Source organism: Sciurus carolinensis, chromosome 10 (genome assembly GCF_902686445.1).
Source record: "Sciurus carolinensis chromosome 10, mSciCar1.2, whole genome shotgun sequence".
NCBI lineage: Eukaryota > Metazoa > Chordata > Mammalia > Rodentia > Sciuridae > Sciurus > Sciurus carolinensis.
This window is the reverse complement of record NC_062222.1, coordinates 31,892,809-32,181,166: the sequence shown is the minus strand read 5'-3', so window position 1 is coordinate 32,181,166 and position 288,358 is coordinate 31,892,809. Positions and strand designations below refer to the sequence as shown.

At 35.6% G+C, this 288,358-nt stretch overlaps 1 protein-coding gene and 1 pseudogene across 3 annotated transcripts; one reads left to right on the top strand and one right to left on the bottom strand.

Annotated features, from left to right (window-relative positions):
- Window positions 1-59,329: 59,329 nt before the first annotated feature.
- Window positions 59,330-59,969, bottom strand: LOC124994161 (60S ribosomal protein L34-like; annotated as a pseudogene).
- Window positions 59,970-60,171: 202 nt separating this feature from the next.
- On the top strand, window positions 60,172-279,648 carry Pdgfc (platelet derived growth factor C). 3 transcript variants are annotated; one of them, XM_047567351.1, is made up of 7 exons: window positions 60,172-61,486; window positions 176,716-176,911; window positions 224,006-224,186; window positions 261,461-261,668; window positions 266,483-266,511; window positions 266,597-266,700; window positions 273,092-279,648. In XM_047567351.1, exons 1-7 carry the CDS (start codon window positions 61,369-61,371, stop codon window positions 273,102-273,104), a joined length of 849 nt encoding a protein of 282 aa, XP_047423307.1. In that variant the 5' UTR covers window positions 60,172-61,368; the 3' UTR covers window positions 273,105-279,648. The 3 variants fall into 3 exon arrangements, with proteins under 3 accessions (XP_047423307.1, XP_047423306.1, XP_047423308.1); XM_047567352.1 differs by adding an exon at window positions 165,841-165,901 and having other exon boundaries at window positions 61,394-61,486; window positions 266,483-266,700; window positions 273,092-279,647; XM_047567350.1 differs by having other exon boundaries at window positions 60,182-61,486; window positions 266,483-266,700; window positions 273,092-279,646.
- Window positions 279,649-288,358: the final 8,710 nt, after the last annotated feature.

Here is a 288,358-nt window from a genome sequence, read left to right as displayed (position 1 = left end):
TCCTTGGGGAGCACTGCAGTATCAACTTCCTCTAAGACTTCAGGCTACTGAAGGATAAGAGGGGATACACTAGCATTCTTCAGGGACATTATAAGTCAATAGAGGAAATCTGCAACATCTCAGTAGTCCACTGATACCTGAACGACATGAGAAAACAAGGGAAGAAAATGCCTCAAACAAATCTGGATGTTACATCAATAAAATCCAATGACAGCATGGCAGAAGAAATGTCAGAAAGGGAGTTCAGAATGTACATAATCAAAATGATAAGAGAAGCAAACGATGAAATGAAAGAGCAAATGCAGGCATGGAATGAACGTACCAATCGACAGTTAAAAGAGCAAATACAGGAAGCAAAAGACCATTTCAATAAAGAGTTAGAGATATTGAAAAAAAAAACAAACAGAAATCCTTGAAATGAAGGAAACAATAAACCAAATTAAGAACTCCATAGAAAGCACAACCAATAGGATAGAACACCTGGAAGACAGAACCTCATATTGAAGACAAAATATTTAACCTTGAAAACAAAGTTGAACAAACAGAAGATGGTAAGAAATCATGAACAGAATCTACAAGAACTATGGGATATCATGAAAAGGCCAAATTTGAGAATTATTGGGATTGAGGAAGGCTTAGAGAAACAAACCAAAGGAATGAACAACCTATTCAATGAGATAATTTCAGAAAATTTCCCAAATCTGAAGAATGAAATGGAAAATCAAGTCCAAGAGGCTTATAGGACTCCAAATACACAAAATTACAACAGACCCACACCAAGGCACATTATAATGAAAATACCTAACATACAAAATAAAGACAGAATTTTAAAGGCTGTGAGAGAAAAGAACCAAATTACATTCAGGGGGAAACCAATACGGATATCAGCAGATTTTTCAATCCAGACCTTAAAAGCTAGAAGGGCCTGGAATAACATTTTTCAAGCCTAAAAGAAAATGGATGCCAACCAAGAATCTTATACCCAGCAAAACTTACCTTCAGATTTGACGACGAAATAAAATCCTTCCATGATAAACAAAAGCTAAAAGAATATACAAAAAGAAAGCCAGCATTACAGAACATTCTCAGCAAAATATTCCATGAAGAAGAGATGAAAAACAAAGAAACAAATCAGCAGAGGAGATATCCTAAAGGAACTCTCAAATAAAGAGGAACCAAGTCGTGTCAAAAATAAACAAATAAATGAATAAAATGAGTCAAATGACCGGGAATACAAATCATAACTCAATAATAACCCTGAATATTAATGGCCTGAATTCATCAATCAAAAGACATAGACTGGCAGATTGGATAAAAAAGAAAGAATCAACAATATGTTGCCTGCAAGAGACTCACCTCATAGAAAGAGATACCCATAGACTAAAGGTGAAAGGATGGGAAATAACTTACCAGGCACATGGACCCAGCAAAAAAGCTGGGGTATCCATCCTCATTTCAGATAAAGTGGACTTCAAGCCAAAGTTAGTCAGAACGGATAAAGAAGGACATTTCATACTGCTTAAGGGAACCATAAATCAGCAAGACATAACAATCATAAATATCTATGCCCCAAACAGTGGCTCACCCATGTATGTCAAGCAAATCCTTCTCAATCTCAGAAACCAAATAGACCATAATACAATAATAATAGGTGATTTTAACACACCTCTCTCACCCCTGGACAGATCTTCCAAACAAAAATTGAACAAAGAAACCATAGATATCAATAACACAATAATTTAGACTTAACAGACATTTATAGAATATACCATCCAACGAAGAGTGCATACACTTTCTTCTCAGCAGCACATGGATCGTTCTCTAAAATAGACCATATATTATGCCACAAAGCTAATGTTAGCAAATACAAGAAGATAGAGACACTACCTTGTATTCTATCAGATCATAATGGATTGAAGTGAGAAATATATGAAAGAGTAAAAAACAGAAATTACTCCAACACCTGGAGATTAAACAATTATATGATGAATGGATAACAGAAGGTATTAGGAAGGAAATTAAAAAATTCTTAGAGGTAAATGAGAACAAAGAAACATCATATCAAAATCTCTGGGACACTATGAAAGCAATACTTAGAGGAAAATTTGTTTCATGGAGCGCATTCAATAAAAGAAGTAAAACTCAACAAATAAACGACCTAACACTACAGCTCAAAGCCCTAGAAAAAGAAGAACAGACCAACACCAAAAGTAGTAGAAGACAGGTAATAATTAAACTCAGACCTGAAATCAATGAAATTGAAACAAAAGAAACAGTACAAAAAATTGACAAAATAAATAGTTGGTTCTTCGAAAAAATAAACAAAATTGATAAACCTTTAGCCATACTAACAAAGAGAAGACGAGAGAAAACCCAAATCACTAAAATTCAGAATGAACAAGGAAATATCACAATGGACACGATTGAAATACAAAACATAATTAGAAGCTATTTTGAAAATCTATACTCCAACAAAATAGAAAATTTCGAAGATATCAACAAGTTTCTAGAGATGTATGAATTGCCTAAACTAAATGAGGAGGACATACACAATTTAAATAGACCAATTTCAAGTAATGAAATAGATGAAGTCATCAAAAGCCTACCAACAAAGAAAAGTCCAGGACCTGATGGTTTCTCAGCTGAATTCTACAAAACCTTTAAAGAAGAGCTCATTCCAATACTTTTCAAAGTATTCCATGAAATAGAAGAGGAGGGAACTCTCCCAAACTCATTCTATGAAGCCAATATCACCCTGAAACCTAAACTAGACAGAGACACATCGAGTAAAGAAAATTTCAGACCAATATCCTTAATGAACATCGATGCAAAAATTCTGAACAAAATTTTAGCAAATCGCATAAAAAAACATATTAAAAAGATAGTGCACCATGATCAAGTGGGTTTCATCCCAGGGATGCAAGGTTGGTTCAACATCAGGAAATCAATAAATGTCAGTCACCATATCAACAGACTTAAAGTCAAGAATCACATGATTATTTCAATAGATGCAGAAAAAGCATTTGATAAAATACAGCACCCCTTCATGCTCAAAATACTAGAAAAAATAGGGATAGTGGGAACGTTCCTTAACATTGTGAAGGCCATCTATGCTAAGCCCATGGCTAATATCATTCTTAATGGTGAAAAACTGAAAGCATTCCCCCTAAAATCTGGAACAAGGCAGGGATGCCCTCTCTCACCCCTCCTATTCAATATCGTCCTTGAAACTCTAGCCAGAGCAATTAGACAGACCAAAGAAATTAAAGGGATATGAATTGGAAAAGAAGAACTCAAACTATCCCTATTTGCTGATGATATGATTATATACTTAGAGGAACCAAGAAATTCCACCAGAAAACTCTTAGAACTCATAAGTGAATTTAGTAAAGTAGCGGGATATAAGATCAATGCTCATAAATCTAATGCATTTTTATACATAAGTGATGAATCTTCAGAAAGAGAAGTTAGGAAAACTACCCCATTCACAATAGCATCGAAAAAAATAAAATACTTGGGAATCAATCTCACAAAAGAGGTGAAAGACCTCTAAAATGAGAACTACAGAACACTATAGAAAGAAATTAAAGAACACCTTAGAAGATGGAAAGATCTCCCATGTTCCTGGATAGACAGAATTAATATTGTCAAAATGGCCATACTACCAAAAGTGCTATACAGATTCAATGCAATTCCAATTAAAATCCCAACGATGTACCTTACAGAAATAGAACAAGCAATCATGAAATTCATCTGGAAGAATAAGTAACCCAGAATTGCTAAAGCAATCCTTTGCAGGAAAAATGAAGCTGGGGGTATTGCAATACCAGAACTTCAACTGTACTTCAAAGCAATATTAACAAAAACGGCATGGTATTGGTACCAAAATAGACAAGTAGATCAATGGTACAGAATAGAGGACATGGACACAAACCCAAATAAATACAATTTTCTCATACTAGACAAAGGGGCCAAAAATATGCAGTGGAGAAAAGATAGCCTCTTCAACAAATGGTGCTGGGAAAATTGGAAATCCATATGCAACAGAATGAAACTAAACCCATATCTCTCACCGTGCACGAAACTAAACTCAAAATGGATTAAGGACCTCGGAATCAGACCAGAGACCCTGCATCTTATAGAAGAAAAAGTAGGTCCAGATCTTCAACATGTCGGCTTAGGACCAGACTTCCTCAACAGGACTCCCATAGCACAAGAAATAAAAGCAAGAATCAACAACTGGGATAGATTCAAACTATAAAGCTTTCTCTCAGCAAAGGAAACTATCAGCAATGCAAAGAAAGAGCCTACAGAGTGGGAGAAAATCTTTGCCAATCATACTTCAGATAGAGTGCTAATCTCCAGCATCTATAAAGAACTCAAAAAACTCAACACCAAGACTACAAATAACCCAATCGACAAATGGGCTAAGGAAATGAACAGACACTTCACAGAAGAAGACCTACAAACAATCAACAAACATATGGAAAAATGTTCAACATCTCTAGTAATAAGAGAAATGCAAATCAAAACCACCCTAAGATTCCATCTCACCCCAATCAGAATGGCGATTATCAAGAATACAAGCAACAACAGGTGTTGGCGAGGATGTGGGGAGAAAGGTACACTCATACATTGCTGGTGGAGTTGCAAATTAGTGCAGCCACTCTGGAAGGCAGTATGGAGATTCCTTAGAAAACTTGGAATGGAACTACCATTTGACCCAGCTATCCCACTCCTTGGCCTATACCCAAAGGACTTACAATCAGCATACTACAGAGATACAGCCACATCAATGTTCATTGCTGCTCAATTCACCATAGCCAGATTGTGGAACCAACCTAGATGCCCTTCAGTTGATGAATGGATAAAGAAACTGTGGCATATATATACAATGAAATATTATTCCACCATAAAGAATGATAAAATTATGGCATTTGCAGGCAAATGGAGAATATCATGCTAAGTGAGATAAGCCAATCTCAAAAAACCAAAGGAAGAATGATCTCGCTGATAAGTGGATGATGATACATAATGGGGCATGGGAGGGGTTAGTTTTAGGGTTAGAGTGAGGGTTAGGGAGGGGGGCAAGAATGGGGGAAGGAAGGACTGTATAGAGGGAAAAGAGGGATGGGAGGGGTGGGGGGAAGGGGAAAAATAACTGAATGAATCAACCAACATCACCCTATGTAAATTTATGATTACACAAATGGTATGCCTTTACTCTATGTACAAACAGAGAAACAACATGTATCCCATTTGTTTACAATTAAAAAAAAAGAAAACCCTACCCTTAGACCTCCTGAAAATGCCAGAGATTGATCTCCTCTCATTTACATATGCTCATATACCACAGAGCACTGAAATCATCTTCTGTAGTCCTTCATAATCCCACTTTCATGAATCTCCTTTTCATAGCTTTTCCAAATATTATAATAAAATTAGTTTTATTATTTTCATTATATGTTTATTAGTTGATCAACTCTGTTTAGTCTTTTTCAAAGTGAAATCATTTGAGGACAGAAATGAACTTGAAATGCAGGTCTTCTAAGACATATTTGAAACATAACTTACACTTAGCAGTTTTAGAAGTAGTATTTTGGGTTGGATGTTATTTACAATTGATAGCTTCTAGAGGAGAATATTTTAATTTATTGTTTAAACTACTGTCAGAAAGTCTTATTTTGTACTAGAAATCTAACCCCCTTGCTCCATTATCTCTCTCTTGCTTGCATGCTCAATGGAAACTTTAAACTATTCTTGTACATGACTTTTGAAAGTCTATTTTTACTGAACAGTGCAAGAGGAAATATTGAGCTCCCTATAATTGTAAATTTAAGTACTGTACAGAAAAGTTCTGGGGAGTGATTTTGGCCAGATTATATTGTGTGCATGTACAATTATGAAACAACAAAATCCTATCATCATGTACAACTATAATGCACCAATAAAAATGTGAAAAAAATTTAAAAATTAAGTGTATAGTTGTTTTGTGATAACCAATTTTTTTAATTGAAAAAGTTTTATCTATAATTTAAATTTAAATGTTAAGGGAATTATACAAGTAAAGATAGAAGAGGGACAAAATAAAATCCACAACACTAAGTAATAATTGGCAAAATACTTGACAAGTGCTTAATTTCTCAAGCAGATCCAGAGAATAAACTGGTAAAACTAGTTCATGTGAAGCCAAGGAATTTCATAATAAAATTCATGAATAACAATGGAAGGATGTTGAAGTATGTGTTGAAAAGACACACTTTAAACTTCTGGTTTCATAAACTGTATTTTTGTTTTTACCATTATTTTAAATTTAAAACCTATTTTTCCCTGTGTTTTATTATATATGCTCATTTCAAACAGATTTTTTTTTCTCTACTGGATGGTACTCTGAGGAATAGTTTGGATATTGTTGTCTTCAGGATTTTGGATGAGACCACATTTAGAATGTGGTGTCAAATTAAATGTATGATTAATCAGAGGGAAAGAATTGCTAAGTGACTTTTTTAGAAGGCTTCTTTCTGCTCATTCTATAGCTGCCTCTCTCATGGAGGCTGTGGGAAGGGGAAGAGAAATAAGTTTAATTCTCCTTTAGTCGTGTTATAAATGACAAGTTTCATTTGATTTACATCAATATATTGACATAAGAAAGGTAATTTTACTTTGCACCCCCTGAGTTTTAAGCTGCTGTACATGTAGAAGAATAAATCAATGCAGTTACCCAAAAAGTAAACTTGGAAAACTATTTCCCAAACAATAATATTAATCATAACACTTTTCTCAAAAATCTTAAGAGACCTCCTTTTTTTATACTACCAGTTTCCCTGGGGTAGGGGGGACTGCTAATAGTCCCATCTTATGCATGTTTCCTCAGTGTTTTGGTGTTTGGTGCTTCCATCAATACATATTTAGGGCAAAAGAGTATTTTTATTGTCCTTTATATTTACCTGAAAAAGAACAAATAAGTGATAAATAACTCCTGGAACTTCCACCTATTATTTGCACATTATTTCAACTAGAAATCTTTTATCCACATGAAAAAATTATATATTTACATTTTTATGCTAATTTGGTAAGATTTTAAGGATGAATTATATAGATGTATGTATGTATATATATGTGTGTATGTATATGTATGTGTATATATATAAATATATAGAGAGAGAGAGAGGGAGAGAGATCTACCATATATCCTATACATATATCCTATGCAGGTGTGGTAACAGATAAACAAATCTCAGGAACTTGGCACAGCAAGTTCTTATTTCTTGCTCACAGTATATGTCCCATGTATGTTGACAGATGAATTCATTCAATTACATTATAAAGGGATGCAAGTTGATAGGTGTACGACTATCTAATAACTATTTCTGTAATGCACATTCTCCTTATTTGCTGAAGCAGAAGCAAGAGAAGACTGAAGAATCATGTGTAGGCTTTTCATAATCTCACCCTTTTATATTCCCTCACATTTAATTGTCCACAACTAGTCCCAGGAGATTCCCTAACTACAGAGGACTATGCAAATTTAAATGAATTTGACATTCACAGTCTTGGCTTGCAATCAGGAATTTCATAAAATGTCCAATTTACAACTTCATGTTAATCGTGGACATAGATGGATTTGATGAAAATGTAGGAACTTAAAAAAATTTAAAGAAAAGCATGACCAAGAATATAAACAAAAATATTTAAAAAGTAGGAGACAAAATAAGAAGTAACATTGATTTAGGGGTCAGATATGCTGGTGCCAGTCGTTTTCTAAGAATTGATATTATTTCATTTTCCCTTTATAACCACCCTCAGAAGTAATTAAACTACCACCATTTTGTAGATTAGAAAGCTATATCTAGTTTAAATTAAACCAAGTTCACACAAGTTGATAGTGTTAACCAGATTTGAATCGAGGCAGTCTTGATCCAGATTTTACTCAATTGGAAAAAAAAAAAAAAACATCAGAGGGTAGGCTCTGAAGCAGTTCAGCCTGCTGGCATTTCAAGAAGTCTCACAGAATAACATCTCATTGCCATATTAAAGTGCTATGGCCCAGAATATGATACTTAACTTTCCAAGCTCAGAAATATTTATCATCTCACCAGCCTCAGAAGTAACTTGAAACTGATGTATAATCAGATGCCGCTTTTTAAAAATTTATGAGACCATCACAGCCTCCAAGAGTTTAATTCTCTTTGTTTAAAAAAGCCATGAGAGAAAGAGCACTCTAACAAATGTACTTGTTTATCAAATTTGTAGTACAGCTGCTACATGGCCGGAACATACGAGTTCTCAGGCCGGAGTAACCTTGTTCTAAAGGAAGTTGACATTGACCCTGAAAGATGCTTAGTGATGAGGAATGGGAACCAGAAGGAGTTGGTTATGTAAATCCATTGTTTATTGAAATTAAACACAGTAGAATGATTTCAGCTTCACAGTAAGAATTAAACCTACTATCAGGATGAGTCAGGTCTGGGCCATCACCACCAGACCACACTCAGTCCATACCAGAGGCTCCCAAATGTTCTCAGTCCATAGTGTCCTTAGTGGCTCCAAATTCATTTTTCAGAATGCTAAATGGACAAAAGAACTACCTAACAGTCCTTTTATTAAGTTGCAAGGGTCAAATAATTTAATAAGTATTAATGTTCTCATAATTTAGCAACCATAAGAAAAAAATAACAATTTTTAAAATGTAACATACTTTAATTTTAAATAACTATTCTTTACTAAAGTGTGTGCCTGTGGAACCTAAATAACTTCTCAAACTTTGAAATCAAATTAGACAACACCATCTCATTTCCTGTTTCACTTTAATTTTCATGGGGTACTTGCTCTTATTCACAGAAGCTTCTGAAAACCTAAATTTCCAAGAATGTGATCTCACTGAAATGAATATGTATAATCCAATATTTGAACCATGAGCTACCTAGTGGTCTGTGAAGTATCTGACACACGTCAAATGCTACTGTGCATCCACTGAAAATCTGTAATATAGTATCACATTCCAGTGTGAACTCAGGGAGCCCTCAATGATATTTGGACAGGCATGGCCTAACTCCATTATGTGAATGTGTCTATGCTATGCTGAATGACTATTTCCCATAGATTGGGCTTATCCTTTCTTCAGCAATGTTAATATATTCTACCTGGTACTTTGATGGGGTTAAGTCGTTTAGACTCTCATACTGACTGTATATTTTCATAGACTGACTTTATTGTTTCATTCTCAGATGGTAACTTCATTTGCCTTGTTCCTGATTCCCAAGAAAGAACTTCAATACACCTCTCTTGGACAAATAAAAAAACTACTCAAAACCACCCAAGAAGTTGGTATGAAATCTACCACGACCCTGTTGGGCAGGTCATTGATATAAAAAGTTTTGAAATTTTCACTGTGCTAATTCTAATATCAGCATAGTCCCCAGTGAAATGTACATGTAGGCTGTGAGGCACTTCAGCTCCTTGCTTCCACTACTTGAACTTGTTCTAGAAACTGCAGCAACATACCTGAATAAGCTGTCACACCAGACTGAGGTTCCCATGAGTATCAAAGCATCCTCTATTCACCTCACACAGTTTCTTTCCTCCTTCATTGATTTAATAAAACATGTTTCCTTATTTTCCTGACAAAGAAAATAAAATTGTATTTATAAAAACAAATAATCATTAACTAATATATTTGGCTACCAATGAATACATTTCTCAACTATTCGGTTGCTGTTGCTTCAGAGAATCCAGCGGACTCTTAAAATGCCAATGAAACTATTCTTAAAAGATTGCTCTCAATATTGTTTCTAATCTAATTGTTTTTATTTTATACATTTTAGTAGTAGTTGAGGAAGAACTTGAATTTTAATTTTAATTTTTTTCTCTTTTCACGATGGTATATATCATCATTGCTCAGATGTATAAATTAAGTACATAAAATCAGAGAAAAATGCTATTTAAATTTCTTTTTTCATAAAAATGAGTCTCCTGATCAAAAAAGTCCTCCTGTCTAAAAAAACAAAGGCTTACCATCACTGTTGAATACCTCCCTTTTCAGTATTTCTACACTTCACTAATCATTTAAGGTAAGAATGAAGATTGATGAACAGTAAAACAATCTTCCCCTTAACATGTACAAAGAAAAGTTGGGAAGGTTTTACTTATTGAGATTTTTCTCCTATCTCCTTTAGTTGATTCAAATACTGTGTTTTACAAATACATATATTTTAAGGGGATTTATCGTTATATTTGCTGCTACACTTTGAATTTGGAATGTCCCCCAAAGTTCCTTGTGTATAAAATACTACCAGCCTGCTATTTTGGGGAGGTGGTGGATCCTTTAAGAGGTAGGGCCTAGTGAGAGGAAGTTAAGTCATTGGGGATGTCCTGGAAGGGGACTGTAGGACCCCTTTCTTTTCCTGTTCTTTCTCTTTGCTTCTAGATTGCCTTAAGTTGAGCAGCTTGCTACACCACACACTCTTGACATGATGTTCTGCCTTGACACAGGCCCAGAGCAATGGGACCAAGCCACCATGAGCTTAACCTGTGAGTCAAAATAAAACTTTCCTCCTTATAAATTGATTATCTCAGGTATTGTATTACAGTAATGAGAATCTATCACATATTCCTCAAGTACTGGTCCAGACATTGGACAATTTGGCTGTGTTCTGACTCTAGAAAACTGTGATCTTGTGTTGATCAGATTTCACTAGAGTTACTAGAAAATTCTGGGAACTTTTAAGTACACACTTTTACTTCTCTTTCATTGCAATTGCTGAGAGACCTCTTCCAGGACTGCAGTCCATATACAGATGGTTTCCCTATACCGCTTGTCATCCCAGGACCCAGGTGTGAAGCACCCCTACCAGGACTGCACTGCTCATGTCATAAGGGACAAGAGCCACTAAAAGTTCAGTGCTCCATAAAGCCTCACTTGAGACCTTCTGCAATGTCCCTTCCACCTCTATTCCACTGGAAGAAGGAAGTTTTACAACCTAATCTAACATTAGTGAGGTAGAGAAATATACTTATCCTATGCTATGGAGAAAAAGGGAGAGTGAAAAATATTACAATCTACCTAGATCTGTGGTTTTGATCATATTCACCTACTTGCTTTGGAATAAAATTTTTTCACCCCTTTTGTAAGATAGAAAGACTGAAAATTTTCATATAACCTCAGTCCCAAGATATAAGACCAGGATCCCATAACTGTCTTTGCATAAAGTTTAATGTGACTCTAGTTGACTTTGAGACCTTTGAAGTGAGAAGACTAGGTATCTCCTCACAGCCTATCCCTGGTAAAATTGCAGGGAAAAAAAACAAGTTAACCACAGAAAGCACTCCTACCTGGAAATATAAAGAGTGGAACACACAAAGCCATCACTGACTCATGGAAATTGTGAAATTCTGCTGAGAAAACTTTGCAAAGAACCTTTATTCCTGGAGGTAGAAACTTTTTTTTTTTTTTTTAATAGGCTCCACCTTACTTAAGAATAGCTCCTCAGTCTATTTTCTCCACAGCTCTTTGAATCACCTTCTGGAAAGTCCTTTCTCCTCTTTAGTTTCTAGGTTATATCTCAAGAAGTCATTGAGTTTTATGATATTTAAGATGTCCAAACTGCTGCTTTCATTCTCTTTTTTTGCCCATAGAATTGGTGACCCAAATGTCAGTTTATGTTTAATATAGTCACACTCTTTTCTAATCCATACTCGCGGTACCATTAGTAATAATGAGTAACTCTTTCAGAAACTTAGCTGACATTTTTTTTTTATTCTAGAGGTATAATCATACCAAATTCTTTTAAAACCAAGTCTCCCTAGATGTATCACCCCTCTCAGGGACCAAGTCCCTTGTCACTTTTCTTCGGTCATTTTATCCAATTGGAAGGAATGATGGGAGAACTCAATCAGTCTTAAAGAAATACATGCTTGGCATGCCTTGTTTGATTTTGCTTTGAGTTTGTGTATTGACTATTAATCAGCATTTATGACTCAAGCAATTTCTCATATTTACCTTTGATTAACTAGAAATGAGAAACCACTTTCTAACTCTCCAAGTTTCCTTTGACTTCCTGTATTTCTTTTTACTTTCCTTAAAAACAGTATGGTTCTTTCCTGAGTTTGTTGTTTCTTTTATTATCTTCATAAATTCAGAAAATGATAACAAACTCCAAAGACCAAATACATTAAGTGCATGAGTAGCCACCCAAGTTTTCAAAAGTATTAAAAAGCATTCAAAAGTTTAGTCACATCTATCCTTATTATATAACATGGGTTGTCATTTTTCCAGATTTTTCTGTTTCATTATGACATATCAACTGGGCTCATCAGCTTTTTGTCACTGCAACCAAAATACCCGACCAGAACAACTTACAGAAAGAAAAGTTTATTTTGGCTCATGATTTCAGAGATTCAGTACGTGGTTGGCAGAGTTGATTGCTTTGGGCCCAAAGTGAAGCAGAGCATCATGGTAGGAGGGTATGGTGGAGGAAAACTGTTCCACTTATGGCAGCCAAGAAGTTGAAAGAGGAAGGTGAAATGGCCACAGGGAAGATGAACTTTTTGAAGGTCACCCTCAGTGACCTACCTCCTCCTGCCGCACCCCACCTGTCTATAGTTACCAACCAGTTAGTCCATTTGAACTAGGATAGTTACCACCCAGTTAGTCCATTTGAACTAGGATAGACTGAACAGATTACAACTCAGACAATATCTAATCATTTCACTTCTGAATATTACTGTATTAACACAGGAGCTTTTGGGGGAACACCTCATATCCAAATAATAAGACCAACCAAACCCAAGCTAATATCAGACGTTTTGTTTCTTTATTGTTATTGTGATAAATATTTTAATTCTAGGTATAATATCTTTGTTGCTTTAAGTAATAAAATGATTAAAAATCTCAGTGGCTTTTATTACAAACACCTGTGTCTTATTCCCATTGATTGTTGTGGTGCAGGGTTGTGTGCGTGGCTATGCTCAGGCTATGAATTGGGTTCAGGTGTGCTCCACAAGTTGCTAGATTCTGCTAGGTAACGTCTTTTCAAGTCCAGAATTGTCAATTTGTCATTTCTGCCCACATTCCATTGGCCAAAGCAAGACATATAACCAAGATGGAGACTGAGATAGGGAAACCCATTTTTCTCAGTTGTAGAAAAAGTGATTAAATATTTTTTGAAGAAAAATATAAATCACCATAGTTGCTAAAATTTTTTGGCCTTACTCTGGTGAATCCATAGAGGGAAAGTGCAACATTTAAGTATCCATCCTATGTCACTAAACATTACATGTTAGAACATTTTCTATGTTTCTGCTGTTTACAGGGGAGTTTGAATAGTGTCATACTTGTTCTGAAATAAAGCTAAAATATATCTACTCCTTGGTCTCTATAAATGCCTAACTTTCCTACTATTAGCACATATGCTAAAGTAAATGAGTATATGGTGATAACATTTAGGTGCTATAGAAGTTATATATAATTCATAATTACAATAGCAGTAAGGAGTGAAAATAAATTATCTAGCTATAATATCAAAACATAGAAACATAAATTTATTTTCCCTTTGGATGAATTTCAAACTTGTTAAATCACTATAGTGCCACGCTGAGTTTGCCTTTTTAGTATACCATAAAATTGTCAATCTGCTATTCCCCTGGCTTTCCATTTGGAAAATGTTTTTTCTATAACATGAAAAGAAATAAAGTAAAGCTTCTTTCACCACCAACCCTCCATCTCTTCCTTCCAGCATCAGTAGTGGGGAGTTTGGAATTCTTTTGAATTATGTGAATTGTTAACTTTTATCCTTTAGAAAATACCTACAATGGTCAGACAGACTTGGAGCAATCATCTTGAAGCCTAGTGCTGAAAACAAAGTGTACACAAAGACAGGGTGTGCGTCTATGATGAGGAATTTCGCTTATCCATTCTCAGCACCTTTAAAAATCCCACTCTGCACCTGATCATCATTTCAGAATGCTAACAGATCCCTGGCACTCTGTAATAAGCAACTACCTCGGCGCCATTAGCTTTGTACATGTGTCCAATTGTTCAGCCATTCTGTGACTATTATGTTATCCATCTGTCAGGCTTTACAGCTATAGGGATGAGGGTGAAAGATTCAGTGCTTCTGAAGGAATTTTATACCAGCTGCTGATGTCAGTTTTCCACCTGTTCATTTTATAACGAGCTCAAGATCATAAGGAGCATAACTATGTAGGCAAAGAGTAGGGCAATTAGTTCCAGGGTTGGGACTGTCTCCTCAGTTCTTTAGGGGCATAATGCCATTTCATTCACTCATCACAGTAGCTTGACCTACACTGGGATGTCAGCCAGAAAATATCAGAGTGAGTGAGACAGGAACTGTACTACTGCACAGAATTCTGATTCTGAAAGGCAACCTGAAGTCTCTTCTTGGTGCATAAATTAAAATTGAGATTTAAACCCAAAAGACCATTAAAGACCTAAATACAGTAAACCTGAATTCTCAGAGGTAAACCTTAACTTTCTACTATTTTCTTCCATTTTCCGCATGTAATAAGGAGAACTTATGTCTGAAAACAAATGATAGAATGAAGTACCATGAAATAAAAATTTAAACACCCCTTAAGATTAGAATCTGACCAAACCAAATGCTGTTAAGGATGTGGAGGAACAGGAACTCTCATTTAGTACTGGTGGAAATGCAAAATGGTACAGCCACATTTGAAACCAGGTTGGCCATTTCTTATAAAACTAAGTTTATTTGTACAATATAATTCAATGATTTCACTCCTTGGTATTTGCCATAAATAATCAAAACCTATGTCCACATAAGCATGTGAATATATAGCAATTTTATTCCCAAATTCCAAAACATGAAAGCAACTAGAATGTCCTTCAATAGGAGAAAGGATAAATGAAGTACAATATATTCATTCAGTGGAATATTATTTAACATTATTAAAAATGAGTTATCAGGCCATGAAACAACCTGGAGGAAATTTAAATGCATATTGCTAAGTGAATGAAACAATGTGAAAAGGCTGCATATTGTGTGATTCAAACTATATAACGTTTTGGACAAGGCAGAAGTATGGAGACTATAAAATGATCTGTGTTACAGGGCTTCCAGGGAAGGGAGAGAGGAATAAAGTAAAGGGGATTTTGAGGGTAGGAAAACTATTCTGTAATGATGAAAACAGGTCACTATACATTTATAACCCAGTGCAATGTACAATATAAAAAAATGAACCCTAATGTAAGTTGTGGAGTTTCATTAGTAATAATACAATATTGGATCAATTAATTGCATCAGTTTTAACAAATGCATTACAATAGTGGAAGATGCTAATAAGAGGAAAAACCAGGGAGTCAGGAGATATTTATGAAATTTCTGTATTTTCCACTCAAGTTTTTTGTAAACTTAAAATTGTTCAAAGTTTACTAGTGTAAGAGAAAAATTTAGGAAGACATAGATGTGGGGAGGATTAATTAGGCTACATCATATGGCATCATGAGTTTAAATTAGTTGAGCTGATTCCACCAGTGTGAAAATAAATTGAGTTACGCATTACCTTTTTGCATATTAATTCCAGGTATACTGACAAAACATTTTTAAGGGGTTTCATGAATAGTGATACACATCTACTATATGCTTAAAAGCTTTGTGTTTTTAAAACATCATGTATAACCAGAAGAATGAGAAATTATACTCCATTATATAAGATGTATCAAAGTACGTCTACTGTCATGTATAATTAATTAAAACACAATTTTTTTTTTGTAGTGCTGGGGATTAGAACCCAGGGTCTTGTGCTTGTGAGGCAAGCACTCTACCAACTGAGCTATACCCCCAGCCCAATTAAAAAAAATTTAAAAATTAAAAAAAAGTCCACTAACAAATATTAAACATTACATGTCTAAAGTAAATGTCTCAGAAACTATTTTTTTACTTTTAAATAACTTAAAATGTAAATATTCTCTTTTAAAATAATTTTGAACTTGAAGATGACTTTATTATTATTATTTTTCAGTGCTGATGATCAAACCCAGAGCCTTGTGCATGCCAGGCAAGCACTCTACCCCTGAGCTATATCTCCAGTCCCTGCAGACATCTTTAATAGTTACTTTAATACTGATTTCTTCCATTGCATTAGTTAAGGGGCCTATTATCTCTTGCCTAGAATAATAATTCATTCATTCAAAATATATCAAGTACTTAGTATGTATTAGACATCATCCCAGACTTTCCAGTAGAAAAGATAGAGATAAATAAAACAAGACCTGTGAGTTCAGCAGATAAACACAATCTAATGAAATGTCATATACTATTTAAATCAAAGTGAATTTAATTCTGCAACAACGTCAAAATTTCAGGAGTTTAACACAATGAAGGCCAATTTTCAATTTATGTCATCATTTCATGTGGATTGATGTGCATGTGATAGGAGGTAGAACTTGGAGAGGGGAAGAATGCTCCATGCAATGACTCAGAAATTCAAACTCGATCTGGTATCTCTAACTCTAAAACATAGTCTTCAAATTTTTTTTTAATTAAAAAGAGAGAATGAGAGAATAAGGAACATTGTGAAGGGGTTGTAGGTATGTATATCATATGGCCCCAAACTAACTATAAAAGAAAATAGAATCTATGTGACAAGGAGAAAATGAAATGAGTTAGTAAGGAATACAACACTACTGCATAGGTATACAAGAAAATACTTACAATATAATGTGGTAACTCATATAACAGTTATGTGTATGCAGTTTTATTTTATTCAAGGAGGTAATTTCCAAAGACTTATATTAAAACTCATATAATTCAACTAATTTTCCCATGAAAAGAAATGGAAAATGGGGAAGTTTATGTTCTTTGATGGAATAGCTCTCCGACTATTTTCGCATTTTGTTGCTTGAAAGTTTTTTTTTTCATTTCTCAGCAACTATAGTAATAATGCTATCACTACAAAGGATATAAAAATATCCTAAATTTTGAGACTAGTATATGATAAAATGCAACCCAGTAACCCCAAATCACCCATATTTAGCCAAATATTGTAAACCAGTTCACTTAATACTGACTAAATATGAATGGAAGACATGTCTGTTTACCAGTCAATCTGCCATTGATGTTTAAGTCAGCTTTCTGTCACTGTGGCAAAATATCTGAATTAATAAGTTTCAGTGAGATTTTTTTTTTTCTCATGATTTCAGAGGTTTCAGTTCATGGTTGGTTGGGTTATTGCTTTTGAGCCTATGAGGAGGCAACACATCATGGCAGAAGTGTGCCCTAGAGCAAAGCTGCTCACTTACAGGCAACCACTCCCACAAAGGAGGAGAAGAAAGAGAAAGAGGAGGGACCAGGGTTTCAATATGCCCTTCATGGCAGGCCTCCAGAAACTTCTTTGCTCTAGCCCCCACCTCCTGAAGATTCCAGTGCCTCCCAATAATGTCACAAGTCAAGGTCCAAATCTTCAACACAAGTTCCTTTGGGGGACGTTCAAGATTCAAACTCTACATGTGGCAATAGTATTAACTCAATTTATAATTTCCTCTGCTTTGATAATGTTGAATGTAATCCTGATGAATATTTTTATATTTTATTAGATTCTCAATATTTCAGTATAATATTAATATTTTAAGTCAAACTATTTAAAATTATATAATAAGCCTTGCATAAAATCTGAACAAATTTATAAACTACTCTTACAATAGCCTCATACACTTCAGACCAATCTGTGATAGTTTTTCTTGTCTTAGCTACCTTTACATCCTTCCATTTGTTGTCCATGAGAATTAAAACTAAGAAGCAAAAATCTCACATTACTCATGTGAATAAAAACCTTTCTACTTCCTCACCCCACTATTCTGCTACATTTTAAATACAATTTCTTATACCAAATATTTAAAGAACATCTACTTGATGGCAAGTGTTTGGGACAAACATAACTTTAAAACTCTTTATAATTTTTGCAAAACTTACACTTCATTCCCTATTTTCCACTACTTGTGTTCCAACATACCTAGCAGATAGCTATTCCCTAAACACAGAAGGGATTAGAGTATGTGTGTTAAGGGGCATGCACATATTTCCTCACCTTTGAGTATGCTGTCTAAGCCAGAGTTTAGTGTAGTAAACAGACACTGCAAGAAGAATGGGATTGGTCACAGGAAATTAAATGCTTACAAAATTATTAGAAGGGCTGGAGAAGAAAGAGTCATGTGACTGTCACTGGACTGGTGGTCACAGGACAACTAGACCTTAGTGTGCTGACACTGGGTCCTGCAATTACTGTGACTGCTTTTAGCTACAGTAAAACCTGAAATGTCAAGTCAGCTGCCACAACTATCTTTAAACTCTAATGTCTCTGTGTCATTATTTGCTAGTTAAAATAGCAGCATCAAAAAGGTTCCCACCAGATTGTTATATTAGAATTTTCACAAGAATGTGTGTAATTAGCATAACCTAATTTGCATCCAGGCATTGGCCATCAGTAAGTCTAGGAGGCTGTTTTAGCTCTCTGCCTAACATCCTGCCAAAAGGTACATGGAGGAAAGTAAGAATGAGCACTGAGTCATTTCCAGAACACAGTATATTTCTAATGCCTGGATCTCTTGCCCACACCTGTCCTCCTCCCCTGTTCTTTTCCTATCACAATGCTCAGTCCAACATCCAGCTCTCGTCTCTTCTTTTACATGATGATCTCCTGGCTCCAAGTCAGGATCACAACATTGCTCAATACTGGTGGCACCATTCTAATAGAAGGTATTGAATTAAAGATAGGTACTATCTTAGGTTCTGAGAGAAGGGTGCCTCCTGAAATTTCTCACCATGGTAGCCTACCCTAAGTCTGACTCTTCCCTCCCAACACAAACATGATTTTTCTATGATGATTGCTCTGTTGACCCCAGCTGATGGTGTACTGCCAGAACACAAAGCATGCCTCATCTTCATTTGTATAGACCCCTTTCTTTTTCCCATGCAACATTGTATAAAAGACACCTTAAGAATGTCCATTTGTTGATGGAGTGAATCAACAAATGAATGAAGCCACAAAATATCTTTTAATTTATTTAAATTTAGATTTTGATTAAATTTAGATTGTTATGTCATTTTTGTTTGGTGTTATTGAAGCTTTTGTAACTTTTTTAATATATGTGGAGAAAATATTACGTGAACATTATATATATGTAGGAGATCCTGTTGACCACAGATTTTACATATTTATAAGGGTTATCTGGGAAAAAAATCCATTAGTATATAATGATAATATTTCAATTGCCAAGATAGCAATTCTAAGTCATGTATACCTTTTTTTTTTTCTCTTTTTTTTTTTTTTTTTTTTTTTTTGTGGTACTGAGGATTGAACTCAGGGGCACTTGACCACTGAGCCACATCCCCAGCCCTTTTTTGTATTTTATTTAGAGACAAGGTCTCACTGAGTTGCTTAGTGCCTCACTTTTGCTGAGGCTGTCTTTGAACTCTTGATCTTCAGGCCTCAGCCTCCCAAGCCACTGGGATGACAGGTGTGAGTCACCGTGAGTGGCTCATGTATGCCATTTTTTAGCTATGTATTCATGACCTTCTGTGACCTAGTTATGGTTTGTTGCTGTTTTCTTTGCATTTTTTTTTTCTCTCTCATTTCAGGTTTAGAATTAAGCTGTGAACCAAGGACTGTAGGTTAATGTGATTGGTATATGTTCTTTTTAAAAGTTTGCTGTTGCTATGGCAAGGAACAGATTCTCACTTAGACTGCTGGAAGGGAAATGGGTCTCATTGTGGGAACACTGTACACACAGACAGGAACATAACCCCAAGCTGAAAATCCATCAAGCAGCTGCAAGGATGGTCCTGTACCTCCCTCCGTTTCTCTGCAGCCCTGTGGCTTCATCATCTCTCTCTTGCTCTCTGTACATTTATACTTGTTTCCTCCTCAACTTCTCAGCTCGATAGAGTGGCCTTCATTCCCACCTACCGATTCACACCCTTGCTCATCGCACATTTGACTAGTCTGAGAATCCTCACAGCTGTGACTAGATTGATGGCATCCTGCTTTTCCTCCTTTAAGATGCTGCCTTCTGATCTCATTTCCCCTTCCAATCTTGAGAGAAAGATCGTGATTGGCCCAACTCATCCTCTCACACTAGGCTTCATTATGGTGAGTTTTCACACCGGGCCTGCATGTACAGCAGTGCAAAGTTAAGTCAGCTTTTATTTAAGTTGCATCTCCTAAGTGTTCCAGGGGTGGAGGCTTCTCTCTAACCAATGAGATTGTATCTTAGAACTCCTTAGGCAGTCCTGGGTTTCTTCCCTCATAACTCCACAATTTTTTGTGATGTTTTGGGGCATATAAAATGTTTCCAGTGCTAGATGTCAAACAGTATCTTGGTCTATCTTCATCTTTACACAATCGACAGTAGTGTCAAAAAATGAAGGATTTGAGATTTTACGCTGCTTGTAGCTAAGTCAGATTACCACAGTTTATTGGCTGTGCAAAAGACTTAATACTTTTTGGCAAGAGAAAAATAAATTTTATTTTTCATAGTTCTTGAGTTTGGTAAGTGTCTGCCAAGGACCCATGTGGTCCTGTGCCACAGAACCCAGCCTGTGGTGCTATTAGGAGGTGGAAACGTTAAATGGTGGAGTGCAGGAAGAGGAAGTTAAGTCACTGGGGGTGTGTCCTTAAAGAGGATGTTGGGATCCCAGCTCTTTTATGTCTCTCTCTGCCTTCCCCATTGACAGGAAATGGGAAGCAAAGCTGCTCCCACCGTCATCTACACACCAGTCTAAAAGCAACAGAGCCAACCAACCATGGACTGAAATCAGGAGCCAAAATAAACCTTTCTTCTTAAAGTTAATTATCACAGGTATTTTATCACAGTGATGGAAAGCTGATAACACACACAGCAATAGCAATAACAAGTGTATCATCATTTTCACCAGTTCTCTGAGCCTCCATAGCCACTCGGCAACATGACTAGGGCCAGATGATGCTGGTACACACAGTGGGTTTATTGGAAAGAATTCTCTGGCCTAGGATGCTCTAATCTTTTACAAGACTGAAAGCAAACTTGCATACAACCTCTCAAGGGAGAGAGAGACAGACTATCTTTATTACCATAGTGGACAACAAACAAACGTGCCCTCTGTCCCAGAGTGAGATAATCTATCTTCCAAAACTGTGTGCAGTACAAATACCTGTGAAAAGGTAATCTAAAACAAAACGTGTCACTACTTCTGCTTGTAAAACTTAGAAATACAAGAGACCAAAGAGGACTTTTTCTACCATTAGAGGTTTATTCCTTCATACCCAAAGAGAAATGGACATTTCATGATCCATATTACTAAATGACAAGTTTAATTAAATTTATGTATTTACTGGTAAAAGCCTTGCTCACTTTTTTCTTTCTAAATTGATAATAAATTATAATTATAGGCTGACTCTCTTGATATCAAGATTTTTTTTCATCAATGGAAAACAATTTTCACTGAAATATTTCTTTACTTGAGTAATCTTAATTTTTGATTCATTTCTGTTAATAAAATGTTATATGAATTTGTGTTTATATTTTGTTTTCATTATAAGATTTCATTAGATTTCTTAACTAATTTGTTAAAACAAATGAGACGAATATTTAATACAGATTTATATAGCCCATAAAAATAAAATTGCATTCTTAATTTATTATAACAGTTTATTGTTTTTTTCCATGTAAAGATGTCTTATTTTGTAAAATATCAATACATGTTTCCATTGATTCATAATAGTACTTTGTTCTGTATGTCGTGATTTATCTGGAATATGCAATAATGTACTGCTTTTTAATTTTTAAAGAAAACAGTACTTTTATAGTTGGGAACTCCCTAAATTTCTAGACTTCTAACTAAAATTATCACTATTTCATATTAAAATGACTATTTAGAACAGTGTGATACAGATTTTTACAATCTCATTCATAGAATGGAATGAACTGATAAAATTTAATAAAGAAAGGTACTTACACTGGGTATTTTTTAGTTAAGGGGTACTGTTATTTCACAAACATAATAACCACTGAGAAGTCACCTACCATCTTTATGGTTTTGGTGGAACAGCATATAAAAGCAATAGGTCTTGAATTAAGGAATAGAAAATATTTACAAATCAAATTACTTACTTTAAAAAGAGGAGTAAACTATATTTATATGGAAATCACATGGGAAATATTCCCATATTAATCTACATGCAGTTTTTACACAAGTTATTTTCTACTATACAGCTCTTTCTTTGTCACCTCAATATGCAAAAGTATTTATCAAAAATGATCTGATGAACTAATATTCAGGCAGATTGATTATTTAAAGAAATATAAATATTTATGTAAACAAATATGCAATCTGTCTACTATATTAAGAAAGTGATATTAGCCAATTTTCTGGGAAAGGAATGATATATTGAGTCCTTATTTTACATATTCTAGGTATTGTCATATGTATTGCCTTAGTATAAATGTAACTTGTAAAATAAGTGCTATTAACACTAATTTTAAAACTAAGGAAATAAGGAAATAATGTCCCACTGTGGTTCATGTAGCTACTAAGTAGCAGAGCCAAAAAGGAAACTCCAGTAAACCTTGCCTCCAAAGTGTGTAAATTCTCTGCATGTAGTGCTGAGATGGATATTTAGTGGGAATACTAAACTAATTAGTGTAAAGAATTACATGATTGTCTTTTCTTCATTTAATTTGTGACAAACAAATGGTACCTTCTGTATTTGTCCTTGTCCTAAGGCAGATTAGCAGGGTAACCCTTATCATGAACATAGTGCTCTGAACAGAGGAGGTATTTCTATGGTTTGTGTATCTTCTTGCTAGTAATGTATAGATGATACGGGCTTCAGAGTAGGGCCAGAGTTCATTACCCTCCACACTCTCTAATAGCTGTGTGAACTTGAGCATTTTAGGAAACCTCTGTCTTGATCTTTCATTTGTAAAATGATGGTAATGATAGTGCCTATTTCTCCCAGTGTTTGCAGAAATTAAAGGAAATAATATATGCAAATCTATTTCCAAGATGCCTGCACAAAGTCAGCATGCAATAGATTCTTGTCATTTTTATCACTTTTCATATATATATATATATATATATATATATATATATATATGCACAAATGCATAGCCTGAATGTAACTGGGCCAGCCTAGACTATACTGTGTTATTAATAAACAAATAAGCACAAATACATCAAATTCCTTGTATTTCAGTAATAATGTAGGTCTTGGGCTGAGGTTGTGGCTCAGTGGTAGAGCACTTGCTTGGCATGTGTGAGGTGCTGGATTCAATCCTCAGCACCACATAAAAATAAATAAATAAAATAAAGGTTCTGTATTCATTTTAAAAAAATAACATAAAACTTACCAAAGGGGTGGCCACACATAGCCAAGTTTCCTAAAAGTACTCTGTAGCTTCTCTCTCTTTAACTTCTAAGTAGGTGCTCTCTTCATTTCTAAGGCTAAAACTCTATCTGTGTCTCTATTTCTGCTATAGTTTGGATCTTAACTGTCCCTGAAAGGCCCATGTGTTGGGAGTATTGTCCTTAGCCGGTGGAACTGTTGTTGGAGGTGGAGAAAACCTTTTGGAGGCAGGGAATGTGGGGAAGTCTTAGATCACTGGGGATGTGTCCTTGACAGGGATGATGGAATGCCGACCTTTTGTTCTGTGTCTCTTGCACTTCCTGACTGTTAATGGGCATACTCTACCACGTGCCCCAGCCAAGGTGTTCTGTGCCGTCGCAGCCCAAAGCAATGGGACTCAATCAGTCATGAACTGAAACCTCCAAAACTAGAAGTTTTCTCTTTATAAGTTGATTTATTTTGGGTATTTGCTATAGTACCAGAAAACTGACTAACAGTCTTTGTCAATACCTCTGTGTGTGTGTGTGTGTCTGCCTGTCTGTCTTTAACTCCCTTAATTTTAAAAGCAAGCTATTCTTTACATCTATTGTCTCAAAGTCTAAATACCTAGGAAGTAGAATCAGCTCATCTTAAAGGAGATTGGTTTATGCTAAATAAAGGTATCCATTCTTTTATGTAGAAAGCTAATTTACACTGAAGAGAATGAAACATTTTTCTGGGACCTAGGAAAGAGCTGTAGTAGTATATTCAGATGATTATGAGTTCTTGTTAAATATGCAAATGTTAGATATTGTCACTGTAATCATTTAATAGTACTCTCTGCTTCCATTCTGACTCTCTCTCCAACACATATTCCTTTATAACAGCATGGTGGATACAGAGTTGAAGTAGTCGCAAATATGTCTGGATCCTTGTAAGAGGAAGTAGATGCATAAAGTAAATCAGTTCTAGGGAAATCTCACAGGATAATAACTGGCAGTTAGGAATTGTTAGGATTTGGATATGAGATGCTCTCCATCCCCCAAAATGCTCCTGTATTAATGGCAGGAATTTTTAGAGGTGAAATGATTGGATTATAAGAGCTATAATATAATCAGTAGATTAATCCATTTGATGGATTAATAATTTGAAAGGATTACTAGGATTACTGTACTGGGTGTAACTGTAGGAAGACAGAGTATGACTAAAGAAAGTAAGTCACTGGGAGCTTGCCTTTGGGTTTTAGATATTGTCCCTACTGAGTGGAGTGCTTTCTCTCTTCTTCCTCACAGCCATGAGTTGAGCAGCTTTCCTACTTCATGCCCGTCCACCATGATGTTCTGCTTTACCGTGGGCCCAGAGCAATGGAGCCAGCCAACCACAGATGGAAACTGTGAGCACAAAATAATTTTTTCCTCCCTCAAGTTGTTCTTGTCAGTTATTTTGGTCACAGTGACAGATAGTTGACTAACACAGGAATCAAATCAAAGTTTGTCTAAGACTGATATTTCTTGAAACCCTTTAACTAAAGACTACCAAAAAACACTGGTAGTCTAGAAGTTAGTGGAATATTCCTTCATTGGGTGGGTTATTGGGGTTTTTCCTGTTGTCATTTTGTGTTTGTTTATTCGTTTGTTTCTGCTAGTTGCTTGAAAGGGACAAAACTACTCAGACGAGGTATATGGGATGTCTCAGAAAAGAGGAACAGGGATGTGTTTCTTGAAGAAATGAAGTTTATCTTAGATTAAGCAACAAGCTATTCCTAGGTTGCACACTGTGGAAAGTGGTAACGATTTATTGACTGGCTATGGATTCATTCTAGAAAAGCAGACAGGGAAGATTTCAGGTTCCAGGCATTGACTGGGAAAAGAGTTGTTTCCACCTTGTGTGTAATGTTCTCCTTGAGAAAAGGGGTCAGATTGGTGGCTCCATCTCAGGTAAATCAGAGGTAGCAGTCACTAGATCAGCACTGGTAAGCAGGCCTCTGTTCAGTTGATGCACACATATTCTCCATTTCTGCCATTATAGTCACCGTATCTGTGGGTCAATTGTGACAGTTTGGGGATGGTTGATGACAAAGTCATTTCATCAGCATTATTGTTTGGTACTCTTTCCATGAAGATGATCTTCAGTAGGCATGAGTATGGGATTTAAAAAAAAAAAAATCTTGGAATGGAGCCACTATTTGACATAGTTTTCCCACTCCTCTATTTATACCCAAAGGACTTAAAATCAGCATATTACAGTGACACAGTCACATCAATGTTTATAGCAGCTCAATTCACAAAAGCTAAACTATGGAACTAACCTAGATGCCCTTCAGCAGATGAGTGGATAAAGCAAATGTGGTACAAATACACAACGGAATATTACTCAGCTTTAAAGAAGAATGAAATTATGGCATTTGCAGGTAAATGGATGGAGTTGGAGACTACCATGCTAAGTGAAATAAGTCAAACCCAAAAAACCAAAGGCCAAATGTTTTCTCTGATAAGTGGATGCTGATCCATAATTGGAGATCGGGGATAGGGAAGAATGAAGGAACTCTGGATTGTGCAGAGGGGAGTGAGGGGAGGGGAGGGTGTGCTGGAGTGGGAAGGATGGTGGAGTGAGACGGACATTATCACTCTATGTACATGTATGATTACATTACTGGTATGACTGCACCATGTACAGCCAATGAAGGAGAAATGGTGGTCCATTTGTGTGCAATGTGTCAAAATGCATTCTACTGTCATATATAACCAATTAGAACAAATTTCAAAAAATCTGCTCACTGCATGCTTACTCCTACACACCTACCTACAAGTCTCCACCTCCCATTTTTAGTCCTTTTCTTTTTCTGACCAACTGACCAGGAAAAAAGCCACTGCCTAAAAATCTGTATTCCTTCTTTGGCCTAATTCTCTTTCTACAAAAGTGGAGGCCCATCGCTGGGGCAGATTTTCTACTTCACTCTCCGCTCAAACCTTTCAATTGTCAGATCGCCTCATGGACAAGGATGTATTCCCAGGTTTCCTGGTGAAATCTCCCGCTATGGGGCTGTCACCTCGTTCCAGGGATTATCTGTGATTATCAAGTCCCTTTGGGCAGTCTCGCCTTTGCCAGTCAGATGATAAGTGATGCAGTCCACAAACCTCTTCCTCCTTCCTGCTTTCTCAGTCTACTAGCAACTGTGCCAGATTAGGAGCACCAGAAAGAAGGCCCCAAACTGTAATTAGAAATGCAAGAGATTTATCAGGGGAAACATCTGTGAAGAATGAAGGGAAGAGGAAGGAAGAGGAGGCAGGGGAGCCTACAGACCACAGTGTTGGTCTAACACCTGTGAAAGGGGAAAAGCAGGAGACCTGGTTAAGGAGAGCCTCTGACCGCAGTGCTCTATAACAAAACCCAGCCGGGTCAGTGGGGAAACCTGGACTGTCCATCAATCCAGCAGAAATCAACCTACATCAGGCAGAAATGTCCCTGCTCTAGTACTTCAGCTACCTGGAATCACGGAAGCAGCCCAGAAAAATGTGACTTCAATGTGAACATTGTGATAGATTTCAGAGATGGGGCCAAGGGAGGCCATCAGCTACCTACTCTCCAGAGCCAGGGAGATCTGGGCAGTGGATTATTGTGACTGCCAGAGGTATCTTAATAACTTTTATCTAGAAGCCAGGAGAATTAGAGTGGAGATAGAATTGCCTTTGTAAAAAGGCAGCATTTTCTTTTGTTAGTCACAGGAAGGAAATGTTTAGTCCCTTTTATGGCTGCAGAGTGAAACTCCCTTGTCTGTGCATTGTTTATGCCAGTTAGGAACACCATGGACTATCTGCCTGCAGAGCTATTTTTCACTTTCTCCTCATCTTAACAGTGCTCACTGTTAAGCACTGTGTACATTGCTTACTGTTGTCTTTGTGGTCTACCCGCAGGCCTGTAACTCTGGCAACACAGTCACCCTCGACTCTTTACCAGGTCTTGGTACCTCCCCACCCGGATCCCCCACGTTTTCCTGATCAAATTCCCCAGTGACTCCCTACTCTGACTCTGCACACCCACCTATCTAACTGGGTGCCTTACAATTGCTGAGCTGTTCCTCCATCTATTGCTGGTTCCAAGGTCTATAGCAGGCTTGCCCATGACACCGCCGTTCAGCACCTTATTTATTTCTTGCTGATTTAACAAGAAACACTAACATCCATAAATATTCATATCCAATTCACATTTATGTATGCAACTACAATGAGGGCACTGACATTATAATGAATGACATTGACATTCTGGATAAAATGGATCATGGTACAAGAATCATACAGCTTACATTTGAGATAAAGTAGATGAAAGTTTTCTTAAATTTGCACAATCCTAAAAATTTACAAACTATTGTCAAGAGCACTTCCAAACCACTAATAATGAGAAATAAATTTTGATACCCTCCACCATGGTATTGAAAATAATGAATGGTTTCTCTATTCAAGCAATGAAACTACAAAACTGAAGTCATGGAAAGAGATGGATTATAGTATATATCGAAATAATGTAGGGGAAACAATACAGGAATCTATCTGGGAGTTAATTTATTAAGACAGTATACTATTTTTCTCAATTTCATGATATTTATGTAATTTGTTCTTTTTAAATTTTTTGTTTTAATGTGATATATTTTGTCCTTCTAAATAAAAATTGAGGACAGTGTCTACTTTAATTTTATTTCTCATGAAGAGAATGTTCCAAATTGTATAAGTCCTATGCCTCTACTAAGTCTAGATTTGCTTCTGCTTTTACAAAAATATACATATTATGTATATATTACATATTATATATATATATATTTATTTATCACTACCATCAAGTAGCTATATATTCAAGAGTGAATATATAGATATTTTTTGTACTGGGAATTGAACCCAGGGGCACTCTACTATTGTGCTAACACTTTTTATGTTTTATTTTGAAACAGGACCTCACTAAATTGCTGAGGCTGTCCTGGAACTTAAAAACTTCCTGCCTCAGCCTCCCTAGTCACAGGAATTACAGTTGTGTGCCAAAATGTACTCCCCCCCAAATTAAATATCAATATGCAATGTTATTTGTGTTTTAAAATGTCAATACAGTTTGGATGGGAATGTAATTTGAGATAATCTTATCAAAATAAAATTCAGAATTTTAAGACTGAAGACTATTTTTTTATTGATTCTTTTTAGTTATGCATGAGACTAGAATTCATTTGATATAATGGTATGAGCATAGGATATATCTTATTCTAGTTAGGACCCTGTTCTTATGGATGTACATGATAATGGGATTCACTATGATATATTCATATAAGTACATAGAAAAAATATTTTGGATTCATTTCACTATCTTTCCTTTTCCTATCCCCCCTCCCTTTCTTTCATTCATCTTTGTCTAATCTACTGAATATCTATTCTTCCCCTCTCTCTGTTGGCCTTTAATATATACACAAGGGGCTGATAAGAGCACTTATGCAATTGCATTTGGAGAAATGGCAGAGCATGCTATCCCTTTTGAAATACTGGCACTGTTAGTACAATAGAAAATACCAGACTGAAAATCAGGATAGGTAGCTGCTAATTTCATTTCTACAATAAATTAGGGTTTGTTTTTTTTTTTTTTCTTATTTTGGTTTAGAACTTTAATCAGTCTCTTTATTTGAAAAATTAGTGGTTTGAGCAAAGTTTCTTGCTAGTCTAAATTCAGGACAATTGCTATCAATTCAAAAGAACATATGAAAACCATTAGTGCAAAATAAACTCTGCTTTGTACTGTGGCACAAAACCATGAAAAGTTTTAAGTATCATAACAGTTTAGTCAGTGCTTAAAATTATCAGTATCAATGTTTATCAAGCTCCCATTTAAATACATCTCAATATTTTTTTGATTATATTTGAGATGACTCCATTATTAGAGGGAAAATGAGAAACAGTTGCAATTGGATTCTGGGATTAGCAATAACACAGATTCAATAATGGTGACCTGAATAAGATAGAATTTTCTTTTCATGTAAAACAGATACATAGGTAAGTAGTTCAGGGTTAGTGGAAGCAGTTCTCTTGAACATCTCACAGACCCAGATTCCTTCCTATTTTCTACTCTGCTTCTCCATAGTGACCTCATGAAACAAAATGGCTGCCAGAGCACTACCCAACGTACCTCACATCACACAGAAGAAAATCCAGAAATGATATATAGAGTATCATTAAAGTATATTTCTTTTAAAGTATCTTTTCTCTAGGAACAGTTTTGCTATAGTACATTGGCTAAAATTTAGTGATTTGGTCATAACTAGCTGTAGGAGAGGATAGGAAAAGTCCCCACATTTTCCTAAAGTATAATATGTTCATCAAACATCAAGGTTGTTATTGACAAGAAAGTAAGGGAGAATAGATCTTAGTATATTATACTGTTAGCAATCTCTGCCAGAGTTTATTTACTTTATCTTCTAAGAATTTATTGCAGTTACTACTCTCCATTTCCAAGAACATTTCCAAGACATTTCATGTCTCTGTCCTCTGCTCTTATCTTTATTCCTGATTTCTGCTTCATTGCTTTAATCTGATTTTTTTTCCTGCTTCTAAAGAGAATGACTGATGATTTACTTGGATATCTGCCTTACTACTAATTTGACTTCTTTCCAAGACAACCTCTCTGATCATAGCCGCAAGTAAGCTCAGCCCCTTGAGCCAGTCACAAGCCCCAGATCCCCAGCTTAGTTACCATTCAAGCCTGAACCTAACACTCTGGCTCCCTCCCTTCTGGGAGAATTTGTCAGTGAATAATCCATGCTTTTGTTTTTATTATTTTAAACGTATTTTGTATTATTTATTTATTTATTTATTTATTTATTTATTTATTTATTTGGGTATCAGGACTAAGCACATCCCCAGCCCTCTTTTATATTTTTATTTAAAGATGGGGGTCTCGCTGAATTGCTCAGTGCCTCGCTAAATTGCTGAGACTGGCGTTGAATTTGAAATCCTCCTGCCTCAGTTTCCTGAGCGGCTGGGATTACAGCCATGCACCACCGCACCTGATGAGTCCATACTTTTACAATGAAGATTCAAACCTTAGGCAAAAAAATGTTTTTGAAGTTTCATTCTAGTTCAGCTTTTTATTTTCTAGACCACAATCTCAGTGACTACATTATTTGATTCATTCATTCCCATTGCCAAAATTTATAGGGTACCTTCCACGCACTAGACTTTGAATAGCAGAGGGTTCTTTTTTCCTTCATATTGACATAGTTGTACAAAACACTCTCAAGACCTCGCAGTAAAAGTGGGTTACTCATAGATAACTTTCTTCCCCCCCACAGAACATTCGCCACATGAAACAAGGGATCACTGTGTACTTTCACAATGCCTTCCCAGTCTAATATTTCAATATTTCAAGACAGTTATAGCACATTTCCTTATTTATCTCCCTGACTCTTTCAACTGCTAGGTTTCAGTTGTTGGCAGGTATACTTTGGCACTTTCCAGTGGATATTCTTATACACCTTCCAGCAGGAATGGCTTCAAAGAATTAGTCTATTTACTGTTACTGATTACGCAACACATCATTTTTGACAGACATAGCACTACTTCCTGGAATAACGAGAACACATTGTTCTTCACTAGCAATTGGTGGAAGAAGGATAAAAACAGTTTCCCAAGAAAATAGTCTATGAAAAATTAAAAACCACTTAAACTCTTCTTTATAGTCAACTCTAAATATATTTCTATAACCTAGGGGGATATAGGGAGAGAGAATATCATGGAGTTTTAAGAATGTCTACCATACATTATCCATTTATTTTTTAAAAATATTTCCTTACGTCTTATATTTATGAATCTTATAATTCTTCTTTGTGTGTGCCCTCAATTCCTTTTTAACCTTTAACCAAGGTTGCAGATTTTCTTTTCATTCTTATTTATTTATTTTTGTTGGTGTTTTCAAGACGGCGTCTTGCTAAATTGCCCAGGCTGGTCTCACACCCCTGGACTGCAGCAGTCCTCCATCCCTCCATCCTCAGCTTCCCCAGTAGCTGAGATTACAGGGGAACACCACCCTGTCTGACATCAGTCATCTTTTTTAAAAAATAAAAATTGACCTTGGCCTCTGTGTCTGCACCTCAAAGGATTCATCTGGATTTTTTTCCAACCCACTGGTGGTGACATGGTGTCCCTTGTTCCTGCAAAGAACAGAAGCATTTGACCCTCACACTCAGAAGGGACACTGAGAAAAGAACCCAAACTTTACTGTCTGTGTTAACAGGAATTTGCTGTTACAGTGTCTTTGTTAGTATTATTTTACTTTCCCTGTGAACTCTTAACCGGACTAGTGATCAGCTTGCTCATTCCAAGAACTTTCTGAAAGCCCTATGAACTTTCAAAGGGAAGCACTACTAGGTAGAACCCTGTGATGCTTCAAATCCCTCTGTTCAAAATACCTTGCAGTTTCCTGCAGTCCTGGCCTGCTGTGTGAGATCTTACCTGATCCTCACCAAGACCCTACATTGAAGGATCCATCTTCAGCCTGACTTCCTGTTGTCAATAAATTCCAGCTATAACTCCCCCTTTTGGAGACACTGCCAAGGCTCTGTGGAGTTGGGTTTTTGGTAATATTTGGGGAGCCAGGACATTATCTCTCACCTGGTTTCTGATTATTGGTCTCACTAATTTAGATGAAAGTTTTGTGTAAAATGTCTTGTCTTTTCCTAATTTTAATTCCCTTGCTGACTACACCTTTTATTATGGTTAATTTTATCATCTTTGGCTTTAAATGCTGTAGAAAAGAATCAGTCAATGCCCACCTCACTCATCTGGCTTTCCCCATAAGTGCTTTTCCTAGAGAATGGGACAGAACATTGATTTGTTCTGAAAACCCCACTTTTCTCCAAGTGACACATAGTGGATTGAACAGTGTCCACCCCAAGTTCATTTATATACGGAACCACAGAATGTGATCTTATTTAGAATGAAGGTTTTCACATGATGAAGAAGAGGTTATCATGCTAAGTGAAATAAGCCAATCACAAAAAATCAAAGGTCCAATGTTCTCTCTGCTTTGTGGATGCTAACACAAAACAAGTGAGGTGGGGGAGGGGAATAATGGAAATCCACTGGATTAGACAAAGGGAAGTGAAGGGAAGGAAAGAAGAGGACCAGTTAATTAATCAATTATAACTTTCCTAGCCTTGTGTGGTGTACATGACCAGGGTAACTCCACATCATGCACCACCACAAGAGTGGGATGCTAAATAGAATGTTTTACTCTAAAAATAATCTGCCAAAATACATTCTGCTGTCATGTATAATCAAAAAGAACAAAAAACAAAACAAAGAAAGATCAAGAGGAAATCAAACTGGATTGGGATGGGCACTAAAATTCAATGACTAGTGTCTTTATAAAAAGAGAAGAGGACACAGAGAACCCCAGAGAAGGCGGCTACATGAAAATGAAGGAACCAGTGGGATTCTACATCATATACAACCAGAAGAACGAGAAATTATACTCTATTATATATGATGTATCAAAGTGTGTTCTACTGTCATGCATAACTCATTAAAACAAATTAAAATTTTTTAAAAAAAGGAAAATGAAGGCAGAAACTCAAGCAATGCAGCCACAAGCTGAACAACCCTAAGGATTGCTAGGAGCAACCAAGAGCTAGAAAGAGGCCAGTAAAGATATTTCCCTGTAGCCCTCAGAGGAATCAAGTCACTGCTGACATCTTAAATCAGGATTTCTAGATTCCAGAAGTGCGAGAGTATACATTTCTGTTGTTTTAGCTCACCAGTTGTGGTAATTTGTTACAGCAGCCTTTGAAAACTAATGGAGATTTTAATCTAAACTAGGAAAACCAGAATCTTCTTTCATTTCCTATTCTCCCTTGTCCAATAGAATCCCCTTGTTACCAAACCAGGCCTGTGTTGCCGGCTGTGCAGTCTGCCAATCCCTGAAGCAATGGGTTTTGGAAAAAAAAGAAAGAGTTTATTCACAAGATGGCAAAGATGAAAGATGGGAGCTTCCAGACTCCAATCTGCCTCCCTGAGAATAGGACTTCTGGGTATTTATGGGATAAAGAAAAAGGGTGGTATGAGGCTTGGGGAAAGGTAATTGGAGATGAAGTAATTGTTGGTCTGCACATGTGTAAACAAACTTCATGGCTCTTCTTAAAACTCATGTCCAGAAAACAACAGCATTAATCAAGATCTGTGGGTAAAGTTTTGGGCCCTCTGCTGCCAAAAGTTTGCCCTGAACACTTATGCAAACCGAGGTGAAGAGCTTAGTGGCTTCAACCAGTTTGAGTCAAATAAAGGTATCTGCAAATTTACTTAAAGAAAACAAACCACAATAACCAAAAAAGGTCATTACCAAGGTGATCACATATCAGAGGTGCTATGATGGTAAAGCTAGTAGCGGTGAGTTACTTTATTGTTTATTAAAGTGACTTCTAAAATCAGTGATGGAAGCAAGTAACAAAAAGTGAATCTACAAGGTTTATTCAGGTTATTACTAAGTCTCAAAAGAAAAAATGTGTTTTTTCGTATCTCAGCTTTCACTAGGGAGGGAGAATAGTTCAAACCTCTCACAAGAGGGAAAAATGTGTGTGTGTGTGTGTGTGTGTGTGTGTGTATTACAATTTTTAAAATTATTCATTGTGGGGAGTAAGTTACATCCTCTTGCTCCACAGCAAAAAAAAAAAAAAAAAAAAAAAGACTGCCAAGTTGTATAAATTTTACTTCTAGGGGTCTCTTTTCCTCAGCCTCTGACTGTTTCAATCTAACCTTCATTTCTCTGTTTAGTTGAGAATAGAAACTAGTGCCTCACACATGCTAGGCAAGCCCTCTACCACTGAACCACACTCCAGCCCCTAAACCACAATCTTTCTCTTATCAGGTAAATAAAGTTTCAAAAAGTTCCAGTGATTCTCCTTTGTTGATGAATAAAATACAAGTTCTTCATCTTGACATTCAAGACCCTTGAGTGCCCAAATGATATTTCCAAATGTTTTAATTTATTATCCATTTGCTTTGTTTTCTTTCTGTGTACATTCTGTACTCATTATAATTTTTGGAAATGCAATCATCCCATTAAATTTTTTCAAACTCTTCCAACCTAAGATTAGCTAATTTAAAAAAATCCAATAGGTTATCTCTTGCCTTTATATGGATTATATTTTGCCTTATAATTTATTTATATATGTTCACTCCTTGCTCTGTACAAATTTAATATGACATTTATATAAAAAAATCTATACTTTCATATATCCTTATTTGTTATACATATAATACTGGCATGTGATTTAAGCTGATATTTTTAAAATCAACTGGAACTTGTTAATAGATTTGGAAATAATAAATCTGGAGTCTGTGGAAGGTTGAACATGGGAGGAAGAACATAATTAGCAGACTACTGACATCAACCTCATTTAAGATATAACATAGAAGGGCAAACTTTCAATGCCAGTTTTTAATTTTTATTTATTATTTCTTAAGTGAAAGGACATCCAATTAATCCTTGTCAATGTGAAGAAACTTTTTGAAGTCATATGGCAATTTTATGAATGTCTAGGTGTTGGTTTCTGTGTTCATTATTATTTTTGCTAAACTCAAAGAAAAAAATAGTAGTCAGAGCAAGAGGTAGGGGGAAAAAATCTGTGCTTCAGTGGAATAATGTGAATTGTCTAGACTCAGGAAGACACTCTTCTGGTTATCTGATCTGATTTTATAGAATCTGTGAAAACTATTTCATACCTCTGCAAATAACTGATAGTAGTGCAAAGTATATCTTTTAGATATACATGAAAATTATATCCTAGCCGATAGAGGTTTAGCCAGTGACCCCCAAAATCACGGAAGATACTGTTTGCCCAAAGTGGCACATTTCTTTCAAAATTCCTCATCTTTAAATGTGTCCATTTTTTGGATTTCTTTTGAATCAGTTATAATGTCTGCCTGATTTCTTCATTGATTATAAGTTTAATGAAATCTTTAATAAGTATTCAGTTTTTGTCTTGTTTTGTTTTTATTTTTGCTGTTTTTTTTTCCACTGCTGGAACTCATATCCAGCATTTCTAGCATACTAGGCCAGTGCTCTATCACAGAACTGTATTCCCACAATATTATCCATGTTTATATATGATTTTACCATGTGAAGATTAACTTTTCACAAATGTGAGCCTTTTGTCTTATTTTATTTGGTGTTGTCAGACATTTTGGGCACCCAAGATGTGGAATCAAACCAGTGTCCACTGGCAAAAGATTGGATAACAAAAATGTGGTATATACTATATATATTGCATATGTTTATATATTATATAATATGGAATATTATCCATCCTTGAAGATAAGTGAAGTCTGGTAATTTTGACGATATGAATGGAACTAGAGGAAATTATGTTAAGTGAAATAAGTCAGACACAAAAAAAGACATATATCGTATGATCTCACTTATATGTGGAATTTTAGAAAAGTTCATCTCATAGAAATTGAAAGTACACTGGTATTTTCCAAAAACTGGGGAGAATAGAGGAGATAGGGGATGGGGAGAAGTCACTCCATGGGCACATTGCACTTAGAAGTAAGTTCTGGTGCTCTTCTGCACAGTAGCTGACTATAATTAACAATAATGTACTGTGTATTTCAAAATGAAAGGGAGAACTTTGAATATTCTCCCCATAAAGATAAGACAAATGCTCTGATTTTTAAGCAACTCCAATTAGATTTTGACTTTTTCAGGGAGTCAAACCAAGCTCAGGTCAAGTTATGAATTTTCAGAGTATACATTTAAAAAATTGGATGAAGTTTGCATGTAGGTAAATTTTTATTCAATTCAAGCCCAAATTTTCCATTAACTAGAACTATGGGAAATTTTTTATCAGCTTTGGGATGGGATGCAAGGATTTCTTCATCTAATGTTCACATCAAATGTTATGAGAGTTCTTTTGCTATTGATGAAATTATTGGCTGTAAAATTGGATCAGATACTCTGTGGAGAATTCCATGGAGAGAAAACTAATTTCAATATTCAATTTGGTTTTGTGTGAACTGGAACTTCATGAGCATGAAAACCACCAGAACATACTCTCTTGAAGTTATGTAATTTGTCTGTTTTGCAGGAGGATGTTAAGGTAATACACTTCCTTTTGTCTCAGTCATTCTGAATTTTGGCCCAGGCTCCAAAGTTGAAGACAAGGCAAGATAAGAACCCTTGAAGTGAATGATTTAAGACAGTCACTTATAGAGAATGGGGTGCTTGTCAGCCTGCCAGAAGCACAGAAATATATCTCTGCACCCAGCTGGGTGCCTGTTCAGCTGCAGAAACTCAGGCCTTCTCTCTGAACACAGTGACAAAGCAGTTGAGAGTTTGTGATCTCTGGATTTTAGTGGGGAATGGTTGGTTGAGACCCTGGTGATTGATTCATCTGTGAAAGAGTCAATCCAGTATTGAATTTCTTGACAATCAGATCAAAGATTGCAGTTGCCCAGGGAGTGGCAAATCTTTAAAGAAATTGGTGGACAAGAGAAGTGTAATATTTCCCAAAGCCAGAGGTAATAGTCTGGAAGATGGCCAGGTGTGAGTCATGGGGAAAGAACGCTACAACAGCAACTGCTCCTCTGTGAATTCTGCAGGGGCAAGAGTTGAGTGGCATTTGCAAAGAAACTCTTAGCCAAAAAATTCATTGCTTGAGTTAGGAAACAGTACAATGTTGGAGAGGGGGAAAAGGGGTGGCCATGAGAGTAAAGGGTTCCCAAGTCTAATCAGAGGGAAATGTTATTTGGATATATGCCATGACACAAGGCCCATATTCCATATTGCAAGAGCATCAATGCCTTAAGAACATGTCCTTTCCCTCTCATTCCTCCACCCCTTCCTCCTCCTAGGGGAACCAGTGGCAGCATGGTGAGTGAGACAGTCTACCATCCCCCATGCAGAACTGCAGAATGCATGGGTGGGGTTTAAGCTGGGACAGGGAGAAGCTTCAGGAGACAGAAATTATGACATTAGATTGGAGCAATCATTTAATAACCCCAAAAGAGACTGTACCAATATCCAAAATGCACTGGGAGGTTGTGGACTCTGTCCAATTTATTGGGCAAACACAAAAGAGTGAAGCCCAAGAAGGCGGTTTATAGAACTGAGGTGGGGACAGAAGGTTGTTTTCAGCTCACATCTTAGTAAGTACAACTGATTTTATTAATCCACCTCAGTTGTCACAGCAAACTTTCCTATCCAAGAGTAAGCTAATTTTTCACAGTGCGATATGGAGCTGATGACAAAATGCCTCATTTTGTGATCTGAAATTCATATCATTCAGTGAACACAGTTCACAGATTTAATTTGTTGAAGACATTCTTGTTTTTATGGCCTAGTAGGATATTTAAGTTTTTTCTATTTTTTCTGCCTCTGCCTATAAAAATAGGATTGGTAATCAATTTGAGGCATTAGTTATCTGAGAACATTTTGTTTTACTCTCACAATGATGGAGAATTATTTTGTCCTCTTTGACCATGTCCTTCACCAATGACTCCTCTCTATTCACTCCCAGCCTGAGTGAAACAAGAAGATGGGAAGAAATATTACTATCATAAAAAGGATATCTAAAAAACTAAATTGAAGTTGGTGAATGAGAGAGACATTTGAGTAGCATAATACTAGAAGCTCAGATTGAGGAAAGTGGTTAAATTTTACCGCTTTCTAAACTCAAATTTTGAATTTGATTTTCTTTAAGTAGTCCATCTTGAGGTTCCATGATTTTGAAGTTCATGGTCCTCGGTTACCCATCTCCTCTGCTCTGGGAAAATCCTATGGAAGAAGGAGGAATGGCCAATGGTAAAGATTCAGAAGACTGAGGAGTCGGGGGAAAAGAGATTGACAAGGAGGGCCTATGAAGCAACTTGTATGAGAGAACATCCTTAGAATGGAGTCCCCATGTCTGGAAACTGAACTGTAGACCATGTGAAAGAAATGAAGCCATTCAAAACTCCCTGTCTTATGGACTTTAAATGGGCCCAAATATTCACCTCTTCTCATCTTAAAAAAAAAATTAGCTAACACGTAAAAATAAAAATTGCAGATGTTAATGAGATACAAAGTAGTTTTGAGACATGTATAAATGTCTTGTTTAAAACAAGTTTAGCACATCTTCTCAAATATATATCTCTATATGGTGAAAATACTCAAAATCCTTCTTGGCCATTTCTAGCTTAGTCATTAGCCTGCTCTAAAACAGCCTTGGAATCAAGTCATTCCTCTCACTCCTGGCCAACCCCCTAGCATGAAATCCCCAACCCTACACTAGGCTTGCAAACATTGAGTAACTCTCTGGCCTTCATGCTGATCAGACCCCTTCTCCAGAACCCAAGAGCTGGTAAAATGTAATACTGCTTATCTTTGTGCCAGTGCTCCCTGTAATCCATTTCTCTGGGTTTTAACACATGATAATTTATTTATTTATTTATTTGTTTGTTTGTTTTTGGTTAGAAACTTCTTTCCTTTCAGATTTCCCTGAATATGTCTTATAAATTCTTGATATCTCTGCTTAGAAGTATGTGCTTTTGGGAATGCCACCCCTGCACCTCAATCTGGTAAACCTCCTTTCTACATTTTGCAAATTGTCGCCTGGTACCTGGCACATTGTGCTAGAGTGAGGTGCATACATGCCTGCTCTTTGCCCTGCTGCAGGGGAGCTTTGTTAGAGCAGACAGCCTTTATTGATTGATTCATCCTTAATACCCAGCATATGTGTGGCATCCATTAGCTACTTGATGAACCTTAGTCAATGGGTAATGTTAAGGTTTTCTACAGGACACATTTTATTTTGAAACTAAATTTAAGAATTGAGAATTGTCTTCCTGTAACTAAAAAAAAATATCAATTTTCTAACACCTCTTGGAAAAAATCCATATTTTGATCTCAGTGTTCATTTGATCAGATACCCGGAAGGATTTTCTTTGTCTGGAATTCGGGGGTTGTTTGTACTTCTCTTTATTATTATTTTTTGTTTGTTTGTTTGAGTTTTCTACAGTTCTATTGAGATACAATCCACATGCCATAAAATTTACCCACTTGAAGTGTCCAATTCAAAGGTATATTCACAGATATAGACAACTATTGTCATAGATAATTTTAGAAAAATTTTATTACCTTGAAAAGAAATCCCACACCCTTTAATTATAGCTCCCTTTTCTTCCCAAGCCCTAATTAATCACTAATCTTTTCTCCCTATAGATTTGCCATTCTGGAAAGACCATATAATATGTGGTCTTTTACAACTGGCTTCTTTCTCTTACAGTAATGTTTTTAAGATTCATCCTTGTTTCAGTGTGTATCACTATTAATTTTCCTGGTTAAATAATAGGCCATTGTGTGGCTACACTGTGTTAAGCATAAGGTTGCCATGCATTCCATCAATTCCACTCCTAGGTATATGTCCTGAAGAAATTAAAACACATCCAGACAGAAACTGATACACTAATGTTTACAGCAGCAATGTTCATCGTAACCAAAAGTTGAAAACAACTCAATGTTCATCAACTGTACTTCTCTGTTTTGGAACTTTTATATTTATTATAAAAATTTAGTTCTAAAACTGCTGCCTCACTACATTATCAACACACAGGAAACTAAACACATCTCTCCAGTTCAGTTTTGGGTTATCACATAGTAGGCAGTCAATAAGTGCTTGTTTAATGATTACCTTACATGAAGTAATCCTTTCAGAAGTGATCCCTCTAGTGGCTAACCTACACCAGTACATTTTTTAAAAAATTTTAAATTTTTTAAAAATTTGTTTTAATTAGTTATACATGACAGTAGAATGCGCTTTGATACATCATAGGAACCACAATTTGGCAACATACATAAAGTAAAGCATTAAGTTTCAATCTTTTGGTCTTATCTAATAATAACAATAATGCTCGTTTTTTGTGTAACTTTGTATTAATGAAAAGAGGAAAATATGAAAATGCTTTACAAATAAAAACTCACTGCATTCTAATGATTATTGATCTAATGTATGCCTTTGAGCAATAATAATTCTTTACAATCACCTAAGAAGAAAAGGTTTTTAGTTTTTTGAGAATATATTAGTAAATATTTTAAAGTAAAGTATGTTTACCATCAAAAATTTTTTAAATATTCTTTTAATTTTTTTCCTACATTGCTATGAATCTAGTAACAAGGAACATAGTGACTTAGTGATACACATTTCTTATCTGGACTCAGATTATTGATGCATTTATGATTGGCCCTCTTAACATTTGACTCGATACCATGAGTTTCCAAAAAAACACATTTTAAATCTATTTTTATCTTCTGTTCTTCATATTAGTAGAGCCTAAAATTTGTGAAAAAATAATGTTATTTGATCAAAAACATTCTTATCAACTTTTGCATTGGCTCCTTGGGTAAAAAAGTGGTGATAGAACAGGGACTCCAATTTTCATACTTAACGTTGTGCCTTCAAGAATTACCTTCTAGAAGTTTTTTGATGTAATAATAATTTACTTTAAAATTTTGGCTTCTACTACAACTATATCCATAAATTAATATGACTAATTTGATTTCAGCAAACATCTAGTCAAAAGACTTTTTTTTTTTTTTTTTTACTTTTAAAAGGGCCTTTGAAATATCCAGCACTTATACTAATAAAGCTGACATTGCTCAAATATATTTTGGGGCTCCTCTATTTTAAAACATCTTTTATTTGTACATTTTAATCATATATACATTCATTCATTCTTTTAGCGAATACTTTGTGAACATCTACCATGAGCCTGCCTTTGGGATACAATGAGTAATTCAAGAATTTGGGGAGTGGATTGGGTGGTACCAGGTGGTAACATAAAATTATAAATAGATAATTATAATAGTGCAGTAATTGAAATGATGGTTGCTAAATTCAGATCTTGAACGTCCTCAAAAGGGTTAAATGTGATCCTCAGGGTGGTGCTGTTGGGAGGTACTGGAGGTTTTCAAAGTTGGGGCCTGGTGGAAAGTCTTAGGTCACAGTGGGTGTGCTCTGAGGAGTGTATTGGGACCCCAGTCCCTTTCTTTCTTCTTTGAATCCTGGCCAAGAGGTGAGTAGCTTCTTCTACTAAATACTTGCTGTCATGAAATACCTCATCAACACAGGCCAAAAGCTGCAGGGCCAACTGGTCATTGACTCAAACCTACAAAACTGTGAGTCCAAATAAACTTTTCCCTTTATAAGTTGATTTTCTCAGGTAGTTTATTACAGCAATGGAAAGCTGCTTAACACGACAGAGATGGCCATACAAATTCTTTCAGGAACACTTGGAAGAGTCACTAAATAAACATGAAGCCTTCTAGACAGTTTTCAAAGGAAGAGGATAACTGAGTTGTGACTTAATATGTAGATGGACATTAATCAGGAAGAAGAAAATTATCAGCTTATAGGAATGCAAGAAGGAACAAGATGTGCAGGAAGAAACATAGGCAGTTTCTGATGATGACTAGCAATCTTTGACACTGTTTGTCCTGTAGCTGTATAACTACAAACTCTGCCTCCGTCTTCATATGATGTTCTTGTGTGTCCATGTCTTCAGAAGATCATCTTCTTATAAAGGCACCAGTCACACTGGATTAAGACCCACACTAATAACCTGCTTTATCTAGATTAAATCCACAAAGACCCTATTTTCAAATCAGATAACATTCATAGATGTGTGCATGTACCTTTTGTGGGGGATGTACTCAGCCCATAACAAAAGGACATGATTATGTACATAGGAAATCATAAGGAAGCTACAAAGAACTAGTAGAATTAGTAAATGAATTTTTTAGGTGAAAAAAATCAACATACAAAAATTGATATTATTTAAGTTGACTAGGTACACACAGTTGGAAAACACACAGTTTCATTTATAATAGCAAAAAATCTAAACTATTCCAGTGCATATTTTACAATTGAACACAATCTGTAAGTGAAAACTATACACATTGTTTAGTGTAACTACGGACTAAAATAAATGGAGGGTCATAATATATTCATGGATCAGGATGTTATTATGATATCAATTCTCCCTTTATTTATCTGTAGGTTTAATTTTAATAAAATTCCATTAAAATTTTTACAGGTAGAATTTTACAAGCTGATGCAATCTATTTAGGATAATCAAAGCAATTTTAAAAAGAAAAAGAATGAAGCTGAAGGACTAGCTTTCAAGTCTTATTTCAAATTTACAGCAGCTAAAAATAAAATGGTATATTGGAAAAAGAATAGAGATAAAGATCCAGGGAACTGAATAAAGAATTCAGGAACATATCCACACAGATACGTTCAATTGTTTGCTAATACAGATGCCAAGGCAATTCAATGGGAAAAGTAAAATTTTTTCACAAATGGTTTTGGAATAAATAGACATTTACACTGTAAAACTTTTAAAAAATCATTCACTATATCTAAATGTTAACTCGAAATTGTTTATAAACCTAAATATAAAAACTATAAACTTTCAGGAAGAAAACAGGAAAAATCTTGCAATCTTGAGGAGGTTAAACATTTCTTAGATAAGACGAAAAGACACTCCAAACTCTAAAATAAAAACATAATAAATTGGCCTTTTTCAAGATTAAAAACATTTTTTTGAAAGATGCCATGTAGCAACTAAAAAGACTAACCTCATAATGGGAGAATATATTTACAGCTAATGTTTTTGACAAAAGAGCAGAGTACATAGGAAACTCTTATTATTTAATTAGAAGACAGCCAAAAGCAACAGGGCAGCAAAAACTTTGTGTTAATTTACAGGAACTGCCATAACAAATTATCAGTACCACAGACTGGGTGACTTAAATAATAGAGGTCTATTTTCTTACAGTCTGGATGTTAGAGGTACAAGATTAAGGTGTCAGCAGGTTTGGTTTCTTTTGAGGTCTCTCTCCTGGGCTTGCAGATAGCATCCTGCTTACTGTGTCTTTTCACGGTCAAGATTCTGTCTGTGCTTGTTTCTTGTGTTTCTCAATGTGTCCAAATTTCCTATTATGATGATGTCAGTCAGATTGTACTACAGCCTGCCCTAATACTTTATGATACTTGAATAGATACTTCATAGTACTCATATGGAGTACTATGCTCCCTAAAAGAGTTTTAAATAGCCAATAAGAACATGAAAAGATTACAAACACTTTAGTTTCTGGGAAATGGCAAATGAAAACTATAATAAGATATAAGTACACATTCATTAGAATGTCTAAAATTAAAATACTGACAATGTGAGTAATAGAGCAACTGGAACTCTCAAAAACTGCTTAACATAATTATAAAATGGCATAAGCACTTTAAAAAATGGACAACTTTTTAAAATATTAACTATTCACCTACCATGTAACCTAACAATTCTGCTCAAAGATATTTATCCATTAGAAATGAATTCCTATATTTTCACAAAGAGTTCTACATGCATGATCATAGGAGCATTATTTTTAATGGTAAAAATAATCTCTAGAAACTACCAAAAATGTCCATCACTAGGTGAGTGAGTAGGCATATCATAACACAACTGTTAAAGGGACTAACTCTCATCAATAAAAGTAATAAATTCCTACATACAGTGATATGATCAATCTTAGAACCAAAGTGCAGACTAACCAAAGCCATAAACAAAACAGATGTGATTCTACTTAGGTAGAATTCGAACAAGCCAAATCTGCAGTGACCGAAAATAAGTCCACGTTTGCCCAGGATTGGGTAAAAAGACTATGAAATGACACAAAGAAGCTTTTAGGAGTGATAGAAATGCTCTGTATCATAACTTAAAATGACAGTATTTAATTGTATATACATTATAATTCAGTGATGTTCATTTTAAATACTTGGCAATTCACTCAACTCATTCCATTCGAGATTCTGTAATGACATTATCACTAGGACTGCTTTTGCCAAGATCCCCCATAATTTCCACATTTCTAAACCCACAGCATTTTTTTTTCTGTTTTCACTAGACTCTCTCCATTAGCCGTGTTCCATACCTCTGGCCACTGAGAATATACTCTTTTCTCAGCTTCACTTTCCTTTTTTTAAAAAATTATGACAGTACTCTCTTTGTTTTTTTCTTTTGCGGTGCTGGGGATTGAACCCAGGGCCTTGTGCTTGTGAAGCAAGCACTCTACCAACTGAGTTATGTCCCCAGTCCCTCTTTTCCTTTCTTCTTTTTTTTTTTTTTCTTATCCCTCCTGAGGTTGGCTTTTCTTATTCCTCTTTTCTCAATCATTCTTCTCTACCCAAGGTCTAAACATCAGAGTACAGCCTCAGTAAATCTGTATCAAGACAATATTATGAAGCACAATCTGAAAAGAAACATATTTTAAAGAGGTTTATAATGACATTTTAAGTAAATAAATTAGCTTATTAAATTTACTTCTGTCCCCTCATTCTAAAAATGATTTTGGTTAGTGCACTCGAATCCAATATATGCATTATTTATTTTAGTTCCTTTTTATGACTGCTTTTGTTACAGATGACAGTAAAAGTCAAATAAGTGGCAGAAGCAATAATTTGAGCCAAATCTGCTCTCTCCAGAGCCCATATACTTAACAATGATTTAGCCTTTTTAGGAATAAAAAGTTGTGGTTTACTATACTTAAATACCCACAGTTTACTTGTCTGTATTGTTGAAATTAGCTGTGTTTTCCTTGAGAAGAAAAACAGAGAGCTTGTAACTTCAAATAATTTTTAAATGTAATGTCTACTTCTCAACAATTCTAAAATAGTTGGACAGTGATATTTTAAATTTATGCAGACATGATAGTCCTTTTAAAATATGCCTACTGGTCACCATAGTAACAGATGTGGAGTCTCCTCTATGTGCCTCCTGGTGTTATCAATGTGAATAACAGCACAATATTAGACCCAGAAAAAGGCAAAGAACAAATTCATAGCAACACATCATAAATTTTAATAACTTTAGTGCTCTTAATTTATATTTAAATCTAGAGAATATTAACATTCATTGTCATATTATTATATAATGATAAAGGAAATATTTCCTTTATAGTTAGAAAATATTAATATTAATGCAAACATGATTTGCATATGTATAGAAGAATAGCCAACACCATCAATCAACATCCTTTTACACTGCTCTGTGGATTTCAGAGCACATAGTGGGGTTTCTACAAAACCACCAGCACAGGCCAAAACAGACACAGGCCACTCACATTTGTAATAATTTTTTATTTATAAAAAATGATAATGATGAGTAACAAACATAAAAAGTCCTAAATTCTTAAAAACTTAAAAGATAATTGAACTAATAATTTTTTCTTTAAAAATTGATTTTGTTTTAGTGGTAGATGACACACTACATTTATTTTACTTATTTTTATGCAGTGCCTCACAAATGCTAGGCAAGCACCCTTCCACTGAGCCACAACCCCAGTCCCTAAAAATGAATTTTTTTTTTTGTCTAGAAGATCTTTATCTTCCTCTCAAGGGAGAAATTCCTTCCATCCTTTTCTCTTAGATTTCTCATTATTTTTCTCCTTCCTAAATAAGTTTTTGTTTGTTTCTTTCTTATAAACTAGTGTTAGTTTTTTAGAGATGTGTGTAATCAGTCAGAAATGTCTTTAAGGCCTGGACCTTAAGGATATTCTTTAACAATTATTTCTCCACAGGACAGAATATGAGAATATGTTGATATCTATGTCTCTCTCTACACCTATCTATATCTATCTCCACATCTTTTTCTATCATTCAATATTTACTTTTCTTTCTATCTAGAGAGAAAGAGAAAGAGAACAAAAAAAAAATAATTTGATATTCAATCAGAAAATATTAGAAATAGATAGCCTCAAAATTAAGCAGGCAAATTTCATTTTACAGTTATGGAAACTGGGGAATCAGAAAAGTTTCCCTTCTTTTTCTTTTTCTTTTTGTTTACTGAAATAAATTAATGTCCTATATATTTTAAATTGGTATATTTGAAAGCATTTTTAAAACTTCGAAAGTAAAATTATAAATAAAAACTCTTTCAAAAATATGTGCTAACTCTCTCCTATGAGTCTTTCTGCCCAATCAATGCATGATGGACATTTAAAGGAATTGTGGTTGAAAACTCCCTACCATGTTAGCTACAAATGAACCACTTCTGCACATAAAGTCTATCAGGTAAAATTTACTCATCGATTAGGAAAATATCACCAGAAATAGTATTTTTACATGATACTAAGTGGAATGAATATTTATGACTTTGAAGAATCATTCAAGTAATTTTATTTTATATGAGCTCATTAAGACAGTTATGTTATCACTGTGATATTAATTATTTCTTAGAATAAAGTCTTAGCATATATGCAGTTTTAATTAGAAATCCATATGCAGCAGAATGAAACTAAACCCCTATCTCTCACCCTACAAAAAACTCAACTCAAAATGAATCAAGGACCTTGGAATCAGACCAGAGACACTGTATCTTATAGAAGAAAAAATAGGTCCAAATCTTCAACATGTCAGCTTAGGATCAGACTTCTTTAACAGGACTCCCATAGCACAAGAAATAAAAGCAAGAATCAATAACTGGGATAGATTCAATCTAAAAAACTTTTTCTCAGCAAAGGAAACTATCAGCAATGTGAAGAGAAAGCCTACAGAGTGTGAGAAAATCTTTGCCACTCATACTTCAGATAGAGCACTAATTTCCAGAATATATAAAGAACTCAAAAAACTCTACACCAAGGATACAAATAACCGAATCAACAAATGGGCTAAGGAAATGAACAGACACTTCACAGAAGAAGATCTACAAGCAATCAACAGATATATGAAAAAATGTTCAACATCTCTAGTAATAAGAGAAATGCAAATCAAAACTACCCTAAGATTCCATCTCACCCCAATTAGAATGGCGATTATCAAAAATACAAGCAACAATAGGTGTTGTCAAGGATGTGGGGAAAAGCTACACTCATACATTGCTGGTGGGGTTGCAAATTAGTGCAGCCACTCTGGAAAGCAGTGTGGAGATTCCTTAGAAAACTTGGAATGGACCCACCATTTGACCCAGCTATCCCACACCTTGGCCTATACCCAAAGGACTTAAAATCAGCATACTATAGAGATACAGCCACATCAATGTTCATAGCTGCTCAATTCACAATAACCAGATTGTGGAGCCAACCTAGATGTCCTTCAATTGATGAATGGATAAAGAAACTGTGGTATATGTATATATACAATGGAATATTACTCAGTCATAAAGAATGATAAAATTATGGCATTTGCAGGCAAATGGATGAAATTGGAGAATATCATGCTAAGTGAGATAAGCCAATCTCAAAAAATGACCTCGCTGATAAACAAATGATGACACATAATGGGAGGTGGGAGGGGGACAAGAATGGAGGAAGGAGGGACTGTATAGAGGGAAAAGAGGGGTGGGAGGCGTCAGGGAGAAGGAAAAAATAACAGAATGAATCAAACAACATTACACTATGTAAATGTATGATTACACAAATGGTATGCCTCTACTTCATGTACAAACAGAGAAACAAGATGTATCCCATTTGTTTACAATAAAAATAAATTTAAAAAAGTAAATAGAAGGCAAAAAAAGTGATTAATTGGTGCTAGACAGGGGAAAAAATTCATGTTTGCTTCATTTGTAAGGTATTAATTCAGAGCTAATGTCTAAGATTTTAAGTAAATTTCCCAAAGAACATGAAATGTAAAGTGGATCATTATTTAATATGTGTACTTTAGGTATGGATATTCATTAAGCCACAATACTTCAAATCCTGTTTTAGTTTGGTGGCTCTTACAATTTGTTTATTTGGGCAGTCGTAGTCAGTAGTTATTACTTAATAACTATACATTCACATACAAATATACATTTAAACTGTAACATACAAATTTCAAAATAAAAATAATTGCATTTGACGTCTTACTATCATCACGTGAAGAAGATATTTTCTTAGATGTTATTTTAAAAAATAATGGCATCTTGGATTAAAGAGCTTGGTTATTAAATAGACACTTATGAACCATCTGTTATGTAAGAAGTCTCTATCAAAAAGAATTAACTCTGTTTAAACCAGATACTATGAGTTCAGTCTATTTTTTAGGCCTTAGAAACAACCTCATGGTATCTGAATGAATGTTAGCACAGTATTTGTAAAAAGACTCATAGGTCATTGCTTCCATTTGGAAGAGTGCCTATTTTGTCTTCTTTCTGGCTCACCAAATAATAAAATTACATGCATAATTTTCACTTACGTTTTAGATGTGAATTCACTATAGCTTACTGCTGTTTTCTATAATTTAGTGCTTCCTTTTACTATGTCCTGGACTTTGACTGACAGCCAACCAAGAAAATGAACTCCACATGGCTCTAGTCATCCTAATTCTATCAGAAGTAGCTGATCATCCTGTTTCTTCCATGAAAAATTAGCACTAGTGTATCTGTATTTGACAACTTACTATTTCTGTTAATCTCATTAAATATATATTAAAGTGTGTTTTATATGTGGAATACCACACAGTGTTAGGTACAGGAGTGAGGATTCAAAGCAGGGATGATTAACAGATAACAATAAATGAATGAATGAAAAGCAAACTTTCTGCATGAGAAGTTCATAATCAATTTTAGAAGTTTATAATCAGCAGGAGGATATATCAATAAAACCACAAATACAACTGTTTATATAGTACAGAAAGGTTAAAAATTTATCCTACAAAGTTTTTTGGAACAAGAGAGACACTCACCCAGGTATTGTAGTTAATGATGGTGGAAAAAAAAGAGAGAACACAGAAAAAGATTTCTTCAGTGAAAAAAATTATTTAGCATTATTTTGATTTAAAGAAACTATTGATCATAAAATCAGCTGTTGAATTTTTAACAGTGTTTTGAAGAGAAGAAAAGAAAAATAGTTGCTGAATTTCTCAGCAACTACTTGAATTATCTTCCATTCAATTTCAAAAATATTAAGATTTTAAAAATGTTCATCTCATAATTTACTCATTAAGTTCTAGGTTTCCAATTCTGCAACTATTCTAATGAAATTGACACCAGGGCATTATAATAGGTTGGAAATAATAATCTAGAGCTTATATATATATTTTATTAAAGTAATAGTTATTATTATATTTTATATTATAATTACATCCTTAATTATATTATATATTTATATACTATATTAAATTTTTATTGATTTTTCACATCTGAGATAATGGGATGAGTTAAGAAAATACAATTACACAGTTTATTACAGATTCTGCATATTTAAAATATGCAGAGCATCGTACCAAAAGCTTTATATGCTTTGTCTTATTTGATTTCCACAGATTTCTAAAGGAGATTCTGTTATTATCTGTGCACAGTGATGTGGGAAATATTAGATAACTGGTACAGGTTTCCTCATTTGGCCACTGTGTTCATTATCATGATTTCAGTGGTTGGACCTTAATTGGTAGTTCACACTGCCTACAGATAGTGGTTGAATATCCTTTAGTAAATGAAGTCTAGTGATGGAATTGTCAAGTCCATGGACTTTAGAATTAGCCTACTCAAATTCAAATCCCAGTTCTGACACTTATTAACTGCATGGACTTGGGCTTCCTTTTTAACTGTTCAGTAACTTACTTCCCTCTTCTGTACCATCAATTATGATTTTATAATAACTCTTTGATATGTTTGTTGTGTGGATAAAGGACTGAACATACAAGAATTCCTTACAACAGTGCCTGGCACAGAGGAAGAATTAGTTATTATTACTGATGAGTACAATATGTTCAGTGCTGGGGAAAAGAAGATGAAAAGAAAAGTAAAATAGAAGAGAATAATTTCCATGTTTGATTGCATAAAATTGTGGAAGAAGCCTAAGACAAGAAGCAAAAATCACTAAGTATGATTACATACATTATATTATGTCAGGAAATTACAAGATACAAAGAGTATGAACCTTGACATGGAAGGAAGAGCAGATCCTTGCTAGGGCAGTGCAGGATTGATCCTGTAGACAAAAAGAACCTGAAAACTTTAGAGGAGGGAATCTTGATCTAACTAGATAAAGGTGGCAATCTGAGGACAGGTTAGAGGAATGTAAGAGCAGACAACTGCAGAGAACAATTGGGAGGACTTTGGGCAGGGAGCAGATAACATGAGAAGACAGGAGTTATATTTGAGGTGGAAAGAAAAGCAAATGAAGATTAATTGGATATGCAAAACAAGGAAGAACTGGTTAAATAAATATATTTTTATTTGCATTGTAACTTCTTGGACCCAAGAGCTTGAATTGATGCTCCCAATAGATAGCTATCTGTATAAAGTCCATGATCATCTCAAAGTTAGTGTCTAACAGTTAGAAACTGTGTCTCTGACTTAAAATTCTCACCTTCACTAGAAAATAGAAAGTCATTGCACGTACTCAGCTTTTTCCTACTACTGTCCTTCAGAAGTATATTTGAATAGACCTCATGTATTCCCTTCATCTTAAGTTGTCAGAATTGGCAACACTTTAATGGTGATTTTATGGCAAGGTTTTATTACTAAGAAAAGAACACCAGATCCTTTTTCCTTCATATAGTTTCAGAAGATTCATTTCTCATTCTAGACCCGCTCAAGAGTATTCAATCAAGTTATTGTGACGTTTTCATTGACCAAACGCCTGTTTCCCGTATGCTTGTGGAACCATCCCTTTGATATCAGACAAGATCAGGATGATTTATGTTTCACTGGTGGCAACAGAATTTTAAGTTACATATTTCTGATTAGGATAGTGTGGGGTTACAAAATAAACACCAAATACTTAATATAAATAAATACTTAATAAGTTTGAAATGCATTTTTTGAAGACCTATGTCCTGTGTTAGATGATATGGGGCAATAAAACAATGGCTAACTGTGCCAGCTCTGGAGTCACTTGCTTTAATTCAAATTCTGGTTTCAATAGTAGCAAATTGAATTCAATAACACATTAACAGGATAATCGGTCATAATCAAGTAGGTTTCAATACTTACAAACTCTGTGACCTTGGACAAGTTACAAAACCTCTCTGTGGCTAAGTTTCATTCAGGAAATGCAGAGTGAAACCACAAGGAGGTATCATCTTACACCTTCAAAATGGCCTTTATTAAAAGGACAAAAGATAACAGGCATTGGCAAGGAGGTAAAGGGGACAATCTATACTCTTGATGGAAATGTAAATTAGTACAGCCATTATGGAAGATTTTTTTCCTTAAAAAGCTAAAAACAGAATACCATTTGATTCATCAATCCCACTATGAGAATTTATACAAAAAATTGAAGTCAATTTGTTCAAGAGATGTCTGTACACCCATGTTCACACATCAATTGTCCAGTTATGAAATCAACCTAAGAATCCATCAATAGATGAATGGATAAAGAAAATGTGATATATGCACATACTAGAATAGTATTTAGCCTTAAAAAAAGATCACCAGAAATTCTGTGATTTGTGACAATATGTAAGAAATTAGAGAACATCATGCTAAGTGAAATAAACCAGGTATAGAAAGATGAATACCACATGTTCTCACTTATATATGGGATCTAAAACATTTTAACTCACAGAATCAGAGAGAAGAGTGGTTTACAGAGGAATGAGGAGACCATGGTCAAAGGGCATAAATTCTCGGAAAGGAGGAGTGTGTGTGTGTGTGTGTGTGTGTGTGTGTGTGTGTGTGTGTAGTTTAAGTCAGTTTTTTCATTGCTGTGACTAAAGGATCTGACCAGAACAATTTTAAAGGAGGAAAAGTTTATTTGAGGGCTCACAATTTCATAAGTCTTAGTCCAGAGAAGGCCAGCTCCATTACTTGGGCTTAAGGTGAGGTAGAACATCATGGTGGAAGAGTGTGGCAGAGAGAAGCACCTTACATGGTGATCAGAAAGCCCAGAGAGACTCCAGGGGCCAGATACAAATATATAGTCCCAAGTCGCGCCCCAATTCCCACCTCCTCCAGCCACACCCTACCACTTCAGTTAACCCTCAGTTAATCCCTATCAGAGGAGTATTTCGCTGATTGGGTTAAGATTCTTACAACCCAATCATTTCTCCTCTGAACCTTCTTGCATTGTCTTACACATGACATTTTGGGGGACACCACATCTAAACCACAGTGTGTGTGTATATATATATATATATATATATATATATATATATATATATATATTTCTGTTGCACAAAATGGTGAAAGTAGTTAATAGCAGAATTATGTACTTCAAATTTGCTGAGAGTGAACTTCAAATTTTTTTTACCATGGAAAACATTAAGTATTTGAGGTGACAGACATGTTAACTAGCTTGATTTAATTATTCCACATTGTATTCATAAATTGTAACATTGCTCTGTACTCATAAATTTATATACTGCAGTTCATAATTTTTTTTAAAAAAGCATTTTTTGCTCACTCTCCAAGATATAAAATTAAAGAGGGGGGCTCCTATAGTCCCCAAATCAGGCAATAGATATTTCTTATACTAGTCTAAAGAGATTCTGAGGAATTTTTTCCATTAACAGAGTTGAGAATGCTGAATGTGGTTATATGTAGTAATAATAATCTTCAAGCCAAAGTCTAGCTAGGCAGAAAGAAAATGATATTACAAAGTGCTTTGAATTCTTAAAATACCATTTTTTAATAGAGCCATAGTAAAATCATTTGCCTCAATAAATATGAATAATAGTAGCAATAATAAGTAGCTGATTATAATGTTTTCTATTTAGTTTTATGTGTGTTTTAAGAGCCATTTATGAAACAAAATATGAGATAATTTTTCCACTTGCAGTGATATGAAAATGGCACCACTGGGCTCCTTTCACATGGTATTCCCCCTAGGACACAAATGGAATTTATCTGTGGAATTAGAATTTCAATTGAAGACTTTTGCTTGCCTGAGGGCTTAACAAGTCATTAAGTCAGTTCATGTAGCAGTCTTTGTGCTTTGAAGATCTGCACCTAATCTTAAAACACCTCTGTAAAGTTATTAATGGAGATGCAAATTTGCCTCACCATACAGTTTAAGAAACCCCTGGATTTAACATCCACAACACACTAATTAAAAAAAAAAAAAAAGTAAATAAATAGAAAGATCAGTAGAGTAGAACAGGGGAAAGGAAAGTAAGGGTAAGTACTAGGGACTTAATTTGAATAAATTATATTTCATGCATTTATAATTATGTCAAAATAAATCTTAATGTTATGTATAACTATTATGAACTAATAAAACAAATTAAAATTTTAAAAAATCTCATTACCCGTAAATTTTAGTGAAGGTGGATTATATATCCTAAGGCCATGTGTAACTATTGGAATTATAGGGCAAACAGGATATTTAGTACTTGCATATAGAAAAAGCTGGAAAAAAATTTTTTTTTGTTAAATTAATTGAAGAATAAAAGAAAATGTTCCTTTGCTGATTATGTGAAGAAAAGAAGAAAGAAAGAAAAGAAACCTATGGGATACCTGTAGGAGTTGCATAAGTCAAAGAGGCCTAGACTCTGACATCTCCCGTTAATCATAAATTGATTCTTCAAAGGAGTAACTTAGAAAACAATGTACTTCTTCTTAGTTATGATGCTTCAATTCAGTAGCAATTATGAGTAGGAAAGGCGGAATGATAATTTATTCCCTTTGTCCTCAAAGACAAGGAGGTAGAGTCTTATAACTCTCTACAGATGGTCTGGGCTAAGACATTAGCTGCATGACTAATGCTGGCCTGGATAAACAGGATACTCATGCAAGCCCACACTTTGGGTGGGCCTCAACCCCAAGGTCAGCTGACCGAGGCCTTAGTCACCACCTCTGCCTCAAGTGGCCCACATTCATTCTTCCTCAGACATTTCATTTAGACTATTTAGACAGAAAGGTAGCTGTCTGGTGCTATATTAGGGTTCTTGAACATGTGGGAAAGTCTGCCTATCTAGCCCTTTTCAGATTAAACATAAGGGAAAACAGTTACTGTGAAGAAAAGTTAGAAGAGAAATATAAGAAAGCTCAAGTTAGGATGTTTTTGTCCAAAGTTCAGGGCCTAAAGGTTGTCAATCTGAAAGAAGAGTAGACAGCAAGGATCTGCAGTCAAACATTAACTCTACCTATCATTAATCCTATCACTCTAGAAAAATACATGCTCCTAATCCAGCTTCAGTTTCTCTGTGGTAAAATGGGGAAACCAAGACCTTCCTCAAAGGACTAATGGGAAGATTAAATGAAAAACAATAAATGTACCTTAATTATTTTCAGTTTCTGGAACATAATAGATGCTTCAAAAAATAAATTTGAACATGAATAAATTTCCTCTCATTTGTGTTTTCTTTGCTTTGCTTTTAACTGTAAAACATTTTGAGCAGCCTGCAAGAGAAAAACATGCCCTTCTGCCCCTTTCCCCCCAATTCCACAGAGGACAATTGAAAGAAGATTCTGCTGATGAGAAAGCAGAAAAGGTGGTATAGAAAGATGCAGGATATATAAATGCAAATTGTGCTGACAAAAATAAATTTTGAGAAAGAAAAGTGATGCCATAAAAATGTTGCCAAGACTGTTCTAAGAAGAGAACAGGCATTTTTATTATTATAAAGATGCTATGGGCAGCAAAATGTAATAATCATAATAGAAAAGGGGATAAAAATCTCTTGGTCTATCTCGAACTTCAAAAGCAATCCAGGGCACTTTTGATGTTGTTAAAGTCCTATTTTCCTTTCTGTTAGCCCACAAAATTTTTCATTTCATTTGAAAAAAAATTTAATTGACATATAGTAATTGTACATATTTATGGGGTACAGTGTGACATTTTAATACCTGCAGATAGTACAACAGCACTTTTTAAATGTTTACTATGAAATAGTGGATGGAGACCATCCAGACTCTTTTACAAAGGCAAATAGCCAAGGGAAGGGTTGCATTTGAAATAATGATCACAAAGTAAAAGGGTCCTTCTCCCATGACCTTTGAAATAAGAGGGTCACTATGTGAGAAAAGAAGATCTGTGGTCATGACTTGACCTTTTTACTATGATTTGTCACAAGGCGGACAACAGCCTTCATATCCTACAAATGATTTCAAGGGAGAGAAAAATGACATCATAATGACTCTCAGACATGGCCAAACATAGTGTTGGGTTGCTGTCCACATTTTTATGGGATGCTCCTTGCTCTGCAGATTGTTTCACATTCCACCAGTGTGACTCTATAGAACAGTATGAGATTGGCCATTTGTTCTTGGCTAACAATATTATTTCCTTATTATTTATAACTCTGCTATGTTCGTTAGTTCTTTCTCTTTACCTTGGCATTCCACGTGGGCCACAGTTTACCTCTTTGAAAGTTCTTAGCATACTAATCAAATATTAAAATTTAAAATGTGCTACATGTAGTTTATTTAGTTTCCTTGAAGTTAATGAAATTCCTGATACTTGCCCTAGCCAGTATTTTTTAAATACAACCCTCCCTACACATACTTCTTTTATGTTTATCAGTAGAATTTCTTCCTAAATCATAACAATAACAGGTAAAACAGGACTACTTTGGTTGGGCAAGTTTAGAAAGAAGTACCCATTTATCACTTTTCTTGCCAGTCATGAGGACATCCCTGAGTTGAAGCTGAGTAATATTTATTATCAAGGAATCACAATGAAAAACTATTGCCAACATTACCTATCATAGCTAACAAAATCAAAGAATTCTAAAGCTGTAAGATTCCAGACAGACTTCAACACACATTTCCTGTGTGAGGAAAAAGAAACTCAGGGGCAGAGAGGATCCCTAGATCAAGGCTGTTCTGTTTGTTGGTGGTAAAGCCAGGCTGTTTCTGATCTCCCATGTCTCAGTGAAATGACCTTTTGTTGTGCTGGTTCCAAGGTTACCAGGGCTTGCCTTTTGGGGGTTGCAGTTTCTGACTACTTACTTTCTCTGAGTTCTGAGTCAGACAAATATTTCTGAGACTCTTGGAAAAAAATCTGTGCATACTCAACCATAATTTCAAAATGGAAATGGCAGCTTTACTTCAATGAGAAAGGTCCCAGAGAGTCACTTCAAGTCCTGTCTTTGTCATTAATTACTTTGGGCCACACACTTTTAACTCCCCACCTCCCACCCCTCCCCCCCAAAGTCAGAATTAAGTGTATCTGCTCCTTCGAAAGCAGGGCCTTAGCAAACTTGTCTTTCATCTGCTACAACAGATACCCTTTCCTCAGATTAGCAGTTATGCTGAGATGTAAGGGGTGCCTGATACCGGAAGAAAAACTATGTTTTATGATTTCTAGGTTGGAAAATCAGAGTACTGATCTATGCTAGATACCCAGAGATAACAGGTCATATGCTTCTCTAGACCTGAGGGCTGCAGAAAGTCGGGAGAGAAGAGAATGGTTTTAAGACGGAGTGGAGTCCTTACTTCATTTACTTATTTATTTGCTTCCCTCCCACCACCCAAGTACAGTCATGATTTGTCTGTGTCATTTTCTTTGCTTATTAATGATTTCCCTTGGTCCAGCCTTTTTGATGTGTATATGAAGTTGTTGCTTGTTATGCATTCTGGAAGCACAGTGGGCATTTAGGTAGAGCAGAGTTTTCTGAAAGTTAAGAACTCATGTTCAATTACCTACCACTAAAATACTCAAAAGTCCTGGGATCATGTATAATTAAAAGGAAGAAATACAAATGAAAAAAGAACAAAAATGATTAGTGAAAAAAAACCTTAAAATAATTTTTCAGGCGTGCCTCTGTGTGTGAGTGTGTGTGTGTGTGTGTGTGTGTGTGTGTTTATGTGTATGTATTGAAAAAGGGCAAGAGAATTTATATTATTTGATTTTCTGTGGAAAATGTTCCATGGTTCCGGTACTTCTGAGGGTTTCAATGACTAGCTAAAGGAGTAGTTTGTTTAAAAGCTTATTCTACTTGCTCTACTCTACTGACCTCCCTTCTCATTATTGTTATTGCTTCAATTAATTATACATAATTATATAATAATGAATAAATACATATATGAATACATATATTTAATTGTGTTATATTCAAACATAGACATAGCATAATTTGGTAGATTTCATTCCCCAGTATGCAGGCAGATCTGGGAAAGAGGTGGGGAGAAAAAAGGAAGGTACTGGGGAATGATGTTGATCAAATTATGTCACGTGCATGTTTGGATACGGCATAATGAATCCTACTATTGTGCATAATTATAAAGAACCAATTAAAAAAAAGTCAAATCTAACTGGCATCTGGGCCTGTCAGCCCAGAGTGTCCACTGATGACAATGAAAACAACAACAAAAAACAACCACCTTATTCCACTTTACAAAAAATTTAGTAGAGATACCTATTCTCTCTCCCCGAAATGATCCTGGTTAACAAACAAGTACAGGGGGACTTGCTCTTCAGTAGAAGTTTATAGGTGGTGTTTTCATGCATGCAGCAGGATGGCCAGTCCCTCCTAAGGTTTAAGAAAACATGAAAACCACAAAGAATGTCTGAAATTATTTTCTCTTGGTTGGTGGGACAGATGCCTTTCCTCAAGGAAAATGCCTTAGGCCAAAACAAAGCCAAATTCGTTCAAAATATATTGTTTGGTAATTGCAGACTCTGGATTTCATAAACTTTACTTTCAATGCAAGGATTTCACTTTTCTAGGAAAGGTTCATAAGTGAAATGGAACAGGAACACAGGCAGAGGATGAAGTGTTAAAGAGAGTTGACAATGCCAAAGGCTAAGGCAGTTCAAACAACGACTGCACAAGTACATTGAAAGGCAACCAGCCAATGTGGGTGTGATTTTGTCTAGGGGTCATTCAGGAGCACCTGGCTGGCTTTATTTATAAGGCAATTGTCAAATCAATCTGTAGAATATGGATGAGGTGAAACACAGAGGTGGAGTATTATTCTAGATCATCTGTAACTTTTCAAATGCAACCTTCATGCTGAAATTCCAGGGAGAATGTAAGTGACTCCAATAAAGAAACCTGTCAGTCAGTCAAGTGTGTTTATTTATTATCCCCCTGTGCCAGGCACTGTTCTAGCCAATATGAAATGATACAAAATAAAGGGTAGTCATCACCCTTACATTCTTGTTAGAGCAAATGGATTAAAACTGCAGACACACACATACACTCCACGTGGGTGGTCAGGGAACTCAACTCTATGGATATGCAACAACCTCAATTAGAGAAGTCCTGATTAGAAAACTAAACATAAAATTGGAAGCACTGAAGAATAATGACTTAGAAATAGGTTAAAATGGATTCAGAAGATAAGTCTTTTACATTTCCCATTATGATATTAAAATGGGGAACCACTCCCCTTCTTTACACATTTATAAAACACCTTTGGAACACATTTATTGTGCAAATATGGATTCCTAGGGATGATGTGGAAGAGCTGCTAAGGTGAATAAAATAACAAGGCTGTGTCCACTAAAGTGTAAATTTCTTAAAGTCAGAGACTGGGCCTTAGTTGCCTTTATATCCAGTACTCTGAAGATAGAAATGGTAAAGGGAAAAATAGAGAATGAAGGGGACTGGGTGGTAAGGATTTCAAAGGACAGTAGAATTTATTATTTAATTTAATTTAATTTAATTTTCTTTCACATTTTGTTTTTTACTATGGGGATAGAACTTGGAGCCTACAACGGGCTACGCACATACTCCATTATGGAGTTACTTCTCCAGCCCACAAATTTTAAGAAAGCAGGAAGGAGAAGAATAGAATATACCAAGCAGAGAAGTCTGGTTGGTTGGCCTCAGTAGGTGTCTCAGTAGTATAGAAAGAGGGCTTGCCATTTTTTAGCTTGGCAGAGGAAGGGTCAGTTCCTGGTTTGGTCTAGTAGTACATCCCTGTCCAAAAGTCATTCTTTAGTTTTAGAAAGGTTGTTATCTTGGTTCTGTATTGGAGCCCAAAGGCCCCAATGGTTGGATTGTTTGTACTGATTTACTTAACAAAAGGTTAGGTGATGATTATGATTTGCCTGCCATCACTTGTGTGATATTATCATTTTTTCATTTTGATTTTTTTTTTTAAATTTCCCCAAGGCTTCACTTTTTTTATTTCGTTTTCTGACTCTGTGCTTGTGCCTTCAACACTTTCACAAGGATTTTCTGCTCCTCGATAAGGAAAGTACACTTGATCCTGTCACAGACACATGTAGCACATATGGAACCAGCACAGGCCCCACTGACATGTTTTTTCGTTTTAGACAACCTCCTGAGAACTTTAGGGCTCAGCACGAACCCCTCGAAGTGGGGCCGGGCACGCGCCACATGGGATTTTGGTGCTTTCTCAAGCATCTTGCTATAAGGCCAAGGATTCTATTACCACGGGTTCTGGGAGGCTTCGTTTTGGTAGAGGCTGTATTGTGGGAGAGCTTATGAAGGTATGTCAAACGACAGGCCCGTCTGAGAGTCCCTAGACATAATTCCCAGTAGTGCCTGATGTTAATTTAATACTGACCAAATAGTGTGCAAGTTTCCGCAGAGCAGAGACATTGGCCCCCGCTCTTAGCACAGTGCCCGACACAGTAGACATTCAATAAATACAGGACTGTATTTGTTCAATGAATGTTAACTATTTGGGCGGTTTGACTTTCCTTTTGCTTTCTGCATCCTGCTTCGGAGAGCTGCTTATTGGAGGGAAATCTTTCCCTTTTTCCTTCAGTCCAGAAAGTCTGGCCACGGGTCCTGGCATAGTCCTTTGGGAGCGGGGATCCCCTCGGAAATAAATGACGAGCCACAGTTACAGAGAGCGGGAGGAGGAGGGTCCCAAGAGGTTCTTTCCCACTTCTTTCTGCTTTCGCAGCACCCTTCGCCACCTTCTCCTGCTTTCTACTTGGGGCCAGGGGAGCCCTGGGGAAAGGAAACCGGGGGCCGCCCTGGCGGCATTCCTCGCCGGGCCGTGTGGGTCCTGTCTGCGGCGAGCCCCGCAGCACCCCGGGTCTGTGCCAGCACCTGTTGGACAGCCAGCTGGCGGCCAGGGCGGCGCGAGCGGCCACGGCCGAGGCTGCCCCTCCCGGAGGTGCCGACCCCCGCCGCCCTCTCGGCGGTCCGCCGGACCAAGGATCGGCCTCCCCCGCTCCGCCCGAGCTCGGCCCACGGCCCCCACCTCCCAACTGCCGCCGCTGGGGGAAGGTAGCGAAGGGGAGGGGACAAGCCAGATCCTCCCGGCCGCCCGGCCTTCCCTCTCCGCCCCGCGCTCTCCGAGACGCCGCGCGGAGCCCCGAGGTTAGCGCCGAGCCCCAGGCGTGGGGGAGGGGACGGGGCCTGACCGGAGCCCCGCGGTGACCCGGCGCTGCCCAACTTTCCTCGGCTTGGAGGAGCTGGGAACTCGCCCGCACAAGGTGAACTTTGGTCGCGGAAAACTCAAGCCAGGTGCCGGGATCCGTGCTGAGGCGTTCGGGACGCGCGCACAGTGCGCGCGGAGCTGCGAGTCGGAGTCCCGCGGCCCCCTCCACCCGCGCCGGGCCGCCTGGGCCCGCAGCCCCCGGCCCCGCTCCGGCGCCGCGGCCCGGGGGACCCGCGCGGCGCCCTCGTCTGGTTTCCTCCCCCTCCCCCTTCGGGGGTGGGGGTGGGGGTGGGGCGGGGAGAGGGGCGCCCGGAGAGCCACATCTATTGGCAGCTTTGTTATTGATCAGAAACTGCTCGCCGCGGAACTGGCTTTCAGACTGACTTGGCGCGACCCTTGAGTTTTCGCCTCTGTCCAGGCCCCCCAACTGACAGGTGCTCCCAGCAACTTGCTGGTGACTTCTCGCCGCTCCCCCGGCTCCCCCGCGTCCCCACCCCCTCTTTCCTCCCTCGCCTTCACCCCCACCCCCACCACTTCGGCACAGCTCAGGATTTGTTTAAACCTTGGGAAACTGGTTCAGGTCCAGGTTTTGCTTTGATCCTTTTCAAAAACTGGAGACACAGAAGAGGGCTCTAGGAAAAAGTTTTGGATGGGATTATGTGGAAACTACCCTGCGATTCTCTGCTGCCAGAGCAGGCTCGGCGCTTCCACCCCAGTGCAGCCTTCCCCTGGCGGTGGTGAAAGACTCGGGAGTCGCCGCTTCCCAAGTGCCCGCCGTGAGTGAGCTCTCGCCCTACTCAGCCAAATGCTCCTCTTCGGGCTTCTCCTGCTGACATCTGCCCTGGCCGGCCAGATTCACGGGACTCAGGCTGAGTCCAACCTGAGTAGTAAATTCCAGTTCTCCAGCAACAAGGAACAGAACGGTGAGTCTCTCCCCCACGCTCCCCCTTCTCGTTTCTCGCTGTGTGTGTTAATGTTGGCATTGTGCGTTGGTGTGTGATGTAGACCAGCCCGCGAGGGTATCATCGTCTCTCTACCCATGCAAATGCGCGCTCCGTTCATTGGCGTGGACTTTTGGAGGTTACGTGTAGTTTGCAACTTCGGGAGTTGCCACAAAACTTAACAGGGCAACGCGAGTGCCACTGCAGCCTCAGCTAGGGAGAGGACATTCGGGGAGCGATTGTGAACGTCAGTTCAAACGCACATTGCAGGATCGCGCATTGCCAGAGTTAGCAGTTCAAGAACTGCCTCTAGAAATGAATCCAAAATGAATGAGTCTTGGAATGTTTGACTTTTGGGAGGGAGGATGGTGGCAGTGGGGGTCTCGGGAAATGTATCGACCGCATTAATTGAAGCACTCTGGGTGGAAAGGCATCAATTAATCAATAAGTAGGTAAATATAGAGGTCAAGAGGCCGTGTGGACGTGCTTTAGGGTAACGAAAAAAAAAGTACTTTTCTTGTGCTCACAGTCTTTTTTTTTTTTTTTTTTTTTTTTTTTTTTTTTTAAACGTGCCTTTGTACTCCAAAGTCCTTACCTTTCTGGTGGTGTGTTTTTTGTATGTGTTAGTGAATGACTGCTATTTTGTGTGTGCTGGAAACGACTTAATCCTGCATAGGAAATGAGAATTACTTTCAGCTTTCAAGTGTACCTGAAATGTTTAGAAAACTCTCAAATGCAAGTTCCCTTGGGCTGGGATTGCACAGAGCTGGAGAAAGGCTCCTTTCATAAAGCCAGAGAAGCTTCGGGGTGTGTAATTTGCTTAGCCTCTGAACCCCATATGATTTACATCATTCAATTTCTAAACTCTTTTTCTCTTGATCTACCATTATGAAGTCATTTTTGAGAATCCTTTGTAAATAGAAATTTTATACTGCACATGAAACCACAATGTTAATGTAGGCTGTCTAAAATTGGAATATTAAACACTCTGTTTACAAGTGGTGGCTCTGCTCTGAATGTCATGTGTTTACAATGCAAGTATGCTATCACTTCACTAACCAGGTGAGATGAACACAAGCAGCATACCTGGAAAACCAGAATGAAGTGTACTGTACTTTTAAGTCACATTGACTTTTTCTTTATTTGGGGGAGGTGTTTGGAAGCTTCAACTCTGCATTTAAACTGTATAAAGTGTTCCTCTCTAAGAAAGCACAGAAAGTTCTAGAGTACAACGACAGATAAAGTAAGTATTCCTGGGACATTATTTGTATCTGTTGCTTGTGCATGAAGATGTAGGATCACATTTGTCAGCCATTATTAATGTGACTCCTGCCTGCAACTTGCTAATGTGATGGCGCATGGCACCTGCAGGCTCCTTGAGCTGCTGATCAAAGGGCAGCCTGGGGATCTACCTCTAATCACAGGACCTGCAGAGGACTGGGAGAAAGTGATCAAAGGAGCCACAGCACCAGCTGTACCCAGGCAGGAAGCAGATCAGACCAACCTTTGTTCTTTCTCATGTCAAATAAATGTTCTATTCAAAATATTGCTTCTTACTAGACAGGCTTCTCCATATGACAATAGTGCACAACATCCCTAGTCTCTGTTTTCCTTTTACTCTTCTGGTTCCATATCATTTCTCCTACTACCATGACTTGGCATCTCCTGGATTCTCTTGCTACCTGTGCCTCTCTGTCCTTTCCTTGCATTCTCTCTTGTGATCCACATGCTATCATTATTTTACAGTGGGCCCCAGAGCTCTTCTGGGTTATTGGCCACTTTACTGAGTAGGTTCATACTCTAAGAAGAGGCGAGTTCATTAAGCCAGGGCCACACACATTGCTGCCATCTGAGGCTGGGCCATTTCCATTCCTAAGATGCATGATGCTAAAAATAGCTTGGTTGTTTCCTAATCTGTGGGCAGAGGATTGGGCTATGTTTAGCTACTGGACATTGGCAGCAGGAAATAACTAGAAGTAGAGGAACTACTCACCTTGTAGTTTTTAGTCTAAGGAGAAGTGGCACTGGCCAGCACTAGGGGGCAGTACAGAGCTATTTTTCTGCACATGCTCAGGTTGATTTTATGCTTCATCAAGGTTCCAAGATTTGAGGATAACAGGTGGGTACTGAAGAAGATCACCCTGGAAGGAGAGTAGATTTGGTGGAATAACAACAACTTATTTTCCCTCTTCCTTGACTTCAAAAAGTTCATTCTCCCTTTTTTGGCGGGGAGGGTAGGTGGGGATATTTTTTGTCTTCATATTGAGTTACAATTGATTTTTGATTGCTTATTGCTCTCTCGGTTTTGACAATTATCTAATTCTGTAAGTGCAAACCCTCCTGAGAAAACCACATAGAAAATGCTATGGGTCCAGTTTGTGCATTGCATCATTTTGTGAAAGTACTTCCAAGTACTAAATATGAAATATCCAAATTGATCTTCTGGGATTATAAGAGCTCATGTCTGCTTTCAAGGATCCCTCCCCATCATACTCTCTTTTCCTGAGTATTCTAAACTCTAAAATGGTGTTTACTAAATCAAATCCCTAGGCTTTCTGAGTTTCAATATTAACTTGGCATCATAAATGAAATTAATTGCTATAGCTTTGCCATAGCCAATGCTAGATACATGGATTTAGACTGGAATATGTGTTCAAAATTAGGGATCAGTGTCATTTAAACTATTATTGGTTACCTGATTTTTCACTTACATTAGTTCTGCAACTTTTCTTTTACTGTAAAAGTAGCTTTATCCTCCAGTAATACAAGTTGCATTTTTGTCTCCCTTACCTCCCCTGCTATGCTGGGGTTGGAACCCAAGGACACACATATTTTAGTACATGCTCTACCACTAAGCTACTTCCCAGCCCTAGTCCTTCTTTCTTAATCTTACTTTAAACCCTAAAGTCTCATCTCACATATAAAATGAGGATCTCCTGATTTAACTTAAGAAAAGAGATAAAAGATAATGCTGACTTGCTTTGAGGGTTTCTGATCTGTAAACTTCCTGTGTGACCATGGGAAAAAAATGTCAGTGGGCACTGATTTGAGATGTGAATGTCTATCAGGAAATGATTAAGTCCTGGGATGGTGCTTCTGAGCTGCAGCAGAGGCAATCATATATATTCAGAAAAAAAAAAAACAAAAAAACCAAAGCTTATTTTTTCCATGGGCATATACCCCCAAATAGATGATAATCGCAAAGGTGATGGACCAGTGCCTCTTCCACCTTGTTTCATTGGTGAGTGATTTTAGAACCTGAAACTTCTTGCTTTTTCCATTTTCCATAAGCATTTTGAGTTTTGAGTTGGAATATACTTCCATTAATTAAGCTTAGTCTTTTTGAGCATAATTTATTGTAAACCCTTCTTTCTATAAGGGCTTTGTGACATGTGGGGCAGTTAACTTTGGGGACAGTGGTCCCTAGGAACGCCTTTTTGCTGGTCTCTTGTGTTTGGATTTTCAGCACCCCTCTTTTTAAGTTCAGTCTTTCTTTTCCTACCACTGACACTATGTGCATGCCTGGCCCTTACCCCACTTTGGGTGATAGCTTCAAAGCTCTTTTATTAACAGACAGATAATCACAATATTTAGAATAGTGTCCAACAGTAAATAGGCTCTGCCAGAGGACTGAGGGGACTTTCCTGCAAGTCAGTCTATAAGTTTGGGTACATGACCTTTGGGATATTTATTTTCGTTATTTAGAAGCTTTAAAAAAAAAAACAAAAAAAAAACAAACAAAAAAAAAACAACTTCCTCCTGATTTTCTGTTCTGTTTGAGAGAGTTGAGGAAGTTGAATAAGTAAAGTACCATTATGTAATGGTGAATTTTGTTTTTCACAGTAGGTGATTTTGAAAAAGCTCCACTCTTTTATATGGTAACTTTTCCTCCCCTGCCAACTGTTATCTTCTCTGTTTAACTGGAAGTCAGTATATTTAATTCTAAAAGGTGTTCAGAAAGTGTGAAAGGTGTGTCAGAAGCCTCAGGAACAAGTGTATCATTTGTTAATTACTTGTAAATAGAAATTAGGATCCCACTCTAAACACTTTCTCCAGTGGTCCATGTTGGTGGGCCTCTCATGCACCTAAATTTTAGATTTGTCTAGTCTTAATTCCATCTTTCCTAACACTTATTTTTTTACATATCTTCTTTGCATTTGCTTCTGCTCAGGTTATTTTTTTAACCTTTGTACTGCTAAGAACCCAGTTTTATTTATGAACATTCACATCTTTTGTAGAGACAAAATTTTGATTATAGTGTGATGTGTTAAAAAAATAAGTAGTCAAGGCATTCACGTATCAGGAAAAAAACAAAATACCAAGACTACTGAACTTTTTCCCATAGTTTGCTTTGTTTCGGTCAAAATGGTGGAAACCACAATCAAAGTCTCTTTATTTACTTACTCTAATTTAAATGTTTCTAATTGTTATATTGGAAAGCTTTACACAGTACCAGCCAGCCAGAATCTGTATATAACCCCAAGTAATCTCTTTATAATTCTCTTATTAAACAATCTGTGTTGTATCATTTTTCTCTACCACTGTGCTTCCCCCCATCCCCTCAAAAATTTTCTTTTCTTTCCCCTATGAACCTGTCTAGGGTTTGATCTTAAGTTGGTATGTCCGAAAACTTATTACCATAATGATTATTAAAATAATAAAATATTTCAGTGGATTGGGAAGAAGTGCCACTCCTCCAAGACCAGTGGACCAGCCATCTGAAGCCACAATGCTTGACCCAACCCAAAGCCTCTGGGACATTTTTTCAACTCTGCTGACTCTGCCCTGATTGACCCATGTTCCTATCATACTGATAGTTAGGCATTTTGCTATATTTAGCTGTGATCAATTTAGTTCATATTGGTGGTTAAAACTTTTCTTTCTTCTCCCTGCTAGGCAGCTCAGACATGACCCACGATTTGAAGGACAGGAAGGGGTATGACTTCTCTCCAGCCTTCTTCCTGCAGGTTTTTTTAGTTTTAGCTCTGTGAGTGTCAGGACCTGGCAAGAGAGATGGGGAAGATAGACATGACACCTTTGGTCTTATAATTTCCACACTGTTTGACATTTTTTATAGGAAGATAAACTTCGTAGTGATGAGGTATGCCAACTAGAGTACTACTTTATAATCTTGTAAATACACTATGTTGCCAATTGAACCTGTACTGACCAAGTGGGTAGGTTCCTAGACCTGGCTTCGATTACTCTCTTAAAAGTGCCATTGCTGCACATACCCCAAAGGTGGGGATTTGATGTGGACCAAGGACTCAAGAATGGTGAATAGATATCAAGACTGCAAAATGTGAGTGCTTTTCATCTTTTGCTTGTAGCTCACAGATAACAAGTACAGGTTGAAATCAGTAGCAAGTTGTGTACTTCTTGTACTGTTGGAGCTGAGAGGATCCAAAGGGCCTGTCTCCTCACTGATGTGCACATTGAGGCCTGGAGAGTAGAAGTGGTTTGGCACACTCTTGACGGATGGTAATATTGCAAACTGCTAATGTGGTGATGTATTTTTCCTTATGTTGTAACCAACTGGGAAAATGGAATTATGGTGTCAAAATTCTGACACTTTTTATAAAAGAATTCCTGTGTCATGTTAGAAGGTTGTATGTTTTGTAAGTTTTAAGGTGAGATAGGAATCCTTACTCTTGAAGCATTATTTATAAGAACACTAAGAAAAATAATCTCATAATAATCATATTAGATTACATAACAGATTATCTGGTTAATGTATCATAATACTTCTGTTGGTATAGAAATCTGAGTTTGGCAAATGACTGAAAATGATGACTTTAAAAATGTTCCCATTGCATGTTAGAACCTTATGTTAAGCAATTACATCAGGTCCATAGATGAATGACATTAATATCTTATTTTGGTTTATTAATGAAGAGGATGGTTGGCATTGGCATGCTTGGTTCTACAAGGGTGTTTATTTTTATGTAATAGGATGTTTTATAACATGTTGGTAAAAATATCATAGAAATTAAAAAATAATCATGTTCAGTCAGCTCTAGAAAGCACAACTTGTTATTCTTTGGAAATGAATTTAGTGAGTGAGCCTAAATTTTATTTATACTACATTATATAGAGTATTCTATTTAGAAATCCATATTTATCTTTAAGGTTAAGAGCATCAGAAAATAAGTTCACAGCAATGGACTGGTATGGCTTCCCTAAAATAATATTTATTTAACTTATTAAAAAATTTGTGAGTTTTCTACATCAGAAAACAAAAGGACCTAAAAATTATAAAGATAAAATAATTATAAAGCTGAAATAATTGCATTTATCATTAAAACCGAGTTGCTAAGAGTGATTTTTTTTTTTTTTGGTAACATTAACACATCTTGTCTTATCCATGATGAGAATATACTTAAATTTTAATTTTTTCTGATGTTCATTCTATTTTGCATTAAATTTCATGTGTCACTTTCAATCAGTAATTTCTAGTCCCTTAGTGACTTCATATCCTTCTCCTTGGACATTTGCCTGATTTCAAAACCAAACCATCTTTTGCCAGACTGGCTTCATTAATTTTACTTCCATGGTTTCTGTGTAATTACCTTTTTATTTTCAAACTATGATGTTCTTGTACCTGGCTTTATTCATTTTAAATCGTAGTTGAGTCGTTTCTCAGTCGACAAGAGGATGAGATGTGTTTTGGGTTGTTGAGGGGTTTGGGAGGCAGAGGCAAAGTGGAAGTCTGATTCATGGAGGGAGACCAATATACCCAAAGTGCACATTAATGTAACTACGTGGGTGCTACCAGTAAGGTCACCAGGAAGAACACAGGAGTGGCTGAATTGGAATCCATTCTTTTTGGGTGGTTGGTGGGTATAATGGAACATGTGAACTTCTAGTTTTGTGAAGCTTAATGACTATCCAGGAGTGCCTTTTAGGTGCCTCATTTGTGCTCATTGTTTACAGATAATATGGAATTTATTTGCAAACATCCTCCATCAGATATTCAGGGAAACAAGTAGCTTAGCTAAGTTCTCACAGCTGGTAAATGTTTCAGTCTAGGTCTGACTCCAAGTCAGGACTGAGCCACGCGCTTCTTCCTTTATCAGTTAGACGGTCTAATGTTTTATTAGAACATTATTTTCATTCAGCTAATATTTATGAGCATGTGCTTTGTGCTAAGGTCTGCCCTAGATGTGTGGTACAGTGAAGAAGATGTGGATCCTGCCCTGAGAACTTGTTCTGAGAAGGATCCCAGATCCATCCTTTACCTCGTTATCTGTTGATTTTGCTTAATATCATCTAAACAAATCCTCGGTTAACTTACTAAAAGGTTGAATCTGTCTGGATAGGAAGTTCAAGGAGAAAAGTTCTCACAGAGAATAGGTGACATAGTTTGAGATGAGTTTTTGAGGGAAACAGGAAAACATTCTAGATAGTGGGAACAGCCTGAACAAAAGAATATAGACATGAAAAGATGAGAGACTATCATGATGAGAGACAAGAAGAGTCTAGAGTAGGGTATGCAGAGATGCAGGAAAAGAGTAGAAAGGTGTCCCTTTATGAATCGGGGCTTATGGATTTAAAGGCCCTGATGCAGTTTGCAGTGTGTGCTTCCTGTAGGGTTGTCAGTTAACAGAGCAAAAGAAAAAGTTGTGTTCCTGTTAAAGTTTTAGTCAGGACCCATTATTTTCAGTTACTTTCTAAGCAGGCATGCAGTAGCAGAGTTGGGTTTGGTGTGTGTGGTGTAGTTATTGCTGGAATTTTAGTTCCAACTTGAGGCTTGTTGGGAAGTTCAGAACTGATTAGAAGCACAGGCTGCACAGCCTGGGTTCCTGCACATAAGCTAGGCCTGTATTGTGTCCCCATCATGCTGGGGATTGGACCCAGGGCCTTGTGCGTGCAAGGCAGGCACTCTACCAACTGAGCTATATCCCAGCCTCTAAGTTGCCTTCTTTGTAAACAAGGAACTGTTCTCACACTTCATTCATGAAATGGATGGCATGCAGGATAAAGCTGGGCGAGGGATCAGGAGACCTGTAAAAGAGAGATAGCTTTCAGCACATGAAGTTAGTGTAATGAAGCTCTCACACAGCAAAGACAGCAGCCTTAAGAATTGTAAGGGAAATGATTGCAAGATTGGTGGAACAATAATTCTTCTGAGGTTACCTCACATTGAGTAACTGCTTCTTTTCTCCAGTGAGGTCTGTTTTAGTCCCTTGTATACATACGATACTACAAATGTTCTGTCATATTTAAGGATTTGAAATGACTGAATTCTCTTGGCGGATGTGCTGTCTCGATACCATGCTGTTTTTATTTATTTCTTTTTTTGAAAAATTTGTTCTAATTAGTTATACATGATAATAGAATGTATTTGGCATATTATACATATGTGGAGTATAACGTCTCATTCTTCTGGTTGTACATGATGTAGAATTACATTGGTCATGTAATCATATATGCATATAGGCTAGTAATGCTTGATTCATTCTATCTTTCCTATTCCCATTACCCCTTCCTTCCCTTCATTTCCCTTTGACCATGCCATGTTTTGAAGCTGTGCTGTTTGCATTCTAGGAAATCCTTGTTCCAGGGAGATACTATTTTAGTCATTTCAGTGTTTGCATGATAGATAAAGTCTTCGGTGCTTAAATACGCACAGCTGGCCATTGCACCTGCCCTTGGAGTCACTACAAAGATGAGAAACTATCAACAACAGGAGTTAGACTTGTGTGGGATTTATCTCAAGTTGTTCCTGGCAGTTATTTTTGCGGGGTATTTATAAGGACATCTGTCTTTTAAATAGTGATATATTTCTCTTTTTTTTCCACTGAGAAATAAATCACAGCTTGTTTCCCATACTGCCATACATATTCAGTCTGGTGTGATTAGAGATGCAAATTGGGAGTCATTAAAGCATTATAATTTCTTTTTCTATGGCAGCAGGGGATGTTTAGAATCATTGTACTAAGAAGGAACATTTGCTTAAAATCTTCAGATGTGAACGAATGAGAAGAAAGACATATTGAGTTTTCTTCCTGGAAGTTTCCTACCGAGTTTGGGAAAAAGGGCAAATCCACAGTGTTCATTTCTGATTTATCATGTGTTAAACCAGAACACAGTGACAGGAATGCGGAACACCCCGTAAGTCCACAATAACTCTTGGTAGAGTGTATGGCATGTCATTAGATTACCCAATGGACAGAGAAAAATTCAGTTGGGGGATGGGGGTGTAGCTCAATGGCTCCCTAACACCACACACAAAAAATCGCTGGGTTTCTTATAGCAATGTGTGGATATGTAAACACTATAAAAACAAGAAAAAAGTTGGACGATGTGATGTTGGTATGAAAAACAGGTATCTGTACATCCATACCCAGATGTGACTGTCCTGGAGGCAGCTTTCCAGTGCTGGAAGTGCATTGGCATTAGAGGTGGAATAAGGCACGAGGGTATGCTTCCTATTTAATAAACAGCTATTTCTTCATAACCATGCATTTTATTACTGACTTCACTTTTATTTGTAAACAAAACTACACTAATTCTGGAGCTTTATATGGAAATGAATTGCTGTTACCATTAAAGAAACTCATAGAACCCTAGTGTTTTTATAGTTTCAGATGCAGTTTTACATGTATCAGTGATATATATGGTGGTTTCACTTGTGTCTTTGCCATGTGTTGGTCATGGTAGTCAAAACTGTCTTGACCTTCACCAGACAAAGCAGAAATCTAAAAATAGCACGGTTTTCCAGGTCAGAATCTGGTCAGGTTATTGAGAGATGCTGAGCCTAGAAACCTAATTGATAAATGCCAACCTTTAAAAAGTGGTTTTCGTTTCTGTTTTGTTGAGAACATTAGCAGGCTTGAGGTTTAAAGCCATGATTAAGTATGTAAAATGAGGAATTAAATCATCTCTCTGCTTCCTAAAAAAAAATGTTTTCCTTCCTGGTGGAAAATTTATTTTTAATCTGTACCGATAACTTTTAATAGGCATCAGTTGGGCACCCCATTAAACTAACTGCTTTAAAATGGTTTCCTTTTAGAACTAACGTTTACATCCTAGGAAATCAATTAGGGTGTCTGGATTTCCCATTTCCCCTGCAATCTTCCTTTGCAGTCATTTCTGAATGGTTAACCTACCATAGCAAAACACTTAGAGGTGCAAATCTTCTGGAAGAAGTGCAAATGCCACACTTCTGCTTGGAAAAATGGAAAAGTAGTACTTATTTACTATTTCTGCCTAACATTTAAAACTGCATAAAGCACAGGAAATACTTTTGGCGTATGGGAATGTGTGGTGTTTCCAAACTACAAACATTGTTCTGAAAATGTCCCCGGTAGTGGTGAATTATATGAGACCACGTCCATCTAAGGAGGGCTTGTTTAACTAGCTTGTGGTTCTGGGGCTCATTCAAACACTCTTTAACAAAATAAAGGGAATGGATGTAATAACTTCTTTATGGAAAGGCCATAAAAAGCTACAGGGCCATGTAAACAAATTGGGTCATTTACTAGATGTTTAAGTGATAGATTTGCAGTCCAAATTCAGGGTTGTGTATTATGTTTTATAGGATCATGACTATATTCTACCTTGAGAACGAGATTATAAGCTTATTGGTTGGTTGGTTGGTTGTTTTCTTCTTAAGCATTGGACCCATTATTGTTATTTTATAGTGGAGTTTGAAAACACACCTAAAATTTTGACCATGTATATTTATAAATCTGTTCAGCTTTGGAACATGGCTAGAAACCTATGTGTGTAAAGTTGAATTGACCTGAGTTTTAGTAGCACTGGGTCCTGTTCAAGGAAAATAATGATGATTGAAATTGAAATTTTCCTTCTGGGCTCAGACATGTCTAAACTAATTGTAAAATAATTGTTCTGGCTTACAAGAGTAGACTCATAACTACAACTATGTAAAGTAGAAATCCAACAACAGTTATGATTTACAGTCTCTGTAACTCTGCCTGTCTTGTAATAAAACCACTATTATAACCAACTTTATGCGGCATTCGTTTGTCTTACTGGAGAATTAGATAATAAGTCTTATTCCAAGTTGTCTTGCTTTTAGGAGAACCACATTATTGCATTAAGATATTCATTTACCTTCTCTGAAGTTGGGCATAAGGGTTTTGACAGAATAGTCCTTTAAAGTGGAGTTGGGTGAATGAGAATGTAAAATTGGTGCTACCTGTTAGTGGCAATGACCCTGACAATGGTAGCCAGAAATAAATTTGGAAATTGAAGTAAGCACAAGAAGTAAGCTAAATAATTTTTATGTTCATACCACAGCATTTCTTTATTCTGCAACTTCTCTGAATCATGGTTGGCTAGTTTGTCATAAAGGAAGTGATTATGTAAGAAACCCTTAGTGAAAATCAATGAGTCTTTCTAAGTTTTAAAATTTGATGGCACCATACCATACTGACAATTTTCAAGTGTTGCCTCTGGAAGTTTGGCAGCAGAAATAACTGCCCCAGTTCCACAGGTCTAATAAACAACAGCCAATGGTGGATATTATAGTTTCTGTGTAATGTGTGACTTGCTATTTTCTACTTTTTTTTTTTTTTTTTTTTTTTTTTTTTTAAATAATCAGTGACTTAGGGCTAAATGTACTTTGGTCTATGAAAAAAATCTAAGCTCTTCTCTTAAATTGAATTCTACGTGATCATGATAACAACAGTTCTCATCTTTATGCCTTAGGAACCTGTTTAACTCCATTATGAAGTTAGTTGTATACTATCTAAATATAAACTCTCAGAACTGAGGTGAAAAGTACAAAATGACACTAATTCCTGTTTGAAACTGTGAGATACCATGGAAGGTGCAAAGTTGAATTCGACTTTGTGTCAGTCAGTTTCCTATCATTATAAAAAATGCCCAAGATAATCAACTACAAAAGAGAAAAGGTTTATTTTGGCTTAGGGTTTTACAGGTTTACAGATCAGACTGCCCATTGCTTTTAGGCCTTTAGAGTGTGTCTGTTGGGATGAGGGGCTCAGCACATTATGGTGGAAGCTCATGGTGAAGCAGAATTGCCTACCTCATGACCAGGAAATGAAAAAGAGGGGAAGAGCAAGGGAGGGACCTTCAAGGGTACATCCCCAATGACCTAACTTACTCCCTTCAAACTCCTCCTCTTAAAGGTTCCACCACCACTTTAAAGTGCCTTGCTGGAGACCAAGCTTTTAATACATGGACCTTTGGGAAACACTTGAGATTTAAACTATAGGAGACTTTGTTGTTGCCTTCAAGTAGTTTATAGACAAAGGAAGAGATAAGCAGCTATACTACAGAGTAAAAAGTGATCGGGTATTTGGTGGGAATTCAAAGAAAGCTGAGCCATTAGAAGAGGCTCAGGAAAGCTATTAGCAAGGAGGTATAGTTTGAACAGAGGTAAGATGAGCAAGTCTTGTACCTGTAGAATCAGAGGTAGGGGAGGACATTAGGAGATGGGAACTTGATAAGTAAACATGCAGAGAAGAAAATGTGGTAAATTCATGCAGTCTAAAGTGTAGTTTGTTTTGACAGTGGTCTAAGAAATAGATTCAATGGAGGATCATTAGAAATGGGAGGCACTAAACGAAGCACACTGATGTATTACATAGCCTTGAGAAAATAACAGTAAACTCCATGATCAGTCCTCCCATCCAGGCAGTCAGGCTGTCAAATTATGAATAGATGTGAGTCCTGATGGAGTATAGCAGATAGGGACAGAAGGAATGCTGCTGAAACGTGAAGCATGCAGTTAGAAGGAAAATGAAGGGCCACATGAAGAAGTCCCCATGAAGAGGAAACCATGAAGTAGAAAGAAATGAACAAACCAAAGAAAAAATCTTTAAGGAAGGTGGTGGAGGATATCAAGGAGAGAGAAAATGGTAACTGATACTGGCCTGTGGTGTAAAATACAACAGGGATTTGAGAATAAAAGGACCAGTAAGCAATAGCCTATGCTTCATTATAATGAAGGATATAAGAGAATAGTTGTGAGATAAGTGAGGAGGTGAGACATCATGTTTTTAAGAGGGAAAAAGAAACTGCAGTGATTCCAGAATGGAGGGAAGGGAAGTGGGGAAAGATATTTTGTGTCTTGGCTGGCTTGTTTTTGGTGTTGGGAGAGAGCCAGAGGAGAGGAAATGGTTAAATACCTAGGAAGAGATAAGACTTCTGACTGATAGTTCTTATCTCTTTCTAGGTATTTAATTCAGTTGCTGTTGGAATACAGGTAAAAAAAGATGTGACACATTAAGCAACATATTAAATTTTTGCAGCAAGAACTGAGCACACTTAGTAGAGAAGTGAGAATTAAGTTTTGGGGGAAGTGAGCCTTGAGACAATTTTTGACAAAGTGAGGAGTGAGGAAATGCAGGGGAGAATTTCTCAGTGACTTCCTAGAAGTGGAATTAGATAATCCCCTATAATAATATTTTAATTGTTAATAATTATATTAAATATTTTTATTCTAATGACAACAGAAGTTTAATTCATATGAGAGAAAAGATAACAAAATAGGTGCTTATGGTTGACCAGTCCATCTATAGGAATATTGAGACCTTTCCTTTGGGATTTGGAGATGAAGTAAAGAGTGGGATTGATAGGCAAAGAAGATTCATGAATGCAGCCGCAGAAGTTGCAGTTAAGTGTGGCAGTTAATAATAATTTTGGAGAGAGTAGTGATGCGTGGGGCAATGCATGCTGAAAAGGCACATCTAAAACTGAATTAGCAAGGACTTTTCACTTATAAAAGCTCCAACAGTTAACAAAAGCACCATGGAAATTCAAATCGAACAACCACTCCAATGACTTTGACTCTTGTCCTGATGCTTATTCTAGTGTACCCTCAGAAACCATAAAACAGGAGAAAACCACCACAACCCTGCTTGAGTTCCTGCTATGGCAGGTCTAGTGTCTGCTGGATGTACTCTACAGGTTTGTTTTTGTACTTTAAAGTCACATAGCAATTTGCTGGGGTGGGTCCAAGTTCTAGTAGGTGTTTTACATAGGGGAGCATCCTTCAGGATGCCCATTCTGCACTCTCCAAAGACTGTTTTTCTGTGCACATTTGTAGAGCAGGGATTGTATGTGTCCTTACCATGGGGAAGTCACTTTATGTTTCTGTAATCACTGCCAACAAGTACTTGGAATTCTTTGTGACTAAAACACGATTTCATTTTTCTTGCTCCTAAATTCTATTGGGTGGAGAAAATCTTCCCCTTCTCCAGGGTGCATACACCTCAAGACCATGACTTTTTGGCTCATTCTTAAGTGCAAGAGTTATAGAGTAATTTCCAACATGAATGCCTTTACAGTTCAGAAACATGAATGCGCAGTCCTTCAGAATTATTTGAACTCAGAATGTGACAACCTTGGATGGCTCCACTTCTGACTCAGTCCGGTTCCTGACTGAAGCCTAGGGCTGGACAAGGATGGGATCAAGGTGGGTGGGTAGGGTCCTTGCTGTGTCTTAAAGGATTCAGCATTTGTTGATCAGTTTCTGGCCATTTCCCTTGAAAAATCTGTATACAGATGTCTATGTCAATATCACTTTCTTGTCTTGGCCTCATCTCTCTTTCACTGTGCCATCCATTAACACATACGTTAAGAGGACTTTGTCATTCTCATAGATTGGCTTGCTCTTAGCACTCCCAAGTCTGAGAATGCAACTTAGAACTAACAGATTTTTTCTGCATTTCTTCACAAAAATTCAAAATATGTGATATAAAAGATTAAATGAGCCCAGAATTCCCAGAATTACTGTCAGGCTAATAAGCAAATGTTAACATTTCTGTTTTTAGGTAAGATGGTTTTTATGTTTCTAACTTCTGCATTCTCACTGTCACTGGTTACCTGTGGACTAAACTGAGACAAAGGTATCCTTCTTCTTTCTAGAATCTGGGCTTTGCCTGTGATCCTCACCCCATGTCCATTATTTATAGGAAGTTGATGCCAGTTGTTCCCACACTAGATCTCTAGTTATGTCTATACCAGTTAAGCTTGGATGGTACCTCTCCAACTGTAACACACACATACACATCACCTGGGGAGACTTATTGAGATCCAGATTCTGATTTTGTAGGTCTGGGTTGGGGCCCAAGAGTTCGCATTTTGACAAGCTTCTTGGTGATGCTTGTGTTGCTGGACTGAGCCCCCCCAAACTTGGGGTAGCAAGAATCTGCTTTGGTACTCCCAGGGTGTACTGTGATCTCATCCCAGTCTCTCTTCTGAAAAGATGACTCATCATTGGCCTCTGCTCATCATAGAGATCCATATTTTCCTGACTCTATGCCCTTGCCATTGTGACTCTGAATCAAGAAGTCAACTCAGCCAGATGGACACCAAGTGCCTCTTGTTCTAACGGCCTTGTTATACTTGGAAAACAGGCAAACAAAATATGGGTCTTTGAGGACTTGATGTTTCCTGTTAAACCCAAATATGTTCTGCTTCTGAGACAAGAAAGACTCCATGAAGCCATAATTTAGGTTGGATCTTGAAGAATGAGGAAATCACCAGAAAAGAAAGAGTTATATGTAGAGGGTATAGACTTGTGAGACAACATACAATCTGTTTAAAGATCAACACTTTCTGGTGGGAAATAAGATTGAAAAAATTATTTGCTGATTATGAAGGACTCTGTGTGACTTACTAAGGAACATGTGAAGATGTCATCTCATAAGATCCCAGGGCATCTTTGAAAGATTTGTGCTGGCAGGTAATGTACAACTTTCTGCATTAGCTCCTAATACTCGGGACCTATCTTTCCTCTTTTGTAATATCATTCACCTATAAGAGATCAGTTAATACTTATTGAATAATCAGATTTTTTCTTTTTTATTATTTATTTCACACTTTTATATCATTTTGTCACCCTATAGTACTTTTACCAGCTTTAATGAACATAACTGATAAAATAAAAATTGAATATATTTACCACATACAATATGGTATGTCTGACCTACTATATGTATATATTGGGAAATCTTTACCAAAAAAATACTATATGAGGTGACATATAGTGAACTTTATGTGTGATTAGACCACTTCAGATCTGTTCTCTGAACAAATTTCAAACATACAGTTGTTAATTTATCTTTTTATTTGTTTTTTGCCACCCCCCTACAAAAGGATACATCAGGATGATTGTAAAGGGCAGTGTTATGGCTTAGATATGAGGTGTTTCCCAGTAAACTTATGTGGTAGCAGAAGAGTTCAGAGGTGAAATGATGGGATTATGACAGCTTCAACCCAACCAAAGAATAAATCAATTTGATGATTTAATCATCAAATCACTGGGTGGTAATTGTAGGTAGGAGGGGCCTGGCTGGAAGAAGTAAGTCACTGGGTGCAAACCCTTGTGGATTATATTTTGTCCCTGGCTCGCTCTCTCCTTCCTGGTGGCCATGAGCTGAGCAACTTTCTGCCACCACACTCTTCCACCATAATGTACTGTCTCACCTTGGCCTAGAGCAGTGGAGCTGGCTCCCCATGGACTAACCCTCTGAAACCATGACCAAAATTAACATTTCCTTCACCAAGTTGTTCTTGTCAGATATTTTGGTTAGAGTGACAAAACATTGATAGGCAGAGAAGCTAGAGGTTAGGACAGTAGTTTGAAGGTATTTGCAAAAAGTCCATCTGCCAGATTCTGAGAAAATGGCCCAGTTATTTAGTGTCTGTGGTGCAGATTCTGAGAAAATGGCCCAGTTATTTAGTGTCTGTGGTGCAGAGTGGAAGTCCCTCACTGGTATGCTCAAAGCTCACATGCATTTAAGGCCTAGTCTGACTGGTGCTCCCTCCACAAACCCTTCCTTGTTTCTTCCATGCCTGGCATGTCTGCTTTCTCTAAACTCTCAGCACAGTGCAGAAGTTACTAGTTTCTACTTGGGATTCTAATTATCTATGTGTCTTATCTCCCACATTTCCAAGTGTCAGAAAATAAAATGATGAATAATGTTTAGCATAGTGCCCATTGGATGGAAGATCTTTTAAGTGAAGTGAAAACAGCCCACTTAGACCCAACACAAGCCTGTTCTGTTGCTGCATTGGCATCTGGGATCATAAATCATCATTGACGGTCTTTAAATGAGTCATATGCCTGATTTCACAACCAAGAGATGCAACTAATGTCTGGCTTCATTTTGAGGAACTAAAAGGGGATACATAGGAGGGCCTCAATCTTTCTGCTTAGACTAAGTAAAATTAATGTCCAAAGAACCTGCTGGGCAAAATTATAATGATGACTGCTTAGAATGTTATTTCCTCAACAAGAGAACAGAAATGTATCATTTCCAGGAAAATTATTTTTAAACTGGGAACTTTATGATCAAGTTTGATTGCAGTCACTTTATGAAAGAGAAAAGGATGACTACTAAAAGTTCATTTCCAATAGCTTTAACTTATTTTTGTTTTGAATTATTTTCCCTTTCTGTACTATCTTGTTAACATAAGACATAACTCATGTGCTGTCTTATTTTTAGTTTGTTTTTCTTTCTGTGCTTTGGGGTTTTGAGATTGACAACTCTGATTTATCTCCTGGATGGCAAAAAATCTTGAAAAGTTATTTTTTAAAATAGTCACTCAAAGGTTTTTTTTTTTTTTTTTTTTTTGGAAATAAAGCTGATTTTCTCAGCTCTGATCATATGAGATTATGGGCAAGTAGTCCTTAGTTCTGGCATGTGGACAAAACAGAAGCAGACCCTGGAGAGAGAGTTCAGAATTCATGGCAGGAAGCACATGTTCAGTATGCCAATATTTATGGTGTCATAAGCAAATTAAAACCATACCCTCTGCTATTTACATAAGTATGGTGCCCAGACTGCAAGAGTTTATGCCCATGTTTCTCAGTAAGTTTAAGACAGCATAAGTGTTTGGGTTGCAGAGAGCAGAGCATGTATTTACACATTTATTTTATTTCTCTAGTAGGGACAGTGATTGTCTTTGCTTTTATTTGTTTTTTGAAGTCAGTCAGAATTGGAAGGAATGATATTTAACAGGGATTGGCTGAATACTGTATTTAGGTTCATCCTGTGGTAGGGTAAGTTAAATGTATTGATTATTGATAGTGGCCATGGACTGATAGATTGGTCTCAGTGTGTTCTATATTGTGTCTTACTCTTGCTCTTAGAAAGCTTAAATTTCACCCCTTTGGGAAAAAAGCAGACACACATACTTTTGGTAAGAAGACATATTTTATGTCTTTTTATGGCCACTTTTAAAGTATTACCATCTGGTAAATTTTTAACAACAATAGCATGTCAGAAACATTGTTGGGAGTGCATCTTTTTTTTTCTCTTACTTACCAGACAAAGACATCTAGTAATTTAAATTATAATAACACTTATGCACTTGCATAACAATTTAAGTGGGAAAGATGATAGGAAAAATATAGTGGTATTATTGGAAATACCTTCTTCAGAGAAAACACATCTCATTTGGTGGGGAGATTGACATTTGAATGTGAATACATTCTTACTGACTCTTTTTAAAGTCCTGGATTCTCCTGGATTCCTTCTGCTGCTGCTCTTGGTGGACTCCAGTTCAGAAATCAGCCTGGATATTAACCAGATTGCTAAGGGTCTTTAATAAGTTGGCTGGTTGATTTGGCTCTTTGAAAGATGGTCCTACAATCCAATGTCAAGTGAAAGTTTTTCAAAACAATTAGTGACTGAAGGTGATGATCTTTTGTGCAAGGAGAGAGTCTTTCTCAATAGCAGGATGAAAGGAATTTTTTTGAGTAACTCTCATGTAAGCAAATGAAGCTTGACTATGTAAATCCTTTTACTTAAGGGATAGAATCCAAGATATTTAAGAAGTTCTTTTATTTTTTGAGTTCAGTAATTTAAACATTGTGCTTTGGCTTTTCCTTTGTACTCCAAACTTTTATTATTAAAATTACTCTTGGCATTTCCATAAAAAGACAAAATTCAGTATATTTTCTTTGTAAATAATTGTCTTCAATGTAGATAAAAAAGACAATAAACTTTCCTGTGCTATTCTTTTCAGACTAATTATTCAGTATTCTTTATGACCCCCAAATTTGAAAACAATTGCAGATTTTTCACTGATATTTTTATGTCTAATTTTGTTTGAAAAAAAACATACTGTACAGATCACTCTGCATATTGAAGTTTGGTGCGGATTAATGAACGATATCAAGGAAATTTCCTTGGTGATTATCAGAAGGTTGAGGAAGATCGCTGGGTTTTGCAAAGCAGTAGTAGATCAATTTATCGAATGTTTAGTGCTTGGAATCTCATTTGTCAGGAAAGGTCTTAGGCATTCAGTAAAATTGTCCTCTTCTATTTATATGCTAGCCTCACTGCCACAATTGATTTTCACATTCTGTGTGTGACTTAGGTCTTTCTCCTGGAACAGATAGGTTAAAGAATAGTTCATATCTTAAACACTAATAGATTTAGTTTTCAGGCTGTCAATAATTTCAGTGAGTACTGAGAATATACTTGTACTAAAATGTTCTTAGATATATATCTGATTTTCTAGATAGTGTTAAATATTGATATCTTCCTTGATGAATTATTGACAACAAATAAGTATGGCATTTCCTAAGACATCCAGCAGTATCATTGCCTGCCTGAGTGTAATGAGCAACCTATAATTTAGGCTAAATCCATCATTATTTTGTGACTTGAAATTCTTTGATTCTGATTGTTTCATGACTCCTCTATTTGTTTGAGTGCAAGGAGGATGTTGGCATAATCAGATATTTAGCAAAAGCTCTACAAAGGAGTCTTGCTTATGCAGTATTTTGAAATTCAGCAGATTCATTCTTTTGCTGAGTATACTCCTGTGCTATAGGCAGGACATATTTTATTTGATTTCAGTGTACATGTTAGAACAAGTTATCCCCCAAATAAGATAACGTGACTAACAGTAGTCATTTACCAGTTTTGGGGAAGGAAGTCTAAAGCAGAAGACTATTCCTGGGGGAAGAACATTTTTTCCCTGTTTAGACATTTCAGTGGCGTTTTCTTTGCTCCTAAAATTTGTGCTTGAAATGGCCCAGGGTTTTTAAATGTGGAGCACATTGGGGGCTAAGTATACCAGTGAATTAGGAGAGATTTAATTTGATCCCTGTGCAGTGTGTCTTCAGTGGAAAGCAAGAATTTTAATCTTTTTAATCAGGTGAAGTATTGAGCTCTAGGCTCAGATTTTGACTAGAGTGAGAAGTATCTTTCCCTGAATAGAATGGTATCACAAAACTAAGGCTGGCTTTGGAATGAAGGCAGGAGGTGCCCACCTTTCTTAGTCATATACCACTGATGATGTATTTGACAGATTATTATCTTGACCTTGAACCTAAAAGAACTCAAGAGTCCTGCTTAACTTGTGCCTTGTGGCCATCTCTTAGAATCTCCCCTTCCTATTATTAAGAAACAAAAATATTGGGAACCCCATGATCTATTTATTGATCACATGAACAAGTGTGATTAATACTGATTTCGAAATTTTTTAAAAAATGATGTTGGTATAAATACATATATTGTTCATTCCCTTTATTCACTTATGTTGATTGTGGAGGTAACAAAACATCATGATGAAATCTGATTTAATAAGTCTAGTAATAAGTTATGTTGCTTTATACTTTTTTTGGAAGAAAACCTTGCACTGAAGTTCCAGAATGAAAGGTCTTTGAAAGTTGAGATTTCTGTGGTTGTTATTAGAAATTTATTTTTCCTTTTTCACTGCTCAATTTTCAGTACCTAGAACCTTGCCTGAAAGGCGGTAAAGATTATCTCGAGATAAAATACAGTGAAGTCAAAGAGAAGTGTGTCCTTCCTCCCTGTTTAGAGTAAACCGTTTGTATCCATAGTACCTAGATCAGGACTGGGTAGTACTCAGAAATTAAAATAACTAATAAAAATTTAAAGCTCTAAAAACATGAACTGATGATTTTATTTGTTACACCAGTTGACACTTTATCTTGATATTTTTGCCATTTTACTTTGCCATTTAAAAAAATTTTCATTTTAGAATTTTATAGTCAATTAGTAATTCTACAACCATAAACATTTAAGAAATCGATATAGTTGTGAATATAAATATATATTTTACCAATACAATAATGTTTTAAAATTGCTTATTACATAGTGGAGGAGGGATTAAAAACTTTGCCTCTGCCTCTTAGGTTCAGTAACTGGGGATCTGCAAATTAAACTGGCCAAAGAGCTTTAACAGGAGAAAAGTTACACAGGTTTTATGAATAGTTTTAATTCTCTGCATGCTGGAGCTTCACAAAAAGCAGGTGAAAACCTGAAGAAGTGAGTAGACATGAGGTTTTATATACTGTCCTAACAAAGGGTGATACATTCTGAAGAAGAGACTAGACAAGGGACAGGGTTTTAGCTTCTAGGACCAATAAATTTTGTAGCGCTGACTAGGAAACTATGGGGTTAGTGTTAGCTAAGGGTTGTTTTAGTAAGATCTGTTTATATACACTCATCTTGGTACTTCTTCCCAGTATGAGGTGGGGTAAGGGGAGAATTTATGCCACTTTCACAAAGGGAAATTTACACCATATTTTAGGCAGATAAGCAGGGAACACTTTTCCTACACTATAGAGTCTCTGTTATATTCAGCTCAAAATAAACCTTATGCCAAAGTAGCATATTTTAGAGTAGCATATTCTGGACTCCTTCAAAACCACCGGTTACAACATAAAAAGGGTTGTAGGTGGTGCTGGTGTGGGTTGGGCCTGCTGGGACTTTTGTATCTTTGAGTGAAGCTACCTTTATTTTCTTCTAGGCTGCTTCTTATTTCTCTTCCTGAAGGTAAAGCTGAGTTACAAATAATAGGTCATCAGCTGTGGAATTGCTTTTGCCAGGATGGACCCTGTATCATCTCCTATGTGTCCAATTTCCTAATTGGCTGTCTTTGACTACCATGAAAAGTCAAAGGCCATTCCACAAATACACAGTTAGGAAATGAAAAGTGTTATGACTAATTTCGCTTTGGCTTTGCACGGCATAGAAAAGTCTTGAAAACGAAGGGATTCTTTTGGAGCTGCTAGTCTTCCCCAAACAATTCTTCTTCCTTCTGAATAGGTAGCTCTCTCTTTGCATAGACATTCTTCTGGGCTTAGCTGCTGTGTAACCTCCTAACCCCTCATTAATAATTTCCTGAGGCCAGTTTGTTATAAAGAAAAACTGCACATGACTGTGTGTGTGTATATGTGTGTGTGTGTGTGTGTGTGTGTGGGTGTGTGTGTGTGTGGTATATGAGAGAGAAAAAGAGATTACTTTTTAATAACCAACTGGAATATTAATTGTTATTCTGTGAAAGAAAAAAACAAGTGAACATTGGATTCTTTAACCATTAATTTGCATGTTGAACAGAAAATTCAAACTCTTAGGCAGAAGATCATAATGCTTTATATTTCTTTACACTGTGGATTGAACCCAGGGACACTTTATTACTGAACCACATCCCCAATCTTTTATTTTAATTTTTAAAATTTGAGACAAGATCTCACTCGGTTGCTTAGGACCTCGCTATGTTGCCTAGACTGGTCTCAAACTTGGGATTCTTTTTGCCTCAACCTTCTGAACTGCTGGGATTACCAGTGTGCACTTCCACACCTGGCTGTGTATGCTTTCTAATTTCTCTTCATTATTCAAACGAGTTGGCCTAGTTTCTATATTGTGCACACATATAAATGGTTTTAGTATGTAAAGGAATAATCATGAAACTTTCAAAAGCTTCTTAATATCAGGAGACTAGAGAATGAATTGATCCTTTTTGGTTCTTAACAAAAGAAGGTCTCTGTTTTTTCCTGAAGAAACCTCCGGGGAGCTGGATGTATTTAGAGATGGACCTTTGGGCTTCCCCGCTTCTGTGCTGTAATCCTTTCTCAGCTTTCTCATATTTCAGCTGCACATGCCATCAGTGGATTTAACACAGGTCCCGTGGCTGGCCAGTAGAGTAAAAAACCTCCCCTGGGAAATGTTGTGAATTATACAGAGCTGTCATTACTCACGGGATACAGGGTAATGATCAAAATCTAGTCTCCCCATGGACAAATGCTCATGCTCTAATGTTAAGTGAAAACGCAGGGTGAAGTAGGATTTTAAATATTTTATGTATGCCTCCCTAACTATTTCTATGTATATAGAAAGACTAGTGTGAAATGCACTAAAGTGTTGTGTTTTTATCTATAAGGGCTAGGGAAGAAGCAAAGGTATTGACGTTTTCCTTCCTAAATTGCATTTACTATTTTCTAAAGGTTCTCTAGTGAGCTTATATTATTGCTGGATTAGAAACAGTACTGTGCTTACTTTTAAGCCTAATTCAAACAGGGTTGGGAGCAAATATAAGTAGCATTTTCTTCTGTTCTAATAAAATGCATCTAAAAGACAAGACTGGGTTTTAGAAGTGTAGGCAATGGCATCCCTAAAGGTGGCCCTTCAGGGTTAGGATTTAAAGTTGGCTCTTATTGTTATCCCAGAGGCTAGATGTGGCTACAGTCAAAGCAATACGGCCATCATAACAATTATCTATGTTGTTTTTGGCCCTTTACAAGAAATGCTGTTTTCATAAGACCTAAGAGTTTTGTCTGGGAAGAAAGAAGATAGCTGCCAACATTTGGCACCATATGGGGGTTTCTTCTTTTTTCTTTTTTTTTTCAAAACATAGTGTGTAGTCTCTACATCCTGCTCTTAAGCCTTAAAGATCTTTTTTTTTTTTTTTTGTACACTTGTTGGAAACATCTGGAAAATGCCATTAGGTTGCACACCATGGTCTTTGTTTATAGACAAGTGTGTGAGATATAAACCATGAAAAAAAATTCTGCTTTTGCAGCTGTATTTTATAACACATCATCCAAGGTCTCTATTGACTGAATAGACTCCCACTTGTAACATTGAGACTGGCAGATTGGAAAACTATAAATTGATTTGCCTTCCTAAGGGTAATATATCCATCAGACATACTAGCACCTGTCCTTGAATGAAATTAAGCAGTTTCTGATTTCAGTGCTACTTTGATCTGACCCTAGGATCACATACTCATAGACTACAGTATATGGACATTATACCATTATCTATTTCATAACTACCTTTTAGAATATAAAAAAAAAAAAAAAAGTTCTTCAAACTTGTAGAAAACATGTAGAAAACTCTTCCCTAAGGAATACTATATTTATTTTTGGAAAAAACAGTGCAGTTTGTGTTTATGATACTCAAGTGAACTGAAGGTTTAGTTTAGGGGAAGAGGTAAACAAAAATTAAAATCCAGGGTTGACCTAATTTTTGTTTTTGCCTGTGACTGCAATTATACCTCAATGAAGGCATTTACTTTGAGATCACCTCTCATTAATACGTCACTCATAAAGAAATATACAAAAAATAAATTAAGAAACAAATAAATGAATAAGGTAACAAAAACTCCACGATGCTCTGTTTTCTTAATCTACTTCTTATAAACACACACACACACACACACACACACACACACACACACACACACATACACACACGTTTTGCAATGGAACCCAGGCCGGGTACATGCTAGGTCAGTGCTCTACCTCTGAACTGCACCCCAGCTCCTCATTTTCATGTGTTCCTCTTGATGTTCACTTATAAATCCATGAGTTACAAAGAAAATTGTTGTCTGCAGAGTTTAAAATCCTTCAAGGTACATTGACTAGGCCATATCAGGGAGAACTTCAATTAAAAGAGTGTTTTGGGTAGGGAAGTCAATTTGGAATTTTGAATAAGGAATTAAGTGCTGAGTGGACCCTCTGTGTCATATGTGGTTGGCATGTCATGGGAGACTATCCTGGTGGCACAGATGTTCATGTAGATGAAGCCTTAATAAGAGCTGGCTGATTAGGGGCTTGTGAGCTTTCCTGCTAACTCACTTCTCCTTTTGGTCTTTCATCTGGTGCACATCCCTAGTGGCTAGGATACTAAGAGATCGGAGGGTAATCTCTTTTCTCCATACTCCTGGGCTCCTTCCCTTAGGATCTGTAATGTTGACTCATTGACATTATGCTAGGATGTCTGAGCAGAATGATACCCATTTCTGCTCCCAGACTTCTCTACATGGAAACTGATTCTGGCCCTCTGCATTCTGTTCCAAAGTAATATCAAACATCATTTCAAGCATTTTTAAATAAACTTGAAAAATTTTTTTTTTATTGTTTTGTTCTGGAAATTTTCAGGGTTAAGCAAATCTTTAAAAATATAAAAACATGCCCTGGGAATGATTTAGATATTATCTTGTCTAGCCCTCTCCTTCTTGTATAAAGTGAGGTCATTTTGTAACTGGTGAAGTCATTTTCTTAGTCATGTAGAGTCTTGGCAGGGGACTAGAGCACACAGCTAACCCTTACTCCTGGCTCTGTCTGCCTCATCAGGACAAACCTTTCAGTTTGTGTGGTCTTGATGACAAAGAATAAAAAACATTATTTTATAAAAATATTAATTTTTTTTTCTTATATTTTTGTTTTAGTTGTAGGTAGACATAATACTTTTTTTTTTTTTATTGTTATGTGCTGCTGAGGATTGAACCCAGGTCCTCACACATGCAAGGCAAGCGCTCAACCACTGAGCCACAACCCCAGTCTCCAGAATATTAATTCTTTTAATAAGAACTACAGGTTATTATTTTTTTAGGAAAAAAATTCTTTTTATTAAAAAAACAAAAAGTAAATTTCACTTTTGAGCAGTGAACTCTTGAGAGAGAAGTAGCTCTTTCTTAAGTGACCTTGGCAAATTTGAGCTCTCTGTTGTCTCAGGAAAGGGAGTTGTTGTTTTTTAAATGATTTCTCATGTCATGCTCATTAAATGAAGAAATAATACCAAAGCCTTTTTTCATCAACGAGGTATAACCTTTGCCATAAAATATCATTTTTGTTGATAAATGAAATTGACTTGATGAAATAGTGTATATATACTATGCAAAATTTATACATTTTGATTTATGCATTTTTCAAGTTCTGGTTGTTTGTTTACTGTATGCTCTGAAACCAGAGCTGTTATTTTGTCTTGGTCAGATTGCATATTTCATATAGTAGGTGGCAGATGAGGTAATATTTTAGCATTTTGAGTTTCTTGATTTTTGTAAGTATTTCCTCTCTACCATCTCTGTCAGATTTTAGTAAGTAGTACTTTCTGTAACACTCACAGTACCTCTTTTAGCATTTTCTGTAGACTTTTTATACATCATAGGTAACCTACTTTTATCCATTTTGGCATAAATATAATAGATGTTCTACAGCTTACAGAACAAATATCAAGGCTAAAGCATCCTATGTTGGCATGACAGATATTACCAAATGGAATAGCAGAGGAGGATAGTGAATTCTAGCTTCCTAGTTCTCAGTACTTGATGTAGATAAGATGTGATTAGCTCCTGGCAGCAAAGGACTGAAATCTGATAATGAGCCCGGTGATTTAGGAGTCAGATGGAGCTCATGAGTGGGTATCATAGTACAGAGAGAGTGGTACAGTATTGGGTACTTTTCAGATGAGAATTGAAAATAAACTGCTGAGTCTGTATGGTCATTAAAATTCCCAAGGTGCTTTTTTGCAAGATTATGAGTTGTTAGCCAGCATCCTGACCGAATGAATAATTGCTCTGTCAGTCGCTCCTGCAGTTTCTTTTGTACAAGGTCATCGCATCCCTTTCCTGAGCTAAACTTTCATGTTAAGGGAGAGTGGTTTCTTTAATTGAGACAGGCTGATCTCATTAATTAGTAAACTCATAAATTTTTAGTTTTCCCGCTACTTTGGGAAAAGAGACAGTCATTGTTTAGCATTTATAAACTGAAGTTATTTTACCCTTTAAAAAAAAAAATCATTAGCTTTTGATTTCAGTTTCTGTCTAGGAGAAATCAGATTGTTTCCTTGATTTTTCCCTAATGATAGATGTCGAGATGGACATACATGTATGTGAAATACGAAGAACTGTCTTTACAATTTCCTGTTTATATGTGCTTTCAACAGATATTCTTTGAACATCTATCACATATGCAGCCATGTCCTATGCACAGGTGATACAGGTGTGAACAGAACACATGAAACCTATGACCTGGACTTTAAGTTCTATGAAAGGAGAGAAAGGTCAATGTAAATGAGTGAACAGTTTTATGATAGACAATGATCTGTGCTTTGTATCTGTTCTGGGGAGTGTGGGAGTAGGAAACATTGTAGGGATTTGATAAAGATCTCACAGGGCCTTCTGAGGAGGGAATTTGAACACAGGTTGAGGGATGGGACAGGTGGTCTTGACAGGCCCTTGTAGGAATGTGCCTGGTAAAACTGAGGAGCTGCAAGGGATGGTATTCTGGAGTTGGCTGAACACGAGGGATGAATTTCATACATAGGGACTATTATTTCCCCTGGCTTCAAATAATACACTGTTGGGGCTCAAGGGGGCAAATATCATAATGGTGTTTTAGGAATAAAATAGGTAAGTGGTCAGGTTTTGGATACGTTCTGACATTAGAGCTATTAGTCTTAACAAACACGTTTGTCTTTGGCCTGCTGTATTTGTCTTCAGAGTCCCTAGACTACTTGTTAATGCCCTAACGTGGTAACAGTTGGACATGTGAATTGATTGTGACAGTGAAATTGTGTAAAGAGATAGAAGTGGATGGATTTCACTGTTCACTTTTAATCATGATCAGCGATCAGTGCATGCAAGTAGAAGATTAGTAGAAGTAAGGAAATGTTGTATTGATTTGGAAGAATATTAACAACTGCCTAGCTAAGTGGAACACTGGCTTTTTTTTTTTTTTTTTTTTTAAGAGAGGCAGTTGTACCAGATTGACTTCCGTTTACTAATAAATACAGCTGACACTGAGAACTTACAATACACTAGCCATACCTTTAAGTACTTTACAATCATTAGTTCCTTTCATTCTCACCAAAAATCGTGAGGAAATTTGCCAGTATTATTCCTGAACTAAGGAGAAGGTAAGCCACTTGACCAAGGTCAAGTGGCTGACCAGGCCCTCCAACAAAAGCCGTCTGGTGCTAGTGCTCCTGCCCTTCATCACCGCATCATGACGTCTCTAACAGCCACTTTAGTTTGTTAGAATGAGACCTTTAATTTGGTTAGGTGCTAAGTGGACTTTCTCAGTTTACAGTTTCATTTTCTTAAATGTAGAAAAGTCAATGAGAGTTCTTAAATACCCTGGGTCTTATTCTTATTTATTGCACATATTTGTTTTAAGGAAAGGTTGGACATTTGGGAAAAGGTGGAGTGTGAAAATGTGGCTTAATGAAGCCTGGAACGGAGTTTAAATCCTGATTTACCCACTTGTTAGTTACATGGTCTTAACTTGGTCACTTAATCTTTCTAAGCACTTCATTGTCTAACTTGTAAAATTTAAAAATTAAGAACTGTCTCATGGGGTCTCCTAGAAAAATGCTTGATCTGCTTAATAAAATTTTGGCTTCTTTGTCCATCATCCTGGCTGGGTAGATGGGAAATAACTCTAGAGCTTTCTTAAAACAAATGGGATAGAGTGAAAAAGGAGATTTAATGTCAGGAGGTCAACAAATGCTCCGATATAGCTCCAAAGGAGAATATTCAAGAAATAATCTGTGCATAAGCTTGGCAGGTCCATGGGAATCCTGGATCTTGTTAAAATGAGGATTCAGCTCTAGTAGATTTGGGGTGGGACCTGAGATTCTGCATTTCTATCAAGGCGATGAGATACTGATGCTGTTGATCTGTGGGCCACACTTTGGACTAATGAGGACTTAACAAAATAGGCTTATGGAGAAGTACCATGGGAAGTAATGGTGAGTAATATGGAGATCCATACCAGCAAAACATCTCAACAGTGCTCCTCAGAGATGAAATGAACTGCAGCATACGCGTTCATTCTCTGTCCTAGCCTACACTTGAATCCCTTCAGACCTGTGCTATGGAGATATCTGATATACTGGAGGCTGATCCAGAATCGGATTTTCTCTTACTCATTGACAGGGGTTGACCTTAAACAGAAGTGGGCAGTGCATTGAAGCACTATTTGTTAGATGGATTCCTGGACTGTGAGACCATCAAGCACAAATATTTTAGAAGGACTTCACTCACTGAAAAGATAATCAGATTGTACGCCTGCTACAGTTCATTCTGACCTTGTGATAAGACTTAAAGTTAAATGCTAATTCTAGCTAAGGGTGATAATCTGAGATCTATACAGTCTCTAATACATATAATGAAGCAGAAGTCTCAGAATTCCCTCAGTTTTAAATGAAAGCACTTTTCATTGTATTTATTGTCACTCATATCTACTTGATTACTCACTGATCACAGAAAACTAATATTATAACTACATGCAAACACATGCATGCATACATATGCCTGTATATATACATTCATATATACACACATATATACATAATGTCTAATATTCATATATACACACACATATATACATATATAAAGTAATGTGTACCTTTAGTATGCAGTTCCTTTAATTTCTTGTTAGCAGCATTTTTTTGTGGGGGTGGGGGGTCTGTTTCAGGTCACGGTTTATATACTTATTGTTCATACTTAACAGTTTCTCAGAAGTTTTAAAAATTTATCCTTCTAAGTTACTAAAAAATATAAATGAATAGCACATGGCTGTTGACCACAAATACGTTTTTCTTTATTCCTCCATTTTCACACAGCTGTAATGTTGCTAGAAAAATGTGTCTATTTATAGGAAATGTGTTTTCTCTCCTCCTATGGAATCTTGAATGCTTATTTTCAAGTATTTCTGAAGCTGCCACCTGTTATAGTGATTCTTTGCCTTGTAGATTTTTTTTTTTTTTTTTTAAATCATGAAAGAAGGTAAATTAGAAAACTAAAAAGCAATAGATGTTGGAAAAAAAATGTCCTGGACTTTTTGAATCTTGTTTGCATTGAGCCCTTGGACCCTCCTTCCTGGCCAGTCTTCAGGAGCGCCTGTGAGCACAAAGGAATGGCATGTATTTATACTTGTGTAAATAAGATCCTGTATACTTTCCACTGAGAACATGCAGGCGGCCCTTTTATGGTCAACAAGGGGTTTTCCCTCTGGCCTTTAGGCAGACCACAGGGCTGCATGCTCAAGAATGGTGTTTCTGATACCATCCCTAAGCACAGTTCTTTTTAAAAGCCACTTCTGCTCCTCTTAAATTTTAATAGATTCTGCTTGTAAAACAGTGTCAAATTATTTTGATCATAGAGTTCCGTATGTTCAGAATTGTTAGTCTTCCTTTAAGTAACTTCACATTTCGTCTTTGGTGAGTTGTCTAATGCATTCACATAGTCAGATTATTAACCTGCCTGAAAATTGAAAGAAGGATAATGGATGGGTAATTTCAGGAAACACCATTGAGCAAAAACATTATCTGTTATTTCCTTTTGCTTTGACATTATTTTTTAAACCACAAATATTAACATCATTCTATCATTACTTTAAAGGTTACATATTTTAGAAAACAATAAGCCTATTGATAAGTGATTTTGTTTTACTCGGCAGGATTTTCCTATGAAAAGTGGTTAGATGTCCTGTTCTAAAACCAAAGGTGTTTTGCGGGGGAGGGAAAAGGAGGATTTAACTCAGGGGTGTTTTACCACTGAGCTACATCCCCAACCCTTTATATTTTTTATTTTGAGACTTGGTCTCCCTAAATTGTGAAGGGTGACCTCTAACTTGCAATCCTCTTGCCTCCTGACTCCTGCCTTAGCCTACAGAGCCCCTGGAATTACAGGCCACCACACCTGGCTTGAATCAACAGAACTACAAAATGGCTTTGTTTGAGAGCCATTGACTTTTCATGGAAGTTGCCCCCTCATCCTGTTAAGTTTCTCACTTGTAAAGGAATGTTTCATTTTTCAGTCATTTTTTTTTCACAAGTTTCTCAACTGTTCAGAAAAATATTAAATGGTATTATTTACAAATTGCATGCATTAGTAAAAAAAAAAAAAAAAAAAAAAAAAGAAAAAAAGGTGGCTCAGGAGGCTGAGGCAGGGGAAACGAGAGTTCAGAGCCAGCCTCAGTGAAAGCAAGGCGAGAAGCAACTCAGTGAGACCCTGTCTCTAAATAAAATACAAAATAGGACTGGGGATGTGGCTCAGTGGCTGAGTGCCCTTGAGTTCAATTCCTGGTACCCCTCCTAAAAATAGTCCCGCCTCTCCACCCACTATCTTTCACTTTTCGTAGATCTCAACCCATCCCTGTGATCTCAGCTTTGTAATTACATCAGTGTGGTGTTCTTTATTCATTCATGATGTAGTCTGAAAATTATTAAGCACAAACTGTTGTGGGGTGCAACTTAAGAACAGATGGATCACCAATGAGAAGTCCAAATTTGAGAGTCTTTATTAGCCGGCTGACTGGCTGTTTCACACAATGCCCCCAAAATGGCTATTGGGAGAACAGCTCCGACCATAGGGTGGCAGGGGTTTTTATACCAGAAGTCAGTACATCAATCATAAGTGTCTGTTGCTATGATTCAGAACTCCAAACTAACATCATGAGATCTAAAATCATAAGCAGAAGGGGAAGTGGGTCAAAATGACCTTAGTTGAGTACATTAAAGAATGGTTACTAACATCCAGACAATCACTGTTGACATGGTACATTGTTTAAGAAAATAGGAATCAAAAAGAGAATAATTTTATATCATATAAGAATTGCCATTTTGTGTTGCAAAACATGCTAACTGTGGATGGGTACAGAGGCGGGGTGTTCCCACAGGAGAAGCATTTCCTACTGACATGGAGTCTCAGGGTAAAATGGAGTCTGTTTAGTCACTGCCCATATAGTCTGGCCTATCACAAATATGTCAACCCGTCACAAAACCATTGGTTCTCAATTTTTACACTTGTGAAGTCTTTTGAATATGCCATTGAGCTTTTGTATACATGAGTTATTTCTATTGAGAATTACTTCTATTACTTGTATAAATTAAAACTGGGATCTGTGTGGCTCCATGGTAGAGTGCTTGCCTCGTATGCATAAGGCCCTGGGTTCCACCCCTAGCTCTGTTAAAAAAAAAAAAAAAAAAGAAATTTAAATAATATGTTCATTAATTTTTCAGAAATTACAACAATAAATGTAACCTTAACATTTTATAAAAATTATATTTTCTAAACAAAAGCAATTCGTGAAGAGAATGTTATCATTTTATTGTTTGTGAACATCTCCCGAGGGTCTGGTTCACTAGAAGACAGTTGAATTTTCCATTCTGCTTTTGCATTCAGTGATAGTACACTTTAGGCAACCTTCGGAAAATGTGATTGTATACCTGTAAGAAAATGGGAGCAAAAGAAGTAAAAAGCACCTTAGTAATATCATGAAAATACCTTGACCTCATAAACTCTCAAAAGGGTCTTACAGGCAGACATCCAGACGATCCCAGATGGCACACTGAGAATCCTAGATCATGTGTGTAGACCACTGCACGAGGAGACAAATTCCTTCTTTTGAGAACCTGGGTCTAATCCCTTAGTAGTAGGCACTTGTCCTTTTTAACATTTTAATCCTCCCACTGCGGGGTAGTCTTCAAAGAAAGTGGGGGCTTCTTGTTTTTGAATCTCACTGTTTTCTTTTTCTGATTTACATTATTAAACATTTATTGACTGAATGGATAAAATCAACTGTTTGAAATGTTGTATATATATATTTAATCCTATATTTAGGTCACTCACTGTACTAGTACAAACATGATTCTAAAATCTTAGAGAAGACTGACTTAAGTCTTTCTGGATTTAAGCGATGTAATTTTTGAACTTTTCCAGGATAGTTGGACACATATATTAAGGTACTTAGGGAGGAAAGGTAATTTTAAAATTGGAAAATAATTGATTTAGTACAATAATTAGATGGTTTCCTTTATAGTTCTTTGACTGTGAGTTAGTAGCTTGACTTTTTAAATGTGTATTTGTCACAATTTTATCTTGTAACAATATGTGAACAACCTCTGAATTATTGTTAATTGCTTGAGATATGGTGAGGAAAGGAGGAAATCAGATCTTTTTTTCTCCTATGTGACTGTAGATAGGGAACACTGCTTCTAGAAAGTAGTATTATACAGCAACTATAATGTTTACCAACTTCCATTGCTTCCTTTCCAATTAGCTCCTAACAGCTTTATATGAGGTAAACCCAAGTAATTATAGTTCCATTCCAATTTTGCTTTCCTTTCACATGAAGCTGGTATTGGAATTAATAGTTTTGTATATGTGTAGTATTTCAAGAGTAAAGCTTGCATAAAAAGATTCGGAGGTAGAATCAAAGTTATTATTTAATAAATGCTTAGAATTAAGTCTTCTTAGAAGGAAGCTTTAATTTAATTCCTTCCTCTGAAGACACATTTGTGTCTCAACATGTTGAAAAATATCTTATTTAAGTAAGCTATTTTATTTAAATAAGCCATGGTTTAAATATGGGATGCCAAGCATTTTCTGCGTGTATTTCATGTGGCTTGGAGAACAAGTCTGATGTCAATTCCCCATTGCCATTGAAGTAAAAAATGTGCATTCTTATATATGAGATTATATACACATCATCTCATCAAGTTCTTTTTTATGAGTCTAATTTTACTTTTTAGGTTTATGAGAGAAAAATCCACTCCGTGAGACTAGGGCCTTGATGATCATAAGATTTTCTTTCCCGTAGGATTGAAACTGTTGTTTTTTCTTGTTCCTATGCTTGACTCATTATTTTTTCTAGTGAATTCACATTGTTCATAATGTCAATATTACAAATATACACACATCATTATATAATGCAATTTAAGATAATATTTGGAACCATAAAATCAAAAATCACACACAACTTCAAACAGGTAATGTTAATAAGTACAGTAGGGTGAGGATGTGACTTGGCATACCTTGAACCTAGAGCAGTGATATGTCAATTAAATATCAAAAGACCTGAACTCAGTTATAATATGAGCTTAAATTTGATTCATCCAATAAATGAGAGAGAAACCATTCATGGGCAATACTGAGTCAAACCCCAGATTCCAGGGACAAGTGTATGGCTGTATGATTTTTAACACTATTTAATAGGAATTTTAATGTTTGATAGGAATGTTGTATTCACCCAAAATCAATTTGATTTAAAAATTAAAAATTATTTACTTATTCTGGGATCTAGATTATTTTTCTAAATATTGAAAGATATCAAATTATATTTACATTATTAGTAATTTACTGGTGTATTGGTAATTTTGTTATGTCAGTATATAAGTAGTACATTCACTGAGACAGCATCAAATACAGATTGATGGAACCTTTTAGATATATATGTCTTCTGAATAAAAATGCTTAAAATTCAGTTGCAGATAACCATGTTTAATATTTTCTTATATACCTTTCTATAATTTTCCACCTGTGAATATTTATTCAAGTTTTTTTAATGAAAATGAGGTGTCATGCGTGTGCTATTTTTAAACTTGCTCTTTTACTCCACAAAACTTTGTCACTGTCTTTCTCTATAAATACTTGTTTGTTATTGTCAGTCTTTCTTAAATGTTTTTGTGTCACTTAATATTCTGAAGAAATCTGTGCAACATTTATTTTCTCATAAAATTTTGTATAGAAGAAAATATTCTATAAACTTTTAGGGGTCTCTGGACCATGTGTTTCTCTGGTTCAGAACCCTTGAACCCATCATTCTTAACTACTTCACAGGATTTCAACTTTAACTGCACAGCTTAAGTTTTATTTAATCTGTCTTATGGTGGGACTCTAAAGTTCTTTTAAACTGGGCTCTTATAAACTGCTCTACAAGGAGCACTTTGATATTTGCACATTTTTATATAGTTACCTATTTGTTTAATTAGAATGACTTCCTAGAAGTTAAATTGTTGGATCGAAATTTTATTTTTTTCATAAATTTTGATATATTTTTCATACTGCCTTAAAATCATACAAATTTGTCTGTTCACAAGAAGTGTATTAGTACCATTTGAATGTATTTGGTAGAATTCTAATCTTTGGCAACCTGACCTGCAAATTTAATATATTAATTAACTAGTAAATTAATATTAAGTTAATTAGTAAAATAATATTGAATACTACTAATAATATTAACAAAAGTTGAGAAGAATCTTTAGTCTCTGAAATTTTTTTTTTTTTTGCTTTTTTTTTATTGTAAACAAATGGAATACATGATGTTTCTCTGTCTGTACATGGCGTAAAGGCATACCATTTGTGTAATCATAAATTTACATAGGGTAATGTTGTTTGATTCATTCTGTTATTTTTTCCCTTCCCCCCACCCCTCCCACCCCTCTTTTCCCTCTGTACAGTCCTTCCTTCCTCCATTCTTGCCCCCCTCCCTAACCCTATCTCTAACCCTAACACTAACCCCTCCCAACCCCCATTATGTGTCATCATCCACGTATGAGCGATATAATTTGTCCTTTGGTTTTTTGAGATTGGCTTATCTCACTTAGCATGATATTCTCCAGTTTCATCCATTTGCCTGCAAATGCCATAATTTTATCATTCTTTATGGCTGAGTAATATTCCATTGTATATATATATATATATACCACATTTTCTTTATCCATTCATCAATTGAAGGACATCTAGGTTGGTTCCACAATCTGGCTATTGTGAACTGAGCAGCTATGAACATTGATGTGGCTGTATCTCTGTAATATGCTGATTTTAAGTCCTTTGGGTATAGGCCAAGGAGTGGGATAGCTGGGTCAAATGGTGGTTCCATTCCAAGTTTTCTAAGGAGTCTTCACACTGCTTTCCAGAGTGGCTGCACTAATTTGCAGCCCCACCAGCAATGTATGCGTGTACCTTTCTCCCCACATCCTAGCCAACACCTGTTGTTGTGAAAATTCTTTAAAGAACTTTTTCTTAAAGTAATTTTTTTCTTCCAAGGATAAAATTGCTCCTGAAAGAAATAAATTTCAACAAATATTGGAGATTGTATGGTAGTAGTAAACCTAGAAAATCATTCAGAGAGTTCAGACACTAGAAAATATTTTGCCCACTGTGTTCAGAGAGGCAAATATCCCTTTTTCATTTTTAATTATTTAACTAATTTCTCAGATTCCTCATTAGGTTTCATTGTGGTGGTTTGCAGAAAAAAATACCGGATATCGGGGTGGCAGTAGAAAGGCAAATAGCATTTTATTTAATTTCTTTCTTTCTTTCTTTTTTTTTTATTCTTAAAATTTATTTTTTATTTTTATTTATTTTTTATTATTGTATACAAATGGGATACATGTTGTTTCTCTATTTGTACATGGAGTCAAGGCATACCATTTGTATAATCATAAATTTACATAGGGCAATGATGTTTCATTCATTATTTTTTTCCCTTCCCCCCCACCCGTCACACTCCTCTTTTCCCTCTATATAGTCCTTCTTTCCTCCTTCTTACCCCTCTCCTTATCCCTAACCCTAAACCTAACCCTAACCCTAACGCTAACCCCCCTCCCACCCCCCATTATATGTCCTCATCCGCTTATCAGCGAGATCATTCGTCCTTTAGTTTTTTGAGATTGGCTTATCTCACTTAGCGTGATATTCTCCAATTTCATCCATTTGCCTGCAAATGCCATAATTTTATCATTCTTCATGGCGGAGTAATATTCCATTGTATATATATGCCACAGTTTATTTATCCATTCATCAACTGAAGGACATCTAGGTTGGTTCCACAATCTGGCTATGGTGAATTGAGCAGCTATGAACATTGATGTGGCTGTATCTCTGTAGTATGCTGATTTTAAGTCTTTTGGGTATAGGCCAAGGAGTGGGATAGCTGGGTCAAATGGTGGTTCATTCCAAACTTTCTGAGGAATCTCCACACTGCTTTCCAGAGTGGCTGCTCTAATTCGCAACCCCACCAGCAATGTTTGAGTGTACCTTTCTCCCCACATCCTTGCCAACACCTGTTGTTGCTTGTATTCTTGATAATCGCCATTCTAATTGGTGAGATAAAATCTTAGGGTAGTTTTGATTTGCATTTCTCTTATTACTAGAGATGTAGAACATTTTTTCATATATCTGTTGATTGCTTGTACATCTTCTTCTGTGAAGTGTCTGTTCTATGCTTTCTGATTCCTGAGACATAACCACAACCACAAAATGCTTTAAGTGCTATTTTAAGATGGCATCCTTGACCACCTTCTCCTGACATAAATTTTTCTTTGAAAATTTCTTTTCTCATGTTGGCTTCCATAGCCATGTATCTGTTGATTGGTTGTGGATCTCTATTTTTTGCACATGCCTTGCTTTTACCACAGTTACATATTTACATTCCTGCTGTTCCTCCTAGTACCTCAATTTTGACATGTTCAGAACTGATTTTATTACTCAACTCCCAAATTTGGTTCCTCTCATGAATTCCATCACACAGGGCATAATAATATTTTTCACAAAATTGTTTGCCTCAGCAATCTGGACCCCTCTTTCTCTTTTTCCCTTCCCTATATTCAGATATTTACCAAGATCTAAAATTCCTCTACAGCTTTTTGGACAAAATCCAAATTTTTCCAGCATGACTTTCCAGTCTTTCAGTTTTTCCCAATTTTCTTTTTCCAAATTCTATTCTTGTTTTATTTTTGTTTCCTCCCCACCTTCCACCCCTCATGATCCTCATGATCTAAAACATTTAGAAAAGAACACAAGGGGAAACAGAATGAATTGGACACATGTCTAATTTGTTCATGTATAAATACATGACCAGTGTAACTCTACAATAAGTATAAACCCAAGCGTGAGAAGTTAGACTCCATGCATGTTTAATGTGTCAAAATACATTCTACTGTCATGTAAAACTAAAAAGAACAAAAACACAATAAAACAAAACACAAAGCTGAGTGTTGACCATGAGAGGTCAAAGAGAAAGGGTAGAAGCTGTTTATTAGACCAGGAATTCTATTAGTTCCTCCCCATGCCTTGAGTAGGAGTGAGTTGGGGCTAGAGGCTATAAGGAAGAGAGACACCTGAAGTGAAGGAGAAATTTTCTTCTGAGGGTTTCCATGTCCCCGATTCTGATCCATTCTTGAGATGCAGTCAAGGTGTGACATTTAAATATACTCAAGGGTGACCATTTGTATCACAAATGCATGAACGTCTGTGGAGATGGTGGACACATAGATTTAACTGGAAGATACATCAGACTGTGATAGGGAATCATACTCCTAAAATATATCAGGACCTTTTTAGTATTATCTGACGTTAGCCAAAGAGAGTGGTAATTTATATTTTAATATTAATCTCAAATGAAATTTTTAAAATAATTTTAGTTGTAGATGGGACACAATACCTTTATTTTATTTACTTATTTTTATGTGGGCCTGAGGATTGAACCCAGCACCTCACATGTGCTAGGCAGTATTTTAATATTAATCTCAAATGAAATTTTAAAAATAATTTTAGTTGTAGATGGACACAATACCTTTATTTTATTTACTTATTTTTATGTGGGCCTGAGGATTGAACCCAGCACCTCACACGTGCTAGGCAGGTGCTCTACCACTGAGCCACAACCCCAGCCCTGACTTCTTTTTTCTAAAAGTTATTTTTATAAATATTTTTAGTTGTTGATGGACCTTTATTTTATTCATTTATTTAGATGCTATACTGAGAATTGAAACTAGTGCCTCACCCATGCTAGGCAAGCGCTCTACTACTGAGCCACAACCCCAGCCCCTCAAAGGACTTCTTATTGTGTTCTTTATACACTAGGGAAAGGATAGCTACATTTGTAATGATGCCTAATGTTATCTTTCCATTCTAGCAATTGTTAAGTTTGTATTTTAATGTTTTACAATATGTGTAATTGACATTTCATTTCCTTGAGTACAAGAACCTGTGCTTTTAAATTTTGTGTTACTGTTGTTTAACATAAGATTTATCATATTCAATATGTTCTCATTTTTCATGTCAGTTAAAGTCTGTAAAGTTCTTGCAAATATAGAATTAGTGAACACTGAGATTTGGCTCCCTTGGGACATACAGGATTAAGTTCTTGCACATCCTGGTCACATTTTCATCAACTAATCAATACATAATCTTGCTTCATGTGCATGTCCGTTACAGACACCTCATTTAATATACACCGGTGACCCATTAACATTGGACTTATGACTGACAGCATGAGCCTGAATGAAGCTTCTCTAATGCAGGTTTTCTCTGTAAGGCACATCACAGCCATCTTTAATTTTGAAACCCTAGACAGGACTTCAGAACTATGCTTGGGGTTATTTTAAAGCAAAATTTCTGACAAAGAGAACAAAAATACAAAGACCCTGGCACTAAACATCCTGCAAAGCAGTCACTTGCTTGTAGCATGGGTGGGGTTGTGGTTCAGTGGTAGAGTGCTTGCCTAGCATGTGAGGCACTAGGTTCAATTCTCAGCACCACATATAAATAAATGAATAAAACAAAGGTCTATGAACATCTAAAATAAATAAATAAATAAAAAAAGAGCTGGAAGGGGACAGAGTACATCCAGCATGTCCTTATTCGCCATCACTTGGGAATGACATCAACTGGGAAGGATATGGCCTTGGGTAATTCAAAGGATTTTGTCACTCACTCACTCACTGTGTGGACATGTCTACTAATGACCACAAATAGTGCTGCTTATTGAAGGGTATTGATTTTAAGATTATAAGAAATTTTAGCCAGTAGGGAAATTCACAAATGTGGAATTCATGAATAATGAGGATCTAATGTACTAGGCTTGGATATTTTATTCAATACAGTCAGTTGTCACCTAACAATGAGATGAGTTCTAAGAAATACGTGGTTAGGTGATTCTGATGTTGTGCAAACATTGTAGAGTGCACTGACACAAATCTAGAAGGTCTAGTCACTTACTCCCTGGCCTCTTGATGCGGCCAACCAAGAGATTCAGTCCACACCAGCTGGATGAGGCTGGTGCTGGAGTCACATGGCATACCTTTTTTTTTTTTTTTTTTTACAATAAACATTTTTTTATATGTAGAATAAATGTATTCTATATTAACAAAACATAGAGTATAGTAAATACATAACTTAGTAATAGCAAAGCTATTTACTATCAGGTATTATGTACTGTGATACTATACATGAGCAGTCTTTCATTTCATTTAATTTCATAATAGGGAGATATAACTAATATCTAGTGATACTGTTTACCAGCATTTCATTAACTTTCTTTCATTGAGGTATTTAAATAACACTATTAATTGGCTGGCTTTCTTGGACAGGTGATGCATCTCAGACTCTTGAGCAAGGATGGAACTTGCCCTGGGTCTTACAGTCATATATGAGGTGACAGAGCCTGAATTCTCAATAGGCCAGTGGGCTTCACCTTGTGATGGTTGTGATTAGGTGTTAATTTTCTTCTCACACTGTTCTCATTTTTTGAGAACAAATGTAATATATTGTTCCTGGTTTACTAGATATAATATATATGCCTGCCATGATTTCTGAAAGCTAAATTCAAGTGCATTCATTCATTAAAAACAAAAACAAAACCAAAAAACTTGCCCTTAAAAATATAAGTTGTAGAAAATGCGAAGATGATTTTAACACAATTTTATTCCTAATAAAAATAGAGCATACATATACATACACATATATAGGTCCGTATACATATGTGTACATATATACACATGTACATATTATATATACATATGTAACATTTGTTTGTTTATTAATTAATTAATTTATATTTTGCAGTGCTAGGGATTGAACCTAGTTACCTTGTGAATACTAGGCAATCTATGTTTGAGATACATCCCTAGCTCCAACCAAAGCATATTAGATGTTTCTAATAGATTAAACTTAGTGTTATATCAGTAAATAAACATTCTTCTTTTAACCCTTTTATTCATACTTTTTTTTAAAACTTTGAGCTATTTTTAAACTAAGATTATATGTTGTATAGATCACGGTCAGGGATTGTAGATTCTTTTTAAATGTTGCTGAAATACATTTTTTATGAGGAATGTATAGACTGATTTTTAAGAGGAAGATTTTAAAATTAAAAAAAAAAAAAAAACCTCACTGCACTACTCAGGATTTTCTATTCAACAGATGTAGGTCTTTTTTTTTTTTTTTTTTTAAACAGCTCTTATAAATGTAATGTTTAAAATCCATGCAAAGATTTGTTCCCCTGTAAGTATAAACCATAATTCTGAATAAATATCTCCACTTCAGTTTAAGAGGATAGTTAGCATAGCTAACGTGTGGGTGGTCCAAGGTTCCAAGGAACTTGAGCAAGCTGGGGAGTCAGGGCCAGAAGGTCCCTTTCTAATGCTAACTGCCTTGCGTTTGTCTATTGTTGGTGTGGTTGTTCAACTTTAATAAACAGTGAAGGTGTGATGCACTTCAAGATTACTCTGAGTCAGTCCTCTTTCCTGGATAGTTAAGGGAGAATCGCTTCTGGTTCTCCTGTCCCACAGCAGGCCAGCCCTGATTGTCAAGTGTCCTGAAGCCTTTGCTGTAACCAGAGAGGTGAATGCAACCCTGGGCAACTTAAGCCTTTATGGATCTTTGTCTGTAAGTTTCCTTCTCAGTAGAAATATAATACTCTTTGTCCCACAGCACAGAGGCACTCTTAATAATCTTTTTTATTGTCACAGTTTAGTTATCTTATCAAAAGCTCTGCTTTAGTCTTAGAAAGGTAAGCCAAAGAAGTCATAATAACAGGAAATATTTGCTATTTTACCCATGATACAAAAGAATTCGTGTTGATTGCTTTCAGGATCTAAGGTCAGAATTCTAAGGCTGTCACATCCTTTGCTGTCACAATTTTCGTCAATTTTGTCTTTTCAGAGCAACCTCAATGCATTCCACACTTTGCTGACTGTCCCCTGCCCCAATCTCCACCTCTAGCAAAAGGTAGCTGGAGAAATAAATTAATATACTTTTATGAGATTGCTGGGCAGAAAATTGAACCTAAAATAAGATGATAATGGAAACGAGAGGGTGAATTTTCTGTGTGATATAATTATAAACCTAGATTCCTTTCTTTTTTTTTGGCATTGGGGATTGAACCCAGGGGCACTCTACCACTGAGCTACATACATCTCTAGCCTTTTTTATTTTTTATTTTGAGATGGGGTCTCACCAAGTTGAAAGCCTTGCAACGTTGCTGATACTGGCCTCAAACTTGGGATCCTTCTGCCTTAACCTCCTCAGTTCTTAGGATTACAGGTGTGTGCCACCACACCTGGCTCTAGATTGTCTTACAATTAATAATTGTTCCAAGGAGTCTCAGGTGTATAATGGAGTTTCATTTTTGTTTACAATTATATAACTGTTGTGGCAATGCCTTACTTAAATAAAATAACTTTTAAGATATGGGGGCAATTCATTCTTTGCATTGTTTCCCTCCCCAGGAAAATTCACTTTACGATTTGTTATACAAATGAAGCTCCAAAGTCTTCTTGATTCATTCATCCACCTCACATAACTTAAGCCAGTGATCTTGTGAAAATCCTTTCAGTTCCTCAATTGTAATGATTTTGCATAATCTTGTGCATGCTTTTTGTTATTGCCTGAAGTTCTTTTACCATCTCTCTACCTGGAAAAATCACACCGCAATAAAGGTGAGCTATGTAGAATTTTGTGAGTTAAATTTACTTTTGAAGAGAATTATCCCTTAATACTATACTTTTTTATAAAATATTTACACTTGCATACACTGTCTGTGAGTTATGCAGGACCCACACAAAAGCCTTTAGGTGAGATGCAAGTGAAAGTGTGCTTTTGAGCCTTTAGAGACTTGAGTCTAATGACACATTAATCCAGTGGGTAAACTAGTTCATTCGATTTAACTCCACAATTAAATGGCAACATCTGGCATATCACCACGTGTGACCTGGAGATTTTTTCAACATCTCTCCTTGTGTGGGCCCTTGAGCAGGGCTTTGTACTTCTCAGGACACTACAAGTTCTGCCTTGTCAACACCCATGTCTTCAAAGGACCATTTCAAAGTAGCAGAGGTAACTCATGAAATCAAGAATTTAAAAATGTTATCGACTATTCCAAATATCCCCAAGTCATGACAGGATAAATAACCAGGGACTATTTTCCATTCTGCTCTGCATAAAGATTGAATACCAGCTCCCTCTTTGTTGTTAGCTGACCTGAGTTAACCCGTATTGAACAGTAAATCATTCACTGAAGGGGGAAGAGGGGGAAGAGGAAAGATTTTGTCTCTCAGGATAATTCTTTTGTGTTTTGATACTTTGTGGAAGACTGAAGAATAGAGATTTCATGTGCAGATGCCATGGAGAAAACCAGTTTTTTTTTTTTTTTTTAAACAGAGAGTAGTTTTATTATTTTATTGACCTTTTATTGTTATGAAAAACTGATTTTATGAACTACAAAGATGGTCTTTTAATTCATGCTACTTATTCCCCACCCCATTCATGGTCTGTCACATAGATAGCTCAGAGCATAGAATATATTTTTTCATAATGTCTAAGTTTTTGACAGACAGTGACAAATTTTCTTTAGAAGTATGTGGATATTTGAACATTGGATAAATACAGTTTGGGGGTAATATTTTTATTCATTCATTTTCCAGAGAGTGGACTGATTTGTATATTGCATCTTCTTGCTAGTTGCATTTTCCACCATTTTTTTTTAAACTAAAGGTTTGCAAGTTCAGGATCTCTAATGGGCACTCTGTTTCAGTGTATTTAACTGGCAGAAGTGTTAGTGCTTCCTTGTCTGCTGACCTTTCCAAATTACCTCTCATGGATTTATTTATCACAGTGTTTTTGTACTTATTTCTTATTTTGGGGAGAGTTTATGCATATTCCTCATGTTATGATTTCTTTTCCCCTTGTGTTTCTTTTTATTATTTTGCTTGGCTTTCACATCCATGTAATCATGTATTATTAACATGACTGTCCTCTTAAAGAACCACCCTAGAAATAAATGTTTAGTTATTTGCTAACTATTAATTTTATTCTTATGATAACCAGTATGAGAAAAAGTAGAAGTCTCCTGTAAGCAGTGCTTTTCAGGCAGTCTGTTATGTTAAATTCTGTTTTGGAATGTTAAAATGTCTTTAAAGGTCACCATACAAGGATGCTTCTTGTAGAATGACAAAAAGAAACTGAACCAATGGATTTAAATTGAAGGATATCTAAAGAGACACGTGGAGAGGTCTTGCGTACTATAGCATTTGAGTCTCTTTCATTCTTCCCTCAGAATGACCCCTGTGACTTTCTAGTTCATCTAGCCTGTGTTTCATCTCTTCCTTATCCAGCCAAGGTCTTCCTCTTTTCTTTATCATGGTTCAGGAATTAGTATTCCCACACTACAGATCCATGTGTAATGCATGAGTTTGCAATCTCTAAGGTTAAGATCTGATAGATATAGAGATGAAAGTGCGCTAGTAATTGAGCTACAATGTGGCAAAATATAATCCAAATGGATAATGTAAGTGAGAAGTGAGTTTCTAAGCACATGATGATTGTTCATAATACATAGTACAGTGGGAAATGATATGAAATTATGGTTTGTAATTTTGGGGCCCAACCAAAATATATTTGGCACCATAGTAAGGAATTCTTACCTTATTTTGAGTACTTTAGAATGTGTCTTATGTTTTTTGGTGTTCTAGACTTAGTCACCACCAATTGCTTTCATATATTTTATCATAAAGCAGATTGAGCTATTTGATGAACTCCAGACTGCACCTCTGCAGTTTTGTTCTTTTAAGCCTTTTACTCTTCAGTGAATTCACCTCCTGGAAGTTTACAGGTTAAGATCTGCAAAATGTAAAAACTTTAAGTCCTTAGATGCTCTTTTCCCCTCAAAACATTCTGTGGTTTCAGCAGTTGAAAATAATCCTTTCCCTGAGTTTTCGTGGTTGTTTATCTGTATATCTTTTAGTACAGTTATCATAGTCAACCTTTAAGGATCTTTATAATACTAAGCACTTAAAAAGAAGATTTATATATAACATTAGTTTCCCACAATCTTAGCTTAATGCCATAATTTATTTGATATTCAGGAAATATTTATTAAATGAATGAAGCAAAGAGTGAATTGGCAGTTTAAGTGATTATTATTATAAAAAGATTATTGACAAATTTATTCTTTGGATTTTCATCTCTTGTTTGTATATTATATTGTCCCTGGAATACCTCATGTGATATTTTGCCTTCAAATGCTATTTATGTAAATGACTCCCATATATAAATATATGCATATGTATAGTTCTTTTGTTTTTCCTCTGATTCCAACTACTTTTCTGCCTGCGGATATCTAATAAGCATTTAATTCTAGCAAAGCCAAAACAAATCTTTGTTTTCTTTCCACTGATGTGCTTTTCTTTCCACTGATGTGCTTCTCCCGTTCCAATTAGAAGGAGGGACCACTTCTTGCACCATGTGCGGAGCTGCTCATGAAAAGAGTCTGGATGATTCTTGACAGAGCCTCTCTCCCACCCCTTACTCAATCTTTGGTTCATCAGCAAGTCAACTTTCTTCAATCTTCTGACTCCCACCAGGGTTTCCTGAATTTCTTGCTTGCTCTCATGATCCTCACTATTCATTTGCACTAGAGAAACCTTTTAAAAATGTAAAAAAGAACCTGCCAAGTATTTTACCCTGGATTTTGAAGCCTTTCATAAGCTGGTTGTTGCCTGCTCTTCTGACCTGATTTTATACTAGGTCTTTTCTCTGTCCATACATTCTGGCCGACTGACTTTCCTTTCCTTAAGTACATCAAGCTCCGTCTTCCTGTTCTGGCAATACCTTTCATCTGGAATCTTTTACCCCTGACCCTTCTTTCCATTTAGATCAGCATAATTGTCTGCTCCTTCACCAGGCCTCCTGCAGGCCCAGCCATGTGCTCTGCTCTGCTCTCTGCCTCTGTACTGACTACCTCATCCTGTGACAACCACCAGTACCTGTCATCTCTTCCCCTTCTTGCTGCCTGTTTCCTGCTTGAGTCTACCAGCAGAACAGAAGTACTAGAGAATTCTCTGTTCCAGGAGAGTTCCCTTATCCCTGAGGAGCAGCCCCGACTTTCCCCAGTGGGATTAACAGAAGTTGCTGCCTGTGACTGTTGTCCTTATAAGAAGCCCTTTATTGGTAACATCATTTCCTTTTCCATTCCCCACCTGCTTTTGACATTTTTTTCCACCTCCCTAATGAACGTTTTCATTTGAATCTTTGACCCAAGATCTATTTCTGAAGGGGTCAGGAAGACCTCTTCTGTGACCACCAAAGGAGTTACCTTGTCTCTGACATCACACCATTTTAATTCTCTGCATAGCACTTACCATTTACATTTTCCTTGTTGCTTTAGATTCAATTTATTAAAAAATTTTTTTTTTACCCGCACTGGATTTTTAAGAGGGTAGAAAAGCAGAGTGTTTTTCTCACTTTACTATATCCAGAATATTTTTCTCAGTATTCAATGTACAGGTATTCAGTAAGTGATTGATGATTAAATGGGTGAATGATTTTATATAGACAATAAAGGACCTAATTTCAAGAATGTAAATTGCAGGTGGAAACTGTTCAGCTGCTCATGAATAGACACTTGATTGGGTCTTAATGAAGTTTTGAACTTTTATATGGACCAGCTTTGCAGAGAGCAAAAAGTTTTATGTATTCATTTGGGCAACATTTATTGAGTGACTCTTCTGTGCAATTTAGGCTAGGGAACTTGCCAGGCTGGCATATTAAGATGGTGTTTGAGAGAATAATATTGCAACTGATGTAGCTAGGCATCAAAGGGGGATTTCTTTTTAAGAATAGACATCAGCAGTTCTCAAATGCACAGCCCTTTCCCTCCCCATGTGCAGCTTTGTCTTCCCATTGGTCCCTCTGATGGCTGCCCTGCCATTGTACCTCCATCCCTTTTTTCTGTTTTTATACCCTGTGTCTTTCTCAGGACTATGAGCTGCATTAAGTACATCAGCTGATTTTGTTTTACTTTTTTCTTCTCTTTGTCTTTGGTTCCTTGCATTTATTAGTAAATGATGAATAAATATTTGCCGACTGATTTGATACTATGTTTTGGAGTGTACATATGAGTTACATTATCCAATTTTAGGAATTTCATAGGCTATTTTAAAAGTAACATAGCAAATGTTGGCTATTCTAATGACATTGAATTGAACTTAGAAAAGGAATCTTTGCTTTTATATTTCATTTTAAAAGATGGCTTGAAGAAAATGGCTTTGAGTTTTCTTTGAAAATGCTTCTTTGTTTATTTACAAATTAATTGCTTTCAGCAGCATTTCCCTTTAGTGCTAGTAATTAGAAGTATTTAAAAATAATTAGTAACCACATCCAGTCCTGGTTTTCTCTGTCTATTCACTGAATAATACTGAATAGTGTGGTTATTCTTTCTTTATTGTTTTTGAGCTAGTTTTGTTAGCTATTTTTTCTTTTTTAAGGTTCAAAGAACATTGAGTTTGATTCATGGTTTTAAGAGGGTGTTCATTTATGTCTGGCTTTTAAATTGTATGCTGTTTTTGTGGGAGAGTGTGAGATACAAATATAAAGAATCTATATTAATTTTCACCATAAATTTAAAATTTTATGTATGAAAAACTTACGCTGTAATTCTTTTGGCCTTACTAATCATTTCTTATGAAAATAAACATACTTGGGGGCATTTTAAAACAAAGATTTCACAAAGTCAAACAGCATCAATATGGTCTCTGGAATTTCATTTCTAAGGTATAAAGTTACTACAATCTATAAGGTATTCATATGGGCTTTTATACGTGAAAATATAGGAAATTAAAAACTGAATTTGACACTTTATCACTAGAAATGCATTGTCAGGCCTAACTTTTGCCTAGGCCATTGATAAGAAAATAAAATAGGGTGGGACTTTGCTGTGGGAAACATTATCTTATCTTAAAGTAAGTTGTTACTTTTATGAAACATTATTTATTGACATGGTATTAATGATATTTTTGGACTTCAAAATATTTTAAGAGTAAACAACATCTGATTCAGTTGATAATAAAAGACAAGTTGTGATTGATGGTATTGTAATGATTTATGACACCTCTATTAGATGTTTGTATTTCCTGGACTGTAAGCTCATTTAAAGAAATTGTCCATTACTGAAGTTGCTCTTTGTGGTTATAGTATAATGAGTACTTTTCCTTCAGATGCTGTTACTAAATCAATGAGACATCAGGGGCATCTTGGCATTAATTATATGCCCTTTAAAGTGTGAAGTATAATGATCTAAGTCATATTTATTACAGCTGAAAAGATTATAAACATGCAGTTGGTTCATTTTGTGCACTATTATTTACCTTTGTGATAATGCAGATGAAGTCCAGAGAAAGTAAAAGAATTATTATAAGTCACATGGCTAACATATTAATGAGTAGAATAAGGGAACTTCAGTAATGTATTGATCATTGATCCTTTATGAAGAATCTATTTTAGCTGAGTGAGGTGGCACATGCCTATAACCCAGTGACTCTGGAGGCTGAGGCAGGAGGATCACGAGTTCAAAGCCAGCCCCAGCAATTTAGCAAGGCCCTAAGCAACTTTGGAAGACCCTGTCTCAAAATAAAAAATTTTGAAAAATGGATGGGGATGTGGCTTAGTGGTTGAGCACTCCTGAATTCAATCCCTGGTACCAAGCAAACAAGCAAACAAACAAAAAACAAAACAAAAAAAATGATAATATAATAATACACACACACACGCACACACACACACACACGCACACACTATTTTAATTACCATTCTGGGTTGGAGGAAATTCTGATCTCTCTGTTATAGGTGGAGAAAGAGGCAATATAACATCTTATATACCAGCTTCTATTAATGAGTACTGGACCAGATCAGTGGCCTCATTGCTTTGTCTGTCAGGGCAGCCGCTAGCCACATATGACTATGTAAATTAAATTAATTAAAATTGGATTTAAAATTCATTTGCCCAGTTGCTATTGTCACTTTCAAGTGTCTATTTTTCTGTCCATGGTTGGTGGCTAGGGTTTTGGAGAGTGCTCATTTAGAACATCTCCATCATCCCAGGGCATTCTGTTGAACAGTGCTAGCTAACTGAAGAAAGAGTCGCAGTGTAGTGCCACTTTCAGGCAATCACCCTCGAAGCCCAAAGCCATCAGAGAGAAGGAAGTTTGTATTAAGATGTAAGGTGAAAGAATCTTTGTCTATACCCTGGGAAACCTGTCATTATTTATCAGTTTAACTTGGATAGCAACATCATTTTAATACCTGGCACAGTCATTACAATGCACTCCCTATTTGTGGGGTCTTGTTTCTCTTATTAGACATGTTTCATAATGCATGCTTAATTTTAGAAGAATTGGGTTTGCCTGCTTGATAGAGCTGAAAAGACCTGGCTGCCCCTCTTGCTCCAGAGTCTCCTTCCTAGGCTAAGTCTGCCCCTCTCTTCTGAGGGCCTGCAATTTCCAGCTGTAATGCTGGTGGTCATTGGGTGCTGATGCCATAAGGTTGCTGCTAGCATTTGTTCCAGGAGTGGAAAGAAGAGCTGATAGTCCATGGTTATTGCCTAAGGGGAGTCAAGTATCAAAATAGTGTTAGCTTTAGCTTCAGTGGTTTGCTCTGCATATCATAGGTGCCCTTTAAATGTTTGAAAAATTACATAGGAAAGGAAAAGAAGGATAAGAAAAGAAAGATTAGGTGACTTACAAAAACTCGGTGCTGATGTTAGAAGATTTTATAGCAGAGCCATGTCTCCTGGAATGATAAATCAGTTTTTTTAGCCCATTTATTGAGTTCCTTCTGTATACTGGACACATCCTAAGCACAGAGGATTTATTGTTTTCACTTACTCAGTTCATGCTCCAAACATTGCCAGGACTGATTTCTCTGCCCTTTCCTTTATAGTTTTAGGAGGTATCTTGTAATCAAGGTTTCCTTATTATTTGTCTGAGAATCCCATTGCTGCACTTATTTCCTTGTGTACTTTTATTTCAAGCAAAGGCTATTCAAATTTCTCCTCTCGTGTTCTAATACTATATCTTTTGAACTTAACCTCTGTTACCTCATATTTGTCTTTTTGGTTTCACCTTATATATCACCATGTTAGTCTGCTCTCTGTCACCATAATAAAATGTCTGAGATAATTAACTTATAAAGAGAAAAGGTTTATTTTGAATCACAGTTTTTCAGGTTTCAGTCCTTAAGGGCTTTGTTGCAGCACATCAGGGTGGGAGCACATGGCAGAGCAAAACCTCACCTCATGACCAGGGATCAAAAAGGGAAGAGCAAGAGACTGGGGCCTACAGTCCCCTTTGGGGACATACCCCCAATGATCCAAAGACTTTTCACTAGACCCCACCTCTTACTTGGTTCACTTGGAACATTCTTCATCTTAACTTTCTTCCAGGATTAAAGCCCTTTCTACTTCCATCTTCTAAGAATATTTCCTCCTCCTTCTGGTATTAATTGACTCACATCTACAGTAGCTCGGTGTCTCCTGTTTCTGCATGTTAGCTTTCTTAGTCATCAATACCCAAGCATACTTCTGACCTTACTGAAAACCACCTTTGTTGAAGTTCATGTCATCATGTCAAACTAGACTCTGTTCTTCCTTTCCTCTTGCTGCTATTAAAATGCATATCACACCAGGAGTTAATTGTGTGTAACTTTAAAAAATTTCTGGGTTGAAGCTGGGTACATTTTGTTTGGTGTTATATTCTGAATGCTTGCTGTAGTACTTATGTAGTACTTAACAAATATTAGGCATTTAATGAATAAATGAATGAATTTTCTAGATAAGATTATATGAAATAGAGGAGTCTGTTCTTCAAAATTCAGCAAGGTAAAGCCTTTAACTAAATACCTGCTGTATTCAGAAACTGAACTAGGAACTAGAAACACTGTCCACCACCCAGAAAGATGACTCCCTATGAGGTCATACAACACTACCAGAGCCTGTCCTCTGGGCCGCTTGACAATGTAGAGTTTTATATCCCTAATTACACTGATATTTGTTATTGTTTCCCACTGGACTGAAGCTCCATGAGAGGCAGGGCTGGGCTATGTTCATCACAATATTCTCCAAGTCTAGTATTAGCACAGTTAAGGAGTTTATTGCATCATTTGGCAAGTATAGTAATTACTGTGCTGGAAGTATAAATATTAGCGTGTGTGTGTGTGTGTGCGTGTGTGTGTGTGTGCGTGTGTAAGTGAAAGTATGAATATAGTTGCAAGGGAGACAAGAACATCAAGAAGATGGCTTATGAGTTGGGGAAAAATTAGAATTATCAAACAAAGAAATTCAAATCAGTAGAAATAATTATCTGTGCTTCTTTCAACAATAGAGTTCCCTGACATTCTTTTTTTTTTTTTTTTTTTTTTTTTTCATGGTGCTGGGGATTTGAACCCAGGGCTTGGGCTTGTGAGGCAAGCACTCTACCAACTGAGCAATATCCCCAACCCCTCCCTGACATTCTTGCAAACAATAGTTTAGAGCATTTGTACTAAGTTGAATTTTCTTATGATAAGCTTCCAAAAGTGAGTAGTACTGAGGAATAAACACCAGGATAGGATCAGAATGTCCCTAAAGAGTTGTAAGACACCAGGCTGACTTTTAACCTTTCTGGAAGTCACTTGTGTTTTTATGCATTGGAAAGGATTGAACTAGATGAACTCTAAGGTGGTGAAATTACTCAGATCTTCATTGTAAATTTGAACATACAGTGTTAACACTGGCGACACCTGTCTGTCTCTTGGTTTTGTCAACAGCAGGGGAAAAACCAGTTTAGAACTTGTTCTTCCTCCTTCCTCCCTCTCTTCTCTTTTAAAAAAAAAAAAATTATTTTTATAGTTTTCTTTCCTCCTCCTCTTTCAACCTCTTTTTCTATCCTTTCCTTCAATTTTATTTATCATTATTATTCTTTTTATTTATTTTTTATTTTTGGTAAATTCATGTTCACCAAATTCTCTGAACTTCTGGAATCATATTCTCTTAATAACCAAAATTATATATGCCCTGTATTACGGGAGGTTCAGTTCAAGCCTCAGTATTTTGGAGGCTGGGGTGCCAGTAAATTTTCTCCGATTTTCTTTTGTTCTGAATGCCTGCTCATACTCTGATTGGGTTGCTGGCCACTATTTTTTTTCCTTCCTGCCATCTTGAATTCTGTAGCTTTGTTCCTATCAGAATTCTATAACTTTGTTCAGAGTTTTTCTTTTCAACCAGCAAAAACCTTTACATATCATAGACAAATTGCAGTCTTGGAGATAAATAAGAAAGGTGATTCAGCATAACACTGGGAGAGAACAACTTACAATTGCTTAGAGATCTTAAGATTTTGTGACTACCCCTCTTGCAGAAACTATCTTGATGATTTCTCATTCTTTATACCCATCATCTCCTCCCTTGTTCGAGGGGTCCATTCTGTGGCGGGTGAGACTGGGGGCCCAGGGTTACACCACATGCATCTAAGATGGCGACTGGCAGAGAGCCAAAGGGCGTGCTGAATGCGCCTTGAGAAAAACAGGAAGCGCTTACCATTGGCTGTATGATAATTAGTTAGCCGCCTATCGCGTGGACAGATATATCTTACATGTATGCTCAAGCTTGTGATCGCTTGACCTTTAATAGGATTGGATGGACATATCTGGGTACTATTGCTTATGCATGAGACTGCTTAAATATTGAAGGTGTTATTTGAATAAAGCGAAAGCTGCTTCACGAACTTCTGAAGAGTACGTGTAGTTTGTCCCGCTGGTTGGCGGCAAGCGGCAGCAAATGGCACATTCTTAATGCAATCCATTTCTATCTCCACTTCTAGCTGTCTACCTAAAATTACATTCTTTGTTGCTTTATTACAAAGGGGAATTTAACTTTCAACCTGCAACAACTAGGTTCCAACCTATCTTGCCATTTATAAAATGCTTCATTTTATTATTCCAAACACAAGAAACATCTACTGAATCATGCACTTTCAGAACAAGAGAAAAGCAGAAAAAGGTTGGCAATTACACTTTTCATTTAAGTTAGGACAAATTCTTGGGAAGAACTGTTCCCTACCCAAAGGAAAAGCTTCAGAGGGATACATATGCATGTGTGTGTCCATTTTCCCTTTCCAGTCAGCTTTTCTAAAGCAAACATTTGTATAGTCTCAAAATATGAACAGTTTTCTAGGTCTGGGTTTTTGTTTTAATTGGGAATATCTATTGGTTTATTAAAAAATGAAGTAAGAAAAGTAATTTGAAATGGAAGACTTTTTTTTTTTTTTTTTTTTTTGAGATGTATAGCATTTTGGTGATGGGATAGACTTGGGAGCTCTTCTGTGTCAACTTCATCTCCCATCTTGAATGTTCCTTCTGCGATCCCAGTGGTTTCTGTCTGCAGAAGTGGTGGTGGTGCTAATAGTCTCTTCCCGGAGTTGTTAACCTGGGGGCAAAATGAGACAGTGTTGAAGTAGAGTCCTTGCAATGCATTTCTTAGATACTAACAATCCAAAACAGGAAAGTGGATGATAGATCTGGAAGTTAAGGAAAGATCTGTTTTTAGGGAGCTGAAATGTTTTCAAATTCTGACTATATTTTGTACAGGTTAGTCTGTCCAAATTAATACCCTCTTGTCACTCTTCGGATGACTACAGAAGTCACAGTGGCCTGAACTCTGCTTGAGGTGCAAGCTGCTTCTCTGTATTCCTACCCACAGAGGTGTGAAGACACACCTGGGGAGTCTTCTTTCTGGTCCAGAGAGGCTTCTCTTCCTGTCCTTTGTACTGGCTCCCAGAGCACAGAGCCCGGTTAGGCAGCTGCTTGAAGAGAGATGTTATCCTTTGGGTAAGTGTCCCTGACGACCCTGTGTAAAAGGCTTGTTCACCAGCTTATGGCATTGTTGGGAGCTGGTGGAATCTTTAGAAGGTGGGGTCTAGTAGAAGGAAGTCAGGTCACTGGGGGTGTGCCCTTAAAGGGCATATTGGATCCTTGCCCCTCCCTGTTTCTTCCTTTCTTTCCAGTTTATGAGTTGAAGAGCTTTCCTCTACCATGTTCTACCATGACGTGCTTCCTCACAACAGGCCCAGAAGCAATAGGGACTGAAACCTCTAAAACTGAGCTAAAACAAACCTTTCTTCCTTAAAAGTTGATTATCTCAGGTGTTTGTCATATAATGGAAAGCTAACGCTGTCTGGTAAGCAGGGTCGTGGGTAAAGAGGATAGTGAAGAGACTAGGATATATTGCATCTGAGAAAACTGAACCAGGTTGTCATCTGGCCTCTCTGGTCTTGTACGGAATAACTTCCTTTCTTCAGTTACAAGTTATGGGCAATTTTTCAATCAGTTCTTTGGACTGCTCCCTTCTTTATACCAAGAGATTGTGTACTCAGATTATGATTATGAAATCCGGGGGTCATTTAGGACAGTCGAACATCAACTCTACATAAAAGCATGTTCATTTTCCTGTATTGAATCATTCCTCTTTTGTAATTTTTTCTGAGAACAGTGGGAAAACATGATTGTAAAGCTAGCCTGCTTTCCTTTCTTCAGGTATCGTGATATAACAACTTTAAAACTGTGTTTTTCGTTCTTCATTTAAAAAACTGCATTGTCTGTATCAGATTGATTGAAATTTGGAAACAAGTGAACATTTTCGTAGGTCTGAAAAGAGGGCATTTAGTAGTGTTGGCAGCACATGCATCCTGTCAACATTGTTCATGTAAAAATCGTTTTATTTTGGTTTTAATTTTATTACCATACAACTTAATGGATGCAGTACCAAAAATGGTCATAAACTCTACAATCAAAGCAAATTCTTTAGGAAATTTGGTGTTAACTTTTTTGGTAACTTTGTGCATCTTACCTTTCAAGAATGTTTAATGTAACAAATTAGTGTAACACGCTTGATAACCTTTCCAATTCTGTACTCTCCTTTGGTTCTTCTAAATGGGTTGTATAAGCTCAGCTCCCTGTTGGTTGCATATCTTTAAGTATTGAAATAATTATGACTTCTTAGACTAACTTCCCCCAAAATGGTTATTTCTAAAGAGATGTCATAAGCTTTAGAACAACCAAATTTAAAAAGCACCCCAAGACAAAAAAAATAATAATAATGAAGTGTATTTGATTGTTACTTATTGATGATGTGGTACAAGTGTTTGATTTAAGCAATGTCAACTTTGTAAAGTAGTTCAGGATCCAAAATGAAATGCACTTAAGCACGAATCTAAAATTTAACATGCATTTTTCCTCTTGCTAATGGAATTTAATTTGATTTGCAACAAATTAAAACTCTTTAGAGTGTTAGAACAGACAAGTATTTTAGAGTATGAGTCTACTTGAGCATCTAATGAAAATAAAAGAGTATTATTTATAGTTGGTGCAGAATTTGCTTTTAAGGTTATGGAAGTTTGAAAGCCAAAGATTCCACTTGTTAAGTAAATTATTCCATTGAATGTAAATCATATGAATTAAGTGAGCTAAATTCAGATTAACTTGTTAAATATTTTACAAAATAAGTATTTTGTAAATCCTATTTTGCAACCCATTTAGTAGTTTTATTTTCTTTTATCTGTTTTTGAATATGTAAGTGAAAGATCAGACGTAAGGTCTAAATAGAATTTTTATATTATGTTTTAATTTTAGCATAATTAGTGTCCAAGTGTGAAAGCTCTTAACTGATTTAAAAATGGTTTTAAGATTACATTTTTTGAAACCTCTACTATAATGCATATGGTTTATCCTGGGGATAGAGATAGAATTTAACAATATTCTTTTGTTTCTGTAATTGTCATATTGTATAGTAGTACATGTGAGAGTTTTTGTGTTAGACTTACCTGTCTCTTTAGAGGAAAACTTACTCCTGTAACACAGGGGTTACAGGAGCATGGGACTCTCTGAGCTTCTTCATTTTTCAGCCCCCTTGAGTCTTAAGTCACATCTCAGTAAAGTTCATACAATTGAAATGGAAAAAAAAAAAAAATAGGAGAAGATAGTTTTATGCCAGGGTGGATGTAGACATTGGCCAATTTTGAAGTGTCCTATTTTGGGGAAGACAGTGTTCTCAGACCTTGTTGAGTCAATCTTGTATGAAGTTATGGTAAGAGTAAATGCTAGTTTTTGAAAGACAGACTAAAATGGTGGCAGTCCTTTCTTATGTTACTGAGTTAAAACATTTGAGTTTGTACAACTTGGTGAATATACTACAGCTGTTAAGTAATATACTTTAAAATGGATGAACAGCATGACTGTGAGTGGGTTGTATCTCAATAAAACTGTTAGACAAATGATTGACTCAAGGATTCTAGAAATTTCTGTTACAAATGGCCTGCTATTTAGCTAAGGGATGGAGGTAGGAATTGATATCTGCAAGAATGTTTTGACATGTAAGGGTACTTGATGCCCAGGGTATATATGAAATCTTTCAGGATCTTATTTGTTCTTTGAGAAAAAAGACTCAAAGGAGACCAGCTTTTAAGAGGCAGCTGTCTTTAACTTCAACATTACATACAGGCTTTTCTGCTAGTGGGTCATGGAAGATAACCTCACAGCTGCTAGCTTATATCCAAAGTGTACCAATATAAGAATGGATGTGGGTTGTGTATTGAAAGACTGTGATCATGCAAATTTAATGAAACTATGTAAGTTATATAATTTCTCCTTGTTTCTCATAAAACCTTAGAAAGCTAGAGCTGGGGAAAGACTCCTTAGATAAGACACCAGAAGCACAACCCACCAAAGAAATAAATGATAAATTTGATTTCACCAAAATAAAAAACCTTTTACTGTGCAAAAGACTCTATGAAGATTTGAAAGGATGGGCTTCTGATTCAAAGAAAGTATTTACAAATCACATTGTGTCTGTAATATTTAAAAAACTGAATTCTTAACTACAAAAACAAACAAGCCAATTAGAAAATAAGAAAAAGACACGAAGAAATATTTTATTGAAAAAGACTGTAATGTCAAGTAGGCACGTGAAAAGTTGATCAGTATCATTTGCCATTAGATAAATACAAATTAAAACAGCAGTGAGATAGCATACACATTTCTTGGAATGACTAAATAACAACAAAAAATAGTGTTTATGCTATATGCTGGTAAGCATGTAAAAATCTATAGCCATTCTGGGAAATAATTTGGCCATTCGTTATAAAACTAAGCATGCGTTTACCATATGATCTAGAAATTGCACTTTGGGGCATTGTTTCAGATAGATGAAAGCTATTTAGTCGCAAAAATCTGTATATGAAATTTCATGGCAGTTTTATCTATAAAAGCTATGAACTAGAAACAACCTAATTGGTTTTCAAGGAGTAAATGGTTAATCAAACTAGTATATCCATTCAATGAAATTTTGTTCAGCAATGAAAAGGAACAAATTATTGATAAAGTGCAGCAATCTGAATAGAACTTAAGGTCATTATACTTAATAAAGAAAAAGCAGTTTGGAAAGAATGTATGATGTGTGATTTATATAATATCTTGTTAATGACCATATATGGAGCTAGAAATACACACTAGTGGGACGAGGGTGGAGGATGGATGTAGTTATAACAGAATCACAAGAGAAATTTCCTTTGTGGTCATTGGTGCTAAGGGAATAAATGGTATAGGAGAGTGCGTGTGCACACACACACACACACACACATACACACACAGATGAGTGCATGCAGAAAACCAAATAAGGATTATAATTACCAGTGTTTGTTCCCATGTCATTTTCCTGGTTTCCATAATGTATTACAGTTATGAAAGATGTCACCATTGGGGAAAGCTGAATGAAGGGCTGAAGGAACCCTGTGCACTATTTTTTCAACTTTGTGTCTACAAATATTTCAGTATTTTAAAACGTTGAAAATTACAAAATATGACTCTGTTAGATTCCTGGCTTTATGGTAACAAAAATGACAACAGAAATGTATTGTCTTACACTTCAGAAAGTCACAAATCTGAACTCAGGATGTCTCTAAGATCGTCGGTTCCTCCTGGAGGCTTGTTTTTACATGGCTCTGCATGTCAAATATACCTCTCCTTTCTTTCATAAGGGCACCAATTTTTGGATTTAGGGTCCACCCTAAATAAATTAATGAAATCTCATCCCAAGATCGTGAAGAATCTGACAAGACCTGAGGAATTCTGGTTTAGGACTTGGATATATGTATTTGGGGGAATATCAATCCATAACAAAAAGCAAAGAAAAAGAATATCATAATTATATTATCCAAAGAAGGGCACTTTTAAAATACTGGGATATATATGTGTGTGTGTGTGTGGGTATTAATGGAAAATAGGTGTGTATAAATGAGATAATATTATGACTAATGTTGTATATCTTTCTTTTTTTGAGAGGCATACTGGGGATTGAATTCAGGGGCAGTCAGCCACTGAGCCACATCCCCAGCCATATTTTGTATTTTATTTGGAGACAGGGTCTCACTGAGTTGCTTAGTGCCTCACCATGCTGAGGCTGGCTTTGAAGTCACTGTCCTGTCTCAGCCTCCTGAGCCAGTAGGTTTATAGGCAGGTGCCACCACACCCGCTATCTTTCTTTTCTTATTTACATTTTTTATCAACAGTTTTCTAGGACAATATATAGTTTACTTAGTAAATTATAGACTAATTATACACTAATTATAAATTGCGACTTTATATTGTTTCCCAAATATGCTTGTACCTCTAGCTCATTCTTATGATTATTTTTTTCCTCTAGATTTTCTTCTCTGGCTGTTTGTAATGTTAAGAGAGTTTTGTTTGTCCTTACTTTAGATAAAGTTAGTAGATGAACTTGTGAACATGCTGTTTTATAAAAAAAAAAAGGCAAATTCTGCTTCATTTTAGGAGTTTTTATTTCCTTTCAGAACAACTTTATGGGGTATGATTCATATACCCTGTAGCCTGTGTATTTGAAGCGTATAATTAAATGGTTTTTAGCGTATTCATGGAGTCATGTGATCCTCACCACAGTCAACTTTAGAGTGTTTCCATCACTGGTACTCTTTACTGCTCACCTTCTTACTCCTTCAGATATCTCATTCTCTAAGCAAATACTGATGCACTTCTGTCTCTGGAAATTTGCCTTTTCCGGGTGCTTTTTATAAATGGAGTTATATAGGTGCAGTCATTTTTGATGTGACTTCTTTCCCTTAGCATGTTTTCAAGGTTCTTCGATTTTTGGAGCACACATCTGTGCTTATTTCCGTTTTAAGACCCAATAATGGTTCCTTGCCTAGATAGACCACATTCTGTTTAACCATCGATCAGGTGGTGGACATTTGTATTGGTTCCAACTTTTGTTTGCTATGAATAATACTGCTATATTTGTCTGATTGTTCCCTAAATGAACTGAGATGATATTGCCTAGTACAGGCCACTTTGAGAGAGAACTGGCTTGGATGCATACAGTTAAATGCGTGATAGGTTGAGTTAGCCAGAAATCGACACCAAGTAACTGGCTGGGAACGATGTCATTGAAGGCATCAGGGTTTGCAAAACTAGAGATAGGGATACCATTATAGTCCTCATAAAATTTTGACAAATTTGTTTTTTGTCTAATGTTTTTGTGACGACGATTTCTGATTGCTAAATCAATGTGTGTGCTTTGTATTACTTGGAATTAAGAAAAGTGCCATAGCTTTTACGCTTCGAACTTCAAGCTTTTCTGTTTTGTTTGGCAGCTGGTGTCATTTATATAAACATTCTAACTCTAAACTGGCATTTCTAGATTGAAATAAATAATTATGTCTACATGAATAGAGAAACTATGGGAGATAAATTGTTCAGTAAATTGCCTCTGGTGAAGTGTTACGCATGGCATCAAGGACCCTAAGTAGTTTGAATACGGTGGTGACATCAAGAAACTATGAATCTTTTAATATTTTATTATTAGTCTATTACTGTGTTATTGATACCTTAAAAAGAAACTTTAATTTGTTAAATAAGATATAAGGAGAAGCTCCTGCTTCCATCTTCCTCCAGCAGGATAGGGTGGGAAGATCTGGGCATTTTGGGGGACTTGGGGTCCAAGGCATCTGCTTCAGGGCATGGAGGTCCCAGCCATCAAGGAACCTCACTCTAGGACTTATATCCATGGAGACCAGATAGGGGTGCCCCAATAATGCCCAGGTATTCTGGGCACACACTCACCTAGAAGTGACAAACATAGCCATCTTGAGATGCCCAATTCAAAGGGTCCTGCCAGAGCTCCACCTAGTAACTGAGGTTTCCAACACAAGTCTGAAGGGTCCAAACATTTTGAAAGTTCTTTGCAACCACACTGAGTAAGTGGGGGTCCTCAACATTTCTAGGCATGGAGCTGAATTAAAAGATGCAAAGTAAGAAGAAAAATAAATTTTCACTATATCCATTTTAGAAAACAAAACTCTGGAATTTTTTGTTCAGTATGTGAATTGTTAAAGTTAACATTAAGTATAGTTGAATTTTATTTTGTTTGCATTTTTGGTAGGAATTTTATATAAACACTTGCGCTCTAGCAAATGTGTAATTTATGATTAGAATTTGGTACTAATTTAAGACATTTCAGCACAAAAGATAAAAATGTATAAAAAAGGGGGTTTTAGTTTTTACGTTGCAAAAACATTGAAGACAGATAATACTTAAAAGTCCTGTGTTTAAGTTTCTTATTGATATTCTCTTCTCAGTCCTCTTAATTTTAAGTCTTTGTGGTGTTAAATTCTCATAGTGCAGAATGATGGGCTCCAACTATGTACATGTTCTGAATAAAATGAATAGTTAATACATAGTATTGTTATTTATCTGACAAAGGTACAATTTCTGACAAAGGTACTTAATTTCTATTATGAAAGATATTTTGGCTGCATCCACATGGATTGGTTTATTGATATATCATAAAATTAAGGAGATAGAATTGACTTCCCAGCATAAGTTAGGTCAGTCAGGGGACCTACCTCTTTGGAAGTTTAATTATCCTAAAAGTTAAAAAAAAGTATTTGATTAATTTTTAAAAACTCCAGTTCTCTTCAGCTTTTTAGTAATATGCCTGTTTCCCCAAATAAATATGAAATTGCATTGGTACATTACACAAACTTAATAGTATCCTCTTTTTTGGGAAGTACTGAAGATTGAACTCAGGGTCACTCCACCACTGAGCCACATCCCCAGCCCTTTTTTTATTTTATTTCGACACAGGGTCTCACTGAATTGCTTAGTGCCTCACTTCCTTGAAGCTGGCTTTGAACTCTTAATCCCCCTGCCTCAGCCTCCAGAGCAGCTGGAATTATAGGCATGCACCTCTGCACCCAGAAGTAGTATCCACTTAACTCTGGAGAACAAGTTTTAGGCAACATCTTTTTGACATGTACAAGACATAGAAAATTAAATGCCTCATAATAAGAAAATAGTTGTACATCGTCGAAGATTTTGACTCTGTTACTTTATCAAAACATTTGCTTTTCCCTCACTCATTTGCCTAAAACTGCTACCTGCTTCCAATAAAATATTGTTTCTAATATGGTTTATTTCAGTCATCCTTATATTGTTATTGGTAGAGTTGTTGGGAGAAAACTAGGCATATAGGAAATTTACCATATAACCTAGTCTCACAGTCAGGTACACTGGGGTGATGAGAATGGACTTCTGAATAGTCAGTCCCAGACCAAAGACCACAGCTCAGAGAGATCAAATTTGCCCTTCCATCATTTTGTTCTTTTCAGGCCTTCATGGATTGAATAATGCACTCTTCTGTGGTAAGGATGATTTTCACTGAATATGCTGATTAAAATGCTAATCTCTTCCAAAATCACCCTCCCAAAGTACACCAAGAAGTAATGTTTTACCAACTATATGAATATCTCTTAGCTCCAGTCAGATTGGCTCATAAAATTAACCATCACAATATATGTAATAAAGTTGGAAATGTATGAATCTTCAATCTACACCTCGGTGTATTTTTACTTGTCTCCACCCAGTCAGTACTTTTCTCTGCTGTGACCTGTATTTTGAAATCTGTCGCTGTTGATTACTTTATGTAGATGGAAATTTATAATGTCTACCTACTTTTTAAATGTCCAGAAAGCACCATTAAATAAGCTTCAGCTTTGAAATTATTGAATCAGACATATTCACTAATGTCCTCAAAAGACCACCTTAAGTAATGTGGATATTCTATGTATATATGCAGAAGTAATCATGGAAGAGTTACATAATTATGATAGCTAATAAAAATTTGCTTCTTTTGGTATTATATTTTGATTGGAAATTTAGTTTTACAGGTTTTCAATGTTCTTATAGATGTTTTTGTATCTATTTTAATATTTAGTTTTAACATTCCATAGAATGTATTATTCTATGGAAGAATTAAGGAAACAATTTATTTAAATTATATATGGTTAACAATCTTGTTCTTAAAAGAAGTTTTTCAACTCTACCACATTTTTCAATATAGATAAAATAGTGGACAGCATTTAAATATTTTGATATTCATTGAATTTTTTATTGGAAAATTACCATTTTTTTACCAATTCAAGTAGCCAGATGTAGAAGTGACTTTAAAAAGTATACATCAAGTCCATACTGATGTAACATTTAAACTAATATCCATACTGATGTAAATAAGTATTGAATAGTTTGTTAAAGGGCAGAGAAGAGGCAAATTTCTTATGCAAAAGAAATCCAAATAAAATATGCAGATACAAAGTTGTATTAGTCTGCTTTCTGTCATTGTGACAAAATACCTGAGGTCAATGATTTAAAAGAAGGAAAGATTTATTTTGGTCGGGGAGTCGGAGGTTTCATTCTGTGGTTGCTCATTCTAATTGCTGTGGTCCTGTTGTGAGGCAGCACATCATGGCAGAAGCAGGTGGCAGAGGAAATCTGCTCACATTGTGGCATCTAGAAAGCACAAAATAGAGAAGGGGGTGCTGGGTCCCAATATCCCCTTCAAGGCCATGCCCCCACTCCCAACCTTTTTCCATCTAGGCCCTGCCATTTAAAGTTTATATCACTCCCAAATTTCACTATTAACTGGGGACCAAGCCTTCAGAAGGTGAGCTTTTGGGAGACATTTAAGATCCAAGCTATAAAAAAAAAAAAAAAAAAAAAAAAAAAGATCCAAGTTATAATGGAAGGGAAGCGACACTCCCACTTCCTAAGTGTGGGGTGTGCAGTGTAATTCCTTCAGAGGATCAGAGCCAAGAGCAGGAGGATAATTTTACAATGGGGAAACATGACAAATACCATTTCAGCAAGGGTTAAGTTCACATCAACAGTAAAAAAGTCTTTTTGAGACTGTACTCTTGACAGGATGTGAGGAGATGGGCAAAACTTCCATGGTTTTGCTCCTACCACCCATATGCCCCAACCCAACCCCCTGTTGAGTTATGAGGAAGGTATCAGGCAAATCTAAATTGAGAGATCTACAAAATACCTTACTAGTACTGCTTAAGACTATCAAGATCATTAAAAAATAATAAGAAGAATGTCTGACATAACACAGTGACTTACGTGTAAATATAAGATCCTGCAAGAGAAAAAGAACCTTGGGCAAAAACCAAGGACATCTGAATAAAGTATTGTCATTAGTTAATAACAGTTAATACCATTGGTCGAATAATTAGGACAAATGTACTATAAGAATGTTTGATGTTAATGAGAGGAAAAATTAGGCATAGGGTAGCCAGATACTTGATTTTGTTTTCACAATTTTTCTACTCATTTAACACTTTTCTAAACTAAAAAGTTTATTTTAAAATTATATACAATTATATGTAATTGAGGTGCCAAATTTAATTGAGTTCCCAGGGAAGCCCTTACTGTATTTCCCTTTGCTGACCTTTAACCTCCTTCAAAACAATGCCAAAGAACAGTTGGAAACCCAAGTCTGCCCAGAGCAACAGTTAGGAAAGCATTATTAATCTAAGGTCTATTTACACTTTAATCATATCCCTTAACTTCAAAGATAAATTTTTTGCCCATGCTCAGGATTTTTAAAAAGTGCATCATAAATCTTAAAAAAAAAAAAAAAAAAACCAAACAAAAAAAAAACTGTCCCCTAACCTGCCTTCTAAGAATTCTTAATTACAGCAAAGTGTAAAACCAGGAAGTTTACTCCCATTATTCATCTGTCTAATCTTAAAATTATGGTTTCACTTTCCATTGTATCAGGTTTTAAAAGTGAATGTAAAAAATGCAGTAAATCAAAAGGAGAAAGTGATTATTCCTACTTCACATTACATAAATGAATAAATCAAACCACCCCTCTTGGTGAGCCACAAATTCTAAAATTGTAAACAATGAAGAGGAAATTATTTTTACTTTCATTAACAGGAGATATAATTTTAGTGAAAAAGGAGCAGAAAATCCTTTTAAATATTTAGGACCTTAAGAAATCTGAGCAAGTGTTTTGTGTTATTTAGATATATGAAGCTCATGTTATATTTAAAATTTCCAACCCAATAATTCCAGAAGTGCTAGTGTGTAAAATGTATATTATGTATATATTACATGTATATAAAGATAAATATAGATACAATTGTGTAGATAACAAGTGTGTGTCTTTATATCAAGCGGTACACACAAATAGACAAAGGATCATCTTTCTTTCAATAGGTTTCATTTAGTACTCTTGGTCAATGACGTTTCACACAATAGACTTGTAAACAAGGCTAAGGTGTACCTTTGAGGTAGTTATTTCTAACACATTAAATGTGATGCAGGATGTGGCAAATATGTTCCCTGTTCTGCTTCAGGATTTAGACCTTGAATGCCCCATAGGCAATATAGAATGACTTTCTAATATAATTAAAAGAAAGTTGATCTCTTCACATTTGAAACAGGTTTAGTTTGGTATCTGAGTAAATAGGTTTTCTTTGGGAATGAATCAGAGACTGGCTGAAGAAATTTTCAGTGGTCACTAGGGAAAGGAGGATAACTGGATACATGTTTTCCACTCTGAGTTGACAGAAAACCTTGGAGCACAATATATTTTAGACAGACTATAAATTTTGAAGAGTTGGGTATGAATTCTGGTTGTAGTACTTAAATCTCTGTTTTTGGGTAAATTTTATTAATCTCTTTGGTATAAACATACTCAGTTAATGCATCTGCTCATTATGGGTAACAATCTTATCTTTGAGAAGCAAAATAAATATTAGTGGTTATATTAATACCTTGTCAAGATATCTGACACATGGAACTAAAGAATGCTATGCAGTGCTCATAGGCTTTGATTAAAGATTCAGTGAAGTCATAAATACAAAACATCAAAACCAATATCTGCATATAGTAGACACTCAAAATGTGCCATTTTTCAGCAGTGCTCTCAGATTACTATGCACTAAACAATTGTAATTATTTTATTCAGTGAAGCTTGAAGGTTGCTTTTGAAGCTGGTGTTTATTTCTTTTCTAATTCTATTCCAAGACTGTGCAAGCTCAGCCTCTTGATCTTTTTGTTATTCACCTATATTTTGAGAACCACAGACTATGATTCTGCCATCCTATAGTGTCCTGTGTGGTGCTTCTAAGATATGGAGATTTAAGTGAGTATAATTTTCGTCGTCTAATGTTCCATGGCTTTTAAGATAATTTTCTTTTCAAGAGACATTCCTTAGGTAATTTTTTAATGTTTGCTTTTATTCAGCAAATATTAATTGGGCAACTATTATTTGCCAGTAATCTAACAGTAAACAACACATAAATTCTCTGCTCTTGCTAAACTTACATTCCAGTGTGGGTAGGCAGCCAGGAAGCATTCAAGTGTGGATGTGTCAGTTGAGGATGGGTTCCAAGAAGGAAAATAAAACCAGAGTAAAGACCTGGTACACTGATTGGCAGATACTATTTTAGTAACCAGGAAAGGCCTTGCCAACCAGGGACAATTCAGCTTTGGGTGGGAATGACCAGTTGATATAACTTTAAAATAACACACAATATACCCAAAGAGATGAAATTTTCTTAATATTTGTTCACTTCTACCAAGTTTACACCACATAAAAATCTTAAGCGGTCATTAATTCTTACCTGGATCTTATCAAAAAGGGAACTAGTGTAGTGAGTGACGGTTAAATGGTAGGTAGTTTTTATAAGTAAATGATGGATTTCTGTGGGCAAAGACACTTCCCATGTGTTTTTTAATGTTTAAGAGGGTATAATTAGCCCTGTTTTAGAGGAGTTAAAAGCTCAGTAAAATTAAGTAATTTGCCTACAGTCATGATTAATGACTAATGGAAAAAGGATTTTAATCAGGATCTCTTTCCTTCCATGACTTCTATGATAAATCAAGGCACAGAAAGGATGAAAATCCATGTCAGGTGATGAGGAACTCAGTGGTCTGTTGAATAAAAGACCCAGTGATCCTCTCCCAGCTGTCCCATCCCTTTTTAATTCAGTTTTACTACATTGATGATGTAATCTCATTGCAACAATTTGACTCTTATGTTCACTTTAACTAACACAATTGTTTAACTTTTTATACATTTAAATTTATAGATACCTTGTTTTGGATTACTAGTAAGGCCTCATTTAGTCAACATTCTTAAATGCAGGTATCCCTTTCAACATTATGTCCCATTAGTGACTTTTGTCTGTAAAAAACAAAACAAAACAAAACAAAACAATTCTTGCCTCCCTTCTTCTTCTGCCAAACAATGCAATTTTTTTCTCTACCTATGCTTTGCCCTATTTTTAATTAATCTTGAAACTATGCCAAGAGATTCCACTGAACTGTTATAGAAATGGATTGTGAGGTCTGCTACTATTTGGTAAAGCACAGTTTGAGCAAATGTATTATTTCTGTCTCTGTAATTTTCTTGGCTGACGTGGTCTGGATTTGCTGTGTTTATCTTATCTCTTTCATTCTTCAAAATTAATTCTTTGACTTTTGAGTTGCTTTCCTCCTTAATATCTGTTTCTGAGCCTGCTGTGTGTGTGTGTGTGTGTGTGTGTGTGTTAATTTTGGATGCATTACATTAATTTTAGATGTATTAATTTTGGATGCATTTTTCTCTTGTTCAAAGGGGAAAACATGTCATGTTACTTACAAATGTGTGTTATTTGTAATAAGTCTAGATGTAGAAGAAGTACTTAGTTTTACCATCCAGAAATGGTAAATGCCCTTGTATTCAGCTGTTGTTTTCTATCGCCTTTACTTAGTTTCATGTAGTCATTGAACTATGTAGTTTCTTATTGCTTTCATTAAGTACCTAATTCCCAATTAAGACTTGGTTGTATGTGTACACATTTAGAAAGTGACTCATTCATACATCATTATATTATAGAAAGTTAATGTTTAATTTGCTTTATAAATCATTTTATTTTTAATTTGGTGGAGAAATGAAATATTAAACCTGCATACCAATACAGGGAATATTATTAAAAATAATATGCTACTCTCACAACTGAAACAGCAAAAGCTCTATAAGTTGAATTTTAGGAATTAGACCATTTTAATCCAATAATTATTAAAATGTGTACATTTTAGATTGAGAATTATGTTTGCATGGGTCCTAAAAGAAAAAAAAGAAATAAAAAGGAAAAAGAACACATTGTGTGCAAATGCTGGGAAAATATTTGAGGCAGAGAGGTTAGAAAAACCAAGTCCAGAAGTCATGTGCCACATGAATGGGCAGGTTCTATAAGTGACTGGTTTGGCTGGAATATAGAATGCAAGCAGGTTGTTAACTGCCACTCCATCAATAGAAAATTGGATGAATAAACTAAATTTAAACACTGACCTATTTAGCAATTAAAATAATACAGAGCCCCTTTTAGTGGATAAATCCAAGAAACATAGTATTAAAATAAAGAAAAAGAAAACCCCAAGTAAATTCCAGATGATCTTTATAGCTTGATAGAATTTATGTAAAGTGTGGAAACATGCAGAGCAATAGCATGTATTACTCATACCTCTAAATATATTAAAGTTAATATAAAAACATGTTATGGTTTGGCTATGAGGTGTCCCCCCTAAGACCCACATGAACACAGGAATGTTCAGAGGTGACATGATTAGATTATGAGAGCTGTGGCCTAATCAGTGGATTGATCCATTTGATGGATTTCTAGATGGTAACTAGGCAGGTGGGGCATGGCTGGAGAAAGTAGGTCACTGGCAGCAAGACTGGGGGATTATTTTTAGTCTCCAGCTCCTCCTTCTCTTTCTCTGCTTCCTGCTTGTCATGAGTGAAAAATCTCTCCTCAACCACACTCTTCTGCCATGATGTTCTGACTCACCTGGGACCCAGAGCAATGCAGTTGGCCAGAGCATGGACTGATTGTCTGAAACTGTAAGCCTGAAATAAACTTTTCCTCCTCTAAGTTGTTTTTGTCAGGTATTTTGATCACAGCCACTGAATGCTGACTAATATAACATCCAAGAAATGATTAAACCGAATGCAAGATAAAAGTTATTTCTGAGGAGGCAAGGAGGGTTATGAGCCTGTAAAACAGAGCACAGTGTCTTTAATCGGAGGTTTCATGATGAGTGTCCTTTAAAAACTCTAAAGATTTTGACAGAGTATTAAGATTTGTTAAAACTTGGCAGTAGATACTGGGTTTATTATAATCTTTTCTTGACTTTTTGTTTAAAATATTTTATGATAGAAATGACAAGTATATTTTGTAACAAGATAAGCAGTACATAGCACTTGAGAAATAAGTTAGAGAAAACTCATATGCCTATCTTAAGTGGCATGGTGAGTTTCTAGATTGGCCATATGAGTGTGTCTACTCTCTCATGGTTTTTGATACTCATCTTTAATTGATGATTCTAGGCACTGATTCAGCCCAGTGCAACCTACTCCTGTGAATGTCCCATCTCTGTATCCTACTGCCCTTGCTCTGCTGTCACTGTGAATATATTATGTTCAGACTGAGCATCTTGTACTTTAACCTAGACACCTGGGCACTACCCTTGTCTTTTTCAGCACTGGTCTATAATTGCTCACCAACTTCTACCTGTTTCATTCCTCCTAGATTTGTGTCATCTCCTCTTTCCATCCTTGCCATCCTTGCCTGACTCAGAAATAACTTTCAGCCCCTCTTTCTTGCTCTGCTACAGTGTCCTTGCTGATACACCTCTCTTGGACTTATTCTTCCTGTAACCCTTCACCTTGTTTCTAGAGAGATCTTTTAAAAGCAAATTTGAGTGTTACATGTACTTAGTGCTTGCTGACATGCTTTCATGGCCTCCTTCCCTCTGTATGTAGAATTTATGAATATCCCAATGTCAAAGCCACCTGTGGTCTCTGTTAAAAATGTGTGTTCCCTGGTGTAGACTCTGAGCTGATGGGTCAGAATCTCTAGGAGTGGGTCCCAGATCAGTATTTCTAAGAAATACCAGAGGTGATTTATGTGTATGATAGAATTTAGGAAACTAAAATCTCTTCCAGAAAGTATGAGCTCTTTAAGTGGAAATAGAAAACTGATTCCTCACTCTTCCAGCTCATTCACTTGAGTTCTCTGCTTTTGACACCCATTCCCTCCCCTCTTTAACTGAGTAGCTCTTGCTCCTCTCTAAAGACTAGAGCAGCATTTGGTCTCAAAGTCTAACCTGTCACTACCCCAAACTCCACGTGCTTATCTTTGATACTTTTCCAGTTTGCTGTACCTCTCTTCTTAAGTGACAGTGGTTCTGAAGCCAAGAGATCTTGTGTACATTACATGTAGCACTGTCCCAGACATGAGGAGGGCCTTTGCAAAAGTTTGTTAAATGAATGACATTGCTTCTTAGATGACAGGAAATCAAATAAGAGTTTATAAAATTAGATGTTTAGGATATCCAGATTGGAGATTAGGATTAGATGAAAGAGAGGTGACTGGCATCTCAAAGCAGTAGCCTGATAGATTGGAGCACAAGGCTGTAAATATCACCTATCTTTGATTCAAATTTCTGTTCGTTACATTAAGATGGATGACCAATATTTATTTGAGATGCAGGTCATGAAGATAAGTCTAGAAATGAACCATTTGGAATTTATCAACCAAATTAGGGTAGCTGCAGTCATGGAATTAGTTTTTCATTTAGAGTAAGGAATGGAAGGCCTAGCATAGGAAGTGCAGTAAATACTAAAATCGTGGTTTCAGAGATGAGTCATGGGATAAACAGGAGTACCAGAAAAGAAGGTTTTATGCAGAGAAGGTGTGGTAGACTGTGACACATGCTGCAGAAAAAGCAAGTAAAATAAGGATTGAAAGCTGTCTTTAAGATTTTGCAGTGAGAACCTTAGTAGGCACCAGGTGAGAGTGGAACCCATAGGCAGATGCTTTGACGAGAAACACTCTGCTCAAGTAGCGTAGGCAGGGCAGTGGGACAGTGAGGCAACACTGTACTTTAGGGTTTGGGCTTGCGTGCTTTCATTATGGTATGTGTATCTTGGACGTGTAAAAAGTGCCAAAAAGATTGAATTCCTGGAAAAATAAAGGCAGTGACCTTGAAGGATTGGGTATGATTTTTTTCAAGAAGAACGGGAGGTGATTATCAGCTTAAGGAGAGGAACTATATAGCTGGAGTAGGGGTACAAAAGCCTCTTCCTGTAGAATGAAAAGGAGAGGCAACCTGAGCTGCAGTTGCAGACATGTGTGAAGAGCTGAGAGCCAGAGAGCAAGAAGTGCAGAGGGGAATGGTTTGTTCATATCAAACTCAGTCATCCTATGTCACTTTTAGATGGTGATGGCTTTCAATTGTGTTTAACTTGTGTTTTGTCTTAGTCTGTTCAGGCTGCTGTGACAAACTACCAGAGAATGGGTGGGTTATAAACAATAGACGTTTGTTTCTTCTAGTTCTGGAGGCCGAGAAATCCCAGATTAAAGTGTTAGCAGATTTGGCACCTTTTCACATCATCCTCACAAGGAAAAGGGCAAGGGAGGTTTCTGAGGCCTCTTTTGTAAGGTTACTGATCAGCTTCATGAGGATTCCACCCTCATATTCTCTAAAAAGGCCCCATCTCCTTATTCCATCATATTGAGGGTTAGGTTTCAATATCATATTTGAGGTGGACACAGACTTTTTCTATAGCATTTTGCCCTTGACCCCAAATTCATGTTCTTTTTACATGTAGAATAGACTTTTTAAGATTCCATAAAACTTCATCTCATACATCTCATGCAGAGGAATAACTTTGTGGTGCAAAGCTATTGATTTTGTCTTTTTGTAAAACCACAACCAATGTTAATTATTTAAAGTCTCAATTTCGAAGGGTTAAAAGGTTACTGTTCAAAATATAACTGTGTTTTAGTCATTGTACTCTCTTCTCTTTGGTTATGAGTTTCCTCATTGAAATCCCTAAAAATGGAATTAACTTCAATTATCAGTAATGCACATCTGCAAAAATGTTCATGTCCATTAATGCAAATATTAAATGTGAGCATTCTAGAAATCTACAGAGGTGGTTGAGTTTTAGTTGGTTCATATTTTCTCATATTTAATGCAGAAAAATGATGTAATTTTGCATGCTGGCCAGCTTCTCTTCTGAGAGGTAAGGTGAAGCTCATTCAGTCAAGTTTAAAATTAAAAGATGGCTAACCTAAAGTGTGTTGGCTTAGAACGAATGATTTTGATGATAAAATAGTATTAGCAATTTCCTTTGGTGAATTATTAAAGAAAACATAGATTTTACTAATTTATTAATTTAAAAAGTCATTTTTTTAAGTGAAAGTTCTATTTACCTCTTTGAAGCCTAAAAAATGAATCCCATTACTTTTAATTCCCCATGTAAGTTTTCTGTCTTACTTCCTATTTTCATAGAAATTTGTACGTTTTAAGATTTCGGTTATGCAAGGGGATAATAATGTCTTTATTACATTATTCTTGTTGTAGAGTAAGGTAATTTCTACCCAATGATATGCTATCATTTTAGCAAAAGATCGATAGATACATTGTTACTTTCTTCTTGTATTGATTTCAAATCTTGATACTTTCTTCTAGAAAAAGAAAGGGGGAAAATTCTGTTTCCACATGTGGTACTTGGTAATATTTAGCTAGAATAGTTTTCTTGTGAAGTGTGTTCAGTGGCTGCTTTTCTATGGGTTTCATGTTGCTGAAAAATATCCTACCTTTTCTCTTTTGGTTCCTTTAGTATTCAGAGAACACAGTGTTATCTGCACAGGTTTACCAGTATTTTCACTCTTTTTTTTTCTTTGATGTGTTGCTTAGTATGGAAGCTGGGGCCTTGCATATGCTAAGCAAGCACTTTTTATCACTGAGCTAAACCCCAGCTCCTATTTTCACCTCTTAAACTATTATGTCATTGGAGATACGGCTTAGTGGTAGAGTGTTTGCCCAGTATGCATAAGGCTCTGGGTTCAATCCCCAGTACTATTAAAATAGTAGTAGTAGTAGTAGTAGTAATAGTAGTAATAATAATAATATTAATGACTTAACCTTTAGGTCCCCGTGTCCTATATGTAGGACACCTTTAAGAACTTAAATTGAAGAAGGGTGCAGTGTCACATGCCTGTAATCTAAATGACTCCAGAAGCTGAGACAGGAGGATTGAGTTCAAAACTAGCCTCAGCAATTTCGCAAGGCCATAAGCATGTCAGTGAGACCCTGTCTCAAAATAAAAAATAAAAAGAACTGAGGATGTGGTTCAGTGGTTAAGCACCCTGGGTTCAATCCCTGGTCCAAAAAAAAGGAACTGAAATTGGTCAATAAATGACAAATGTAACTATGCTCAATTTAAGTTCTTACAGGTGTCCTACATAGGCAATACCAAGAAATAATGGGTTAATGCACATTTAATGTTATTATGACTTCCCTAAATATATAATTGACATTTTAATTTTGTCATCTTAAATATTGTATCACTCTATTAACTAAATTGCCAGATTTAAATTGTGATAAAAGTTCATTCTGGTTATGTTAAAGTGACAGCTTTATATAAATGTGGACTGGAGGAGTCCATTTCATAAGGAATTTCTCATTGCCATGTGAGAACTCTGTGACCAGGAGCATCAAAAACCTTGAGCCTCGGATTTTTCTACTCTAAAGAAAAGATAGTACTTACTTCTTAAGGTTGTTTTAGGGAGTCAATCATGCACAAATACAACACACACATGTATATATCAGCACTCTCCCAAATATGGATTAGATACTCATAAACATAGATGGAGAGTTATTGATCCTCAGAAACCTGAAAACAACAATGATTTTTGTATCTAATTTTAGACACTATGAATTGTTGAATTCTTCTAATAAACTTAAATTATGCCCTGTATACTTTGGAATTGTGTATTTGGTTGAGGTAAATTGTGTTTGATGTGTTCATTCCTTTCATTAGTATTTAATTAACCAAAGTTTCTTAATCCTGCTATCTTTTTCATTATTATGCTTTATAATCTGTAGTTAAAATGCTACAATCATCCTAATCTTACTCAGTTTTTATGGAGATTTGACTAAATTAGCTTGTTTTGATTCACTTCAATGGGAGTGAGTTAATTATTATTATAGCAACATTAATGATTAATACATTAGTCATGTTTGCTTTCCTAGTAAATCATCACTCAGCTCTTTTGTTACTTTATTAACTTTTCTTTTTGAGTATTTCATTCTTCCCTGCTCAATTACTTACTCTTTTGTCTTTCTGTGACTCATTTTAGCTTGTTTTTGTTTCAAACCAATTATGCATTTTATAGAGTATTATATGCACACACATGTGCATAGTTTTAAAAAAATAATCTCTTTGAGGAATAGAGGTAAACTTTACCATTTAGCAACTCCAAATGACATTCATGCTTCTATTGATTTGCTATTCAGAATTTCATATAAAAGCATTTAAATTTTGTGTACTTTGCAGTGTGTTAATATTATGACCTTATTTAGAAATAGAAAAGTTGGAGAACTAAGTGAACAGTATGTGCTGGTTTGGTCCATGGTCTTGTGTCATTAGTAATGGAATCCTCATTTGTCTCACATCTTGTTGAGTAATTCCTATATGATGCTGATGGTTCTGTGAAGGGTACAGCAAAAATATGTCATTTGAACTTGAAGAACTTTTACTTTCTCTGCAAACATGATAGTAAAAAATATAAAATGGACATTTCCTAATTAGATGTATTTATATACTAGTTTGCTTGCAGAATTGGTAGGTTGCATGGGCAGAGACTGTGACTGTCCTGAGGATAGTGATAACCAGAGAAGGGTCATTGACAAATATGGCAATGGATCCAAATGTAGAATAATTAACAGAGTGTAAATCTGAATTGATGGGTCCCAAATGATGGAAGGGACTTTTGCTTGCTTTTTGTTAATTTCTCAGAGAAAATCTGTCTTCTGATGTATTAACCAGTCTTTTTAATTTCCTATTTGGTGAAATCCCAATTATTCTGCCAGCTCATGCCATCAATCTTATCTTTGCACACTCATCTCTAAACTAGAGGATGAATTGATTTTGAATACATGATTTTGGCGGTTGACATATTGCTGTATATTTTGCTCAGATTAATTGAGGAGTTGCTGAAATTTTCAGAAATGTATTTTAAATACCTCTTGTATCCATTAGAAATGGTGGAATTTTTCATAGTAAAAGTGCTGTGATCCAATGCTGACATTATGTATGATAGGAGTATGGAGTGACTTAAAACTCTGGCATTGATCATGAATTTGGGGTAAGACTGGGTAATTAAGTTCCCCATTTAGGAAGTTAGATTGATAGTCTAGATTATAAGATACTACATTATATAGCTTAAACAATAATTAGGCTATTTATTTCTTTAAAACATTTTAAGACAGTCCAATAAAAAGTTGAGATTATTAAAATAAAATATAGTTCATCAAAATTGTAAAGGGGAGGGAGTTAATACAACAGAGTTGTTGCTGATATACTTGTGGTGATAAAATTATAAAGTCAAGCATAAATGTTCTTTTATCCATGGAATGACAAATGTGAATAAAGGATGAATTAGTTCAACAATTGCTTGTGAGCACCTGCTACCCATCAGGCACCTGGGAAGCTGTTGGGAATGAAAGGTGAATGATACATCATGTGCACTTCAGGGCACATATTCTAAGGAAAGGCCACAGCTCTGCTTGTGTGGAAGAAGAATTATGTAACCTTTGGCATACTTTTTATGAATGTTTTACACTTCCATAAAAAGTTAATTCTAAAATGTCTGGACGTGAAGACAATGTGTATGTATACAACAAACACTATCTATATACACATACATATATGTATATACAGAGATAGCATTTTTATTTTCCATCTAAGATGTGAAAATATTTTGAATTTCTACATTATATTTGTTTTTATTTTCCCTTGAATTTTTTTGTATGCCTCATTATTGGCCAACCAAGCATAGAAACTGACACACCAGTGTGAATAACAATTGCTCCCCACCCATTGCCTCTGTGGGGCAATAAAAGGTTTAAATGGTGATGAATGACTTTATAAATAGATCTAAAGAACTCTTTTTATTTGTTGTATCCATAGAGTCTGTCTTATCATAAATCATAGGACTGAAGTTTAAAATATGTCTTGCTACTGCCTTATATAACTAATAGAATAGTTATTTTGACATTAAGGAAACCAGACTATCTCACTTTTTTTACTTTCTTCACTAAGATTCTTTTGGTTACTTACAAAATATTTTAAAAGAATTGTAGCAAAAAATGTCACTATATTTCCAAATAGAACATATTGCAGTATAAAGTATAAATAGATCACTGAGAAGTGATTTTTATAAGGCTGTATTTTAGATCTGTCTGATGTTCTGAGCACAGTATCACATGCTTGTAATCCTGGTGACTTGGGAGGCTGAATCAGGAGGATGGCAAGTTCAAGGCCAGCCTCAGCAACTTAGCCAGGCTCTCTGCAATGACTGAGACCGTGTCTCAAAATGAAAAATAAAAAAGGGCTGGGAATGTAGCTGAGTAATAAGGCGCCCCTGGGGTCAATCCCCAGTACCAAACGAAAACAGATTTGTCTAATGTAACCTAATGCGTCTGTGTGGTGGTACGGGTTCATGGTAAGGACTTCAAAACATATATGCCAGATATCAATGTCATTTCATTCCAAAGCACACAGTAGGAAGGACAAGCCCTCCACAACACCAGCAAGTACCTCGCTGTGAGAACCCAGAGCCTTGCTTTGGAAGACTGTCATGTCTTGAATGATGGCTATTAAGTGCTTCCACTGCAGCCAGTGGTACTTTGATCCAACATGCCTTCACAGTTCCATTGTCTTCTGAGAAATTATAAATTTAGCTGAAATCCTTTGACTGAATAATTCATTTATGGAAGTTTTATAACAAATGCATGTTTAGGTTTCTGTCAATTTTGAAAGGCACTGTAGATTTCTCATTTTTTCTACCTTTTACCACTCTAATAATCCCTTGTGATACTTTATAAAGTTTTTGAATGTCCAGTTTCCCATTCATCACAGAATAGGACAGTGTTCTGTTGTGATTACATTTCTTTTTTCATCTGAGAGTTTTGATAAGAGAAATGGTGCCATCAGAAAAGATAAAAAATAGAAAAATTACAAGAACAAAAATTGCAAGAACTGCTTCTAGGAAAGAAACCGTTAATTCTACGTGGGATGTGATGAATTTTGGTTGCTAGCAGGACTTTAAAGCTGAGTTGAGAAACATATATCATTTTGTTAATTATGCCTCAGCTACTTTATATGTCTGGTGGTTTGTCACATGAGGTAGGCATTATTTTTCTATGTTTTATAAAGACCTCTAGGTCAGATATTTTAATTGCTCCAGGTTAGATAGCTAGTGGGGTTAGCATTTGAATGTACTCATGAATGAGTCCAGAGCTTGCTCAACACTTCTACTGAACCTTATCCAGAGGGATGAATGAATGCTGGTTTGATACAAAAGCAGCAAGTCCTTCATGTCTAGGAAAACAGTACTCTATTCATTACTATAGTGACATTTAGAATAAGAGTTCTAGTCTGTTTGTGTCCAAGATTTTTATTTATAAAATTGATCACATCATCAAATCTTTCTCTTTGGCATTAATAACTGATAAATTATTCAGCCATCAAGGCAGCTACTTCTAGTCACCATCATACCTTAGGACGCTTCTTAAGAAAAGGGGAAAGATGCATATTATTTCACTAATCTTTACTTAACTTACTTATCTGAATACTCTGAAAGTTTGCTGAAAGGTTAATCTATGATTACTTCACTTTTTCTTTGGTTACTGACTAGGTGGAAATCACTAATCCTGGAAGCATTTTATAACACCCAGGATAATACCCTTAGCTTTGTTTATCTTCATTGAAAATAATTTGAATGTAAACTTGAATACAGATGGATGCTAATCTTAAAATCTTTTCCCCATTTCTTACAATCTTCTAAAACAGTTTATGCATTCAATTTCGCACATATTTTTATACACATGAACACATTACTAAATGAATACATGTAAGGATATCTGCAGGAAAATTTGAACACTGAAATAATACAGTTAGGAAATATTTAGATTTGTGTAAGGTATTCTTTAAATTTATATTTGCTATCGCATTGCTTTCACAGTATTCACATGCAACATTATACGGTTTATTCAGGGACTTTTTATATTAGCATTTTATTCAACACTTTTATTGGGCCTTTATGTACTGTGTGTTATGAACTAGGTAAAGAGAGCTGAGAAGCCTTGATCCTGCTTTAAGGAGATCTCAGTTTAGTGACAAACCAACTAAAGGAGGTTCATATAGTTTTGTAGCCTGGGAAGGAAGAAGTCTTAACCTTCAGTAAGTTGAAAACACAGGTAGTCGTGGCCACAGGGGATGTTAGAAAAGCTTTATCCAGGTCTGGAAGGAGAAGAGGGATGAGTTAGGAGAAAAGGGCATTCTGAGCAGAGGCAGCTGCAGGTGCCAGATGCTGACACAGCATCACTTGAGGTCTGGAGGTACATAGTGATTTGAGTGATTTGGCTCAGTTAGAGTGATGGGTGCAGGAGGCAGATCATCACTTTTTGGCTAGCAAGACTCAAAGTCCAAGGAGGAATGCAGTGCAACTGTTCCTTGCAGTGGTTGGACACCTGCCACTCCTGATCTCTGATCTCTGTTCACGATGAACTCCCAGGCACCTCCTCTTCTCTTCCATGGAGACCACTACCTGCTTGTTTGTGCTGCTCACGACCCACTACTTCCAACCGACGTACCCTTCCAATATGCTTCAGTCCCTGCATGTGCCACCTGAGGGTTCCAGACCAGTGCCTACCCTCTCTGTAACCCCAGGAGTTAGCAAAATACTGACACTCTGCACGTATTAACCCAGACAATGGACAACATGTATTAACTCAGATGACCTGCTTAGGTAAGAGTAAGTAAATAAGTTAAAAAAAAAATCAATGAATCAGTCAAATAGCCAAGAAGATTCACAAACTGTTTCCAACAATCTTTTCCTCCCTATATACCAACATTTGGACCTTTCATCACTTAAAAAAATAGCTATGCACATAGCCTTAGATGCAATGAAACCTTTATAAATCAAACATTAATGTTAATATTTAGGTGCATGCATGTTAGAAATTCCATTTACAGAGAAAGCCAATTGACTGCAGCTGAAAATTAGATGAACTTCAACATTAGAAAAAAGGAAAATGATATTGGTAAGCTTCAGATCTCCTTTGAGCTTTGGAGATTTTTGAACAAAGGTGGTCCACAGGCCCTGTGGAGTTGGTGGAGTGGAGCTCTGTTGACTGGGAGCTTGCTGCCAATGAACAAAAGACTCAACTCTTGCATGTGAACCCCTGCTCACAGTGTTATCATAGACCTCTGAACAAACGTTGAGGAACATCAGGAGACAGTCTGGCAAAAAAGATCATTGGTCTTAAAGTCACTCTAGTTGGAGTTCCAGTTTTAACACTTGGTCTAACTTGCTTAACTTCACTAAAGCTGTTTTCTTGCATGTGTCATGGCTATATCTGTTCTTTCTTAGCACTCCTGGGACATTGTGAGGAACAGATGACATCTTATATGTGAATGCATTTTAGAAAGCATGAGATGTGGTAGGAATTAAGTTGAGCTTAATATGGAAGTATAATATTTAGAGAAGCTGCTATAACTGTATGGGAGATTTTGTAGTCACAACTGGGTATCTGAGGAGATGAAAAGATGAGAAAAAGTAACTATGGATAAGATGAGAAGAAAATAATAACCATGGAAAGTGTTAAAAAGTCATGGCTGAAGGGAGGAGGATGGGCCTCTGTCCGGGCGTGAAGACCAGATTTCTGAAGACAATAGCTTTGAGTGAAAGGTGAGTTTGTAATGGTCTAGAATGACAGTGTCCAAGTCCTTCATCACACAGTAGTAGACACACAGCGTGTTTGTTCTCTCAAAGTTCTGAGAGCAGTTCACAAAGGAATCATTAACACACCATGAAATTCAACATTAGAATTCTCCAGAAGGGTGAGTAACTCAGAGCATTGAGCAGACTGAAAAAGTCTGTTTTTTCCCTTCAAGCGTGTAGTTCTTGTGTGAACAGTTCTCCTCTCTGATTATGTGAGAGTTATATTTGCTCTTCTTTTCCTCTGCCATATGTGAATGCTTAATGTAGATAGTTGCCAAAAGCTCATGCACCAATTGGTAAAGAATGCAAAAATGCCCAATAATAAATATTCAGGGTTGTGTGTGTTGGGATGAGGATGTAGGAGGAAAACTGAATGAAAGACCAAGAAGAAAGGGCCTGAATTGTCCACCCTGCTCAAAAAAACAAAGCAAAACAAAAAACAAAAACAAAGAAAACAAAAAACCTACCACCACCACCAACAACAACAAAAGATGAAGGTAGATAAAGTCATCTATGCAAATGTTAGTCACTTTTTAAAGTGAGGGACTTCTGAAGAAAGACTTCTGGATGGTGGAGCAAGAAGGAGAATATTTTCAATCTCAAACCTAATTTTGTGTCTCAATTTAGATTCACAAAAGGCTTGTTTCTTTAAGGGCCCTAGCAAACTAAATTAAGTTATAATTATTTAGATGGCCAAATATGTGCACAAAGTTGTTATGAAACAAGGTTTGTATAGTGACCTATTGATTAGTTGTAACCCTAAATGACTTATCACAGTATTACATTTTTTTTTCTTTATATGGAATTGCACCCAGGGGCGCTTAACCACTGAGCCATATCCCCAGCCATTTTAATTTTTTTTATTTTGAGACAGGGTCTCATTCATTTACCTGGGGCTTCCCTAAACTGCCAAGGATGGCCTTGAATTTGCAATCCTCCTGCCTCAGCCTCCCCAGTCTCTGGGATTACAGGTGTGCACTACTGTGCCTGGCTTGATGTTTCTAATGAATACACACTGAAGACAAGAATATGCAGCTTGGGCAATGAACCTGGGCTTTGTTTTCATTACTTTCTGATGGTGGAATGAAAGTAAGTACTACAGTTGACTACCTCAGGGACAGCTACATAGTCTTCTCCATAATTTCACATGAAATTAAACTATTGCAATCTTTAAGACTTGTAGAATATATACCACTATCATCATATTTGAAATTTTCATTGAGTATTACCGAGAAAAGATTTTTAAGTGAACTATTTATAATGGTGATTACTATTGTAAAGTTTTTTTGAATTATTATTGTAAAGAGTTGTCAGTGTTTTATTTTTCCTCTTCTGGCTTACTCTCAAACATAACTTTGTCTATTCTTTCTTATGTTAACATGCTCTACATTTTCTTTAAAAGTCGATTATTTCCTTTTGTGAAAAATGTTAATACTTTTGTGACATTGTCGGGTTTCCTATTAGTAAGAAAGAGTTAAATTGATATGCTTGACTTTAGTAAGATTATATCAGTGTTCATATTTAATAAAATACAACATGTTTGTTTATTCACTCATTCATTCATTCATTCATTCATTCATTTATACTAGTGATTGAACCCAGGGGTACTTTACCACTGAGCTACATCCCCAACCCTTTTATTTATTATTTTATTTTGTGATAGTCTTGCTAAGTTACTGAGGCTGGCCTCAAACTTGCAATCCTTTTTCCTCAGCCTCCCAAGCTGCTAGGATTACAAGCGTGTACCAGTGTGCTCGGCACATAACCTGTTTTTACCACCAATAAAGATTGCAAATTTAGAATAGCAGAGTAGAATTGAAATGACCAACTCTGTATGTTCTTTGTTTTACTGGTTACCAAACAGTTGAGCTAGAGGAAGCCTCCATCGACCAAATTAACACTTTTAAATCGAAGTGATCTCATGAAAATAGAAGAGAACAAACAGTACAGTAGAAGAACCAGACCCAAGGGGAGTGGGGAGGGGAGGAAAAGAGAAGTTACTGGGGAATGAAATCGACCAAATTGTGCTATGTGCACGCGTGAATACATCAGAATGAATCCCACTTTTAGAATTAAAAAAAATTAAAAAACATAAATAGAGTGGAGGAAGGGAGGAACTGGGGAATGAAATGGAGCAAATTATGTTATATGCATTTATGAATATTTCACAATGAACCCCCTTATTATGTATAATTATATTGCACTAATAAAACATAAAACAAATAATTGGTATGTTATTATAAATAATTTACAATTCCGAATTAGGTATTCACATGTACACTAAACTTTGATGCTACTAAACATTTGTGGTGAGCTTTTTTCTCACATCTTAAAAAATATATGATGTAATGAATATTTGAATACAGAAGCAGAATTTTTGTAGTAAGTCAATGGCTTATCCTGGGATGCTTTTATGTGTACATACATGTCAAAATTCTAATATCGTATCATCACTTAGGATACTTCTAACTGAAGAAAATGAAAGACTCAAATTAGACTTAAAGATTAAGTCTATGTTCTCATGTACGAGTCATGTGTAGAGTTAGGGCAGTGTGAGGACATGGTCACTAGGTTCTTTAAATTTCTTTTTTTTCTATCCTCAGCATGTAGACTTTAAACCTCAGGTGTGTCCCAGAGTTATCTCCTCACAGAGTTGTGTCTGGATAGAAAGAGAAGCTTTTCCACAACATCATTGGCCAGATATGTGTTTCATGAACCTGCCCAGATCAGTCACAGCTGAGGGGCAATTAAACTAATTTTATTAGTCATAATTCATATTATGTAACCATAATTCACCACTCTGACTGGTGAGGTGTCAGTCTCCCATTAAGGACATAATCACTTTGAAGAGAGAGAATAGAATCAAGATTCTGCCTAACAGTATAGCATATATCAGATGACAGTTGGATTGCGGACAAAATCCTGTCTGTCAAATATCAAGTCAAAGTGTTTAATATAACTGGATAAACAATAAAAACCATTGTTTCTACACACAGAGTTGCAAAATGAGTCTCAACTAGAAGTGCAAGTTTTTAGAGAATAACCTAAGATGAAGCAGGGGTTAATCCTTGGGTCTTCTATGAAAACTGCACTCGTTGCAAGACAGTTTGAAGTGCATTGGCGTTTTACCAACAAGTGAAGTCTCTAAAAAATTGCCTCCCTGATATTATGATGTCAAGAATAATCGTATGCAAAATATTTTTATAAGTTTCTGTTCTTTTCTCTCATATCATCTTTCTTCTTGATTATTTCCAATTGAGTGCCAATTCCATATACACCCACACACAAGTGTCCTCTTCTGCTAACCCTTTCATGTATTGACTTTTCTAGTGCAAGACTTTGGTAATTTAACAAGTATTTTAGGTGATAATTAGCAACTCAAGATTAAATGTAAGATTAAATGTTAGTCGAGGGTTATGGCGTTAGCTCAGTGGTAGAACTCCTTCTTACCATATGCAAGATCCTGGGTTTAATCCCCAGCAAAACACACACACACACACACACACACACACACACACACAGATGTACTTAGATAACCAAGAAGAATTGCCAACATTAATAGTTATATGAGAGACTGAAAATAGGCAATGGAGACATATATCTTATTTCATGGCATGAAATGGCAGCAATTTGCCAATTTTAAATTATCCATTGAAATTCATATGTATTTATATATTATTTATTTTTATATACTTCATGTATATCATATGTGTGTTTTTGTGTGTGTGTGTGTGTGTGTATTTCCACTGGGGATTGAACCCAGGTCACTTTACCACTGAGCTTTATCCCCAGCCCTTTTTAATTTTTTTAGTATGCAATAGGATCTCTACAAGTTGCTGAGAGTCTAAGTTCTTGAGTCTGACCCTGAACTTGCAATCCTCCTGCCTCAGCCTCTTGAATGAATTCATTTTTTTATATGACATTTATGTTTAAATTGTGAGAAACTTAAAATCATCAAGCCCCACATACTGCCTTTTAAAAAAAAAATTAACACTGTAAGCCTGAGAAGTAATTATTATGGTTGAGAAAATTAAAGATTTTTATTTTCATTGATCTGTATATCATATTTAAAAGCGGTCATTGGTTTCAGACCACATATGGCATGATCACATTGGATGCTATTAAAATGGAAGAGACCAGATAAATTAAGAACACATATACTTGTATTGTAGAACACAACTCATGTTACATATTAAACATTTAGATTTTAAACATTTCTGTAAATTGGGTGCATGTATGTGTGCCTGCGTGTGTAGATACACTTTCCTCCCCACATCCTGTTTCTGCTTTAGGTTAGTATATTCATTCTGAAATGTTTAACACATGAAATAATTATTATTATGGTCTCCTCAGATATACAGCCCCTGAAGCAATAGTGCCAGTGTTATTATGAAAATGTCTTTCTTCTAAAGATTTATGATATATATATATATATATACATGTATATATATCTAGACTGGATACATATACGTGTGTGTGTGTGTGTGTGTATGTGTAGACTGGAAAAAATTATGTATATATATATATATAGACTGGAAAAATTCTTTTCATGAGAGATTTGCCTAAGCCATGCCTGTACTCCTCACAAGTTAAGGCCCACAAATCCTTTCTAGAGTTTCTAAGGAAAGCTTGGTAAATTTCTACTTTCGTAGAATCCATTAGGTGATTAGTGTGTTTTACAACAGCAAGGTAGTAATTTTGTACGAGTATACCTGTAAAATCACTTTCCCATAAAATATTTGCTGCAGAGAATTCCAATTCCCTATTTGGTATGCCTTTGCCTGCCTGTGTTTGAGGTTTGGACCCCATAAGCATCTCTTTATCCTCTAAGGGCTGCATGGAAGTGCTTGTCAAACTCAGCTTTGTTTAAGAGTTATATCAGCAGGTTATTTTCTCTTCATTTTTTAAAAAAAGAATTGGAAATATTGAATTAATTTGTGGTGACTAACACAGCAGTAGAGGCAAAAGAAAGTCACCTGCAATAGTTGTTTCCCAAATACCAATTTTCTTTTTGTAGATGACATGTGACAAGAAAAAATAAAGTTCATATATCCACATATATAAAACCAGTTACAGAAGCAAATATTTAAGCCCTATAAAATACAGGATACTGTGTGTGTCTATTCTAATTGTGCTTTTGTTTCTTAGCCTATTTCTGTTACAAGGAAAGGGAAATTATTAGGTTGAATAATTCTTAAAATTTTATAAAGTTGCTTGTGTGTACACTGATAGCCGATTTTATCAAACTAAGATAAAGTGAATAAACACAGTGTTGTAGAATCTAAATATGTTTAAATATAAAATTTTTTACATTTTGATATATTAGATCCCAGGAGCAAACTCTATAATTATTTCATTTACAGGCATTTACATGAATAGTTTTGATCTGTATTTCTTTCTGAATGCCAAGACTGAATTTTTTAATTTGTTCTTTTTAGATACACATGACAGTAGAGTATATTTTAATGTTTTATATATACATGGAGATTAACTTATTAGGATCCCATTCTGCAGTGCCAAGACTGAATTTTGATGAGTCAGGAAATTATAAGTTGAAATAATAATACTAAAAATGGAAGAACTAATAAATTATGTAACTTAGTTTATAAAATAAGAAGAAAGAAGCTAATGGGTAAAAATGGGTAATATATCAGTGTAATAATTGAGTTTATCAGTTTGTTTACTTTATGGATTTAGATATAGAATGTAACTGACTGCATACCATATTATATATGTATCACTACTGAAACTTGTTTGTGAAAAAGGTTGAAAACATGATCTGTCATAGGATAGTCATATCCATTAATCTATTTGTATATTCAATAAAATGCTTTTCGTTGAACTAGCTTCCTAGTGGGTATGTGGTATGGGTGCATTTGGATATGAATAAATTGATTTCACGATGTGTTTTAATTTAGGTACTAAAATTCCTTTTTACTTTTATATGTCATTAGTAAGTCAGTATATAAATGTTTAGAATAAAATGTTAGATGACAATGTTAACAAATATAAATACAAAAATATTGAAATTTCTTATTATTTTTACTCCTGTATCTTTGACATATAAAGTATGAATTGACAAATTATCTTGATGATCTTGAATTTTTTTCTTCCTCTCTGGTGATTATTTTACTCCTTTGAATCCGGTACTGGACTCTTGAAGTTGTTATGAATTAGAAAGAGAAATGGTTGGAAGCTAAACTCCTATCTATGAGTCAGATTTTCCTCTAGTCTGACAAAATATAACTGTCTCCCAGACCAGGGTCTGTGTGCTGTGTTAGCAGCAGGACACTCCAGGGGAAAGTCACGTTCTTTATTGCTGGCCCTCTGAGTTTCTGCATAATGATCTTGGAAACCATAGAAAGCTTTTCGCACAATCTTTAACTGGTGTTCGAAATGTGATGTGTTTTTTGTGTCTTTGCCTAGGATTCAGTCCTGGGCTTGGCCTTACAAATTTTTTTCATTTTAGCTGGGAAGGAAATAATTCGGGTAAGATGATGGGAAGTGCCATTCCCAAATTCATTCAGAAGGCACAAGGCCACCCTTGCTGTGTTTGTGATCTCCTAACTTTCCTCCTGATCGGATTTAGCTTTTCTATTTGGAGGAAGAACATAGCAGAGCATGAACTGAAAGAAGGGACAGGTTTTTCAAAAGCAGTAGAACACTTGCCATTAATTCTAATACTAAAAACCAGCATATTAATTCTGAATGGTCTATGAAGGTAGAAATCCCTAAGTTCATTCTCAAGACTGGTAGAGCACTGTTTGCCAGCGGAGACCCCTGTCTTGCAAGGATTCTGGTTGAATTCTGTCAGCAAAAGTGAGAGTTGAGAAGGAACACAGCGTCCCTGAAGGACCCCCTGTAGGTATGATGATGTAAATTTAATTTTCAATCAGTTGAAATAAAAGTGTGGAAAATAATGGTTTAGATTAATACATTTAAGACATTGAGAGAAAAATAAAAACAATCTCAGATCATCACAATTTCTTTAGCAAGGAGAAACTTAAGGAAAAAACACAAGACTACTGTAATTCATTAACCTGTGTAATGAATGGTCTGTGGCAGTGTTGTAGCTAATTTGTTATCTTCTGCATGTTATAAATGGGAGCTGCAATCAGTCAAGGCAATTCATCAATGCTTAAATGATTTTAGGTTTTCTACCAAAAGAGTTAACAGAGCCTTTGCCTCAAATTTATCCTTTATCAATTTGCAGGGAGGCAGAAGTAATCATGAGAAACAGGAGGTTAGATAGCAAGCTGGGGTGAGATGTGGGAATAAGAATCTTAAGGATCACTTGAGTGCATTTTCAATTTCTGTACCCATAAAACCCTGATGACTTTGATCCAGTATTTGCATTGATTGTAGTCACTATCATCTGTAAGTCAAGACTGTTGAATCTGATGATTTCTAAGGTTCTTTTCAACTATACAATGTTATAAAGTAATAAAATAATATAATAATGTAGAAAAGGATGCAGAAGAGATGGATCTAGACAGGGACATGGTCAGAAAAATGCTTAGAAATGAGTGATGACTATGGCTAGATAAGGTATAACTTCAGTCAATGAGTGACATTCTCTAAATTTTATTGTGGAACCTGAAAGGTGTAGTATCTACTAAGACAGTAGCAATTCATGTGAATGTGTGCTTAAAATGGTGTTAGAGAAATCTGTTCCAAAATTTAATGTTGCTTACTGTTACAGAAAAGGTTGACATTGAATAGAATTACCATTTGTAAGAAGGGAGAGTAATCCTTATCAACATATTGTTTTCTATCGTGGTTAGTGTTAACATGTGGTGTGTATTAGCATTGTTCCCTGTATATGTATTTTAGATAGTAATTTTAACTATTTCATAGTATGTTTCTGAAATCTTTCTTAGGTTATCTTTTATTTAGGGTGTCAAATGCACATTTAAGGATAATTGCTTTAATATTGTTCTTTGTCTTTGCATTAAATGGATTATGTGATCAGTGTATTTTTGTATTATTTTCACTTCTTTGAGTTAGGGAGGGAATTATCTTAAGCTTTATGGTCTTTATTTTCCTTAAAATACTTTACTCAGAAGATTCTTTATTTAGAATTATCTTCAAAGGACTTAGAAAACTCTGCTTTCAAATTAAAACATAGATTTCTTAACAGTATCTTGTTTCGGGTTGGAATAAGAAAACAGCAGAATATGTAAGATTTGGGAGACTTACCGTCTTAGATGTAAAAATTCATCCTGGAGTGTATGTCTGGAAATGTGTGATCAGAAAGTAATTGATAATTTTACTTTGTATATTACTAGAGACTTTGAAAGAACTTATGCTTATTTCAGGAAAGGAAAAATAGTGTGTAGTTATTGAAAATTTGAAACGGTAAAATCTGCACATTCTATTCAGTAGCTAGGAAATATCCATAAATCATGTTTTAGAACCCTGGAATTTGAAATAAATGCTCCATTGTTTGTATAAAGGTTTAAAAACTCCGATCAGGTCTTTTCATTGTTGACATATCATGCATGCTGCTGACATGCACTTGTCTGAAGGTTTTGGGGACTCTTGGAGAGTTTATTTTTGTCATCCTTGTCACTGTTATGCTTCTTACTAAAGGGAGGGATTCTTTAAGTAAGCAACTTGAGGGAAGCAACAAAGAACTGAAATATAAAATGTTTTGCTTCCTCAGTTTGGCTTTTTGCTGCTTCTGCTTTTGCTGTCTAGGACTGACTGATTGATTCCATTTCCTGGCAGCTCATTTTTGTTATCTGTAAACCTGGAGGTCAGTCTTTCAGAATCCCCCTTTTAAGATAACATAAATTAATTAGTTCCTCTTATCCATGGGCAGAAAGAAACCTTTCCTTGGTATGATTTTCCAAGAGGGATTGTTGATTTAAGTGTTAAATTTCTTTTTTTTTTTTTTTTTTCCTTCCTTCCTTCTTCCTTCCTTTCTCTCTCTCTCTCTCTCTCTCTCTCTCTCTCTCTCTCTCTTTCCAGATGAATATTATCTCTAGTAAGATTTTGTCTCTCATATTTTGGTTATATCCTACTTTGCCAAACCATTTCATTGTCTATAATAAGTGCAAAATTATTGGAAACTGTACTTCTCTGCTTCTTACTTATGCTCTCTGGGACACATCTCTTTTAAATCTTTTTTTTTCTCAAATTCTGAATCCTAGATCTCAGTACCAGTACCATCTGTCTGTACGGACATCCTGGCTTCCATTGACTAGTTTCAAAAATGCGTGTTAAATGTGCTCCATGTAGAAGACCCTGGAAAGCCCTGGAATATGGAATTTAGCTGTCTGAGTTGGAAACAAGAAGACGGCTTAGTTGAATTACATTGCTTAAATGTGCTTTGAAAGACAAAGACAGCATGCAAGGGAAGCAGGTTTCAAGGGCCTATCCTAACATGATAAATGAGAGAAATGACATTTGCACTGTGATCTAAAGAATGAATGAAGTTAATTGAGAAAAAAAAATTGGGATATAGGTTAACAGGAGAGTCGGAGGTTGGCTAGAATCCCTAAAAGCATAATCTTAGAAGAGGATGCATATTCCATTTTATTTCCCTTTTGTTTCTTCCAAATTTCCTAATCCTTTAATGTCTGTATAAGTCATTTAGATTTTATTAAATGAAAATATAAAGTAGTATATTATGCCTCACCTCACTTCCTGATTGTACATTCCTAGGAAATGGCAATTCACATTTTAACTACTACAGTCTCCCAAACAGTGCTTTGCATATTACATTTGCTCAGCTGATACTTGATTTAGTGTACTAATAGCTTTTGCAAGATTTGGAATGGAGTCAAGAAGGAAGAAATAATTATCCTATTATAGGCCTTACTTATCCTATTATAATTTCATAATTGACTTTGAATTATTTAGTTATGGTCATTTGAATGTGCCACTTAAAATTTGTCATGAGTAATTTTGGATTAAAGAAGAGCAGTGTTTTACTATACTGGGTACAGTACTTAGGTGTGTAAGCAGAAACCCTGGTGACAAAAATCTTAGCAATGTAAGCAATGACCAAATGGCTTTCTCAGTTTTTTTTTATTTTTTTTATTTTTTTTTATTTTACAGCACATCAGTCTTGCCCACAAGGTCCTTTGTAATTCTCCATGGTTTGATTTTTCAATCTGTAAAATGGGGGATTAAATAGTACCAGTTACAGGGTGTGTTGGGAAGATGCGACACAGTAAGTAACCTGAAGTTTAGAACTTGTCTATTGCTCAACGAGTACCTGGTATACAAGTGAGTGTTCCTAGTGGTAGTATTTTTTCTCATCCGTTAGAAAAACTAATCAGGAAACTTTTTTCTAAGATGGAAACACCCTTTCTTTTCTTTTCTTTTTCTTTGTGTGGTACCAGGGACTGAATTTCAAACCACTGAGCCACATTCCCAACTCTTTTTTATTTGATTTGATTTTATATTTTTTTATAGACAGGGTCTTCCTGAGTTCTTAAGAGCCTTGCTAAGTTGCCGAGGCTGGCTTTGAACTCAAGATCCTCCTGCCTCAGCCTCCCAAATCACTGGGATTACAGGCATGGACCACTATGCCTGGCTAGGAAACACCCTTTCTTAAGGAGCATATTCATGAGTTGTTTTAAATATCTTAAAACAACAAGAATAACAACCTCTTATTTGGGTTAGTTTTGTTTCTTAAAGAAAAATATTGGAGGATTATGCCTTCCCCCCACTTTTCTAATTTAAAATTAGATTAAATAGGAGTAGATCTTCTTTTATTAAGTTAGTGAAGGAACAGAAACCTTTCTGCCTGCATTCTCTGGTCAGTGTTTTGTATTGTGTGTGACTTTTGCCTTTGATTCTGTTTCTGTTTGAACTCATGTTTTCTTCCCCAGAGCACCTATCTTTCTTGGTTTGAATCATCTTTCTGTCCGTTCTCTGTCGGTTAAATTTTCTCCCATGTCAGGGTAATTGGTTTCACTGTATTTTCTTGATAATATAAAACAGTTTTAAAATTGCTTTTTCTACTCTCTGTGCCAAATCACTTTTGAGATAGTTTTTCCTCTGATTTGTCAGGATCCAATCACATTTTGCTTGTGCAGTGTTTTTTCTTTCATTGTCTCCATATTTTTGTTTTACTGTGTACCCTGTTTGAATTATGAGATGTCTAGTGCAACCTGGTTTGTATTGGCAGATAGCAGAAAATTTTTTTGAATGGCTCAACATCCACCTTATTGAAGGTCCCATATTTTCTTAAGGTTGTGTCTGGAATGAAGGTCGATAGGCTTAGAATCAGCCTGATGCCCAGTGACTTGCATCATGCGAAATGAAATTGGTATATAATTAGTGTATTTTGCCTCTGATTCTCATTATTCTGACCCCAAGGAGGGCATCAGAGACATCTGCAAGTCCTGCCCTGTGCAGTTACCTGGGGCCTTCCTGATGTACCCTGTTCACAATGGTCAACTTGGAGGTGTATCTTCTGCACTGCAGTTCCAACTGTCTTCTCTTCCTTCTTTTTGTTGGTTTTTCCTTATTTTCTGGTAACTGCAGTATTTGAATTGTGATACATGTAAGAGGTTGGAAATAGTTCTCTGGTCGTTTAAAAATAATTTATAAAATAGAGAAATATTCATTTCATCTGATGTAAACATGGTGCCTGACCTAAGCAGGGGGACAGTTAAAACAAAGATCTTAAGTACATTCCTGCCCTTATCCAGTTACATTGGCTTTCTTGTTTCTTAAGCTGAATCATAGGTAGACTACTGGTAATTTTTTTTTTTTTTTTTCGTTTTAGCAGCTTTGACTTTGCCATTTGTGGAAATTCTGACCAGAACGTAAGAACTATCTTGCTAGTAATAGGTTTCAATTAAATTACGTTTTTCATCATTTCCCAGGGTCTGTCTTAGAAACCACTAAGAAATCTTAAACTAAGCTTCTTTTATGCTTGAGTCCTCTAAATTAGCTATTTAATAAACGATGAAAGCATTCAAATAAATGTTGATACAGGGCTTATGATTTATAAGATTTTCACTTATTCTTTGAAAAACATTTTATGGTCCCTAATGCTTTTCCTTCCTTATATTGTAGTTGTCAATTTATTAACTGTATAATTCATAGCTGTACTTTGCTATTATCCATCTCATTTTGTGATCATCTTGCAATATGATGTCATATGTAACTGCTCATGTTCAAAGGGCTCTCAGGCTGTTCATTTTCCATTTACCATGAAAGATTTAGCATGCCAAGTGCTTGGCCACATCACATTTCCTATGTCGTTATTAATGTCCTGAGAAGGACTGCTGCAAATGAAGAAAAAGGCATATATCACAATAAACACCAAGTTTGTTACATAGCCATGAGTCATAAAGCTGGCTTATGAGAGTAGCAGACCTTTTAGTGAGTAAGAAAACCTTTAGTGCACTTAGACATTAATATTCTTTTCATAAGTCTGCATAGAGGATCTTTTTGTTAGTGAAACTACTCAGCCTTAAAGAAGAATGAATATGAATGAATGTCATCAGACATTTGCTGGTAAATTGATGGACCTGGAGACTATCAAGCTAAATGAAATAAGCTAATCCCAAAAACCCAAATGCTGAATGTTTTCTGTGAAATGTGGATGCTAATTTACAATGAAGAGGTAGGGGTTTAGGGAAGTTACTTTGGATTAGTCAGAGGGAGTGAAGGAAGCGGGAGAGGGAATAGGTGTAGGGAGGAGAGTAGAATGAATTGGACATTATTACTCTATGTGCATATATGACTATACAACCAATATGTACATTCTATATCATGTACAACCAGAAGAATGAGAAGTTAGACTCCATTTATGTATGATGTGTCAAAATGCATTCTACTGTCATGTATAACTTATTAGAAGAAATAAAATGAAAGCAATACCAAATTAAGCTGTAAGTTGGGGATAAATGAATGTATTAAAAAAGGTGTGGAGGAATGTACATGGAAATAAAATATGATCTATATGTATTTAATATCCATAAAGTGAATGATCAACTGTTTAAATAAAGAGTATATCTGTTATGCATTACCTTAGTCACACTGAGAACCAATACTGTTGTAATTATCCACTATTAGAGACAGGACTCCAGAACCACAATTCTGAACCCAATAGCCTAGAAGCACCTTGGCTATCATACTCACTTGGGAGTTGGTGATAAGTCTATTGCTAATACGTTCCTAATACTGAGAGTAAAAAGTAGTTGAAAACACTAGTCTTGAAGTGGGATATGTAATAAACAGAAATGTTCTGTGTATTTTGTAATCTCATTATTCATTTAGCATTATATGTGTATGCATTCTTTCAATGCAGGAATTTTTAACAAAAGACTAAAAGTACAAATTAATTCTTACATTCATGACAATTCTAAAATGGCTAAATACGCAAATGATTATTTTGTACAGAAACACTATTTATCAAAGATAAGTCCTTTGAGATGCTGTATTTAGTAGCATTAACATGGAATGATATTTTAATAAAAATTATTTAAATAAAAAGACATATTTTGTAGTCTTAAATAATTTACAGGCTAGTTAGGGAGATGAAACATAAACATATCTTTCAATTAAAGAAAAGGAAACACCTGTAAGCTTTAGTTATAAAAAGTACAAATTTGAAAAATGTGTCTTAGGCTTTCAGATGGGATGAAAGCATTATGGGTCTTGGGACCAGGGACTTTGTGCATAAGTCAGACTCTGGGTGGCTCTTTGAAGTCTTGAGTTAACAAGGTATTCCAATCAGAGCGCATCAATAATGTGGCTATTGTATGTGTTGTAAATAACATATACTTAATCCATTTTTTTTAAATCTAAAGATCTAGTCTTGTTTTTGTTTCTTTCATGCTATAGACTCATTGTTTGGTTGCTCAGAAACCTATTACCTTTTCCATACTGTTTAGAATTTGGGTTTTTTGATATGTGTGTGCAGTGTGTGTACATACGTAAATTTCAGTATGTTATCCAACTATCATATATAAAATGGCAAGCACAGCAAATGGAAGCAGTTGTGACTGTTGTGGGTTAAGTGTGGGCAAAACTATTATTTTTAACCCATATTCATAAATCAGAAGTTTAATAATCTTATATTGCATCTGGTCATTTATGAAGAGATTCAATTTTGCAACCTTGGATTAGATTTTTTTTGGTTAACCTGTTTATATTAATTTATTAGCATTTATTTAAAATTTGCCACTGAATTTTTGGGATCTTTAAAAATATAGATTTATTAGAAAACCCATTTTGAGAAGGTAGCCTTCAGAACTATATAATAGTCAGCAGTGCAGAATTATAAGCATTAGATGAATAAAACCTTGGTTTACACTTTTTCTTTCTATTATAAAACATGGCTGGTATTCTAATGCTTGTTTACAAGAATGTTTACATACAACACTCTGCCCCATAACTTATAAATCATTTGCAGACTAATCTAGAACATTATTTTAAACATAGTTTTTATTTAAGCTCAATTCTCAAGAATTTAAAGTGTATTTTAAACAATAGATTATCCTTAAAAATTATTTTCTTGAATCTATCTGAACTAGATTCATTTGAGTTAACTGTATTTTAAGCACATTTCATATTTAGTTCATATATAGAAACAAATACATACATACTGAGCAAAATGATGGGAGGCTTTACGGAGCTGAGAGTGGTAACAGATGAGGTCTCTTACACATGACCCATTCACCCATGGTGAATTTCTTCATTCATTATACCTTTTGATTATAACTGCACCATTACTTATCTTCAGTCAAATTTGTAAATCAAAATTCAAAATAATACACTATTTGGTCCGACTTACTAGGTCCTCGTAATAGCTTGTTTGTTTTCTTGATCAGCAGCCGTCTTTGCCAGGAAAAGATTTTAGGGCTAATATTTGCAAGGAGCTTTTTCTGCTCTTTCTGTCATAAGCCGATTAAAAGTCCTCTGTTGGCATCTACTTAAGAGAAGTTGCAGCTGCCACTTCAATCTGAGCGGTTAATAGGAGGGAATACCGGGCTTATGGCCTTTTCCTTCCCACCTTGTTTTGCACCAGACTCTGTACACACCAAAAGTTCCTGCACGTGAACATTCTATTTGCCCGCAGGATTTGCCCTCTACTTTGAATATTTCAGACCATTCAGCATTTAATGTTTTCTCTGATTTTTTTCACCTTTAACTTTTCCTTTGTACAGTTTCTTTATTGAAACTTAAACTTTTACAAAGCATTGCTTTTTCAGTTGTATAAATATAGCAAGATCTGATAGACAAATCATATTAAAATTGGGTTAAACTTTAGAAAATTGCGTGGACATGTACTGGCGAGAGTCACTTGGCTGCCCTTAGAAAATGGCTTTGTGTTAAAAGGATTTTTAATCTTTGTGGTGTTTAGGTATCAACTGTTTAGGATTGAGTATTCTTTTGAAGCACTCATCCGGTATTTCATTAAAAAATGTTTGGATTAATAAACCTTGTGGAAACAGCTTTATAATTATCAATTTATTTATAGGTGAGGAAGATAAAAGCCTTTGAGATACAGCAGGGATAATACATTGTTTCAAGCCGATTATAGAGAAGAGCTAGTTTCACAGAAACGGTAGACCTGAAAGGAAAGCTTCTTAGAAGTGGACGATAATATAATGTCATGTGCTCATCTTTTCATTCAAGACTTAAGACAAAAATATTTCCTTAAGCTTGCTTCAGTCTTGTGGTTTTATAACACCAGGAAATATTGTCGGTTGCAAAACACTTAAAGTTTTATTTCTAATGAAATTCCTTTGGGTAAAATATTGGAAGAGAAGAAGAAAATTACATAAAAGTAAAATAAGAGTTTTAAAAAGACATTAAAGAGTAATGAATACATAGAAAGAAGTGAAGAGAAGAAGGAATGGATAGACATGAATAGGGAAGTCGGTCAATCATTTCTGTGAGTAGAGTCTTCTAATTTCTTAATGACTCCTGGCTACAATCTCAGTTTTCTTTGGTATCCTCTTATTGGATAAGAGGATTACAAAGTTATAAAGCTATTAAGACAAACTGACTATTTACATTTAAGCCATATCATTAGGTAAATAGAAATGTATTAGTTCAACAGATATATGTTCTGTACCCCCTATGGGCATACGTACTTTAGTTGCTGGGATGCAGCAATAAACAAGAAAGACAGGATCTGATTTCAAGGAATTTACCTTCTGGAAAGGAGAGAAGAATAAAGCTATCCTGTGTTGCATAAGGTTAATTTCAGAGTTGTAAGTACAAAGGAAACATTTAATTTGATGTGCAGATCCCCATGGTAAATATAATGAAGAGAAGATCTCATTCATAACCACTGCAAAATTCATACTTTCTCAAAGAAGGTATGTAAGATCTTTGTGAAAATAATTAAAACTTAATAAATTAGTAGCTAGAGAATTCTTAAAGGTTGTGAATATGACTTAAACTAGGGTAATATCTTTTAAATTCAGGATGAGGCAACCAATATTTAGAAAGGTTCAACATGTGAGATTTTTGAAGGATATAGCTGTGGTTACTTTTTCCACTATCCATCTGTTTTATTCATACCCTTGGAATAGAGGTTGGAATATTGTCCCAAATCTGGCATTAGTTTTTCCCAATTGGCAGGGCCCAGTGGATTGCTGTTGTTCATTGATTGTTATAGATAGTTTTATGCTGAGTGCTTTTATTTTTAGTAAGTGCATTTGGAGTTTTTCAAGTAGTATTAGAAGGAAAAAGATTACATAAAATGTAAACAAAGGGACAAAGTGACGTCATGTTTATTGGTGAGAGAATTTAATACTATAGTTATATGAAATCTTTCCAAGTGATTTTAAAAAGTATGACTACAATGAAATCCTTGCAGAATTCATGGAACTTGATCAGAAAATCTGTAAACTGATGTAGAAAATTCACGGGCCAGGCAACTGTAGAGTGCATGTTTAGTATGCAGGAGTCCCTGGGTTCAATCCTCAGCACTGCCTCAAAGAAAGAAGGGACATTTGTAGTCAAGGTATTGAGTTTTATTATAATTAAACAGTATATTTTTGTGCAAGAAAAAATAACAGAGAGGCTAAAAATTTATTCACATGTGAAACATTGTGATATGAGACAGAGAATGAGGAAAATCTGACCTGCGCAAGAAGTGATAAAATATTGACTGTCCGTATGGGAAAATAAGTTCAATAAAGCATAATTCATACCATATACAAAAATATTTTTTAAACAATAAGTTGAAATATAAAAGAATGTCTTTTTGCATTATGAAAGTTCTATTTTTTAATTAGAAAAGACAATCTGACTACATTAAAATTAAATATTTGTGACTGCATGACAAAAAATTCACCCATTTTAAAGAATAAAAGACAAAACAGAACCAGTCTTACTGTAAAAATTCTTAACTAATAAATTTGGTTAGAACAGACATGAACAAGTTTATTTGGTGAAATATTTTTACTTCCTGAATTGATTCTTTAAGGAGCTAGGAGGTTACCTGTTCATTTTAATGTAGTTTTGTTTAGCTTATAGATATGTACAAATAGTATGCAAATATGGTTTTGCTTAAAAATGACAAAACTCTATGGGGTTAAAGGACTAGAAAGCTGAAGACCTATTAAAGAAGAGAAACATTCCTATATGAATAAGTGGAGTAATTCACATCAAAGACAATTGCAAAATAACAACAAATATGTATCGAGTATTAACCATATGTTTGGCCATGTTTAACTTAAAATTTTTCTCAATCATGTTAAAATGGCAACACTGTCATAAACAAAGTAAAACAGGATCATATTTTTGAGGCTGACTGGCTGGTGAAATGGTAGTTCCATAAGTAGAAATTAAATAATAAAGCAGAAAAGGAGGTAGGGCTCATAAACAGGTCATGAGTTTGGAGTAGCATATACTGAATTTGAAGAGTTAGTGAGACACCTGGTAACGTGACTGTGACTTGGAAGAAATTTCTGAGCTACTGCTATAGATTTAAAAGAGCATATGCTTATGAAAGATATGTATTTGAATCTAGAAAGTACTTTGCGATGATAAAAAGAGGACAGAATCTTGGAGAAAAACCAAGACCAGGCATTAAGAGGTGTGCAATTCTATTGAGTATCTAAAATAGGAAAGATTTCCCAAGTTGTCATATGACCCAGTGAAATAAACCACTAAGAGAATCAGTAACTCCTGTCTTCCCATTGCTGATGCTTGGTTCATTAATAGAAAACGATTATCAAATCAGTCCCTGAAAATGTGTGTTTTTAGTTGTACTAAAAACGACAACATGCTTTGAATTTCAGGGGAGTTAGTAAATTAATCCTCATTGAAATATAAGGATGCAGTTGAGACCTACTGTATGCTTTTATGTAAACATTTCTTGATAACAACTTTAAACTTTCTCTTCAGAAGTTAAGTGTTTTAGGTTGGGGGCTGAGTTTTGGTTGCTAAGAATTAAACCAGGTTCTTCTGCATGATAAACAAATGCTCTAGCTGGATTTTTTTTTTTAATTAATAACTGCAAAGAATTATTACATTGTTCCAAATTATACATTGGAGATACGCTTTTCTTGACAATATATTAAATACTTTTAAACAGTTGCTTTGGAAGAGTGTAAATTGTCATTATTTTTACACAAAGATTTTGTGTTTGTCTGTGTGTGTGTGTGCATTTTCAAATGTCAATTAGGGCTGAGCATGTAGCTCAGTGTAGAGCATTTGCCTAGCATACTTGAGGCCCTTGGTTCAATCCTCAGAATTGCAAAAAAAAAAAACAAAAACAAAAACAAACAAACAAGCAAAATCAAAAAACAAAATCCCTCAAATGCCACCTAGCCCTTCTGATCCTGGAGCAGAAAACCCATTGTTTGTTTTGCCTTATAATTGCCATGTTATTTTTGAAGCAAGTGTTTTTCACCATGATTTCATAGATAAAAGGGTTAATAGAGGGCTTCTGGGCGTTGGGTGAATAGTCTGAAATTGTATGCTCTTGTGTGAAAATAATGAGAGTATATATTTAGATCTATCATTTTCCAGTTTGAGCATCCATACCTTTCATCAGATTCTCAAGAGTTTCTCAAGCCATTCGTTTAAAAGGATCAAAAAATGGCTTTTGTTTTTAAATACTTGGTTCAGAAGTTTAACATACTTGAGGAGTTTTGAAGGCTAGTTTTATAATTGGAGCCATTATAAAGGAACAGAGGATTACAGACATTATTTAGCAAATCACGTTAAGGTTTGTTTTTGTCTCAAAAGCTTCCTACATTATTATGTTCCTCTGTCTAGGTCATCCTGTTGGCATGCTCTTTACCATAATGGTGCTACTGTATTATCCAGCCATACTGCAGCACTTAAAACCAGTTCTAAACATTACCATTTATACCTCACATCGGGCACAGAAAAATAAAAGCATCAGGCTATCTCCAACAAGTTTTGATCTTGGAAATGTGGAAGGAAGAGAATCATGAAGAGAAAAATCTCAGACTTTCATAATTGCTTGCTCTATTTCTGCAAGGTACATCATTGGGATTTTAATTGGAATTGCATTGAATCTGTATAGCACTTTAGGTAGTATAGCCATTTTGACGATATTAATTCTGCCTATCCAGGAACATGGGAGATCTTTCCATCTTCTAAGGTTTTCTTGAATTTCTTTCTTTAGTGTTCTGTAGTTCTCATTGTAGAGGTCTTTCACCTCTTTTGTGAGATTGATTCCCAAGTATTTTATTTTTTTCGATGCTATTGTGAATGGGGTAGTTTTCCTAATTTCTCTTTCTGAAGATTCATCACTTATGTATAAAAATGCATTGGATTTATGAGCATTGATCTTGTAACCTGCTACTTTACTGAATTCACTTATGAGTTCTAAAAGTTTTCTGGTGGAATTTCCAGGTTCCTCTAAATATATAATCATGTCATCAGCGAACAGGGATAGTTTGAGTTCTTCTTTTCCTATTCGTATCCCTTTAATTTCTTTGGTTTGTCTGATTGCTCTGGCTAGAGTCTCAAGGATGATGTTGAATAGAAGTGGTGAAAGAGGGCATCCCTGCCTTGTTCCAGTTTTTAGGGGGAACGCTTTCAGTTTTTCACCATTTAGAATGAATAAAAAACCTAGAATAGCTAAAGCAATCCTCAGTAGCAAGAGTGAAGCAGGGGGTATTGCAATACCAGATCTTCAACTCTACTACAAAGCAATAGTAACAAAAACGGCATGGTATTGGTACCAAAATAGACAGGTAGATCAATGGTACAGAATAGAGGACATGGACACAAACCCAAATAAATACAATTTTCTCATACTAGACAAAGGTTCCAACAATATGCAATGGAGAAAAGATAGCCTCTTCAACAAATGGTGCTGGGAAAACTGGAAAACTATATGCAATAGAATGAAATTAAACCCCTATCTCTCACCCTACACAAAACTCAACTCAAAATGGATCAAGGACCTCGGAATCAGACCAGAGACCCTGCATCTTATAGAAGAAAAAGTAGGTCCAAATCTTCAACTTGTTGGCTTAGGATCAGATTTCCTTAACAGGACTCCCATAGCACAAGAAATAAAAGCAAGAATCGACAACTGGGATAGATTCAAACTAAAAAGCTTTCTCTCAGCAAAGGAAACTATCAGAAATGTGAAGAGAGAGCCTACAGAGTGGGAGAATATCTTTGCCAACCTTACCTCAGATAGAGCGCTAATTTCCAGAATCTATAAAGAACTCAAAAAACTCTACACGAAGAATACAAATAATCCAATCAACAAATGGGCTAAGGAAATGAACAGACACTTCACAGAAGAAGATGTACAAGTAATCACCAGATATATGAAAAAATGTTCAACATCCCTAGTAATAAGGGAAATGCAAATCAAAACTACCCTAAGATTTCATCTCACCCCAATTAGAATGGCGATTATCAAGAATACAAGCAACAATAGGTGTTGGCGAGGATGTGGTGAAAAAGGAACACTCATACATTGCTGGTGGGGTTGCAAATTAGTGCAGCCACTCTGGAAAGCAGTGTGGAGATTCCTCAGAAAGCTTGGAATGGAAACACCATTTGACCCAGCTATCCCACTCCTTGGCCTATACCCAAAGGACTTAAAATCAGCATACTACAGAGATACAGCCACATCAATGTTCATTGCTGCTCAATTCACCATAGCCAGATTGTGGAACCAACCTAGATGCCCTTCAGTTGATGAATGGATAAAGAAACTGTGGCATATTTATACAATGGAATATTACTCCGCAATGAAGAATGATAAAATTATGGCATTTGTAGGCAAATGGTCGAAATTGGAGAATATCATGCTAAGTGAGATAAGCCAATCTCAAAAAACTAAAGGACGAATGATCTCGCTGATAAGCGGATGAGGACATATAATGGGGGGTGGGAGGGGCTAGCATTAGGTTTAGGGTTAGGTTTAGAGTTAGGCTAAGGAGAGCGGTAAGAATGAAGGAAAGAAGGACTGTGTAGAGGGAAAAGAGGGGTGGGAGGGGTGGGAGGGGTGGGGGGAGGGGAAAAATAAAATAAACATCATTACCCTATGTAAACGTAAAAAAAAAAAATAAAAAAAATAAAAAAAAAATTTAAAAATAAAAAAAAAAAAAAATCTCAGACTTATCATTGATCATTAGTATACATGTGCTCCCTCAGTCTGGCTAAGATAGTGGAGATTTTATTTTTAAAACAAATACTTGACTTTTGAATTCAGAAAGGAAAGAATAAATTTCTTTTCCGAAAGTGACACATATTAGATGAAATAGTGCAGTTGTTGGAGGTTGTATTTCGGAGATTTTGAAAACCCCGTTGAAGTAATTCCAGACATGAATTTAATATAACTGTGCTCCGTATGGACAGATTTTTATGTCATCAAAATAGGTTGCTGGTGTCTTTTCAAATGTAATGTGGAGGATCTTTATTTGTTCTTTTTATGGCAGAAAAACAAAAAATGAATACTACGACAACAACAAAAAAGGAACTTTCATAAGGCAATGATAGTCCAAGAATAAACCCACATGACATCTATCAAAAATTCTTTGTACCTATGTTGGTGGGTGAAATTTTCTTAGTTGAGCCATTCAAGAAATATTTAGTGAGTGCCTGTTCTGTGTGAGAAACTGTGGGAAAGCTTTGGGTGATACAACAGTAAACAAAAACAGCAACCAAACTGGCAAAGAGAAAAAATAAACAGGCTAAAACCATCATTTTTTAGTTTTTTGGATAACATTGCACACTTACACTTTAAAAACCAAATAATCAAATAAATGAATACACACCTGAGCCTTACATTCATTGTGAAGGATATAAAATTTTACTTTCAGTACAGTTCATTTCTCCATATTTTCAACACATTTTAAATATTTTAAGTGATCACTTGCCTTCTCTAAATTAATGAGGAATTTACCACTTTTTAGAGAGTACTAAGTTTTGGAATAATGTGATGCTTATAAGTAGAGTTAACTCTTGATCCAACCATGAGAAGAGAACCAGAATCCAACAAGTCAATAATAATTGGCAAAAATGTCTCTTCTGCATGGGTAACGTTTGACAGATCTCACAAATAACCTAATAAAAAACAATCAAAGAGAAAGAGTTTTTAGGGTCTTCATTTAGTTGTTTTAAACTATTTTGAAAAAGTACTGTAAACGTAATGGATATTACCATGTTTATGAAAACAATGAAAAAGCTTTTTCCAGTGGATAAAGTTGAACATGATGCAAACAGGAAAACACACTTGTGAATTAATCACACAGATTTCCAAGTTGAAAGACTTCCTGAGTCCTGTGATGTAGTGAAAAGAGAACAGATAGGACTTAGACCAAGAGCTTTGGGTTGGGCGTTAATGTTCTCTTTTGTCATTAGGATAATCGTGTGTTCCAGATTTCTGGGAATGGCAGTTGATTATCTCTCTTGCTCTGACACAACTAATAATATTTCCTTTCATTCTTAAAAATGTTTTGTTTTGAATAAGAAACTATATGGTTACCTACTCACTGTATGCCTCACTTATTTTCCTAGGGGAAAAGAGTATATGGTACTTTTAGTTTTTTTAATGATATGTATTTTTTTAATTTTAAAAATTGTATTGGTTCTTTTTAGTTAAACATGACAGTAGAATTCATTTTGATATACAACCATAGAATATGTCTTATTTTAATTAGTACCCCATTCTTACGGTTATTCACAATGATGGTGTTCACTGTGGTGTATTCATATGTGTACAGGAAAATAATGTCAGATTCATTTCACTGTCTTTCCTTTTTCCATGCCCCCTCCCTTTCCTTCATTCCCCTTTATCTAATCTACTGATATCTGTTCTTCCCTGTTTCCCCCTTATTGTGGTTGATTAGCTTACACATTTGACCTTTGACTTTTTGGGACTGGCTTATTTCACTTAGCATGATAGTTGCTAGATCCATCCATTGCTGGCAAATGTCATGAAGTCATTCTACTTTATGACTGAGTAATACTCCATTGTATTACTATATATACACCACATTTTCTTTACCCACTCATTTGTTGAAGGGCATCTAGGTTGGCTCCATAGCTTAGCTATTGTAAATTGTGCTGCTATAAAATTGATGTTGCTGTATCACTGTAGTATGCCGATTTTAAATTCTTTGAGTATATACCGAGAAGTTGGGTAGCTTGTTCAAATGTTTGTTCCATTCTTAGTTTTTGAGAAATCCCCATACTGTTTTTCAGAGTGGTTGCACCAATTTGCAGCCCCACCAGCAATGTATGAGTGTACCTTTTCCCCCACATCCTTGTCAACATTTATTATTACTTGTATTCTTGATAATTGGCATTCTGACTGGGGTGAGATGAAATCTCAGTATAGTTTTAATTTGCATTTCTCTAACTGCTAGAGATGTTGAACATTTTTTCACATATCTGTTGACCATTAATAGCTCTTCTGAGAAGTATCTGTTCAGTACTTTTATTTTTTTTTTATTTTTACAGCCTGCATTTTGATTCATTGTACACAAATGGGGTACATCTTTTTGATGCTATGATTGTGCACAATGTCTAATTGGAAAGAAATTTTTTGCATAAGCAAGTGTTTTACAATCCCAAAATCATTGTAAGAACAACTATGTGATATTTAAATCCTAGTATATGCCTTTGAGCAGAATGATTTGGGTAACACTATAAGAGAGTAGTTTCATTTTAATCATGTCATTCTTGAACAAATTAGCATTATTCTCAATTAGTTCTGTAATGCCTATATTTTCCAAATTGTGTTGTGTTGAAACTAAGTTACAGACCATGACTATAAGTAATGCTGAGATTTAGACTGTCTTGGAATAAAGAAGAGGTACAGATTCCATTTTTATGAAAATTCAATGGGTTTACTGAACTGAGTGAGAAAAATGGAACCAATTATTTCATAATTTCATCATTGTTCAGTTCAGTTCCGGATGTTTGTATTTCGCCTCTTATCATCTTCGAGAGGTACTTATGTGTACTTCTATTAACTTTTGAAAATGATAATAATGTTATTCTTAAGTCATTATCAGCAACCACACATTTTAATGCTTTTCCCTATGAATTTGATCTCAAGTATGCAGTCCTAAATAAAAAACTTTTTCATGCAGCTCTATTCCTGAATCCAGTTGTATTTCTGAAAATCCGTTTAATCTCTTCAAAATGAGTGCACTTTAACTTTTTAAATTTCTTCCTGTCAAGCCTTTGGAGGATTTGTATTAATTTGAAACGAAATAAAACAAAACCACTTTTTATCACTATCAAATGAGTTTCCAACTTAAAAGTTCCTTTATCAATAAAAGAAGAAGCTAATTTTGCCTAAATCTGAGAATCTTGACCATCAGGAGGACTCCAGAAGCTTGACACACAAGAGGCAGCTCATCATATGGAACTTTAAAAAACACAATTTCTGGGAAAAAAGTTAGGGGCTAGCAAATAGTACAGAGCCTTATTAAAAACATTAATTAATTAGATACTGTAATGGAAGTATCTGGTCACTACTTGCAGTTTTTATTTGATACTCAATGGGTATTAGTTGAGTGAATGAATATGAACTAGGAAGACTGAAGAGTCAAGGGATTGTATAGTACCAAATAATGCTCTTTCTTTTATTTTTTTCTATGCCAGCCAAGACCTTCTCCTATAAAGATTAGTACAAATGACCAATAACATAAGTTCATTCCACAGACTCAGATATTTAAAAGAAGCTTTATGTGTCTTTTCCCATCATTCAAATTATTTTTTTTTTTACTTCCAAAATCTGAAATTGAAGATTCTGAACCACCTAGATTAGGATCTAAGGTCACCAAAAGACTCAATTTTACTATCTCCGTCTACTGGCAGGGAGGAACTATACCCAAGCATCTGGACTGGCATAGAAAAGAGGAGAAAGAACATTTAAAAGGTAAGCAAAACATATATCTTTTTTATTTACTCTGATTATTTTTAAAAACATGTCTTATCATACACTCTATTGTGATTAAGGTTGATACAACAAGCCATCTTAAAGCTAGAGAATCTGTTTAGGTGGAATAATGTTCTTACCTGAAGCTCTAATACAAACAAGTGGAGACTGAACAACTTCTTTGATGATGGCTGTGACATCTTTGCTCTTCCCAACTTCTGTCTAGTCTTTCCAAGACTGGAGTGCTACTTTCATATCCCTGATGGTCTTCAAACTGCAGTGTGCTTGCTGGAATGCCTATGTTCTCATTTCCTGGAACCTCTGACATGTTAAATATGACTTTACCTGGCAAATTGAGAGAGTAATGTTCTTTATCAAGCTGTGATTTGTTATTCTGGTGTTTCTCTGATATTTTTCCATTCTTCATTTATTAGTATTTTTGTTTGACAGAAAGTGCTAAATAATGGGCTCAGTGGTAGAGTGCTTGGCTAGTATGTGTGAGGCACTGGGTTTGATCCTCAGCATCGCATAGAAATAAATAAATGAAATAAAGGTATTGTGTCCATCTACAACTAAAAAAAAAATATTTTCAGAAATGTGCCAAATATAAAACTTTCTTGGTAACTGATAAGTCTTAATATATATTTGTATCAGTATATTTTTTGGAATTTGGTATTTTGCTTGGTTATTAGAAATCTTCTGAAATTGTATTGGTTCACATTTAATAAGATTATGACATTGTAATCAAACTTTGCAGTATGATACCTGCTATAAAATACTTTGGTGATTTGTGTGGTTGTACAATAATAGATCTCTGTAATTCATGTATTTTAGATGATTAGTACAGTTGTCTTCGAGGCATATGTTATACATATCTTTTTTTTAAAAAGCCCTCAACTTGAGAATAGGGATATTAGCCCCATATCAAGGTAGTTAATAACATTACAGTTGCTGCAATGATTTTTACCTTTTTCCCCACAGTTTTCTCCTTTCTTCTCTCCCCTAACCCTACATTGGCTTATATCTTTGTTCCTTTTTTTTTTTCCTGGAAAATGTTACATTTCCTTCAGAAGAGGAATGGGCAGATTCATAGGGAACATGGGTGGAGAGTTTTCAACTTCAAAATTAGCTTTCAGAGGCAAGAATTTTCAAGGCAATGCTGTGCTCAGACAGGTCTGTTCACTTCTGGGAGGTCATGAATGCAGCTGTTCCATTTGCTCAGACGGGGATTAGACTCATATAAACAGTGCAGATGTCATAAAGAGGGATTCTCAAATCTTGTGGTATCTGACGATGTCCAATCTGACAGACATATCCTCAGAGTCTCCCCTGAGATCAGAAGACAAGGAAGTGGATATTTTCGAACAATGTTGAAAGGACTAGTGATAATGGAGTGTTGGAGAAAAATCTCACCTCACAAATGGAACTCCTGGTGGACTTGGTTAAGTCGAATTCAGTCTTTACATTGAGTTAAAGCATATATCTCCTGCAATCTGTTCCTTCCTCCATTTCACCTCTTCTTTTTAACCCTCCTTTTCCTTGACCTTTGGCTTAATTTAAAAAATTTTGTGATAAAACTCATTGCTGAAGAATCCAGCTAATGGATATATTCAAGGCAATTCTAGAATTAAGGATACTGAAAATCTCATTTATATGTATTCACTCTTTAATTGTAACCCTTCTAGTGGATGAAATAGTGTAAGGGGGAATCAAATAGCTTGGCATATAATGGGTATCCTCATCATTATTTACATGTGTCTTTTGAGAAGAACCCTATTTTCTCACCAAAATATATGTCTTATTATTAATATTCAGTCATTGTTTCTTTTAAAAACCTCACATTTATATTTGTCATATTTTTACATCACTGAAATGGACAAAAAATGTTAAAGGGTAGAGTGTGGGGTGGGGAGGCAGTGTTTTTTACCACAGCAGAATGGTTAGGACATTCATGAACATATTTTATTTATACTTTGCCTATGAGGGGTGCTTGTCCCAGTGTTTTTATTCCTGATATCATTATGTGGAATTCCTGATTTTAAAAAAATGTAGTAATCTGTTATCTTGCTACAAACATAAGTTATAAATAGCAAATATTTATTACGGAAATGCAAGCACATTTATCACTTATTGACAGCTCTTAGTAACTCTAAAATACGAGATAGGAGGATATGCTTTGTATATAAATGCCTGAATTTGTTATTTTTCTTATCTTAGGGTAGCATTCATGAGAAAGTCATGGGCTCATTACATATACATTGTATGCATTCACTTTTGAAGGTGAAATGCTAACTATAAATAGGAAGCAGTAGTCTCATTTTTCAGCAATAACATATATGACTGAATATATTAACACTTTAATAAATATATTCCTATCTCATTTTTCTTTAGGATTCATTTATTTGCCTAATGCACAGCTAGCCTAATGCACAGCTTAATTTAAAAGAATTTTAAATTTTAATTAAAAGCAAACAATAATGAACTTATGATTCTGTGAAAGACTATCATTTGGAGCGACTGTCATTTTATTGTAATTTTTATTGATAAATTCTAAACATCCCATTGGAATGTCAATACTTTACCTAGACATTGTGAACTCACAAAGAAATAGGTAACAGGCTGATTTTGAGATTGTTGGTAAACTCAAGTCTGAATGTTGTAAGTTATATACCCCAGGCAGATAGAAAGTTTGGTAAATACTGAGTCTCCAGAACAGATGTTCTTTATTGAAAATATTTTCTCTTAAATTTATTTGTTTTTTAAGAAGTATATGTAATATGAATTTGTGCTTCATCATGTTAGCCATTTTTGTCATAACAATATAGCTTGGTATAAATGTATTTGTTACTTAAAACATTTCAGAACTCCTAATATTTTAACTTTCTACATTGAATAATAATATAATTCAATAGGAGAGTTGATTCACTAATTTTTAAAGTGAATTTTTTTTTTTTTTTTTTTTTTTTTTGGTAACGTGGGCTACTCCTAATTTATCTCTCTTCTACATTCTGGTTTGGCCTCTTCGTGGTGTCTAAAGTAAGGTACAACTTAACAAAGAAAGAAAATAACAGCATTGCCTAAACATGTTTCACAATATTAGGGTGTGTGATTATATGCGTATGCAATTATATTCATTACTAATTGGTGCAAAGGCCTTAAAGAGATTCTGTGTTTATATCCTTGGCTATTTATCCTGTGCCATAATAGGTACGAACACTATTGTCAGTTTTTCTTCCATAGTTGAGCATTCATTTTAAAGGCACCCCATTGTATAAAACCAAATGGGTTATTTTTACGATTACTCAGAAACTTAAAATACCCTGTCAAGCCCTTACCATTTCTAAATCATATGTCTCAATACAAGAAGAATTTTATAGCTCTTATTTGATGGGTCTTTTATGATGTAAGGTCAGGCCTTTTGAGTGTGAAAGTGGATGTGAACAGTAATTACATCAGGGAAACGGATTTAAACCAATGCTCTCCCAGGCAAACCCAAACACTTCTACTACAGAAAGATTTTGATTGCAGTTATAACAAATTGTAGCTGTAACTGCCTTAAATAGTAAAAGTGATTTATTTATTAAAGTAACTGAGATGCCCAGAGTTTATTGTGTGATTTAGCTCAACTTTTTTGTACAATGATATATCTACTCACTTTTTTGCATTAACTTTTATTTTTTTTATCAGACTTTTATCAAGCTAAATGACTACCATAGTTTTGAGTCTCACTTCTACACCCAAAATTGTCTGGTCTCCAAGTGTTGAAAAATGGCTATTGAGTTCACTCTGATCTGCCTATTAGAGTGATCCATGCAACAAGGAAAATGGGCTTGTGTTGATTTCCCAGTATACTTCTGGGTAGGATCAATTCCACTTTTATCCAGAGTTGCTTCATAGTAATGATGAGGGACCCTGGGGAAAGACTCAGTATTTTAACTTTTCCTAGTGCACATAGGAAGCTTTCCATGCACTTCCTGAACACATTCACCACTATTTCCATAGACTGAGAAGAGACTAATGGTTTAATTCTTACACTTTTTATTATACTCAGGAGAATGCCATGACTACTACTACTTCTTTTTTTTTAATGTTAGCATCAAGAAACAGTAAAACTTCTACAAATTTGCTTCTTTTCCTCCCTCTTAAATCAGCCTACAGAAAGAAAGCAGGACTTTTAAATCATTGCCTAAAAAAATCACTGCTACTTGCTTAATCGTTTTGATCTTTGTGAGATTGAAATTTTCATACATCTGGCCAGTTTTGCATTATGTCTTACATAACATTCTTCTGTTCAATGGCATCAGGAAACTGGATATTTGTAGTAAATTTTCACTCTCATTCTATTGAAATTAGAATTTGATGGACCGTGTTTCTCCTTCATTTATAAACTGCTCTGTAATTATTTTATTTTGTACAGTTATCATATCTTTTGAAGTTTTAGGCAAATCTCTGATTATTTCCATTTGATACAAAATAAACTAAGATATTGGGTGACCTGCCTAAAATAACAGATTTTGTCATTCACCAATTCATACTTCAGTTTGAGTAAAATAATTACTGTGATTGTAGCATTTCTGAGTGTGATAAATTATAGAGCATGTTCCAATTTTACAAATAAGCAAGCTTAATAAGAAAATGGAAAGTCTTAGTAATGAGTACTCTATGACCTGTCACGTTCAGCTGTAATGTATGTGTAGATTATAATAAATGAACTTGGAGTAGGGTATCAAATGTGAATTAAAGGACTTTAATTGGGGGGTAGTCATTGTCAGATCTTCTTATTTTATTCTGTATAGTCTCTGGAAACTGAGGAATAGAAGATGAAATGTTAAAATAAATGTAAAATTGTTTTCTGCCATGCCCCAGGGTATCAAGTTTCCTTATACTATCCATGTGTTAGGTAGTGCCAGGTGCCAGGTACAGAGCTGGATACTAGTTATGGATGTCAGTAAAAACAATTTGCCACCTGGAAGTCATAGTGTTAGAAAAGAAAAAAGGTGAACACGTACATTATAATTAAAATGTACATTACATTAAAGGAATATAATTGGGAATCAGTGATTGTGTCTTGAAGAAGCTCGAATCTGAACCAGGTTTTGTTAGTTGAATATTATGTCACCGGCATGCGCGGTCTAGGAATGGTACTAAATTGCAGACCTCGAATTGATCACATTAAGAAGACAGGGCTTTATTTTTTGATGTTCTAAGCTCCTGGATAGTTGTTGCCACACAGGTTCTTAGTATGTAGCTGTTGGGTATTCATTCCCTTGAGGAGCAGAAATGACTATTATCTGGAATAAGTTCAAGAACCCCAATTGGACATATCCCAAATGATTGTTAGTTTTTGTGGTTTACTTAATATGGCAGTCCCTTCTTGGAATTTGGAAATAGTTTTGAGGTAAACAAAGCTTGGTTTGTTGATTGTTTTTGTTTTATCTTGATGTTGTGTTAAAGATATGGGAAATGGTAGATTGAACCTATGATAAAACAAAACTAGAGTCTGAGTTTTCTGTCCATTATATTATCTTACTTTTATATTAATAATTAGAATCAAAAGTATTAAGCATTCTGATAGGTTACATCTATAGAGATTGAATTGATGGGAGAGAGATTTGTCAGTATTTAGAGTTCAAGTGTATCTTGTTTCTGTAGAAAATATGGTTAGGATGAAATTCCTCTGGATTTTCTGGACAAAAAGGAACTAGCTCCTGTGTGTGTGTGTGTGTGTGTGTGTGTGTGGGTGTGTGTGTACCTTATGATTTTAACCAGCTTTTAAAATGAAAAATAAGATACAGTGGCTATTAATGAAATGCTTTTTACATAATTGAAAACATTTGACTAGTAGAGAGCTCCCTGGGTTCAATCCCTATCACAGTTAAAAAAGAGAACATGTCAGAAACCTTGGCTTGGTTGGGGAAAGTGCCCGGAGATACAAGTCTCCAAGGACACATTTTTCCCACTGACTCTCAGGAGGTTGAGGCAGGAGGATTATAAGTTCAAGGCCACCCTCAGCAACTGAGTGAGACCCTAAGCAACTAAGCAAGGTCCCATCTCAAAATTAAAAATTATAAAGGCCTAGTGATGTAGCTCAATGGTAAAGAAACCCTGGGTTCAATCACCAGCACCAGAAAAAAAAAAGAAAAAGAGAGAAGAGGAGAGGTGAAAAAAGAATACAGCATATATTTGGAAATGAACACATCAAAACCTCACAGGACATGCGTGAAGTCCACCAGCTTATGGGTGACAGGTTGTTAGTCTCGCCTTTGTGAAACAGAAGCAGAATTATTAAAATTGCAAAACTAAACCAAGATTGGAGACCTGTTTCTTTTTGCCACATTCTCATTTCTACACTTTTCTGCTAAAGTCAACTTAAAATATTAGAATACAGACAAACTTGAATGGTTTATCTTCTTTATGAGTTATGTTGTCCTGAATCTTCATTTTTGGTGTTATCTTTTCTAATAGTATAGCATTTTGAAGTATTACAATTTTTATTTCTTTTTATAATTCTCTTACTATTACTCTCTTTCAGCCATAATAAATAATTATTTAAATGTGTAAACCATGTGTCATGCAAGGCAAACATTTTGGAATTGTTATGATTTTAATTGCTGTTGTTTAATACATACAGAGTGTATTATGTCTCTATAATTGAATCGTATATGTATGTGTATATAGATGTATAATGAACTATTTTATAGTATTTACATTATTAATCACTTTTGTTTTCCTTTTTAATATATTTTCTTTCCTTTTAATTTTCACTAGTCCTACCTTGAGAAGGGTTGGACCACATAATATGACTTTGTGCATAATTATAATTTCCAGAATTTAGTGTTTACATATATTTTCCTTTATAATCTCTAAGTTGTACAAGATTTATTCTTGTAAATATAAGAATAAATTGTTTCAATATACACTGTAAGGATCACGTTGTCAATATTTCAGTAATTTGACTACAAATGGGTCTTATTTCATTAGTACGTTGAGTTGAGTAGTCACAAATATACTGCATACTTGTTTGAAAAGATGATGGTTAAAACAACAGAACTGTTAAGTTCAGCATCTTATTTTGGTGGAACTTAATGTTTGTTGCTTTTTCTTTCCCTCTTTTTCTTCTTGATTACAGGCCCTAGTTGCTTGAAATTTACATAAAACATTGACAGTCATGTGCAGATCACATGTATTTGGTGGCAAACCTCATTGCATGTAGAAGTGAATTTTTTGGGAGCAGCAATTTAACTGAAAAGAAAATTTACATTTGCTTTTAAACCACAGATAGAAGTTAGATTCTCAAGTCTTTAAATTATGTTTAATTATAGTCAAATGAAGTTATGAATTATAAGGAAAAAAAAAGATGTAAACACAAATTTAAGTATATACCTTTTAGCCATGAGGCTGTTTTTATTGAAGGTATAAAAATAGAATTCAGATAGTTTTCTAGATTGTATATGAAAGAATAAACACAGTTGTTTGTGAAGCTAAGTCATTTGTTTTGGGGCTCAGTGAATAGATATTATTAGTCCTTCAAATATGAGGGACTAAGAGAATGATAGCTCTTTTTTTTTCTTTTTCTTTTTTTATACCAGAGATTGAACCGAGGGGTGTTTTACCACTGAGCACATCCCCAGCCCCCTTTTTAAAATTTTGAGACAGGGGCTCACTAAAAGGCAGAGGTCCTTATTAGATTGTAGAGGCTGGCTTTAAACTAGTGATCCTGCTGCCTCAGCCTCCCGAGAGGCTGCTGGGATTATAGATATGTGCCACCACACCTGGCAAGAGCTTGTTTTTAAAGGAAATTGTACAGAAAATTAAAGAATTTAATTTTAATAGTTAATGATCATAATTTCCTTAGTCATGTTACAGTTTGTCAGTATGTGAAGAATCCATCTCTCTTCTGTGTTAGGAGATATACCAGTGTTAAATTATGAGCATAGAAGTAATGACAATTTCATATAAATTCTTATTGTCAACAGTAAAATTGTATTAGCATCTAGTGAGAGGGAACATGTTACTAAAAAAATTGCTTACTGCTCAAGAAAATTTAGACATTGAGAAGAAAGGCAGCATTACATTATGTAATTTAAAAGTCACAAATACAGCTTGTTAAAATAGTTTTGAGTAGTGTAAGGATAAAACAGGTCATTTCTTAACCTTACCTTCTAGGTAGTTCATGACTCTTGACATGAAGTCTCTTAAATTCAAGCAGTTTCTCAGAGTCATTTATCAATGTGAAATAATGTTAACATATTTTGCCTAGCATGAATACCAAAAGAAAAAGTGGGTGTAATTACTGTAATTATTGCTGGAGATTGGAACACAAAGACATACCTTCAATCTAAGCAGCTTTCCACAACAATAGAATGGGTATTTGTTTTCTAATACTATAGAAGATATTATCACAACTTTTGCAGCTTAAAATCCCCTTTGTTAATTCTCCTGTCCACACATCAGAGGTGAAGGCCTCTTGTGACTGTGCTCTTGCTCAGGGTTTCAGGAGACTAAAATCAAAGTATCAACCAGACAAGGCTCATTTCTAGAGGCTTTGAAAAGAATGTGTGTCTAGGCTCTTTGAGATGGCAGGTGTTTTAGGACTGAGGTCCTCCTTCCTTGTCAGTCTACCCTTAGCTTCTAGAAGCTTCTCACATCCCTTGCCACATAGCCTCCTCCATTTTCAAAACCAGCAACAAAGACTCTCTCTCCTTTTGACTCTCCCTCATGCTCTGACTTCTCTGAGTTTAAGAAGGAACCAACTTCCTTTATGGGCTCACTTGATTAGATTAGGCCCACTTAAATCACCTGCCTCTTAATTGAGTTAAAGTCAACTAACCTGTTCGTGGGAGCAATAGCCCATGGGTTGCCCAGTCCAGGGAGAGGTTTATTGAGAGATGAAGAATGTTGGGGATCATCTTAGATTTCCTCCTACCGCTTAGGAAGTGTAATGTCTGGTGTGCAATTAGTAAGCTTAAGATATTGAGTAGGGAAACAGAGAACTAGGAAATCCATTAGTTAAAAGGGAATTAAGTCATGGCAAATGAAAGCAACTGAGAAGAGGAAAGGGGAGAAAACTATAATAGAAACAAAGAAGAAAAACGTGGAGGGTAAAATATGACAGTTTAATAGAACTTACTAAATTTGTATTGAAGTTTGAAGGGAAAGAACGAGAGGAAATGAGTTAAAAGAGTTTTATCCTATTTCTGTTAAGTAAATATTAATATGACATTGGATGTTGGGAGAGGGGGGAAAGGAATAATAATATTCTTATCTCTCTATAACCTAACTGCAAACACAATGTTCAGTGTTGTGCAGTATATCTCTAAGTCATGAAAATGAATGCAGAATTGCTGTGGTGAAATCTGTTCTTATGAAATTATGAGTGTATAAATTTTGACCCAGAATATTGACTGTTAGATATCTTGTCATGAATATTTCATTATATGCATTGCAGTTTGAAGGAACAGAACAGAGGAAATAAATAAACACCCCATTATGTGTTTGGGGTGCAGTTTAGGGTTTTAAAAGTTTATAAAATTGCACTGCAAATTGAATGAAGGATAGTTTAAAAGTTCTATCACAATTATTATTATTATTAGCATGTAGTCTTCTTAAATGTACTTTCATGGCCTGAAGACAATAGCTGTCTTACTTCTTGTGGTTTTTTTTTTTTTTTTTGAGTTAAAGAATGACTGCTCATTTGACTAATATCCATTAAGAATTTTCACTTATTGACTGTCAAATAGGTGGGTTTAAAAACCCATTTATTTCTGCAATGTTAATTTACCCTTCCCCTGAACTCTTCCCCCAACATTCTAATCAAAGGAAGATGTTGTTAACAACATATTTTAGTAGATGGAAAATAATTCAAGATGTAAAAATAATGTAGGCCTAATAATCTTGGAAGCTATTTCTCACTATCCCCTGAAAAATTCAAAATTCATGTGAGTATATTAAGGCCCTGAGATGTTCTGCAAAATTTCCTATATTTTAATATCTTTGATTAGTGCTTATTATTTCCCTAATAACAACAAGTAAAGATCATAATTTGACCTCATTTTACATTTGAAGTTCATTCAGTAGTTCTAGTTGATGTGAAACTTTTGAGGTTGTGTTGGATGACTTTTCTTCAGAAATTACGGGCCCTGAAATAAGTATAAGTTATTAAGATTATTTTGTCTACTCTGTTTTGAAAGCATTATGCGTAAGGATCAGGTAAAAAAAAAAAATCTTTAAATGGCATGTGATGTGGTGTGCTGATTGACATTTAATAGATCAATAAGAAAAGGAAATAATTCTTTCATTTCTGCCTCTTTTATCCTCACATTTCTTTTTCTTCAACTAGTTCATATTTTCTCATATATAATATTAATGCAGACTTTTAAATTACTAATTCCCAATAGCTCTGCAGCTATTTTATAACTAGGATACATTAATCATTGTTTGCATTTTAAAAATCAAAAGTATATAAAGCTTATTTTTATTGTAATATGGTTTATATTTGATAATTTCTTGGCGATTTAAATCTTAACTCAGCTTCATTGTGATTTTAGGATTCCAGGGAGGTGGTTATTGACATTTCAGTAATTAGATTTAAAAAGATAAATTTACTATATACACAGAATTTTATTTAATAATATTGAAATAACTCTTTTTTTGGATGAGTTTTGAAAAGAGGGGTGCTCGTTTTATATTGTTTACAAGTGTACTGAACACTTGTTTGGGTTAAAATGTGAATAGTGAAAAGCACTTATTTTGAAACCTATAATTTTTGAAATGTCTGTTTTAAAAGTATGTCTATCTCTATGTTTTTCCTTTAGGAGTACAAAATCCCCAGCATGAGAGAATTATTACTGTGTCTACAAATGGGAGTATTCACAGCCCAAGGTTTCCTCATACTTACCCAAGAAATATGGTCTTGGTATGGAGATTAGTAGCAGTGGAGGAAAATGTGTGGATACAGCTTACATTTGATGAAAGATTTGGGCTGGAAGACCCAGAAGATGACATATGCAAGTAAGTTAGCATATTTGCCTTGGAATTCCAACAGAACTTAACAACTATTGTCTTTCAGATTTCTTCCTTGATGTGATTTTAAATGCCACCTTTTGTTTTGATTTTTTGATGATCCAAGAAAGTTACCACCTTATTTATGCTCTATTTCATTTGGTCTTCATTTAAAATGAGAAGAAACATAAATATACATATACAGTTATTACTGTTGTATTTCTAAAGTGACTTGTGTTAATTTTTGTTAAAAAGTGTGTAAAGTATGAAATGATTTAAAATAAGGAATGGAGAATTAAAGTCTATATAAAGGAATGCAGTTGTGCCAGAAAACCTAAATTAACATTAGTGCTAATAATTTAACTTTGAGCTTCCCGACAGACAAATCAATAAGAGAAGTATAAGTTACTAAAAGGAAAAGCTGTATTTGGGTATATATTATCTAGATACACATAGTGATACATGGTACATAATGATACATGGTACATATATATGGTACACACACACAGGACTAAGAAGTTTGAATATTTCATCACAAAGAAGGAATACAGTTCTGAAAGCAGAATTTGAAGTTTAAGTTAACATTATGCCTTAGGTGGGAATTCATCATAATTCTCGTAGCAGCATCTGTGAACCAGTCAGCTGGAATGTTTCACCCACACAAAAGACCACCTACTGTATGTCATACAAATATTACTCTTTAAATCCCATATGAATACACTTGTCAAGGTTGGGTGGTCTTATAGAAGATTTTTCACTTCAGTGGCATTTGTATATCATGAAAATATTTTACTTGAACTTTGTTGCAGGGTCCTTTATTTTTCTCTTTGATATACAAGTTAAAAGAGAATTTTTATTTTATCATACATTACAGATAAATATTTCAGTATCGATGAAATAAACTTTGTACTTGCTGTCATCACAATTTTTATCTTTAGCATTTACATACTATTTTTCACATTTCTTCTTTCAGTGACTACATTTCATATTTTTTTTTCCCTTACATCTATGATTTTAGACCTCCAGAAATAGGAGCTAGGCTAACCATCTTCAGAAGACAGTGTTATTCATCCCTTCATCCCACAGATAAGGAAAGAGAGGCTAGGAATGTGAACTAGCGGCACTAGATCTCATTTACATTTTGTAACTAAGCAAATGCTAAAACTAACTTTTCCTTACACCTCTGAGGGAGATTTTCTACCATGCTAAAGCATTCCTCTCATTTACTTTTCATAAACAAGATCTCATAGTTTTGTTAAAAATTGTGTAGGATCTAAGATTTTGCCCTACTTGCAAAGTAGTAGTTGTGTCCACCAAAGTTTCATGGACATTAGCAGAAGACAGAGACTCCTTGGTCAGAGACAATAGTGTATCTTATCATCTAGTTGAATTCATTTTCTTGGTTACTAAAGGGGCTGCAAAATTTTCATATTTATTATTGGTCATTCTTGTTTCTTTTTCTCTGAAATGTCTGGTCACCTCTATTGTCTAGTTTTCGTTTTTCTGTTTGGTTAACTAAATTTTTCCCTTTCACATTTACATCCTTGATCCACTGAATTGGTTTTTGTTTGTGGTCTGTAACTTTTCTTTAGGGTGTCCAGGAGCATCCCATCAACACTGATTGACCAAGAGGTGCAAAGCCAGATTTCTGCTTATGATCTGATCTGTTCTGCACTTAGTTCTTTTCCTTTGATAGTTTATGTGAATCTTAATTGAATGACACTGTTTTAATTAGTTTTTACTTCATAAATGCTTATGGTAGGGGAAGCCTATCCTCATTTCTTTTTTGGGGTGGAACATTTTGACTACTTTGACTTTCAATATATTCTTTAGATAATAATAATGGTTCTTATTATCCTTGATAATTTTACACTTCTTCATTTATTGGGGTCTTCTTTCATATCTAAATATAAAATTGAAATTTTTATTTATGAAGATGTTGAACATTGATAATTTAGATTTATTTCTAGATTACTAATGAATTGTTGCTAAGCATCTCTTTTTGAAAACTATGTTTGCTAATTGTATATTACTGGTGTATAGAAATGCAATTTTTTCGTGTTGATCTTTTGTCTGGCAAAGTTGTTAAGCTCTTTTATTCCTTTTAATAATTGTTCTGGGAATTATTTTGGATTTATGCAAAAAATCATTTGGGTTGTGAAAAGAAAAAAAGGATTTCTTTCCTCCTTTGTGTTCTTTTACTCTTTCTTTTCCAATTCTTTTTGGGCAGTTGATTGTGTTATTAGGCCACTATCTACTTGCCAGGTTTAGGCAGTTTGCCTTTTTAAAAACAATTTAAAATTTGGAAGAACTTTGGATTTACAGAATGTAGAAAAGAGAATACAGACAGTTTCTATATACACCTAACCCGGTTCCTCCAATTTTAGCATCTCACAGGACAATGGTACATTTGCATAATTAAGAATTTAACACTTGCACAACACTATTAACTAAACTACAGTCTTTAATTGGATGCTAGCAATTTTTCCACTTCACATCCCTTTGAGGATATGCACATTGCATTTAATTGTAATGTCTCTTTACAATCTGAATTTGTACAATCTGAACTCTGTTAAGTTTCTCCCTTGTGTTTTATGACTTGACAATTTTGAAGAGTGCTGGTCAGGTATTTTTTTTTTTTTTTTTTAGAATGTCCCTCAGTTTAGATTTTGCAGATCTTTTCTCCTGATTGCACTGAAGTTATGAGTTTGGAGGGAGAATTCAAAAGGTCATTTGTCCTTGTTGTCATACCGGAAGGCACATGTTGTCAATCTCACTTATCTGTGATGATGTTAACCTTGTTACTTAGGTATGACATTATCTTCGGGGTTTTTCCCTGGTAATGTAATGTATTTCACTTTCTAGACTGTTATTTGGAGTTATGTAACTAAGTCTTATCTGCCCTCAAGGAGATAAAACTCCACCTCTTAAATGTCTTTAATAAAGAAGGTTTTCTGTTGCTTGCCTTCTTTCTTTCCTTCCTTCCTTTCTTCCTTCCTTCCTTCCTTCCTTCTTTTCTTACCTCTTCCTTTAAGATTTTTGTAATATTTATTGTATGTTTTAAAATCACAGGTAATATAGAAGTTAGGTTTTTCAGTTCTGACAATTCAATCCAGGAGTGTTCTATGAATAAGCTACATACCCATACCTCTTTATTTTTAATGTTAAGACAAGATCTTCCTAAGTTGGGAAGTCTGGTTCAACATTTGCGATCCTCCTGCCTCAGTTTCCAGGTTACCTGAGGTCTCATATGTGCCCCACCATGCCCGGCTAGAAACAATACATATACACACAAACACACTCGACTTTCTAAGAATGCATTTTTATTATAGATTTCTAAATTAATTGTGTTTTGGATAAAGATTTTAGCCTATTTGTATTATTTGAAGTTTAAAATTTGCTTTATTTGCTTTGGAAATATAATTATTCCCAATATGTTTAAAAAGGATGCTTGTTCTTCAGTTGTGGAGTATAGAAGTCAATATACGTCCATTACATCAATTTTGGCAATTTTGCTGCTCATTGCATCTGAATATTCCCTTATATTGTTTCTCCTTGATATACCTTGATATGTCTTCTTAACATATCATCTTTCTGAGAGACATGTTTTAAATTTTCCTAGTACAGGATAAATAGATCAGTTTCACATTGTAGGTGTGTTAATATGTGCCTTATGTCTTTAAATATTATATTATTCAGTGCATATGCTAAGCTGTGTGACCTTGTTTATCTTTAATAATGATTTGTTTTTGCTTCAAAGTATAATATACCTAATATTAATCCTGCTACAGCAGGTCTCTGGTTACCTTCTGCCTTGCTGTCTTGTTTTTGTGTGTATATGCATGTTAGAATGTGTGTCTTCCTGTGTGTTGACTGTCTTTTTTCTGAAAGGTATATGAGTAGAATCAAAACGAAAGATCCAGTGAAAATATCTTCATATTTTCATTATGAAATTTAATCTAGTACATTGATTTTTTATGGGTATTTGGATTCTGTTCCATTACTTATTTTGAAGGTTTTGCTTATATCAGTTTTTCCTTTTTTTTAGTTTTCTGTCTTGCATTCATTTAATTTGTCTTCTTATTCCATTTCTTTCTTTTCTACAAATTTAGAAAATATACATCAATTTCTATGTTTGATTACCACCATAGAACTGTATGTTTAACAAAATAATATTCAAATTTGATCAATGTTTTACCCTCTTCCCACTATATGAATTTATTTTCCTGGGACAACTCTGTTCACCCTCCCAAAACTGACCCCAGTGTCCCCTGAAATAAGAGAAAGGCAAACAGATCCAGAATTGCACAGAGCATGATCTACTGGGGAGTGACAGAAGCGTGGTCTTAGGTGACAACAAGACCAGTAGATCTCTCAGTTTGGGTCAGAAGGAGGCAGTGTGGTGAGTGGGCAGGACAGAAGTTATTTTACTCAAGCTGGAAAGTACCTGGTTTACCTTAAACTAACATCAGACTTCAGACACATTCCTGCACTTCAGGTGTCACAGTCCAGTTGTATCACCTGTGTTATTCTGTTTTTTGTTGCTGTGACCAAAATACCTGAAAAGAACACTTTAGAGGTGGAATCGCTTACTTTGGTCCATGGTTTTAGAAGTTCAGTCCGTGGTTGGCCGACTTCATATCTCTATGCCTGAGGTGATGCAGAAGATTATGGCAGAAGGCCATGGCCTAGGAAAGCTTCTCGGCTCATGGCTTCCATGAAGCAGGGAGAGCTCCACTCACCACAGACAAAATGTAAAAAAAGTTAGCACACTCCAGTGACCTATTTCCACCAGCTACCTTCTACCTTCCTACAGTTACCACCAATCCATTAATCAGATTAATCCACTGATTAGGTTAATGCTTGCATGACCTAATCGCTTCACCTTTGCACATTCTTGCCACTGTCTCACACATGACTTTTGGGGGAACACCTCATGTCTAAACCATAACAGCCATGCACACCACTCTGATGGTTTTGTTTAATTATAGTATGCTGGGGAACCTGTGCATCAGAAACCAGTCGGGGTTACTCAGGGTCAATCATGGTGGTCATCGCTCAGAAAGACCTCAGTCAATGTGAATTCCTATGATCTGAGGATGAACATTTTTACCTTAGAATATATTAATTACTGTTGATTGCTAGCTACCCAGTTATTGCTGCATCAGGTTGGTAGAATAGAACTATACCATGTTACGGAGAGATTTCTATTGAAGGAGTTAGTGCTTCTCTGGGGAAGGTTTGTAGAGAACAGTAATGTTATTTCGCTGGACAAGAGTCTCCTGGACTCTACTGAAGACATGAATAGTCAAATCATGTTACTGTACGTAATCAATAGGGTGGGGCATTGATTTTAGTCCTTCATGAGTGAACTCCTGCTGGTTCTCTCCATGATCATTTCTATACCTGATCTACTTGCAGATTTACTGAGGATATTAGTTTTGTGTTTCTTTTTTTAACTCAAAAAATGGTTTATGTTATTGCATTATAATCCATTTTTCTCTGTGTTTCTCTGTTCAGAGCCGGCTATTTCTTCTTACATTTCACAAATTGTTCACAGGATTATTTTAGTTCTTTATGTACTATCTTAAAAAGAAGTTTCTTGAGTAAAAGACTGTTGGTATTCAGCACTTAGTAATTACTTATTTGTAAATGTCTTTATTTTACCTTTATTTTTAGATATTAATCTGATTGAAAATCACATTATATTGTTTTCCCACTAGCAATAGGACTTTGAACCAGATGAGTTGGATTTACAATTGTTCAGATTTTAGGCAGCCCATATTGCTACAAAATTGCCTTAGTAAAGTCTGTGGAACACCATATGTAAGTTCTAGCCTCTGCCTTGCTGTATCACCTATGAAGAAAATAGCTACCTATTTTATAAGAGATATGTGATTCAAAATAAAAAATACCATATGATGGAATATACCTAGGAACTGTAAATCATTATGCAAATTAAAGGTTCATATTTCCAGTTTTTAAAAATGAAAAAAAAAAAAAGAAAGAAAGAAAATCGAATTTTGCGTGTGTGAGTGTTCTGTCAATGCCTTGGACATACCATTCCCCTGCCTCATGGCTGTTGAGAAGTCTGTGATCAGATTCAATTACTGCCATATCACTGTGGTCTCCACTGAAGGTTACTCTTTACAGAGAGACCTGCGTGGGTGCAGAGGAGAAAGGGAAGGGGCAGGTTTACATCCCTCTCCAGGTTTCTCCAGTAACCCCTGTGGCTCCATAAACTTTTCTGTGCTCACTAGAGCTCAGCAGATACCCCAGGAATCTGGCATATTTGCCTCACTGAAATCTCAAATTCTTAAGTTTGTTGGTCCTCCAAACAATTATCAAATTCTCATGATAGTCGAGTATTACATTAAAAACCATAGGTTTCTTTCATTTATACAGCAGTTTTACCTACTATATTTCTTGTAATATAACGAAGAGGAATTTCTCTGCTTAAATATGTCTGCCACATGACTGGAATATAGATGGTCGTCAAGCAAAATAAAGTGTTCCATGATAGGGCCTTGTACCATTAAGTTCAAGTTCAAATTTGATGTTTAAAAAAAAAAAAAGACAAGAAGAACAGAGCAACTCCAAAGTAGTAGAAGACAGGAAATAGTTAAAATCAGAGCTGAAATCAATGAAATTGAAATGAAAGAAAAAATCGAAAAAATTGACAAAATAAATAGTTGGTTCTTTGAAAAAATAAACAAAATTGATGAACCCTTAGCCACACTAACAAAGAGAAGGAGAGAGAAAACCCAAATTATTAAAATTCGGAATGAACAAGGAAATATCACAACAGACACGAGTGAAATACAAAACATAATTAGAAGCTATTTTGAAAATCTATACTCCAACAAAATAGAAAAATCTTGAAGACATCAACAGGTTTCTAGAGACATATGAATTACCTAAACTGAACCAGGAGGGACATACACAATTTAAATAGATCAGTTTCAAGCAATGAAATAGAAGAAGTCATCAAAAGCCTACCAACAAAGAAAAGTCCAGGACCAGATGGGTTCTCAGCCGAGTTCTACAAAACCTTTAAAGAAGAGCTCATTCCAGTACTTCTCAAAGTATTTCATGAAATAGAAGAGGAGGGAACCCTCCCAAACTCATTCTATGAAGCCAATATCACCCTGATACCTAAACCAGACAGAGATACATCAAGGAAAGAAAATTTCAGACCAATATACTTAATGAACATTGATGCAAAAATTCTCAACAAAATCTTAGCAAATCACATCCAAAAAATATATTAAAAAGATAGTGCACCACGATCAAGTGGGTTTTATCCCAGGGATGCAAGGTTGGTTCAACATTTGGAAATCAATAAATTACATTTTATTGATTTCACCATATCAGCAGACTTAAAGTCAAGAATCACATGATTATTTCTATAGATGCAGAAAAAGCATTTGATAAAATACAGCACCCTTCATGCTTAAACCACTAGAAAAAATAGGGATATTGGGAACATTCCTTAACATTGTAAAGGCCATCTATGCTAAGCCCATGGTCAATATCATTCTAAATGGTGAAAAACTGAAAGCATTCCCCCTAAAAACTGGAACAAGGCAGGGTTGCCTGCACCACTTCTATTCAACATTGTCCTCGAAACTATAGCCAGAGCAATTAGACAGACCAAGGAAATTAAAGGAATATGAATAGGAGAAGAAGAACTCGAACTAACCCTATTTGCTGTTGACATGATTATATATTTAGAGGAACCAGGAAATTCCACCAGAAAACTTTTAGAACTCATAAGTGAATTCAGTAAAGTAGCAGGATATAAGATCAATGCTCATAAATCCAATGCATTTTTATACATAAGTGATGAATCTTCAGAAAGAGAAGTTAGGAAAACTACCCCATTTACAATAGCATCGAAAAAAATAAAATACTTGGGAATCAATCTAACCAAAGAGGTGAAAGACCTCTGCAATGAGAACTACAGAACACTAAAGAAAGAAATTAAAGAAAACCTTAGAAGATGGAAAGATCTCCCATGTTCTTGGATAGGCGGAACTAATATTGTCAAAATGGTCATACTAGCAAAAGTGTTACACAGATTCAATGCAATTCTAATTAAAATCCCAATGACGTACCTTACAGAAATAGAACAAGCAGTCATGAAATTCATCTGGAAGAATAAGAAACACAGAATAGCTAAAGCAGTCCTTAGCAGAAAGAGTGAAGCAGTGGGTATTGCAATACCAGAACTTCATCTATACTACAAAGCAATAGTAACAAAAACGGCATGGTATTGGCACCAAAATAGACAGGTAGATCAATGGTACAGAATAGAGGACATGGACACAAACCCAAGTAAAAACAATTTTCTCATACTAGACATAGGTGCCAAAAATATGTAATGGAGAAAAGATAGCCTCTTCAACAAATGGTGCTGGGAAAACTGGAAATCCATATGCAACAGAATGAAACTAAACCTCTATCTCTCACCTTGCACAAAACTCAACTCAAAATGGATCAAGGACCTTTAATCAGACCAGAGACACTGCATCTTATATAGAAGAAAAAGTAGGTCCAAATCTTCAACTTGTTTGCTTAGATCAGACTTCCTTAACAGAACTCCCATAGCACAAGAAATAAAAGCAAGAACCAGTAACTAGGATAGATTCAAACTAAAAAGCATTCTCTCAGCAAAGGAAAGTATCAGCAATGTGAAGAGAGAGCCTACAGAGTGGGAGAAAATCTTTGCCACTCATACTTCAGATAGAGCACTAATCTCCAGAATCTATATAGAACTCAAAAAACTCTACACCAAGAATGCAAATAATCCAATCGACAAATGGACTAAGGAAATGAATAGACACTGCACAGAAGAAGATCTACAAGCAATCAACAAACATATGGAAAAATGTTCAACATCTCTAGTAATAAGAGAAATGCAAATCAAAACCACCCTAAGATTCCATCTCACCCCAATTAGAATGGCAATTATCAAGAATACTAGCAACAATAGGTGTTGGCGAGGATGTGGGGAAAAGCTACACTCATACATTGCTGGTGGAGTTGCAAATTAATGCAGCCGCTCTGGAAAGTAGTGTGGAGATTCCTTAGAAAACTTGGAATGGAACTACCATTTGACCCAGCTATCCCACTCCTTGACCTATACCCAAAGGACTTAAAATCAGCATATTACAGAGATACAGTCACAACAATGTTCATAGCTGCTGAATTCACAATAGCTAGATTGTGGAACCAACCTAGATGCCCTTCAATGGATGAATGGAAAAAGAAACTGTGGTGTATATATACAATGGAATATTACTCAGCCATAAAGAATAATAAAATTATGGCATTTGCAGGTAAATGGATGAAATTGGAGAATATCATGCTAAGTGAGATAAGCCAATCTCAAAAATCTAAAGGACAAATGATCTTGCTGATAAACAGTTGATGACACATAATGGGGGGTGGGAGAGGGGCAAGAATGGAGGAAGGAGGGACTGCATAGAGGGATAAGAGGGGTGGGAGGGGTCGGGTGGAAGAAAAAAAAATACAGAATGAATCGAAAACTATTACCCTAGGTAAAGGTATGATTACAAAATGGTATGTCTTTACCTCATGTACAAACAGAGAAACAAGATGCATCCCATTTGCTTACAATAAAAATGAATTAAAAAAAAAAAAGAAAAAACAAAGAATGATTTTAAGGTGTTAGTGCTGAATAGCAGCAGAGATTTTCCATTAACTGAGATGGAGACAAATGTAAGAAGTGGTGATTTTGAAAGGAGTACCAGATGTTTCATTTTAGACAATTTAAAATTTGAGATGCATATAATTATACAGTACATACTATGCATACTATACTATACTATAGTTTTTTTAAACATCAAAGTCTTAAATTATATTTCTATTATTGCAGTGCATTTTTGCTATGTCACTGTATTTGATATTTAAAAGAAAAAAAATGAGAAAAATCAACTCTTGTCAACGACAGTGCCCATTCCAGTACTTTGAAACTAAAATAGAGGTGTGCTCCCCTAAATTGTACCTAAGAATTTAAACTGGGCGATCCAAGATGGCGGCCTAGAGGGAGACTGCACCCCCAGTCGCACCAGAACCCAGGAGTTAAGAAGGGGAGGCACTGAGAGACTCGAACTGAAATAGAGCCACAGGTGAGTCTGCCCACTGGGTAAAGCTCGGCCCGGGTGGCAGGCCCAGATAGAGGTGGCTTATCGGAGCCAGGCAGGGCAGCTAGAGTCATCCACAGGCAGCCCTGCGCACTCCGGCGGTGGGCCTCGCCCACACAGCCAGCTTCTCCAGGTTCTCGGAGCGGAACTGGCCCGCTAGTGAGAGCCTTTCTGACCAGAACAAGCTCCGAGTCCCGGAGCCACTGCAGCTCAATGTACTCCGGCACACAAGCAGCTTCAGGGACCAGGATAGGGCAGCCAGAGACCTCCCCAAGTAGCCTGGACCCCTGCGGTGGGAGGTGCCTTTCAAGTCTAGCTTCTCAGACCAGACCGCCCAGTGAGAGGTTTTCTAAATAGAACCAGCCACAAGTCCCCGAACCAACGGAGAGCTTCGATCTGCAAGCAGCCTCTGGAATCAGGGCAGGGCAGCCAGAGACCTCTTCAGGCGGCTCTTCCCACTCCGGCTGCAGGCTCTCTTCACGGGGCGATCCAAGATGGTGGCCTAGAGGGTGACTGCACCCCCAGTCGCTCCAGAACCCAGGAGTTAAGAAGGGGAGGCATTGAGAGATTCGGACTGAAATAGAGCCACAGGTGAGTCTGCCCACTGGGTAAAGCTCGGCCCGGGTGGCAGGCCCAGATAGAGGTGGCTTATCGGAGCCAGGCAGGGCAGCTAGAGTCTTCCCAAGGTAGCCTTCCACACTCCGGCAGTGGGCTCCTCCCACACGGCCAGCTGCACGGTGCAGGCCCACAGTGAGAGCCTTTCCGCACAGAACCAGTTCCAAACCGTGGAACCAGTAGGGGGCTAGGGGCAGTTTTCTTCGGATGCGCTGCTTTATCAGATTCCTCCAAGACATCAGGCTACTGAAGGCTGGGAAGTGATACACTGGAAATCTACTGGGACACTATAAGCCAATAGCGGAAAACTGCAATATCTCAGGGTCCCACTGACAGCTGACCAATATGAGAAAACAAGGGAAGAAAATGTCCCAAGCAAACCTAGATACTACATCAATAAAACCCAATGACAGCACAGCAGAAGAAATGTCAGAAAGGGAGTTCAGAATGTACGTAATTAAAACGATCAGGGAAGCTAATGAGGAGATGAAAGAGCAAATGCAGGCATTGAAGGAGGAGATGAAAGAGCAAATGCAGGCATTAAATGATCGCACCAATCAACAGTTAAAAGAGCAAATACGGGAAGCAAGAGATCATTTCAATAAAGAGTTAGAGATACTGAAAAAAAAACAAAATGAAATACTTGAAATGAAGGAAACAATAAACCAAGTTAAAAACTCCATAGAAAGCATAACCAATAGGATAGAACACCTGGAAGACAGAACCTCAGACATTGAAGACAAATTATTTAACCTTGAAAGTAAAGTTGGCCAAACAGAAAAGATGGTAAGAAATCATGAACAGAACCTACAAGAATTATGGGATATCATGAAAAGGCCAAATTTAAGAATTATTGGGATTGAGGAAGGCTTAGAGAAACAAACCAAAGGAATGAACAATCTATTCAATGAAATAATAACAGAAAATTTCCCAAATCTGAAGAATGAAATGGAAAACCAAGTACAAGAGGCTTATAGAACTCCAAACATACAAAATTACAACAGACCCACACCAAGGCACATTATTATGAAAATACCTAACATACAAAATAAAGACAGAATTTTAAAGGCCGCGAGAGAAAAGAATCAAATTACATTCAGAGGGAAACCAATAAGAATATCAGCAGATTTTTCAATCCAGACCCTAAAAGCTAGAAGGGCCTGGAACAACATATACCAAGCCCTGAAAGAAAACGGATGCCAACCAAGAATCTTATACCCAGCAAAACTTACCTTCAAATTTGACGATGAAATAAGATCATTCCATGATAAACAAAAGCTAAAGGAATTTACAAAAAGAAAGCCAGCATTACAGAACATTCTCAGCAAAATATTCCATGAGGAAGAGATGAAAAACAATGATGCAAATCAGCAACAGGAGGCGCTAGCCTAAAGGAATAGCCAAATAAAGGAGAAACCCAATCATGTCAAAAACAAATATGAGTCAATTGACTGGGAATACAAATCATATCACAATAATAACCCTGAATGTCAATGGCCTGAATTCATCAATCAAAAGACACAGACTGGCAGATTGGATTAAAAAGAAAAATCCAACAGTATGCTGCCTGCAAGAGACTCACCTCATAGAAAGAGACACCCATAGACTAAAGGTGAAAGGATGGGGAAAAACATACCATGCACACGGACACAGCAAAAAAGCTGGAGTATCCATCCTCATTTCAGATAATGTGGACTTCAAACCAAACTAGTCAGAAGGGATAAAGAAGGACATTACATGCTGCTTAAGGGAAGCATAAATCAGCAAGACTTAACAATCATAGATATCTATGCCCCGAACATTGGCTCATCCACGTACGTCAAACAAATCCTTCTCAATTCCAGAAATCAAATAGACCACAACACAATAATACTAGGCGATTTTAACACACCTCTCTCACCACTGGATAGATCGTCCAAACAAAAACTGAATAAAGAAACTATAGATCTCAACAACACAATCAACAATTTAGACTTAACGGACATATATAGAATATACCATCCAACAAAGAACGAATACACTTTCTTCTCAGCAGCACATGGATCCTTCTCTAAAATAGACCATATTTTATGCCACAAAGCTACTGTTAGCAAATACAAGAAAATAGAGATACTACCTTGTACTCTATCAGATCATAATGGATTGAAATTAGAAATAAATGACAGAATAAAAAACAGAAACTTCTCCAATACCTGGAGATTAAATAATACACTATTATATGATGAATGCATAACAGAAGACATCAGGAGGGAAATTAAAAAATTCTTAGAAGTAAACGAGAACAAAGACACATCATATCAAAATCTCTGGGACACTATGAAAGCAGTACTTAGAGGAAGATTTATTTCATGGGGTGCATTCAAAAAAAGAAGTAGAAATCAACAAATAAACGACTTAACACTACAGCTCAAAGCGCTAGAAAAAGAAGAGCAGACCAATACCAAAAGTAGTAGAAGACAGGAAATAGTTAAAATCAGAGCCGAAATCAACGAAATTGAAACAAAAGAAACAATTGGAAAAATTAACAAAATAAATAGTTGGTTCTTTGAAAAAATAAACCACACTAACAAAGAGAAAGAGGGAGAAAACTCAAATTACTAAAATTCGGAATGAACAAGGAAACATCACAACAGACACGAGTGAAATACAAAACATAATTAGAAGCTATTTCGAAAATCTACACTCCAACAAAACAGAAAACCTCAAAGACATCAACAAATTTCTAGAGACATATGAATTACCTAAACTGAACGAGGAGGACATACACAACTTAAATAAACCAATTTCAAGCAATGAAATAGAAGAGGTCATCAAAAGCCTACCAACAAAGAAAAGTCCAGGACCAGATGGGTTCTCAGCCGAGTTCTACAAAACCTTTAAAGAAGAGCTCATTCCAATACTCCTCAAACTATTCCATGAAATAGAAGAGGAGGGAACCCTCCCAAACTTGTTCTATGAAGCCAATATCACCCTGATACCTAAACCAGACAGAGACACATCAAGAAAAGAAAATTTCAGACCAATATCCTTAATGAACATTGACGCAAAAATTCTCAACAAAATTTTAGCAAATCGCATACAAATATATATTAAAAAGATAGTGCACCACGATCAAGTGGATTTTATCCCAGGGATGCAAGGTTGGTTCAACATTCGGAAATCAATAAATGTCATTCACCATATCAACAGACTTCAAGTTAAGAATCACATGATTATTTCAATAGATGCAGAAAAAGCATTCGATAAAATACAGCATCCCTTCATGCTCAAAACACTAGAAAAAATTGGGGTAGTGGGAACACTCCTTAACATTATAAAGGCAATCTACGCTAAGCCCATGGCTAATATCATTCTAAATGGTGAAAAACTGAAAGCGTTCCCCCTAAAAACTGGAACAAGGCAGGGATGCCCTCTTTCACCGCTTCTATTCAACATCGTCCTTGAGACTCTAGCCAGAGCAATCAGACAAACCAAAGAAATTAAAGGGATACGAATAGGAAAAGAAGAACTCAAACTATCCCTGTTCGCTGATGACATGATTATATATTTAGAGGAACCTGGAAATTCCACCAGAAAACTTTTAGAACTCATAAGTGAATTCAGTAAAGTAGCAGGTTACAAGATCAATGCTCATAAATCCAATGCATTTTTATACATAAGTGATGAATCTTCAGAAAGAGAAATTAGGAAAACTACCCCATTCACAATAGCATCAAAAAAAATAAAATACATGAGAATCAATCTCACAAAAGAGGTGAAAGACCTCTACAATGAGAACTACAGAACACTAAAGAAAGAAATTCAAGAAAACCTTAGAAAATGGAAAGATCTCCCATGTTCCTGGATAGGCAGAATTAATATTGTCAAAATGGCTATACTACCTAAAGTGCTATACAGATTCAATGCAATTCCAATTAAAATCCCAATGATGTACCTTGCAGAAATAGAGCAAGCAATTATGAAATTCATCTGGAAGAATAAAAAACCTAGAATAGCTAAAGCAATCCTCAGTAGCAAGAGCGAAGCAGGGGGTATTGCAATACCAGATCTTCAACTCTACTACAAAGCAATAGTAACAAAAACGGCATGGTATTGGTACCAAAATAGATAGGTAGATCAATGGTACAGAATAGAGGACATGGACACAAACCCAAATAAATACAATTTTCTCATACTGGACAAAGGTTCCAAAAATATGCAATGGAGGAAAGATAGCCTCTTCAACAAATGGTGCTGGGAAAACTGGAAAACCATATGCAATAGAATGAAATTAAACCCCTATCTCTCACCCTACACAAAACTCAACTCAAAATGGATCAAGGACCTCGGAATCAGACCAGAGACCCTGCATCTTATAGAAGAAAAAGTAGGTCCAAATCTTCAACTTGTTGGCTTAGGATCAGACTTCCTTAACAGGACTCCCATAGCACAAGAAATAAAAGCAAGAATCAACAACTGGGATAGATTCAAACTAAAAAGCTTTCTCTCAGCAAAGGAAACTATCAGAAATGTGAAGAGAGAGCCTACGGAGTGGGAGAATATCTTTGCCAACCATACCTCAGATAGAGCGCTAATTTCCAGAATCTATAAAGAACTCAAAAAACTCTACACGAAGAATACAAATAATCCAATCAACAAATGGGCCAAGGAAATGAACAGACACTTCACAGAAGAAGATGTACAAGTAATCAACAGATATATGAAGGAATGTTCATCATCCCTAGTAATAAGGGAAATGCAAATCAAAACTACCCTAAGATTTCACCTCACCCCAATTAGAATGGCAATTATCAAGAATACAAGCAACAATAGGTGTTGGCGAGGATGTGGTGAAAAAGGAACACTCATACATTGCTGGTGGGGTTGCAAATTAGTGCAGCCACTCTGGAAAGCAGTGTGGAGATTTCTTAGAAAGCTTGGAATGGAAACACCATTTGACCCAGCTATCCCACTCCTTGGCCTATACCCAAAGGACTTAAAATCAGCATACTACAGAGATACAGCCACATCAATGTTCATTGCTGCTCAATTCACCATAGCCAGATTGTGGAACCAACCTAGATGCCCTTCAGTTGATGAATGGATAAAGAAACTGTGGCATATTTATACAATGGAATATTACTCCGCAATGAAGAATGATAAAATTATGGCATTTGTAGGCAAATGGATGAAATTGGAGAATATCATGCTAAGTGAGATAAGCCAATCTCAAAAAACTAAAGGACAAATGATCTCGCTGATAAGCGGATGAGGACATATAATGGGGGGTGGGAGGGGTTAGCATTAGGTTTAGGGTTAGGTTTAGGGTTAGGGATAAGGAGAGCGGTAAGAATGAAGGAAAGAAGGACTGTATAGAGGGAAAAGAGGGGTGGGAGGGGTGGGGGGGAAGGGAAAAAAAAAACAAACATCATTGCCCTATGTAAATTTATGATTACACAAATGGTATGCCTTGACTCTATGTACAAATAGAGAAACAACATGTATCCCATTTGTATACAATTAAAAAAAAATAAATATATATAAAAAAAAAAAAGAATTTAAACTGCCACATTTGAAATTTTTTCTCAAGTTTGAAACATAGGAGAATCTAAAATACCTGAATCGGTATTGTAGCTGTGTCTTTAAGAAGGATAGACTCAGCTGAGATGTTTCACTGATTTCCCCATGGTCCTCTTGCCCTTCTCGAGTCGTCTTTATAAAGACAAAGATAGGGTGAGTTGTGTGCTCATGCTACTGAGGAATCATTACAAAATGCAACGTATGTCAGATACAATTTAGGTTTCATTACTCTTACAGCATGACAAGGATGGGCAAGCAACGTGTTGAGGGGCATTGGGGCAGGACAAGCAGGAGGAGGAGAGATAAATGTTAAATATACATATGTGCAAATATTTTGCCCAGACTAATTTGGCATAAAAAAATAAAGATATTGTTTTCCCGTATTCTCATTCTCTCTCCCTCCCTCTCGCCCTCTCAAGGAGAAATAGGTGGATGAGTCATCAGTGGACTTCGGTTCTGTTTTACTCAGTCATCTCCCACGTATTATTTATTGATTGTGTTTCCTCCATGACTTCTGATGTTTGTGACCCATGATTCCTAAAAGCACACATTTCAGTGGAAAACTTTAAAAATACTTTTTTCAAGTAAATAATCTATTTATTGTAGATAAAATTTTCCCAGAAGAAAGGCGATGAGACACAAGTTTGTAAAGGATGACTCAATCAAACTATTCATATAGTACCATGTCTTCATCAAAACCCCGAGTTTCTTTATGAATAAATACTATAACTGGTCCAATGCAGAAAAAAATAATGGGTTATAAGGATGTTAAGTCAGCTATGATACATATCTTTTTTAATATGTAGAATTCGAGAGCATCAAAAATTGTGTTTTTCTTTACAACTAATAAAAACCTTTTAGACATTTTCTTTTCTACCTCCTGTTTATACTGTAATTAATATGGGCTTATTATTTCCTCATTCATTTATTCTTATATTCAACAAACGTTTATTGAACCTGTGGTAGGTAATAAAGTAACATCAGAGAATAGAAGATGGGCTTGTACCCTCCAGTAGCCCATAGTCCGGGTAAAGAGACAGACATGTAAATAGGCAATTGAGATTAAATGCCCCAATCCCAGTTTGTGGTAAATACAGACTGCATTTATTACTGTAATTGGTTATGTTTAGATTGTCTTGTTGTCAGTTTTCTAATTCATACTATTCTGTGTATTTTTACCAGCGACAGTCTCTAAATAATTATTACTAATTTATTCTGGACAGACGGAGCTGGATAGATGAACTCTGCCTTGCCAACCTCAAAACACTCATTTTCTGTGTTTGGGTCTGGTAGATGCAGCTTTCAAGAATAGTATAAATTTCCTATAGCAAACACACAACGCCAGTGCAAGCTGTGCATGATAATATTTTAAGGAAATATTATTTTAAGAGAATAATAAGAATTTTCCTTAGTTGGATACTATTGACTGAAATAAAGGTGATGTTTATTTAGCTGAAAATGACCATAGTGACCCTTAAGTGCATCATAAGAATTTATTTCTCCAACAAAATGGTTTCATGGGCCCCTTATAAGGACTAAGGGAAAGGAAAGGCACCACTAATTTATATTTAGCATAAGCAATCTCTGGTTTAACCCAGAGAAATCCAAAATCCTCACAGGAAGCCCTTTTACATACATAATTCCCAGCCTACCTGCCCACCCTAAGTCTTTAGAAGTGAGCCTGATGATAAGTAGCTGGGTGTAAGAATATTACTATGAATTTCATTATTTTTATGATGAAAATAAAGAGAGTGATTAAACGGAAAGATAGGTAGCTTTTTAAGGTATGCCGAGGGAATCCTACTGTAATATCAGAAAAAGATTGTTTGCTTGGTGGTAAGAATGATGGCATGGTGACTCTCAGAGGTGTGCCCGTCTCACCAAGGGGAGCCAGACTGGCTTAAAGCATCATTACGTAATCCTATTGAAGACCTGCCTTAGGAGGTCGTCTGTGCTGAAGCATGTGCATATTGGCTATTGTCTTAGTTTGTTAGGGCTGCTATAATGCAATGCCATGGATAGTGTTGCTTATAAACAACAGAAGTTTAATTTCTCACGGTTCTGGAGGTTGGGGAGTCCATGATTGAGGAGTGAGCACATTCAGAATCTGATCAAGGCTGTCTTGGTTCTTTGAAGGTTGTCCTGCTGTATCCTGACATGGTGGAAGGAAAACGGGTTTAAAATTTTGTTTTTTTTTAATTTTAAGAACATTGATCCCAATCGTGACCTAATCACCTCCCAAAGCCATACCTCCTAATACCATGATCTTGGGGATTAGAACTTAGCATATGAATTTTGGGGAGACACAGACATTCAGATTATAGCAGTTACTTGGAACAAATTATTACTGTTTTAAGGAAGAAGGGGAAGGAGCATTGTAGTTTTGTAGACAGAGTAGTGACTGCTACAGTGCTGTGACATCAATAAGAAGTGATACAAATATTGAAGTATAAGAATATTAGTTATGATCAGGAATGTACGGGAATGCTGTGGGTATTGATAAGACTTCCGCAACTGACTAGTAATTAAGAGAAACCCAGTGAAAGTCAGTTAAAACAAAAGAACAGGTGAATAATAGAAAAAATGAGAACTCCAAACAGAGTTAGTTAGACGGGACATAGAAACTATAGGAAATGATTTGAGAATGATGAGTTTCCCCAGAGCATGAGATGCCTTGGAGGTGTGGAGCATGGAGCATCTGCAGCAGTGGAAAGAGCCTGTTGTGAAGAACTTCCAACATTAGGCTGGGTATGAACTTCCTTTCTCATTGTCAGAAGCTAAGGGTTTTGTTGCAGTGTGGGGTTACATACTGATCCATATTTTAGGAAGACAGTTCTGACAGAAGCAGGCACAAAAGGTGAGAGGAAAGAGTGAAGGCTATCGAGATAGTTGGAGAATTTTTTTTTTTCTTAAACACAAAACTTTACAAGAAGATATAATCTCTCAGACTTCCACTTTGCCTAATTCTTTTATGATGGATTCAATAGTAGAACATATTGCTCCCTTTCCACCACTCCCTTCTTGGCTAGCAGTCTGTGTGGTGTGGGGGCTGGGGTTGGCCATGCACTTGTGTGTTTAGGAAACCTAAAAAATGTTCCAGTGCTTTCTGTTTTAAGTCTAGATTCTCTTTTGCCTCAGGGCTCAAGTATTGGAAGAGTCCAAGTTCAGTTTTAGAAATGTCTATATTAAAGACAAACCAAAGAATAACTTAGTTTGCTAAGTGGCTAATTCTGTCGTCACAGAGAAAGGATGGCCTTTCTCTTTTCTCCTAGAATTGAGCAGGGAAGTTTTACATGAGCCCTGAGAAGAAGAGAGACCAAAATTTCATCCTATCCAGAAATAATATGCTGGAGGGGTGCCATACCAAAATGTTTCCCTGGTAGGTAGTGGTATAAGTTGAAAGATAGTGGAATTCATGCAAGGAATTTCAAGGGATCAAAAATAGTTAGCTAGTTATTCCAACCAGTTTTGAAAGTAAATGTTTGGACAGTGTCACTGAAATTCAGAAGATAGACTATCGGAGTTCTAAAATAATGACAAGTTTCTGTTGCTTTTCCTCTGCCTCTATAGATTTGCTTTCCCTCCAGTTGAATCCATTATTAGGCTGTCCTCACATGGTGACAAAGAGAAACACGGAGACAGGCAATTTTCCTGCAAAACTTATGGGAAGAATTTGTATTGGCCAGGTTTGGATCAAATATCATAGTTCATCTATATACTACAGAAGGAACTAGAAGCCTGTGTGCTGTTGATTGGCATGATTTGGGTTGCAGGCCCATCCCAAGAGCCAAAGTGATACAATCTGATTGGTGGCAAAATGGTTTCTGGAAGTAAACTGTTTCTTTTTCTATCCAAAGAAGGAAGACGTGCTGATGCAAAAATAATGTATTAAGTACAGATAGGGATTGCTGCTTCCAAATTTGCAGTTACTGTTTTTCCTACCTGCTCTTTGGCCACAGAATAAAGTTCTCTTTCCAACACAGATTTTGCCAGTGGCCTTTCCAGCAACTCTTTTGAGTATAGTTAGCTGAATGGCATAATTTATAGTTTTGTTATCCTTTGACCTCTGTAGCATTTACTTTTGTAACTTAAAAAAAATAAAAGTTATTCCCAAGAGGTCTTAAAATGAAGGGTGGGGATCTGACCAAGTCTGAGATCAAGGGACTCTGCTTTTGGCTAATGAGATGTTTTGGTTTTATGTTTGGAACTGTTCAAAATCAACATTCCAAGTAGAGAAAGAATGTATCCTGTAACTCCCAAAACTCCTGTCTGGCTCACCCAGTGTTTGTCTCTCACCAATCCTTTATCTTTTGTCCTGCAAGTTATTCTCTTCTTTTCTACTCCCCAAACCTCCCTGTCTTCCTTGCCTTTCTTTTCCCACCATCTGGTTTGATTATTGCCCAGAGAACACTTACCTGCATTTATTCAGAAAGAGTTTTGTGGTTTGCAGGCTGCAAGGATTTAGGGAGGAGAGCAGTGCTAGTCATGGTTGTTGCCCTGTCTGCCCTGGGGTAATGATGCAATCCCTTATTTGGGATTGGCACAATGGCTTCAACATGGGAAACTCCATGGAGTATTAAAGAGATAATTGGCTTACCAGAAAGGAAGCAAAGTCATAGCAATAGAGCGGTAATCATTAAAAATAAAGGATTTCTAAATATGTGAATCTTAAAATATACTGTGGTCATATTGCCTTACCCTTCCCTGAATCAGACCCCTCTTCAATGTTTTGTATAATTATATCTATGATATTAAAACATGATATCACTTTGCTTTATGAGCTTTCAAATAACATACTTTCTTCAAATTTACTTAGCTCTTCTTAATCTTACATTCTTGGAGCGCTAGACTTTGTTTGGGTTGCAGTGTCTTCATGGAACAGCTTTCTATAATTTATTTATTTATTTATTGGTGCTGGAAATGGAATTCAGAGCCTCACTCATGCTGTACCACTGAGCCACACCCCAGCTTGAACCCAGTCTTTAAGTAGGCCATCTCCCCTGCCTTTCATTGAGCAGGTAGTTGCTGACTTAAGTATTATCTCTAATTGTTTGATTGATTTCATTTCTAATTGATTGATTTATTATTTCTGTTTGATTTCCCTCTAAGATTTTTGTCACAGTGATTCATTAAAAATATAACTTACATCAAGATTATTGTTTTGTTACATCCTTAACAAAGGTTAAATGAACACATTTAGCAAAGCCCTTACATGTTAAGCGTGGAGAGATTTTCTTGCATCTGTTTGATGTACAAAAGAGCAGAATGGAAGGACAGATCACTTCCCAACTGCACTGGAAAGATGGGTCATACTTACACCTCCATTTTCAGCAGAAGGAATGATATGAATATTATCTCCTGGTGAATGTTTACTTCAGGTAAAACAGCCTAACTGTAAACCAGTAGACTGATTCTGTGAAATCGGATACAACTATTGTCATTCACTGAAAATGGGTGAAAAAGCAAAGAAGGAGGAAGAGAAGTTCCAGAATGGCTGAATAGAGGTGCTCTGTGCTTCCCTCCTCCACCAGGAAGAACCAAAACAACAAAGAGAAAACTGTATTTTGAGGTGAGTGGCTGAGGAAGAGCACTGGATCTCAGCAATGAGAGGCAGGAACCCTTTAAGTCATGTAAGCACAGAGAGGGAAAAAAATGAACTGGTAAGGTGATGCTGGCTCCTTGGTCCTGGGGTCCCATCACAGGGAAAAGGATGAATCAGAGAGATGCAGCAGATGCCCGTGCCACAGAGGTAGCCATCAGCGCTAACAACAGGAGAGTTGCACTGTTGTCTGGAGCCCAGTTATGGGTGGCTGCTGCCTGGCATCCACATGGCTTTGCTCACATCGTGACCTCCCAAACATCAGAGCCCGGGCTGCTGCAGCATGGTGCCATTTTGCCAACAGAACCACCTTTACAGTCCATTCTGCCTTAGGGTACAGAAGCCTCTGTATATCCCCATCCCTGGGGATTCCGCAGGCATTCCACCTCACTTTTACCAAAGGCTGAGCTTCATAAATTCAACCACACTCAACTGAAATGGGAACCCAGTACCCGAGTCTGTGCAATGCCCTGCACTACAGGAAACAGGAGATCCAGCACATCAAGAGGGCCATACTAAAGACCTGAGGAAAGGAGATGCTTGCCCCTTGGACCTGGAACCTGCTCCCCCTCAACATTGCCCACTGCCACAGTGCTCAGCACTGCAGGGACCGAGGACACATTGGAGGTTCTTGTCCCCCAGGACCTCTGCTGCTACCAGTGAGAGCACATACCATGTGGGACCTGCCGTAACCAGTGCTCAGTGCTGCAGAGACTGAGGATGTATCCTGCATGGTCCATACCCTGTCGCTGAACCCATGGATGGCCCAAGGACATTTTGCTCAGGGTTCACAATAACAAAACTGCTATTGCTGTTACTTGAAGGCTTGGCCACCAGTGGTGCTCACCCTTGTGGTTACTAGGAAGATGCTCCACTGTCCCAGGTGCCACCACTGTCATTGCTAGAGTTCCTCTCCAACAGTGGAGAGCGCCTAAACGTGGCCTGTGGATGGTCCACTGTGCCCCATGTTTCTACCACTACTCCAATTGCTGGCGTTCCCTGCAGAATGCAGATTCTTCCCAGCAGCGTGTGGAACATTGTCCAGGCGATTCCATACATTATCCACAAGATCAATTTCAACAAATTTTAAAAAAATGGGAATTGTATATTGTATCTTCACTGGCCACAAAGGAATAAAATTAGAAATAAAAAAAATAAATAATACATGTGCCTGGAAACTGAGTAGAATACTCTTTAATTCCAATGAGTCAGTGAAGGAAATCAAAATGGGAATTTAAAAATTTTCTCAAAAGAAATGAAAATAAAAACTCAGCATACCAAAACCTATGGATTACCGCAAAATCAGTAATAACTGGGATTTTATAGCAATAAATGCCTGTATCAAAAGAAGAGAAAAATTTTAAATAAACAATCTAATGATGGCACCTGAAGGAACTAGAAAAGAAATAACAAACTGAATCCAATATTAGGAGTAAAGAAATATCAAAGATCTGAGCAGAAATAAATAAAATAGAAAAATTTAAAAATCCAAAGATTAATGATTTTTTTGAACAAATAAAAATCAACAAACTTTTAGCCAGGCTAACCAGGAAACAAAAGGAGAGAGGAAATCCAAATAAATAAAATCAGAGATGAAAAAGGAGACCATGAGGACACAGAAAACATGAACAGACCTATAATGAGTTACGTGATTTAATCAGCAATAAGAAGTCTCCCAACAAAGTAAAGTCCAGGACCTGATGACTTCATTGCAGAATTCTATAAAGCATTTAAAGAAGAACTAATACCAACTTTTGTAAATCTATTTTAAAAAATTGAAAAGAAGGAAGCTCTACCACACTCATTCTACAAGGCCAGAATTACCCTGGTACTAGCACAGTGCATCAAGAGATTGAAGAACGGAAACAATGTGATCATCTCCATAGACAGAAAACGCCCCTGATAAAATTAAAATTTTCTTCATGATAAAACCCCTTACCAAATTATGTATAAAAGGAATATACCTTAACAAAATAAAGATTATATAGGACTAGGCCACAGCCATTATCTTGCTAAGTGAAGACAAGCTGAAAATATTTCTTCCAATATCTGGAACAAGATAAGAATGTCCACTTTTACCACTCTCATTCAGCATGGTACTGAAAGTCCTACCAGAGCAATTAGGCAAGAAAAAGAAGTAATAGGCATTCAGACATGAAGGGGGAATTAACATTATCCTTGTTTGTAGGTGATGTGATCTATGCAGAAAACCCTAACAGCTTTACCAAAAACACTTTTAGAACTGATTAGCAAATTTGGTAAATTTTCAGGATACACATTCAATATACAAACAACAGTAGCATTTTATATACCAAATGATGAACTCCCTGGAAAGTGAATTTTAGAATCCATCCTATTCACAATAACCACAATAAAATAAAATAAAATAAAATAAGATAAGATAAGATAAAATAAAATAGTAGCTAGAACTAAATTTAACTAAGGAAGTAAAAGATCTCTCCAATGAAATTATAAAGTACTACTGATGAAGGGAATTGAAAACAAGACACAAAAAAATGGAAAGACATACAATGCTAATGAATTAAAATAATTGTGGATTGTCTATGCTACCCCACACAGTCTACAGAAACACTATAATTCCCTCAAAATACCAAGGATATTCTTCATAGAACTATTTTTAAAAATCTTAAAATTCATAGAGACCACATAAGACCCCAAATAGTCAGAACAATCCCCGAGCAAAAAACTAAGCTAAAGGCATCGCAATTACTGACTTCAGACTACACTACAAAGGTATAGCAATCAAAACAGTCTAAAAAGTGGAATAAAAATAGACACAAAGACCAACCAATGGGATCTAATAGAAAAACCAAAAAATTAATCTTCCTATTCACAGTCAACTGGTTTTCAACAGTTTCTAAAAGCATACACTGGAAAAAGTTTAGTATCTTCAATACATATTTTTGGCAAAACTGGATATACATATGCAGAAGAATGAAGCAATATTCCTTCTCTTACCTCATACAACATCAACTCAGAAGGAATCAAACACCTACAAGTTAAGACCCCAAAATGTGAAACTACTAGAAGGAAACATAGAGGAAACATTGTAAGATACTGGTATAGGCAATGATTTTTTGAATAAGGCTCCTAAAACACAGACAACAAAACAAAAATAAAGAAATTGGATTATACCAAGCTAAGAAGTTTCTGCATAGCAAAGGAAACAGTAACAGAGTTAAGAGGCAGCCCACAGAATGGGAGAAAATATATGCAAACTATTCATCTGAAAAGACTTTAATTTCCATGATATATGAGGAATTCAACACAACAGCCAGAAAACAAGCATGTATTCTGATATAAAAGTGTAAAATGATTGAATAACCAGTTATTGGGAAAAAATAAACAAATGGCCAAGAAGTTTATGAAAAAATGCTCAACATCAATAATCATCAAGCAAATGCGAATGAAAATCACAGTGAGATGTTATCTCACCCTGTTTAGAATAGCTCTTACCAAAAGGTTAAAAAAATAATCAGTGCTGGTGATGAAAAGAGAAAGAACCTTGCACACTGTTGGTGGGAGTGTACATTACTAAAGCCTCTATGGAAAACAGTGTGGAGGTTCATCAAGAAACAAAAAATAACCTGCCATATGATCCAGGAATCCAACTACTGGGAGGATATCCAAAGGAGAGAAAATTGGCTTATCAAAGAGACATCTGCACTCCCATGTTTATTGCAGCACTATTCACCATAGCCAAGATATGGAATCAACTAAATGTCCACCAGCACATGAATGGATAAAAAAAATGTGGTATGTACGCCCAGTGGAATATTATTCAGTCATAAGATGAGTAAAATCACGTCACTGTGTCAAAATGGGTGCAACTGGAGGACATTGAGTGAAATAAGCCAGGCACAGAAAGACAGGTACCCATGTTCTCATTCTTTCATTTTTTATTTATTTTTTATTTATTTCTTTTTAGTTCAGCCTTGCTTTATTTTTCTTTTTTTTTAACTTAGCTTTTAATTTTTTACAGACTGTATTTTGATTCATTGTACACAAATGGTATATATCATTTCATTTCTATGATTGTTCACAATGTAGATTCATACCATTCGTGTAATCATACATGTACATAGGGTAATGATGTCTGTCTCACTCCACCATTTTTCATATCCCCTTCCTCTCATTTCCTTCTACATATTCTATGGAAGTTAACACAATTGATTGCAAGAAAGTAGAGAATAAAGTAGAGGTTACTAGAGGCTGGAATGGGGAGGGAGGAAGAGGAATAATGAGACAGTAGGTAATGAATAACCAAATAGAAGTGGGGAATATTGTATAGCACAATAGGTAACAGTATTCCATATTAATGTATGGAATTATGCATTCCAAATTATTGAGGAAAAGAACTTGAATGATCTCAACACATAGAAATGATAATATTTGAGAAGATGGAAATGCTGATTACTCTGATTTTATCATTACATGTTGTATATATGTATCAAATTCTAATTCTAATTTTTAATCCCATAAAAAGCACAAATAGTGTACATCAATTAAAAAATAAGAAAGTTTAATAAAGAAGAAAATTATTTTCTGTTATGTATACATGGATTCATAGAAATCAAGGAGAAAGTTCTTTAATAGATTGAAGTACACAAAGAAAAATGTAGCAAAGACTTCATTTAAATTTACCATTTCATTAAGTCAAATCAAGGAGGAAAACTTAACAATGCAGTGCACTAAAACAAAGATATGTGGTAGGCCTGCCTTGCTTACAGATTCCTTGAAATTGAGTGTTTGTCATGGTGGATGTTTATATAAGCCATGCCCTGCCTTAAGAATTATTGGCAGAATCTCTGTGTAGTCATAGACTCAGTCAAAGGTGGGAAAGAAGAAGGCCACAGGGTATTGCCCTTAAGGAAAAAAGAATTTCCTTTTGTGAATGCCATTTCAGAGCACTAAGATAGTAGCTGCTATGGTACTGTTTCTCTAAATCATATTAAAAATACACCTTTTGGGGCTGAGGATGTGGCTCAGTGGTATCATGTGAGACCCTGAGTTCCATTACTATCACTGGGGAAAAATTATATATATATATATAAAATATATATATTAATAAATTATAAATATGTATATAAATATATATTTATAATTATATAAAATTATATATTTTATAAATTATATATAATTTATAATTTATAAATTTTTAAAATTTATAAAAAAATTATAAATTATATATATGATTATATAAATATGTATATAAATATATATAAATTATATATATATAATATATATATATTAATATATATCTATCTAGATAGATAAACAGTCTGTCTTCTTTAACTTTTATGAGTAACCTGTTTAGGTTACCAGTAAACAGAGGTTTGTGTTCCTGTTCCTAGTTATCAAAGTCCTGAAAGGGACCCTAAGGAGAAAGGTTGTTCCATACGCATCAGGGTAAAATCTTGAATGCATTTTCCAGTACACCCAGCGTTGGGACTACGAGTTTGGAAAATGAAGAGATTTGCTCCAGGTACCACACTGATTAGATTTTTTTTTGTAGGATGAATTAGCAATTTATTTACATGAGCAAGTTTAATTTCCTAGCAACAGCACCTGCTTAAAATGCCTAACATGTTTCAAATTCAGGACAGCCTCTTGCCACTAGTAGTATGTCCTTGCTTAAATTACTTTGCCTGTTTTATCACTATATTTTAAAGATACAATAAAATAAGGGGGTTGGGTTCCAGATGAAGATTGAAGATTTTGCCAACATGGAAAGATCTGTTTACTTCTATATCCACAAATAGATGGGGACACTATTTTTTTGTGTGTGTGTGAGTTTTAGAAAATATTAAATTTGAAGATATTTTCAGGTTTCTTAAACTGTCAACTTAGAAATGATCCATTGGATTAAAATGCATTTATAATTTGGTATTGTTTTTAAATAGTAAATGCTTAAAGTTCTGATAAGTGCCACATTCCAGTTCCATGGAAGCAATTTCTGGAAATGCCTCTCTAACAGCCCTGTCACATTCTTTTATCACCCCAAATCATTACTAAGTGAATGTTGTAACGTCTTTCCTGGTCCTGTTCCTTCTTGTTTTTGAGCTGTGAGAAACTTAATGTGAAAAAAAGGTCACTGCTTAGAAATTGATTAAGATGTTCAGTTGTTTCTTTTGTTAATTTTCAAACTCTTAACTGTATAACTCAAAGTCATGAAAAATTCCTAAATGTAATTAATAGAAGCTAGAATTCTTTTGATTCAATATACTGCTTATATTTATGAAGTAGTGAAGGACTTATCTACTACCTACAGCCCATTTTGAAACTTCTTTGCCCCAAAATATTTTTCCCCTAAAAGTTATTCCTCATAGCTGTTTCAAGCACTTGGAAAATGTTTGAATCATTTTTCACATCTCAAGTATACTTTCCTCCTTCCCTGTCGAGAGACACAGATCATTTTCCCATATGGCAGCTGATTTAACCCCCTACTCCTTTCTCACCAGAACCCCCCACACTAACTTCAAAAACATCGTCTACTTCTTGACCTTTCTATCTGTAATTCTCCATCTCAGTCCGTCAGTTTGAATAAGGAGGCTAGTTCACGATATCAAAATATTTGTGTAAATGGAACCAGTCATAATTTATTGCCTCTAAAATTATTTCATGGGATTGTGGTAGGCACTGTTTTTGCTGAGGCATTGGGGTTAATCTCAGTGGAAATGAGGCCTGCACTCTATGTTATTATAGCATATTTTGAGGAGGAAAAAATCTCTCTAATCACAGTTTACCTGCTATTTATCTAGATTAAGAACTTCCAAAAAAGTGACTGTCGTCATTTGACATCATGCTGCAGATTGTGATCTTTCTCATAAGCTTAGCAAAATTCAGATACGTGTTTATATCACTCAGGATCTGTAAGACGAGGAATTTCTCAAGAGATGAAAGGGAAGGTACACAAGTGTATCTTGAGTTTTCCCTGTAGTATACAAAGGGAGAAGGCAAAGAAAGAAAAGAAAGAAGAGAGGGGGAAAGATGACATCTGAATTTCCAGGCTATTTGCAGACCGCATTCTTTTTGAATATCCCAAGTTCCTGAGAGTCCAGAGAGAACCCAACCAAATAGGTTTCATGTAGTAAGTCTTTTCATTTATCAGGAAGTGTGTGTGTGTGTGTGTGTGTGTGTAGCTCTGAATTAGGTTGGTTGCCCACTGCATCTCTAAATTTTCAGCAGTGTTTCATGGTGGTAGGTATTACTTCCACTTTTTAAAATTGACACAATAATTGCACTTATATCTGGAGTGCATTGTGCTTTGAGACATGTATACATTAAGGGGTGATCAAATCAGGGAATTCACCTGTCCCTCATTTCAAACATTGTTTCTTTGTAGTAGGACCTTTGAAAATCCTCTCTTGTAGGTATTTTGAAATTTTTATTATGTTGTTGTTAACTGTGGTCACCTGCTGTGTAACAGAACATCAGAATTTATTCCTCCTCTCTCCTTGTAACTTTGAACTGGCCAACACATCTCTCTTTATTCCCCTTCCCCTCTGCCCTCTCTAGTCTCTGGTAACTATTGTTGTCTGGCTGTTTTTTTCAGAATGTCTTTCTTGGATCCACCTCTTGCATTATGAGTGTTCCCTGTTTACAAGGGAGCATAGGCTGAAAGGTGAAATGAAAACTGCCCCAGTTTATTGAGCTAATAAGTGGTGGAGGCTGTAGTCACACCTTTGCCCTACAGTATAGTATTATATAGGAAGGGAATCATCACTGTTCATATTAGCTGCTCTATTATTTGCTAGGCAAGAAAAAAATCACTACTGTCTTTCCTGTCCAACATAGAACTCAATGGAAAGAATACATGATGGAAGAGTATTATGACTGCATTTGCAGCCATAATCACCGTGAATAATTCACCTACTCTTGCGTGATTTTGACAATAATGTAGGCACTGTTCACAGCATATAACTCCATTCTCAAATTCTTTGTTAATTGGAGTTGATGGTCTTCAAATCTTCATGAATTGGTGCAGAGTTCCATTGTGTTCTGGATTGTGCTGTGGTTAGGTCATGTGAGGTTTCTCCCCTGTAGTCAGAGAGTTAATGTGTGTTTATTGAACATCTATTAACTGTGAGGAAGCCTGAGTAGTAGAGTAGGAGCTTTAACATAATACTTGCTCTCAGTGTACATCCAAATTCACCAGAGAGCCCATGCTTTTGAAACAAAAGTGAGGAAAAAAAGATCCATTAATAAATTAAATGCTGTGTTACAGAGGATAGAATATACTTGCAAAATGTATGCTATGGTTTAAATGTTAGATGGCCCCTAAAGGCCCAGTGTTAAAGGATTGGTCCCCAAGGTGACACTACTGGGAGGTGGTAGGAAAGTCAGGAGGTGGGTGATAGTGAGGGCTTTTTAGGACAACAGGTGCAGAGTGTGCACTTGAAGGAACCTTCACCCCTTTCTTTCTTCCTCTGCTCCCCAGCTTGTGAGGTAGGTGGTTTTGTTCAACAATGCACTCCTGTCATGATGTGCTGCCTGGCCACAGGCACAAAACGCCAAGACCATTTAATCATGAACTAGAACCTCCAACACTGTTAGCCAAAATAAACCTTTTCTTTTACAGGTTAATTATCTCAGGTATTTCATTATAGTGATGAAAATCTGCTAACACAGTATAGAAATCTGAAGAGAAATTCACAACCTTGTAGGACAGAAGTTCATCTTCAGTCTGCCAAGAAGTTTATTCATGAATTCACCACCAGAATGTGGCCTTTAGCTGAGATGATTTAAAGTCTGATTTGAACTGCACATTGGAAGATGACAGTGTTTCTCAATAATAAGCTCGTATGAAAAAAACTCTTAAAAAACTAGTGAACAGTTCAGAAATAAAGGTATTATGTTTAAATGAAAAGGGTGTTCTTAAAAATCTGATTTGATAGGAAAGAAAATAAAAAACCTTGATAATTTTGCATGTGGTATGTGTGGCTGGTGTATCGGTGTGTAAAATAAATAATATACCAGTATCATAAAATAAGGCCTGTTTCCAAGGAAGATAGGCCTCAAAATGGTTTGGAAAATTGAGTGTTACTAGACAGAGGATAAAGATGATGGATTATAGAGGTTTTATGGAAGGCTATTGAAGATTTAAGTTCTGTTAAGTTAGTGAGGGACTAGGATACTGGGACTTCAGTATGAAGAGAGGAAATAGGCAAAAATAGTTTCTTAAGTAGATGAGAATCTTCGAAATAACAATTGATAGAATGACAGTGTGTGATAAAGGAGAACTAGTCATATACCACTCCAGAATTCATTAATCTCCTACTTAAACAGGTGAAAGAGTTGAAAACCACTCAGCGTATATCCTTGTTCCTTCCTTGAGAAAGTAAAATATTGAGTCAAAGAGATGGCTTATAATCAACTAAAGGTTTTAATATACTTATGACTATATAATCAATTATATATCCCATCATGGAGAATGAGATATATAAGTACATCCCCAGTTAACTGAGTTTGCAATGTGGTATAATAATGTCCCTTGGTGGACACAGCAATAAGGTAGGACCAAGGCCACAGAATTAAAATACAACAAGTTATATAAGCTAGTGTACCAAATTGTACAGCAAATCAAAGTGCCCATCAAGGTCCTGGTGAGCTTGTAAAAAAAATGAAGAATGGTTAACATTATAATGAATTTCTAAAAACTCATGACCAATTTATTACTTAGAATGAAGTCTATTATCTTCATTTTAAAATAGCCATTTGTAGTTATTTTTGAGAAAATTAGTCATGCTTGTGTTTTTATGTAGATAGCCAGAATTGGAGGGGGAAAAAGAAAAAAAATGTTCAGGAGAATAAATATTGATTCTGTATGGCTATTTGAGAACTGTATGTGTAGTCATGACCGTTTGGTTGCCTATTCTATCTACATATATTTGTGTGTCAATATGTTACCATATTGTGGATGTTCCAAGTCACTTACCCATCTGGCTATCACCACTCAGCAGTCAATGCTATGGACAGGCCAAATGCCAGGCTAAAATGTTGGGAATTATCTTTGGATTATTAGACAGGCTCCTGGCTTCCAGAAAGTACTGAAGAGTGAAGGGACAGTCATACAAAAAGTGTAATTCAAATTAGTCATGGGTGTGGTAGGGATGATGCTGCAAAGAATTCTGCCTGTGGGACCCACAGAAAGCTTCTATGAAGAAGTCACATTTAGCAGAAATCTGAAGAACTGAAAATATGCTAAGGGAAGTGGCAAAGGTTATATTAGTGCGAGTAAGGAATTTCATCGATTAATTTAAACTATTGAATACGCAGTCCTTCCAAAGTTACCATGTGATAGTTTCTAAGTGTATCAGATGAAACGTACCACGGAAGTGCTTGGAACCCATGAGTCATAACGCGGTGATATAAAGTACGTTCTTGACCCATGACAGGGCTATTATTACTGGAGTTGCTGTACCAGAAAATATGATCATATTTGCCATCTGGTGAAATATGCTGTCTCGCCCCGGTTGAGGTTCACAAATGACTAAAGCCCTAAGTAGCCCGCAATTACTCAGTTGCCCAAAGGCCCACAAGTAGAATGGAAGTTGTCTGTGTTTCATCAGATCCTTGGACTGGAGTCTGCAACAGGGGCAGGGGGAGGATGCACACTGCTTTAACTTTAATTTTCCTTTGTAGTGTGAAATACTTTAGTCCCGTCAGCCAAATGGTTCACGATCATGTCGTAGTATCACATAGTAAGATTCTGGGAACATGAAGACAAAAAAATAAAATGCAGTCTTTGCTTTTATTTCTTATCTTTGATATGTAATTGTTAAAGACAAATATGTATTTTTCATATTTATGTTCTAATTTTATTTTTAGAATTCTGAGCTATATATTTTTAAGACCCATGTATTTTTCATATTTTAAATTCTAGTTTAAGTGAAAACCTAAACTGCTTAGTAATTGAAATCAGAGTATAAAAATTGCTACAAATGACTACTTCTTCTTATACCTCACTTTTGCCTGTATAATTAACACAGCTTTTTAGATAAGTTTCTGAAATGGGGGTTTAATTTCTATTTGGTTCTGTTAAATTACTGGAGTAATATTAATGGAACTTTTCTTACATGACCAAATGATTTAAGAATCTTGCGTTTTTTTCTTATTGTCTTGTATATTGTAAGACTAATAACAGGAAGAAGTGAAGTGCATCCTTAATTCTTGGTACTTTTAGAGAAGGAAATTGAGGCTTAGTGGAAAAGCAGGTAGATAAAATTGTTTGAATATATGAATGGAAGTAATGAGATAATAATAGCCTATATTCAAAAGCTACCCAGTCTCTTCAGTTAAAAGAAAGAAATCTGAGAGAAAACATCTGGAGCAAAAGAGGAAATGAAGTGAGTGATATGTTTTAAGCTATTAAAACACTGCCAAATTTTCTGGTAGCACAGGAACCTATTAAAAGGATATGGTAGGAATCCTGGATATTAAAGCACCTTGAAGGGGTAATTGTAACCGGAAAGTAATAAATAGAGAGTAAGAGGAAAAATTTAAGAGTGAGAAGAGGAAAATAAAATAAACTTAGGGCCAAATAACCCCTGCCTAGGGATACTGCCCAGGAAGGCCGATTCAGCCAAGTGGGCAGTAAGCCTCGCATTTCTTATTTCCCTTTCAAGCGGTGAAACATGACGTAATCTCCTTAGCAGCACTTACTACAGTGATCGAATCACCTAACAATCCCAAATGTTGCCTTTTGTGTGAAGATTTTTGTTTTGCTCTGTTTCTTGTGAAATGACAGCCTTTGTTGTTGCCATTAACTCCTCCTTCAGTCACCAGTTTCCATGAAAAAGCAAAATACCTTACACCCCATAAGTCCTTTGTATTGGAAAGAAGATAGTTTATGATCCTAGAAAAACAAGAATCAAAAAAATATTATTTTCATATTTTTAACATGTGGGTTAACTTGCTTATCTAGTTTCTGAAATTATAAATTTCACATTAAAGTGATTGGATTATTCATTTTTGTCAAGATTTGAAATCATCGTAAATGTTAATAATGTGTATACTTCACTAAATTTCCCTTAAATATTTATTTTCATCTTCACAGATTTCCATTGTGTAGTGAAGATGGATGGTCTTAAAAATTGCTAAGTGAACTTTATTTTCTTTAAAAAAAAAATTATACCACCTTCATCTAATCCTGCCTGTACAGGCTGCATGCCTTGATGTTTAAAGTATTTCAAGAGATTAATTCCAAGATTGATAATGAATATCCTTAAAGTTAATTTGTATGGATACTACCTATATAAAATTATGGTACTTGCTGATAACAATGCTATGTAAGTCTTGGAAAACAACATTTTCTAGAAAATATAATAGTAGGTATGTTCTAATATAATGTTTTGTGTCTAAGCTATATATTTTTTGGCATAAGAGACATATCAAAGGAAGTATGCTTTGGTTCTTGAATCAGAAAAAATAAGCTAAAATTTTAAAAAATGATCTTCTAGATCATCTGCTTAGTACTTTAGTTTGCAAAACAGGAGTCTTGAGCCCTTTTATATTGAACACCCATTTCCTAAAAATAATAATCTGGGCTGGGGGTTAAGCTCAGTGACAGAGAGTATGCTTAGCATGCTGGTTCAAAGCCTGGCATTAAAAAGAAGGAAAATAACCATGAATCAGATTGCAATATTCTGCTCATCTGTTTTCATTTTTTTAAGTCTATGAATTTGTTCTCACTTATTTTCAATAATGAATAATGTCAGGTAACCTGAAATCTCTTTTAAACTTCATAGGGTACTTTTTCAGATGCATTTATGAGAAACCATTTCATTATGAAGTAGAAATTCAGTATGTATAAATGCTCAAATACTTAGAGGTTTTTGTTTTTGTTTTTTAACTTTCATATCCAGGAATTATCCCTGGCATTCCCTAATATCCTGAAAGGAAGAGTATTTTCTTATACTTTGGTCTATTCTCAAACAAACTCTTACCATTTTCACAGACATCACCAAAAAGTAAATTTGTATATCTAAACCCATGAGCCTTATAAAATGCCTGTGTTGCTGATCAGCTATTTCAATGTTCTCTTTTAAAATCAGGCCTGAAATTATGATAATGTTTTGATAAACAGTATGTGGATCCTCTTCAAACCGTAATATCATGCTGCTTAGATATTTGTCAGCTTTAGCTAAATTCATTTTTAAAATACCTTACCATCTGCAAATATAGCAAGGATAAAGTGTAGATAAAAAACGAAAGAATCAAACCAAAGTAGTTAAAAATGTCTTGATTTGATGACACAATAATAAAACTTCGACTCATCATTAATGAAAATAATTTCCTTCATAGTCATAAAAAATTGCTTACTAAGTTAAAAGAATGGTAGTAACGGGGTCATGGGCTGTTATGGATAGTTTTAAATGTTGGCATTCAGCTAGTCAAAGAATATAACTTGGTTGATAGGAAACTAGTATACAGAGGAAGAGGCCTATAGTGTGTCTTCTGCTAGTTGGTAAACTGTGGATTTCCTGTGCCCAGAACAGTCTTGATATTGAAGAGGTGAAAGAGTATATCCATAGCCCTAACTTCTTGCCTTAAATTTTTATGCCCTTTATGCCCTGTAATACACCTTGACATGTGCCTTCCCATCTCAGTCTTTCTCCATATCCTAAACTCAGAAGTTGGAATGTATTGGAAGAGATCCCTACTCTCCCTAAAACCATCTATCTCTATCTCTTTCGTGATACTCAATACGTTGAAATGAGCAGCTGGTAATCCATGAGAGAAAGATTTCGCTTAAGTTGAAATAGAATGTTATTTCTTCAGTTTTAGTTGTCTGATTTTCTTTTCAACCATGCACTGATTCAGTTACTGACACATGTAATAAGCAATTCTGTCACATGTTATTTGTTACTACTTTAATAGCGCTCACACGTTGAGTGTTTAATAAACACCCACGTGCCAAAGAGCATCATTCCAGACAGGTTTACATGTTAATGAGACTTTTTGTACATTTCATTAAAAGTTATAATGAAGAGAACAGGAAGTGACCCTTAGAGTAGAGAGGGACATGAATGCAATGTACCTTGTCTTACTAGTAAAATGTACTATGTACAGTTGTTCCTCAGGGAACAGTCCCTGAATTGGCATGGTAACATTAACTACTTAAATGTCGGCATTATTTCAGCAATAGTACAGTGATACAAGGTTAGTTTTCTGTATAGCATCCAGATCATAGCTGACTGAGAATAGGTAGTCATGTTTCAGGAACTTGTCATCTTAGGATCACCTTAGGTAGGTGAGTGCTTTTATGTATTAATTGATACTAATCTCCACAGCAGTCATAATGTTGATTCTATTTTATATTTAACAAAATGCAGACACACACATTAAGTACTAAGACTTTTTGCAATCTATTGATGAATATATCTTCTACTGCAATGAAAGGAGCGATTGTTAATATTAATAGCAAACATACACATGCTGCCATTGTTCTAGGCAGGTTAAATTTTGGACATGGGTAAGAAAGCAGTAAGAAGCTAGCTCCTGGTTCTGATGTGAGTCAAAAGTAGTGATCTGAGCTCACCACCACAAAGTATAGCGGATCACTGAACTTACTCCTTCAGGCTTCTTTAATTGATATCTCCCCTTCACCTTGCTCCCAACCTCTGGTAATACTGATATTGAGTTGATTTTTATGCAATATCTGGTTTATCCCATGTACCTTTCTATTCTGCTTCCATACAGAATATCATACAGTATTTATCTGTGTGCCTATCTCATTTATTTAGCATAATGCCCACCAGTACCATCCATGTTGTTATGAATGACAGAATTTCCTTCTTTTGTAGACACTGTGCAGTATTCCATTGTGTTTATATACCACATTTCTTTATCTATTCATCTGTTGGTGCTTCCTTAGGTTGTTTTCTGTTGGTTGTTATGAATAAAGTTGAAATGAACATGTGAGCACAGATATCTCTGTGATGTACTGATTTCTTCCTTTGGATATGTACATCAAAGTGGTATTCCTAAATCATATGGTGATTCTATATTTAGTTTTTTGAGAAACTTCCAGACTATTTTCTAAAATGGCTATACTGCATTACATCCCTATAACAGCATACAAAACATCACATTGTACCCTATAAATATATACAATTTTTTTGTCAAAATAATTTCAACATTTTAATCTTTAAAACCAATGGTTTGTGCAACTTATCACTTTATGAGGAACTTTGGAGTCTGCCCTTAGGGGTAAAGTCTTCCCTGAATTGTGTCTATGGTTGAATTAATGACATTTTTAAAAAGGGGGAAAAAAACCAGTACTTATTGAGCAACTTATTGTTAGGCACTATACTTACACTTAACATAACTTCTCCTGTTTAATACAACAACTTTAAGACTAATGAATATCACCCTTATTTTGTATAAAAGGCTCTACAGCCAGGCGTGATGGCACATGCTTGTAATCCCAGCGGCTTAGGAGGCTGAGGCAGGAGGATCATGAGTTCATAGCCAGCCTCAACAACAGTGAGACACTAAGCAACCCAGTGAGACCCTGTCTTTAAATAAAATTCAAAACAGGGCCGGGGATGTAGCTCAGTGATTGAGTGCCCCTGAGTTCAATTCTCAGCACATCCCTGCCTCCCACCTCCACCACACACACACAAAAGAGGCTCTGCAGAGTTTCAGAATTGTCAACAGTAGATTCTAAATAGTTTTTAGTTAGATGATTCTTTTCTGTGTCTTGTTTAAAGTCAGTATCAATTAATGCTTAAAACTGTGGGTTTTGAAGTTTAAAGCTCAGTTTCTGTCCCAGCTTTATTGGTTAGAAGTATCACTTTTGCCATGTTATAGAACCTCTGTGCACCTCTAAAATGGGTTTAATAGTAAGAACCAGATGAGATGTGTTTGAAGATTGCATGAGTTAATATTTGAAGCATCTGGTTCCTTGTATGTACTATATAATGTTTGCTTTATTAGTATGATTATAATTTCTTACAAATAATTTAAAAGACTTATTGCAAGTTTGATAAAGATAAATCCAAGCTCTTTTGTCATTTAGTAATATTATGCATTTCCTCATACAGTATGTATGGATTCTTTGTTGGTTAAGTTTATTACCATGCCCTTTTTAACTTGTACTATAAACAGTATTTTTCTTCCTATGCAGTTGCCAATTTTTCTGTCAGAAAATATTGATTTTTGTGTACTGATCCTATATTCAGACAGTTTGCTGAATTTTCTTATGAGTTCCAGGATCATTTTCAAAAGCCGTTTCTGGCTTTTGACTCCTTTCTTTCTTTCAAACCACACACCAACTCTGGTCAGGACTACCTTAATATGTACAGTATGTAAACATTCTCCTATGGTCCCCACGTACACCATCCTACTCCTGAATTATTGGCAAGTTCTCCCAACCTCTGGGTTTATCCCACTGCAATCTACTCTCAAAAAAATTTACTACCAACCAAGGATCATTTTTCTCCTCTATTTCTATTGCAACTTTTTTTCTTTCCTCTATTGCTAAATCAGCTAGCACATCCTCCTAAAATGTTGAAAAATAATGGTGAGAGAGACCAGTCCCATTGTTACTGTTTGAATGTGAGGTGTCGCCCTAAAACTCATGTGTAAGACAATACGAGAAGGTTTGGAGGAGAAAGGATTGGGCCATATCCTTAACTTAATTACTGAATTAATCACTGATGGGATTAACTGAAGTGGTAGGGTGTGGCTGGAGGAGGTGGGAATTGGAGATGTGGCTATATTTTGTATTTGGTAAGTAGAGTCTCTGCTTGCTGATCACCATGCGAGCTGCTTCCCTCTGCCACACTCTTCCACCATGATGTTCTGTCTCATCTTGAGCCCCAAGGAATGAAGCCAGCCTCTTAGGGACTGAGACCTCAAAAGCCATGAGCCCCTACATAAACCTTTTTTCCTCTACAGTTGTTTTGGTCAGATTCTTTAGTCACACCAGTGAAAAAGCTGACTAAAACACCAATCTTTACTCTAACTTTAGTGAGAATGACATAATTTTACATAGTATATTGCTTGCAGTAGTTTCTATTAAGTAACTTTTTAGCATAATTTGAAAGTTTTCTAGTATTCAGTTTACTTAGTTTTTGTCAAAGTAGTTGATTTTATCAGATTGTTTAGGCAGTTATTTTAATATGATCAGGTAGGTTTTTCTCTTTTTCATCTTCCATAGGGTCATTTTTATATTCATGGTATGTTGATTGAAGTCCATACTGGGTCAAAAAGTACTATACTTCTTAATCCACTGATAGTTATTTAACTAAAATTTATTTGGAACTTGGTTCAGTTCCCTCTATTTGTGTGTGAAATGGGTCCTAATTTTTAATGTTTAGTTATGGCCATTTCTATAGAACTTTGATACAAGATTTCAGGTGGTTTTATTTTATTTCTTCATTTGTTTATTTTGTGGGAGCAGGGGTGGAACCCAGGGACACTGTTACAACTGTTCTACATCCCCAGTCCTTCTTTTTTTAAAAATATTTTGGTTGTGTATGGACACAATATATTTTACTTATTTATTTTCATGTGATGCTGAGGATTAAACCCAGTGCCTCACACGAGCTAGGCAAGTGCTCTACTACTGAGCTACAACCCCAGCCCTCCTTTTTATTTTTGAGACCAGGTCTCAGTGAATTGGTGAGGGTCTCACTAAGTTGCTGAGGCTATCCTTGATTTTGTGATCCTCCTGCCTCAGCCTTCTGAGTTACTGGCATTACAAGCATGTACCACTGCACCTGCCTGTATTTCTATTTTTGTTTTTACTATTAATTGGGAAGACAGTACCATTTTCAATTTTTTTTTTGAAACTGTACCTTTAAATTTGAGATTATATGTTCCTGTACAGTTCAATAGAACTTTCTTAGAAGACCACATTCTATTTCATCTTTTCTTGATAAAGGTTTGATGATCTTTTCAATTTCTTCTAGTTATTATTCTATTCACTTTCTGTACTTTTTCAGGAAATGTTGATTATTGCATTTTCCTAGTCATTCATTTAGTTTTTCAAATTTTAATTATCATAAAGTCACATAAAATATAATTTGTAAATGTGTTCTTATCTGTGATTATATCTTCTTCTTTGCTTCCTTTGTAAATTTGTGATTCATTCACCCCCCCCTCCTCTTTTGAGAAAACAGTTTTGGTTGTAATTCTGAATTTTAATTTTGTTTTTGATATTTCTTAGAGTCTTTATTAATTATTATTTTTACTTTTTTGTTTTAATTTTCTAACTTTTTCAGTTGAATTCATGGCTTATATTTTATGCATTATTTTATTTAGTAATATGGTTATTTTAAACCACTAATTTCCCACCATGTACAATTTTGACCATTTCTCATAGAATTCTCATGTTTTCATGAAAATTACTCCACCATGTGTTTGGTAGCCCTATTAAACATGCATGCTGGTTTGGTATACTCATTTTATATATAGGTTTAAAATTTTCCATGAAGAATTTAGAATGCCTGATGATAAATACTACCAAATTAATTGCAGTCAATATCTGTTAAACTCATATTCCCAAATTACCAAGCTGACTGATGAGTTTTATTTGTAATGGTCTCTAGTATTTTTCTAGCCACTGAATATGACTGTTTGACTTATTTGAATATAACCTCAAAAAGTCTCTACAGTAAGATCTCAGAATAAAGCAAACATAATTAAACATAGTGAACACTATGTCTTAGCACTTCACAAGGCTGGACTCTGGAGTTTGATTCCTGATATTGAAGCTTTGGATTTTTATTTAGTTGCTGTGTTACCTTGTTCAAATTACTTAGCTTTTGTATATTTGATAACCCATAAAAATGAACACAATAGCAGAATCAACTTTTATGATTTCTGTGAGGAGTATATATGTTAATATAACATAGAAAGCACCTAAAAATGCATGCCACATAGAAACCACTTAATAGATGTAAATATTATTACTTAAAATTATTTTCAACATAAATTAAGGAACTGATGAACATTGTGGTGCTCAAATAGAAGCCTGAAATTTCTATTTTTTTGTATGAATAGCATTCTTCTAAGCTGAAATATAAGCCAATAGCGCTGTAGAATAATTGCCATCTTATTAATTTTATTACCCTTTCCAACAAGCTCAGACTCCAGTTGACACTTGCAGAACTGGGCCTTTTTAAAATCCACATTCATTTGTTGGCACAGTTTCACACTCCTGTCAGGTTCGATAATTCATGGGGTAGATTTAATTGACAGGATTTTAGTTAGTATGAACTAGAAACAGCCTGTTTTGCAGGGTTGGTTTATTTTTGTTGAAGGAAGCTGGGTCTCTGACAATTATGTTTACCAGGGAATGCATTCTCTGCTATGCTCCTTAAAATTCTTGGGAGTGAGAAAAGAGCCCTGTGTCCTCACAGTTTTTAAATTCCTACATGAGAACGAAAATTTTGTCTACAACACCAGACTTGTTTGTTAAACATAAAAGAACATAAATCCTCCCTGGGTCCCCAGGGGTATGTTAGAGAAAGGGAGTGATCATTATAAACCACTTACCACTGTGTGCGCTGTATCATGTTGCCGTGAGAAAGTGATGTTTGATTGGCTCATAAAATAGGCTTAGTAAATCCTTTAAATACTGATGTGGGCAATTGTGCACATTGAAAATTAATACCTGAGAGTGTATTATAAGGATTACTATGTCTCCAGAGTGGTCACCTGGGCATGTATAGATTTCTGAATTGGAAGATGATTGTGTTTTACATGTCAAATTTGCTTGCTTTATCATTTCTCTTTCCATTAACTATGGCCTACAGTGGGGCTTTTCATCCCTGTTTCCTCTCCTCATTTTCTTCTGCATGTTTTGAGCTGTGTTAGAGTAAGAACACCAACCAACCAGCCTCTACTTGAATTTGATTTTCTGCAAATGGCACTTTAAACAAAGAAACAAACAAAAAACTTCAAATTAATAGGGATGTTAGCTGGATTCAATTCATTATTCTTTTTCCAGACTCCTGCATTCACAATAGACTGAAAGGAAATATTAAATCAGATGGCAGAGATTTTTTTTTTTTTTTTTTTGCAATTTTGGATGGTAAGCCATCAACAATGAGGCATGGGGATACTCTCCAGGTAGATCTTATTTTGATCTGTTTTACTTTAGTTTCTTGAGATTCTGGGGTTTGAACTTGGGCATCATGCTTAAAAGGCAAGATGTCTACTATTGAACTACACCCCAGCGCTGATCTCTTTTACGTGATCCTTGATGCAATTTGTTAGTTTTAAAAATGCTATTTTTTTTTTTGCTATTTTTTTTTTTGCTATTTTTTTTTTAATCATGTCCTTTCAAAGGGGAATTTTTCATTTCCACTAACAGGAAAAAAAATGCCTTTATAAATAATTATTTTATTAACCATTTAAAATTCCATAGACATCTTAACTGTGGTTGGAAATGGCCATAAAATTTAATAGTAGAATAACTGAATGAATTTTAGAATTATATTTTTATGACAACAGTTCTGAAAAAGGCTTAAAATATGATTAACTGTGAAACAGTAACGTGCTAAGTTCTGTTGTGTAAGCAAAGAGCATGTTACTTTTTTAAAGTGCTTTTCATTTAACCTTCATGAAATACAAATATATACAGTATTTTTAAAATGCTGTGATAAATGTATGTGCCAGACTTGCATGAGCATGTAAGAATTAATTGCCCACTATGTAGCTGTAAATCCAGAAATTGTTATAAAAATTGTTTTTAAACGGCATCATATTCAGCAGAAAATCTTCATGAAGTAAGTAGTAGCAGATTCATTGCCCCTCTCTTATTTGTGGGACAAATTTTGCATCAGTATATAGGTTAGTGAGGCCATGACTTATTTTGCAGTGCTGGGGAACAAACCCAGGGCATTGTGCAGACTAAGCTAATGATTTATTACTGAGCTATACCTGAAGCCCAAAGCCCAACAAATAAAAGACTTATTTGTTGTTTAATAAATTCTTAACCTTCATAATTCAGATATATCCTTAGGTAGTAAAAATATCTTTTTAAATACTTTCAAAGAAGTTACAAATCAGACAAGCACATATGGTACTTCTTTTTAGCAGAAATAAGTTATGTATAGTAAAATAGCTATGAAAGTTATTTATTTTTGGTTTCCTGAGTGTAATATTCTTTTCTCATAGGATACTTTCTGTATTAAAAAGATTATAATAGTTATTTTGAAAATGGCACCAACAAAAATTTTGATACAGGTGGGTGTGGTGGCAGATACCAGAAATTCCAGTGGCTCAGGAGGCTGAGGCAGAGGCAGGAGGATCACATATTCAAAGCCAGCCTAAGCAACTTAGCAAGACCCAGTCTCAAAATTAAAAATTAAAAAAAAAAAAAAGGATGTGACCAGGGACATGCCTCAGTTGGTTAAGTGCCCCTGAGTTTAATCTGCAGTACCAAAAGAAAAAAAAACAAATTGATATTATGTGTTCTACCCAAGGTGTTTATTGAAAATGACTTTTTAATGGATACTTTTTGATTTTCACCTTCTTTGATCTTTCTTTGGTGCATGATTCTACTGACTGCTTCTGTTTCTGGTGGAAATTGTCCCCTGCCTCTTCCCATCTCGTCTGTGCCATGTCTCACTATGGTTTTCCCTTTTTTCCCTGATCGTTCGTTTTAAGGAAGCTTTTGTTAAAAGATCTTTCCTTTTGACTCACACTTGAAGTGTTTCCTGGTATTCTCAAGTACATGGTAATTCTCTTACTTCCTCCAGTTGAAATCTACAAGGGTGGCAAAGTCAGATGCTTGCAGGACTGAAAAATGTAAATGGATGGAGAGATCTGGGTGTTTTTTTAAAGCACAGAAAGTAGGTAAGGATTTCTAAAACTAAAAAGAACATGGCTCAACCCGAACTGTTCCACTAGTGCTGTTGTCAGTTGGGATGAGGGCCAAATGCCTCACCATTACTGATACCATGTTTACTATGCCGGGATGTGGGTACTAGGGAGAAGACAGTACCATAAACAGAGACCTCCTCTCCTGGAGCTGACACCATTTTTGGAGATGAACCCTTAGTCATACGAAAGCTAAAGATGCTCACTTTTTCTTTTCCTTTTTTTTTTTTTTTTTTTGGTTTTTGTTTTGTTTTGTTATGTTACTGGGGATTCAACTCACGGGTGCTTTACCACTGAACTACATCCCCAACCTTTTTAATTTTTATTTTTGAGACAGGGTTGAGATTCTCACTTGCATTAGATCATCAAATAAGAAAAAAGTCAGAGATCCAGATTTTCTGTGCAATCCTACTTTTTAATCTCCTTAAAATTGTTGGAGAAACAGAGGGCCTATTAAAATTGTGCTCTCTGTTTGTTAGGTTGACTTACAAAGTAAGATTCTGAAATCTTACTACAAAAGCAAGGCCTTCTCACCTAGGCCTGTTTTCCCAGCAGGATCTCCATTCCCTTCTTTGTTTACCATCCTCTCTTCATGACTGACCATGCCTGGTGCCTCTGTTCTTACATTACATCTCAGGTATTGTACTTCTTGCTAGAATGCTTTTCCATTTCCCTCCCTTGCTACCCCTGCTCAGTCCATACTCACTGGCAGCCCAGATGTCAAGTCCTTAGTGAACTGACCCTAATGTCGTTGTATAAAATTACTCTTACTCTTCCAGTATTCCTCAGTATCCTTTCAGTAGAGTTCTTATCAATGAAGTTTATGGACCCTGAACCCAATGAAGCTGTAGTTTCATCTTTATATCCTGAGAATCCAGCTCAACAGTTTATACCTAAGCAGCACTTCATAAACACCTACAGAAATAGTGGAAACCTGAGTCAGGTTTACCTCCCGAGCACCCAACAAACAGATAGTCTATGAATGGAAGTTTTGTTTCCCAGGTGGACAGTCTTGATGTGAAAATTGCCTTTTGTTGAAAATGATAATTATCAAGTTTTGAAGTAGATATATCTGACATATTCTTAGTTCTATTCTACTCAGCTCCCTCGGCCCCTCCCTCCACCTCCTCCACCTCTCCCGACACTCACACCCAAACTGCTGCAGCAGGTATAATGACTGACTTACGCATTTGTGATGTATAACCCTGGACTTGTCATATGATAGTGCACAAACATTCCCTCTCCTTTACTTTTGGATATTCTTCAAAGAGGTGTCAGGGTGGTGAGAAAGATGCAGGCTAGAGATGGATATAACCTTATTTGAGTGGTAGCTTGGTACCAGCAGTGTTTTCAAAACCATGAAAGTGCTGTGAGTCTGATAGCATTGTGCTCAATTTACTGATGTGGGAAAGGAGGTTAATTTACATGTCATAAGGGAGTTCTGGATAATTTCAGAGGAGGAAGGTTTATAATTATAATTGGTTTGTTGTATGTTTTGTTTGTTTTCAACAATCTTTTCTTCTTTGAATTCAGTGCTCTTTAAAATACATTCGTTTTGGTTATCTGGTATCTCCTGAATTTAAACTTAAAAAAAAAAAAAAAAAATCTCAGTTGTTTTAAACGATGCCAGACTTTCCTTTGAACAGAAGTTCTGGAATCTCCTCTTTAGTATTCTGAAATGCAATTCATAGAAGCCAACATCTATTTGTAGGTGCAGTTGTTTAAAAAATAAATATAATAGCCTGTATATTATGTGAAGCTGAAATAATAGCAAAATAATTTATACTGAAACATGTTTTAATACACACATGCATATTAACAGTTTCTTTTGAAAATAAAAGGAAATGGTCAGATGTTTGCATCTTTTAAGTAGACTTATTTTAAAATTTGACAGCTGTAGATATAGATTAATAAGAATAGATTTAGCCAGGCATGACGGTGCACACCTGTAATCCCAGCAGCTGGGGAGACTGAGGAGGATCATGAGTTCAATGACAGCTTCAGCAACATAGCAAGGCCCTAAGCAACTCAGAGAGACCCTGTCTCTAAATAAATATTTTGAAAAGGGGCTGGGGATGTGTCTCAGCGGTTAAGCACCCCTGGGTTTATTCCCTGGTACCAAAAAAATTTAATTGTCTTGATTGTGATGCAAATATGATAACTAGTGTTCCTGTTGGTGACATGTCTTTCTAAAGTAATAACTAATTCTTGGTAAAGTTCCAAGCAAAATGCAAAATCTTTTCCTCTGTTCATTTGAAAGTCAATATTCTATTTCCAGAAAATTTTACTTAAACTAAAATAATATAAAATACATGTGTTTTTTCTTGAAATAGTTTGGGTTCCACACTCAGATGAATGGTAGTAAAAACTTCACCTGAATGACATATCCAGTGAAATATCTGATAGGTATTGGGGACATAGGGCAAATACTTATCTTCAAGATTTTTTGGTGTTGAGCTTTCTGAATCTAGTCCACTACAGTTCAGTTATTCCCTTTCTTACCCCCAGTCATTGAGCTTACCTAAAAAGTTCCTACTCATTTCTGATGTATTCTCTCATGGGGTGGTATTGTTCTATCTCTGACTTCAGTCTTCCAAACCAAAATTGCTTTTTGTTTAAAAGAAATAATCATTTCTTACTTAGGTTAATGATAACATGTGTAGTGCCAAGTAAAATAGAAATATATAAGAACTGATTCCTTTGTTTACAGATTTAACAGCCCAAGAAGGTATTTAATATTAAAATCTGTGTCTATCAAAATATATAAGTGACTGAGAAGACCTGGGAGATCACGGCAGAGGGGGTAGTGTTCAGAGTGCATGTGAAGGATGCAGATATACTGAAGAGGCACTAGAAAGTTGGCATCACAGATGAGCAAACAAAGCCAGGAGTGTGGCACGGATCAAAAGGTTACTGCCAGCAACCAGAAGGCAACAATAATAGGAATTGAGACTGGAGTAAGATCATCATGTCCAAATGGAAATTAAATTGAATGATTTCTGAATCAAATGTGAAATATAGTTTCTACATAAAAACATAAGTTTTAAGATAACTGTTTAGCAAATTTGGAATTTGTTAATAGCAAAACTGGAAGACTTTGGAAAGAAGACTCATTTCTTCAATTTGGATCTCAGGTTCAGTGTATCTCTTGTTTAGAATATTTAATTATACCTACCTGGTTAAATCGGAATTAACTTATTTCTATGGTCCATAGATTCATTGCATCCATAGATGCAGAATTTGATTTATCAAAATAAGAAAACATGACCTTCAGTTCCTTCTATCTTTATCTCTTCACAGGTATGATTTTGTAGAAGTTGAGGAGCCCAGTGATGGAACTGTATTAGGGCGCTGGTGTGGTTCTGGTCCTGTACCAGGAAAACAGATTTCTAAAGGAAATCAAATCAGGATAAGATTTGTATCTGATGAGTATTTTCCTTCTGAACCCGGATTCTGCATCCACTACAACATTGTTATGCCAGTAAGTGCCACTTTAAGATCCCCTTATTTTAATGAGTCAGCTCTTTGTTTACTTATTTCTTCTTTTAAACATGAGAATCAGAAAACCAAAACTAAAAATCCTTTCCCCAGCTTGCATTTTTGCACCCTTAAATGTCATTGTCTTATTATAGATAACTTAAATATTGCACATTAGCAGTGTTAAAATGCCTTATCACTGTAATTTAATAAAATATTGCTTTTGCATTTATAGGATTATAGCATGCCCTTCACCCCCCAACTCACTGACTGGTATTTCAGCATTGTTGGAAAGTTACAAAGGGATTTTCTGTTCATTAAAATAGAAAAATTTGCATTATACATTACTCATTTGGAAATCACCAAAAATTTTTGTCTGTGTAATGTCTTTCTGAGTTAATTTCTAGTTTAAGTAATATTAATAATAAAATACAATTTTAGTTTTCTAGGATTTTTCATGATTAGTTATGTGATACTTTTTAGCATTTGACTAAATATTATTCTGAGAGTTAAAGTTGTAAGTTTTGAAGGATGCTAGGTAGTCCAGTGCTCTTATTTTCAAATCCATGTATTGATTTGGGAATGAATATAATGTAGAGCTAGAAAGCCAGCACTATTTGAGATTAATAGCACTAAAGAGGTGTGTTTGCCTTAATATTCCATGCTTTTATGTGTTTTTTTTACTTTTTTCCATTTCAGCATTATCATTTCTTTCTGTGCTCACCAAAAAGCTTAAATTTTAGTTTTATTGTTCATAAATATGTACCTGACGTTTTTCCTTTTGTCTTTAAAGAAAAGTACACTTATTAAATATTAATTCTTTTCAAATCAGTGCATTAATGAAGTATATTTTTAAATGTAGTTATCCCCCCTTACCCACTTAAGATGTATTCTGTTTAATATTTATGGCCCATTGTTTCCCAAAAAAAGGAATTTTTAAAAGTCCCACTAGAATTTAAGAAATATTTCCAATATTTTGTCTAATTATAGTTGTGCATTGTATAATAATCTCAATACTCTTGTATTTTGTGTGTGATTTTGAATATTTATATCTGTTCACTACACTACAACAAAAATGATTTTATCCTGCTTCTAAAAAAGCTATCCAAACCTTCTTATAAAAATATATTAATATTGTAGTGTACCTTTTAATATTAATTAGTAATATCACAATTTAAAAAAATTAAAAAATTTGATATCTTTATTGGTCTTGATAATATTTAGTAAATTAGTAGGCACACTACGAACACAACACAATGTGGGCTGCATTTATTACAATGCATACTCTTACTGGGTATAAAAACATTTAACACATGCCAGCAATTCAGCAAATTAGAAAATATGGAATCAATAGTTGAATTTGTGTCTTACATTGTTAAGCAACAATTTCTCATTTTGATTACCCACAGTGGAATACTATTTTGCTAACTGGTTAAATGAGGGAATTTTACATACTGGTTGATAAAACAGCTAAGAATAAAAAATAAAGAACAAACTGGAGTTTGAGAAAGATTATTTATTCATTTATAGAATAGAATCCATTAGTATATATTATTGATACATATTATTGATGATGAAATAACTCTAAAATATTATAAATTAATGCTGTGCATTTTGATCAGTTTTCTTTATAGGTTATTTAAAATGTTCATATCTTTATGCCATTCTGAAATACTTTTTGCTATCAGATTCTTTATTATTTCCTTGTTACTTTCCAGAAACTTTCTTAATGATTTAATATTTTAAAATTTAAATGTAATAAAATTTAATAATTTTACCTAAAGATGAAAATTATTGAGTAGATTATTTTAAACACACTATTGATGATTAATACCTTTTTTTTTTTTGTGGTTCTGGGAATTGAACATAGGATCTTGTGCATGGTAGGCAGGCACTCTTCCATTGATCCACATCACCAGCCTGATAATTAATATTTAAAAAAAAATTTTTTTGTTCCAGAAATTGAACCCAGGGCTGCTTAACCACTGAGTCACATCCCTACCCCTTTTTTTATTTTTTGAGGCAGGGTCTCACTAGGTTGCTGACGGCCTTGCTAAGTTGCTGAGACTGAGTTTGAACTTTTGATCCTCCTGCCTCAGCTCCCGAGTGGCTGGGATTATAGGTAAAAGCCACCACACCTGGTCTGATAACCAGTGTTTTGATACTGTAATGGTTTGCTTGAATAAAGTCACTAAGAATTGGTTTAACATAATTTTTCAGTATCCTTCTTCACAGAATTTATGTTAATCTTTTCTTTTAACCAAATGTGGCCTTGGGATCCATGGCTACATTTTTACAAAATCATATGATGTACAGTTTCAGTTTTAGCCTAAGGTTGTTGATATTTAAGTATGGGATGATTAAATATTAGTATAAAACATGATACTGGGTTTTATGAGAGCAAAGGTTTATTCATCCCAAACCTGTGAGAAAAATAAACTTTAAGTGTATTTGTAATATAAATGAACTACTATCTTCACAGTGTATTAATTTAAATATGCATACATACTCTATTATTCAGCTACAGAACAAAACATGAAAGCTAAAATGTGTGTGTGTGTATATATATATATATATATATATATATATATATATATATATATATTACCAACAAGGCTTATCTTTTTCCAATTTTCTGACCACATGGTTTATCTGGTTATATAACCCAAAGAGTTGTGTGTTATTAAATGAAATATGTAGAAATAAAAATCACAGAATCATTACAACAGTTGGCTCAGAGAGCATATTATAGTCTCTCAGTAGATACTGGAGTATGAGTCACTGCAGTTTAACTAATAAAGGATTCACCAACACTTGCACTGTATATCTGAAAAATGTGTAGTAGACTCATCACCATTTTGTTGAGGCAGAGAACCACAAGGGTCTACAAAAAGTAGATCACCAGTTCTTTTTGCTATGAGGATTTGACTTAGTAAGAGATTTATAGTGATCCTGAGGAGACACCTGAACCAAGAGACATTAGGTCAAGTTGTCACTGGTTCCATTATTAAAATTAAATTCAGTGCATTTTTAACTGATTTTTGAAAGAGTTTGGTAAATGGTAAACCTGGGCTTTGGTGTGCTATTGTCATCTCTACTGATATCTATTGAACCTTGCTTTGCGAGGCCACTAAATTGACCTGAACTGAGCTCTACATAATGGAGATACATCAAGAAATGGCATAGGAGGTATTCTGAACCTTACCACCTTTAAGATTTTGGGCTCAGAGAAACAAGAGAGCTTGAAGGTGGGGGTCCTACATTGCTTAATATAAATAACTTGGTGATTTTAATTTTAAGGATTGCTTTCTGGAGAAATTATTGATACACAATCTTGCAAACTTTGGTTCTTTTGCGGTTTAAGTTTACTTTCTCAGTTGACTGGCCATTTCTTCACCTGTCTCTTGTCCAGACCCCTTATCCCCAACTCTCCTGACTTACAGACACATCTACTCTATACTTAATAACTGCCTAAGGAAGGGTGAGATTTGATGAGTGAAAATTTGACATGCGATTATGCTTTTAAGCCTTGCAGAATGTTTTGAATTATCATTGTATACTGCTAAGTGACATCCCACCCTCCAAGAACCCCCCAACACTTTGTAGCAGGGCAGCAATCCATCAATCTTATCTGAGAATCAGATAAATGAAAGCCTAAAGGAAGAAAGTGTGTGTCTTAGAGAGCAGACTTAAAAGTTCTTGTGGCATTTGCTCAGGGGCAAGTGCCCCTCCAAGCCCCTGGATCATCTCCCATACTTTTGTTTTTTTTTTTTTCTTGCCATGGATGAACTTTCGTACTAGCACACCCAGTTCCCTAGAGGCAATGATCCCACTGACTGCAAACCCACCCCCACTTCAAAACAGAATCTCCACTGCAGTGGTTTCTTAACTTTGCAATGATAAGAATAATATGAACCTTCAGTCCTTAGGTTAGCTTCCTGCATTGAGGTCTGTTCTGAGTGCCTCACACGCTGCGCTGCCAGACACATTGTAGCTGCTCATCAAGATTTTATACACATTGAGCCATTTCCCCTTAGAGTTGTCTAAAACCAAGTAGAACTGCACTGACTTCTCCTTGACCCCATGTTACCTTTGTTGCTGCTGCATGGTACAAACAACTCATCAACTGGAAAGCTGTTGAATCACAGTAAGGACACCAGGTATTCTCCTTGTCCTGATGTTAGCCTGTTATCACCAAGATCACCTTTATATACTAAGATAGTTGATCTGATATACATTTTGTTTGTTTGTTGTTGAGAAAGGGGTTGAGTGGGGACACCCATGAAACCTTCTCTATTGTTAAAGAATTTAGTACACAATTATTATAACCATTAATGTGTATAATCAGTGTTACCTGTTTTTTGCAATCAGTTCAATAAATATTTTCATCAGCTCATACAAAGAAAATTTCAAGTCAAATCACATTGTTTTCTAGGACAAATTACAGAGAAAGTTTATTTTAAAACTATATTTTTTAATAAAGAGGTAACTCTGTAGCCTTCTTTGGGAGCTTGGGAGTATGAATGGGTATTGATTCTGGTCAACCTGTAGTTCTTTGTGGTTCTGGTTATCATGTGTCTTAGATGCAAAGTTTTAATATATTAGTTAACATTCTCATGGTTTGCCACCCAAGTTGCTATTAAAAATTATGTTCACCCTTGTAAGATAATTTGCCTGTTCTTAATGAAGAGATATGATCTATAAATATCCACATATTTCTGTGTATATAAAATATAGAGAGAGTTTATAGGTAAACAAGTGATAGAATATTATTTTTGAATAAAGTGATGCTGATATAATATTTAAGGATTTTACATGTTTATAAATACTTATAATGTTATAATTTCAGTGTCATTTTCTTGATTCCTAGGTACCTTAGAATAAAACATAAAGTTCATTTCTTCACTTTACCATATTAAGTTGGTATTATATGCTGTTTATTTTTTAAAATACCAGCCTGAAATATTGACATGAAATGATAGTTACTTGTAGATTTCTAAAAATATATAGTAGCAGATTTGCTACATAAATTAAAAATTTTAGCATTTTGATGGTATTTCAGAGAATTATATATGGAAATATGATTCCCCAGTCATGCCCTATTAATAAATAATGAAAAATAAATCAGTGTAAATCAACACCAAATGAAATACACACAGCTTTGATGATTGTGCTTGAGGAGTTAATAGTGTCTTAGATTTTCTTTTTCTTCCTGCTAAAGGAGAAGGAGAAAAAAAGTCCTGATAGATTAGCAATGAGAGGTTGTTTGAGAAGAAATGAAGCAAATCTGAAATAAAACAGTGCAAGCTCATTTCTGTTTGGAGGCCACACACAGTGGGAGCCCAGGACACATTTCAGATCTCTTAAAAGAAAATTTCTTGTTTAATTTTGGAGTAAATTATAATAGATTATATATGTTTTACTCTGCAGACTGCAGCGTAAGCACCATTATTTAAATTGTTAAGAGACCTACAAAGGCTGAAAATAACATCTTTTTCTCCAGTATCAAAAGATCTTATGAAATGTTTCATTTTGCAGCCTAAAATGTAAAATCTACCAAATATTTTTGTCAGAAAATTGCATCCAGAAAGCATATCTACATTTTAAATGAGACATATAAATTCAAATCTGAACCTTTTCAGTGTTTTGTAAATATCTATAATTATTCTTGAGTGTAATGCTACTTATAACATTTTTTTAAATGCTTGTGAAACTTAAGAATTTTCTTTTTCTCCACTCTCATCTGGTTAACATTATTAAAAAATGATTAAACTACCACTAATTTGTCTTAAATAATTTTATTAAATATCATATCTTTAAGTGTTTTAATCTAAAATTTCTGAGCTGAAGTAACAAAATATGATGTTTATAACACTTAATTTACTCTTTTTCCACTTAAGCTTGCATCAGTTTGATTAACAGACACAGATATTGGTAGCCACCAACCGACTCCCATGTATTTTCACCTTTTTCTTTATTGCCTGAAAAGGTGTGCAAGGAGTGTGTGAAGAATCAGCTGAACATACTTTTACTTCCAGGATGCAGTGAAATTCATTTTCTTTTAAATCCCTTTCAAATTCGTTGTTATTTTTTGACATTATTTAAATATATATATATATATGTATATATACACACACACACACATACACATATGCATCTTAATCTGTGACATTGGTTTGGCTATTGAAGATTAGTAGTTATTTCAAAGATGAAATTAATAATGCAGAATAATGTAATACCACGTTACATACTATGTAGTACAACACTGTTGTGTTGTAAGCACATTATAAACCCAACTATGTGATCCTGTCTGGAGTTAAGTCAGTGTGCCCACCATTGTGCTTGGTTTCCGTGGGGAGGGGTTAGAAGGACACTTGATGCCTGAGGTGCCATTAAGGAATGCATGACTGATTGCCAAACTGGTTATTAATTATGCAGGATACGGAGAACAAAGCAGCTCAGTGAATATTGAAGTTGGGGAGGGGTGGGGGAGAATTTTTTTTTTTCATTCCTTCTGGCGTAAGCCAGTAGAGTTTTTCACTGTTAATAACATGTAAAGAAAAGTTTTAACTGAAGGCCAAATTTGCATTTATGTTGAGGTCAAGAAAAATTCTAACCAACTCTCAAATAAGGTTTTTAATTCAGTGTTCACTTAAGGAAAACAAAAACAGCTTACCTAGAGTAAAATTACTTAGACTCTTACCATAGCACTTATCCTATTGGGAAAACCTCAAAGACAGAATATGCTCAATATTTTTAAAAATTTTATATCTTTATAACAATTATGCATTCCCATATCTTTACATAAAGCTCATTTAAGTGTAAGTTTATGGGAAAATTTTTTATAACACATCTTTATTTACATGAAATGAGAGTTGACAGAAAATTTAGGTGTTAAAACTTTTTTGTAGTATTTAAAAATGAAAAGGGTATTTCAAGTATTGTATATCTATGCAGTAGTCTGAAACACTCATTGAATAATTAGATTTTTATTAAGATATACAATGCACTTTTATATTTATGCAAGCTGTCTTGAGATGACAGTATTTTATTGAACAAAGGAAATTCTACAATTGCTGCGGAGACTAAATTCTCACTTGGCTAAGAGCTGTTTAGTGCATTTTCCAACCCAACTCCTTCCTATGGCATAGTGCTGTCTTTGATATGAAGATCATGTTCCTCTTCTATTTCTACTGATTCCTTTTGTTGTGATTAATTCCTTACTATCTAAGAATTTCACAGATGCTGTGATTTGTATTTAGAAAGCAAAATTTGGTAAAAGATGGATAGAACACTTAAAGTTGTCTTATAAGGGAGTCGTAAGTAAAAATGTAGGTTAATCAAAACCTTGAGATTTGATGATTCTTATTTCATATTTAAAGCCATAAAGATGTAAAAGCTTAGAGTTCATAAAACAACCTAATCCTCATGGAGAAGTTTTTCTTTAGAAGTATGTTTGATACAAGTTAAAATTATTAAATTGTTTTACTTTAATATCCCCATCCATTTTTCATATCAATTTTTGAGGGGTATTTGAGGAGATATTTTGTCAGAAATTTTCAAAAATGCATAGTATTGGTGACTTATTTTTTTTTGTTTTGGAGAAAAAATATGCACTTACACAAGTACACTCAGTGCACGTAAGGGATTTGGAATGATTTTGAGATACAAGGGAGGTGATTGTAGAGAGCAAAGCATTATCATAAGTCAGATCAAAGAAAAAAATAATAAAACAAAATCTCTGGAAGTTTTACAGTATAAATTTAACATCAAATATATTAGAAAAATCTCTTAAGGACTTATTAATATGCTTATCATCACCTGTAAGAGATTCTAGTTCTTTGGTCTGAGATAGTGCCCTGTTATCTACCTCTTGGGGATTCTGATACAAAATGTTCTCTACATTATATTTAGGGGTCTAAATAAAATAATTGAGCAGGACATAGCAAGTTTTACTACAAGATTTTGGAGACTTTTTTATATTCAAGCAAGCATGAATATTTTATGGCACAGATTGGAAACTCTGCGTACATTTTTAATGACTAACATACTCATGCGTTCCCTCTATTTTTCAGGATTGCAGAAAGAGTGGGACTTTCCCATAGCAGTTGATGAACATATTTCAGTTTGTAGCCCTTGCATATATTGTACCAACTTGTCTAAGCTATATATTGAAGACTGTCAATTTTGTCAGCTGTCAGTGTCTGTGATCCGTAGAGCATGATAGATTGTCCTCACCCTTCTTTTTTTGTTCAACACTAAACTTGTTGGTAATTCACAGATGGCATAGATCCAGTGTTGAGGTACAGTTCTAGAACAGACAATATTCTTTTTTTCTGCAATGTGATAAGACAATCTTAGTCAAACAAGACATTTCGAACCATCAAGAAATATTCTTTTTTCCCTCATACTTTTTATGTTTAATTTTAGTTTTGGTCCAAGTTAATCTTGTACTTCCCATCACCCTATCCTCTATTATATCCTAATTATATCTGACCTAAATACTCTTTGAACCATATGGGGGCCATGTGATCATTTATTTTTCAAGCTGAACTTTAAAATATACTATGACCACATTTAACTTCTACCCTTTTAAAATTTTACCTACAGTTGCACTGTTTTTGGTTTACTTAGTTTTTATAGTTACTATTGATTTATCCCCAAATCATTCCTAAGATTGCATAAATCTTTTCTTAATCCAGCAACACATTGGTTTTCTAATAATTTCACATTCTTGGAGAAATCTTTGCTAGAGTAATTTGGCCTGCTCCAGTCTTCTTGGGTTGCTTTTATCCTTGGGGCCTCCTTCTTGCATTAGATCCCTTGTTTGCCTGACTTTTTGTCTTCCTCTATTAGTTTATTTCCATGTTTGGAAAAGAGTAACACCTCCATGAATTTACTGAGAAAATTCAGCATAGGAGATAAATTTTTTGCGACCAACATGACTGAAAATGCTTCTAGTTAGTCCTCAAACTTAAATGACTATTGGCTAAATCTAGAATTCAAGTTGGCTACTTAAAATCTGATTAGGTATTCTCTGCATATGAATAGGGTTGCTGACTCTAATCTTTCCTGTATTGTAAACTGACTGGCTGAGTCAATTCCTTTAAAAAAACAAAAACAAACAAACAAACAAAAAACCTGATTTCCCTAATCTCTTTTCTAGGAGTGTAAATCTTAGTTGCCAATTCTGTGAAGTGGGAGTTAAGTGTATTAAAACCCAAAGTCTTAACATTAAATATAAAACTTTCTACTCTAGTCCCTTCCCCATAGGTAGAATAATATCACCACTCACAAGACAGCTTAGGTTTCCCAGTCCATAAATTTTCTGTTTTATTCTGTTCAGGGAACAAATCTGATCAGGGAATAAGGCAATCTTTTGCCAAGAGGGGAAATAGATGGGGAGTGTTTGACAGCTCCATAAACAGATTTTCAACCAGTTTTTATGTTTTTAACTCACTTCTGTACATACCTGGAAGTGCCCCCAAATCCAGAGCTCTGGAGGCATTTCATGAGTGTATATCAGGTTGCTTCTTGGCTTTGTCCCCTTTCTTACTTCATCAGGTCCACATCCACCTGCTCTTCTGGTTCCAAATTCTATTGCTGCTGGCTTTCTTTCCAATTTTCTATGGACTTAAGGTATTATACACATTAAAAAAAAAAAACCTTTAGAATCAATAATTCCAGGAGATAACAGAGGCAAAATCACCATCTTTTCATTCCTTTTTTTATTATTTATTGAGTTTATTTATTGATGTCCTTATTAGAGATTAACTTTATGTTTGATTAACAATATCTTCAGAAACTCCGCAGTTGACGTCTTAGTATGTGAAGGTGTCCTGGTTCTGTTACCCTCCCATGCCAGTTGAAGTAAACCCCATTAGAAGATGACTTTGCATGATTGTGTTAAAATCATGTTTACTTTAGTTTTAATGTTAGAAAGCTTGGATTGGACTAATACTGATTAGCCGTATACAGTATCTTGAATTCTGTTTTAATTTTGGTGTCTTGTCTAGTCGTATCCCCACACAACAACAAATCAAAGGTTTACCACCTGGCACATATAAAAGCCAATACTAAGACACCAGGTTTTTGCAAAAAGATAAAGCTTTATTGAAGACCCACCATCCAGGAGATAGGGCTCTTGCTCAAATCTGTCTCCCCAGTTGTTTGATAAGAAGGTAATTTATGAGAAGGGAGAATGGAAAGCTGCCTGTTGACCAGATGTCAAGAAAGAGGAGTTGGGGATTCTTTTGCCTGGCAAAGGCTCTTGTCATGCTTTTTCTTGGTTCACATATTCCTTTTCCATGGGAATTATGTAACTGGGGATTTTGAACTTGCGACATTAGAAGGTCAGGGACTGTGGGAGCTGTCCTCTTCTGCAAATGCTCAGTACAGGATAGTTTGTTTTCAACTGATCTCTGGAGGATTGAAGAGGTATTTCCTGAAAAACAACCTTGAAGAACGTTGTTACTTGGTTAATTTATACCTGGTTTCTAGTCAGTTTCAGGGGAACACCAACCATGCTTTTGTTCGTTATTCATGACAGGTGTGACCAAACAACTAGTCCCATGATCCTCTTACATAGTCTGCAAATACTTGTTTGAGTAATAATATTAATATATTGATTACTTCAAATTCACATGAATCTGATTTTATATGCAACTAAATTTTTACATCCTCTGACAGTCTGAGAACAAAACTGAAAAATAAGTGCAGTTAGTGTTTTGTACTTCCTCAGAGGAGGTTAATTTTGAAAGGTGAGTTTGTTGTAAGCTTTTGAAAAGGAAGTACTTAATGGTGTCAACTTTTTGGTGGGGAGAGTTACTGGGGATTGAACTCAGGGCCACTCAGCCACTGAGCCACATCCCAGTCCTGTTTTATATTTTTATTTAGAGACAGAGTCTCACTGAGTTGCTTAGTACCTTGCTTTTGCTGAGGCTGGTCTTGAATTCAAGATCTTCCTGCCTCAGCCTCCCAAGCTGCTGGGATCACAGGTGTGGGCCACCAAGCCCAGTTGGTGTCAACTTTAAACAGATGGTCCTCAACTTTTGATGGCTTAACTTACGATTTTTCACCTACTTTACAGTGGTGCCAAAGTAATACACATTGAATAGAAATCGTACTTGGAATTTTAGTTCAATCTTCACCTACTGGGCTAGCCTTATGATATGGGACACAGTATTCTTCCTGATGCTCAGTGGTAGCAGAAATGAACCCCACCATCACAAGGGGAGCAACTGATACTTACAGTGGACTCTGCTACTACTCTGAGATGTTCAGTGGGTTAGGTTTACTAAATGCACTTTGAACTTATGTTATCTTCAGTTTACCTTGGATTTTTCAGGATGTAACACCTTCAGAACTCAGCATATCTATGTTTGAGTCAGACAGAGGAGAATGATCATAGATTGAAATAAATACCAAGTCTTTTTATGAGTGCCTTTGTACCATTTAATCTGCAGGATGCAATATAATTTCCATTTGCCATTTAAAATTCAGAGAAGGCCATATATTTAGAAGTGATGATATTAATTGGATTTTTGCTAATTCTATTTAAAGTGAAGCTATTTCTAGCTATTTCTAGGAAATATGAGGAAAATCACTGGGGAAGGAAAACAAATTTAAGAGCTCTTGCCATATTTGTTTTCCTTTTAGAATACCTACATACTATTTCTGTTGATTACAATGTAATGGGTACTTTGGAAACTTCAGAGTTTTTAAACTAGAAAATAATATATACTATATTTATATGTGTATATTTATATATGTATACATACACAAACACATATATTAGTAAATGATATGGGTGGTAAATAATGAGGGTTAAATTGTACTTTCTACACACAGTAAAAGCAAATAGGACATTAGAAGAGGATCTCATTTTGAGGCCAGCCTCAGCAACTAAGCAAGGTTCTGAAAAGCAACTTAATGTCTTAAATTTTTTTTTTTTTTATAAAAGTGGGAGGCTGGGGATATAGCTCAGTGGTAAAGCTCCTCTGGGTTCAGTCTCCAGTACCCAAATAGATAAATAAAAAAAATCATTCACAGTGTAAACAAATATACAGAAAAAGTGAAAAATGGAGATGAAGTCAATGTCACTTCTGTCCACTTCTTTAATGTGAGTATCCCAGCAATCTTGCCATCACCAAATTTTTAGATTTGTAATATTCAGGAAATTTCAAAGGCTAAAATTTGTACAAAGAAATAGGGAAAGTAAATTGGAAAACAGGTATATCCAGTGACTAGAAAACCTCCTGTTGAGCACCTACCGAACACTCTAGAATGCAAAATACCCCAGAACATTTGTACTTTTAAATGATGCAGTTTTGGAATCAGGGTGTCTTTATGTCATGGCCCCATGCCACAGGTCCTGTCTGTGCCTAGGTGCTACCATTCTTGTTAAGTGAGGTTTTGTTCAAGTGGGAATAAAAGCTAACCCGGGACTACCTGGCTGGCTACTTGTCTTGTGCTTCTCTGCATAGTTTTTCAGGTGGGAGAGTAAGGCTTTTAGCTCTTGCCTTAAAATATGAATTATCTTAAGTACTTCCAAGGCAGGTTGTTTAAGAAAGCTAAGGCTTATACTAAAAACTTTTTTTTCCTTATGGAAGAATAATAGGGAAGACATTCAAACGGCAATTATCTAAGACTCTAAAACAAAATCTGAGATACGAATTAGGAATAAATGTACAAGACTTCAAATCAGCATAATATCACCTCTGAAATTGTGCTTGTAAATTTTTATAGCATTGGTAAAGTGGAAATGCCTTTTTCCAGTGGGATCACATTCTGATCGGATTGAAAAAAAAAGCACTTTCCTGCTAGGTATAAGTTAATGAAATGGCATTAAGTGTAATTAGTTGTTTTGGAGAAATATGCAAGACACTGAAGTGTTAGAGAGAAATTGCATGCCAAAACTTGACTTCACATACCTGAATGAGGAGGTATTAAAATCAGTGACACATCCTTTGGATGAAATTCTTCACAAGTCATCTCAAACATTCTGACACAAATATTTTCCTTTCTTTGTGGAATATGATGATTGACACTCTGAGGTATCCTAATCCCATTACTGATAAAACTAATACAAAGAACTCCCCAGTCTACCAAGGCATACACTGCTTTATTTTACTTTGAAGATGAAGTTCTCTTCAGACTTGGTCTTCAGAAGAGTATTGACTTAACTAGTGCTTACAGGCCCCTTTTACAGTCACTTTTTGGAACACTGGAAATGTTTAGTATTTTATGACTAAATGCCATACAACTAAAAAATATGAAGTTATAACAATGCAAATTGTGAAGGTGTGCAATGTCACTGCATATTTAAGCTGGTTTCCCAAAAATCTTAGGTTCATGCTTTTCATTAACCTTTAGGTTATATTTTCTTTGTTAATAGAATTCCTAAAGACAGAAAGGACTTGCCCTTCACTGTTTCATTGTTCCTGTTGTGCTGTTTGTTTGATTGCCATTCTTTTTTGTTTTTTGGGGGATTTTTTTTGTGTGTTTTTTTTTTTTTTTTTTTTTTTTTTGGTGCTGGGGTTTGAACCCAGGGCCTTGTGCATACAAGGTAAGCACTCTACCAACTGAGCTATATCCCCAGCCCTGATTGCCATTCTTGCCATAATCTTTATTTGTCCTTAAAAGCATGGCATAATTTCATGCCACTGACCACTGAATAATTAATTTAAGAATGTTAACTTGTTTTTTTTGTTTGTTTGTTTTTGTTTTGGGTACCAACGATTGAACCTAGGTACACTAAACCACTGAGCCACATCCCCAGCCCCTTTTATTTTATTTTTTTAAATTTTGAGACAGGGTCTTGCTAAGTTGCTTAAGGCCTTGCTAAGTTGCTGAGGATGACCTTGAAAACTTGTGATCTTCCTGTCTCAGCCTCCCAAGCTTCTGGGATTACAGGTGTACACCACTGCATCCATCAAGAATGTTAACTCTTTAAAAGTTCTTTTGGTATGATTCTTATTTTATTTTTTATATCACAAATTTGTGGCAAGGTGTGATTTTGCTTAAAGAAAGCATTTATTTAACTTAGATCTAAATGTAATTTTGTCCTAGAACTGTATATTTATATTAAGCAGATTAAAAAGAAAAAACACCCTACCTATACAGATAGTATAGGTACTATATATTATACTATATGCATAGTGCTGTATGTCCTATTTTTTGGATACTTACCATTATATTGGTTTCTTGCTGTGAGTCATCTCATCTAGTTCCATTAGTCTTTATAGTAACTCTATGAGAAATTATTCCCAGTTTATACATATGCAAACAAAAAGAAAGGCATTGTAAAACCTATAATCTCAATCATAGCACAATATCTCCTAATCAACTTTTTTGATATTTTGCTTTGAAATCATTGTAAATTGACACACATTTTAAAGAAACATTGCACTGTATACTCTTCATCCAAATTTTCCTCTGGTGACATCTTGCATAAAGTATTACATGCCGATGGTCCTCAACTTTGGCATGGTGGGTCAACTTTGATTGTCAACTTTACAGTGGTGGAAAAGTGTTCCACACTCTGTGGAAAGCATACTTAGGATTTTAATTTTGATCATTTCCTAGGCATGAGATAATGCATGTAACACTCTTCTCTGACTTCTGGGCCTCAGTCACAGCTCCCAGCCAACCCCAGGATCATGAGGGTAAATGACCACCACTCTGCAGTGGACTGTGTTGCCAACATATGGTACTCAGTAGTTTAGGTGTACGAAGTGCATTTTTTACTTTGAATATTTTCAATTTTCAATGGATCATTTAGGATATAATCATCAAAAATTGAGGAACATCTATATTGTCTTTCACAGCCTGGAAGCTGACATTGAAACAATCCACACACCTTAGTGGGAAATATCAAATAACCAAAAAGAGAAAGCACTATAGAAGGTATTAAATGAAAGTATTATGTGAAACACCTTTCAGAAATAAGAGTTAGAAAGATATTTGATTAGTACATCATTTTAAGCATAGCTCAATTTAAAATAACAAAAGATAATAAATATTTTTAGATCAAGAAATGGCTTCATAATATTAGGTCAGGTGGGAAACTTTTATCTTGAATAGAGTAAGCTCACAATCTTCTTTATCTAAAACTCCGTAGTGTGGTATAGGATTATTTTCGCAGCTTAAAGTAGAACATCTATTATAGATTAAAGATTACAAAATCAAAATAATACCACAAATCACTCCTCTTGATGTGGAATTCAAAGTGAATGTGTGAAACATAAATAGTCTCTATAAATAAATTCATGAATGAGGCTTTGCTTCCTCCATGACAGAGATTAATGATGGTTTCGGATGCTGGGAGCTCAAGATATAATCTATAGCTTTAAACTGATGTCAAGATTCAGAACTGATTGCTTAAGAACACCTTCATTTCTCCAGAGTAGATTGATGACTTTAGTGCTGCTAAATCTCTTCTCATGCAAAATTTGTATAATTTGGTTCCAACAGGTATGGTATGTGGTAGTATTTACATATTAAATGTAACATATAATATGTAAAAGTCAAATTATTTTCAAAGACAAAATATAGGCACCTATGACATTTTCATACTTTTTTTTAATTTTAGAATTCACTGGAAGCCAGTTCAGGAGCACATTTGGAGCTTATTGCTGATCTATTAATTGATGTGTGTAGTTCAGGTAAAGAAGAAAAAAATGATATATATATTCAAAAGATTAACTTTAATTTCACCCTTCTTCATAGAGGGACAAGACCTTATTTGTTAAGGATTTGCTGGTTGGAGTTCTGATGTGTTTCTTCCAAAAATAAGAGACATCAACCTTGGTTATGACTTTCAGTTTAGCTTTCTTTAAATAAAAACTCAAAGATGTAGTTTAAATAAAGAACTCAAAGATGTAGTTTAAAGCAAACTGAATGCTGAATTTCTCCAGGATTTTATGAAATTTTCCTCCTACATTTTACAGTTATCTCTTTCATCACTAATTTAATATTAATTTATTATAGCAACTCATTTTATGTGGAGTCCTTTGAAAGCATTCATCTGTCCTTAAAGAAGGAATAACTCATACTGGATTGGGTTACATAATATTTAAATAATGATTACAACAACAAATGCTACTGATACTTTGGGGCAACAAACACCACTGTCTCTTGGGAAGTATAATGTTCCAGCGTTCGGTGAGTTATGGGTGGTGGTATCATCAGTGTCTTTGCATGAGGAAAGGTGATTAAGCCAGGACCATTCAGTGCAGGACAGTGAGGATGACCAGTCTTGCCCTTTGGGCTTTGTGCAGTTCCCATACTGATGCTATCATTGGAAAATTTTTAATTAATCATGTGATCAGTAGAAAGGTAATTGGTAACTGTCTTGGTATGCATATCAAAGGAGACAATCAATACATTTTTGTTTTTTTCTTTAATTTCCCATGATTTAGCTTCATTGTTTTTCAAGCACCAAGTAATAGCTTACAGAAGCTCCTTAATACCAGAAACTCCTTGAAATGCATGTGATTCCTACTAGAGCAAAGAGGGCTGTGCATATCTCCAGATGAAGATGTATAAATAGATATTTTTATCTTATTAGGAAGATAAGAATTTTCTTTCTTCCTTTCTTCCTCCCTTCTTCCCATCCTCAATTATTTTCTTCTTTCTTCTCTTTTATTTATTGTCCTAGATGCTCCATTATCCTAAAATACTTCTTCATTGGTTATGTTTTCAAAGTTAACATTTCAAAATTTTGTCCATGTCATACGTATGCTAAAGCCAAGGACAGTGGAGGTGTCATTTTTGCCTGTCTTCCTGCTTTTTTTAACTAAGTTAAAACAACTCAGTTCAAATTGTGCATTCTACTTCCTAAAATAGAGCCTGCTCTTCCAATGTGGAGGAGGCTCCGATTTAAGGAATCAGGAGAAAGGGTGGTGGAATATGTAAACTTCAAGCACCTTAGTTGATTAGCTTCTCAACTACATCAGCAACCCCAAGGCTATGAACAGATGAAGCTGAACACAGTTTAAAGTCAGCCCAGGCTTATTTTCCTTACATCTACACACAGCCTTGGGTGCTCAGATGTGGCAACGTATTAGAATATGAGTTACATCATCTATGTTGACAATAGTGCTTACTCCTCTGAGCCCTGAGTGCTGCCAAGGCCTTGGTTGCCCCTTACCTATTGATCTTGACCAAGACTTCACTGAACCCTCACTGCAGAAGAATCGTGGCCTTGAAACTTCAGACTTGGCTTGTTTTTTCATCCTACCACTAATCTACCTATATAATCCTGGGCAAGTTTTCCTACTCTCAAAATGTGAATAACAAAAGTTCCTGCCATGTGTTCCTGTGAGGATTAAATATCAAATGCTTAGCTCAGTGTTTGGCAGGCAGCAGTCAACAAATATGTGTAACCTTTATTTTAAGGTCAGGTTAACTGACATATTCTGATTCTAAGCCACTGTCCTTGCAAACAGGTATTTTTACTCCTCCACCGAGACTCCATCTTAAGGAAAAATTGTGAAGTATAATCACACTTAGACACAGGATCACATTTTAAAATATGACCTGTGTGTGTTAAGTATTAAATAAATATAATAATATATTAAATCTCTATTATGTTTTCCTTCCCATTTTTGTTAACACTGGTCATGATGTATTAATTTGATTTCAACACTCCACTAAATATGTCACAACTTGAGTTTGAAAAATATACCTAGATAGTAAAAGATGTGCTTACTCTTTGTACATGAAAGATTATAGCTGAGACTGAGGATGTAGCTCAGCAGTAGAGAACATGCTTAGCAAACATGAGACCCGGGATTCAGTCCCTAAAACCAAAAAATCTGCATCTTTGTCCATTCTATTTGCTTTTCTAAAAACATATTATACTACACTAAAACATGTTGGCACTAAAAATATGTTCCATGTAAAGCCTAACATGGATTAAGAAATACTAGATTCAAGGTTTTTCATCAGTAGAATCAAAACTTACTTCTTTTAAGAAATTTCCTTGTTGATTGCTTTTCAGAATTTTACCCTTCCTTTCATAATAAGTACTTTTTACCAAATGCCTGCTTAGCATCTGTGCTATTAAAATTTTGACAGCTTGTTTCATTGATACACTATTGGCTTGTTTTGCATGCCCCTTCTTGGAAGATCTTGCCCATCTTTTGGTACAGGAATTCAGAATTTAATTAGTGAAGGCTTCAGAGATCCAGAATCCATCTGTCCCCTATAACTGTTTGGTGTCAGTGGCAACAAGCATGAGTAAAGGAGGGGGTATCTTCTCTCTCCAGCTCTTTGAGTTTTTCATGAAATCAGAGAAGAGGCTAGAACTACCACTTAGAGATAACTGGCTCTTGGTAGTACTTATAAAATGCGAAGTATGAAATCTGTTCTCTTGCCCTCCCTGGTATATTTGGAAACAAAGATTAAAGGTTTGGAAAACCAGTCACTCATCGTTTAGACAGGTCTGTAGGCTTCCTGAACTATGCACACTACATGGAATGGGGCCGTGAGTGATATTCATTGTGGATTAATGGCATTTCTGCCTGAAGATAATGCATTTTTGATAGAAATAACTTGTCATTCAGTTGAGACATTTTGTTTGGGAGATGCTGGAATTCAAACCCTTCTCTGCTCATGCATGCTCACTTGCTTTCCTAGTTTTCTGTATTCTGATCTTGATATGTATGTTTTTGTTTTAAATAATTGACTGTGATTTTTCATGGAATGTGAGATTTAGGTGTTAACATATTTTAAAATTGGCTCAAGCATTCCACTAATAAACTGCTCACTTCATTTATATTAGGAATGAATTCTATTAATACAGTTGTATTTCCCTTCATATATATAGACTATAACTCTGGTGAAATGACATATTTTTAATCTTTTATGAAAGTTGTAAAGAACACAAATATTAATATTTTTTACTCATTTTTCTAAGCACCTACCCATCCCTGGTGCTATACCTTTGAGACCAAATAAGAAAGTTCAATTTGTTACTGCATATGTTTTGAATAGATAACGATATTAGGTCTTTTTCTTGGATCCTTAGGATTGAAAGAAAAATTGTACAGATGGTAAGCATGATGAAACTGTTTTTCAGATTCCCTTTTGATATCCAGAAATAATAAATAGGAGAATTTCATTAGGTATATCAAAGTTTTCAGACTTTCCAAAAATGTACTTGAAATTTCATGGCCAAATGGAGATTAGGCTTCTAGGCTGATCACAGGCAGGTGTTATACTGTTTCTGCCACACCTATATGTATTAATCAGTGAGTACATGTTTATAATGTTTAAGACTTGCCTTGATATTTCATCTGTATCAGGTTACCAGTACTAACATATATTATTACTTCCGGAGCAATTTCATTAATGCTAAATTGTTAAAACTAAATAATCATCACCTACAAAGCAAAATATATGGGGAATTTGAAGACTTACACTTTGTATAAACTTTGTTTGCACTGTTTTGCATTTAGCAGATTTATTTTCCCCAATTAGTGTGCCAATCAATTGGAATGCAAGGTTTATTTTATACAATGCTTCTTTATTAGATCATTTTGGAACATTGTTTACCTTATTTCCTGTTTTGCTTCTTGATATCCTAAAGTTGTTGCTGTAATATTTTTGAGGCCTCTTACCTTGGATGTTTTAAGGCATGTCAAATGTAAGATGGTCATTTTTGAATCTCCAAGTTCCTAATAAGTGCATGAAAAGTTGAACATAAACAATAATTAGACTTTTGTAGGGATGACTGCAGTTTATCTAAATGCCTTCAGATCAAAGACTGTCTTACTCACTATTATATTTTCACTTCATAGCAGAGTACCTACACATAGTAAGCCCTCAAAAGCTTCAAATAAATGGATGAATGAATTATAGGAACATCTAATGGCAGGCACAAATATCCTTGTTAGTCAATAACACAGGTCATTAAGTAGAACCTACTGGAAAAAAATGCTAGCCTTTGCATTGTATTGTGGAAAACCAAATTTCTAAAGCCCAACACCAGAGAGTGGCAGCCCTGTGTTCCTGTATGAATGTTGATCCTAGGAAAAATCTTTGATGAATAGCCTGACAAATCATTGGCACCTTCAAGATATGAAATTGATGCTTATATAAGATGTAAAATTTAAGAGTGAGATGAGAAAAATTCAGGTACAATGAAGTAATAAAAAAATGTCCAACTTCCAGAAGGGAATTAATTTATTGGATAACCAAGTCTCAGTTATAACCTCATAGTAGCTAAAAATCCTGCTAAATGCAAAGCAATACAAGTATAGATTTTATGAAAAGTGTAGGTCATACAATACTAATCATGCCTTTCAAATTATGCAATACTTTCACATGCCCTAACATGTTTAATGGGCAGTTGTGATGGGAAGAACTCAGTAACTGGTAGAAATTCGTGTGTTTACATTTTGAAATTAATATTTTTATTTAGAAAAATTGGATTGCAACAAACTTAAAGTGGGTCCTCCTCATGGCCAACATAGAGGAAAGATTCTGTTTGTACTATTAATATTTGAATATTTTTACTTTATCCAAAATCATAAAGTTTCAAAATTGAAGGAAACCTTTAAATTATATTTTACATTTACATTGTTTATTATTTAAATTGTTAATTATTTTTGCTTGTTTTCCTTTTGATTTGTAACTCCTTTTCCTCTGAAAACAAAATGACTTTGTGACTTGGACATAAAATTTGTGAATTCATTGTCTTGTCACTCTTGAGAACACTCCATTTTTAAACAGTGTTGTTTTTAGAAATTTATCTCCTGTATTAAGCTATGATCTTTCTCTTCAATTCCTCTTACTTTCCTTTGGAAGTACATGCAGTAATTTCATGACTTTCCTCATTATTAATAATGAAGACTTATTACCTTGTAGAATGTATTTATACACATCATTTTATTTGAGCTTCAAAGCAACTCTTAAGTAGGTTGTCATAAATTATTATCTTTGACTTTCAGATAAGTTCTGTCAGGGTCTTAAGCCCGCCTGCTCTTCTCGACCAGCGACAAGGGAAGGGGACACTCCCCAACAAGACCAGACCGGGATAGGTAGGGCCAACTGACCACCTGCACCCAGCCCTCCTTGGCAGAGGACAATGGGACACATCAGGGAGACCAGTCACAGCAAGAACTCGTTTATTGAGGAAGTCACACAGCTTTTATGTAGGGTGGAGGTTAGGCGGGAACCAATCAGCTTAAAGGTCAGCAAGGCACAGGGGGTCACGCAGGCGAGAGTCCCATAGGACTATATGGCAAGCACTAGCTGATCACGTTCGCAGAACTGTTGTTAACCAATCCCTGAGGGTGGTCCAATTTATCATTAACCTTTGAAACCACCTTTGAGGCCTTGATCTTGCTCACCTGCCAGGGAGTAAGGAGTCAGCCTGAGTTAGTTAACGTGTCATTGGTTCCAACAAGTTCTCTAAAGCAGAGGAAATGAGTGATTTGTCCTTCACCAGACCCGCCAATAATAAATGGTGAATCCAATGTCTGCACCCAGATCTTTTGTTCAAAGTTCCACTTTCTTTCTTGCTTTCTTTTTATGGTACAAGGGATTGAACCCAGGGGTGCTCAACCATTGAGCCACATCCCTAACCCTTTTTATTTATTTATTTATTTATTTATTTTTTGAGACAGGGTCTTTCTCAGTTGCTTAGGGCCTTGAGAAGTTGCTGAGACTGTCCTCAAACTGACCCTCCTGCCTCAGCCTCCTGAGTCACTGGGATTAGAGGCAGGCACTACCATGCCCTGCCCATGTTCTTTCCATGATTTTGTGTTGTGTCAAAAGTATCGTTTCAATTTTGTTCCATAAATTCTGCACTTGTTTAAACTATGTACCTCAGTTTCCTCAGTTTTGTCAGCCTTTCAAGTCACCTGAATTTCAGGAAGAGTATCTTTTGTGGTTCTAGAGGGTATGTGTAATAGTATGTGCACATGCATACACATTTATACACATGCATTACCCTGATAAAAATTCACAGCCTTCTGACTTGTATAAAGTGTTTTACTTAGTCTTTAAACATATACCCTGTAGATAATGTTGGTTTATCTCACTTCCTTATCTCATGTAAAATTGTATATATTTTTAAATAACAAACGTATGTATCATTTACTATTTCAGAGTAAAGAGTTTTCAAGTGATCTATTATAAGACATACTTTATACATTAATGTTTAATGAACTCAGAAAATTTTATTTTTTCTGGATAACTTTTTGAGATTTGTAAGTTTTTCTCCTTGTGTTCTTTATTTGATTAAAGAGAAACTCTCCCATCTTTCAGTTTTAGTCTGCCTTGCAAAGGAAATAAGTGCTTTCAGGTTGTAGACTCAATAGAACTAAAGTATTTCCAAAGTGCACCAAGAAGTTGCTTTGTGTAGTTGATACAGGATTATACCATGCTCTGATTTTCAAAGAGGTTAGCCCAATGTCAACAGTTAAATAATTCTTTACTCTTGTCCCAAGAACAAAACTAACCACTTCCTAGATGGTGAATCGCAGTAGCATAAGCAGAAAGCATAGCTGATCAACTCATATAAAACCACAGTTTTCCTGATAATAGTTTACAGTGATTGCCATGATAATCTGCATAAAACCATCAGAAACCAGAAAGTATTTCTGCATCAGTGAATACAGAAGATATTTAGAAAAATAAATTACTTTAACCATTTATGAAAACTGTTTTTAAATGGTGTATTTATTGCATGAATATTCATATTATCAGACTAAAAATGTCCTCTTTAAAATTAGGATTTCTCAGATTAAGTTTCAATTTCTTCATGAACTTAATTCTTTTAACCAAATATCCTTTGTTGAGGCTAATTGGTAGAAGGTGATTAAAATTAGAATTTTAATTTCAGCACTTTTTCACCTTGAATAAAAATTAACATTGAATTTCTGTAGAGACTCAATTCAAGCAAGGATCTGGGGCCCTTATGAATTTTTGATACTGAAATTCAACACTTTAATTGCAATTCATATTTTGTACCATTTTCTCTTCAAAAATCTCTGCAATATATATTACATACTCTTCTTTAAGTTCTCATAGTCAAGTTCATAGAAGTCTTCCAAAAGCTACTATTGGTCTCTGAACACTTTGGAGGCTCTGTGAGGTATGTGGACCTCCCAGGCATCCTTCTTTCAGGCCCTCCATATTTGTGACTCCTTTCCACAGCCTTCCAGCACCATAGCCTTTGCAAAGTCAAAACTCCTTATCAGTGAGACTCCTTGGCTGAGATTATTGGTTAGTACACTTGATTTCAGAAAGCTCTGGAAATACCCAAACACAAAATTATGTCTTCATGCCAAGATTGTTGCCCATAAGTGAAACTCTGTTGTCACTCTAATGGAACTTTTGGATTCAAATGTCCTATGGGACACCTGGACAATCATACAACAATTTCTTTGTCTTTCTTCTCTCCAGTAATCCAGAACTATTATTTTACATGTTCTCTCTCTTCCAACCTCCAGCAGCATTTCTCCTTCCCTCACTCTCAGATGATTGTTTTGCTTCTAGTTTCACAAGGAAAATTAAGCAATCAAAAAAGAACTTCCACAAACTTACTATCATGCTCTTTATCAACCTGTTTCATCCATATCTGGATATCTGGCTTCCTTTCTTGGAATCTTGGGTGACCTCTGGGTGCCTGCCTTATTCCATCTCTCCACCTCTTATCTAACCAGTGATGCCCTCCACTCTTCTCTTTCTCCTGCACCATCTCCACTGTGACCTCCTCCTCCTTCTCCTTCCTGTCCTCCTTGTCCTCTTTCCCTTCTTCCTCTTCCTTTCTTTTATCCTCTTTCTCCTTTTCCTCCTCTTCCTTCCTCTCTTCCTCTTCCTGCCCTTCTATCTCCTCTTCCCCTTCTTGTTATTCCTCTTCTTCCCTTTCCACTGGTTCATTCCCCTCAGCATACAAATATGCTATCACTTATCCCATCTTAAGAAAAGTAAGTGCTTCTCTTAACCCCACATTTCCATTCAACTTCAACTTGTGTTCTCTGCTCTTCCTGCCAGCAGAGTTGCACAACATTTTTTATATGTGTTTTCTGTCTACAGTTGCACTCTTAATTTTTTCCTAAACTCCTATTTATCATGCTTCCCCTCCACCACCACCAGAAATCTCATTTGTTCAAGTCTAAGTTGTACACCTATTGCAAACCCCATGGAGAATTCTCAGTCCTCCCTTATGGGACCTGTCATCAGCAGTTGGTTTGACTGATCCTTCACTTCACTTCCTCCCACCAAAAACTTCCTCACTTGGTTTCTACAACATTGCTCTCATTACTGGGATTATGCATGCACCACCACACCCAACTGTATTTGGGATTTTTTTATGGCTTATTTTACCCCAGTTGAATATGCACCACATAAAAGCAGAGAAATAGATTTTCTTTTTTCACTTCTCCATCCTCATCACATTGAGTAGTGCCTGGTCCATATTGGCTGTCCAATATGTATTTGTTGAATGATCAAATGAGTGTATATCATGCTGACAACACCTGGATAATCAGGAGTCTGTGAATGTGATTATGAATGTACTTGCTTATCTACAAGGTAACATTTATTTTTAAATATCCTATCTGAAATTAGCCTACATAATAGGACTTTTAGGGAGCAAGATAGGGAATTAAAGATGACTCTTGAGCATTGTGTTCTTATGCCATAACTTTTAGTAACCCATATGTGATGGTAAAATCCTTGTATCAGTTTCTGTCCCTGGCCAGTCCTCTATGTTTAATAGCATGGAATTGTTTGTCGTCCAGTGGGTCTATCCACGTCCATAAGCTACCAGTCCTCTACTTAAAATGACCCTACCAGAACTTATTTCTTGCTACATTCTTACTACTTTGGTCTATATTGGATAATTGTGTCACTGTCAACCCATTCTGCCAAGCTTGTAATCTCCCTCCACACCTCATCTTCTATCAGTTCCCATTGATTCTAACACAGTCAGAGACTTTGACACCTTTTCTTCATTTTTTTCCCTTCAAAGGTGGTAATAAGTTCATTTATATAGTATATGTGTGGTTTTTTTTTTTTTTTTTTTTTCTTTTTTGGCACATTTCATTGATATTTTTCTGCCAGATCCTGAAAACCATCAGAGATCAAAAATTATTCAGGGGGCATAGGACTGAGCCTCTGCCACGATAGAACTCACAGGCAGGTAGGAAAGAGATGTGTAGCGACTTGAACTCAGCATCGTGCTAGAGATATGAAGAGAACAGGATCAGAAAGGATAGCTAGCTTGATGATAATAGTGTGGAAAGAGAGAGAAGTCTTACTAGGGAAAGCCTCCCAGAGGCTTTGGGTCCTTATTGATGAGTAAAGATTATCTATAGCAAAGGGAGAAAAGCAGAGAGCGGCAGCATGAGCAAAGGTTCAAATTCTAAAGCTTTTTTTTTCCAAAGCAAGGTCCCAGTCTTCTCTCAACCTGGAACACCTGGCACAAAACAGAAGTACAAAGCCAAAAACATCCGCTTTGTTGTACATTTCCTTTCTTGAAATGTCTTTTGGCTTTCCTGCTGCTTTGCGATTAAATCCAAGTTCCATAGTTAGGCCCACCAGGTGTATTCCTAATCTAATCCCAGTTTATTCTGGGGCTTCAGTCCCCCTCATCTGCTCTCCTACCCAAGAGCAATGCGTGTGCCACCATTCTTCTCAAGCTCTGGCTGAATGTTCACCTTTTCTTTGTAGATGACTTCCCCGCCATAATGATTCTTATAGGCCAAACCAGTTGCTTCCACAGAGCTGAGTTTTTCTCTCTCTGTTACAGTTGATACCTATTGTCCCCAGGTTGTCCATCAGGAGATAATAGCCATGGCCATGTTACTCATCTTTATCATCATAGGGTGAACATATAAGTATAATTAATAGTCTGTTGAAAGATTTAACTCTTACTTTATCCCTGTTTTCAAAGCCATATCTTGCCTGTGTCAACAGATGGCAAAGGTATGTTTGGGGTGATGGCAGCAACATTTCCCAAAAGAATTCTGTGTTCTTTGTTGCCTTGGGTGATTTTTGTGATCTGCTTGAATACTAATCATGTAAATCAACTTCATTTTCGTGTAGTGACCAATAGGAGAGAACATGATGAAAAAACATAAAGCCATTTATACTTTTATGTTTTAAAGAGTTGTTCAGATCTGTGTACAAACACTGAAGACTTTATAGCACAATAGGACTATTGTAAAGTGATTTTAAAATGTGAAAAGAAATGACTTAGCATTTGATACAATGATTATTACTTCTCCTCCATTGTATCTTTTCCTCCATTGTTGAAATGAAGAGTGCATGCTGACTATTTGTATACTTTTAAAAAATATAATACTGTATGCTATAATTTAATAGTTACACAGTTGGCCCGATCAGTGCAATCTTGCACTTTTGTAAGGTTTTTGCTTTATTTAAAATAAAAAGACCAGTTAAAATATAAAGGCCATCTGGGTGCAGTGGTGCACACCTGTAATCCCAGTGATTTGGGAGTCTGAGAGAGGAGAATGGCAAGTTCAAGGCCAGCCTCAGCAACTTAATAAGGCCCTGAGCAACATAGTTAGACACTGTTTAAAAAATAAAAGGCACTGGTGATATGACTCAGTAGTAAAGCATTCCTGGGTTCAATCCCCTATACCAAAAATAAAAATAAAAATAAAATAAAATATAAAGACCACATGGGTAAGGAATATGAATTCATAACTGATATAACACGTGTGGACTCTTATACTGCTATTTTTTTAAGTCTGTTAGCAATGAGCTGTTCAAGGCCATAAGAAATTAGCCTTTAATTTACTGAACTTCTTATTGTGAAATACCTTTTTCTCCCCATCCCAGAATAGCTTACAGAATATAAATCTGTTTTAGCTCAAAAGGAAGTTTGCTCTGATTTGCTACATCAGAGATCTCCTTGACCTAATAGGTAATGCCACTTTGGACACAACAGACAAATAAAAGTTATAAACTAATTCTTTGAATAATTGCTTATCTTGGCTGAAATGGTACAACTTGGATAATTAACTATACAATAAAATTACATATATAATTCCTATATATATAGTGCTTAATTATTTATTAAAATTTTCAATTGTACTGTTGTAACTATCCTTATAACTCTTTTCCTAGGCAAAATAGTATCATCCTTGCTTTGGACATTGGCTCTGCAGATGCAACCAAAAGTTAGGTGGTCCTCGTGTAATTTAGTGGGACCCTCAATCTCTGATGGCTGGTGGGAATGGCTGTCCAACGCTAAACACAGGAGCATGGTTGGCATCAGCAGCTGTCTTTAGGGGGACTGGTGAGTGCCTTCCAACCAGGTAGAAGGTACCAAAAGAGAGGGTGAACAGCAGGTTTCAGAAGGATACTGGGTAAAAAATCTAAACATATCCCTTAGGTTGATTCCACGGTGAATCATTTAAAGAATGTTTGAAATAAAGACCATTTTTCCAAAATTTTAATGTTTAAAGCATGTATACATTTCTAGAAAAATGAAAATAATTGGTAGGCTTGTAATGCCCAATCTATCATATGTGGTACAATATATATAATTATTCTTGTTTAGTTCATGCTACAAAAACAAAGGAGAGCCCAGTTAGAAGACTGTTGTGGATGATGGCCTGGACTCTGCAGTGGTAACCATGGAGGTGGTGAAAAGTGGTAGAACCACTATCTGAAAGTAGAGCCAGGATAACTGGATTTGGGATGTAGGGTCTCAGTGAAAGAGAGGAGCAAAGGAGATAGCCAGATCACAGAGTTGCTGTTCACTGAAATGGTGACATAGTGCAGGTTGGAAATAAGAATGTGCTGGCGGGTCAGCCTATAAATCATATGCAATGCTTTTAAACTATTTCGGATCCCAAAGCATAGAATATGTCAGGATATAGAAGGAGTCCAAGCAGTGAGCCTGGGGAGCCCCACCCTAGTGTGTAGAAGGAAGAGTTCAAGGAGGAGTCAGCAAATAGCCAAGGAGAAGCATCCAGCCAGGTAGGAAGAAAACCTGCAGAGCCTGGTGTTTAGAAAACCACTTGCTGCTGTTAGGTCAACTATGATGACAGCTGAGGAATGGACCATTGAATTAAACTGTCATGGGTGACCTTTACCACATTCTAACTACTTCCATTGGAAGTTCCCCGAAGGATTTTTTTTTTTTATTACTGTCTCTATCTCAGTTACTTGTACTCAGTACCACTAAGCCATTTTGACATAAATCACTCTGTACTGATAATTCATACCCCAAATTGGGTTTTATTCAAATCCTACACAAAATTAGAATGGATTTAGTGTCTTCTCTATTAAACTTATTGAACATTGAATTGAAAACATCTATCAATATTGCCACCATGTTTGTATCGGATTCTCCCAAAACATTTCACAGATTTCTCTTAGGACTGCTGAGTAAATATTGTATTATATGAGAAATATTGGTAAGAACGTGCCTTTAGGGATTCTGGTTTGAGTTACACATTAGTTCAAGTTTTGAGGTGAAGATTTTTTTTTCCTTTCTTCTAACCATTTACATTCTCTTTCATTTGACATTCCTTACCATTAGTCATTTCTTGAATACTTATGTGAAAGCAAATCCATGAACATTCAATGTGATACAATTAGGAAAGAAGTCATGTGATACTTTATTGTCATATACTTGCAGCTGTCGGATGTTGTTTCAGCTTTTTATGGCCTGTCACATTTTTTTTTTAATTCAGAGGAATAATTTTTCAAACCTTGGTAGGAAAAAAAGCAACCTTGATTTTTGGTTTCCCACAGATGCCATTGTGGAAAATGATCTTGAGACTATGTTATTTATTCATCCCATGGGATTTTAGTTTGCAATATAGGTTATTACTTATAGTCCAAATTTTAACCTAAAAATTGGAAATGCTGTGTGTTGACATTCGTTGCCAACAGTTGTCTGCTCCATGTGTGGTAAAGCATCGACTCATGCTGAGACCTTCAAACCTGAGATGCAGGCACTAGGGTGAAACTCTTAACTATTAGCACTGTAGGTAAGGAGAATTCCAGGGTAACAATGTCTTAATTTATAAATGCCGTCAGATTCTGGAAGTTCTCAAGTTGCATGCTGATAGGAAAATTCAGCCCACAGCAGCTGTTTCATCCACCAAGTTAGTAAGAAACAGTACTTATGAACATAACCATTACTGTTATTTAAGACAACATTTTTGGCAAAATTGATCATCTCTTTGGGGTGAAGAAGAATCCTGCTGTTTTTCCCAGTTTTTCTGAAACCATGAAGCTCCTGGCCCTTGAAAGTCAAGTTTGAGCCTTGAATTTACTGCCTTTAAGGTTTGGATGATATACATTTTTCACTTTTCATCTTGGACTGTCAATGCAATTGGTTACATAGATATGTCAAGTTTTATTCAATTGTCATGCTCATTTAATAAGACCTTCTCAATAGTAAGAACTGATATGAATACAATTGGCCACCTGCCCTAGGATTTCTCACTTAAATATATAATCTCCATTACCCACACAGTATTAAAACATCTGTTCTTGAGTAGGAATGCAAGCATTCGCTTTTCTTTGCTGGCTTAAAAATAATTTAAAAACATAACCCAGATAACTTTTTGGATGAATTCAGATAAGTATAAGGGGAAAGAGAAAGAAGCATGTTTAAATGAATTGTTCCAGGGCATTCAGGTCTCTTTACATAACTTCCAGCCAGTTCTTCTAGGCAGTTAGCTCTATCTGTAGTCCCGTTCTGCTTTTTAAGCTTTTAAAATCAGAACTTTTTACAGTATATTAGCTTGGCATTACATAAATAAGAATAAAGAAGACATCTTTAAGAAGTGACGTTACACAACATTTAACTTTCTTTTTTCTTTCTTTATGAGATAGGGTCTTGCTGTGTTGCTCAGGCTGATTTTGAAGTCCTAGGCTCAAGCCATCCTCCTCCTGTCAAACTCCCTAGTAGTTGGGACTACAGGCTCCTGCCACTATGCCTGGCATGAATATTGTTTTTCTTTTCCTACATCTGATTATTTTGTTGTTTTATTTTTAACTACAATGATAAAGCTAATCTGCATTCCTAACCCTCTGTTAGGTATGAATGAAATGAAAACCTTATCAGTTTGAAATAGGATGTGTGCAGTTGCCTGAGAAAGCTGTAGCATAAATCTTTGCAGAAGTTTTGTACAAGTTGCTATGCTACTCAAGGTAAACATTTGCATGTGTATCTGTCCAAGGAAGCTTCATTGTAGATGTTGTATTTTTAAAATTGCACTTACCACAAAAATCCTAATGAAATGACAAGCTGCAGTTTTTCAGAGATCAGTAACTACTTATGGTAGAATTATCAGCAGTTCAGATTACACTATTCCAAATAGGAAGTCAACTTTTCTTTTTCTAAAGGAAGAGAGAAATGTGAATAAATGCATAAAATGCTTAAGGTAGCCATAATAAAATACAAAACACTAAAATGACAACATTTCATACTGGAGAAGTCAATAAGTACTCACAGCCAATCTTTGTCTTGAGCTCATAACACTAACTTGGTTCATATGACTAGTGTTTTATCTGACCTTATGTCCTGTTAGTATTTTTAAATAATAAAAATATATATTTATCATATATGTTTTAATAATGAAAACAAATGTTTTTCAGTTTTTCTTTTTCATACCTAGCTCACCTTTTATCCTTTTATGGTTGACATTCACCAGTGTTTGTGTGATATTGTTCGATTAGTTATGTAATTCATAGTAGCAAATTCTCATTTTGGCTTTGTTTAGGCAAGAGAAGACTCTTTCCCAGGATGCAGAACACTTGTCTTAGAAAGGATCAGTTTCATAGGGGTCAGACTTTTGGACTATATCAGGCACAGTACTCACCTCACAGTGATTTGATGAGAAGGATATATTAATCTTTGTTTGCTACTGCAATAGATAATAAGTAATCTATGACATGTATTAGTTTTCTAGGGCTACCTTAGTAAACTTCCACAGGCTAAGTGGTTTAAATAACAGAAATTTCTTTTCTCACAGCTTTGGATGCTCAAAGTTTGAGATCAACATGTGAGCAGGTTTGCTTTCTTCTGAGTTCTCCCTCATTGGCTCCTAGATGCCTGTTTGCTTCCTGTGTCTCAAGTGTCTTTCCTCTGTACCGTGTCTGTGTTCAAATTGCTTCTTCTGATCAGGATGCCAGTCACATTGTATTAGGACCCACCTTAGTGATCTTATCATAACATAATTATGTCTTTGAAAACCCTATCTCTTGGAACTGGAGTTGTAGCTCAGTGGTGGAGCGCTTGCCTAGCACGTGTAAGGACTGGGTTCGATCTTCAGCACCACATAAAAATAAAAGGCATTGTGTCCATACACAACTAAAAAAAAAATTTTTTTTAAAGAAGACCCTACCTCTTATATGTCAGTGGGAAAGGTTGTATCAAAGAGCTGCATTTCCCCAAAATCACTGATAATCTAAAGTAACAGGGAACACTTAGAAGAGAAAAGCATAGAGCATCAGCCTCACCATAAATTTACCATACTGTGCTTTTGAAATTCCCTAGTAATTCTCCCAACGTTGTATTGGACTCCCTTGTATATGATATTACATCATTTTTTAAATACTTAAGGCCTTCTAAGAAACCAAAAAAGTTAGTCTGAGTGTCATGTTTTACAGAAGAAAAAACACAAAGAGAAAAGTATTTGCCCAGATTCTCGAAGAGTGAGCAGCTCCAGGGAGAGTTTAAGCTGATCAGGGCTTTCCTTTCACATCATGCCATTCAGAGTATCTTTCACTGCTGAATTCAGAGAACCTGTTTTGCTTAGGATCTTGAGCAGCCGGAGCTCCCATTTTTAGAAATGTTTTGTTTGACAGGATACTTCATGGCCTAAATAGTTCAGAAATGCCCTCTTACAAAGGAATATATCCAAAAGGGCCTAGCTTGGGGCCAACTAGTCACCGGCAGTGTCTCTATACTGCCCTGCAGACCAGAGCAGAAGCTCTGGTGGCCTCGCCTGCTGAGATAAGGTTAGTTGATTACGAGCACTGAGAAACTGCTTCGTCCATTATCTTAAGACAACTCATAATTTATAACTAGTTATTTTTATGAGAATAAAAGAAGTAAGAAGTAGGGAATATGAAAAATCCAATTTAAGTCAAGGCACCTTTTGCGAACGCTCACTAGTTTTACTGCCCAATCTTAAGCATTATTAAGTATCAAATATATTGTTAGAATTTTCTACATGTGTAATAGGGGAGGAAAAGCCATCAGTCTGTATTGAACAGTGGAATTTTGTAACAGGAAAATAAAAATTTAAGGAATTAGAGGAACATTTTTTTCCCTCTAACCTTTTTTCATCGTCCCCCACCTCTTCTCTTGAAGAAGCCCTCTAACCAACTTATAAAAGCAGGACTTGCAAAGTAAGCAACTTGGTTGTTCCTTGGACAGTGGGTGGGGTGACAGTCATGGAAGACCCTTAATTGGAAGCATTGCTTCCTGTGGTGCCCAGGGGTTGATTCTAGAGAAAGTGTGCTAATTCTTCAGGTTCTGTTTTTGTTTCTTCTTTTTGCAAGGTTGGGGGTAGAGACTGGTGGGGGCTATCTTTTTAAAATTTATGTCATTTTAATCTTAAATATTTAAAAGTTTGGGGGTTTTCCACACCCACCAATCTAGGCTTGTGGTAATGTGACAAGATAAATTTCTCCCAGCTTTTGTCACGTTTCAGGGGACTGATATTCTGGTACTTCATTGAACCCAAGGTATAGGAATTTTTTTCTGTCCCATATTAAAAACTTATTTGGTGTTGCATTCCTTCATGTTAATAAGTTGAACTTTGTCTCAGCAATATTGATTCAGTTGTAGTCTTTTATTGCTTCAAAGGAAATACTGTGTTCAGAGAGTCCTCAACAGACTTGGAAGCAAAGTACACCAAATTCATTGTTGGGTTATAGTCTAACTGAAACTAGCTTAAATAACACTTTTATACCATGCTTAAAACATACATCCACTATTTGCCACTTTGGTAAATAATGGATAACTTTGCACGACTTTTTTATAGCAATCGTTTGCTTTCTGTGAGCAGATTGTAGATGTGTTTTATAGCATCATAATCATGAATAATGCTCAGTTATTATTTGAGTAATATTGAACCCTTAATTTTCATTTTATAAAAATATTTCCATTTTGGCTTCTGAAAGTGTATAGGATTTTTTATTTTTTCTAATTTTTTATACATGACAGTAGAATGCATTTTGACCCATCATACGTAAATGGAGTATAACTTCTCATTCTTCGTGTTGTACATGATGTAGAATCACACCAGTCATGTAATCATATATGCACATAGGATAATAATGTCCAATTCATTCTACTATTCTTCCTATCCCCAAACCCCCTTCCTCCCTTCACTCCCCTCTGCCTAATCCAAAGTACCTCTGTTCTTCCCTAGCCTCACCACCTTATTGTGAATTGGCATTCATATATCAGAGAAAACATTTGACCTTTGTTTTTTTTGGAATTGGCTTATTTCAACTTAGCATGATATTCTCTAGTTCCATCCATTTACCTGCAAATACCATAATTTCATTTTTCTTTAAGGCTGAGTAATATTCCATTGTGTATATATACCACATTTTCTTTATCCATTCATCTGTTTAAGGGCACCTAGTTTGTTTGCAAGCTTGGCTATTGTGAATTGACTGCTATAAACATTGATGTTTATCTGTGTCACTGTAGTATGCTGATTTGAAGTCCTTTGGGTGTAAACCAAAGAGTGGAATAACTGGGTCAAATTATGGGCTTTTATTTTTTAAAAGTTGCAAGAAGTTGTAGTAACTATGAAACATGAATCTAATTATAAGAAAAATTGGTAAAGTCAAAAATGAAAAACTTTATTAGATCATTTTTACTTATATCTAATATCATTCTCAATCATCATATTCTATTAAAGCAATGTTGTGTTTCATGGATAATTATAAAAATCACTAAGTAAATAATAACATACTGCATTTGGTTTCTACTTTCCAAAGTTTACCAATCTATGTGATAGAGCAAGAACATTGTCAAATATTGGGAAAACATCTTAGTACAAATCTTTTAACCAGAATCTTGACATTATAAAAATTAGGCCTTTCATTGCATGTGGTGGCGCATGCCTATAATCCCATGGCTCCAGAGGCTAAGGCAGGAGGATTGCAAGGTCGAGGCCAACCTTCAAAACTAAGCAAGTCCCTCAGCAATGAAGTGAGACCCTGTTTCAAAATTTAAAATATGAAAAGGGCTGGGGATATGACTCAGTGGTGAAGCATCCCTGGGTCCAAATGAAGGAAGGAAGGGAGGAAAGAAGGAAGGAAGGAAGGAAGAGGACAGAAGGAAGGAAGGAAGGAAGGGAGGGAGGGAGGGAGGACAGAAGAAAAATTAGGTCTTTAAAATTAGATGGAAATCATTGTTGGACACTGACTGCCACATACTTTTCTGATCATGCTCTGTAAAAACAGCCGCCCATGGTCCAGGGAGACTCTTCACACACAAAGCTGTGAGTCCCAACAAGGACTGTGCCTCCCCACATAAAAACACTAGTTTCTTAGCTTGCAGAGCAGTTTCTGCCCCTCAAGCCAGGTGACCCCAAGGTAACCCCCAAAGGGCGACTTTCAGCTGTGCTATATTGGACAGTAATGTCCCAGTATTGTGGATGGTCTCATGGAAGAATTGGGCTTTTTTAAAAGGCCATTATAAAAGGTAAAGATTTTATCGTGTGGATTTACAGGAGGCAAAATTTTGTAGATGTGGGACGAGGGACCGCATTTAGCCATGGATAAAGGCACAAAGTCTGAGATGGATATGACATATGTGGCAGTTAGTGAAGAGACTAGATTGACTGGAACAAAATGTTCCTGTCTTTAATGAGAAGGGGATTAGATGGGAAAGAAGCAGAGGTCAGATTGTGGGGCCCTGGATGCTGAGGAAGGAATTTGGATTTGATCCTTTAAATGTGAAATCACATAGACATTTGTCCAAATTCATCACATGATCGGTGGTATCTTATTTTAGGAAGATTAACCCAAGGTTCTATAGCACAGAGTAAAAGGAATAAGATGAAAGACAAGGAGACAAGAGTAGAAGCTGCTACATAGAGTACGTGGCTTAGTATATTGCTCAGGGTCCCAGTAATGAAAATTAAAAGGACGAACTGATTTGACAGAGTTTTGTTACAATGAATGTTATTATTTTTATCTGATTTCCCAAAGGAGTGCATAGTTACTCTAGAAAATATTGAGAGTACATATAAGGAAGAAAGTGAAGATCACACATTCTCATTCTTTTTAATCTTCAGTTTTTTATTATAGCACTACAATTATAATAGCATTTGGGTTCATTTTGAAAAAATCATACCTGCAAGGAATTTGATTTCAATCTCCATTCCTCATCTCCTTTTTCTCCCCTTGTCCCTCCCCCTATTAACTTGCTTCCTTTCTGTTCTACTTGAATGTGAAATTCCCTTTGGTACCTTTATATATGATGATAAGATGATTTTGTTCACTTCTTTCCATATTTCTTCCCCTTCCTCATTCTCCTTCATCTTCTTCTCCATGGACCTTCCCTATCTTTTTTGTTTTATTGGTTCTTTTTAGTTATGCATGATTCTAAAAATCCATGTTGATATAATTATACAAGCATGGACTATATTAGGACCCCAGTCACATGTTTTCTCTGATATGTGGAAGCTAACCCAAAATAAGGGTTCAGTGGATTACAGTTCTCGTTTGAACCATAGATTAGCTATCTTGACTATTTAAGGCACTTTTGATTTTTTTTTTTTTTTTTTTTGGTTTGCTTTATTTTTGTCTCAGCTTATGTAACCCAGAATCATGGCATATTAAAGATGTACTTATGTCTTTTTTTTGTTAATAAGAATTCCTCCTTGATCATATTTTAATGGCAGTGCACTATGATTAACTGTTCCAGTATTATGCATGTACACTTTACCCTGCTTTTTTGTTATTCTAAGTGCTGCTATAAATGAACATCAGTCAACATAACTGTTTTATTCTATACTCCTATTTGTATATTTATTTGAATAAGAGATTTTGTTGTTACTGAAATAAATGCATTTGCTCTGATCTGCCAATCCTGATCCTTAATCCACACTAAAGTTTGGGAAGAGGGAGACTCCTTTTGTGTTTTGAAAACTCTGTATTAAGAATATTGACACTAGAGACTAGGGATATAGCTCAGTTGGTAGATGCTTCCCTTGTATGCACAAGGCCCTGGGCTCTGTCCCCAGCACGACAAAAAACAAAAAACAAAAAAACAACAACAAAAAAGACTATTGACAATTCCCCACTTTATTGAAATTATGGTCTTATTTTGTTGCTTGCTGTGTAGTTTTATGATGTTTTTTCATTCATTCCCCTATCCATAGGCATGTAGGTTATTTCCAGTGTGTCTCTGTTTAAAACATTGCCGTGGTGAATATCATTGCATGTATTCCCATATACACAAATGAAAGGATATAACCTCAAAGTTAAATTGAGGGACCTAAGACACATAAATGCCCGGTATCCAATGAACATTATTTACATCAGTTAGAATGTTTGTGACCCCTTTCTTTCATTCCTGTAGGCCAAGACCAGAAATTCCAGTTAATTCACATCCTCAGTCATTCATTTTTCTAAAATTTTTTCTAGTCTCATGTATGTGAAATAGAATCTTTTCTTTGGAATATGAAATATTATCTCATTCTGTTTTGCATAATCTAATGCATTTTAACATATTTTCTTATTTATTGACTATTCAAGCTTCTTGTCTGGAATTTGTCCTTTATTCTCTGTGGAGTTGTTTTCCTTTTTCCTCTTTTTTTCATATATTATGTATATTAATCTTGTGACAATCATATAGTTTGACAAGGTATTCTACCAGAGTCTCTCTTATCTTTTAATCCTGGTTTAAGCCTTGTATATTAAAATACATTTTAAGCAAATGTATCAAGTTCATTTTCTATGGTTTAGACATTTTCTGTCTTGATTAATGAGTTCTCCACTGTCAAAGGATTGTCACCTGTATTTTGTTCTAGCTCTTATGAATGATTTTACATTAAATTTTAATTCACCTAACACTAATTTGCATAACTACCAGGTGATTTTGTTTTCCAGGCTGAGGAAAATGAAAACTGGAAAACAAAAGAAAACTCTGTTAAAAATAGTTGCTTCTGACTTGGGAGTTGAATGTAGTTTCACTTCCCGTATATTTTCAGCCTTAGTCCCTGTCTCCCTGAGTGGAGAGGGAATGCATTGTTCATTTTAAAACAGTTAACAGAAGATCCATTTTATTTTCAGCAACTCACAGAAGCTGTGAGTCCTTCAGTGTTACCCCCTTCAGCTTTGCCACTGGACCTGCTTAATAATGCTGTAACTGCCTTTAGTACCTTGGAGGATCTTATTCGCTATCTTGAACCAGATAGATGGCAGCTGGACTTAGAAGATCTATACAGGCCAACTTGGCAACTTCTTGGCAAAGCTTTTGTTTTTGGAAGAAAATCCAGAGGTAAGCTTGCTCTTTGGATTAGAACCTCATTTAATTTTCTTAGCAGCTCAATGTTTCAAATCCTTCTGCCACAGCTTCTAAAGGGGAGAGTTTAAGATTCTTTGGTGTTGTTTTTAAGCAATCCATTTTCTTATCATTGGAATGTGTGTATGTGTGAAATGAGAATATAGGCAATAAGAGTTAATTATAATTCAGTGGACTTGGAAAATTAAGAGAGAGATCTGCTGAAAATTTCTATCAATTCTTATCTTCAAAAAATCATTTCGGTGAAGTACTCCATTGAGTTTCATAAGAATCGTTGCTTATTCCAATTTACTTTTGGAGTATATTGATTTTGAGATTCAAGAGAAATGATCAGAACTGCAAAATTAGATTTGGGGTTAGAAAAGGGGACATTTTTATAAAAATCATTATTACCATGTCAACCATGGATCAGGGTTAGACCTATTTATATTTCTTAAGTGTGGAAACATCTACATAATATGAAAAATAGCAGTGGCCCAACATAAAATGTAATTCAAAGATTCCAAGGCCAGATTCTTATTAAGAAAACAATAACCTAAAGGAAACCAAGCCATGGTAATTTTTCTTTCTGTATAGTTGCCTTTGAAATGATGAGTTTTAGCCAAATAGGCTTATTTCCTCTGAAGAGTGAAAGTGCAGATAATAAAATCTAATTCCACATGATTGAGAAATTGGAAATATGTTATCTGAGTTTTCTACAAGGTTAGCTAATATTTCTAGTAAATTAGGATTGGGAAGCATCCATATCAGACACAAATGAAAATGGAATAGGAATAATTGGATGATTAGGATATACTCCAAAAAAATCTGTTTCAGTCTGTCAGAAACATTGAATTCTACCCAGCATCACTTCAGAGAATGGAATGACAGTCTGGAGAATTTATGTTTCAATGTTTAGTTAATTTTAGCCACTCACAGAGGCAGATTGCACCAGACTTGTTCTAAATCTTGTCAAAAAGAAACCGGATTCCTGCCCTTCCCTGTGCTGATTTGCAGCCTTTTTGGCTGGAGCACTAAATCTCAGCAGGTCATGTTCCAACTTGCCCAACCCTGGTATTTTGCTATGCCGACAGAGGTGGTTTCCTTTTGGCAATATTTGAAATCCGTGTTCAAGTTCATGGGCAGCCAGATCCTGTCCAGATGTTGAACGCTGTTACATATTTATAAGATTTGATCCTGATAAATAACTTGATGAATAACTTACCAACAAGGGTTCTCTTCCCTCCCACTTAGGAACAGGAAGATGAAGATCAGGAGAAACTAAAACACCCATGAATAGGGCCCTTGTTAGCAAAAGCGAAGTAGATTATCATGTGGATCTGAAAGAAGCAAGGGAGAAAAATAGGTTCTAAGCTCAGATCTAGTTTTTTCACAGCTGATTTCTGGATTCAAGCCTAAAATCCTCCCTTCTAGCCAAGCCTTTCTGCCGAAATCTTTGCTTACTGCTTAAAGATTTGGCCAGAGGCTAGCATATATTTAAAAGCATCCAACACTGAACTAGATCTTTCAAATATTCATTTAACACTTTCAAAATTGAAGTTCTTTGCAGTTTGCCAAGACTATTAACTTCTTAATCATACAGTAAGTGTGAGAAAAGTGGTGTATATTTTTGGAACTTTACGTAAACTAAAATGCAGGTGTGGGAAAACATCTATGTAGACAAAATCAACTCCCCTCCTGAGAGTCTTTCTACAAAGGAACAAGGAGTAAAACTTTTAAAAGCTTCTAATTAGACATCGAAATAGATTTTCTCCAAAATAAACATATCGCAGTGTTACCACATTCATCTTAGAAAGACCACCCTCAGGTTGCATTTTGGTAATACAATATCTCTGGATTGAATATCTTCAAAGAGTGAACAATTACCAAAGTAAAATGTGACGATATTTTTTTTCAGTATTATCCTTTTAGAAAAATTTACAGTATTGATGAAATTTATATTAGGAATAATGATGATTTTGATCTGTGATGTGCTCAAAATCTTTATACTTTAGAAGCATTAAACTAATGCTTAGGGGCAATCATGAAAAGGCAAAATAATCTAAAGGGTGAGTTTTACTTAAAAAAAAAAAAAAAAAAACAACTTCCTTAGTATTATAGTTAAACTTCTAAGTATACCTTGGGGCATGAACTTTCTTTTTTTTTTCTTTTTTTGGCCTAGAAATTTTGCAGAATGTTTGGAAAATTTATGATACAAGATTATGGTCTCATGACTCATTTTAATGAAGTTTCTAAGTTCGAAGTCTTAGGTGTAGGAAGCATAAATTTCAAAGATCGTGCACGAGTTTAAATTCCTTAATTATGTTTTTGCCCAGTGTGGTCTGATTGTTTTTCTCGTTTTTTCCTTTCCCTTTCTTCCTCTGATTCAAAGTTTCATTAATACATTGCCACTGCAGGAAAAAAAAAAAAAAGTTTCTAAGTCAAGCTTAACTAGCACTTAAAAAGGGGCTTTTGACTTTTGTGTCAAACATGATAAATGAGTGGAAGCTAAGTTGAAAGTGTGTTTAAATTTTCGCATTGTAACAGGTATCATAACTTAGTTCACTTGGGAAATCTATCTAACCTTTTATTGTGGTTAAGTAAACATTTTAAAGAGAACATATACAGTCTCATTTTCTAGTTCATGAAATAGTGTGTTTAAAACTATTTGGAGTAGGCGACTATCCTTGAAAACTAAAAGCTTCATTCAATTCTAAAGAAGTATAAATCTTAAGCCTTGAAAATTGTGTCAAACAGCTTTTGTGTTCCTGCATGTTTTCTCTGTCTCTCCCAGATAGTACCTTCCAGAGAAAAGGTTCAAATAAGATGATAGCCTTAAAAACAACAGAGCAATGTATACTTATAAGTTCAGCAAAATGAAATTTGGCAAAATATGTGATATCATTTAACCTAATGATCTCTTTAATTGGATTACAGATAAATTGGTCTTTTGGGGGTACTTAAAAGGATGAACTCATTTGCTTTTAAGTATTTAAAAGCTTTACATTCATTCACAGGATTATTTACAAATGGAAAACAAACTTTTAAATATCCAAATGAAACAGTGATTTTCTATTGAATTTGAAAAATAATTATTTAGCTGAATAAATTGTTGAAATGGACCATTGATTTAGCCTTGTTTTGGGGTCTTTCTATACTTGACCTGGGTTTTAGTTAAACATATAGTTAACAATTTTATAATTTATAATTTCACATGAATAATTTCACGTTTCTCAGAAATACTAAAACTGCCTCCCTTTGACAATTCAGAAAAACTTGATCACATATATAACAAAGCCAAGAAAATAAGTATTTATTATTACCTCGTCATTTAAAAATTATTGAAAACTATTAGCACTTAATTTTGAAAATTGAATTTACACAGTGATTCTTACTATTTGGAATCATCTTCAGCCAAATAAGTTTGGTTTCGATTCACGTTTGTTTTCTAATAGTGAAAAATTATTTAACCAGATTAATTATATTTTAGTTTATATTCCAGTGTTCTTTTTCTTTTAAGTACTTTCCGGGGGGCGGGGGAGTGTGGGCGTGGGGGCAGCTGAAAGAATATGTGTGATCCCAAAACGCTCCATTATTGTCAAAATTGTTTTACTCAAACATTTCTGGGGACAAAATAGAGTTAAGAAGAAATTAAAATTATGTTGCAAGTATTTATCCTAGTAACTACTATTCATGTATTATCTATGAATTCATAGTAAACATAACAAGTTATTTTTATAGAATTTTTCTGAGGCAGTATCATTTTGTAGTCAAAAACAATGGTTCTTTGAGAATTACTGCAGCTATCCAATGAAAGGATATTTTGTTTGGGCTTCACAAGTAGGTAATTCTTTTGAAAAATAAAGGACAGCATAGTTAACCAACTTGCTACAAGAACAGAGACAATACTTTCAAATGAAATACTTCTTCCATCTTTAATTAGGGGAATAATAGAAATCTAAAGGATTCTGCTCAATCTAAATTGCAAAGACCACACATCCCTAATATTTCCAAAACTGCTTCCCAACAACTGTGCTTTTATAAAATGTATCCTTTTTCTCACTCATGGTCCACTTGACTGTCTTCAATCATATATTTTATTCATTCTTATTTTATACTTTGTGATTTTTGGGGGGTGCTGGGGATTGAACCCAGGGTCTTGTGCTTGTGAGGAAAGCACCCTACCAACTGAGCTATAAGCCTCAGCCTTACTTTATGATTCTTATTGCCATAAAAATTATGTAACGTTCTTTTTACCAGCATCTAATAAATTGTTCTTCATTAATTGTCCAAGCCGGTAATCCTTTAAAAATTACATTTGTTTTTTATTTTTTTTTTTTTATTTTTTTTTCATTTTTTTTTTTTATTTTTTTACGTTTACATAGGGTAATGATGTTTCTTTTTTTTCCCTTCCCCCCCCACCCCTCCCACCCTTTTCCCTTTATACAGTCCTAAAGCATTCATCCTTTTACATTGTATTCTTCCCTCCAATGCTCTCCTTGTGTACTTTTGTTACTTGTAGCCCTTTTTTTCTCTGTAAAGTTTCCTATTTATAGCTCTCAACTGTTTTGTCGGCTCTGTTCTTAATATTGCACAATGACAGCTCTTTATTGGTCACTAAGTCATAATGAAGCTTTGTTTACTATGAAATAGAAAGTCTGCAATCTAGTTAAAATAAGAAGGGATATTGTTAGGATTATTGTTCATGGAATAACTAGACTATTTTATGAAATATACTTAATGAAATAGATTCAGGTTCAAAGCAGGAACTTCTATTTTTTTTTTTCTTTGCTTTCTTCTATGCCATGCAGTGGTGGATCTGAACCTTCTAAAAGAGGAGGTAAGATTATACAGCTGCACACCTCGTAACTTCTCGGTGTCCATAAGGGAAGAACTAAAGAGAACCGATACCATTTTCTGGCCAGGTTGTCTCCTGGTTAAACGCTGTGGTGGAAACTGTGCCTGTTGTCTCCACAACTGCAATGAATGTCACTGCGTCCCGAGCAAAGTCACTAAAAAATATCACGAGGTAGGTATATCATTTTCTTTTCTATTTCCTTTGAGTATTTTGTTTTAGAACCAAACAGTGAAACTGAAAAGGATTTATGTTTGGAAAGGAGATGTGGCATTCATGGAAAAAAATTTTTTTTTAAAAACGGCTTACAAATAGTTTATATTTCTACGTTTTAATATTAGGACCTTTAATTTAAAAACCCAGACATCAAGGATTTAGAAAGCTTATTCTCTGGTAGTACATCATGGGTGGTCAGTGAAGCTTTTACTTCTCATACAAAAAAACAAAAAATCAAAAATTTTTCCTAAGAAAAAAATGTAAGTGAAGCTTTTCAACTTTTAAACTTTTCAAAATATGAAGGGAAAATATTTTAAAGTTGAGCTTAGAGATAAATCATTGTCTATTTTGGAGAAAGGAGATCTTTGATATTTATTTTCATTTTGGGGCCAAAATGGGCACATAAATCCCAAGGGAACATATTCACAATTATACCAATCTTTGCATTATTCATGTTACTACAAATAACATGTTCAAATTTTATGAATGTTTTTATCCCTTTGCCTCTTTTTTCCTCTGGAATTAGAAAAATAAAATTGAAATGATAGCAATTATTACTTTAAGAGCATTGGGAACCTCAGAACTTTTACATGCAAAATTTTCATTAGTGCTGGAATATCCTCAGTTCCATCCCACCTTCTCCAGCAGCACGGTATAGTGTACATACAAAAAGTCAGGTTTTGATGAGTCAGTACTAATTTCTACAAGTTATTTGCATTATAACAAGTTAAAATCTGTCCTCTGACTTCATTTCATTGTTTTTACTTGTTGCATCAGAATAAATATCTACTCAAGAAAGATATCAGTGAAACACTCTCTGTTGGGTAATCTAAACATGTACAATTTTCTAACCACACTTCAGGTGACATGGTCTTTCTGCCTTTCACCAATATTGTGTTGGTAGCTCAGCAAGTGAGGAAGAAAAGCACATCATTCTAGAAGACAAGGGACCCTGTGCCCATTTGAGATCTGCCATTGACTGTCTTCAGGATACTTACCCTCTGTAACAAGCATGAAATATCATTATCTCTGAGGTTTCATTTCCATGACAGCTATTGGATGGCAATCTTTTAGCAGTTAACACCCCAAACTGGCATTCAGTGATTAAAAATAGAACTATTTTTCATCATTACTCATGTTCTAGTTTTCATTTGCACACCACATTCTTGTAAAGATCCTATGCTGGGAAAGGAGTTGCCATTCCAGATTCAAAAGTAGATGGTCTGGGGCTGAGGATGTAGTTCAGTGGCAGAACACTTACTTGGCATATTCAAGGCCCTGGGCTCAATCCCCAGCACCAAACTAACAAGGAGAAAGCAGATGTTCATGGGCACAGAGGCTTGCAGAACTCCAGACAAGTAGGCTGTGCATATAGCCCAGCCTCACTGACACTCCATGAACCGGGAATCTAGTCAAGGGGGGGGGCAACTTATTATGGTATTTCTCAAATAACATTAAAATTAAAATGCCTCAAAGACTGGACAGATGTTAGAGTTTGCCAGGGATAACATAAAAGGATGTGATAAGAATATGGATTAAACTGGAATGATCTCTTCCCACCTATAATCTCTCAAATTTGAAGTTGCTGAAATAAGTACTTAATAAACAAGTGTATTTGGGGACCTGATTTAGCCAGCTGGTCTTGCATTTATAACCACTATTTTAAGAACTCTGAAAATCCATATTTGACTTAAACAATTTTGTAAAACAAGTTTGTGGGGTGCTGAGTCTCTCTCATGCCTTGGTTTACTAAAGAAGTCCCCAAAGTACAAGCATGTCTCCCTTCATCCTATATCTATGTATTTATTTTTCAAATAACATCTCTGATTATACAGAAAGTTTCCACAGAGTTTGTAGTATCTGTTTTCAAGCCTCAGAAAATGAAGACATTACCATTTGGGGCAAGGCTATGTACAGGCAGTTTATGTAGACCAAGTGTTCTTCTTCCAGAATGACATTGATCCACGTTCCCCAGTCTTCCATTGGGTTGATTATATATACCTATCTACAATCATGTGCAACTATAAACATTTTTCCAATTACATTATAATTATATGACCACCCATTAGTTTTTCGCAAATATCTCTAATGATTGAGTACAAAGATATGTAATTATAAAGTTGCCTAGTTGATATTTATCACAAAATATTTCTGATAATAATAATGTCCCAATTTTTTAAATGCTCTGTTGGAATCATTATGTTTCTGTGATAATATTTTTGTCCATTTACCCTATGGAGAAAGGACTATTTGTTTAACATGATTTGTAACTTCTGAGGCCTAGTTTTTCTAATTCTCATATTTTGGAGATCAATTCTGCATCTAGCACTACTACTAAATAAATTAAATTGTTTTTTAAAAATTATTAATTGCTCAAAGTTATTAAATAACTGAATACCATGGACCTGGACATAGAGAACTTAACTCATTTAAAGACAAGCCTACCTTGAACTTTAATTCTGTCTTTTCTGGTGGAGGTGGCACCGGGGATCGAACCTAGGGGAACTTAACCACTAAGCCACATCCCCAACCCTTATTATCCTTTATTTTGAGACAGGGGCCTTATTAAATTGCTGAAGGTGGCTTTGAACTTGAGATCCTCCTGCTTCAGCCTCCTGAGCTACTGGGATTACAGTCATGCACTGCCATGCTTACCCAACCTTTAATATTTTTAATGATGTTGCCAATTGGGTTTTTAGATTATTCCACTTCATGGAGAAATGCAAAAGCAAAGACAGGCTACAAGTTCTACTTGTCTTCTTCTGCATCTATTTTTATTATAACAGCTTCTGCAAATATTAGGGTTGAATTATAGTCACTGTGTCACTACAGCTATAACAAGTATTCCTTGTGGTTTCCTGTAGCATTTTGCTGGGTTTTTGTTCAACCATTGTGAATATCAAAAATAAGTTTAGAGAATTAAAGGCATCATAAAGCATGATACAATGTTGTCACTGTGTTACTAACAGCATAATAACATTATAACATGATAATGTTATTAGTAAGATTCTTACCTCTTCTGAATCCATCATTGGATCTCTATGTTCAAATACATTTCACCAAAAAAATATATTCCTTAATAATTCCTCTGTCTCTCCAGTAGGAATTTTCAGAAAAGCAAATCGGGAACTTTCTATGTGTACAAACTTAAATGTCTCCTTGTCCTTGAAACACTTTTTAGAGTCCTGCCCACTCTCGCAGCACCAATTAGTTCATCCTTAGAGTATGCGTGGGACTTCAAAGATATTTCTATTAAAGAACTATTACTGTTTTAAAATCATTGTTTATTTTTCTGTTTCTACCAAGTTGAGGGCTAAGAGAAACAAAGATCATGTTACAGTATAGTGCTTGCAAGTACTGACTCCAACACCAGACATCCCAGATTTGAATCTAACATTCGTTTGCAGTGTGCCTTTGACCAGTAACTGAATCCCCCATGCCTCAGTTTCCTCATTGGTAAGCTGTCTTTCTAACCCTCATAACTCATGGTGAGGATTCAGTGAGTAGATATTTACAGAGTATTTACAGCAAGATTTAACAGTTTAAACCCTTAATATATATTAGTTATTCTCTCATTCTTTTTAATTCTTCCTCGTTCTTCACCCACAGTAAATGATCAATAAAGACCTAATGAATTTTGTCCAGAGGAAGGAAAAGTATTCTTCTGGTCAATAAAATCTATAAGACATTTTGACAACAGCAATGTATTTGTTCATTTTTCTCTATTCTTATCTTGTTTATATTTTCATATGTTTAATTTCCTTTTTCATAAACTAAAGTAGTCTTGCTGTTCTAACCTTAGAGCTGTTCGTATTAGGAAAAGTTTACGTCCAGTGGCCTTAAATCTAGTACTGAATCCTGTTTCATCAATGCCCTGGTTCCCAGAGTGTGCAGTCCATCACATTTCCACTCCTTGGTGGTTCTTTCTGTGTCTGATCTGTTCTTAGTCTCTGGTTTGAGATGCTCACTGATATTCTTTTTCACAGACTGGTAGTTTTAGTGTACACTTCTTCCTCTTTTTTTTTTTTTTTGTCTTTTCCTTTGGTGCTGGGGATTGGACCCAGGGCCTTGCGAGCACTTTACCACTGAACTACACCCCCAGCCTTCCTTCATAGTTTCCTGAGAGGTACTTCTGACATCCCCCCACCCCAGTCTCTCTCTCTCTCACACACACACACACACACACACACACACACACACACACACTTCTGGTGTCATTATCCACATCCTGAAAACGAAAGTTTCCTCTTTCATGTTACTGGGACCTGCTGATCAGTTTCCAAGTCTGCTTTCTCTTCCAAAGTCCAAATTAAAAAAAAAAAAAAAAAAAAGAATTTTAAAGGAAAACACTAAGCACATGAGAATATTTTATCCAATTATTTAAAACATTTTGAGGTTTGTCTGCCATATGTGACTCTCCACAGCATCAGCAGACAAGGCTGGAGAGGAGGAGCTTTTGTTGGGCAGACCTGGTTTATGTGGGAGTGGAAGCAGAATACAGCTGGGCTGACCATTAGGGTGCTAGATGGCCTCCCTAATTTTACCTTTTGTACCATATTTTTTTCTTTTCTGAAGAGAGAAATGCAGACAAGTAGATGTAGAAGATGAGCACAATGGCTTTGCTGATATTGCAAATTATCTTACCTACCCATTCTCAATACAGGAACCATTTTTAGCAAGAGTTTGATAAGGAATGGCATGGGTGCCTTAAGTTTAGTTTTTAAGCCACCCCAACTTATTCAAATAGCAAGTCAGTACTGATATAAAATAGCACCCAAATAGGTTAGGTTTCAAGCCAAAGTAATATAGTCTTCATAATTTTGGTTCTGGAATTGTGAAGTGTCACAGATGGGGAAACCTACTTTAAAAGTTTACAGTTTTCTGATGTTGTAAAATTATATGATTATAAGACTTATATGATGACAAGACTTTGAAGTTTATCTCTCTAGGAAGAAAGTTACTAAATAAATAGAATGCACGAGTAGTAATATTATGAGCTTTTATAAAATAAGTATCTATCATTCTTACTTTAATAATTCATATTTGGCCTAAGTTCAAATAACTACTATGTCACTTAGTCTGTCTCTGTGTTCACTCATGTGTAAAATAGGGATAATAATTGTAAATTACTTCATAGAATTCTTGTGAGTTAAAGTATGTAAAAACATCATTGTGCCTGGCACCCAGCAAGTATTCAAAAAATGTTAACTAATTAACCTCCAATAGACCTACATATTCGAAATAAGGTATGCATTCTCTAGTTTTCTTTCTTGAGTCTTCAAATAGAATAGCCATCAGGCTTGACTTGTGCTTTTGTGGATTAATGAACATTTACAGGAATGGTAGCTTTTCAAAGTTGCTTCATGAAGTCATCTATGTCATACCCAGAAAGAGAAAGCTGGACAATTTAATATTATTATGCACACTGGTCTTTCTCAAAACCCAACAAAGCATACTTTCTGAAACTGTCTCATTTCTAGTATAAGAAATAAAATGTATTAGAATTGAATAGGTAGCTGCTATCCAATACTTCAGATAATCTTTTATAGAATATACTTCTATAACCCTTTGTCACAGTATTAAAAGGAATTATGTTTATTTGGGGTGCTTATTCTGTTGTATTTCTTACGAAAAACTTCAACAAGCCAAACTGCAAATAACTTCATTTAATAGAGGCGTTATTGTTGTTATTGCCAAACCTCCTTAGCACTGTACAGTAGGATCCAGCTGCAGAAAGTTAGCTGTGACTGAAGCTGATGTCTATGAAGTACATCTAATCCGTCTCATCAAGTTTATAGAGGACTTGAAGTGTAGCCAAGAAAATTAATGAGTGGCATAATTGAGCAAACTCAGCTGTGGAGTGATCATGTTTCCTTCCGCGGTATTCCTGTACTTGAGTGTACTGCTTCAAGTATAAATATTTATTAAATGTGTGAATAAATGAATGAGAAGAAGAAAGTAACAAACAGAGAAACAAGATGTGCATTAGTGGTTGCAAAATACTTGAGGTGAAATTCTCTCTAGGTACATAAGTAAAATAATGAGCAGAGTGAGTCTTTCAATTTAAGAACTCCTCTTTATTCTAAGGCATTGCACTTTGCAAATTGTTGGCATTGAAGCGTCCTTTTATGAAAAATTAAAAAAAAATTAAAAAGCATCCTTTTATAAAAAAAATGATAGCTTGTGATTTTTTTTCCTCTATGGAGAAATGTTTACATAACACCTTCAGGAGGAAATGTAAAAATAAGTCTTTTTGGGCCCTGAGATCATTTTCAGAAATGTTCCCTATGCATGAAATTGAATGTTATAGACATTGATTTTAAAGGTGGCTTACATTCTTCCTTTTCAGGTCCTTCAGTTGAGACCAAAGATTGGTGTCAGGGGATTGCATAAATCACTCACTGATGTGGCCCTGGAGCATCACGAGGAGTGTGACTGTGTGTGCAGAGGGAACACAGGAGGATAAGCACATCGCCACCAGCTGCCCTTTCCAGAGCCATCAGGTGCAGCGGCTGATTCTGATAGAGAACTAATGCATTACCTGCATCCATAATCCCAGTTGTTTGCTTCAAGGATCTTCCATCTGCAGGATTTACAGTGAGTTCTAAAGAGGAAGCACCAAATGGAATTAGGAGTTGTGCGACAGCGCTTTTGAGAGGAGCCCAAATGACAGGAGGAAAGGTCTTCAGTCCTGGAAAAAAATTAAATGTTGTAGATGGCTAGCTAGTTACCATGTTCCTTTTCCACTCGCTACAGTCTGTATTCCTGATGTCATGATCTGGCTTAGGTTAATATCAGGACAAGAAAAAACTGTGCAAGTGAGCACCTGATTCTGTTGCTCTGCTTAACTCTAAAGCTCCATGTTCTGGGCCTAAAGTCACAGAAAATCTGGAATTTTTTCTCTTATACTCGCATATATAAACCAGAATGTTCCATGTTCTATAAACTTGGTTTTTAAAGAGGAACTGCGTTGCTATGAATTAAACTGGTATCATGCTGATAGGAAAGACTGGATTTTTCAAGTTTCTTATTAAAATGTCTGCCGTTTAGAAGAAGAGAACTACATTCATGGTTTGAAAGAGGCAAACCTGAAAAGAAGAGTGGCCTTATCTTCGCTTTATCTTTAAGTTGGTTTATTTGTTTTATTGTGTACATTTTTATATTCTCTTTTTGACATTATAACTGTTGGCTTTTCTAATCTTGTTAAATATATCTATTTTTACCAAAGGTATTTAATATTCTTTTTTATGACAACCTAGATCAACTATTTTTAGCTTGGTAAATTTTTTCTAAACAGAATTGTTATAGCCAGAGGAATAAGGATGATATATAAAATATTGTTGCTCTGACAAAAAGTACATGTATTTCCTTCTCAAATGGTGCTAGAGCTTAGATTGACCTGCATTTAAAAATACAAAAGTGTGAAATCAATAGGATTGGGAAGTCACAATGATGTTTTGAAAATAAATTATCATATTTTCCACCCCTTTTATTGGATATGCAAATAAAAAGCAGCATTCGAAAAGTAGAGATTCAGCTCCAGTCATTACTAACTTAACCCTGTTTGGGGGGAAATATGAGCCCAGCTCAGAAGAACATAAAGCACCTTGATAAAAGAGACTTGACAGCTTCCTGATAAAGTGAGCTGTGGAGTAGGAACACTCCTATTTATTGTGATGCTTGGGTTTCAATACCTTTAAACTCTGTTCCATACACTTGTATAAATACATGGATATTTTTATGTACAGAAGTATATCCTTTAACCAATTCACTTATTGTACTCTTTGGCAATTGAAAAGAAAATCAGTAAAACACTCTGCTTGTAAAATGCTTAATATTATGCCTAGGTTATGTGGTGACTATTTGAATTAAAAATGTATTGAATCATCAAATAAAAGAATGTGGCTATTTTCGGGAGAAACTCAGCGTGTGTGTGTGTGTGTGTGTGTGTGTGTGTGTGTGTGCGCGCCCGCGTATGCTAGCACAAGATTTATCTATTGGACTCTGAGACAATGAAAGTGATAAAGGTTTTATGTTACTATGATTTTTGTTATGCAAGAAAAGATGTCAATTTCAAAGAAAGGTTGCAAAGGTACCATATCTGCTGAGGCTTCCCCAGCCTGACTCTTCTTTCCAGTGCCTTTAAACAGTGCTTTTCTTTTCTTCACTTGCTTAATAATAATGTCTGGCGAATTAAGTTGAACCTGACATTAAAGTCATAGGTGGTTTACGAAATACTTAGCAATAGGTTACATGGTAATATGCAGCGGGGACAGGACTCATAAATCTCTGTTCCTGTCTTCATTTTCAATAGCAGTCACTAAATCGGGTGAGAAGTTGATTTGGTATTAAAGTATTTTACATAGCACACTTCAAATGCAGTTCCTCTTTTCTAGACATAGATTTCTCTCAAAAACTGGCACCTTCAGCACCCGTCTTCACCTTTGTGACCAAAACCATGCTGTCTACAGATTGTTCTAGAAAGTTCCCTTTTTCTGTACCTTGACATCATGCAGACCTAGCCTGCCTCCTACTACATGACATACAGAATTCTCTCTTGTTTCCTTAACCTTTCCATAGTTTTGTCCCAGCCACACAGAGGCCAAGATAGTTTAATTATGCTTCAGTATTTATAACTCTCACTAACTGGGAAGACAATTAAGTCTTACAGGAATTCATGTATTTAACTATGTTTAATCCAACATTTTTAACCATTGAATGAGATATCTTATTTCCCTTGTATTTTTTAATGTTTATTTTTTTGTTTCCTTGTAAAATGTTAATAGTGAAAATAAATGACCCTATAAAGGTGGCAATGCAGCATGCTATTGTCAGTCAGTGAGTTGGGCAAGTGTGAGGACTAACTGCTTTATGAACAATTACCCATAGTTCTTCCTATTGTATTAATATAAAAATAATTATTTAATAAGCACTTGCAACTCACTTTCTCAGAAGTCCAGGAACAAGTGACTGTTTTGATATTATTTTGCATGTGATATCTGTGTTTTTTGCCTTTCACTAAGATATGAACCAGTTTTGCATAGTGATTTTTATTAAAAGCAAAGAGAAAGACTTAGTTGCCAAGAGACTACATTCTGTCTACATTTTTTCATTTCTACCTCTTTTCTACCTTTCCTCTTTCATCTAATAATCCTTACATGCACTTTGAAAGCATAATAAAAATCTGCACTGAATTCATCTTGTCCTGACTTTATCACAGTCTCCAAATGCATTGACTTAAGCTTGTGATTTAGTTTAAGAAAAGGCAGAAAAGGAAAGTTTTATATTTCATGTAATACCCCTTATCTCCAAAAGGATAATGTAATATCCTATCTCTCCTTTAATTTAGTTTACTTAATTGTGTATTCTAGATACAATTAAAATCATAAATATCATCATTCTTTAGATTCTTAAGGAACTGGAAAATTGAAAATTTAGTAGGTATCTTAGTTCGGCTGCTGGAACAAAGTGTCATAGGCGTAGAACTTCTAAACAGATTTATTTCTCACTGTACTGAAAGCTGGAAATTTGAGATCAGAGTACCACAGTTTTGGTGGTGGCCTTCTTCCTGGCTCGTGGGCTGCTGTCTTTGTTATAGTCTCACACGGTGAAAAAGAAGGCAAAAGAGCTCACGGGACCCTGTCACGGGCCCAATCCTATTCGTGCAGTTTCTACCCTCATGGCCTAATTATCTCCCAAATGCTACCACTCCTCAAACTATCCCTTTGGGGATTAGGATTCTAACATATGACATTTAGGAAACACAAACATTTAACTCATTGTAATAGGTTAATTCCTTTACATCTGTCTTCCCTGTATGCTCCCATGGGTTCGTTGAGTCTCACGGACTTTGCCTTTTCTGTCTCTCTCATTTTTGTGTCTGCTTCCACACTTCAGTAGCTGCTGGTCTAGTGGAGTCCCTCATCAACATCTCGCCCTGTTTGGGCGGAAACAGCTCCTGTTTTTCCGTTTTGCTGCCTCTGGTGTCACTCTTCTCTGATCTGCCCTCTCTACCACTATCAGAAGGGTTGTTCAAGCAGATCTGATTAGGTAACATGGTGGAAATTTTACAGAGGAACACCACAAGATTAAATTTTAATCCCTGCATGGCACACAAAATCCTTCCTAATATCATTGTTTACCACTTTCTGCTCATTTTGCACCGTCAATCCTAACTCAACTCTAGTGAATGCTTGTGGTTTCCTGAAAGTACCCATAGTCCTTCACATTTCTGTCAAAAATGTGCTGCACTTTCTTTGGAGCACTATTCCCATGCTGACCTATCTCAGTAACTTCCTCTCAAGTCTGTTCCAATGCCAGTCCTCAGGGACATTGTCCTGCCTGCCTTCCATTTACTCCATGCTCCCAGGAATTTTTCAATTATAAATATTGTCTCATTGTATTATAATAAAATACCCTCATTCTGGTTTCTCATTAGTCTCTTATTCTAATGGACTCCTATCAAGAATTAGCTCACTCTTCTTTCCCCAATGCCTCGTTAGGGGTTGACTCAAATTGGAAGTCAGGAACAATTTGCATGAATAAATTAGGGAAGTAAACATACAAATGAATAAATGATTTATTTTAAAGACAGAACTGAATATGACATTGAAAACTTGATGGAGTTCCTAAATATTTCTGAACTTCATTCACTGTGACTCCTTTTCAGTTCAGTGTACTGAACTACTTTTAAGTATACCAGTGTACTAGTTCTTTTGGACACCTGCCACAGAGACTAGAACATGGAGACAAAAATGTCTATTCCTTATGATGTAAGATGAGAGATTAATTTTCTCTTTAACAATGTTTTGTGACTATGTTTGTTTTTTCAGTTAATAATTTTCCTACCAACACCTTCTCAGATATCATTTCTTTTAAATTTGATATTTACAAATTCATCCATTACTCATAATTTAGATACTTGTTCTACAATATGATTAAATCTTTTTCAGTATGTACAACAATCTTTAAAATGTGAACACAAATAGAACAGTGTTTAATGATCCAAAAATATCCTTCTAAACCTCTTTTGACTCAGTTTCCATCATCAATCCTAAAACACACAGTTCTGGTGAATACTCATAGTTTATGGAAAATACCCATATCCCCCTCCATGTCTGTGCTCTAACATTTACTGTGTTTCCTTTTTGTAGTGTTGTACACTTACCTATTTTCAATTTCTTCTTCTCTAGTTTACTGAAATGTTAATTTCTTTCACACACTACTTCAGAAAGTATTTGCACATCCACCTCTACCAGAGTCAATCTCTTTCATAATTGCTAAGTCATTTTTATGGCTTATCCTGTAGAAATCTTTACAAAAATTAAAGAAGAGATTTGTTCTTTTTATAGGAAGTATATATTTGAAGATGAATAATCCTATTAGTTTTAAAGTTATACATGCAAGTCCAGCTTGCTCTTTTACAGAAATTGGCAAGCTGTTCATAATATTCAAACTGAAATATGAGAAACCCAAATAACCAAGAAATCCTGGAAAAGCAGTACAAAGGTAGAAGATTCAACTTTCCAAATTCAGAACTTACTGCAAAGTCACAGAAATTGTGTGGTAAGGTTAACAATGTTAGACACACAAATCAATGGCATAGGTTTGAGAATCCAGAAATAAACCCTTACATTTGTTGTCAACTGATTTTTGACAAGATGGTTCAATAGTAAAAGAATCGACTATTAGCACGTGGTAGTGGGACAACTGGCCATCCACATGTAAGAAAATGAATGTGGATTCTTTCCTTACTCTTTATACAAAAATTAACCCTAAATGAATCAAAGACCTAAATGCTAAGCTATGAAACTCTTAGAAAGACATATAAATCTTTATGACCTAGAATTGGCTCTCAGGTAAGACACCAAAAGCATGAGAGACAAAGAATAAAACAAGGGCATCATGAAAATTAAAAAAACTTTTCTGATTCAAATGATCACCTTGTAGCAAAATGAAAGATGACCCACATAATCAGAGAAATATGAGCAAATTCATATATCAGAATAGGGTCTTATATAAGAATATATAAAAATTTTAATTTCAATAATAAAACGATACTTCAGTTGAAAATGAGCAAAGTGCCTTTTTTCATAAAAAATATACAAATGGCTGAGAAGCACCTAAAAAGATAGTATCATTCGTCATCAGGAAAATGCAAATGGAAATCACCATTTACGCCCACAGAGAAAACTAGAATTAAAATTAAAATTAAATAACTAGAGTTAAAAGACAATAGTAAATGTTATGGGAATAGGCAGAGAGTGGAACCCTATTGTAAAATATTGTGACCACATTGGAAAGAAGTTATGAAGTTCTTCAAAAAATTAACATGGAATTAAATATGACTAAACAATTCCACTCCTAGTTGAAAACCCAAAATAACTGAAAATCTAGCACGAAAATCTTATGTTCATAGCAACATTTTTCAGAATAACCCAGAAGTGGAAACTACACAAATGTCCATCAACTGACAAAGGGATAAGGAGACTGTGGCACATTCGTGCAATGGTACAGTAGTAGTCCATAGAAAGAACCGGAGCATTGATACACACTATGGCAAGGATGAACCCTGGAAACATGCCAAGTGGAAGAACCCATTCACTTTTATATGTTCATGACCAACAGATCAATCAATGCAGAAAATAGATCAATGTTTTCAGAGGCTGGGGAAGGAGATAAGTAAGGAATACTGTTAATGGGTTTCAGGTTTTTCTTTTTTGAAATGATGGAAGTATTCTGAAATTGGATAGTGGTGATGGCTTCAAAACTGAATATACTGAAAACCACTGGGTTATATACTTGAAAAGGGTGACATTGTTAACATGTGGCTTATAGCTCAATAAAATTGTTCTTAAAAAATATCTGGGCACAGTGGCACGTGCCTGTAATCCCAGTGACTCAGGAGGCTGAGATAGGAAGATTGCAAGTTCTAAGCCAGCCTCAGCATTTTAACAAGGCCCTAAGCAATTTAGCAAGACCCTGTCTCAAAATAAAAAATAAAAATGACTGGGGATGTGACTCAGTTGTTAAATGCCCCTGGGTTGCCCACTATGGAAAAAAATCAATAAATAAGTACATGTAATACAGTACTTAAAATATGCCTCCTTCAAAGCAAGAAATAAAATTCAAAAATCATCTAAAACTTTGTTACCCTATCATTACTATCAGCTCTCTATGCATATAGTTATGTAGGTTTAAAAAACAACAGATGGTGTGGTAGAATTTCTGGTCTCAGTTCTGCTCCTTGTAGTATTCTACTGCTATATCTTTACCATGGTCTAATGGTGGGTGGAGTATATTTTCCCACTTCTGGAATTTGGTCTTTAATTTTGTCTTGCTTTAACCAAATGGATAAAAGTGCCTGTGATATGTGCAAGGGCTTCAGATGTGCTCACAGATGGGTTGGTTCTTTTTGACTCCCGTCGTCATCAAGAGAATACACTCCCAAATGTTTGCCAGTGCCAGAAAACATCTGGTGCAGTTTTGAATCCAGTTCATGCCATGGAGTCAAGTCCAGCCGAATCCAGGCAACCCACAGATGCTTGGATGATAAAGTAATGCTTCTTGTTAGAAACCAACAAAATGTTGAGAGTGTTTGTTACATTATATGACAATAGTTGACCAATAGATACTTCATTTAAAATGAGGTCATGCCAGGCATGCTTTTTTTTTTTTTTTTTTTTAGTGCATTATTTTGTACATACTTTCAATTGAAATTTAGGGACAAGAAAATGAAATGGAGCAGGAAAAAACCATGTACTTTGGAAAATGTCTCAACACAAGATATAACTTTTAAAATAATCCCAATAAAGTTGTGGGGGAAAATGTTATTGAAAACATTGAATTAGGAAATTATTTGCTAAGCACTTGACTTTTATGTCAGTCAGTATCTGTTCATTCTCTAGGACAGAAGAAGAAATAAACCCTCTGACTACCTAACCCACCTTTTCAACCACTGTCTTTGCTTTGAATAATGATGTTGTTTATTTTATAATTCAATGAATATCTAATAACAATTAATATTTAATGAAATAAAACAATAAAAGCATTCAGTAAACATTTAATTTAAAATGTTTCTTGTTTGTGTTTTAATAAAAATTTTATAACGTGAAACACTTTGGGAAATTTTTCTCTGTTCTTATTTTTCTGTCCAAACTTGGTTATTGCCTCTGTGTGTGCCTCTCTGGCTCTCTATCTTCCCAAATCTTCCATTCCCTTCTTTCTTCCTCTTTTTTTAAAAGAATAAAATATTTGCCTAATTCCCATGTCTTTAACTTTTTTCTGATCATTTTCATAGTACAAAGTTTATGTCCAAACTACTATTTGCTCAGATGTAGGAAGAGTGAATTCTTGGTTCCATTTTTACTTTTCCAAAACTTCTTTGCCAAACTGAGTTGTAGTTTAAGGATTAGATATACTCTATTTAATTTTATTTCTTTTGGAGAAAGGAGGTTGAGAGCAAAAGGAGGAATGTGCAGCCTTTGATGAAGGAATTCTGCTCAGCTCTCTCAAAATATCTTTTGCTGGGATTAACTCTGGCAGAGGCATGTATCCATTCCTCATGGAGTGGAAAAAGGGGACAGATAAAATAGGTTTCAGATCTTATTCATAACTCAGTGTGAAGACCTTCAGGCTATGCTTTTATCTAAGGGCATCAGTTCCAACTTTTCAATTTCCATGTTTCATCTGAATCTCCCCAGAAACCATTTCTCATCCCTTTCTGCACACAATAGAGAAAAAAAGATAATGCTACTTCTTTGGACTGCTTCTCTCCAAAGTTAGCAGTAGTCCTAAGGATGCTCAGAATTTTATTTCAGTACTATTTCTGGAAAGAGAGGTTAAAACAAGAGTTTTCCTAAGCTTCACCACAAGTAACTTTCATAGCTTAAATATCCGTTCTCTGAAGGTTATAGCATGGACTCTGTTTCTCTCATGGTATTAGTAAATTAACTGTTTGTGATAATTTTATTTTTATTTTTTCCACAAACATAAGCTGTTTCCATTTTGTACTTTTGAACTAAATTGCATGTAAATCTATAAAAGCATATATATTCTATATTTCAGTCTTGTTATTGATTTAATGCTACTTAGTACAGGGAGGGTTCTGGATATTCTGCCTATTTATGGGAAATATTGGGATCTCTCTATAGTCTCATTTGTGAGATAAGGTCTTCCACAGAACTTGTATAGAAAGTACAATAATTTCCTAAGCTAAATCAAAAACAATCCTGTAAAAGAGTTTTATTATCTGTTTAGGAGAAAAATGAAGTAATAATGTAAATGCTACAATGATCTCAATCTTTAAGTAATATTTTAATAAGAATTCTAAATTTTAACTCTGTTTAAAGAACTTATTATTAATCTATGATGCCTTGATATGTAACATTCATGACAGCTCTCTTCATGCTGTTAGAGTTCCTGTTAGTCAAGAGATCCTTTTAAAAAATAATTTTTTTATACCTGTTGAGAGAAGTATCTTGCTGGACTTACCAGTAGACAACCAGCTCTAGTGACATCCCAGATAGATGGATATAAAATATCTTTTGCACAAAATAACCTTGTTGTAATGTAGCTCAAATATCTATATTAAATGACAATAGGTAACAGAAAAATTTAGAAAGGCAACCTCTCCAAAGTATGCAACGTAAGACATATTCCTATTGCCTCATGTTTAGCAAGGAATATAACTAGTATTTCCTAATCCATATGCTAGCTTTTTAAATGATGATGCCAAAAGTAGTGATTATTTTTCAAATTTCTCTACCAACAATCTTAATTTCACGTGTGTTCATAAATCAGCAACTACATGTTATATTTATTGAGGGAAAGTCCTCTTATAAAGGAGAGTAGAAATTACATGAATAATTCATTGACTCGAGTTTGATGTCTTTGTTTTCAATCCCAATACTCTGATCTGAAATTGTGATTTTTGCCAGCATTTGAACAGAAGCATAAGGAAGGAAGCTAAGTGTGCTTCTTCCATCCAGCTCAGCAACTCTATACCTTGGGTCTGAGTACTACTGCCATTCACCACCGTGAGGAGAAACTGACCTTAAGCAAAACCTGTAAAATGAAAAGGCTTAAATTGATCAATTGTATATTGAATATCTTGAGAAGTTTTCTGGAAGCCCATAATAATCTAATCAATAAAATTTGATTGTCATCATATATTTTGATAGGTTAATATAAATGTCCTGATAAATCAAAATTTTAGTATATTACATAACAGTTACTTTTTGATGAAATATCTTGTCAGCGTGGTGGACTAAAGTTGTTAACAGGACCCGAGTCTTGTTGCAACCTTAACTGGCATGGTAATACATCATAGTGATTTGTTTTTAAGACTGTCTCTTACCCAAAAACACTTAAGATACTTGGTAAAGATTACTTTTGTGGAAAGTTTCATCTTAACTTTTGCAGCTGGAGATTGAGTCAGAAAGTGGGAATGTGAGGACTGAGTAATTGCTTAACATCACACACAGACATTAAAAACCTTTGAAGAAAATTATGAGGTTCATATTTTGGTTTCTATTCATGGAAGAAGGCAAACTGTTTTGCATGCACATCCATCTGCTTTTAAATTTAGCTACATGATTCCCTGAGTAAACAAAGTGTGTGTCCTCCTTTCTATAAAGCAAACTTCAATTTTAGTTGTGAACTACATCAAAGATTTTTCTTAATATCTATTTAGGAAAACCTGTATCCTAGGTGCACAGTCAAATCCTGGAATCAAAACAGTTCATGACACTCTCTAAGTGCTATCCACAGCCTATTGCGATTTCCATCAGGCATGACAAAGGATGAAGTCACTAATGTGCCATCTCATCACCGTGTAGTTAAGGCCATAGCTTTTGGTCCAAAACCATTTAAATACTTTGACAAGTAATGACTTGAACCTTCAAGCCCTACTCCTCTCCTCAAGTTTAATGAGCAGTCCTTGGTCCCACAGTCATCCCAAACTAGTAAATTCATCACATGACATTTATACTTCAGACTAAAGTTTCACATCTTCTAACTGCTCAATTAATTTTGAATAAATAAACATAGAAGTCAATATCCAGTTTACTTTTCTCAGACCTCTCAAGCTTTCAACTGAGTGATGAGATTATTGATAGCTATTTAATCATATATAATCCTGAATAATCTTCTGATATTATTATACATGCAAATCATTGGTATTTCACAGAAACCCACACTCCACAAAAATTTCATACTATACTTCCTCATTGTTTAAGAAGTCGACCATCATATTCCACCACAGTATCAAGAAATGGACATAATTGCTCCAGTTTATCAATATAGGAAGTAGGGTTACAAATGGCCTTTGAAGTAATCAAGTTTTCAATGTAGTAACCAGCTTTGCAAGATAACTCAAGTGCTAAATTCTACTTTTACCTGCATTTTCCATGTGTTGGATTAGAGAGTAGTTTGAACCAGATAATCTCAGAAGTTTCTTCCAGCATTTACATTTAAAACTTTATTTGGGAACATTGGATCAGGATTCTGTTAGATAAGTGGAATAAGAATGCTGCCTCTTTAGAACTTCCATTCATCAGTCCAGGTTATAACCTGTGTACCATTAGTACTAGTTTGAGCAGCACTAATCTAATAGTTATCCATGTGTTCATGTACCTTAAACTTGTAGTCAACTACAACCAGTAGATGTTTTATAAGCTAGAAACCTTAAACCCCATTCTAACCCTGCTAACATCTATAAAGAAGAGTGGGATCTTATATTGTTAGGCTATGTAAGTGATGCCAATCACTAGCCTTTCCGGAAACTTTTCTTGTTTTCCAGTACACTGTGATGCTTGATTCTCTTTAGTGATCTTAGCATTGTATTTCAGTTTTCTCTGCTGATTCCTGTATGTACTCTTATTTCTTTCCTGATTTGAAATACTACCTGTGCGTTTTCATGTCATACTGTTTACATCCAGCCCTGCTCCTGCTTCTGAGTTCCATCTCAGCTCAATGAAGCCACCCACCTATATCTACCACTTAAACAGAATTTATTCTTACCCTCTTCCTTTTCTCGTACCTGCTCTCCTTTGCTGGTTTTCAATGAATTAGTGGTACTGACTTTAAATACTAGTTATTGACTTTGGGAAGCTTCCTAAATGCCTCCTTCTCCATTTCCATTGTACTTCCTGTCAACCACCCACACTGTCAGCCCCACAGTGGAATTAGCCTTTTCTGTAGCCATGTCTTCTACTTCAGCTTAGCTACCATTGTCTTTCAAGCTTTATTATAAGTTTCTTAGTCGATCTTTCTTCTCGCCCATGATTACTCTCTCTGCCCCTCCTTCAGTCCTCCTTTCCCACCAATCATATAAATATTACGTATTGCTGTAAAGATGCATTTCAAACAGAGATCCCTCCTTCCTCAAAAGTCTCCTGTCATATCATGCAATGCAGCTCACACTTTACCAAATCTCCTCTTCCTTTGTTTGTTTGTTTGTTTTTTCTACCATGCATTGTCTCAGCTAGCATCTTCACAGATGCTATTTATTCTGCCTCAAATGACTTCCCTTTTTTTATTGCAAAAATCCCTTCAGTTTTCAGGTCTAGCTCAAAAGTCAGTTCCTGTGCAATTCCTTCAGTTTGTTTGTTTGCTTGCAGTGTGTGCTAAGTGTATGCTTCATAGAGTGCCCATACAACAGTTAGGTTGTGTGGTTTTGCAGGGACTTTGGAGTCGACTCAGTTCTGGCACTAACCAGACACTAATAAATGGCACTAGGTGGCCCTTTGATACTCTTTTGATTTCTTACATTGCTTCTGTGTAAAGCAAATACTAGAGGACCTCTCCTGAGAATCAGATTATCTAAGTAAAGTGTTAAGGAAAGTGGCTGATACACAGCGGTTGTCAGCAACTGTCCTCCTTACCTGTGACCATTATAACTGACATATCCACTCAGTAGGTAGTGACCTAAGACCCAAGGAGACATAGGTCTTTCTCAACATATAACCTCTCCAGCTTAATATGAAATAAACTTCAAGTAAAATGTATTTTAAATCAAGATCCTTCCCAAATATGATGCTCTATCTTGGTGTTTGTTAGTGGTCTATATGAAAACAACATTCTTCTGTCCTTTAGATGGCACATTATGCTCCTTTTGATTATCTTTACCCAAATTCACTCCTATTTTGCTGCTTCTTTTTTTTTCCCTCCATTGCTTTCTTTCTTTCTTTCTTTCTTTCTTTTTTTCAGGTGGAATCTTCCTTTGGTGCCTGGGCTGGCCTTAAACTCCTGGACTCAGGTGATCCTCCTGCCTCAGCCTCCCAAGTAGCTGGGATGACAAATGTATGAGTCCAGGTTCTTTCACTTTTAACAGAGGACTTTCTCGTATTTCGTGTATTTCCATGCCTTTCTCATCAGTTCCATTGTACTCACCTTCTTTTCTCTTTTCCTTTATTTATTTATTTATTTTTTTGGTGTTGGTTGCTGGGGACTTAACCCCAGGACCTCGTGTATGCTAGGCAAGCACTCTACCACTGAGTCACTCCCTCCCTTCATTGTATTCATTTTTGCCTGAGTCAGAATAATGTGTTTGTAATCCTTTCCTATCTCAACTCAGATGAAATTTACTGGACATATTCTGTGTATTAGTGTACAGATATTTTAGTCAAAAAGATCCTCATACCTGTGTTCCTCAAGCATTGCAATTCTTTCCACAGGATATTTATACTATTCAAAGTATACTATTTAATCTGCTGCTGTCTTGAATTGCAAGCTAATTCGGCATGTTAGCAGCTCACCGGTTGGAGATGTATTTTGAGATACATTACCAAAGAACTACAAAAGGGATGAGTAAACTCAATTTTGGTTTGAAATATTCCACAGAGACTTTCTCCTTTAACTTACCTAGTGTTTTCTCCAATGTGACTTCCTGACAAGGTGCTGTTGGGAAGTTACTGTTTTTTTTAGGAATTCTTATGCCTGAGTATCATTTTCTTACATCTTTCCGGAAAAACAAGTTATGTAGACACGAATCTCTAAAATCACAATAGTAATCAGTGGGAAAGCAGGGTTCGTTATAGAATTTTCTCAGAAAATCAGTATATGTTCATAGAAGGAAGTATCCCTATTCTAAAATTTTACTACAGGGACTAAGAGTGTATGCAGTAATAGATCTCCTGCTTAGCATGTGCAAGTTCCTTGGTTCCTAACCAACAAAAAATAAGTAAAATGAAATAAAATGTTATAGCTGATGTATATTTATGTATTTCAGTACTTAAAGCAACAGCTCTTAGACTGAGGCCCACAGGTGAACTTGAAAGTATAGTATCTGTCAATTTTATGATGTTGTAAGAAACATTTTATAAACATACATATTAATACTTACTAATGCTGTCAAAGGTCTTCTTGATCCAAAAAAAGATTATGAGTCAGTGATGTAACAAATAAAGTATGCTAGAAAATACTATGGCAATGACTTGTTAAATTTTGCTTTTCAGGTCAGGCAGAGTGGCACGTGCCTGTAATCTCAGCCACTCAGGAGGCCAAGGCAGAAGGATCCCAAATTCAAGGCCAGCCTTAGCAATTTAGCAAAACACTCAGCAACTTAGCAAGACCATATTTCAAAAAGTAAATAAAAAATATAAATAAATTCAAAGGGCTGAGGATGTGGCTTAGCGGTAGGGTGCTCCTGGCTTCCATCTCCAGTCTCCCATCCCCACCCCCTCCACCATGGTCTCTGAAAATTCTGAGTTTCTGAAGAGTGGTAGGAATAATCTTGAATCCGCCATGAAAGTATACAGTGAACTTGATCTGTTGGAAGAGGCCACACAGCAGGAAGGGTATGTTTCACTTAGAGAATAACTCTTTCATCAGCACGGCAGTTGTTAACTTGTTTTAGTACCACTGAAAGCAGACCCTTTAAATAAGTGCCCGTGGGAATCAGGCTAGCTGCATAACTACAGTTCAATTCAGTTCAAGGATGCTTCATTGCACCAACCTACAAGCAAGGTGAATGTGGCTTCCTTGCAAAACTGCAGGAAGATTCTCATGGATTAAGTTGCCAGATGTATGTCAGTGATAATTACTAAGAAAGAAAACAGAACCTGCTTGGGTGAAATTATGGGAGAGATGACAGAAGTACAACAAAAGCTTAAGTACATTAACCTCTGGTCAAATTTGGACTCGCCTCCAACATTGCGGCCACCTGATTTTCAAATGTTCAAATTCCAAGACCCTCCCTGCCCCTGCCACCCCATTCCCTAAGAACACAAACCTTACCACATAGACAAAAACCATATGGCTCAGAAAACATTGTCCTGATTCAGATAGGATAAAATAGGAAAACAAATTCTTTTCTGAAACATGATCCCACTAGGTTTCTAACTTCTAAGTTGTGTTTCTGATGTGATATTAAAATTGGGCTAAAATATTAAAATTCAGTATAACATTTGTTTCACAAAATACACCCACATCCTTAAAATCACTCTGAAGGGAAAATTTTATGTTATATTTCATTTTTAACTTGTGATGCATTTGTGAGAACAGCAAGAAGAATCTCTCTTGATAAAGCCTAAATCTGCATGCAAATTTCTCAAGAATATCTTGATTAGATTCCTATTAGTAAAATATTTCCTAATGTCAACTCTTGGTATTCTTT

Bases quoted from the DNA above. Each gene is read 5' to 3' on its own strand.
- Pdgfc (XM_047567350.1), top strand. From the start codon at position 61,369: ATGCTCCTCTTCGGGCTTCTCCTGCTGACATCTGCCCTGGCCGGCCAG. The intron at 61,487-176,715 runs GTGAGTCTCTCC...TTTTTCCTTTAG, and splicing joins CAGCAACAAGGAACAGAACG to GAGTACAAAATCCCCAGCAT. The intron at 261,669-266,482 runs GTAAGCTTGCTC...TATGCCATGCAG, and splicing joins TTTTGGAAGAAAATCCAGAG to TGGTGGATCTGAACCTTCTA.